At 39.2% G+C, this 203201-nt stretch overlaps 1 protein-coding gene and 1 pseudogene across 10 annotated transcripts; both read right to left on the bottom strand.

The window, feature by feature from the left end:
- Window positions 1-26546: 26546 nt before the first annotated feature.
- Window positions 26547-171303, bottom strand: CNOT4 (CCR4-NOT transcription complex subunit 4). 10 transcript variants are annotated; one of them, XM_059073838.2, is made up of 13 exons: window positions 170785-170991; window positions 169992-170079; window positions 109720-109985; window positions 93553-93750; window positions 86395-86481; window positions 85528-85629; window positions 84654-84779; window positions 81759-81892; window positions 63351-63408; window positions 60509-60758; window positions 58820-59320; window positions 28616-28828; window positions 26547-27932 (listed from the first exon to the last, which is right to left on the bottom strand). In XM_059073838.2, exons 3-13 carry the CDS (start codon window positions 109891-109893, stop codon window positions 27631-27633), a joined length of 2145 nt encoding a protein of 714 aa, XP_058929821.1. In that variant the 5' UTR covers window positions 109894-109985; window positions 169992-170079; window positions 170785-170991; the 3' UTR covers window positions 26547-27630. The 10 variants fall into 10 exon arrangements, with proteins under 10 accessions (XP_058929821.1, XP_058929820.1, XP_058929822.1 ...); XM_059073837.2 differs by lacking the exon at window positions 169992-170079 and having other exon boundaries at window positions 170785-171016; XM_059073839.2 differs by lacking the exon at window positions 169992-170079 and having other exon boundaries at window positions 81768-81892; window positions 170785-171016.
- On the bottom strand, window positions 72629-77893 carry LOC136794805 (signal transducer and activator of transcription 2 pseudogene; annotated as a pseudogene).
- Window positions 171304-203201: the final 31898 nt, after the last annotated feature.

Below are 203201 nucleotides of genomic sequence, written 5' to 3'. Positions count from 1 at the left end.
GAGTCTTGGGGCTTCCCTGGTGGCGCAGTGGTTGGGAGTCCGCCTGCCGATGCAGGGGGCGCGGGTTCGCGCCCCAGTCTGGGAAGATCCCACGTGCCGCGGAGCGGCTGGGCCCGTGAGCCATGGCCGCTGAGGCTGCGCGTCCGGAGCCTGTGCTCCGCGACGGGAGAGGCCACAGCGGTGAGAGGCACGCGTACCGCAAAAAAAAAAAAAAAAAATTAAGAATATGGAGTCTCTCTGGGAACCCATGATCTTTCCTCAAACACATGAAAGAGTCAAAACTCTTCCATTACATCTGCACACATAAACTTCTAATCCCAAATTTGAGGCAGTTCCTCAGACCCCAGCCACTTTGGGAGGAGAAAGGCACTGGACCTCTCCATACGTAATGCATAATGGCCCCACCGAAAGCACCATCTTTGTGTGGAGTAAGCTACCCAGGGAGGCTTGACCTGGACCTCTTCACCGTTGAGGGCAGCTAAACTGGCTGTTGGCTGTCATAGGAGGGAATCTGCCAGGAGACAGCCATGGGGCAAGTCACACCTGACAGCAAGAATGAAGGAGGCCAGCAAGGTTTCTCAGAAGGTCAAGCTAAACTCAGGGTGCACCTCTTGGTTTTGCCATAGAGAAGCCATTTAGCCTCCCCTCATTTTCCTCTTGGGAACCATCCTGACCCACAGCAACCGGTCCATGGGCTTCAGGCAGAGTTTACTCTGCCCCGTGGTGCCCTGCATGAGGGTGAGGGGCCAGCTGGAGCGCTGCAAACTCCTGGCCACAGCCTTGGATTAGCAATGGTCATGGCAACCCACCAGAGACAATAGATGCAATGGAACTTTGCTGGGACTCTGGGGAGAGAGGCATTCTCTCTTTCCCACTAAACCTGAACCTAAAGGATGCTGGTCTGCAGCTGCTGACAGCCATCTCATGATACATAGACCAGGTCCCAGTGATATTTGAATCTATACATCAAGCCATACACCTCTGCTAAAAAGTTCCCTTTTTGGCTTAAACAAATTTGATTTGTGTTTTCTGTCATTTGCAACCAAAAACCCAATCCACAACTTATACTTTTATCTCCAGTCCTAGACTGGTTCTAGAATAACTTATACAACATTTGCCAACTATTTACCCTTCACCAACAATATTGTTAAATTTTAAAGGGCATTAAAAATAATTTAAACATCGATTCCAATGCTGACGACCTCAACGTGTTTCTACACAACAGAATCAGTTGTCTAAAATGTGACAAAAACAACCCAAGAGAGTATTGAGGAAACAATTTAAGGACTACTTGTCTCTGAGATGCTTCATTCAAATGAAAACCTAATTCGTTAATCTTATACTCTTGATGTGAAAGGCCAAGAACCAACATTAGTCGTGGAGGCTGGGGGTCTCTAAATCTTTATCAAGCTCTGACTTGTTTTAACAGAAATTGAAGGTGTAGAATTTTAGGTTTGTATTTGCAAACTTATTTACTGCAAATTTTGATAATGTGCAGCTTGGGAAAGCTGCCTCAAGTGGATTGTGGCTTTTAATTTATGACCTCCTGGTCTAAATAATTCCCATACTCATGCTTAATTAAATCCCCGTTTATAATGCAGGGATTAGCAAACTATGACTCATAGGCCAAACTTGGCCCATGGCCCGTTTGTATAAATAGAGCTTTCTTGGAAAACATCCATGCCCATTCATTTATATATTCTCTATCGTGGCTTTTGTGTAACAAGGGCAGCGTTGAATAGTTGTGACAAGCCGGAAAGTCTAAAAGAATTTATTTTCTGGCCCTTTATAGAAAAAGTTTGCAGATTCTTGCTCTAGGACACCAGACCAAAAACTTTAAACATCTTCAGCATACACTTTTTCATCTATAATTATACAATGGAGGTATGATTTAAATAAATAAATTTAAAGTACAACTAAGAACTTTTAAAAAATCTTATTTTCTGGACTTCCCTGGTGGCACAGTGGTTAACGATCTGCCTGCCAATGCAGGGGACACACGTTTGAGCCCTGGTCCGGGAAGATTCCACATGCCGCGGAGCAACTAAGCCTGCGAGCCACAACTACTGAGCCCGCGTGCCACAACTACTGAAGCCCACGCGCCTAGAGCCTGTGCTCTGCAACAAGAGTAGCCCCCGCTCGACGCAACTAGAGAAAAACCCGCATGCAGCAACGAAGACCCAATGCAGCCAAAAATAGATCTTTTTAAAAAATCCTATTTTCTCTTCTTTTTTTTATGTATCGTTTTCAGATTCTTTTCCATTATAGGTTATTACAAGATATCGAATATAGTTCCCTGTGCTACACAGTAGGTCCTTGTTGTTTATTTTATATACAGTAGTGTGTATCTGCCCTATTTTCTTTCTTCAGTTGATATCAGTCTTTGCCTTTCTCTTCCAAAGCTCAACATGCTACGAGCTTTCCTTTGAGTTCACTCTTCCAGAGCCCAGGTATGACTCCAGGGCTGCTTGACAGCAAGAGTCACATGTTCTGGCTTAATAGGAACATATCAGGCAATTTGCCAGTGATCATCTTTTTTCTCTGTTCTTGTGTAACTAAATGCTTCTGCTAACCCTTCAGCTTGTCTCTGTCTCTCTGTGTCCATGTCCCTCTGTTAGGCAAGCCAGGCCCAGGGAAGAATATCCAGGTGGGGTCCCAGGAGACAGGACTGGACGCCTGGATGAGATGGTACTGACCTGGGGGCTGCTGACTGTAAAACCGAAACCTGAAACCAGCTTTTGGAGAGTAGGGTTGAAAACCATTACTCTAATACAACCAGGCAGATTCCAAAGTCCGAAAACAGGTTGCCAAAATTTAGCTGCTGCTCCAAGCTGCCCCTTGCCCTGCAGCCAGCTTTGGTGCCTTTATCATTCCAGCTCTTCCTACGGCACCCTCTGCTACCCCTACTGCCGGGTCAATGAGACTTGGAGAAGAGGGTGGGGCTGGATGGGCAGAGACCAATGAAAGTCAGATGGGTTCTCATGCAGAGACACCTCTGGCATGAGAGGTCCTGGGTTTACAGACTCCATCAGCTTGAAGTGCCCTATCTGACCTTTTCCCCAGGCCTGAGCACCATTCTGCAGCCTTCTTGGGTCACCTGGTGACCCACATATTCCAGAGTGTGCAATATTCCAGAGCCCTTCTTGGCAACTCATAACTCACCCTGCTACTGCCTGGCCATTAGAGGATCTGGGAAATCAGAGGATGCCTGGTAGGTGTAAATCAAAGGCTATGAGTTAGCATTCTTAGTTGCAAGCAACAGAAACTGACTCTGACCAACGTAAGCAAAAAATGGGCAGTTATTTGAAGAGCACTGGTAGCTCAATGAACGATGCGTTGACCAACCAGTAGTTGGGAAGGATAGCAGTAGTGGGTCTAGGGTCACAGCAGAAGGAACACGGACTTCCTTTTTCGGGGTATTACCTTCGGGTAACTCAGCCCCATCCACCGTCTCTTTCTTGTGCCGTCACTCAGAAGTCAGACTCCAAGGAGACGGGATCTGATTGGGCCCACCTAGGTTATGTGCCCACCCTTGCAGGCAGCCCAGGGCATTAGGGTGGAGGTGGGGTCCTGCAGCTGGCAGCTCTCTGGGAGGCAAAGAACGGGGAAGGGGCAGGTTTTCCAAAGGAAAGGGAAGAAAGGCAGGAGGAAGATGCAGGAAGGAGGCGGCCACTCGGCACCGTCACCGTGATAGGGAGCATCCCGGGTGGCGGAGCCCAGCAAGTCTTCCCACGCAAGTTCTGTGCTATTGCAGCGAGTGAACGGGCCACGTGGTCAGTAGACAATACAACAATGGAGGGGGCCTGCTCCCTGCCACGCAGAAACGCTTTCCACCTCAACCCGCCACTAAGCACACACCTGGAAGGGGATTACCTGCTGCCTTCCCCACTTCCCCAAGAAACAGAAGTTTCCTGTAGCTGGTACACCCTGGTTCTGCACCATTAATGCGTGTTTTTTGTGCAGATGTTTTCCTCTCCCCTCTCTCCACCCATTCTAGGTGACACAGCTCTAAGGCAAGCAGGCAGGAACCCTGAACTGCTCAAGTTTTAGAACAACACAGTTAACTTCTTGCACCCCTTGATTTTCCAGACTGAGAATCCTACCCTGCAGTGTGGGAACTCCCCCCGCTGGCTGAGGCTCCTCCGGCAGAGGCGACTGATCACAGACCCGAAGGAGCGCCATTCCCGACCACGCGGAGCCGGATAGAATCACACGCAGCGACGCGGAGCCCCTCAAGGACAGGGTTCAGGGTGACTCCCCAGGCTGCAAGAGGAGGGGGGGTCCCACAGAACACTAAATGGCTTGAGCAGATCCAGGGACAACGGCAGGACAAAGAGAGGGGGTGATGCAGACTGTTAGAGACTGCGGACCAGATTCAGTCCTGGTCCACAGGAAAAGACTAGAAAAAGAGGGGCACAGAGGATGAAGTTTAAGCCCCCTGCGCCAGACTTGGAATTTCTAAAAGAACTAACCCTCTTCCTGCAGAGGGAAGGGGCCATTCCAAGAGGCCTCTAGGGCAGAGGGGTGTTTACCAGAATGCGGCACTGGCGGGTACCAGGCAGGTGTCACCGGCCATCAGGCGGGAAGCGGGGCGCTTTACCGGAGGGGCCCTCGGTGCCCACCAAATGGTAGGGGCCGGGCCCAATGCAGAAACTGAGTACAGGGGAGGATTCTGAACCCACAACAAAGCTGGAGCAAACGAGGCATAGTTCCAAGACAGCTCTTCGGAATCTAGTGCCTGTGAGGGTCCTTTTCGTCTGTACTTCCAGGAGTTTCTGCCATTTCAAGGGCAACTTGACCCATAGACTCATGAACTCTCAACTAAAAGTGTAGAAGTGAGGTGTGTGCTCGAGAAGGTCTCAGGAGACCAGGGGCACAGAGGCAGGAGCCATGAGGGTCCCACACGATCGTAGCCCCAGCTGACCCCATACGCCTGCGATGGCAGCCAGCTGAGGCCCAGGGACAATGACTGGAGAAGTAGATGCGGCTGGAGACTGGGGGCAGGAAGCAGACTTGCTGCCTTTGAGGCAGAGACCCCAGGGAATAAAGCACCCCCTTCACGTGAGACACTCAGAGGCTTATCCAGATTCAAGACAAGTTCTGCTGGGCCCCTGGGTGGGAGGGAGAGGAGGAGGGGCGGGCACGGTGCCAGGAGGGGGAGGAGAGCTCTTTGCCCAGGATCCAGTCTCATCCAGCTGTCCTGAGAGCCCCTGGCGAGTGCCTCCCCCACAGAGCCAGGCACAGTTTGTGCGGGGCGGGACGAGTGTCTGCTCCCCCCCGCCCCCACTTCTTTGTTGGGACATAAGACTGTTTAGGAAGATGCTGTGGAAGAATGATGTTTTGGAAATAATAATAGTGCTAGAGTCCTCAGGCAAAAAAAAAAAGAAAAAAATCACTATTTATAAAGGGAAGGATTTCACCCTGCAGGTAGTTGAGGGGGTCGATGATGAGGGGAAATGGAGAAAGTCAGCGCCTTGGGGGGATGTCTTCAAGAGGTGGCTGAGCCCCACTTCCTGAGGGAGAGTCCACCAAGAGGACAGCAAGACCCAGAAGGGACCATCTGCATGACAGGTCCGAGTGGCAGGGACCCACACTCCACCCTCCCAGGTCACTGAAGCAGCTGAATGATTCCTGGATCCTCGAGCCAGAGAATCAGAGGCGATCATGATGACTGATGGGCCTGAAATGACAAGAGCCTTCTCGTGAGGACATACGTGAACTGAAGAACGTGGACCAGAGAGACAGCAGACACCTCCGGGGACACCTGAGAGCACAGGTGCCTCTGGGCCAAATGGGGCCTTCCCTAAAGCCTTGGCGCTACCAATGTGCTCCCGGATTTAGCCACAAACTCCAGGAAAGGGGGAAACCCCGATCCAAAGGTTAAACATCTGCCATCCCGGTAGAATGGAGGGTCACAATAAAAATGAGTGTTTTCTACTTTTGGCCCACCGGCAATTTTCTGATTGAAATTCGTACTTGTGATGGACACTGTAAGGAGAAAGGAAGGCTGAGCCTCGGCATAAGTAGAACATTTCTCCAGGAGTAGCACCTGTGGCTGCGTGGGCCACGGGCAAAGCAGAGTCAGGGCTTGTCTTCCCCGCACGCCACCTCCGTGCTCAATTCAGGGACTCGTTATCACGGAGGTGGCCCGTGGTTGGCCCTCCATGGCACCGTCCCCGAAGTTGTACTGGAGACAGTGGTGTCCTGGCACTGGGCTCCATCGTAGTTCCTCTGCTATCCAGGGGTTGATGGCAGCAGGGTTGGGGGGGAGCCCAGGTCTGAGGACCCCACCCACCTCCTGTATGTCTTCCCCACTCGAGCGTGGGCACCTCTTTGTGAACCAGCTGCAGCAGCTGTGGGAGCCCAGGGCCGGAGACCTTCCAAGATCTGTTCTATACGCTGAATGTCTGTGCTCCCCCCAAACTCATATGTTAAATCCTAATGCCCAATGTGATGGTATTTGGAAGTGGGGCCTTTGGGAGGTGATTAGGTCATAGAGATGGAGCCCTCATAAATGGGATTAGTGCCCTTATAAAAGAGACACCAGAGAGTTCCCTCGCCTCTTCTGCCAGGTGAGGACACAGCAAGAAGATGGCCGTCTATGAACCAGGAAGTGGGTCCTCACCAGTCACTGAAACTGCCAGCGCCTTGATCTTAGACTTAGCCTCCAGAACTGTTGTTAAAGCCACCCCGGTCTATGGTATTTTTATTATTATAGCCCAAACAGAGTAAGACAATCTGGCATGTGTGGAATTTCCTTGTGATTGGCTTTACAAGAAGAGAGTGGTTTTGGCCTCTGGGCTTTTCTTCTTCGCTCAATTTCTCTCAATAGGAGTTTGACCTAAATACTTTTTGCACGTGGTATCCGTCTTCTTGTTGATCATTTCCAAGGGGGCTGAGTAACGGTGGAGCTTGGGCTACACATTAAAGATGCTTCTCCTGAGAGGCACACAAGGTGGCCGTCATGGGTGGTTACTGCCCAGCTCTGACCAAGACCCACGTGAACTCAGTCCTCCACTGAATGCCAGCCTGGCAAGATGGTCAAAGGCTGATTTCAGGGCCCACTAGTGTGAATATTGCTTCTCCCTTTTTTGCCTCCACCTTCTTTTCTTTCTGGGAAGTAGAATTCTAGATTATGAAAGCTGAAAGGAACTACAGAAGAAACTAAGGTCCAGAGAAGGAGGGAACCTGCTTGGTCCACACGCCTCTTCTCAATGAATGACACCAGCCAATATCCACCAATACCCAAGCCAGAGCTCAGTTCACCATATGCAAGTCTTCCCAAGTTCTACCAAATTCATCTTCTACAATAAATATATTGCATGTGTGTCCAGTTCTTCAATGGTAGCACGTATATTAATTTCATCTAAGCCAACTTCATTGCATCAACTCTTCAAACATAAATCTACTCATGTCATTCTCCTTTTTAAAAGTCTCTCTTACTCGCCTGTGCCCCGCAGATACGGTAAAATGAACACTTAGCCTGGCCTATGATGTCCTTCAGGATTGGCTCCTCCAAGCCCCATTGCTCCCAGTCAGAGTGTCTGGCACACACAGTAGGTCCTCCATGAAGAGCAGTTGGGTTGAATCCCATTATCCAGGCCTATTCAATATGTCTCAGTCAATAACTTGTGGCTGTGAACTCTTGGGCCAGGTCTTCGTCCACAAAGAGGTGGACTATAACACCTCCCCTTCCACAGTCCACAGGTTCTGGCTACAAAACCATAGGGGATGCCTGAAAGCACAGGTTCCCGTCTTCTCTACCTGAGCCCAGGATTGACACCATGAGATGGGCTACTGGTCGAGGAGCCCCCCAGGGCATGAGATGCTGCTGTCACAGCGGGGGGAGGGACTGGGCTGGGTTTTCTCTAAAATTTTAGAAATCTCATCTCCATTTCAGAGGATGACACAGCCCCTCAGAGAGGGGCATAGCTTAACCAAGGTCTCTGGCCTCCATGCTGGTTTTAAAATGTACCTGGGGTTTTGCTTTCATTCAGGGAAGATGAGGCGGACAGATCAGGAGATGACCGCCATTGAAAAGGTGGTCTGTACTCACAGTCTCCAAGAAGGGGGGCCTGGCGCACCCAGAGAAGCACCTGAGTCAGTCACGGGGCAGAATGAGGGAGGGGAAAGCTTGGGCAAAGGTCTGCCTCGTGTTTTTTGCAGGAAGGAATGAGTGAGGCAGGGTAAGTAGCTGGACAGGCTTAAGATTGGTTAGTGTGAATAATTCTGGGGGGCTCTGGGGCTTAGGTGCTCTCACCACTTGTGTGGTATCTTGCCCTGGGAGGATTAGGGCAGGGGAATGGATGGTGGCTCGGCCAGATGAAGGAGGTGGCTGAGGGTATGCTCTGGATTGGATGGTTAGCATATGAAAGGGACACTCACAGGTAAGTAAGTCATTTGCTATCTCTAAGAATTGGCTAGCCCTGAGAAGGGCAGTCTTTCTCTGCCCAGTGAGCCCCAAATGCCGGGAAACAAGAAACTACAGTTAATTCAATACTAGACGGAGAGGTTTTAAGTGTCTCACAGTCTCACTGCTCGCCAGAGCAGCTCCTCGGGGGTGCTACCTTTGCCCCCATCCCCTTTGTAATGACCCCAAAAGTCCATTCTTCCATGAAAATGGCTCATGGAGAAGGACCATGGAAGGCTTCTGGGAGAGAGGAGTGAGAGTCCTAAATAAAACATTTCCTTGCCATCCTTTTTAAACAAGATTTGCAGTTTGGTGGGAAAAAATAGACTGATGTTGGAGCAGAGGTCGAAGGAGAGAGGTGCCAGAGAGCTCAGAAGAAAGTGGCTACAAGACGGCTTAGAGCCCAGGAGGGTCCCTGCGGCTTGAGTCACCTGCTCCTTAGTCACTTGGCTTTTTTTGGTCTGGGATCAAACAGGACAGTTGCAAAGGTCAGTCCTTGCTGATGTCTGTCTCCTTCCCTCCCTCAGATCTGCTCTGGGCTGGAGTAAGGCATGTAGAGAACTGGGAAGTTGCGGGGGCAGACACAGCTGCTCCTATCAAAGCAGAGGCACAGGGAATTCCCTGGAGGCGCTCTTACTGCCGAGGGCGTGGGTTCAGTCTCAGGTCAGAGAACTAAGATCCCGCAGGGAAAGAAAAAGAAAAGAAAAGAAAAGCAGCGCAATCAGGCTTAGCGACTTGGATTTGTGGAGAAGGAAGATATTAAGGGATTGCGTCAACAGCTCTGAAAACTATAAACAGGAGGGGGTGGGGGGTGGGAGGGGGTCGTTCTGTCAGGGCGACTGAGGAGTGAGTCCCCCAATGCTGAGCTCAGAGGTCTAGTCAGTTCCATGTCTCACGGAATTTTCTTTGCAGGAAACTTGCACACACCTGCATAAGTCTACTACACACCCTTCTCCTGATACTGTCTGGTTTCGGTTTGGGGCTTTTTCTTTCCCAGGATCATGAAAGCGTTGGACCTTTATCTGCCCTGTGTCTTGTGTCCTGGAAAAGTCCCAAAGCCGCTCCGGTTGCTGCAGGGGATGTGAACGAATTTCCTGAGCAACTCCACTCGCTGGGCTGACACTCAGAAGAATTTGGGGGGTAGGCTCAGAAGTGCCCAGAAGGGGTCTAAGAGGCCCTGGGCCACGAGGTCAAGCATACTTCTTCTAAGACAGTCTGGTAAAAGTGACTGCAGTGGCAGGACACCCTCACTGACCAGAGGGCTCTGGTGGGTGCTGTGGGTGTGTGTTTGGAGGATGGGGGCAGGGGAAGGATGATAAACTTGAAATGGTGGAGCAGGGCAGGTAGAAATCAAAAGGCATCGTAATGGTAGGTTCAGCGGTGGCTGTTTGGGGCAGGCATGTTATATTTTAGGCTTAGGGACTTCCTGGTGGCCCAGGGATTAGGACTCTGCACTTCCACTGCAGGGGACGTGGGTTCAGTCCCTGGTCGGGAAACTAAGATCCCACATGCTGCGTGGCCGAAGAAAAAAATTTTTTTTAGGCTTAAACCATACACTTTATAAGTGTATGTGGAGGCTCAGAAGCTGGTGATTCAGAAGTACAGTCTAATAGTCTTGGCATAAAATGATCGAGTCACGGCAGAAGCATTTGTATAAACCTAGACCCAGGCCAGGACAACGCTTGTAATAAGAGCGTCCTGATGGACCTGTCGCTCAGGTCTGACCTTCCCTCCTGTCTCAGAAATGGCAACCACCAGCCCTCACAAGGTATCCTTCCCCTCAGTGAAGCCCTGACCCCGTTATTTCCGGAACCCAAAGTTAGTTGCTTTAATGCAACACAGCATCCTGCTCCCCAACACCGAAAAATGACTAGCCTGGCACTCCGAACTGTCACCATGCCTCCAATAATTAGCTTAGAACGTGTTCCCAGACCAATGACTGCTCTGGGAACCCAGATTGGGCACTTAGCCCTTTAGAGAATAAAAGAGATGATTCGAATCCAACAAAATGGTTTTGGGAGGGAACGAAGAAAAACGTCCTGCGGGGAGGGTTGCATTTGTGCCAGATCTTGTTGGGTCAGGGAGGGCTTCGTAAAGGAGGCTGGGCTGGGAGGGATGCTGTGGGAGGTTGTGCAGTGGGAGAACCGGAGCGGCTGGTGCTGAAGGCGCAGAGTTACACGCCTGCCCTCTCTGTCCATTGCACCCCGCATCCCCTTGAAGCGGCCCCCGTCGCCATTCAAAGGATGGTTCGGTAGGGTGAAACCATGTCATGGTTCCAGTGGATGGCACTTTGGTTGATTTTACACTTGATAACACACTTTCTTCCATAATTGTTTCCTGGCATAGAGATAAGGGAATTGCTTCACTCAACTCTAGGATGCCCAGTGGAAGACGAAACAGATCCATATACCAACTTGTGGACGGTGGGAACTGTCGAGTGACTTCACGGAGATCATCTGGGATGTTCTGTGATAGAAATGCCTGTGGGGTCTTCTGCCCCGAAATATGTTTTCTGCGGAACTGGAGGGCTGCTCTCTTTGGCTTCAGTTCTCTTAATTCCGGCAGTCCCTCCGAGTCTCTCTAAGGCCCCCCAGGACCCAGGCCGCTGCCCTCCTCCTTTCAGCCCGGACATCATCAAGGCAGGCTCAGGCCACTCTCTGGGCTCTCATGCTGAATGGGGTGTCAGCTAACAGGCGGCACTGTGCTGACCTGCCCCTGGGGACAGTGGTGCAGTCTGGAGTGGTAGAGGGTGAGCACACAGCACACCAGCACACTGTGAAGTCTCTTCACGCAAGGGGGACCCACCAGGGCCCTCAGCTCTCGTGCAACTCCTGAGCCCTCTGAGGATGTGGCTTCCACGGGGCAGTGAGTGCCTCGGTCGTGGGCGCTCACCTGGCTGGCTCCGCTGTCTTCGCCTGTGCTGACCCTTTGGGTGGATGGCCCCGAGGAAGCAGGGGAACAAGGTCTCCCACACTCCTCCTTGCTCATGTGCGTCTCCCTGTTCAGATTTTGCAGAGGATGTGGTAGGTATGATAGGAAGACAGTAGAGCTGGGGGCATCGTGGCTGCAGGGAACTGCTGCAAGCAGAGAGCGCCGGCAGGGAGTGTCCCCGACCCTAGTCTTACCACTGAGGGCAAGTGGGGTCGCTGTGTGGTAAGTAGCACTCGAAGACTAAAACCCACCGCTGCGCTCCCAGCCAGCGTTCTCTGGACTGACCCAGACAATGCCTTCCCTGTTCCCTGCTTGGGGCCTCCTTCGCTTTATCACCTTGCAGTCTGCCAGAGCCTGTGTGATAGAGAACGAGGGGAGCAGTGACACCCAGTGGAGGAATCATCACCATCTCTCTCCTTCCTGGAGACAGGAATTGGCTTGCCTTCTGCTTGGCCTGAATCCTGAACGGATCTCACCTTCCCAGCACTGGGCTTGAGTCCTGTCCGTGGTGCTGACATCCCAGGGTGGGAGGAAAGGCCAGCGGACTGGAAGGTGCCGGAAGGGATGATGTGTGACCTCTGCTGCCTCGAGGGAAGCCCACGAAGCCACGCCTGGCTCCAAGCGCCTTTCCCAGGACCAGTGCGCTTCTCTCCACCCAGGGAGGCGGCCCTACACAGGAGGAGGCACGTGGGGCTGATGGACGAGGCTGGCCTGGGGAACACAGAGCCACCTTCCTGCTTCTTCACCCCGACCACTGGGGTTTTCAGAGGTACTTTCTCAGATGGACCATGCCCTGAAGGGTGCTGAATGTGGTCCAGACCCTGCACCCAGAAACTTGCTTCTTGCCCCCATATTTTCTGCCACTGCCTTAGAGTTGTCCAACCCAGCTTTTCCTCGTCAGAGGCCCAGTACACACTCAGCCTCCCACGGAGGTGGGCTTCACCTGCTGGAGCACCTCCTGCCCTGCCCGGGGTGCTCGCGGGTTCCTCCTGTGCAGCCGGGCTCTCAGCGGGCGCCTGGGCCTTGAGCGGGGGCCCAGCAGCGGGCCCCACTCCACAGCCTGTCCCTGAAAACGCCCTTCCTCCCACTTCATGCCCAGCGACGGGCTACTTGGACTTCGCTCGCCTTGCCACCAGGGAGACCGCAGGAACAGGCCTCGCTCCTATAGCCGATCAATGCCCCTCATTAGACGGTGAACAGCTCCGCGGTGATGGTAGTAGTTGGGGGGCGGGGTGTGTGACCGGAAAATGGCTGGAACGGGTAGCAGACTCTGCCCCGTTGGCTTTTACCATCTCTGAGGGCAGGCAGGACGAAAGCAGTGAAGGGACACATCACAGGAGAAAGTGCCGCTCTCCTACAGCAGCAAAGACTAGGGAAGGAGGCTCGCACTCCCCCAGGGGCAGAGGCAGCACCTGCGTCTAGAGGGCAAGACAGCGGCGGATGCAAAGCCAGAGAGCTGCCCGCTCAACCCTGACGCAGGCCCCGGCCGATGCTGTCCGGGGCCCCTCATGTCTCTTTCTCTCCCTCCTTTCTGCTTTCCGCAGGGCCCGGGATGCCTCCTCAGGCCAAGAGGCAGGCCAGACTCTCCCCTGATGGAGCCTGCACCAGGGGCCCTACCGGCAGCTCCGACGTGCAGCCCGCTGCTTCAGGGGCCAAGCGGCCCGCCCTGCTGCTCAGGCCTCGGAAGACACACCTCCACGAGGGCCCCTGAGCCCGGGATCCCCGGGAGAGCTGGGAGGGGCAGCAGCAAGATGCCGGCCGCCTGGGATGGAGGCATCCCTCCGGGTTCTGCGATCAGTGAGGCAGGAGAGGGGAACTGCTGCCCCCTCACGGCCACCTGTCCTGCCTTCTCCATCCCCCGCGGGGCCCAATCCAGACCTCTTCTAGGATGGCTAGAAAGTACACAGGACCCCAGCCCGAGACTCTGGCTGCAAGCTCCGCCCCGGTCAACGGGCTTCACTGTGTCAACAGAAAGGTCCTTCTTCTTTTTTAAAAAAATTTTATTTTTATTTATTTATTTTTGGTTGCATTGGGTCTTCGTTGCTGCGCGCGGGCTCCCTCTAGTTGCGGCGAGCGGGGGCTACTCTTCATTGCGGTGCGCGGGCTTCTCATTGAAGTGGCTTCTCTTGTTGCGGAGCACGGGCTCTAGGCGTATGGGCTTCAGTAGCTGTAGCACGCAGGCTCAGTAGTGGTGGCTCACGGGCTCTAGAGCACAGGCTCAGTAGTTGCGGCGCACGGGCTTAGTTGCTCCGTGGCATGTGGGATCCTCCCTAACCAGGGCTCGAACCCGTGTCCCCTGTCTTAGCAGGCGGACTCCCAACCACTGCGCCACCAGGGAAGCCTCTTCTCCCCCCTCCCCCTTTTTAAATTTTTGCTGTACGTGGGCCTCTCACTGTTGTGGCCTCTCCCGTTGCGGAGCACAGGCTCCGGACGCGCAGGCTCAGCGGCCACGGCTCATGGGCCCAGCCGCTCCGAGGCACGTGGGATCCTCCCAGACCGGGGCACGAACCTGCGTCCCCTGCATCAGCAGGTGGACCCTCAACCACTGAGCCACCAGGAATTTTCTCCCTTCTTTAGTTGAAGAATCCCACATTTAAGTGGAGAGGAGCTGAGATATGAGGTCCCACTGAAGACAGGGACAACCAATGATAAATAAGACTGAGCTTTAGTTGAAATTATAAGCATGAACACATAAGGAGATTAAGAAAGAGGATTAATAGTGTTATTTGCAAAGGGGATGAAGAATCTCACACATTTAAAAAAAATTAGTGTCCACTGACTACTTCCATTTCCCACACCCCATTCACCTCTTACCTCACTACGATCACTATCTGGAAAAGCAAAATGACTTATAACTTATATCTGGAAAAGGTCATCGGTGACCAGAAATTTCCAATCTGCCAACTGCGTTCAGTCTTCATCCTAACTAACCTCTATCTCATTGGACATTATTGACCATGACACTCTTTTCTCTCTTTGCTTCTATAAAACCATTTTTAAAAATAAATTTTTAAATTTTATTTACTTATTTTTGGCTGCATTGGGTCTTCATTGCTGTGCACGGGCTTTCTCTAGTTGTGGCGAGCGGGGGCTACTCTTCGTGGTGGTGTGCGGGCTTCTCCTTGCAGTGGCTTCTCTTGTTGCAGAGCAGGGGCTCTAGGCGCACGGGCTTCAATAGTTGTGGCGTGTGGGCTTCAGTAGTTGTGGCTCGTGGGCTCTAGAGCGCAGGCTCAGTAGTTGTGGCACACGGGCTTATTTGTTCCACGGCATGTGGTAGCTTCCCGGACCAGGGCTCGAGCCCGTGTCCCCTGCATCAGCAGGCGGATTCTTAACCACCGCGTCACCAGGGAAGCCCCAAACCATTGTTTTTTTGATTCTTTTTTTCTCTTTATTTCCCACTAGCTATGTTCTCCGAGATCCTGCTTATGGCTCTCTCTCTCTCTCTATTTTTTCCCCTCACTCCTCCCTGAATGATTTCAGTTCCACACTACCCACAAACTGCCAACTCCTGAATTGTTTTCTCTAACTCTGTCTTCTTCCCTAAGCTCCACTTGTGTGTGTGCACGCTCGTACACATGTATTTTTATCCACTGTAGATTACATCCCACAGAATCAAACTCATCCTTCTCTTCCTCTTCAGCCAATATGTACACAGTTGTGTATAAACCGAAGGCCTCTATCATCTCTGACCCCTTTTTCCTGGACCTTTTCCTCCAGACACAAGTCCTTCCAATTATCTCTCAGAAATGTCTTTTAAACTTAACTCACTCTTGTTGGCGGAAAAATTTAATTATTCTTTTCCTCTTTAAACTCATTATTCAGTTCAGACTCATGTGCACTTTCTTACCAGGACGAACGCAATAGCTTTGTTTGTTATTATAGCAAAATATACATAACATAAAATTTACCATTTTAACCCTTTCTGAGTGTCCAGTTCAGTGGCACAAGGTACATTTGCTCTGTTGTGCTATCCATCCCTAGAAGCTTCCCACCATCTCAAACTGAAGCTCTGTACCCATTGAACAGAAACTCCTCATTCCACCTCTCCCCAGCCCCTGGCAACCAATATTCTACTTTCTCTATGGTTCTGATTATTTTAGGTCCCTCATATAAGTGGAACCATGTAGTACTTGTTCTTTTGTGTCTGGCTTATTCTCAATAGTTTTTAAACTGGTTTTATTATGTCTAGTTTTTCTTTTCCTCCCACCCTTTTGATATAGTACAATCCAAGTTACCTTTCTAAGGTATGAGAAGACTGACTCTTTGACAGTGACTACAAAAGAAAGTCCACACTCCTTAGCATGGAGGTCAAGGCCTTGCAAAATGTGGCCAAAACCTACCTTTCCAGCTTCACTTCTTGCTACTCCCACGTTACCCGGTAAGCCCTCCCTTGCCTTCTCACTCACTGGCTTGCACCTGCTACCTCCTCTGCTTGGAATGCTATATCCTCTCCATCCTGTGTCCTCCCTCAAAACTTGGGTCTTCACTTAGCAAACTCTGCTCATCCTTTGAAGCCCAGCTTCTGTTTTTCTTCCCGTAGGAAATTGGCCCTGACATTCCAGGACTGAACCAATCCCTCCCTCCTCCATGTTACTAAATTACTTTGCACATCTAGGTTTTATGTACTTTCTATCTATTATGTCTTATATTTCTCAATCAAAAAGCTTTAAGAAATATTGATGTCAGTTTCCCCTTTAAGCCTGTGATTTTCTTAGTGGTCAGGAACATAGGCTTTCATCTTGGCACTCTGGCTGGGGCGTACTCAGTAAAACGTATGTTCGAGGGATAAATAAACCAAATATTCATCCATCTATGCTGGGTTAAAATTCAGCCTTCTTTGATATATAAGGACACATTAGGTGGTTCCTAAAAGACTTCTTTGATACAGGATTCCAAAATACACTGTTGGTACCCTGCCATATACCTTATAGGAGCATCGGCTCCCAACATGAAAAACTGGGATAACAGCTGTTATCACAACAGCTGGTTATGATTTGTAGCTCTTAAAGTGTCAAATATAGGAAGGGTAATTACTCATAGCTGTCATCTTGATAGTCTGAGGCAATCAAATCCAAAGCAGTGGCTTTCCCCCAGGAGGGCTGGTAGCAGAATTCAAACCTAAAAACCACTTGAACTGAAGGTCTTCTTTTTTTTTTTTTTTTTTTTTTTGGTACGCGGGCCTCTCACTGCTGTGGCCTCTCCCGTTGTGGAGCACAGGCTCCGGACGCGCAGGCTCAGCGGCCATGGCTCACGGGCCCAGCCGCTCCGCGGCACGTGGGATCTTCCCGGACCTGGGCACAAACCCGCGTGCCCTGCATCGGCAGTCGGACTCTCAACCACTGCGCCACCAGGGAAGCCCTGAAGGTCTTCTTGAAGGGAAATTGTGGATGCCATTCCCAGGGGGAGTGACATCCCTGGTGCAATGTGACCTGCGGGGGGCTGTCTAGGGGTTCCTCGACTGACACTGAAGAAATCCACGCGGCCATTAGCTTATGCCCATGTTCCCAGCCACTAGCCTGAGGCTTGACAGCAGTATTTCAGGAGAAGAAAGCTCTTTTGCAGCAAATCATTACACACTCGTTCTTTGCATTTGTACCGCACTTCGTTTTCAAAACACACTCATTTACAATACTTCTTCCGAGCCCCACAGCCATGTGAATACAATGATCTTGATGTGTAGATGAAGAGGCCAGCAGTGGTCTTCCCAAGGCCATGGAGTAAGCAGTAACACTTTTTGCTGTCTCATATCAGGGATCTTGCAGCTAGATTACAGTTATTAATACATAGGTGGCAAGGATTTTCCCCTAGTCCATTGTTGATCTAATTTTGTTTCTGGTGTTTGTTTTATAAAAAGTCTTAAATTTATGTTTAGTAAATGAATCAGTATCTTTCTTTTTGGGTTTTATATTTTGCTTATAAATGCTTTCCTTACCCCAGGGTTATAAACATATTCTTCTGCATTTTTTTTTTCTTGGCTGTGCCACGTGGCATGTAGGATCTTGGTTCTCCGACCAGGGATTGAACATGGGCCCCCGGCAGTGGAAGCGTGGGGTCCTAACCACTGGACTGCCAGGGAAGTCCCTCTTCTGCATTTTTGACATGACTGTATATTCACTGCTGGATTGTTTGTTTAATGGTCATCTCTACCACACAAGCAGGAGGTCTAAGAAAGAGGGAATCATGTCTGCTTTACTCCCAACTGTATCCCTACAGCATATCACAGCCTAGTACCTCTGATCTCAAGAAATGTTTAGAGTGGAAAAAAAAAAAAAAAGATGCTGGGGGTATTATTAACAAGAGAATACAGATATCCTTGGAAGATAATCAATATACGAAATTTGGCTACTGTGAATTTTATTTTTAAAATTCTGTGTGTATTCTATTAAATTTCACACTTAATTTTGAATTCTGGACATTGCCAACTTCTACAGCCATCCCAAAATAATCATAAAATCTTGAATTTTGGAAGAACCTTTAGAGATCATAGAGAGGTCCAACTTCTGAGTTGATGTGGCATTCCCCCATAAGGCTCTGCCCCGAGAACAGGCTGTTTAGTTTGTGGCAAAGCTTCATGAACACCGAGCCCTGTCCCAGGAGACTGAAGCATGGTTCAAGAGCGCCCCCTACTGTCAGCCTTCTGTGGGCCCAAACCTGGTGGTGAGATCACTTTGATACCTTCACCCCTCCCAAAGCCCCAAACCCAGGATTTTTTTGCCACATCTATTTATTAAAACTTCTGGTACTCTCCACCACCTCCTTTCCTTTCTTTGCTGTAAGACTGATAAGTATTTTGGGGCGACATCAAATTATTCTGATTGGGTCTATTTCAGATACATGCTAACCTCAACTAGGCCCTTGCTACTTGTTTACCACTTTTTTTTTTATGCATTCTCCTGCCTTCCTGCTACATTTTCCAAAGTGCTAGTTGCACATTTTGTATGTTTTTAAGCTCCAAATCCTGATTCTACCTCTGGCCTCCTCATTATACTGAGTTTATGGATTCCCGTAAGATTTCTTGTATTTACCTCAAAACCCTCTGTCTTATTTGCTACTGTCTTGGAGGAAAAAGTGTCCCTCTTCCTAAGAGTAAACCTCCATGTGTGCTCTTGATTCAATTTGGCATTCTTGTTCAAATTTACTTTTCCCAATAGTTTTGTCTTCTCTGACTTCTAACAGGCTTACGGTTTCCTGGGGACCTGCGGGGCGGGGGCGGGCAGGAAGCTGCCTTTACTCCGCTTTTGCCTCTCAGATTGTGTTGTCACCATTTCTTCATCAAACATCTTTGCCATACATTATCTCTAATCCTTTCATTCCTATTCATTCTTCAACATACTGCCACAGGCTTTCAGTACCTCACCAGTTCTTGGAAGATCATGACTGATCGCCTACTCGTGAAATTTACTAGTACCCCACCACCCAGTTTCCTTCCTTCCCTCATTTATTCAAACAGGATGGCAGGCAGTATGCCAAGCCCTGGGAACACGCGGACAGAAAGAAACAAAACATCCCTTCTTCATACAAAAGGTACAACAGGAGTAGGACCACCTAAATTTGAGAGACATCTTCAAGGAGATTACCAGGGTGAGGATAAGACTGGTGTTATCCATTCCAGGTTGAGAGAACAGAAATGCGTGGAACAGACAGACAGTCACATGAAACAGAGAGTATCACTCTCTGTCGGGGAGAAGGCCCTGGGTACCACACTAGCAAAACTTAAACTTCACTATGAAGGTATTAGGGGTGGGGGGTTTTGGAGAGTTTTGAAGGGAAGTGACATAACCCATTTTAGATGCTCTAAACCGCAGGTGCTAGCTTGTCCGTTGACAATTAATCATCAACCCTACATCCTGCTACCCTCCCTTCTGCATCACAGTTCTCAGGTTCCCTCCAACAGGATCCCAGGTTAGACCCTGCAGATAAGAGGCACAAAAGTGAAATTTGTAAGGTAAGAAAGAAGAAGTCTAACTCCTAGAATTGGCAGCTGTGGGCTGGTGGGTGGCCACTGGCAAACGTGGGGTTTTGGTAGCTACTTCCCAGAGACCTCCTGAGAATCACCAAGTTGGTGCTGCAGGCAGCTGAGAGAAAGCTCTTTTGTGAAGGCTTTCCTGGGGCCACAGCGCTTCCAGATCTCCTGAAAGCCTGCGAGGTCCTCCTGATCTTTCCTCTCCCAGCCCTTCCAGTGGCTGTAACATCCCCGGTTTCCTGATGAAACCCTGATACAGGATGTCATTTTGAATAAGTCTTGCCTAGAAATGGTCCTACATCGACACCATACACTCAGTTCTCCTTCATGTCAGACCACTAATCTCTATTTTTCCCAAGATTTCTATCTCACTTCTCTCCACTGTAAAGATGACTCCAAAACTATATATATATATATATATATATATATATATATATATATATATACTTTTTTACTTTTAGCCTTTCTCCTAAGCTCCACATCCAAATTTATATACTTTTTTACTTTTAGCCTTTCTCCTAAGCTCCACATCCAAATTTCCAATTATTTCCTGGACACCTTCGCCTGGATGACCTGCTGAAACCTCTAACTCAACAAATTCGGTAAGAATTGCCTTCCTTTTAGGGACCTCCCTGGTGGCGCAGTGGTTAAGAATCTGCCTGCCAATGCAGGAGACATGGGTTCGATCTCTGGTCTGGGAAGATCCCACATGTCACAGAGCAACTAAGCCCATGGGCCACAACTACTGAGCCTGAGCTCTAGAGCCCGTGAGCCACAACTCCTGAGCCTGTGTGCCACAACTACTGAAGCTCACGTGCCTAGAGCCCGTGCTCCGCAACAAGAGAAGCCACTGCAATGAGAAGCCCGCACACTGCATCGAAGAGTAGCCCCTGCTTGCCACAACTAGAGAAAGCCAGCATGCAGCAACGAAGATGCAATGCAGCCAAAAATAATAAATAAATAAATTTATTTTTTTTAAAAAAGGAACCGCCTTCCTTTTAAACTACTTCCTTTTCATGAGTCCACAGTTCTTTTAAGCACAATACAGTTATTTATTCCAGTTATCTGGCTGAAAATCACAGGCACACTAGATTTCACGCTCATTCAGGTAGACATTTATTGAGAGGCTACAATATGCCAGGCCCTTTGCTAAGTGCTGGGACTAGAATGGTTAACAGGTAGATGTGTTCCCTGCTCTCAGAGCTTATAGTCCAGTGGAGGATCTAGGAGAAAGCTAAACACATTTCTGAAATACCTTAAAAAAAATCCTTTACCTGTAATTTGCAAAAATTCAAGATTCTGAAATATCTTTTGGATTATTTCCCCTTCTCTTTCCCACCCCCCTTATCAACCAGTAACATTCACCTGGACTATTTCTCTAGTTTACTAGCTAGACCTTTTATTGCATCATGGGCTTTTTTGTTTTGATGAAACACACATGCACATACAATATTTTGCAGAAAATTTCAGGGGGTCATCAACAGTCCCTTTGAGGCCAAACCCCAGATTCTTGGGGTTTCTCATTAACCTAAAGAACCCCACCTCAGTGTCTCTCCCATCTTCACCATTCCTGCCTAGGGCTGTGTGTTTATAAAGCACAATCCTATCATGTCTCTCTCCTGAAACAGAAACTGTCAGTGGCCCATTTTCAACAAAAGCAGTACCCAGTACACCCTCAGGCCTTCTCTCTCAAAACTGCACTGCACAAACCCAGGTTCCTTCCAAACTGAGATGCAATCCCCAAATATGCCCTATGCAAGCTCATCACGAGGGTGTTCTTTGCTCAGGCTGTCCCCTCACCCAAGTCTCAGCTTATGCAAAGCTCTCACTTCTTTGAGCTACTTTGACACTTTATACTTCAGACATTTACATCTGGTCTTAGAGTTGATTATGCAAACTTTTTCAGAGTAAGAGAGCAGGAATCATCTTATCTTTGTACCTCCTGAAGCACCTGGCATAATGCCCAGCCCAAAGCAGATGTTTGGAAAAAATGTCAGACTAAATTTAACTCAAATTTCCCTTTCACATCTTAGTCCCACTTGTGTCCTTCATGCTTTTTCCTCTCCTACATAACAGTCCTTCAAATATTTGAAGACAATTGCCTTGTCCCTTGTTCCTTATCTGCACAAAATCCAGAAGATACTGGCTAACTTGGTCGTCTAATTCAATGTAAACAACAGTCAATATAAGCACAAAATAGTCAAGAAGTCCCTAAGGGTTCTATTTCCCAACTAACCTTTGACTCACACTCTATGATTTGGGGCAAGCAGTATCTCTTCATACCCTTTCTTCTACCACCACTTAGCTAAAATAAGGGGGAAACAGATAATCTCACCCTCACCTTAGTCATTTCTTGTAAACAAGAGAGTGGCAAAACACTTGGAGCTTTGAAACAGAAAGGGAGTATGACCAAAGTTATGGATACATGTAACTGAGAATGGTTAACAACTAGCTTTAGCTCTGCTATTAAATCTGTGACCCAGGACAAAACCCAACTTTTTTGGGCCTATTTACCTACTTTTTGCATATTTTGGAGACTGATAAAAGCCGAGGAATTTACACCACTGAAACAACATTTAAAAAAAATATCTTCCGGACTATATGTAATCTTCTGGACCTTAGGCATTTTATCAGTTGTATTTCAGTTTTGCAAATACTAAAGCTGAAAACAAAAAAGCCACAGATCATTGTTTCTTCAAATTCTCTTATGAGTTATTTATGAGCCTTAGAGTTTTAAAATCACCCAGCCTACACAAAAAAATTTCTATTTGGCCTATTAACTTCTGTTGGTTTTATACACCTACTTCCATCAACTCTGAAGGGAAGCTGTGGAAGGAAGTGCAAGGACTCCACTTACAAACAGCTGCTTAACACACTCGGTTTCCCTCAGAGATGGATCAAATGCAGAATATATTCTTTAAAATGACCAATTCTTATTAGATGTGCCTTGAACATCTGGGCCAATGTTTATGTTCTTTCCCAAATTATTCGGGTTACCACCAAGATAAACAGTTATCTTACCCTTTAAAGGATTTTTTTTCTAATCATGTACTCATTTCTTTAAATCAATTTGTTCAGAAACTATTTTAGAAATGAATTTTCAAAGGCAGCTCTTCCTGGTAGGAAATTGCCTGCGTGTCTAAAGGCTATGTCTAGACTAAGTTAATAATGCTTTAATCACAAAGAAGTACTGATTTTTGTGACAAAATAAGTATTTGGTTTTTTAAAGAATTCATCCTAACGTCCTCAGTCATCTTTCACATGGATAGACCACTTGAGTGGAAATAGCCACATGTGACAAAGGATGTATCTCACGATTATGTTTAAGGTACGTAAGCTGTCAGCTCTTGAAAGTTTACATACCCTAAATATAATAAGGACCTTAACTCAAGTGATATTGGTAAAAACTTGATAGAAAACTCCAATAACAAGTGCAGTGTATGCCACGTCTTCAAATTCGGGCAAGCGTTGGTGGAGATCACTAACTGCATTCAGCTCTGTGTTGGTCATCATAGCATAATCCTGGTGGAAACACACCGCTGACACTTATTACCTGTTCACAAAATATAATTCATATAGAGTTAAGGATAGGCTATTCTTTCCTCCTCTGCAGTCTCTGAAATTGCTCGAACTCAGTGTAGCCTAGCAAATGACCCACAGCCATCTGACTTGCAACCTCCCCTAAGACTGCAGTAAAAGTTGCCTTCAACATCTCGACTAAAATTTTAACCATTAATATAATACCCTGTATGATGAGCTTTTGGAAAACAAACTATTGACTGTAAATCAAAAGAGCTTCATTGGAAAAGAGGAAGTTAAAAGGAGAGAAACCACTTCAAGTTCAACAAAACAAACACGTGGGCAGGTGCTATTCAAACCAAGGGATAGCGTTCATTGGCCAACAGCAAGAAGCTACCTCTACTGCCTGACAAACTATGCCTATTAGCTTATAAAACCAGAACACAAATCTGCACTAAGGTGGTAGTTTAAACCTACATACTTAACTTAAAATTAGAATAAAGAAAAAAGCAGGGAAACCCTGAGAGCAGCCAACAGAACAAAATGCGGTGACCGAGAAAGCAGCGGGTTGAACGTCACTTGGCCGATCTGAGAAGCTTCAAGCTAACAGTGGGGAAAGCTGAGGTCCAACACAATTCACACCACAGAATCCTCAAGGGCACATAAACTGACAATGCCAGGTACCCCTAGAACCAAGGATAAAATCTGCAGGGTGGGGCTAAAATAAAGATTACTGAGAAAGCTGTTTTAAGAAGCTAGTTCCCTAAATTCATTCCCCAACTCCACACCATAGTGCAACCACACTTCTCCTAAGTGGGCAGATATTTGGAGACAACCTCTGGAGAGAAAAGGACTGAAAACAGGGATGAAGTAAATATATTCATACTGAATACAGAGACCACCGCGACAGCTCCGGCAGTCAGACTCTCACCCTCTAGGCCGGCCAGTATAAGACTCTTCTCTATGGAATCTGACCAGCCCAGGAGAAAAAGCCCAAAGACACTGACGTTAGGGCTTCCCCAACACAGAGCCCATCCAGATCTTCCAACAGTGAAGTTCAAAGTTGGCATGCCTTCATGTTTACAAAACTTCCTATCAGCTTTTTAATCTTATTCAAGAACAGGTATCAAGGATTACCAGGGATCTGAGAAGTCTCTAATATGGAAGATCTCAGAGATCAAAGCAAAACAAACAGTTAAAACCAACTTGAAGAAACAGAAACAATGCAAGGAGAATAAAACTATAAATATAAACAAAGTTGAGTAAAACTTCCTAGAAAGAAGAGCAAAAGACAAAGATGGCAAACTGGATAAAAGAATAGGAGAAAGTCCAGAATAATGGGATTTTTAGAAAGGGAGAACAGTGAAAATAATTGCAAGAAATTCACTGGTGAAATAAGTCAAGAAAATTTCCCAGAATTGAAGGACATGAGTCAACAGATTTTAAAAACCTAGTGCGTATCCACTGTGTTCAGCACAATGAATTAAAATAGACCCACACCAAGGAACACAGAAAACAATTTCTACAGGCTTCCAGAGAGGGAGACAAAAGGATTACATATAAGGGATCAGAGTGGCTTTGCATTTGTTTTTAACAGCCATACTGGAAGCGAGAAGACAATAGAGTAATGCCTTCAAAATTCTAAAGGAAAAAATATCTACAACTTAGAATCATCTATCCACCAAACTATCAACTGAAACAGAATATTTTTGTATATGCAAATTACTAAAATATTTATTTCCCACATGCGTTTCTCAAGAAGTTACTGGAGGATGCACTTCAACAAAATTAAAGAGAAAAAAAAAAAAGACTAAGAAATGGCATATAGAAATACAGGGGAAAGAAGACCCAATAAATGAGAGAGGTGAAAAAGGAAATACTAGGAATGTCAGCTGTGCACCAGATCTGAGTACTGTGAGCCAAGAGACAGACATTGAGGGCTGTCAGTACCAAGATTCCCACTGCTGTTAATACCAGCAGACTGCCTAAATCAGTTTGGTCCAGGTTCTTTTCGGTACTTATCTGATTTTGACCAAACCTAATGAAATTTCTGTTCTCCCCTCCACGCCCTAGTGAATTGATCAGCTGGCGCTTATCTTAAACCACCCCACTCCCATGGGTTGGGCTTTGATCAACCCCAGAGGACTGAGGGAAGCCACGGAGAGCTTAGCCACAGGAAACAGAGAGCAGCAGACCACTCTGCCAGACATCCAGGATCAGGCTCACGACCGCCCTGTCGGATGCCCTGACTGTACTGGACCCTCTTTTCCAGGATTCGTTCATGGCCTCGCACACTGTCTTCCCCAGAATTGGCTTTTATAAATTATCAGAGAAACTAAAGCCGAACTATGACCTAAAGAATCTGTTCAATTTATCTTCTCCTAAAAGCCTTGATCTGAGAGTGACAATACTGCCCTTCCCTTACACAGCTCAGTTTTGGTTTGCTACTTAGCTTTTCAAAGCAAAGCAATGCATTATCCAGGGGTACATATGTAAGTGGCAAAACTCTAAAGAAAGATCAGCACGGAAATCAAGATAATGGTGATTTGTGGATGGTAAGGAAAGAAAATAAAATTGGAAAGGGACAGATAGGAGGTCTTTCAAGATATCGGTTCTATTTTTAACTTGGGTGGTAGGCACACTGGTTTTTATTGTTTTATTATTCTGTAAATGATATTTACATATTTTATAAAGTCTTCTGTATGATTCATTAAACATACGCACAATCACAGCACAGCCATGCAAAATAGAATTTCCCTCCCTTCACATTTTTGTTGATATAGCAATGGCAGGAATATCCAAACCGTCCCCTACAATCCCCCAAAGCCTTGATTACAATTCACTACTACCTGATATTGCTTGTGTTGGGCCACCACTTTCCAGTACAATGTGAAGATTCAGGTGACTGAAGCAAAGCCTACAGACCAGAGAAAGCCTACCGTCTATAGAGACATTTATTTGAGACAATCTGCTTTACATTTTTCAAAAACTATGTTAAAAATTTGTTTTTGGTAGCAAATTGAAGTACACAGTAAATGTAAGAAGGAGAAAATCAATCTGAAAGCACAGAATGTAAAATTTAAAAGATCTACTTAGTTCATCCTACAAGGATCCCCTTAATGGATGTAGCTGGAAATATGCCAACTCCAGCTTTGGACTTCTGAATGTAACCCAAATCATACAGATTCCTAGCAACCTTGAACCCTCTTTTGGTTAGTGGTGTGACCATCTCTCCATCATTAGGTACTCCCTAGAATGGTTGGTCACGAAAGATTTCTCTGTGGGTTTCCTCTATCAGTGTTTCCTGATCTCTTTCCCATCGTGGCACTCACATGTGCTGCCAATTGTATGGCACCCTGACTGCTGGGGCTGCCAGGTCTCCCCGAGACAACCAACACCTCAGCACAACCCAGCCTATCTGCTCCTTCGTGGCCCCTGAGGCTTCTCCGTTGGGAAGGTCTGGTCTGCACAACACAACAGCACAAAGAAGCATCTCCTACTGAAAGCCACCGGAAGAGGAATTCTTGTGGATAAGATGGGCTGACCTTCAAACGTGGCAACGACCGACAGTAAAATGAATTTTGTTCTGATTTCGTCTTCTAACCCATCCTCCCTATTGCTGAAGATGTAAAATCAATGGAAACACCTGACGACTGTCACCACAAAATGTTTCAAATTCACATGCAATAAAATGGAAAAACAAAAACAAGAACAACCCAAGGGTCATCATCAAGTTTTCTGTTTTATTTAATATTTTAGTTTTAATTCTGAAGAAAGAGGTACATTTCCTTTTTTTAGTTTTAGCATTAGGTTATAACCAGGTTTCTGTTTTCTTTTCTCCTGTCTTTTCAATACTGCACAAATGTCCAGAAACTACAGGGTTAAGTAAAAGCTGCAGGCAAGGTCATCAGAGATTTGCTCCTGATGGTGATGAGATGGCCCCAGAGCAGTGCTATCTCAGAGTGCCCTTAGTCAGATGAATTTAAGGTAAAAAGAAAAAAAAGATTCTGACAGAGGAGAAAGCTTGAAGAAATCACTTATATTTCAGCACTTATATTATGCATAGGTATTAAATCTGTGAATACTTTTTTTCTTTAAAACATTTGAATTTACTTTAAATCTAAAGCCAAAATTTTTTCTCCTTTAAAAAATCACTTCTCCCCTCTTTATAAACTCTTTAGCAATAGGCCAGTTACTACCGCAGATCAATTTGTCTCTCCATCAACTTCCAAAAAATTCTTTTGCTAAACAACACAATCAAGTCCTCTCCATCAACTTGCCAAAAGAATTAAAAATTAAATTAAAAGCGTTTTCCCTGTAATAGTGATAAGATGAATACAAGACGGATGCCAGGACCACTGCTTTCCCCCATGCATTTAGCCATCTCATTTCAATCAACCTGGTTTTCAAACTTCTGCAGTTGATAATGCATTGACTTCACCTTCCCTATAGATTAATCATCATTTTCTGCTAAGCAGATTATGTCATTATTATGCGCAACAGACACACAGTAATTTTCTAAGTATCGAGACTGCCCTTTGATTTCTTTTCTTTCCTCCTTAAAAAGGCATTTTTAGAAAACATTCAACAGTGTCACTCAAATGCTGGATCAACAGAAACTTTTACAATAAAAAAAAGATGGTAATGACCCTGCGATCGCATTGCATCTGGGGGTAGGGAGAAACAAAACTGATCAGGAACTGGATTCTTCAGAACATAAGAGATGAGAAGGGAGCTGTGGGCCGGCTGAGAGGGCGAAAACAGGGTGGGACAAATCCTGCATTTTCTAATGAATTCTCCTCTTTCCCTAATGGCGGTCCAGTGTTGAACTCTGTAACAAATCTGTGGGGGTTTTGCTGGGGGGTCTGAAGGCTGTCTGAAAGCCTGGGGGTGGCGAGTGAAAGCTGGAAGGATTTGAAGGAGGAGGGTAGGGATTCCAACTGGCTCTGTGCAAAGGGATCTGTGTGCTGAAGGGGGCGCTGTGGTGGGTCTGCGATGGAGCAGCACTGGGGCCGTCCATCTCTGTGAGGGCCTGAAGGGATTTTAGCCAGTGTGGAGGATTGTCATCTTGAAGAGAGTCTAAACTGTTTCCTGAAGATGCTGGAATACCTAAGGAGAGAAAAGAAAACAAGAAGGAAAATGGTGAGTTTGTGCAGAAAGCATACGAATTTCACCAAACAAAAAATTTTGAGGCGCTTAGTTTCTCCAAAAATAAACAAAGAATTACAATTTTAAACTCCTTCCAAATAAGACCTTCTCAATCTTATGTTCCTTTTATTCCCCACCCACAATGACCACGATTTATTGTCACACAAACCCATGCCTCCTCTTCAACTATACAGACATCATCCCCCAGTGTCACAGAGGCAGAGTTGCCAAAATGAGTCCCCAGGATTGCATGATATTATTTCCCAATTGTGCTTCTCCTTCTCTAATAGGGATACATAAACAAGATAGCCTTATAATAGAGAGCTTTATTTTTCAAAGTGGAGTATGTTCCTTTGAGAGGATAGGTCAGATCCTTTTGTACTTTGAGACCTACAAAATACACACATTCTGTCAGATGGTAGCACCTACTTACACCAAAAGAAGCAACCTAGGTACCAAATGCCTTGTTACACAACTAGGCCAACGGAATTAACTGAGGCTACATGACCCTGGAGAACGAAACAAGCTACCACATACTTGTGGCTTTGGGAAGATTACGTTGAAGATACCTCTTGTTTTTAGTTAATCTCTGCTAAAAACCAAACTGATGGCAGTCAGTGGAGCTGAAGGAGTGAGAAAGTTACCTGTGATGATGGCTGGGTCTGTCCAGCTGCCAGGGCTGTCCCAACTCGGGCTGTCGGTGGTGGCAGTGTTGGACGTTGGTGCACTGTGGCTGGCGTTGGAGGGGGAAGAAGAATTGGGCAGTCCACCAAAGTTGATGTTAATGTTGGGTAGAAGTGCCCTTAGCCCGTCCTGCCATTCCTTCATATTTAAACTCTCTACAGAACTGCTGTTGTCTGGGAGATTTACCAACAAAAAAATGAAAGATAAAAAAAAAAAAATAAAAAGCTGACGTTAGAAACATATGTTGTTCTTTAGTGGTTAAGAGGGAGAAGAATTATTCTTTCTTTATTGAGCATTTAAAATGGGTTGTCCTAGCAAGATAAACTTGGTTAGGATTTTGCTCATGAGCTCAGAGCCCCTGAACTAAGTGAGGAAAAAGTCGGTCAAGGATCAGGAGAGGGAGCTTCTTGTCCTTCTTACAGACTCTTTACCATTTTCATTTTTAAGTCAATAATCCAGTTGAAAGACTCAATGCTCCAGAAGCACAATTTAGTTCCAGCTACATTATAAAGTTTCAGTTAGTGGGGCATTTAGCCAGCTGAGCTGATTTACGCTATAAAAAAAGAGCAAGCCTGTAAAGTTCAATAAAGGAGTGTATTCTGAGCCCATTAAATGAAAGAAAAGTCATTTTATGAAGAATAAACATAAGCCAATAGAAAAAGAAAAATAATCAAGTTCTTCCTGATTATAAAACTGATCATGTATTTCAGAGGAGAAAGGCAGTAATGAATAGGCTTTTGAATTTGAAAAGAGTATTTTTCCATTAGTCACAAAGGCCAAGGAGACAGGGGAGAAGCTACCTTTCAGATGGAATCATTTCCAGCAGTCTGCCCCACTCTATTCTTACAGTTCTACCCATCATTTAAAACACAAGTCCTGGAGTCCTACAGTTAGTTCTCTGGTTCGGTTTACAAATAGCATCAAATATGATAAAATACTATCAAGATAAAAAGGCTTTCATAAATTGTGACTAAACTCACTTGATCTACTACCATCCAGAATCCACATGGTATATAACTAATTGGCTGGGGGGAGGGGAGGGGAAGTGTAAAGTGTAACTACTACTTAGAATAATTGCTTCATTGAAAGTAGGACGGTAGGTCAAACTACCAGCTGTGGTTTTTGAGAAGAGCATAGAAAATTATTTCTGGTTCTACAGAATTGATGAGCAGTCACCACTGATGATGATGATGATGACGACGATGACAACGCTAGCCTATCAGGTACAGTCTATGCTATTTGGTGAATTCAGAGTTTTCTTTCTATCATGTTTCCCTTGCACCAAGCACTAACCTGTGCCAAATTATAACATTTCAGCAAGTGAAGCTTTTAATCCTATTGATGTTATTTATAAAAAGACAAAAAACTACAACCAAATGCAACAAAAGTCATCTCTGAATTTACTTAGATGAAGAAACGACAATCTACACCCTACAGACTAGTCAACAGAAAGGAAAATAAATTCTTCAAACCGAATTCCAATGCACAATCAGTGTAATTTCCTAAAGCTTACCCTTCTATCTGCATCCTATCTGACATTTGCATTGTGTTGTACAATTCACAAAGCACTCTCATAGTCCATTATTATTTCATTTGATCCTCATGTCGTGAGGTAGGCAGAGCAGGGGGAATTAGTGTGCATTTTTTAACAGATAAAGAAATAGACTCTAGAATAATTTGCACAAGTCACATGACTTGTACCGTCAAGACCTGAAACCCAGACCCTGAGTTGTTTTTCTTTTAGTAACACTGAGCTCTCACGCTTGTATAGACTATTTACTTTATATTTGTATAGACAATTAATTGGCTTTTTTTTCTCTTTTCCTTTTTTTTAACATCTTTATTGGAGTATAATTGCTTTACAATGGTGTGTTAATTTCTGCTTTACAACAAAGTGAATCAGTTATACACATACATATGTTTCCATATCTCCTCCCTCTTGCGTCTCCCTCCCACCCTCCCTATCCCACCCCTCTAGGTGGTCACAAACCACCTAGCTGATCTCCCTGTGCCATGCGGCTGCTTTCCACTAGCTATCCACCCTACCTTTGGTAGTGTATATATGTCCATGCCACTCTCTCACTTTGTCACAGCTTACCCTTCCCCCTCCCCATATCCTCAAGTCCATGCTCTAGTAGATCTGTAATTGGCTTTTTAAATGTTTAAAAGTTAAAAGTTTAAAGGTTAAATGTTTAAGGCAAATCCCAGGGGCTTGTGAGACCCATGATGAAAAGGAAGCAAAAAAGAAACATGGAAACATTATAGTATGTCCATCAGCCATGACTAGTAGGAGAAATATTTCGCTAAAGGAACAAACTGGAATTTGTAGCCAGGGGAGAAAAATTCTAATCAACAACACAATCATCAATTCCCCCCACCCCCTAGTCCACTCCAGTTGCATGAGGCATTAACAAGATGACATTAATAAAGTCCTAGAATACCCTCAATTACAGGAAGGTTCGGTGGCTACATTCTAACCTTTAAACCTTTAAAGTAGTCACACCGTCAGACTGAATAACAACTTAACTTGTTTTCAATTAACCAAAAACTGAACTCTAAACAAGGAAAACTTCACAGAAGGGAAATAAAATCTCCCTGATATAAAAAGGTGATGTACAACTACATGGGAAAATTTTAAGGAATTTTTGCTCTTGAACTTTAGGTAGCCAAAGTCAGTAAGAAGCCTATGCAGATGATTTGAGGTTCCCTCTTTCACTGCACAGGGAAAAAGAAAAAAACCCGTAACTTACTTAGTAAAACCCATTTTCTCCTTACTTTTGCTTTACAGTTAGTGAGAACTGGAACAAAGGAACTTTGCATTAACAGAATAACATTTGCATTTATATAAAGTTTATCTGAAAATCAGTATTACAATAAAATCAAGACATTTGTTCACAGTCAGGGGATATATGGGGACTCTGTACTCTCCACTCAGTTTTGCTGTGAACTTAACACTGCTCTAAAAAAATAACATCTATTTTAAAAGAAAGATATTTGTTTCTCTGATTTTAGGCTAATGAAATCAAGCAAGAGTATGTTAGCCAAAGACACTCACAGACAGCACATGATATAGAAACAGTGAGAAACTTAGATCCTCCCAGGTGAACTATGATTATAAGATACCTTGGAGAATAAATTAGCCAGTTTATAATTCTCACAATCTTGCCAAAAACAAAGTCATGTGCCTAGACATCTTGAGAGCCTGACAGCATGGAGGACTGGTTTACAGTGAAGTTGCGAGTGTCACTAGGAAGTGGACTGACTCATTAGCTCTGGGAATGGGACCACTATTCTAAGTAGTTTACAAGAAGAAATGAAGTTTTCTTCACTGTTTTCTCTACTACTGCTATGCCAAGTGTTGGCACAAAGAAGGGGCAAGAAAATCAGATAAATCCTAACCCCATGAAAAATCAACAGCCACACTTGAAATCACCTTCTCTACCTCCCTGCCCACCCTCCCACCCCACCTCTGACCCAAATTTGTTTTAGCTGAGAGGGCTTCTGGTAACTCCATTCCTTGCAATACATACAGCAGGGTTGATTAACCTCAGCACTAATGACATTTTGGACAACATAATTCACCCCGGGGCTGTTCTGTGCACTGTAGGATGTTTAGCAGCACCGCTGGATGCCAGCAGTGTGCACACAACAACCCCCCCACCCCCAATTCTGACAATGAAAAATGTCTCCAGACATTGCCAAATGGCTACTGGGGGGGGGGTGTGCAAAATCATCCCTGGCTGATAACCACTGACACAAAGGAAGCTGATTCCTTTGTTTCTAGGGCTCTAGATAATTCCACTCGAATACACATTTCCTTTTAAATAGTACCAGGACAGGACACCTGGATGCAACCTGATGCAACTTCATTTCCCTTTATTTATATAGGACTTCACACTGGCATATGATTCACTATGTACAAGTCCGTAGGTCTAATGGAGAAAACACAGGGCTGAAAATTGCAGATGGACTGTATAAGGCAACCGTAATTAATATAACCTTGAGCATGTAAGTAAGTCTCGTAATTAAAATAACCTTGAGCATGTAAGTAAGTCTCTTAGTATGCTTCATAAGTAAGAATAACATCTGCTTTCTTCTCTCGTAAGGATAAACTAAGAGAAGGGAAAGCAATTTGAAGACCATTTATTACTTGATAGGTGCCTAACAACAATTTTTTTCTAATACTCAATACTGAATAGATAGTAGTTTCCAAAAAGCCAAGGTAAGAAGATTTCTCACTTGCTAGGAACTGGCTCTGTGCACAACAGTCTCCTCCTAGCAATGGAGGGATAATACCCGGTATTCTCACAAAGGTACTGTGCAGTCAATCTAACTAACAAGCCTTCTCACCACCAACACAGTACAAAGACAAAGAAGACATAGAAAGCCCTTTAAACTTTCCATAAGCAAACTACAATGAAAATCAAGTCACTGAACATACTTTATACTAAATGATACTAATTTTATTTTTAAAGTACTTAATTAGTAGTAGTGTAATACATTAGGGAAGGATTGTATATTTTTAAAGGACTGCTAATATGTTTAAATGTTTTATGATGTTAAAAAATTAATTTTAATTTATAATTTCCAAATATGTACAAAACCACTGTTTTCGTTTCTAAATAATTTGAGGGCAGGAGAGCGGCTGAAGTTGTTTGTAGTAGCTTTATTTTTCAGAGTAGAACTCAAAGACAGAATTTAAAGTACTTTCAAGATGTCATATACCACACTCTCATATTCCATTGTGTAAGAAGTACCAGTTTACTTTAGCTTACCTAGCACAGAACACATTTTATTAAAGAAGAAATTATGGTTAAAATTCTGCCAGTTTGCTGGTAGCCTAACACCCAGTCTGTAACAAGTCGATCATTGCTCACTAAGCAGCTGACAAATCTAGATTTTAGCAACTGTGGCAACAACAAAAAATGTATGTGTTAAAGCTGCCAAGATAAAAGTCAAAGCAACTATTTACTGAATGCCTACAGTGTCTAAGGAGGACAAAGCCCTTAAGCCATGACTCCTGTTCTCAAGGAGCTTCAAGTCTAGATAGTGAGACAATGCAAATATGGGAAAAACTCAGTAACCACAACCTGAAAAACCAACAGAAGAAATGTCATGGGGTTGTACATGGTTAATAAAGGCTATAAAAGTTTAGTAAAAAGAGAGGCTAGTTAGGCACACGTGTGGAAATGTGCTGGTGGGTGAACAAGAGTTGCAGTCTTGGGCTTCCCTGGTGGCGCAGTGGTTGAGAATCCGCCTGCCGATGCAGGGGACACGGGTTCGTGCCCCGGTCCGGGAAGATCCCACATGCCACGGAGCAGCTGGGCCCATGAGCCATGGCCGCTGAGCCTGTGCGTCCGGAGCCTGTGCCCCGCAACGGGAGAGGCCACAACAGTGAGAGGCCCGCGTACCGCAAAAAAACAAAAACAACAACAAGAGTTGCAGTCTTTCATTCATGGAGTTAAGTTCATGGACTTAAAATTCGTAGATGCCCTGAGACTGAAAAACCCACGACAGGTTAAAACTATCTTTGGTATTTTTACATAACACTAAACTAGTCTAACTACTTACTAGGAAATACACATACACATTTTATAAGCAATGATTATATTACCAAATAAAATTAAGCTGTGTCTGACATCAGGCCTTTCACAGAAAATCATAAGGCAGGAAAAGATGAATGGCTTAGGCAAAAGCACACATTATAGCGGCCAAGCGGATTTCCTTCCTTTCTGTTTCTCAGATTAACTGCAATATATTGTTATAAAATGTAAAACTTTGCTACAGAGAACAAGACTGTGGAAAATCTGTTCCTTACGATAAATTGTCACTGGTGACAAGTCAACGAGTTTTTCTGGCTTGCATAAAATCTTCACCTAAAAGAACAATTTTCAAATTGGTTTCACGGACTGCAAAACCACCTCAGGAGCCACTGGGGAGGAAGGGGACAGGGTAGTAGGACAACACATCCCTCCCACCTCCTGATTTCGTCTACTTCCATTTTAGGGTAGCACGTAAGATTCCATTTGAAAAACGAGATCTGCTAAGAGGGAAGACAGAAGATCTATGTATAGTGACAACATGGTGAAATAAAGCACACTTAAGGGGAACCCTAAAACAAAAGGCTATTCCAAGTTTTTGTTTCCTCTAATACAGTTTATACCACCAGGTCGGGATTCTGTCTCTGCTTGGAATTTTGACTCTACCTTCTTTTTGGTACCCCCTCCACAGTCTCTTTATTATAAACACATAGGCCTTATTAATTAAACTAGCTAGCTGTAACTACAGTCACAAATCCACCAATGTTTGGGCAGGGACAACTGGCTCACATATTCAGCCCCGATCCTTAGGCTACTCCATTCCTGACTGCGGTCCCTCGGACCAGAGACCTCTTATTTCAAGTTATACTTCTGGTACCAGTCTACGCCAACTGGGAAGTTGTCACTGAGCATTCCAGTCACAAAATATTCCTAAAAGAGTTTCTTCTGTTCATCAGATTTTAATCCTTATCTCATAGCTACTTCCCAAAGCCTCAGTCTTCAATCTGACCTTTTTTTCTCACAAGATCTTATCTTCCTTTTCTTCACCGCTGTCCTTTACAGTTCAAAGCCAGAGGCTACTTCCAATAGGTAGGTTACTTAGTGAAACAAATCTTTCTTGGTACAAGGGGATGTCCATCAGAAATCTAGTTCCCATTATGGTTCTTACCAGTTAGACTCTCAAATATTCATGCATTTTTAGAAGGACACACAGTACAGCTTGTCTCAGCTGCTTGACCCCTTACTACTCTCTCCACTCTGCCCCCAGCCCTGTTAGATACTAATTCCTGTGAGTTTGGGGACAGAGTCCATCTCCACCAGTCTATGATTTCAAGAAAGCCTAAACTTTCTCAAACTTCAACATATCTCTAAGCAACTCAAATATAAATGAATTATGCTTGTCCTATATGTAAAACCAAACTTCAAAGAGCACACAAAATTTATCCTCTCAGAGCGTAAAGCCTTCATGACATAGGCATGTTGTTCTTTAGGACAGTCACAAAAATCATTTCAATTTATTAACTACAATGTGAATGAATTCTTTCAAACAGATTTATAACATCAGTTTGTTTATGAAAAATGTTATTCCACTTAAACAAAAAGAACTGACCCTCAAATTTCTAGGATTATGCTTTATTATAAAAAGCAAGATGGACCACTACCGCAGAGCAGATTTGCTGGGGCACAAAATCTTAAGTGTTTAATAGATCTGAAAGTAGAGATTAAACTATGTGAAAAATTCTAAGAAGTCAATGAAAAAGAGTTCTGAGAACAGAAGAACTTGAACAAAGTATTAACAAAAAACAGTCAAATTTTATTCCCACTAGCAGAAGGAAGTAGAAATGACATCAACAGGAAAAGAGAGGCCTTGAGGATTAGCTAAATATGATTTAGGCTTTCTGGACTCTGTCTTTACTTCCTGCCTTTCTCTTTGTCTAGAATGCTTTCCCAATCTCTTTGACTAATTTTTACTCAATCTTCCAAAAGTCCAAGTCTTTCACTCAGATCATTCTGGATGACAGCACTGTGGTCTGAACCACACTCGTGTGGCAGCACACTGTGCTGTGACATCCACTATGCACACCCTTCTGTGTACTCACATCTTCTCTCACAACTCTAATGGAAGGCCTGCAATAGACTATTTTATAGATACTTGAGCATGCAGCTCAGTGTCTTAGAAACTTGATGTGTTTCAAGATATTTGCTGAGTCAAAGATCCAACTTGAGAGGAGCTGAAAAACCACCTTCCCCCAAAAAGCCTATTTATTTCACATCTGTATAATGCTACGAATCAAGCTGTTCTCTCAAAAAAGACGCAAATCTTTCTGACGGCAGGAATGAGCTAAATTTGGGGGCCCAAAAGGCCTCTCTGAAAAAAGAGGCCACTAAAATGATATGTTTTCAATACTGCTTGAGATGCCAAAACACAAGCAAATATAATTTTTAAAATCCAATGCACCAAAATAAATAAGGGATGCTTTTTAAAAAAGATATTCTAATATTATGTGTACAGGATAGTAAACAAGCCTATTAGCTATATTCTATCCATTTTTCTACTCTAGACACTATTCATTCACTCACTATGCACTTGATGTACTTGATTACCTTAGTACCAACAATCCAATGAACTAAGTAGCAGTTTCATTTTACAAAGGAGGAGACTAAGCAGACTCTGGTAGTTGAAAGAATTTGCCAAAGGTTATATAGTTCAAAAGTGCTGAAGTCAGTAATCATGTCCATTCTGACTCCAGAGTGTTTGTTCTCACCACTGAGCACACTACCAACTAGTCTGTGTCCTGGCAGGACTCATGGGCCAAGAGAAGGGGAGGTCAGACACATTTAAACAACTACACCATGTGACAGTAAGTGTTGTTCTGGTATGAGCAAAGTCCTGTGAGGCACAAAGAAGAAAATGAATAATTCTGCCATTCTGCATGCAGGATAAATGATGACTGGAGAAGCTCAAGGAAAGAGAAGCTGATATGGAACAGGGAAACGGTAATCCACACAGAGAGAGCAGGAGAAGCAGCTAATCATAAAATACAGTAGGAACACTGCATGATAGACGTAGATGTGTTTTACACAATGTGTACTTTTCTCTTCTAGAATGTTCCTACGAGGATCTATGTTTGTTTGGGGGGAAGAATCAGACCATCTAATGAGAACCAGGAGAACCTCTAGATGTTTGCTTTATGAAGGATTTAAGGAAGTAAAATCTATTTTAAAAAAACAGGAAAAAATACCTATAGAAAGAAGTCTATATATAAAGCTGTACATCGAATGAAGAAAAAGTAAACTTAAAAGTTAATGTAGAAGATAAATACATTCTTAGAAGCATTATAAACTGGATTAGATGGAACCAAGAAACAGAACTAAACGATGGGGAGGGACAAAAATCCATGATAAGAAATCTATAAAATCTGAAATTGGAAGCTTGGAGGAAAGCATTTAAGTGAGCACAAAACTGAGAACTATGAACAAAAGTCCCGTGAGGACATCCAAGGACGACTGAAGGAACTTCTCATCCAGGCGAAGATATACAGATCCACCAGAATATGATTTCACTGAATTATAAAACTGCAGACACATGGAGGATGTCAACCACCCTGACATCTCTGAGATCTAAATCTACCAGAAGAAAATAAACCTGAGAAAATTCACCTCCTGACCACTCTTCTTTCCCAAGTTGGAAACAAGGAGGGAAAATTTTATTCTGGACTTCTGACCAACAAAGAACAGGTTGGCTATTGTGAATATAACAGAAGCCCTAAGGACTTCCCTGGTGGCACAGTGGTTGGGAATCCACCTGCCAATGCAGAGGACACAGGTTTGAGCCCGGGTCTGGGAAGATCCCACATGCTGCAGAGCAACTAAGCCCATGTGCCACAACTGTTGAGCCTGCACTCTGGAGCCTGCAAGCCACAGCTGCTGAGTCCGCATGCCACAACTACTGAAGCCCACGTGCCTAGAGCCCATATTCCACAACGAGAGAAGCCACCACAATGAGCTCACGTGCCACAACGAAGAGTAGACCCCGCTCACCGCAACTAGAGAAAGCCCACGCATAGCAGTGAAGACCCAATGCAGCCAAATGAGTGAATAAATTTATTAAAAAAAAATAGAAGCCCTAAGAGTATGTGACATAATTTTAGGACTTTAAGAAGCAAGGAATGAGACTAACATAGATTGAGTTCTTGGATGGCTGGCATCCTGGCTACTTTTGCAATCACCACAGTGTATTGCATTCACCTGTTTATATATTAGTTTTTTCGCCTAGACTGTGAGCTCCTCCAGGAAAGGGCCTTGATTTAATCCTCTATGTATATAGTTAATAGTTCCTGAACCTGAACCTCAAGAGGTATTTAATGTTTCCTAAATGAATAGCCCTGAACATTTGCTTCCAGGTTTTTCTGAGGAAACATCTTTCCAAAGAAGGTTTAAAAAAAAGGGGGGGGGCTTCCCTGGTGGCGCAGTGGTTGAGAATCTGCCTGCTAATGCAGGGAACACGGGTTCGAGCCCTGTTCTGGGAGGATCCCACATGCCGCGGAGCAACTAAGCCCGTGCGCCACAACTACTGAGCCTGTGCGTCTGGAGCCTGTGCTCCGCAACAAGAGAGGCCGCGATAGTGAGAGGCCCGCACACCGCGATGAAGAGTGGCCCCCGCTTGCCACAAGTAGAGAAAGCCCTCGCACAGAAACGAAGACCCAACACAGCAAAAATGAACAGATAAATTAATTTAAACTCCTAAAAAAAAAAAAAAAAAAAAAAAAGGAAGGGTAGGTCAGGATGGTCCCCTGGTTATAGGAGGCAGTGATTCATAGGCCACAGAAGATGCTAAAATATGAACATTGTGACTATGCAATAAATAATTCTAATAAGGAAAAGAAATTGGGGCGAAATCTAAAGAAACCAGTTCTTGTGCAGGGAGAATCTCATGGGATAAGATGTGAAAAGAAAGCTTAGAAAAGCTGGATATAGTTATGTAACCTACCCGTAGATAAGAGTATCATAATCCTTGAGGATTAAAATCAGAATCCATAATGATCTGAAGCTTGTGAAAAATGCTGAAGGCAAAAAAAAGCTAAGTTTAGAACAGGAGAAAACTAGGAAAAGCCACTGCTCAGCCTGTCATAATGCTAAGTCCTGAGAAAAGCCACATCTATGTAGTTCCATCTTCATTTTGCTTCTTTCCATCTTCTTTATAAAACAGCATGATCCTCAAACCAGAAAGGACAGACTAAGCAATGTGGAGAGATAACTGTAAGTCAGAAGAGATGCAAAGACAGTAAAAGAACATCTATTCAATTTAAATAAGTTTAAAATTTCCAGGTGCAAAATGGATTCTATTCCAGGGTATTAATCCTCACAGATGTCATCACAAAACCACTGTTAAGAGAAGTTCCGGGACTCCCCTGGTGGTGCAGTGGTTAAGAATCCACCTGCCATTGCAGGGGACACAGGTACGATCCCTGGTCCTGGAAGATCCCACATGCCGCAGAGCACCTAAGAGCACCTAAGCCCCACCTGTGCCACAACTACTGAGCCCATGTGCCACAACTACTGAAGCCTGTGCGCTCTAGGGCCCACATGCCACAACTACTGAGCCTGCGTGCCTAGATCCTGTGCTGTGCAACAAGAGAAATCACCACAATGAGAAGCCTGCTCACCACAACTAGAAAAAGCCTGTGCACAGCAATGAAGACCTGATGCAGCCAAGAAAAAAAGAAAGAGAAGTGCTGGGAAAGGAAGAAAAGGCAGACTCTAGAAGCCACATAATTATAAAATGAGTTCTTGGGAAAATTCTGAAACAGATTAGAAGCTGGATGATTTCTTTAGAAATGAATATGATAGGTTTAGCAAGCACTGCTCTATTGTTTACGTTTGCAGGCATTTTTTGTGAGAAATAATATGTAGCATTTTGGCTAAAACCTCAGCTCCTTCCTAAATGAAATACACAGGAAGTTTAACTTTGAGGTGGAACAGCAGTCATGGAGGCAGCTTCTACTGACGATTGTTTTCTACTGGAAATGTCTTCCTTCTAAATGCTATGGTCCATTTCCTTTCTTCTTCTACTGCCTGCCCAAACTCAAAAACTTTGCAGCTAAACTCCACTGCCATCCCATTGACACATCAATCCCATAAAACAAATGGAATAGAGTGATCAATGAAAGCCAAAATGCATTTCCATAAAGAACCAACCATATCAAAGTAATTGATCCTTTGGACAGGCTTTCTAGGATTGTCATAACTACAATAGATGTTGAATTCAGCAGTTTTTGGAAAGTTTTCTAGTGGTAACCTTTTGGTATATGATAGTAAAGCACAGCATGGATAACAGCAGTGTTTAGATGAACTGTCACAGAATTTATGATACTATGTGTTAGCCTGAAAGTTCCTGAGATAGTGCTTGGCTTATCTTTGACTCCATGCTTTTTATTATATTTAACAAAACCCACAAAGTTTATTTAAATATGCAAACAGAAAACCAATTCTAGAGAGGACAGAATCAATAATTAAAATTATACCTATTCTTATATTAAAATTCTTAAAATCTTCACACAAATGTTATTACTGTTACTAATAACATTTATCTACCACTTTATAATCATGTAGTCTTTCATACGATAAACTTGTAAAATGGTGATATACAACAGGATACACTCTAACTACACCAAATCCAAACACGTAAAATTTAACATATATACATTCAGATTTTAAAAAATTCATTAGCATAGTGTAGGATGGAAGAGATCTAACCAGTCGTGTGTATGAAAAAAGGTTTAGTGGTTTGACTTATATCATTTGATATAACAACTGGGTAATGGAACTTCTAAAGAGGTAACATTAAGACCATGTAAATTGATGTGAAATGTCTAAATTAGCAGTCGTATGACATCGAGCAAATCACAAATGATAACCACTCTGAGCCTCAGTTTTCTTGTTTACAAAACAGGGATAATAACCCCACAGGATATTTTTATAAAAAGACTCTGTAAACTCTAAAGGAATATACGAACTTCAGTAATAAGAACAGTGTTAATGAAAAAGGAGATTATCTAATCACGTCTGGATTATTAAAGTGTGACCTTCATATTTTAAGAAAGGCATTCAGGGACTTCCCTGGTGGTTCAGTGGTTAAGAATCTGCCTGCCATTGCAGGGGACACGGGTTTGAGCCCTGGTCCGGGGAGATCTCACATGCCGCAGAGCAACTAAGCCTGTGTGCCACAACTACTGAGCCCGTGCACCACAACTACTGAAGCCCTCACACCTAGAGCCTGTGCTCCGCAACGAGAAGCCACCGCAACGAGAAGCATGTGCATCTAAACGAAGAGTAGCCCCTGGTCACAACTAGAGAAAGCCCGAGTGCAGCCATGAAGACCCAACGCAGCCAAAAATAAACCAATAAAATAAATAAATAAATTTTTTTAAAAAAAGGCATTCATTGTCATGCCAAAATATGTGTAGAGGAGAAGTGGGCTACAGAGAGAACTAGAAACCATGGTAGGTGTGAAAAGGTTAAAAGGACTAAGGATGTTTCATCCAGGTCTAGTAGTTACTAGACAAGCGGAAAGTGCCTTCACATATTTGACAAGAAGTATAAACGGGAAAAAGAGTCTGGTTTAGCCAAGAGAAAAAATTCTTTAACAATTATAAGTTCCCTAAAGAGAGCTCCCTACTTAGGAAAGTATTAAGTTCCCCAAACAGCTCTTCATTACCCACACAGAGAGTTCTGGAAAATATGGTATTTATTTAGAAAGACTTTCTGAATTGTGTGTATACATATGTACATATGTGTATGTGTGTGTATATGTGTGTGTGTGTATATATATATTTGTGAGTATCACAAATGAGAAACTGGAGGTAAGAAAAGTATTGGTTAGGTGAAATTTTTTAAAGTTTGTGTGTGTGAAGGGAGGGAGCAGTGTGTGATCCTTGGGAAAATAAGGATCAGTCAAGAGCTGAATTTCCAGAGTTCAGAGGTAAAGAAGATAGAAGAGAAGGCCTGATCATGGAGTGGTGAGGGGAATCTTAACACTGAACTGAAGGCCACAGTTCAACCAAGAGGTGAGATAATTCATGTGGAAACGAATCTAATTAAGGTCTCCAGAAGTCCAGATTTAACACAAAGCAGATCCAGATCCAGGCTTTGCAGACCTCCAGAAATAATAATCAGACACTAACATTACTCTCTCGACCATGAGTTTTCATTCAACAAACATTTATCGAATATCTACTCTGTATTATTTTCTCTGGGGCTTGATGCTGTAACATTTTGCAGCAGCCTCCTAGAAGTCTTGCTGCTCTGCTTGTTTTGTATTTCTTCAACAGATCACTGGAGTTTGGCTATTCTGAACAAAGCAGTGATAGCTTTTGATCGTTTAGTGCCAATAAAATATTTTTGTGTGAGTATAAGTTCCTCTTCAGGCCTGAAGAGGAACTTGCACTGAGACCAAAGCAGCAAATCCCCATATGGTTATATGTCTACTGAAAGTCCTAAGGTTTCTGATGTTCATAATTTTCCAAATTAAAAGATTTCTAAATTTTCTAAAAGTTATTAAAAAACACATAGCCAGTTTTTACTCCATTTGATTACACAGCTCACTTTTGACAGAGAAGATCAGTCTCATCTTTTTCTGAAAGATGGCTCCTATCTTAAGGGTTTATATCAAAGACATAAAAATCCCCCAAAAAGAAGACTAAAATTATCCATGTTCTGAAACATGATTTTAATTGACAAATTCTTCATAACCCAACTCTGAGCTTTATTTTTAGAAAGTATCTTTTTAGGCATTAAAATAATCATTTGCTTTGTTTCTTAATTTTAGAAAAAAGATTATTTTTAGGAAATGAAGTAAATTCCTCATTATCCTGAAACTAAATGACATAGATATGGGTATAATCATGGTAATAAACATTTCCAACCCAACAGACCAAGCATGCATCTTTCTCCCTCACTATTTTCACAAACCAGAGATATTTGTTAAAGTTTGTTTTGTTGTTTTATAAATAAACATTTGATTTTTCAAAACAAGAATGCAAATTTGAAATTTACTTATTTTTTAGCTATGTGAAATGTGTGATTTAAAAAAAAATAAGACTATTTTGCTTCTTCTTCCTCCTTACTATTTATTCATATACTGGGGAAAATACAGAAATGTTTTGCTTCCAATTTTCAAATTATGCCTAAATTTAGAAAGACTTGGGGTAAGACTGCATCCTTTCCAGACCTACAAAAGATGATACTCCTGTGGAGGAAAGCGTTTCAAAAGGCCTATATGCTGATGAATTTAAAGAGCTATATGCTTACCATCAGTTCACTAAGGGGCCTTAGTTTAAAAATCATTTTTGAGGGGCTTCCCTGGTGGCGCAGTTGTTGGGAGTCTGCCTGCCGATGCAGGGGACACGGGTTCGTGCCCCGGTCTGGGAAGATCCCACATGCTGCGCAGCGGCTAGGCCTGTGAGCCATGGCCGCTGAGCCTGCGCCTCTGGAGCCTGTGCTCCGCAACGGGAGAGGCCACAACAGTAAGAGGCCTGCATACCACAATAAAATAAAATCAAATAAAATCATTTTTGAAATATACTTATTTAAGTGTTCATCCTTCGCTATGATTTATTATAGTTCAATTGCAAAAGAATGCCAGGGATGGTCTTGACAGAACCAAATCTCAGTGTAAAAGGAAAGCAGTAAGGAATGAGGGAAGGAAGATCATATGAATACAATCTTAAATATAAATTAGAAACTACAATTCCTATTTCACCATATCCAGGTTTATACTGAACTAGAACATTTTACTGAAAAAAATTTAGGTCTATTAAAAATCACACATATTTGTGAAACACTGAATTTTAGCAGTATTGTCTAGAATGCATTTTTAAAGAGCTAGAATAACTTAGAAGTAGGAGAAAGTGAGTAACACCAATCTTACAATGTCAAAAGTCTACCAATTTGACACTTGTTACTCGATCTACTCCAAACCCAGACTGTGCTTTCTGATTAAATGTGCTGTTTTGATTGAAAAGAGAGAAGAAAAAAATAATATGATAGCTTAAAAATCAAAAGCTAGTTTGGAAACAAGACCAGTTACTGAGAAGGAAATTGGGAGGTAAATGACCAGAGACTCAGTAAACAGCAGCCTGACAGAGCACTTTCCTCTCCTTTGAAATGGGAAAATTCAGGGCTGTCAGGGATCCTGTAGGGTAATCACACAGTTAGTGCACATTAAGATCTAGTCAAGACCACCCCCTCTAATTGTGGTTAAGTTACACAGAGATAGAAACAATTTCTTATTTGTCCAAAGAAAGAAAAAGAAACTGGATAGAGAGATGAGTACAAACTATCAGAATAAGACTCCAGCTGGTCAGGAATTAAAACCTGAAAGCATGTTCTAAAACAAAGGTTGCAGGGCTGTAGGTATTTATTTGGAAACTATGTAAGTAAGATCTTTGCTTATTTTACTAATAAGCTTCATTCCAATCACCTACCATTTAAAATACAGGTGAGGTTTTGCAGCATTGACTACACTAAGACTCAAGAAATGTCATTCTTATTTGTGACTCTGGGGCTGGGGAAGGCCACTGTTAGGTTAATTAGTGAATGTCAATAGTTTAGATGTAAAAACAAAAACAAAAAACAAACCAAAAAACCCATACCTGGTAGCAAATCATACCCTAAGTGAGGGATGAGGGAATAGGGCATATATATACCAGTAATCCATAATCACAAACTTTATAAAAACATATTTTAATAGAGAAAACATAAGTGCAACAATGGTATGTAGCCCAACACTCAGCTTAAGGCCAAGAAGAAACCTTCCTTCTTTGTTGATGAAGTCATAACCCAGGGCCTCCTTTACCTTAAGCTGATACTCAATTTATAGATGCAGTAAAGGAAAAAAACGAATGGTTTCAGGGTGTCAGGCTTCTTGCAAATGCCAACATATAAAATGACAATGTTTAAAAACATCCAAGTAATGTTCCAGATCACTATGTTCTGCTCCGTAGACACATTATTTCAGTACGCAAGACTGATAAGAGTATAAACGCTAGTATAGTCCTTGGGAAGAGATCTCACCATATTAGGAAACATCACTAGGCTACAGAAGTTGATTGCAGTCAGCATTCCTGCATTTCTTCTTGGAGATGATGATGGTATTATCATCTTTAAATCCTTGTGGAGCTTTCCCTCTTTTTCATTATGCTGAAAACAACAACCTCCTTGATTGAAAAAAAAATCAGCAGATATGCTATCATTTTACATAGTGTAGCATATAGTAGCTCTTCAAAGATGAATCTAAAATCACCCCTTTAGTGTGGGTGTAGTACATCTTGGTGCCATTACTGTAAGCATTTTTTTCATTCTGTAATATTAGAGATATCACCAGTCTAGTGGTCATGCATGCTGATCCTTAAATGCTCTTTGGCACTGCAGAAAAATGCTGGGTAAATTTAATTCCACCTGTTTTACTGTTTATTTTGGTTCTGACATTTGTACTTTAAGTCTACATTAAGAGTACCTGCAAGGTTACAACTTCCCCCCACTAAAGTTACTCCAAGATCACTGGGCCACATTTAACACAAGGCTGTTTTAACAACTTACAGGATCTGTAATAACAGTTGCCAGCAGATACACAATCTGAAAGTCTTCATTACTTGCACTGATATTCACAGTTGAAAGCCCTTGACTTGTGAGAACTACTAAAATAAACTGTAAGACACAACAAAGTTTAGAGAAGAGATATATTCTGAATCTTGAAGTTTTTTTCTCCTTGAATTACATATATAAAAGCATATTCACATGGGGAGGGCTAGGAAGACATAAAACTGTGGTCAGAATGTGACTATGGGCAATCACAATCCTTCTGAGCCTTGTTTATTAATAGCGTCATTATTATTTGGTCTTTAAAAGTGGATTGTTGAAGACTGCATGTTTCATAGCTCTGAAATTTCATGCTTCTAAAACGTCTTTTTCTTCTTATTATCCTTTCCTTAGGTTTTCCAAAAGAGTAAGACATGGGATGATATGCTTAGTAGTGGAAGTGAAAATTGATGAGAAAAAGCTATAAAAATATTTGTTCAGATAAAGCATGATCGGGGTGAAGTGGGCACCTGTACTGTAACCCTGCTGCATTTAAACAGGATCTTAATTTCTTTTTTAAAAAAAACCTTTAGAGAAAGTCACAGAGAGATGGCCTGAGATTTTTTCATCTGCCACATTCACTAAGTGGAGGATTTAAATGAAAATTACTATATATAAACGAATGTACATGCACACACATAACACTCAACCTCACCCCCAGACACAGAGCCAGGCTTATTTATTTCCTTTGCTAAGAAAGCATTCTCTTAGGTGATGTGCTAATCAAATGTCATGAAGACAGAAGGACTATTATTACCACTTAAGAACTATTCAGACAGTTGCTTTAAACGTTTTTACCAGAGTCTAGATGCAGCTGTTACCACACAGCCCCAACAAGGACAGGCCAAAATTCTCACAGCCACAGTGGGTTATTTATTCAATTTTAACATTAAGATAATTAAAGAACAGTCCTACTGGGCCACCAAATTGTTCACTTTAAAGTAGTTAATTGTATGTTATGTGAATTTCACCAAAAAAAAAAAAAAAAAAGGTACTGGGTGCTTTAAAGGCTTTATAAATTATATGGAGGGGAAAAAAACCTTTTGGGGTGTTACACAATAGTGGGTCTTAGGACCAAACTGGAGCTGGAACAACAAAACTGTTCTAAGCACAGTATGTTCTTAGGGGTTGGGCTGGAGCTTCCAGGAACCTCGAAAATAACCATAAAATGTGAGGCGGGCTAAGAACAAAGTCAAGTCAATAGCTGCCTTATGAAGGCTGGTGTGAAGGAAGCTGGAGTAAATAGATTGGTTCTCAAGTACAATAATTTCCAGCTGGTTCATGGAACTTTTAGGTACTTCTGTCCAATTCTCAAGCAGCTTATATTACTTAAGCTTGCCTTCAATTCTAGGTACTTGATAGGTATAAACTAGATTTTTACATAACTCAAACCCAGGGTATACTCTCCAAAGCACCAGAATAGAGTAGATTCACCTTAATGAATCTTGAATTCCCAAGAGTCATTCTTTTTTTGTGGCCTCTCCCTTTGCGGAGCACAGGCTCCGGACGCGCAGGCTCAGCGGCCATGGCTCACGGGCCCAGCTGCTCCGCGGCATGTGGGATCTTCCCCAACTGGGGCACGAACCCGTGTCCCCTGCATCGGCAGGCGGACTCTCAACCACTGCGCCACCAGGGAAGCCCAAGAGTGATTCTTTAGAAAAAGCTCCTGGTTAAAGAAGCTGTGGTCTAATATGCCTAGCAATACAAGGTTGCTAAGACTCATAAATCACAGGGCAGTAAGGAGATCCAAGGAGCAGCGGCTTCTCAATCCATCAACATGGTTCCCAAAACTTAGCATTCTTAAGCAATAACTTATACTTTGAAGCATTATTATTTTTGAATGTCAAAGGTGATATCTTAGCTGACATATATGGAACAAGTCCAGTGAATTTAAAAATATTTTAGTAGGACTTCAGGCAGGATTTTAATTTAGTCAGGAAATTAAGGATGCTTCCAAACTAGGCATGTTTGCTATTAAATGAATGAGAAAAAAATATATTATATATCTATATCTCCATCTCTGAGTTCAATAACTTGTAGGTTGTGTCTATTTACAAAGCACATTCTCTTTTGGGGAAAGTTGTCAAAATGTTTTTATAACCTGTTATAATAAAATTCTTAAGTTCTCTCTACTTTCACCAATCTACTGCATTTAATTCCAATTTGTCATATAATTAAAGCAGAATGACCTAGTCCAACTAAGAAGAGATACTTTCCCTATGTAGGTGGAAAGCTGATTCTTTCCAGTTTGCATTTAAGCTTGGGAGAAACTAGTTCACACCTGTAATATGGGCTCCTCAAGCTACCAGACTCATCATATGGCACACCTACCCCCTCTGTCTAAACCTTTCATGTCGTAAGTAACACACTCACTGGGCATACGTACACCCGTTCAATCTCATCTCTGGCTTTTCCCAGGCATTCCCTTGCACTCTGCGTTCACATCCTCCTACTGTGCTTTGAGGAAGCCATGTTTACTCCACTGCGGGACGTTTTTCTTTGAATCACCTTCAACTTAAAGGAAACGTGATCCAGGTTTCCCCAGGCAATACCATGCTTTCTGCAATTCTCTCTCACACAGTCTGACTTCCTACTCTCAAAAAAGGACTGGAGGGAAAGCAGGGAGAGAAAAGACCACAGGGGTAACGAAAGCTTGCCTTCTTTCCAACCTCTAGCCCTAATGTTAGACATCTATCTACCAACCTTTCTCTGGTTCTCACTTGTCATTTAGCACTGAGTGGTCATCATACTGACCACAGTCTCCTAATTTGTCCTTCCCTTAACAATACTATACCTGTTCTTTGTCCTCATCAAAACCTAAAATCAATGAACTCCCTTCAACACACTCGCAACGCTGGATATTTCCTGTCTTACTGGACGCTTGCTGATCACAAGATTATATCAGTTTTGTCTTCTTAAATATCTTTGTGTCCTTTCCTTCTTCACCCTCTAACCAAACTCTCATATTTGCTTTGTCCACTCCTGATGCTTGGTGTTGAATCACTGGAACATTCAAAACCATATATATGGACACTAAAATTTTAAATTTGATTCTTATCTTGACTCAGCAATTCTTAAATTTCTTTCCGATGCACTTCTAGGCTTATTCTCACAGACTTATTTAATTTCTTTCTTTCTTTTTTTTTAATAGGTTCCCAACTCCACTCTTTCAGCCGCATTTTCTCACACAATATGCATTCAATAATTACTGATATGAGCACCTTCATCTATTCTCATTTTCTATAATCTCACATTCTCTCTCCTAGATTTTCTGATTGTTTTTACAAATAACAAAGGAAGATATATCCCATCTCTTTTAAGTTAAACCCATAACCTAACTCCGCTTCAGGAGTTTATTTTATCTCCTTCCAGCACCTACAGAAATGTGTTACTCTACTGGTTAGCCTATCTTTTCTTCCGCACTATCTATGGTGTCCTCTCAATTGACTCTATATGCTCTGCCTTTAAATGTTTAGCTATCTCCCTTACCTTAAAGCAATGCCTTCTAAGATCTACCACCCATCTAATTAGCATCTTGTTTTTCTCTTCCCTTTTGTTGCCAAACGCCTTCAGTCAATGACTTCTGTATCCAAATGCTTGACATTTCCTCATGAATCCTAGAAATCTGCTTTCCATCTGTATCTTTTTATGAAAGTAACATTTTTAAAGGTCACTAGAAACTTGGCCAAACCCAAAGCCCTTTTCCTAGATCTCATTCTTTCTGACTTCTAATTCATAATTTCTTCTCCAATCCTACTAGTTATTACTATTCCAGCCCAGGCCATCTTATTTGCAATGACATACTGGAACTGCTTTCTAACTGGTCCTAATTTCAAGCAAACGTATTACAGAATTAATCTTCTTAAAATGCTACAATCAAGTTACATCTTCGCCAAAGAACGTGTAATTCTCTAACACTGACCACATCCACATCAAGACTAAACTCTTCCTAGAAGTTTTCAAGGCTTTTGCACACTTATCCCACCTTCCTATATGACCTGTAATACCTCAGACGAGTCCATCTCCTTACTATCCTTCCCTCCTGACCCTTAGCAGACCCTGCTAATCTCCGTTCCCGATTCTTTGTTCAATATGTTGCCTTTACTGTATTTTCCACTTCCATCATTTAATTTCAAGCCATCCTTCAAAAGCAAAAAGCCCCACACTTTTTATGAAGGCTTTCCCTGAATCTGCTCACAGTAACTTCTCTAACTCCTATTTTTACTTTTGTATCAGCAAAGTGTCTGATTAGCTCACTAAACATTTCATGTGTGAATACCTGTATATACTACTACCATTTATTCAGCACAAGGAGACAACGTAGTAGCTATTCAAATAAAAAGACTGAGAGAAGAGACATAGCACTAATGGCAGAAGGACTAGCTTGAAACCAGATAATTGACTTGGTTATATTTTGTAGAAAGAGACATATATATCATCATTTTGTGATATCACCTCTTTAAAAGAAAAAAACATTTTTAAGTTATTGTGCTTTCAATTGTATGATATACATCTCTTAAGCAGATATGGGAAAGCTTCATGATCAAATAAACAAAAGAATCTAAAACCTTACAACTCAATATAGGATAAAATGTCCCCCCATTTTTATATATGCATAAATAACATGGTGGTCTTCATTTCGTAAGATTTCAATGCACCTGCAATTCAGTCCTTTCTCTTGGCTTTCTGAGGTAAGGCCTCTGTGGGAGTAGCTCCCTATGTACCTGTATCACAGCAGAGGAGAGCTCTGTCAGTCTTGAAGGTGCTTGGAATACTGTACAAATAGGAGCCATGTCAGTAAAAATGTGCACACAATGCATTAAAGTTTTCTTTAAAAGAACATATATAGAGGAAGCTGTACTGAATCGCCACAACACTAAGACATGAGCACACACACGACTGAGAAATACTTAAATTAGAATAATGAACGTATGTCTCTCCCGTTAAAATTTTTTTCACTCTCTCCAAATTATCATATATTTTAAAATTTCAAGTATCAGTATTCAATACTCTTTGTTGCCACTGTCAGAGCAATGAATAATGAAATGAGTCTGGACTGCTCTGGCTGTTCCTGTGGTTAAAATATATCAAGAGCTGACCCTATAGAAATAATTGAAATAATACTGTCACTAAACTGTTATCCTTGATAATAGGATCTATACTTTATTCAGTCTTGTATCCCTCAAGATCTAGCTCAAGTCACTACAAAGAACAGGCACTCAAATATTAATGCTTTGTTGAAATAAGAGAAGAGTATACAAAAGCACCACCTGTAAAAACAAAATGCAACAGTAGAATGAAAAGGAAAGTATTATTAATCAGAAAATATTTTCTAATGGAATCTTTAAGAAATTAAAAAGAGGCACTTGACATTCATCATAAGATCAAAATCATTCAACCCAGGTCTATATCCTACACACTGGCACTAAGAACTGCTGCTCTGAAATGTTTTTTTAAAAGTTAAGGATATAAAAGCATATAAAGTTTCCCTTGTGTATGACAGATCAATCAGGCAGGAATTTATCAGAAACTAATTTGAAGTTTTTAGAATTCCTCATTCTTTACCATCATTTGGTTTCATCAATTTACTTGCTAAGTGAAGCAGTACTTTTCTTTCACGTGATGTGTAACTTTTTCTGTGTTTTAGTATAATTAATTCTGATTTTAAGACTTCACTTTTTAAAACCATAATATATATATTAAGTAAGCAAAACAGCAAAGCTTATTTGTTTAGGCTTACAAAGTCTTGGAATTACAGTTAGTTAAATGATAATCTTTAGCTAGTCTATGTGAAAATATCTAAGTTGAAGCCTAATTACCCACGAAAGCATTTTTCCAATTATGGTGTGTATGTGTAAAGTTGGGGGTGGGGGCAGAAGGGGAAGCAGGCAGAAAGACAGTCCTGGGCTCTAGCAAGTCTGATAAACTACCTGACAGTTTGGTGGTAATGGCCAGGAATGAGAAAGGATAGAGAAAGCTACCACAGGAAAAAAAGTCTTGTTTAACAGGTATCTCTCTCAAAACAGTAAGTAAATCTGAGCTAACCACCTCATGTTTTTGTAAGAAGATCCGAGTGATGAAAGGCTTGCACTGAAGGCTGGAGAAAACTATGCACTAGTAAGCCCCATTACAGGGAGCCCAAGTTTGTTCACAAAGCCAAGGAGCTTCAGCACCACAGGAGACATTAAGTGGATGTCTTGGCCTCTTACAGCAAAAATGAAACCATAATCAACACATACTAAAAGACTTCATATTCAACACACGCTAAAAGGCTAACAAATCTACAATATTTTATCTGTATTTTCTAAATTTCTCATAATGCTGTCCTAAAGTCACTTCTAAATGAAGTTAGAGATTGTCATTTATGCAGAATTTTACAAAAATAATTAAATTGGCTAGATAATTAGTTGTTTCTACATCCTCAGCTAACCAAATTGAAGGATATCTAAGAATAGATTTTAGCTTACCCACTATACCTCAGGATAAAGCCATTTAACTTGTGTATTATATCTAATAGAAAGTTATTAGACTTTACATAGAGAGGTAACCCTGAAAACTCCAACTCCAATGTGATATTAAGTATCGCTCCTAGTAAGGTATTTCATTATTATCATTATTATTATTTTAAATCTGTAGGCTTCCTTTTTTGGTATTCATGCTACTCTTTTAATATTTTTTTAAAAAATTAAGACGTATCTTTTATATCACAATGGTTTTTTTTTAAATCTCAAGAGGAGATCTGACTTTCCCCTTTTTTCCCAGATGCTTAATTTAGGCAGAACATAGTCATGTTTTCTGAACCAGCTTTTGTCTAATGCTCAGGACTGAATTCAGTTTATTTTCTTTCATTATCAGCTTTAGAACTATTTCAAGAAATTGTCTATTATCCCAAAACATCACTTCAACATTATATCCTAATACAGTACACCACTACTCTCTGTGATTAACTAAAATTACCTATGACAACTTGCATGGCCTAACTTTAGAGGATCCCCAATCTCTTCTCTTCCACCTTAGTCTCATTCTGGTCAGGTACTTGTAATATAGTTTTATTATCACACTTCAATTGTGAAACAATGAAATTTCCAAACAAATATCCCAGAGAACTACCGTTTTTCCAATAAAAATGTTACACTACCATGGTTGCTTCTCACATACAATATTTACCCCATATTCAAGTTTCTGATAAATCAACTGTAAGTTGAAATTCTGTTTCTGAGGCATTTCCTGGTATACTAGGCAGTGCATTAGAAAAGAGATTATATTGCATTTAGTCTATAATAATTATCTCTTAAGCGTCTCTATATAATTAACAACCATTCAAAAAGAAAGTGCAAATGTGCAAATGAGAGAGAACAAAGACAGTTTCTAAACATGTAATGCATAATATAGGATAAATCCATACAACTACAAACAATTGCTGACAACATCCTTCTGAGCATTAAATGACACCACCAATTTTGTTTTATATGTATTCTTTCTTCTCAAGTATTCAAAGAATGCAAGACATTATCTTCTTAATTTTCAAATTTTCATGAATATATTAGGATATTACCATTTTTTCACAAATCAGAAAACAAGGAACTACCATTATCTTTGAATATTTTCAATAATAGAGCCAAAATAACAATTCTAGCTAATCTCATCTGGGATCTTAATTAGTACTACACGTTTATTTGTGTGAGTTAAAAAATAGTATCACTCATGAGAAACAATGCCAAAATTATGCTAATAAATTGTGTTAAAGGCCTAATGAAGAAATACTTTAGCAACTACGAGGTAACACACTAGTTGTAGGCATGAGGAACGTTTATATTGGCTCTTTTGGGTGTATACATTAAATGCAAAATCAGAAAGGAATCATGCAAAAATCCGGTTGCCCATGCAAGCACCCCAGAGTCTAATCCTCTCCTCTCAGTTCTGTTGTCAGGCCACAGTAGTGTGGAGACTTGTAGGCTGCTGTCCTTGTTGTAATGAATGGGAAGAGGCTGACAGTGGCATGGTCGAAACCTTCACCTCTTCTTCCCCTGTGGAAAAGTCAGTCATGGTCTAGTTATGGGTGACTAGATTTGTTAACAGTCCCTTTAAAAATGACTTCAATATTTGGAATACTGATACATATATAAAATACATGCGTAATGGCTGGAATGCGGGTGTGAAACAAGACATGAATTTTAAAATATAAACTTATCAAGTACCTAGAAAGTAGTTATACTCCAATCACACCCCCCTTAAATTTAACACTACGTCAGATTTAAGAACAAATATAATAGATTTAGAATTATAAATATACAAAAAGGAAAAAAAAAGAGAGACCAGGAAAGCCATTCTTTTCCAAGCCAATTGGACCCCTTATATATTTAGACACTCCTAATAGTAAGCAGTATTTTGTGAAAAAATTAAAACTAAATTCACAGAAGTGAAAATGTGATTTTTAAAAGGGAAAAATGACAAATCCATGTTTTAAAAGCAGTAATTATGTTTAGAAAAAAGAAATAAAAAGATGTAATATTAATTTAGCAAATTACCATACAGCATCTGAAAATTCAGTGTGCACTTTTGAAGTAATCAGAAAATAGTAAAATGCTAACAATACAATGATCCAATTGACTGAAAGTGAGATGACTACTTCTAGGTCAGAGAACTGTACATGAAATGAGATCAGTTCTCCCAATTATAATTGATAATGACTACAAGTGACTTGTTTCACACGTGACTCAAAATTCAATCAAGTCACTGTTAAAACAGCTAATTCAGAAACTACGAATTTTTTTTTAAATGCTCTCTCTTAAGTAAAATTCAAATGAACGAAAACATGAACAAAAATCTAATCCTAAACAGTTTCAAATATTTTTCTAGGTATATTCTGAAACAACAATGTTTACAGACTTAGACTATTATTTGTTTTCCAAATAATTTTTAGCATTATGGAATAAAAACATCTTGGCAGGGAGTCCTTTTAAAAACAAATCTGCAAAGTTACACTTGGAAAGACAGCTTGACTGATAACATGAAGATAAAGACTTTCAGTCTTTAGAACAGGTTATTTCATAGTTTTTCAGTAAATTGGCAAAGATTCTATAAATCCCAAATACATAGCAAGGAGGCTGTGTAAAGGAAATTTTAGACTAGAGTTCTTGGTGAGAACGTGGTACTCATAAGAACTAAGCAAGAGATTAATTTTCATCAAGTCAATGAAATTCATTCTATTTTGTAACTACAGGTCATATTCCTGAGATGGACCAATTGTCTCATGAATAGATACTATTGATAAAAAGGGACCTCCCAAGGGTGTGAGAGCAAAAATCACTTACTATGGGAAGAAAGCCATGTGAAAGTAAATGCCAGTAATTTTCATTTATGAAGGAGAACATCAATGTTGTAATAAAAAACCATTCTAGTTACTAAATCTGAGATCTGGGTTCTTATCCTAATTCTACTACTAACTGAATGTGTGACTTTTAACAAATTATTTAACCTTTCCAGAACACAGCTTTGCCATTCCTAAAATGAAGGAGTTGAACAAGATAGGTCACTTTTTAGGACAAGAAAAGTCACTTTTTAAAACAAAAGCACATGGTTCCAATAATAAAAAAGGTCTGAATGGACTTTACTATTACTGCCCACTGATCAAAGTTTTCCCTCAAGAATATTTACTCTAAAAATCCTTCTAAATTTAGCAAACTGAATATGCCGCCAAGAAAATGCTGCTAAAAAGATTTCACTTAACTAAGGAAATAACTAATTTTAAACACAAAAATGATTTCAATTTGGCAGAGGAAATGGAAACCATGTTTCTGTCAAACCTTTGGCAACTGTCCTTCCCATGATAGGTTTCAGTGTACCCATTTTTAATAATTAACTGAAACAAGCCAAAACTTAAAATTTAAATACAAATATATAATAAATATAGACATAGTTTCTGTATGATACATAGAAGACTGACACCTCTGAGTATTTACTCCTAAAGGTCAGGAAACTCATTTTGCTCTACATATCTAAAGAATAAATATACATGCCTTTTCCAGTACTGAATATTGTCTAAGTATATCTTAAAGTGGCAGGCCTCACTAAAACAGTATGTACTCTCCACTATGAAGCACTTAACAGCTACCCTGTGTAAGATACCATGATATTCACTGCAGAATACAGAGTCAGGCCTTTTTCAATAGTTCAACTCAAGTACAACTGAGTTACAGCTAGGGGTGGGAGGCAGATATTGCCTACCCATTAAATTGCTTCAAATAATTCACAGTTAAGATGTACACAGCTTTTCAGAATTTTAGTTTGTCATTTCTAATTGTTACTGAAAATCCTCAATCATCTGGCTACAGTTATAAAACTATTCTGTTTTGAGGCTCAGCACATTCAGCTTTCTGAGGTATTTGCCAAATATTTATAAGCCATGGAAGGATTCTATAACTCTTGATAACAATTTTAAATATTTTGGTACATTAAAACTAAAATTTCTCTACTCGTGAGAGCCTTAAAAGTAATCTAACAATAAGCTTAATCATAAGTCACCATTTAAATACCAAGCTAGTATGCATAGTCAAAAACTGAAAATCTGAAATAACAAACTCTCCCCACCTCCCACAAAATACAACAATGATTCAGAACCTATAGTCGGTGACTTCATTCTTAGAATTTCTGGGAAAAAAAAATGTATTTTATGCTCTATGGTTGAGTATACGCTAAAAGAAAAGCCCACCAAGATAGGACCATAATTTAATGCCACATTTTTTTCATAAAGCACCTACTTTAGATGAAGATTTCAAATGACTAACATGAGGACAACTACACTCAAAAATCAGTGATTACTCATCATCCCTGTGGCATTTCCAGAATATATACTGGCTTGAAATATTTGGTTTAAAACTGCTCATTTTGTACTAATGGACAATATGATAACTACGAAATCAGAAGAACAGATAATTTTTGAAGATGGTCATGTAATAAGTCAAATAAAAGTACACAATGAAGACAGCTCAGAACTAGTTCCACAGAGGCATCCTCCTTCCTGTCAGATCAAGTCCATACTGTTTTGCCTCACCGTCAGAGCTCTCCGTCCTCTCATCCATTCTATGTATAAAATATATGAAGGACCTCCCAGTATAGAAGGCAGTTCTAATGCTTTTTAATGTAATGACATACTAAATCCTGCTTCTATGCCTTCATTCAGGAGTTTCCATCAACATAAAAGGTTTTTTCCTTTCCCTCCTGCTAACCCAAATCCAGGATACAGATCAATTCCTACTTCTTCAATGAAACCTCCCCAACAATTTATAGGCTCCACTGATGTGTTTTGGATTCCAGTATCATATGGTTACCACTTTCATACAGAGTCTTATTTTATCTCGTCAACTACACTGTACAGTACCTGGAAATAGTAGCCATATTTTATACTTGTTCTGTATTATCCACATGGCCCAGTTCATTGTTGGGCAAACAGATACCCAAATATTTATAGTATTGGTTTAATATTTTATTGTTAAATGTTTAGAATATTTAGGGGAACTTTAATTTTTAGAATTATAATGTTATGAGATACACTACTAGTAATTTAAATGCCACATTGCTAAATGGTTGAAACAAAGCAAAACAAAACACAATTACATTCTAATATGCTGTCTACAATGGATGAAAAAAAGAGTACCAGGAACTGAACACTTAGTGTTTCACAAGTGAGTATCATGTAGAAGAGGACTGAAAAATGTCACTCTTGATTACCTACTAACTACCATATCAAATGAACAAATAACATGAGTGCCACCAATGTGCAAACCACTACATTAGGTGCTATCATGCTTATGTGTAAATTAACTTCACTGTATCAACAGCCACAAACCATACTCTCTTAACCCAACTACTTGTCTTGAAAATGCAATGCTGTTGGTCATAAAGAGAATAGAGCCAAAGAATTTTGATGGATCTCTGTAAATTTATCTATCAACCTTGCTAAAAACAAGAGAACGAACGCTTCGCTGGTAACAGCACATTATTACAATAATGCTGTGCCATGTCATATCACAAAGGCCATGAAAAGGGATAAAAATAAATTTTATAAGTTATATATAAGTTATATAACAGAGCGAAGGACTATTCTATTCTACTTGAGAGAATCAGGAGAGAACACACTCTTTTATCAGTCATATCTAAAGCCCAAAATAAATTTTGAAAAACTATTAAAGATTCCTTTAGATATAGAAGTCACTTGATCTAATAAATATCATATGGGACCTTAAAAGCCTAAAGTTCTGAAACCTTCAAGGGTAGCAGTACAAAACCAGAAGTATTCTGGCATCACTTACAGGAACCTAATATTTACCCCAGAAATAAAAACATGACAGACCAAAAGGAAAAATATCTCTCCTGGAACAATTTCGTTTTCACAGAAAGTATACTTATACACATATGTCTGTGAAACATTAATAATGAGAGTTCTCAAATATTAAGTCCTTTATTAACATATAGCACAGTTTTGATGTGTGTGTGTATGTGTGTGTTTGTACGTGTCTTATCAGTCAAAATAAGTAAGTTGTCAAAAGGAGTTAAGAGAGTGGCTTTATCCCTCATGCTCTCACTAATTACCATCTCTAAAAAATTTTTTTGAACCAGGTTACTTTTAGAATGTATAATCAGAATTTTTACCATGGTGTTGGACTTTATGGCATCATAATTTCAGAGTCCATTTTCTTTCTTTGTCTTTTTGCATTTATATGCCATAAGAAAGTCTGGTAACTATTCTATTAAGTAAAATGCTTCCAAGCAATAACTAGGTATAATACTCCACCATCCTTATAAAGCTCAATATTACAAGGCATCCATCCAATTAAAATTTTTTTAGATGATAAAGAGTTTTTCCCATTGAAATTTCCAAGACTGATGATAAATACTTTCTGTTATTCAAAAGTTCCCTCCCTACCCACCCAACAACCTGAAGGCATGAGTCATTCACAAACTCTCAAAGGCTATAAATGAACCTACCTGCTATAGGGATCCCTCCCAGACCTGTGTTGTGCTGTGGCGGGAGATTCAAGTCCAAGAAATTACTATTTGAGGTGGGATTTGCTGTGTGGTTCAAGTGCATGATGCTATTGCGTGGAAAGGCCATCCAAGGATAGCGGGCTGCCTGGCCTGGAAAACTGAATGAATTATAAACCGCTCGGTGCTGCTGAAATTGAGGGAACCTCTGTGGCAAGACTGAAAAGGTACTATTGAGACTCGAGTTGGCATTTGTAGGTGCAGCAGGATGCAGGAATCCAGAGCCCGGACCTTTGGCGCTTGTAGTGTGTGAGGAGGAGTTCTGAAGAGATGTGGGTGAAAGGGAAGGTTGGTCTTGGACTGACAGTTCCTTTTCAATCAGGTCTGCTAAGGCTTTTCGAGTGACATCAAAGGGATCAAAACCCAAGTCATCCTCTGGTTGTTTAGAAGAACCAAAGCCAAATGCTGCTTGCCAGTCTGTAGAAGACGATACTGGGATTGTTTCTGGTGGGAAAAAAAATCAGTGATGAATTTAAAATATATAGCTCACTTCCACACTAGTGCAACATCATACTATAACACAAAGGCAAATATATGCAAAATCTACATAATTTCTTAGAACATTACGATTATAAAATTACAAAAGGCCTCAGATACTTCTAGCAATGATTTCATCCATAAGTTACTAACTTCAAAAACTGAATGATATAGACTGATTTTGCTGATCAAAGAAAACAAAGTACTACTTGAAACCCAAATTACACACTCAACTATTCATCATCAAAACCCAAAGTAAGTCATTTAAATGAAATAAAGTAATAAATATAACAGAGTTCAATTAGTAAAGTTTATTTTTGAAATGTATTTATCAAAGACAAAGTATAATTTTGAATATATGCTTTACATACTACTACTATAACTTAATGAAAAAAGTATCCATTTAATCTTTATATTTTTAAATTGTCTTGATTTTGTGTTATCCTTCACATTAATGAGAACTTACAATGAATGAAATTGGAAATGTCTCAAAATGTAACTTTAAATATTAACTAACATACTTCTTTGTCAGCTGGGGAAACATTTTTAAAAATATAACTATACAAACACAAATCTAATTAAAATTGTAAGCCCTTAATACTTCCCAGAGGAATAAGCATTTGATTATTTTTTTTTAAAATTTATTTATTTATTTATTTATCCTGTGTTGGGTCTTCGTTTCTGTGGGAGGGCTTTCTCTAGTTGTGGCAAGCGGGGGCCATTCTTCATCGCGGTGCGCGGGCCTTTCACTATCGCGGCCTCTCTTGTTGCAGAGCACAAGCTCCAGACGCGCAGGCTCAGTAATTGTGGCTCACAGGCCTAGTTGCTCTGCAGCATGTGGGATCTTCCCAGACAAGGGCTCGAACCCTTGTCGCCTGCATTAGCAGGCAGATTCTCAACCACTGCGCCACCAGGGAAGCCCAGCATTTGATTATTGGAAAAATGATCTAACCCTTGATTTCTGGAGAAATTTGCCTGTTAACATGGTAAGTTCTAGGTCACAGAACTACTTACCTAACCATCCAATTCCTTGCCACTTAAAAGTTTACATTTTTATGAAGAAGTGAGTGGACTAAAAAGGGATAAAAACACATCCAGCAAAGGTCTCATTTTAGTCTGAGTATAATTACTAACACACATAGTATTGTTATATACCTGATGTGAAGAGGCTCTGTGGTTCTGGTGCTGTAGGCCAGTCACTGGATGCCTGTGGGGAACTGGGGAAAGGAGGAAGCCCACTTGGGATAGGGTTGGGATGGCGAAAATTGTCTGAGAATAATGACTGTGACTCAGTTACTGCCCCTTCAAAAGGAGACCGTGCACTGTGATTGGATGAACTGATGGGGATGACTGGATTGGATTTTGATAAACCAGGTGGTGGTGAAGGTGTATCACTGTTAGATATCTAAATAAAATGGAAAAAGAAAAGAATAATCAATATAAATTTATACAATGTAATAAGCCATAGTTTAAAAGGCTTTCAATGAAAGGTATTAGAACAGTGATCTTCAAAAACTGGGGTACTTAAAGACTTTTTTATGAGAGCATAAATTTTCAAAAAAATCCATCAACTTACATATGTACTCTTTTATAAAACTGACCCTCCTGAAAAGATACAGTCAGCATCCTCTCCTTTTACAACCTAATTTCTCTTACTTTACAAAGACAGTACTATTTCTCACTCTCTGGGATCTAACTATAGTATTTTGCCCAAGTGTGAAAACTTTCCGGGAGCCAAACAAAACTTTATTAGAAATATTAAGATTAGTGATGACACAGTGACTGACCCTAATGACTAGATTCTTTGGCAAACTAGATGATTCCCAATACTTCAGTTTTAAACAAAATGGAAAGAAGGTCTAATCAAGCTATTTCCAAAAGCATCATTAAAAATAGTTTTTATAAGAAATCTTAATATGATTCTTAGGTATTTAATTCACAAGGAGTTCAAAAATTTGAGTGATATTGATATAATAACTCTTCCTTCCACCTACTTATTTATATGAACAAGATGCCTCAGCACCTGTATTTAGAAAAATGAAAACATGACTAGATTGCTGCTGAAACATCTCCTTGTACCACCAGGTAATATTCATACATGCATACAAAAGAACTAATTTTAAAATGACCTATCCACTTCATTAAGAGGTAAATTTCCAATACAATTTGAGTGTTTATGTTTAATGATTAATTTTTAAATCAAAATCTATACTTATATATATATTGCTTTGATCAATCAATACTACAAATAAAAATTCAGAAGAAAGAAGTTCGGCATTGTGTCAACAAAATATTTTTATTTCCAATTCAAAATTTATATGTCTACTTTGAGAGAATGCCTATCAAGCATAAACTATATATATATATATATATTTTTTTTTAATTTAATTTTATTTATTTTTGGCTGTGTTGTGTCTTCGTTGCTGTGTGGGGACTTTCTCTAGTTGCGGCGAGCAGGGACTACTCTTCGTTGCAGTGCACAGGCTTCTCATTGCAGTGGCTTCTCTTGTTGCGGAGCACGGGCTCTAGGCATGTGGGCTTCAGTAGTTGTGGCATGCAGGCTCAGTAGTTGTGGCTTGCGGACCCTAGAGCGCAGGCTCAGTAGTTGTGGCTCATGGGCTTAGCTGCTCCGCAGCATGTGGGATCTTCCCAGACCAGGGCTCGAACCCGTGTCCCCTGCATTGGCAGGCGGATTCTTAACCACTGAGACACCAGGGAAGTCCCAAGCATAAACTATATTGCATTAAGAAAAAATTCTGTAATGCCAATGAAAATTTAAAAATGAGTTCAAGTAATGATGTAAAATTTCTGATTGTTAAATAGCTTGTGTAAATGGATGAGGGAGTAACAAAACATTCTAATACTTAAATCTCTCAGATACTTATTAAAACACAATGTAGCATGTTTATTTAAAAATATCAAAATTTATAATAAGCTGGAAATTATATCTTTTTCAGCTATTTTTAACTTATTATGAAAAAAGATTTAATGTTAACTTAAAATATACAAGGGGATATACAGATTTTCAAATTCTTTCATGGAAACTGAACAAGTTTAGAAAAACAATGTATTTTAGATCTCTAAGTTTCTCACACTGTGGGGAACTGGCTGTTCTTTACAGAAGAGATTAGAACTACACTTTTTTTTTCTTTAAACCAAAGTAAGAGGTGTACAGAAACTTAAGTAGTGAAAAGCTAGCAACTAGACACGGTGATACAAAGTATGCTCTAAAGATCAGGACCTCATTCTGTATCATAGTGGATGTAACTTTGAACTTAACTATTTGGTTTATCATTTCAAAGCCAAAAGTCATTTGAGGGAAGGGGGAAAACTTGGGGGCAAGTTCACTGAGAGAAATAGAAAATTAAAGTTAGTTTGGGATTAGCAGATGCAAACTATTAATTATAGGATGGATAAACAACAAGGTCCTACTGTATAGCACAGGGAACTATATTCAGTATCCTGTGATAAACCATAGTAGAAAATATGAAAAAGAATATATATATATGTATAACTGAGTCACTGTACTGTACAGCAGAAATTAATACAACATTGTAAATCAACTATACTTCAATAAATTTTTTTTTAAAAAGAAAAGAAAATTAAAGTTGACAGCAAGGGACAAGGAGAGCATGGGGCAGAGAAACAACTCAAAATCAAGAATGCAGAAGGCATGTTAGTCTGGGACCATTTCATGTAGGGTCAAAAAGACCAAGAATACCAGGGACTCCAAGGACACTAATGTATTAGCACACAGTACAATAACATATGGTCATAATGATAATTCTGAGTCATCAAGAAAGGGTTAAATTATGCTCTATTCTGTGGAGAAAAAGAGGACTAATTATAACACATTTAACAAAGATGTCCACTAAAAGTGTTTTTAAATTGTTTCAGTATTTAAAGTATTTTTTACTATCTAGAAAATTCACTTGCATAGAATGTCTTGTTTCAGCAGATGCCAGATAAATGAAGGAATACAGTATCAAAATCTTACCTGCTGGGAATTATCACCATTCCCTATGCTGAGCGAATCGGAAGGTTTGTCAATGGGGCTGTAAAAAGGAAAAAATAAAATAAAATCAGAGTACATTTATTCCCCACAACCAACCAAAGCCAGAAAAATAGACATTTTATCATCTTAACATTTATTGAAGCACTCTGATGTAAGACATTAGGTTAGATGCTGGGGACACAAAGAAGTATAAGATAAAATCTCTATCCTTGAGCAATTTACAATCTAACTAGATTCTCAAAAAACAACGGGTGAAACAATAGCTTATGAAAAAAAAAGTATTGCTTAAAATGGATACTAATCCATTATTTAGTTTTGTGACCATGATAAACACATTCCCCATTAAAATTCTTGAAATAATACTCACCTATTTTTCTAGGTGCTTAATGGAGGGCGTAAAAGTTACTGAAATGTTATCTACATTTCTTAAAGGCAATACCTTTTTTTAATACTTCAATATCCTAATCACAACCCTAGAGAAGGCATATGTAAATGTACACACACACACACACACACACACACACACACACACACACACACACACACAGTAGACTAACAGAAAGAAACTTTTGTGCAAACTATTGCCTCAAACTAAAACAGTAAAACTTGACTTCCACAAGAGAAAATGCAGTATCACAGTAAAGTAACACAGATTTGCTAACTTCAAGTCCATTTTAACTCATCTGACTTAAAACCAAAAATCTTTATAAACATTCTAACACTGACCTAGCAAGTCATTTCTACAACTAACTTTAACTCAGAACATGAACAAAAGATAAGTATTAGTACCCATATACTTATTTCTGATGCAATATTATAGCAAACAAATTTAAGATTCCAAATTTCTCAAAATTATTTTATTGCCTGGAAACATATACAAAGTCACCTTACAAATAGACAACTTACTGGTACCACATTTAATTGTTCTAGAAAAATTTAACAAGAACTCAACCTGAATACCAAGTGAATCTTCTGCAGAAACACTGCCAGATGCTCTTGAATCTGATTGATAAGTCTGAAATTTATTTGAAGAGCATCTTTACTTCTTATTATTCACAGTATATCAATAAATCAATTCATATTATTGTCAAGTGGGTAACACAAATAATTTTAAGATACAGCACTGAGCCCACTTAATTTAGAGGCAGTTTGGGGAAACAAGACAGGTACACACCAACAAATATCAGCCAGTGTCAACTATTAAATCAACTGTTTAAACACTAAATGCCATAAATCTTCAGAAGAAAGAGGAACCACCCCAAGTGGGGCAATTAGGAAAGTCTCCTAGGGAAGTTCAAATTTAAGTAGGTCCTTAAAAAGATTTGCACATTGGGAGGACAAAGGGAAAGGGGGAAGAACGGCATTAAAGGTAGGAAGAGCAAGTGTTTCAAGAATCAAAAGGTCGTAGAAAAGGTTGAGAGAAAGGTAAGTAGTTTAGCTAACACATAGGATGATTTTAACAATGGGAGGTAAGGATAGAAAGATAAGACACCAGAGGCCAATGGAAATTTTTTTGAGCACAGAAATGTTATGTAATAAATAAAGTAGTGTTCTAGAAAGATTAATTTGGTGATAGCATGAAGAACAGGCTGGAATATAATTCAGATAATCTGAGATAAACTTGTAATATTTAAAAAAAATTTACTGTGGTAAAATACACTTAATATAAAATTTACCATCTTAACCATTTTTAAGTGTACACTTCAGTGGTATTAAATACACACACCTTGTTGTACAACTATCACCAACATCCACCCGCATAACTTTTAATCTTATGAAAATGAAATTCTATACCCACTAAACAACTCCCCATTTTCCCCTCCTTCCAGCATCTACCAAATACTTTGTTTAGGTGACTCTGACTATTCTAAATGCCTTGTATATAAGTGGAATCAGAGTATTTGTCTTTTTTGTGACTAGCTTACTCCATAAACAATAATGTTCTCGAAGTTCATCCATGTTGTAACATACTGCAGAATTTCCTTCCTTTTTAAAACTGAATATTACATTGTACATATGTACCACATTTTGCTTGTCCATTCATCTGTCCATGGACACTGAGATTGCTTCTACATTTAAGCTACTGTGAGTAATGGGGCTATGACATAAGTGTACAAATATCGCTTCAATATACTGCTTTCAATTCTTTTACATGTATATAAAGAAGTGGAATTGGTGGATCATATGGTAATTTTACTTTTAATTTTTTGAGGAACTGCCATACTATCTTCCACTACAGCTGTACCATTTTACGTTCTCACCAACAGTGCACAAGGACTCCAATATCCCCACATTCTTTCAAGCACTTGTTTTCTGCTTTTTTGACAGTGGCTATGCTAACGGGTGTGAGAAGAAGGGGTATGAGGAGATGTCTCATTGTAGTTTTGAGCTGCATATCCCTAATGATTAGTGATGTTGTGCATCTTTTCATATGCTTATTGGCCTTTCACATATCTTCTTTGGAGAAATGTCTATTCAAGTCCTTTGCCCATTTCTGAACTGGGTTATTTGATTTTTTTGTTGTTGAGTTTTAGGAGCTCTCTACATATTCTGGTTAATAATCCTTATCAGATATATAATTTGCAAATATTTTTTCCCATTCTGTAGCTTGTGGATAGTGTCTTTCGACTTACAAATATTTTAAAGTTTTCATGAAGTCCAATTTGTCTATTTTCTCTTTTGTTACCTGTGCCTTTGGTGTCATATCCAAGAAATCACTGCCAAATTCAATGTTATGAAGCTTTTGTCCTATGCTTTCTCTTAAGGTTTTTTTTTGGGGGGGGGCATGTTTTAGGTCTTAAATTTAGGTGTTTGATCCATTTTGAATTAATTTTTGAATACGGTGTTAGGTAAGAATCCACTTCATTCTTCTGCATGTAGATAATCAGTTTTCCCAGCACCATCTATTGAAAAGATTGTCCTTTCCCCAGTAGTCTGGCCTTGGTACCCTTGTCAAAAGTCATTTGGCCATATTTGTGAGTTAATATTTATGGGGTGTCTATTTCACTGGTCTATACGTCTATCTTTATGTTGATCCCACATTATTCTGATTACTGAAGCTTTGTATAAGTTTTGAAATCAGGGAGTGTGGTTCCTCCAGTTTTATTCTTCTTGTTCAAGATTATATTGGCTATTTGGAGCCCTTTGAGATTCTATATGAATTTTAGGATGGATTTTTTACCTGCAAAAAATGTCACTGGGATTTTTGACAGGATTGGGATTGAACCTGTATATTGCTTTGGGTAGAATTGACTTTTTAATATTAAGTATTCCAATCCATGAACATGAGATGCTGTTTTCATTTATTTATGTGGCTTTTTAAATTTCTTTCAGCAATATTTCATAGTTTTCTTGTACAAGTCTTTCACTTCCTTGGTTAATTCCTAAGTATTTTATTCTTTTGATCCTACTGTGAATGAAATTGCTTTTGTAATTTCTTTTCAGATTGTCCACTGTTCATGTTTAGAAATGCAAATGATTTTTGCGTTTTGACTCTATAGCTTGCTACACTGTTGAATTCACTTTTTAGTTCTAACAGATGTGTGTGTGTGTATGATCTTTAGGATTTTCTACATATAAAACCATACCATCTTTAAAAAGAGATAATTTTACTTATTCTTTTCCAATTTAAATGCCTCTTCTTTTTCTTGGCTAATTGCTATGGCCAGAAAATACTATACTGAGTTGAACAGAAGTAGTGAAAGCAGGCATCCCTGCCTTGTTCCTCACCTCAGAGGAAAAGCTTTCAGTCCTTCCACCATTGAAAAACCACTTGCGGTTTTTCATATATGGCTCTTACTATGCTGAAGTAGCTTCCTTCTGTTCTTAGGTTAATTGTTTTTGTCATGAAAGAGTGTTTAATTTTGTCAAATGTTTTTTCTGCATCTATTGAGAGGATCCTGTGGTTTTTATCCTACATTCTGTTGATGTGGCATATTGCACTGCTCAAGTTCCACACGTTAGACCATCCTTGCGTTCTAGGAATAAACCACACTTGGTCTTGGTGCATAATCCTTTTAATGTGCTGAATTCTGTACGCTCGCGTTCTGTTAAAGATATATGCATCAATGTTCATTAGGGGTTTAAAGTTTGCTTTTCTTACAGTGTCTTTGTCTGGCTTCGGTTATCAGGGAATGTTGGCCTCAAAGAATGAGTTAGGAATTGTTCCCTTCTCTTCAATTTTTGGGAAAAACTTGAGAAGGATTGGTATTAGTTCTCCTTTAAATATTTGGTAGAATTCACCAGTGGAGCCATTAGGTTCAGGACCTTTCTTTGTTGGGAGATATTTGATTACTAATTCAATCTCTTAACTGGTTATACATTTATTCATGTTTTTTATTTCTTTGTAACACAGTCTTGGTAGGTTTTATGTTTCTGGGAATCTGTCTCTTTCATCTAGGTGATCCAATTTGTTGGCGTACAACTGTTCACAGTACTCTCTTATAATCCTTATTATTTTTTGTAGAATCTGTAGTAATGTTCCCACTTTAATTTCTTGTATTAGTAGTTTGAGTTGTCTCTTTTTTTTTTCTTAGTTCACCTAGCTAAAGGTTTGTCAGTTTTGTTGATATTTTTGAAGAACAAACTTTTGGTTTCATTGATTTTCTCTACTGTTTTTCTATTCTCTATTTCATTTATCTCTGCTCGAATCTTTATTATTTCCTTCCTTCTGCTTGCTTTGGGCTTATGTGTTCTTTTTCTAGTTCCTTAAACTGTGAGGTTAGGTTGTTGACTTGGGATCTTTCTTATTTTTTTTAAGGTAATAATAGCACTTATAGCTATAAATTTCCCCCTTAGCACCACTTTTGCTGCTTCCCAGAAGTTTTGGTATGTTGTGCTTTCATTTTCATTCATTTAGGTATTTTCTAATTTCCTTGTCATTTCTTCTTTGACCCATTAGTTGTTTAAAAGTGTTGTTTAATTTCCACAATTTTCTAGATTTCCTTTTGTTAATGATTTCTAATTTCATCCTATTGTGGTCAGAAAAGATACTTGGTATGTTTATCTTTTTAAATCTATTGAATCTTAATTTGTGGCTTAACATATGGTCTATCCTGGAAAATGTCCCACGTGCACTTGAGAAGAATGTGTATTCTGTTGTTGGGTACAGTGTTCTGTACATGTCTGTTAGATCTAGTCAGTTTGTGTTGTTTAAATCCTCTCCTTATGCTTTGTCTGGTTGTTCTATCCATTACTGTGAGTGGGATACTGAAGTCTCCAGCTATGACTGCAGAACTATTTCTCACTTCAATTCTGTCAGTTTTTGCTTCATATATTTTGATGGTCATTGGGTGTGTAAATGTTTATCACTGTCCTATCTTCTTGCTGTAATGAAACTTTTATTAATGTATAATGTCCTTCTTTGTCTCATATAATCCTGTTTTATTTAAAGTCTATTACGTCTGATATTAGTATAGACATCCCTGATCTTTTTTGGTTCCTATTTGCATGGAATATCTTTTCCCATCCTTTCACTTTCAACCTGTTTGTGTTTTGGGGTCTAATGTGAGTCTCTTGTAGACAGCATATAGTTGGATAGTGTATTTTTATCCATTCTGCCAATCTCTGTCTTTTGATTGGAGAACTGAACCCATTTACATTTAACGTAACTAGTGATACGGAGTTATTATGTCATCGTGCTACTTGTTTTCTATATGCCTTATAGCTTGCTCCACACTCCCCATTTCTTTTATGTTTGATTTTTCTGTAGTGAAGTGTTTAAATTCCTTTCTCATTTCCTTTTGTGTATATTCTAGAGCTCCTTTCTTTGTTGTTATCATGGGAAATACATTTACTATCCTAAAGTCACATCAGTCTACCTTAAATTTATACTAACTTAACTTTCATAATATACAAAATCTCTGCTCTTTCACAGCTTTATCCCTATCTCTTTTGGTTACTGATGTCACAAAATTACACCTTCATACATGGTGTGCCCCCAATAATTCTTTTAAATGCAGTTTCTTAAATGATGTAGAAAACAAGATTTGAAGTCACAAACCAAAGTTACAGTAATACTAGCTTTTACACTAAAGTACTGGACCTTAAATGTACTAACCCCGGGCTTCCCTGGTGGCGCAGTGGTTGAGAATCCGCCTGCCGATGCAGGAGACACGGGTTCGTGCCCTGGTCCGGGAAGATCCCACATGCCGCGGAGCAACTAAGCCCGTGAGCCATGGCCGCTGAGCCTGCGCGTCCGGAGCCTGTGCTCCGCAACGGGAGAGGCCACAACAGTGAGAGGCCCGCATAACGAAAAAAAAAAAAAAAAAAAAAAAAAAAAAAAAATGTACTAACCTCAAGTCATACAGGAAGAAAAAAGTATAGTGACAAACCATTGTTATAATAACACTAGTTTTCATAATAGCTCACTTATTTACTTTTATTGAGATCTTTATTTCTCCATACAGCTTTGGGTTACCATCCAGTGTCCTTTCATTTCATCTTGCAAGACTACTTGAGCATTTCTTGCAGGGCAGATCTAGAGGTCCTGAGCTCCCTCAGCTTTTGTTTATTTGGGAATATCTTAATTTTTCCCTCACTCTTTGAGGACAGTTTTGCTGGACAGAAGATTCTTGGCTGGTGTATATGTGTATTTTTTTCCTTTTAGCACTCTGAATATATCAGCCCACTGCCTTCTGGCCTCCAAAATTTCTAATGAGAAATCTGCTGATAATCTTACTGAAGATCCCCTTCTATGTGATGATTTTCTTCTGCTGCTTGCAAGATTCTCTCCTTTGTCCTGATTATCATGTCTCAGTGTCTCACTGTGGATCTCTGAATTTACATTAGAATTTGTTAAGCTTCTTGGATGTTTATATTTAGCAAATCGGGGAGGTTTTCAGTCATTATCTCTTCAAATATTCTCTCTGCATCTTTCTCTCTCTCTTGTCTCCCTGGAACTCCAGTAATGCATCTGCTGGTCCACTTGGGAGTCCTACAGGTCCCTTAGGCTCTGTTGACCTTTCCTCAATCTTTGTGTGTGTGTGTGTTCCTCAGACTAGATAATTTCCATCACCTGCCTGCTCAAATCTGCATTTGACTCCTCTAGAATATTTTTCATTTCAATTATTATACTTTTCAGCTCCAGAATTTTTTAGTTTCTTTTAAAAATTTCTACCTTTTATTTTTAAAAATATTTATTTATTTGACTGCACCGGGTTTTAGTTGTGGCACACGGGCTTTCTAGTTGTGGCATGCAGGCTCTAGAGCACATGGGCTTAGTTGCCCCGTGGCATGTGGGATCTTAGCTCCCCGACCAGGGATCAAACCCATGTTCCCTGCACTGGAAGGGGGATTCTTAACCACTGGACCACCTGGGAAGTCCCTCTACCTTTTATTGATGTTTCCTTTTTTGTTCACACATCACCTTCTTGACTTTCTCCACATTTTCCTTTAATTCTTTAAGAATCTTTAAGAGAGTTGCTTTAAAGACTCTGTCCAGTATATCTGCCATTAGGTCTTTTCCAAGGATGGTTTCTGTTGCTTTATTTTCTTTTGAATGGACCATTCTTTTCTGTTTCTTTGTATGCCATCTGATTTTTGGTTTAACACTGGCCATTTGAAATCTATCTAGTAACGGTCGTACCTCTGGAAATCAGATTCTTCCCCCTCACCAGTGTTTGCTCTTTTTGTTACTGGTTGTTATTTTGTTTGTTTTTTGATTGTTGTAGGCTGTCTCTGTGCTGAGAATCGGTCTTAGGTGTAAACTTAAGGTCTTCTCAGGTCTATTCTGAGCCTTCCCTGGACATGCAGTCACTTTCTAATTTTCCCCATTATATGTGGTTGTTTTTGAATGTCCTAGGTCTTAGTGTCTGGCTCCCAAAAGAGGAAAAAGCAAAAATTAAAGGAGTATGGCAGGAGGGTGTCAGTCCTTTAAATCCCCTGAAATCACTTCAGAGAGGAAGGGACTTGCAACTTGGGGAAGGTGCAACAATGACTGCCTGGCTCTTTGTCTGCACCTGTGATCGGAAGCAATAATCAGCATTCAGAACAGAGATCCTCAATATTTGAGAACACGGTCCTCTTTCTCCACCCTGTCTCCCCCAAGTTATATGCAAGCTGCTCCAGGAACATGTACATAGCGCCTGCCGTGTGGCTGGGAGTGGGGGAGGGGTAGCTGTTACTGTGCTAAGAGCTGAAATTGACCGAAGTTAACTGCCACGTCTTTCCCTGGAAGTCGCAAGCCTTCAAAAGACCTCAGAGTTCCAAAACAGTTACATCAGACAGATTATGCAAGTGCAACTGTTGTCCAGGTGGAGAGACTGATTCCTGGTGCTATCTACTCTGCCACCTTCCCCAAATTTGCACTATTCTTATAATAAGGGAATACAGGCTTCAAGTTGAGAGGAAGGAGTCGTCATGGAAACAGAAGGATGAAATCAAGCTATTACATAGGAAGAACTTCAGTGTCTTGATCTTGGTTCACCTCCTCAGTCCACCATTAAAAAGCATTAAATAATAATTTTCAATATAGATAAGGTCAATCTTGCTAATGTCAAGGGCAATATATGAAAATATTATGACATTCAGAATTAAATCTTGAGACTGTTTCTGGATTACAACGAATTAGGATAACTTATATCATCTTTTCCACCATGCCAACTGCAGTTTCATAAGCAGTGATTCATTATCACTTAACGATTTACCTGGGAAGGTTTTATCAAAGATCTCTAGATCAAAATTTCTAGATCACTGTCATCAATCCAAAGACAGCTGCTGAAAAATCAGGATCAGGGCAAGGTATTAGTAAGCTTAAGTTCCATTCAGTTTTAGTATATTCTTCAATTTATTTTAAGAATAATTAACAAATTCAAGGAATAATAAATGAGAGCTTTAGGAATAAGGATATAACTAGGAAGTTTTGTTTTTTAGGTAAAAGGTCAATTAAAATTAAACTTGCCATAGTAAGTGCAACTATAAGTGCAAAAATGGCAAATAAAGATGGGGGACTCCCTGCAAATGCATGTATAAACCCAAAAGAAAGAAAAAGTGTATTTTTGAAGTCTAATTGCAATAAATGTGAACTTCTTGCACTCTGATGGCTGAACAGAAAACACATATCTCAAAGCTACCACTAACAGGTCAGAGTTCTCATAACTCTCCTGGCATCAGGTGTCCAAATTCCTTCTTCATTAAGCTCTGTCATACTAACAAATTTGTTGTTTTACATTCAACATCCATCCACCCATTATCATGACAAGATGGTTAAGAAAGGAAAGCAAACTTTACTAAATATCACATTTACTAATGAAGATAAAGACCTATTTCCTGGGGTTCCCTGGGAATGGCTCTAGAACAGGCTCCAGCTTTAGTACTGGTCCTGGGTTTGGTTCTGGCACTCTTTGTGATACCATGCCTAGTGTGGGCTCCAGTGCTGGTCCCAGATCCAGCCCTGCTCAAGCAGTGGCTCTAACTCCAGACTTAGCTCTGGCCCCCTGTGCCAGTGTGGGCTCCAGCTCTAATGACTCAAGTTCTGGCTCTAGTGGTTGTTCTAGCTCATCCACTTGTCTGTTAGAGACCACAATGAGCCTATGTTTCAGGTTATTTCCTCTGTTCCTGAAGATTAACTCTCTCCTGGTAGTAGCACCCAAAAGCCTCAACCCTGGGGCTTCAGGGGTAGAGGAAGTACAGCAGGTTCTTGGGTAAGTCCGCCTCAGTAAGAGTTTGGTAGTGGTGGACGACTTCAGTTAGCACGAATGACCGCAGTACCTCCTGGTGCAGGGCTGCACTTCATCAGCGTTCAACCAAGAACAGGTAATACCCCCTCCCAATGATTCACTTAAGTGCAAGAGAAAGGTACCAGAGATGGTCTTCAGCAGCTAGCATTCCTGGCGGTGTTGGAAAAGAACTGCCGATTCTAGCGATGTGAGCTGACCAGACGGAACCAGAGAACCAAGGACCAGGCAATCAAGAGTAGGTTCATGTTAGAAATAATCACCATACAGAGGGTATCTGTCTTCAGCTCCTGCTTCAGATCCTGGTAGGTGTATCCGACCATGAAGCTGATAAATGTGTGGTTCCTGTTGCACCCAGCAGTCCCCTATTCTTGCCCTTTCCAGAACCACCTGAACACGGCTCCACCAGTCAGGCAGCCAGAGTCCCAAATTAAAGCCTGACTCTGCTCCTTCTTGCGGAACAAAGTTTTCTGGTTTGAAGTCAGAATGTTGAACTTCTGGAAACTTTGTACAGTTGGCCCTCAACATCCATGGGTTCCACATCCTCAGATTCAAGAATATTCAGAGGAGAAAACATTTCAGAATGTTCCAAAAAGCAAACTTGAATTTCTCTTGTGCCAGCAACTATTTACTTAGCATATACATTGTATTAGGTATCATAAGTAATCCAGAGATGATTTAAAGTACACAGGAGGATGTGTGTAGGTTATGTGCAAATAATACACCATTTTATATAAGGGACTTGAGCACCCGAGGATTTTGTTATCCTAAGGGACTGATCCCCGTGAATACTGAGGGATGACTGTAATTGATGAAGCTTATAGTCAGTGGAGACTTTTGCAGTCAGTGACCCACTGTCTTCCTGGAATCTCATCAGCAGTCTTGTCTGGACAGTGAACTTCCTCCCCGTCTTGAGGATGAGGGGTCAATGGGGAGTTTAGGAAACATAGGGCTGGGTTTCTACCACAAAGGCTAGGAACAGATCTAAAAGCAACTCTGTGTATGGGACCTTCCACAGGTCCACCCCTTTAGTCAGAAGGTCATCCTGATAGCTAACCAGGCAACTGAGTTCCTTCAGCAGCTGATTCAGGTGAAACAACAACTTTCCTCTAGCTGTGAACACTTCTCCAGCTGATCCAACCCATCGTCCAGGGGAGCTCCAATGCAGGTGTTTTGCTGCTGGACCTTCCATTAATTAGGGTGATTAATTGGCCTAGCAGTGCTTTAGAGGCATCCAGCACCTCCTTTCTCCTTTAGTCTCGTTCACGGAGAATTTCTTGCAAAAGCTTCTGCTGTCTGGTCTGACGGGCGCCCAAAGAGGGTATTCTCACTGGGGTCTGGGTCTTACATCGGAAGCAGAAGACATCCTGCTGTTCTTTCAGTTGGCTGATGGATTTTACCAGCTTATCCATCATAGCCCTTAATTCTAGGGTCCAGGATTCAATCTCATGCTGCTGGCTTTCCACAGGTGCTTCAAGGTCTGCCTCTCCTTGCTCCGAATGAGCCCTCTGAGCCTGGATCAGAATTAAAGAGATCAAAGATTGTCTCAGCCAATTAGGTATGGCCCTGAGGAAAGGCCAGAATGTCCCAACAGAATTTTTGCAAGTTGTGCTGTAGTAACAAACACACAAGGTCCTGGATGCATCCACACTCATAGTTCAGTTGGTTTAAGAAGTGGAAGAACAGCATGTTAGCCTTGGAATCATCGATGTCCAGTAATAATACAAAGGGAAAGAGAAACTGAGACACCTGAACCACACAGTTGACTGAAAAGCACTGGCTTCAAGTGGGATTGAGAAATTCTAATAGGTAGTTAGGGTTCATAACACAATCAAGATATTATTTCCAGAAGGTAATGCTGGGTGTATAAATCCCTGCAGATAAAAATTTGTAAACGTGTTTTCATACAGTCTCATTAAAAATCTTTTTTAAGTTCTAGTCCTAAACAGTTCTGAAACCTATGGTGAAATTACAGATTTCTCAGGATTAAATATTTTCCAATTAACCCAACAGTTGGAATCTGGTGCTATGGAGCTTTTCAAAATATAAATATTTATATTTATCTATTGAAAGTATAGAGTATATATATATCTAGATTCTGTCCTTGGAGATTCTGATTCAGTTAGTCCAAATTGAGATACCTGGTGTCTGATGATCACTGCACCAGTGCAAAAGGAAAACAGTGAAAAGGCATCAAGTCTCCTCAAAGTCTCTGAAGTTATTAGACTTTAGAGCCAGAAGGAATCATTAATATCAAATTTAAATACTCTGTTTCACAGATAAAGAAACCAAAATTCACAACTATCTGAAGCAGGTAGTGTGACACAGCTGTGCCTCTGTTTGGATCTTCAGATGCTCAGCCAACTCTGCTACCTTCTAACTGGCCCTTTGGGCAGTTTTGAGTTTGATTTCCTTTTATTTCCTTGGTGGCGACAGCACCAAATTCCTAACTATAGTCTCTTGGCTGCTTTCTAAAATTTGCAACATAAAACAAGTAGACATAGTAGAAGAGTAAGTAAACATAGTAAGTAAACATAGTAGAAGAATCAAAGAAAAAATCATTTTTAAGAACTGGTAGTGGGATAGGAAAAATACTGAGGAAGTCTAGTTCCCTTGTTTCTCACATTCACAAGATAAAAATAGTAGTCATGGTTGTACTAATTTTTGTTGCATTTTGAATATAAAGTAAAATTTAAGCCAGATGTCAATATAATGGACATTTCCAAATTTCTGTCATGTTACTATATACCCAAGTACATATTCACACCGCTCCTAAATATTCCCATATTTATTGAGAATAATTCATTTTAATTTTTCATGCTCACCAGAGTCTTAAATAACTGAGATAAACATTTGCTTCTGCAAAGGACGAATTTAAGTTATAGACAGGAAGCTTGCTTTTATAGAATTTATTTTGATACAGGGGCTTCAAATATACATTAACATTGAAAATATCACTTTGCTAGTAAAATATGGCCACATCTTAAGTAACATGACACAATTAACATGGCAAGAAAAAAATGCCTCAGTAAACCTAGACTAACTGTAGTTGGCAAATATGATTCTAATTGGAATTTTCTCATAACTCCAGGACATAGCAAATATGAATGAAAATAAATGTTCTGATTACTAGTAAGCATAAAAAATTAATTATCCTTAATATTAAATCTGAAAGATGGACATCCACCATCCTAAACATATCATAAGACTGTGGCAACCTTTCAAAAACAACAGCAAAATCTCCATCTGTTCATTATAATTTTGTATTTCAGTAATAAAGTTTGATCTTAAAAAGATACTAAGTTGAATTTAAACACACAATTGCTCATTTGATGTGCCTTTTCTTCTATTCTAAGAAATAAGGGCACCAAAAACTCTATCTCTAACCCTTTCCTCCCATCCCTCCCAACATAACCCTTCCCCTCCCTTCCCCTCACTTATTACACCCACCCTCTGGAAAAAATACCAGTAGCTCTCTATCCTTTTTGAAAATATACTACTTAGGTGGAGCAAGATACCAGAGATGACTTACTAGTTTTCCAAGTATGTATGTGTACATGTGCAGTAACTTTATATATCCAAACACATCATGGGAATAAAATTTAAGAAAAATAAGGAAAGACTGAGAAATAAGTTCAAAAAAATCTCATAACTCACGAATTTTAATGTAAATATCCAATTTTAGCAAACTTTACTATCTACTTAATTTACTAGTAAGCAGCCCTTAGTTTTATACAAAAATAAAAGTAGGAAACTGCAAATCATTTGCCTATTTCAAAAATGGGAATGCCTTTCTGGGGATCCATTTTACAAAAAAAAACGTAGGCTACCTTTCATGGCACTTGGCCATATTTTGGGAATTACTGCTTTATACTGCTCCTCCTCCAGAAAAATTTACACACACACAGATTTTACATAAAATTTCAGAGTTCACAGATACTCAGAAGCCTATGTGTGATTTAACACGTTCTACTGAGACTATTTTGTACAAGTCTCTGGACCATATCCTTTCTAAATCTCAGGGATTTACCAAATGATGTTAGGACAGAAGAACAGGATTCACGCAGTGACTACCCCCATTCTGCTCAATAAATAAGGCACTATGGCTATGGCTTCCGTCTATCAGAGCTCATATTTGACTTTCAATAAAAATATAGCTGTATATATTTTTTAAAGATGTACATTTTCCTTCAATGTGATAAAAACTGACAAATTTCTTTAGAAATTTTCCTTTCACCTTTTCTTTAGCTTATCCTCTACTGCCACCAATCTGTGGTTTAGGGAAGGTTTTGCTTAACCTTCCTTGGAATTTATAGTACATCCACTATATTTAAGCCTTAAGTACCAGAGATCTTTAAGGTCAAACTACATACAGTTATGGCATAGTTTCATTTAATTTATTTAGTTTGATTCATGTCAGAGTTTTTAATTCATATTAGAGTCTTAAGTTTCACCTATTCTAGACTAAGAAATGGCAGAGTGGGAGAATGAGCTTGGCTTAAAAGTGACAGAGACTTTAGGTCAGAATCTGGTCTATCACTTATTTGTGTAGGATACTGGTAAATTATCTAAACTCTGAGACTTAGTATTCTTGCCAGTAGTAAAATACCAATGATGTCTACCACACAGGACTACTGAGGAGATTAAGTGAACAAGAAGACACCAAATTTCTGTTCAACCCTCTTTCTACCTAAATCTAAAGCTGAACGTCTCGATTCCTTTAACGGTGGCTTCTTTGAGCCACAACATCAAGTCAGAACCACTTACCTTGAGTGATCTGCACACCCCATAATCTGTCCCCCAAATACTTGTAGGTAGGCCTATGCACCGTCCTGGGAATATAGCAGCCATCTAGCTACTACTACTCCTGTCTCAGTCTTCAGTTGGTGCACAAATAGTGCCTCAATGTAAATAAAGGTATCTCAAAGCCCCAAACTTAATAACAAAATATCCAGTCCATAAGCATCACTACTGCATGGCTCCCTTACTCCCCATTCTTTACATTTGTATTCATCATTTCAAAGTAACTTACTAATATAGAAAAACAGCATATCTACAGTCAATAATCTGACTGATACACTCTCAAACTCATAATAATGGGGATATGTGTGTGTGAAGAACAAATGACACACACCCTCTAATTTATTATTCATTTAAGTGAGATAGGAATAAGGCATATTATAGAAAATTTCACTTACTAACATTAATGTGTATCAGGAGACCATGTCAGGGTTCAGTGACGATTAGTAGCTATGATACTTTTAATATTTGTACTCTGGATTAATTACAAATGAAAAAAGTACATTTTAAGTTTAATGTCAATGTATAAAGTTCCAAGTTTTGCTTTCTTGCAATTCTTCTAAAACTGCTACTCACTACACAGGAATGCCAAGAAAAGAGGAAAAGGAACCATTCTTTTTCTTTGTGTCCCTGGAAAGTCTAATTCTCAATTTATCTTGAATAAGAAAAATGTCCTCTGTAGGGTAGGACCACAGAAAGAGTTGTACTGCTTGTCATTCTAATTTGGCAGGTCTTCCCTGTGGGAAGAGGAAAACTTATCTACAAATTCATCCCTACCACTGTACCTTGTATGGTGGCAATGCAGAAATGAAGACCAAAGCAGACTTTCAGTAATACTGAGAGTCAAACTTAGTCTCTTACAAGGGTTGGCATGGAAAGAAAACAAGCTATAGGAGCTGCCAAAAAACCCCACAAAACAACAAACCCACAACTCTCTGTAACCTGGGCCATTAACTGTCCTTAATAAATTTGGGGAACTTGCATTAAACAAACAAAAAACAACCCTTCTCCCTCCCCAAAAAACCCTTCCTATATCATGTACTTATGAAAAGCAAAGGTAACTATGTCAAAATTTATTCTGGTCCCAGCTGAGGTTCAGTTGCACTGGTTTTGGGCAAAGTTATCAAATGGGCATACTGTTTTAAATCCCCGTTTTTCTTCTTTTTTTCCTCTACAACTTGTGGCTGCTATGACACTCCTCTCCTGTTACTGAAAGTTACAAATGTGCTCTGACTACACTTTATATGAAGGCAAAGTCAATAAAATATTAGTAAATCTATTAATAACGGATCACACAAAAAAATAATTTAAAGAAAGCTAACTACTGTTAAAATGCTAAAAAGACATTTGGTAAATTCCAATTTTTACTTCCAATCTAAAGAGAAAAGCTCAATAAATTAAAAATAGCAAGGTATTTTCGCATTGTGATTAAAAATTTATCTCAAATAAATGGTTAAAATCATATTTAAGAGTGAATAAAACACTGGAGATATCTCTATAAAAGTAATGCAACAGGATGCCTGCTAGCACCACTTTCTAACACTGTTCTTTAATTTTTAGCCTAGGGATTCTCAAATAGGAAGAGATGATGGTGGGAGATCCGATTTTAAAATGCAGGGAAAAGACCAAAAAAAATCTTTCCTGAGAGACACAAGAGACTTAAATAGAGAGATATACCACACTAATGGTTGAGAGGATTCAATGTTATACTGTAGAATATAAATTCTCCCAAAATTGATCTATAAACTCAAGTATTTTGAAACAAACAGACTTGGTCAACTAATGGGGGAAGCCAGTCTATATACTGCACAGAAAACACTTAAATACCAACAAAACATGGCAAAGAGATATGAATTCACAATGCATAAGTTCACTATGTTAATCAACTATAAATCAAAATGAGATTTTTTATCAAATTGGTAAATGTGCAGAAAAAAATACTCAATTCAAGGAAACAGGTACTCACAATCATTGACTCAGCGGTTCTAAGAGCATTAAAACTATAACCAAAATGCTTACATGAAAAAATGTTCATCACAGTATTATAAACAATAGCACCAAAATGGAAGTAAGATAATATACATCAGCAGGAGATTGGTTTAATAAATTTTAAATACTCACATATAATGGAATACTACACAGTCATAAAAATTGCTTTCATAACATGGGAAAATATTCATAATAATGGGTATTAAGTTTTAAAATGTAACAAATCAATGTATTTTGTGTATATATACATTCACAGGAAGGAAAAAGACTACAAGGAAATATACACTGCAAGGAAGACACATCAAATCATTTTCAGTGAAAATGTCTGAGTATTGAGATCACATACAATTTTTACTTTCTTCTTTATGCTTTTGTATATTTTTCAGATTTCCTTCCATAGAAACATTACTTTTATATTCAGGGAATAACAAATGTAGCAAAGAGATAATCTAAATTTTACATTTCTGCTCTGAATTCTCTAGGGGCTATAAACCCAGAATATGACTTTAATTAGAATGACAACACTTTTAATGAGAATAAAGATGTGTATTTAAAAGCATGTGAAATAAATTTTTACTACAATAACTTCATTCTTATATAATGCACTACAGAGTTAGCAACCAATGAGGTAAATAATAGCATAGGTTCATAATAAAATAAACATATGGGGTGGGGACAAAAAGATCAGTGGAAAGGGTCAAAACTTATCAACCCAAAAAGATTTTAAACTTAGCTTTTATTCTTAGCTTTGATAAAACAAATTTCACATAGTTTATTATATAGTAATTTTATGTTTTGCTCTATGGCCTCATATATCTATATACACATGTACATATGTGTGTGCAAATAAACAGGAAGTATTTAAATTTGAATTGCCTTTATAAATAATCTTTACTATCAAAGTGAATAAACTTAACAAGGACTTCAAGAATTTAAATACAAGAATAAGTTTTGAAGAAACTGACTCTGATAACAATCCATGCAGTTATTATTAGCTATGTTTAAAAATGGCCCTTACATTGTTTTAGTGCTAAATAAACATGGGACCACGATGGGACTATGTAATAACCAGACATTTAAAACATCACTTAAACGAATTTAACTTTGGAATAAATTTTTTTAAAAAGAAAATCGACCTATTTAAATTAATTACAGCTATTTACTTTAAATGAATTCACTTTACAAAAGTCAGACTTAACAAATTAAAAAAAAAAAGATCCTGACACATCAAACTTAAGGTACATTCAGAATAAAGTATAACCCCCAAATTATTGTTTTATTAATCATACCATTTTCTCACAGGCCATAACCAAATACAATCCAAGATGTGAAGATCATCATATCAGAATAAGACTCAATACATAAAATTATAAATTTGTTTAAACATCAACACAATATAGGTCTATGCAAAAATAAGTTGTCTCCAAGATGAATAAGATCTGAAATATGGGATATCCTCCTCACTCAGGGGACATAAGACTTTGGTGATTCCTGAGACTAGACAACCATGAATACTTCTATCCCCAACAAAAAATGCTTCAGATAACGTCCACTGTCCCTTTTACAGTGTTTTCCCCCTCATTACATCGGGAGGGAAACCCCAATTAGGTGACAAGAGCCTTTTAAATAACCCACATCTCTTAATTTCCTTTTTATCAAGGAGAGTGTTCCCAGGGCTCAGGGTAGTCTGCAAATCAATGCAAAGGGGAAGCATCAAGAGGCTCATCTGCAGTATTACCAGGGAGCAGCAGGCAGCAAATACTCAAACCCCAAAATTGTGACTCAACATTTCCTATATAGTACAACAATTCTGCACAAATGACAGACACTGTCAAGAAGGATCCTGCCTGAAAAAGATGTAGAATGAAAAGAGAAGATTGACAGACATGAAGGTAAGGTATCTGATTACACTAATATTGGTACTTACGTATCATACCTCTGCAGTGGTGTCACTTTGTTCTTATTCTTATCAACTGAACCCGTAGACAGTTGAAGAAAATTGGGGTTTAATTTATATAATTCTTGAAGTAGCTTCTGTTCATATTCTTGGTGTTTACCCGCCTAGTGGAAGAAGAAATTAAAACTGCAGTGGGACTCACAAAGTGGCTGGTATAAAATGCTGATGTACTTTATGAATTACTAAAGCTATTCTAAATAAAACACATAAGGATTTGTCATGGTGTCAGAGAAACCTGTGAGGAAAATGTCACAGAACTTCTAGACCAATGAAAGTTCTTGCAACAAAACTACATGAGACATATTCCATTAACTAAGGCATTTCATCACCCACTTTATGTGGAGAAAATAATATTAGCAGACAACATTTTTGCTAGTTTAAAAAACTAGAGGGGCCCTTTTAAACTTACTTCCCCATCTTTCACATAAGAATTAAGTCTTCTAACAGGTCATTATAGAATTTTCTGAAAATCACTGAAAAATCACAGTTTCTCTTTTTAGAAGATTGATAAGTAACACACAGATGAGGAGTTTTACTATATTTTTCATTATCCTAACACTAATTAGCACATTAATTTGTTTTTACATAAAAAGTAATATATTTTAAACTTTAGATCAGAGGATGGCAATTCAGAGCCAGCCACTTTGTTTTTATAAATAAAGTTTTACTGGAACACTCATGCTCATTCATTCATGTGTTATCTATGACCTCTTTTGTGCTACAACAGCAAAGTTGAGTAGTTGCTGCAGAGATCATATGCCCAGAAAACCTAAAATATTTACTAACTGGCCCTTTACATAAAAAGTTTGCCAATCCCTGCTCTATACACAACAAAGACAACTCTGTATTTACTGGAGTTGGTAGCTGTCTATCAGAAGGCAGTGTCACAAATGTGATGGAATAAATCAGACAAAGACTGACTGTGGAAACTAGGCACATACAAAAAATAAATTACAATACAATGAAATTACTCTGAATAACTTTTTACTATCTGTATGTATATTATGACTGCAAGGACATTTTTTACTTACCTTCAGGGTTGTTAATTATTTTAAAAGTGTGGTCTAAATAGATGTTATGGGAAAACCAAAACCAGAACAGATCAAAGCAAAAACAAAACAATAAAAACAAGGGCAGTATCATCTAATTGAGCACAACTGTATCATACACATTGCACAATGCATTGTTCCCTGTTCTGAGAGGGCTCTTGCCTATTCACCTGGGTCTATAAATATTTCATATGGTACTAAATTTTGACTTATGCAGTAACAAGCAAAGATCTGGTTTTTGCCATGATATAATTTGCTCAAGTTTCCTTTCTACACTGACGAAGTATTTTAATGAGGAAACTCCTGTTCAAAATAATTCTGAACTAAGATAAAGAAGAGCAAGATGAATTCAGGACAACAATATGAAATGAATTTTAAATTGTTAAGAAAAAACACAGTTTAGATGTGGATTTTACATCTTTAAAACATAAAAAGCCCTGAAAATTCTTTCTGCAAGCAATACTTCAGAAGATATTATGGCCTTCGTTAGCCACAAAGAGCTCAAATTGGTATTCATATGATTTAACAGGGGCAGTTCACAGAGACAGGTTAAATCCCATTACAAATAAATTCTAAGGGACTGTCCATCCATTTCCTTTTACTCTTCAATAATACTTAAGTGAGATCAACTGGGGCTTAGAAATTCCTTGACAGAGATTTTCATTGTAATAGTACCCATAGGTAAAGCACAGTTCCCACTAGTCAAAATTCAGCATGAAATGGTTCAACTTTAGACTTCATCCAAAAGAAGAAAAAAAATCAAGATGCATTTATTGGATAAGCAAGAAATAAGTAAGTCATCCATCCCCGTTAAATATCACAGAGAACTTATTTTAACACTGTTTTTAGATCATAAAGACAATACATACTGTCAAGAAATCCCAATGTATTTATTATAATGGGATTTAATCTGTAGTAACTCCAAGTCAAAAAAGGTAATATTTCATTTCATTTAACAATCTGCTCTGAAAGGACCCCCTCCTAGACTGTCTCTAATTTGACTTGGAGAATGAAAGGCAGTAATCAATGCCCCCCACCTTCTAAATGAGAAGTATTCCTGCAAAAGTCCACAGCAACAATCTGAAGTCCTCACCTATAACAGGGAAGTGCAGTATTGTGCTTTGGCATAATCCTCATTTAATATGCCGTATGGTCAACATTTTTACTTGTAAAGGCATGTTTATACTACAAATTGAAAGGAGACAGGAGAACAGGAAATGTAAAAAAGAACATAGGAAAATAAGCTTTCAATTCACCCTTTACAGGACACTGACTCACTGGATACTTTCATGGGAAGAATCATTTTATAAAAAATAATGTCAGCTTTTCAGCAGCATCTAATAGAGTATTATTTTCTAGCATGCTCTGTGAAGAGTAGAGATGGGGTGGGGGACCTCATAATTACAATATCCCACTTAGCTTTCATTTTGCTGACATTCCCCCTAAAGTAGCATTTACCAAAATGCTTTCCTTGGTCAATTAAGTCCTGGTTCTACATACCCCTCTGGGATATGTATTAGCATATTAAAGACTCTAAGAAGTGTTGCTGGGGTGGGGGGTGGAGTGGGGTGGGGGAATCTATTTATCTTCATTAATCAAGCATTTTCAAACTTAGTGGACCACAGACCCACTTTTATTGTAACAATATCCTCCAGAACTGATATTCCATGGAACACTACGTATTTGGAAAATGCTACTTTAAAGTAATACCGGTTTAAAGAAAAAGAAAATTCTTAGTTTTTGCTTTTGTAATTTTAACTTATAAAGAAAAATACTTCCTTTTCTGCAAAGTTGATAATTCACATTACTTTACTACCTGCATTTCCTCTTTTGTGAAGCTGGCCGCCTCGTCCCCCAATTCATGTAGGTACATGCAGTCAGGCTTTGGACACTGCATATTCTTTAAGAAGTAACTGCAGTATTTTGTTGTACCTAGAGATGCCTGCAGCAAGAGGAGGAAAGCAGGGGAGGGGGGAAAAAAAACCAAAATGTGAACTGACTCCACAATGAAAATTTCCATATTTAGTGTTTTCATTTCACCTAAAATGAGGCACAGGCACAACAAAACAAAGTATGGCTGTGACTACTAGAGAACGAAACTATTACTAGCAGGATTTATTAAGGATGATGATCATTTAAAAGAATTTTAATAAAAAATCTCGGCCTATGGTTTCCAGAGCTTGAGCACCCAGATTTCCCTAGAGGTCAGAAGAGCAGAAAGACAAAATCTGTTCCATGTTCTAAGCGGTTAGGCACATAAGGCAAATTCCGTTTTCTCATTATGCCATCCTTCTTCCACTTACTTAAAAGCATTGCTTGGTGGGACTCTTCATGCAAACCTGAACTGATCAATGCCCAAATATTTAAGGACAACAAATCAGAACAATTATCTATTTCTGACAAGGAGAGTAATGAATCCATTTTCACAAAATAAAGTATGTGTAAATATAAGGAGATTTTTAAAGATTATCCCCTAATAATGAATGTGTTTACTCCTAGTTGGTAAAACAGGACCCTACATACGTCAGCTATAAACAAATTAGCTGTCATAGGTTAGAATGGATGCCTAAGAAGCAATCTTCAAATTAGACTCCATTCATGTAATATGTAAAAGCTATGCTCTTCTCTACTTAGTACATGTTATCCCTTCCCTCTTAAAAAAAAAAAAAAAATCAAGAGGACCATATTACCTTAAGTGTTCTGCCATCTACCACCACATTGTTGACACACTGTATGGCTCTGAGAGCATCTTCTGACCGGATATAGGTTACGTAAGCACTGGCGCTTGGACCCTAAAGTGAAAACCCACTGTTATTAGTATCAAATTCAACAAAAACTTAACAACAACAACAAAATTATCTTGCAACCTGCCTAAGGAATTCTAAAGGCCTTTACCACTACTTTCATTAATAATAATGACAACGATTAGAAGTAGTAGTAGCTTTGATTAAACCATATACTAGTTCGTCTTAAGACAATCAAACTTAATGAATTTTATCTGATTTTAAGTAGACTAAAATAAATATGAATAAAATATCATCTTTGGTTTGGCATTCATTTTTTTAAAAAGTCATCTGACAGGCTCGTCAAGGTTACAAAAAACAAACTTTGAAAGTTAGATTTAAAAAAAATAAGATTTGAAGACAGTGTCAAACTGTGTTTTCCCCAAAATAAATGCAATCTGTAAGAGTATTCTATCTGCTAATACCAGCATAACAAAGACGCTCTATTAAGTTCACAAAATCAGAAAACATTATTAATTAGAAATCATTATATAATTTAACTGCCTAATAATAGACTCAATTCCCCCTCCCCTTCAAACCATCACTAGATCTTTGTTTTACTACTTCCATCTTATCACTATCAATTCACTGTTAAGTCCTGAAAAGGTCAAATAAGCACCAAAAATTCCCCCACCCCACCAACAGAGGTCACTACACTGCTTAAATCTTTGACCCTGAAGCTTTCTAATCACAGAAAGCAAGTTTCCCTTCTGAGCAGCCCAGGTCAAGCCCAGACCATAGGGAGGAAAGGCAAAAATCCCTATAATTAGTTACCTGTGAGCCTGCATATGATGTGCTATTATTGATGACAACTTTATGTATTTTACCAAACTTCCCAAAATATTCTGGTCGTTTTAAAACCTATAAAAGAAGAAGAAATAAGGTATAAACTGTCCCCAATTTCATCAACTTTATCCTTATAATGGGGACATACACCATCCCTCTTCAGTGAAAATAAAATAATTTTTAAAGTTTTCTAGTAAATGTGACTACTTCCTAATTACAATTTGTGTGGTTAACCTACAGGAAATCATTAACAAAGTCTAAAAGCTATTCTTTATTGACCCACTGAATAGAAACTGAGACTAAGTTCAGTATTATCTATTACATTTTAATATCTACACCAATAATCTAAGGGATTTTTAGCTTCACAGTATTCTTAAACACAAAACAGATCAAATATCTTAACCACATTTTCATTAATAGATGATCATTATAAGAAAGTAATTCTCAGAACAATGACCTGGATTATGTATTAAACAGAAACAGAAACTCAAGAACAGACACCAGTAGAGAGTCTTTACTCATGAATCTATGGTATATAATACTTTATGTATTATATTAAAGCACTGTTTATAAGTTACTCATTCCAAATATGGTAACAGAATGTTCTTCAAACTTCTATGCTTTATGATTTATTACTCTGTGTCAATAAATTTTCCTTATGTCAATGTCACCATTTCTCAACTGTCTCCTGGTTTTTTTTTCTCTTTTTCTTAATAAATAACAAATGTGAGGTGATGGATGAAAAAAAAACTGGGTAAACAAATTTATACAATATTTTCTCTACTACCTGGTTACTTCTTGGTGGTCATTTCCCCTCATACTTGTGTCATCTCCTTTACTATGTGATCTCTATATGCATTCACTTAGCTTCTCTAAAACTTACTTAACCTTGGCTAACCTGAAACAAAAACCTCTCCCATGATTTGCAACTACCTCAAAATTAAATTTTGTTCTTTTTCTAGAATTCATCTATAGACCTACTGTTCCTACAATCTCTCCAAATAGCAAGCTCTCTCTCAATGAAAGCTTTATGCACATATCTGTTCAAGTATGTGCAAAGTATCCTTTCCAAATACTCTTATACTCTTGATAATATTCTCACATACTTGCAACTTAGCTAATATGTTCTGCATCTGAAAGAACCAAAGCATTGTGAAACAGTCTGTGATTGGGGTGTCATTAATTCTTAACAGTTTTCAACTTGATTTATATAATTTTTTTACCTTATTTTATTTTAGGTTTTTTTTTTTTTTTTTTTTTCCTTTGCGGTACGCGGGCCTCTCACTGTTGTGGCCTCTCCCGTTGCGGAGCACAGTCTCCGGACGCACAGACCCAGCGGCCATGGCTCACGGGCCCAGCCACTCCGCGGCATGTGGGATCCTCCCGGACCAGGGCACAAACCCACGTTCCCTGCATCGGCAGGCAGACTCTCAACCACTGTGCCACCAGGGAAGCCCTATTTTAGGTTTTTATAAGTATAGGGTTTAGGCCTTATGTTTTCTACAGCCAATTTTAATGGATTAGAAGGTGAAGTGACTACATTGGCTTCCGATATTTCTTCTACCCAAATCCCCCGAGGGATATGGCATTAAGTGTGGTAAAGGCAATGACTCCTGGGTTGTTCACAAGTAAGTCTTAGAATAGAGGGTTAGAGAAGAGTATATCTTGAAAAGCTTTCTGGCCAGTGGAGTATAGAACTGTATTCAATATTCCAGCTTGATGCATACTAACTCAGCAAAAGGCCTCAGCCAAAATACCTGCTTCAAAGGATATAGACTGGTTACAAGTTGTGCTGCATCAGCAGCTCATATCATATCCAAGTTTATGGCAGTAGTTCTCAATAAAGGCAGCAACAAGGGAAGCTGGAACATTTTGGAACTCTGTGGGAGCTTTTATTAGGGGAGGTTGTCAAAGTAACTGGGAGACACTATTCGTGTTCAGTGGATGGGAGCCAGGAAACACTTACAGCACTCAGGCTAGCCCTGCACCACAAAGAACTGTCCTGCACCACTTTTGAATGTTCTACAAGACATTCATCTAGCTGTGAGGTCTGTTTACAATTAAGTGAACCTAGAAACAAATTATAAACATAAAGTAGTTCCCCACAGTTTTGACATATGTTGAATTTAAAAGCAAATAGTGTGTAATTAAGGGACAACCACAAGTGCTTTGTTTGAAATTTTAGTAATAATTGCTTCAGAAAAATTACATCACTGGCACTTCATGGTACCTGAGGTGCCAATACATACACCTGTAACAATCTGCCTTTGTAGTTGTCATATTCACAGTGATTCTACAAACAGATACAAGCACCTATTTTATAACATACTGGAAAAAAAGTACTTTACCAACTTATATACGTATACAAGTCATTTGAGAATCTAGTTAAAATACATATTTCAGACCCTCAGAGTCCGCATAATTAAGCTCCCAGGTGATACTAATGCTACCAGCCCAGCGGCCACACCTTGAGTAGCAAGGTTCTAGAGCAGAGGTACCCAAGTATTTACATGCAGAAACAGTCTTTTTATAATTTTTTTCTCCTTCATTTTTTTCAAATTATGTATCTACACAGACAGATATTATCAAGAAGTCATTGCATGAAACTTAAAGGGTGTTATAAAATATTAGTTTAAAAAAAAGTGGGTACTGGGTCTGAAAAGGTTAAAAGCTGGCTTATGGAAATAAATTCTGGCCAGTATTTGAGTAACACCTTCATAACAACATAAGATTTTTGTACATAATTACACTGAGCAGCCAGAATAATATTTTCAAAGCACAAATCTAGCCATGTCATTCTGTTCTTAAGAATAGTTAATAGCTTCTCATTGCCTTTAAGATAAAGTGCAAACTCGTTAGCATGTTTTAAAAGCACTTCATTATCCCTTACCACTTACCTTGTCAGCCTCCTCTCTCACCATTTCACTCTAATTTTCCAGCCAAACAAATCATTTGCAGACTGAGCTCTTTCTCATCCAGAAGCATTTGTATAATTCCTGTGCCTGAAGCACTTTACCCCAGAGATAGCAGGAGAATACACATCTTCCCCCCAAGGTCAGGTACCATCTCTGTGCCTCCACAGCACACAGCACTCCTCATAGCGTACTGCTGCTTTTATAAATAAACAGGGGCTACCTTTTTATTGGTTTATGTTCAATGTCTTACACAATGCCTGGCACACTGTAGGTACTCAATAAATGCTTATTGAAAAATTAAACTGTCTTAGTATTGAACAAAAAGAGTAACATTGGGGACTTCCCTTGTGGTCCAGTGGTTAAGAATCCGCAGGGGACGCGGGTTCAATCCCTGGTCAGGGAACTAAGATCCCACCTGCTGCAGGGTAACTAAGTCCACACGCTGCAACTAAGACCCAACACAGCCAAATAAATACAGATCTAAATCTTAAAAAAAAAAAAAAAGAATAACATGGATATAAAACACTGGTGGGCCTTAATGTATTAGAAAATGGCCTATGCCTGATAAGAAATGGTTTGCCCAGGCAAGGGAAATTTAAATAATTCAGATGTTCTATATTAAGCTGCACATTACAGATTCTGTCTGAACATAAGCCAACGAGCAAACCAATACTCTAGTAAATAAAAAAGGTAAAGAGTATGGGTAGTAGGCAGAACACCTTGCATATCACATTACCCATACATTTAATGTCCTATATTTACTTCACAGTGAGCCAACTTTAGTACTAATTACCATATAAAAGGCCACATGATAGAATTATAAATTCCCAATGGCATACCTAATGTGTAAAATGTCTTCCTATATATTCTTTGGGAACAGTCAAGTGTTCATGAACACCACAGAGAAAATAAAAAATGTGATAAGCAGATGGAAGGATGGATGGATAAATGGATGGATGGAGGAACAACAGACCATTCATTCACTGGTGTAAAATACATCGGAATAGGAGCTCTAAGACCAGGGAGGTGGGGAGGATGGGGGTGGTTTCTAGCCCTGGCTCTGCTATGAAATAGCTGAGTGATCCTAGGCAAGTCACTCAACCTCCCCGTGCCTCAGTTTCCCATTTGTAAAATGAAATGGTTGTGTCTTTAAAGTCTTTCAGTTCCTCAAACAAGCTGCTCTTTCACGCAGTCAGGAACCTGAAACATCCTTGTCCTTATTCACTGCCCAGCTAATCCCTAATCATTTTAAATCATCCTTTCCTCGGGGAGGCTTTTTGTGGATCTCTGTACTAGCTAAATTCCCCACTGTTACATGTTCTCAAAAAGCCCTGTACTTCCCTGTTTATAAATGCTCGGTATGCTTACAAGTACTTAATTCTGTCTTCTCCACTGTCTGTAAGCTTGTACGGGTAGAGACAGTCTGCTTGCTAAACCACTTCATCTCCAACATCAAAGTACCTAACAGATTGTAAGTATTCAAAAGTTAATATACAGAATGAGTGAATTAGGTTCTGACAATATAAATTTTTAGGATTTCGGAGATGATTACCTCTAATCATTACCTCTAATTACCATATCTTCTAAGATAGTTTTTTTTCTATTGAGCAATAAATGAATACATTTGACTATCAATCTTGGTATGAAGTTTCCAGATGTACAAAAATTATTTTCAAAACAAGCTTTAAATTTTCCTAAATGTTCCTGTTTTGCTAATCAGAATTCAGTCAAATATCAAACTGTCATCATCCAAAAATAAGTAAATCACAGGGATCTTCTTTGCCTCAAAAGTTACCCTAACAATTTGAAACTTCGAGTTTTCTAATGAAGCTGACTTTAAGTTTTCCAGTCTGAAAGGGTTAGACAGTTACATTAAGAAAAATTTTAAAGATAATATTTAGAAGTAGTAGGATTTAATAACCGAAACACTAATCTCTGGTCTTCCTAGGCTTTCAAGAGAAATAAGAGAGAGAAACTAATGTTTAAGAAAATCCACTGTCCTCTCACCAAGCAACAATGATTTCAAAAGTATAAAACCAGGACAGTGATTTTTAAGTATATTTAGACTCATGATAAAATGTTCTCTCACTAGTCACCCCCTAGATTAATTTCTTTCCGTGTAATAGTTCTTCAGATTAATCTTACTAACATCATGTTATTTGAAATGAAAATAAGAAATCTCGGTACATAAGTAAAAACAAACCATAGATTCTAAAGAAGAGGTAGAAAACCTATAATCCAAACATCAGACTGAGACTATGGCTTAATTTTATCCAGCCTTTGTTTTGGGTGGTGCTCTGTATGCCTCCAGTACCACAGGTGACTGGATTTTGTATTAAGAAAATCAAGTACATCCATATCCAAGAGTTATAAAATCAAAATAAAAGTTCCATTAATTTACTGGAGTAGCAGGAAATTCCCTGGTCGCCTAGTGGTTAGGATTCCACGCTTTCACTGCCATGGCCCAGGTTCAGTCCCTGGTCAAGGAGCTGAGATCCCACAAGCTGCAAGGTGCAGCCAAAAAAAAAAAAAGGTAGGAATAAATAGAGGTAGGTAAATAAAAAACTTGCAGAGGCAAGAAATGCTCTCTGGTTGGAAAAAAAAAGTAGTGTTGAAAGAGGGAGACAGAAGCGTTGGGACAAAGTTGTGGCAGAGTTCAAGGGTGAAGTGGGATTCTGCCTGTCTGGAGAGTTAAGTACTAGATTTAGGGAAAAGGGAGAACTGGCTGCTGAGGTTAAGTCATAGGCCTAAAATGAGCTCTCTCCTTACCATCTCTTATTAAAGAAGTCTTCTCCAGTATGAACCCTCTAACTTTGGAAAGAACATCTCTGGAAGATCATGTAGCCCACTAATGCCAGCATCCCTGGACCTAGATCCTAGTAATTCTTGAGCTGCCTCCACATTTATTACCAATGATAAAGTCTTCTTAGTAAGGTTACCCTGATTTTTCTCCTCTACTGGTCATGAAGCCCTTCACAGCCTTAATACATAGTAAATTTATCAGCAATAAATATTTTTTATTGTCTCTAAACTGATTTGTACAAAATCAATGTATAGACACCTTAAATTTCCTCCTTCTGGGGCCTTTAGCCCACTTAGCCAAGTTCAAAGATTCCCACCTCCCTAATCATATTCACTATAATCCTCCCTCTGATTGCGACCATCATGAGCATTACTTCAAACCCTTCTCAAGGAGTACTTTTCACAGATCCCCCAAATTCAGCTCTCTCCAACATTCTGGCTGCCAATCAGTTTCTATCTGCCTTCCCAACAATCTAGTCAGCACCTCCTGGTATATCAGAAACCAAAAGTTAGCAGATGTGCATCCATGGGCATCAAGGAAAGTTATGAGTTCAACATTATTCTAATAAGGCTGGTGGAGGAAGGAGAGAAAAGAGTTAAGTAATAAACAAAAAGGTTAAGACCTCCCCTGCCTCCAAACGAATGACAAAGAACCTGGTCCATAGTTTCCCTTCATCAAATTCTCCCTCTTTCCCCAAAACTGGCTTAAAATGAATGAGTAAAGAATGATGATACAGGGCTTCCCTGGTGGCGCAGTGGTTGAGAATCTGCCTGCTGATGCAGGGGACACGGGTTCGTGCCTGGTCCGCGAAGATCCCACATGCCGCGGAGCGGCTGGGCCCGTGAGCCATGGCCACTGAGCCTGCGCGTCCGGAGCCTGTGCTCCGCAACGGGAGAGGCCACAACAGTGAGAGGCCCGCGTCCCACAAAGGGAAAAAAAAAAAAAGAATGATGATACAGTATAGCAACAGTTCTATCACTGTTCTATAACCGAGGTTCACTACTTGGGCACGATTTTAAAAACAAAATACGGATCTTTGGTGAGTTCATGAAACTGCATCTCCACTGTTGGTCCTTAATACAGCTACAGAAAACAGGAAACAGAGTAGTCACGTCACATTAGCCTTAAGAGCAAAACAGAACCATTATCCAACTTTCACAGGTTATTAGCACTAAAGGGGACTTTAGAGATCTAGTTCAACTGCCTAGTTTTACAACTGAAGAAAATGAGCCAAGAAAGATTAATACACTTGCCTAAGGTCACAACTGGTCATTGGTTTCTTAGTGATTATTAAAAAAATATTTCCCATTTTCTCCTAAGTTTTAATATTTTCAGGTAAATCCTGCAGTTGGGCAGAGTCAGCTATTATTTCCAAATAAACAAAAAGAAAAAACGCCAAGTTGAGAAAGAAAAGAGAAGAAGATTTACCTCTGGGTCTGCTAGGCGCTGAGACAGACCTACAACAAAGACGAGGTTTTTTTGTACAACACGTACACTAGCCAAATGTTTGCGATTTTCTGATATTTTCTGTTTTCTCTCATTTTGTTTCTGTTTTTTCTCATTCTTTATCCTTTGCAGTTCTTCCTGGGAGAGTGGTTTATAAACTGCTGGGTCTTCTGGATATGGCTGTAGGCATAAAACAAATATAGAAGTTAGCATTAAATAAACAGAAAACTGTATGAATAACAATTATCAAATTCTGGATGATGTGTATACACATCACATCTCCCTTTGTTACAACTCCCTTTTTCTGAATCTTTTCAGTTTTTATTTAAAAGTTAAATGCTATAAAGAATTGTTTTAAAATACTATTTAAACCACTTTTGTGCTGAAACTTGAAACATCACCAAAGGTTCTAAAATTTAAAACAACTATCTTGGTATTCCCTACAATGCCTAGCACACAGTTTACAGGAAAATTAAGCTTCTAAGGTACCGTGTAAGAGGCAAAGAGTATAAGTTATTTCATCTAAAAATGGGTTTATGTATTACAATCAACAAATATTTAATGAAAACTTACTATGTGCTTGGAGATTAATGAAGTACTTATTCTTTAATACATTCCCAGTCTAAGGACACAGATGGGCAAATAAACAGCAATACATAGATCCTCTGGCCCAGGAGTTTGAACTTAGCTTCAACACTTATTAGCCACATGGTCTTAGGCAAGTCAATTAAACTCTATGCCTCCATATCCTCATAAGTAAAATGAAAATAATCTTAAAGGCTGGTATAAAAATAACACTTATAAAGCAATTATTATGTGTAACTGGCACACAGTAATCCCTCAATAAATACTAGTAATTACACTCTTACAATGGTTTCCTCTCTCATCATTATAATTTTGTTTTCATTCCTACTGCTAATGCCAAGACTACTGATGGCCTGAATAAGAGCTGTGGACTCACAATGCCTGGTTTTGAATCTTGGATCATTCTTTACCAAGAGACCTGGGCAAAGTTATGTGATCTGTCTGCCTCAGTCTTCTATTCTGTAAAATGGGAATCAGAGTACTTTATTCAGAGGGTTTCTGTGAGAATTAAGAAAGACAACACACTTATAAAGTAATTAAAATTGTGTTCTGCACAGAAGCATTCAGTAAGTCAGTTATTATAACAGCTAGCCCTCCATATCTGCAGGTTCCACATCCTCAGATTCAACCAACCACGGACTGAAAATATTTGGGGGTAAAAAATTCCAGAAAGTTCCAAAAAACCAAAACTTGAATTTGCCATGCACCCAGCAACTGTTTACATAGCATTTACATTGTATTTACAACTATTTATATAGCATTTACATTGTATTAGATATTATATGTAACCTAGAGATGATTTAAAGTATATGGGAGGATGTGCGTAAGCTATACCCAAGTACTACACTGTTTTATATAAGGGACCTGAGCATCCACAGACTTTGGTATCTGCGGGGGTGGGATGTGGTGTTCCTGGAAACGATCCTGTGCAGATACCAAGGGACAACTATACTACTACAAAAAACAGTTAATAATAAATGGAAGATGGAACGCACTAAATAATAACATCTAAAAGCTGAATGTGAGGAGATCCCAGAAATGGGAAACTGTGCCTATCAGAATATCAGAAGTGGGGATTAACAGAAATGCTGCCGTCAAGAAAAAAAGTGGGGACTTTCCTAGTAGCGCAGTGGTTAAGAATCCACCTGCCAATGCAGGAGACAGGGGTTAGAGCCCTGGTCCGGGAAGATCCCAGATGCTGTGGAGCAACTAAGCCCATGCACCACAACTACTGAGCCTGCGCTCTAGAGCCTGCAAGCCATAACTACTGAGCCTGCGTGCCACAACTACTGAAGCCCACAAGCCTACAGCCGGTGCTCCGCAGCAAGAGAAGCCACCGCAATGAGAAGTCCGTGCCTGCTCGCCCCTGCTCGCCGCAACTAGAGGAAGACTGTGTGCAGCAACGAAGACCCAATGCAGCCAAAAATAAAATATAAATAAACAAATTTATTTTTTAAAGAAAGAAGAAAAAGTGGGAATGAGGAAGAGAGGAGGGAGTATCCACAAGCATGAAAACTTGCATGCTTTTAACATAAAGTTACTTTCATCTTTTCATACATAAATTTTAAAAAATTAATTAAAAAAACAAACACCCTCCAATTTGTGAGCACACTGATTAATGCTGAAGGCAATTAAGAAAGTGAGATTTCCTTTTATGTTCCTCAACGTCTACTAGTAATAACATAAAGTCTCCCAAAATCCTGTTCTTAAATATTCAGGCATAACTCTTACTGGTCCTGCAGGATGTAAGCGTCCATACCATTCAATACCAACATTTAAAAATTTGAATCTATTAGGCATACTCCAACTTACTAGTGCGTGGGAGGCACAGAAAACAGCGAACTCAGTAATTTCCCTGACTTTTGCATGACCTGAGGGTTTTCTCCAGGATCAAATATAAAGTTTACGTCACACATTTTAGGAGTTCAATAAATATTTGCCACCTTAATACCAAGCTACACTCTAGAAGTGGAAATTTAGCACTACTAATTTTCTTTTTTAAAAAAAACTTACGTCAGGCTTCCCTGGTGGTGCAGTGGTTAGGAATCCACCTGCCAATGCAGGGGACATGGGTTCAAGGCCTGGTCCGGGAAGATCCCACATGCCACGGAGTAACTAAGCCCGTGCGCCACAACTGCTGAGCCTGCGCTCTAGAGCCCATGAGGCACAACTACTGAGCCCATTTGCCACAACTACGGAAGCCTACATGCCTAGAGCCCGTGCTCCGCAACAAGAGAAGCCACCACAATGAGAAGCCCGCGCACCACAACGAAGAGTAGCTCCCGCTCACCACAACTAGAGAAAGCCCGCGCACAGCAACAAAGACCCAACGCAGCCAAAAATAAATAAATAAATAAATAAAAGAATTGGATACCATCTTTAAAATAAAAGCAAACTTATTTCAAAGTGTTCTTACATTTTAATTTGAGGAACCAAATGGTTAAGGATCTATTACAATAAATTCAATTCTTCAATCAATGACGTAATCTTCCCAATTTAAATTTTTCTCTCTTTACACTCACCCTTCTGTACCTATATTATCTCCTTTCAAATCTTAATCTATCTGCCTGGATCATTTTAATCCCATGAAGCCATTCAAAGCTATATGGGCACAAGTATAAAAATGAACTACATACAAACCACTTAAAATATCTTTCCACAAGATCATTTAAAATTTTCCTTTGCACATGGAAAAGTTATTTTCTACCACAGGATTTCTGGGTAGCTCCTTTTGGAGCATTTATCATTAAGTTTATTTGAAAGCTGTTGCCCTTCACTAACATCTATAGTGGTGATAGTCTACTCCCTAAGTGGCACAAGCATACAGATTGTTCCTAGTTCCATTTCAAAGTCTAATCCATGCACTGAATCTTACCAGCCCATGATAAGAGAAGTATAAAAATTGAGAAAAAGCATTTGGAAACTTTTATAGCAACTTAACATTGCCACAACATTCAAGTACATTATCAGTGGGCTCTGAAGAATAAGATAGTTATCTGTGTGGTTGTTATTGAACTTAGGTGGTAAATCACATGACACAAGCTGGGTACTAGGCATGCTTAATAGGACCCTGCATCAGTCACCAACAGACTATGGGGCGGGGGATATAAAAAATCTGGTTCTGCAACAGAGATAGTCTGAAAAACACTGATGTAACTTTTAACTCTTCTGAAAACATGAAGGATTTGACAAGCACTCTGGTTATTTTCTTTGCTAACAATCTCTGACACTGTAAAATCCTGATAAAAGATGATGCAAAGTAATATAAATGCCAAAAGAATAAAAATGCATATACACACCAAAAAAAAAATGGAGAATGACAATTACCAAAAATTGGGTTGCAGTATCAATTCTCTTCAAGTATATTACTGACGTACCACCATGTTGAGTATATAACACTGGTTACCCCAATCTTCTTCTATGTTATTCCAAGTTTTTTCTATGGAAATATACTTCCATAAGGCTTCAAAGTCAACTTTAAGTCAACTTTATTGGAATATAACTGCTACATAGTGATATATTACACATACCAATACAGAAAGATACCAACACAGAAGAACAAATTAGTTTACCATGAATTCCATGATGGTTCCTCCTCCACACACACACCACCTTAAAAACCTACTCTACAAATCCAATAATAGAAAATTAATAAGCTAATATAGTAGATGAGGAAGGGAGGTAGATTAAAGATGGGATATGAAAACACATAATTTGAATAGCAGCAGAAAGAGACCGTGACCCACAAAGCTAGTAATAGTACTAAAAATGAATATAAAGAAAAATATATCTGGTCTACTTTTTGACTGAAACAGATAGGTTAAACCTAATTTTCTAGGAATAGAGGATCAAATAAAAATTACAAGTGAAAATTTTTTCTTTAAAGGTACTACTGCATGTTACAAACTAGTGTTAAATAGGACACCTGTGGAGAAACATTTTTAATGTGAAAAATATTTCTAATAGTGTTAATTTGTCAACAAATTGCCAAACTACTAATTAAGATGGTTTATAGTCTCTAATGTAATCATTTAATTCCTTTCATATGTGTAGTTATGTTTCCACTTTTATTCCTAATTTACATGTGTATTTACATGTGTCTTGTTTTATTTTCTGATCAGACTTACCAGGACTTTATTTTATTTTTTTTTATTTTTTTATTTTTTGTGGTACGCGGGCCTCTCACTGCCGTGGCCTCTCCCGCCGCGGAGCACAGGCTCCGGACGCGCAGGCCCAGTGGCCATGGCTCACGGGCCCAGCCGCTCCGCGGCATGTGGGATCCTCCCGGACCGGGGCACAAACCCGTATCCCCTGCATCGGCAGGCGGACTCTCAACCACTGCGCCACCAGGGAAGCCCACCAGGACTTTATTTTATTCATTGTTTCAAAGAACCAGCTCTAACCTTTACTGAAATATTGCTTTTTTTCCTATTTCACTAAATTCTACGTAATCCCTACTTTCTACTGTCACAATGTTTATTCTTTTTCTGGTTTCTTAACCTGGAAATAAGTTCATCTATCTTTGTTCTTCATTTCCTAATTAATGCATTTACAGCTTTATCTCTTCCTCTTGCTAAAGACAATGAAAAATACTGTATAAAACTTTTTTCTAACCAACATCTTAAAAACAATAATGATCTGCAGTGGGGAAGTCCCAAGACAATTTTTGGATAAAAGTCAAAACCCAGAGAGATAAGTGGAAAGTCTGAGTAACAACAAATGGGAGAGAGGAACAAATGGGGGAAGAGGGACAGCATTAAAAGTCCAAGGCCAAATCAAGGTGAAGAATTTTGGGGGAGATCACTCCCACATTAAGCTGAGACCCAGCCCACCCTCAAAGAACTCATTTTGTCTCAGGGTAAGTACAAACTACACAGAGGTCAGTACAAGATAAGAAAAAAGGAAAAGGGTGTAGAAGAAAACCATCCTAGAGAAGTTGACACCAATCCCAGGGAAGATGTGCACCCAGGAGAACAAAAGACCTTTATGGTTGGCCAGAGTGAAGACCTTTATTAAGGCATCCCTAATGGCAATGTTTACAGGATCCAGCAGAAGCCAAATCAAAGCCTCTCTATAGGAGGGCAAATTCATCTTGGGCCTTGGAGAACCCTACAAATAATTCAATGACAACCACAAAGCAGATACAGACAACAAATCACATAAAGAAATAAAACAACATGAACAACAACCAACAGAAACATCCCTCACAAGACTTCAGCTTCTGGAATTATTGGACAGATTTTAAAACAATAATTCTAATCTGTTTAAACAAATATATGACAAACTTGAAAATATCTGCATGGTATAAAAAGCTTTTAAAAAAATCAAGTATTGGGCTTCCCTGGTGGCGCAGTGGTTGAGAATCCGCCTGCCGATGCAGGAGACACGGGTTCGTGCCCTGGTCCGGGAAGATCCCACATGCCGCGGAGCAACTAAGCCCGTGAGCCATGGCCGCTAGGCCTGTGCGTCCAGAGCCTGTGCTCCACAACGGGAGAGGCCACAACAGTGAGAGGCCCGCATACCGCAAAAAAAAAAAAAAAAAAAAAAAAAAATCAAGTATTAAAAAAGAACAAATGTTACTTCTAGAAATGGAAAACACAATGGCAAAATTTTAAAACTCAGTAGACTAGACCTAAAAAAAAAAATTCTGATTGATCAGAAGAGATCATCCATTAATGCATGAAAGGAAGAGAAAGAAAGAAACAGAAAAGAGATTAAAAGACATGGCAGATAGTGAAAAGATCTGGAAAATATTTAATCAGTGTCTCAGAAAGAGAGGAGAGAGCATAAATGCAACAGCTGAAGAGATAACAGCTTAATTTTTTCCAGAACTAATGAAACTCACCAAATCCACAGATTTAAGAAGCCCTACAAACCCCAAGAAGAATAGATAGAAATACACAAGTGAGTTCTACTTTCTGGAACTGATTAATATATCCACCGTGGCCTAACAGTCAATTTTTGTGCCCACTATACCTGTATTATTTTATTTTTTTAATTAATTAATTATTTTTTTGTGTGTGTGGTACGCGGGGCCTCTCACTGTTGTGGCCTCTCCCTTTGCAGAGCACAGGCTCTGGACGCGCGGGCTCAGTGGCCATGGCTCACAGACCCAGCCGCTCTGCGGCATGTGGGATCTTCCCAGACCGGGGCACGAACCCGTGTCCCCTGCATCGGCAGGCGGATTCTCAACCACTGCGCCATGAGGGAAGCCCTATACCTGTATTTTAAAGTTGTGTACAAATTTATTTGTACAGAGTTGTGTGCATGCACAAACACATACGCTTGCTAACTGTTAATCAAATTTTCCATTTCCTTTTTATTGTGTACTTCATATATTTCTAAAATACAGAAATTAGAAGTCTCTCCATTATGCATGTGGGTGCAGTTTCTCCTGGTATTTACATCAGCTCAATATACTTCTTAGCTCTGTTAAGTAAATAAAAGTTTTATGACTTTAGGGGACCTTTCATCAGTAAGAAAAATATCCTCTTTATCTTTTTAAAATGTGTTTGATCTTGAATTTAATTATGACTAACTAATATCAGTACTATTATACTTTCTTTCCTATGATTTCCATTTGTCCACTCTATCTTTTTTCCCCTAGTTTCACTAATATTTTTCTTATATGTGTTCCTAGTCAAACAGTTCTACAAGGTTTATTAGGAAAAAGAGCAGTTCCCCATATCCTTCCTCGCCCTCAACAGCTGCCTCCCCCTAAAAACAATCTGTTTATTCTTTTAGATGATTCTTTAGTCATTTACTATCACATCATTAAATAACATGCTTGTATTGCTACTTCCTGATTTTTCAGTATTAAATATTATTACATTATGTAAATTGAAGATTTAGATTTCTTTCAGTCAGCCTAACCATACATTCCAAACCCACTTTCCAACCTTCCATCCTAATTTTGGTTAGGTCAAGGGTCACAATTACATTATTATGAAGTTCAAATATTATTTATACACTTTGCCCTCCAGCCATGGCAGATTAGATGGTAACAGACTAGGGCTACCAGCATAAACAACTAGAAAACTAGACAAAATATATGAAATAACTGTTTTCAGACACTGAACAACACAGACAGTGAACAGCAGGTCTACGACCTCTGAGAGAAAAGAAAGAAGACAGATGAAAACCACAAGTGTCCCAGTTTTCTGCTCTTCTGGCACTCATTGGACCTTGGCACTGGGTCCAATGGTCACAACGAGCAGAGGGGGACAGTGTTCAAAATTTGAAGAGGTTGAGGCAACTGAAATTTATGGGGCAAAATACCACAAAGGGGTAACTAGTACAAAAAGAATTCCAGAAATCTACATACAGGAATTCTGTGGTAGCCAGTTTTCATAACAGCCCTCCTGAAAACACCCTGATAGAGTGAGTGTAAACAATGAATTTAGGGAGGAAATAAAAAAGAATATCAGTCACATGTACTCTTTCAGAATATAGAGGAGGAAACATTTCCTGAAACCAGTATTTCTTTGGTACCAAATCTAAAAACAATATAAAAGAAAGCCCCAGATAAATACCTCTCATGACACAGATGCAAAACTCCTCCTGAAAATATTAGCAAATTGAAAATAAAAAGGATAATACATCATGATCAAATGAGATTTACCCTTGGGAGGGAAGGTTGATTAAAAAAATCAACCTAGGGCTTCCCTGGTGGCGCAGTGGTTGAGAGTCCACCTGCCAATGCAGGGGACACGGGTTCGTGCCCCGGTCCGGGAAGATCCCACATGCCGCGGAGCAACTGGGCCGTGAGCCATGGCCGCTGAGCCTGTGCATCGGGAGCCTGTGCTCCGCAATGGGAGAGGCCCCAACAGTGAGAGGCCCACATACCACACACAAAAAAAATCAACCTAAATTAGTTTCTACAGAACAAAGGAGATAACACATGATCATCTCAATAGAAGCAGAAAAGACATTGGATAAAATGCAACACCCACTCATGATAAAAAATATCTGTAGGCAAAGAATAAAAGCAAACTTCCGCAACCTGATAAGGACCATCTACAAAAAAACAGTGACATACTTAATAGTGAAATACTCAACGTCTTCTCACTAAGACTGGGAACAAACAAGGATATATGTTCTTCCCACTTTTATCCAAGGTTATAGTATAGGGCTTACCCACTACAATAAGGCAAGAAAAACAATTTAAAGAAATAAAGGTTGGAAAGAAATAAAACTGTCTTTATCCACAGAAGATGTGATCATCTATTTAGAAAATCCTAATGAATCTATTTAACAAAAATCAATTATTCTACATAATGACAATGAACAACTGGAAAATGGAATTTTAAAAACAGTATCATGTGCCAAAGCTCAAAAAACACAGGGACTTCCCTGGTGGTCCAGTGGTTGGGACACCACCCTTCCACTGCAAGGGGCACAGGTTTGATCCCTGGTGAGGGAGCTGGGATCCCACATGCCGTGTGGCACGGCCAAAAAAAAAAAAAAAAAAAACAAACCACTCCCCCCCCCCCAAAAAAAAATAGTTACAGGCAAATAAAACATGCTGTACTCTGTATATGAAAACTACAGAACATTGTTTCTGAAATGTTTAAAACCTAGAAAAATGGAAAGATAAAACTTATTCATGACCTATATGAGTCAACATTTTCAAGATGTCATTTTTCCTCAAATTGACCTGCCTATTCAATGCAACTCAATCAAAATTCCAGTAGGCTTTTTGCACAAAATGACAAGCTAATTAAAAAACTTAAGTGGAAAGGCTAAGGTTCAGATATACAGAATAAATTCTAAAAAGAATAACAAATTTGAAAGTTTTTATTAAAACAGATTTGAAGATTTAGAGTAGTCAAGACAGTATGGTATTGACAAAAAGATAGACATAATCATCAGTGGATGAGATACAGACTCTAGAAATAGACCGACACATTTATGAGCAACTGATTTTCATGAGAGTCCAAAACCATTCAAAAGTAAAGGGGTAGTCTTTTCTACAAAAGATGCAGTAACAAGATATCTATATGGAAAAAAAAATAAATCTCAACCCATACTTTATATCTGAGCCATTGCAGTATAATATGATTACTTTTCCTTTTCTGTACAAGTTTTTGTTTCCCGTAGAGTTAATAACTGTGTTTTGTCTAATTAGATCTCTATGTGTTTATTACTAATTCAACCATCAAATCTCCTCCAATTGTTGAAATGGCTTCACAAGACATTTCTCTTTAAAAACACCAAGTATTCTTTCATTTTGATCCTTTTGTAGAGATTCCCCTTGGAGCTTTTTGATTTGCCACATTCTGAATTAACTGCCCTCTACAGGTCACATCTTTCATCTTTCCCCATCATCCAAGAAATCCCACTGCTTCTTGCCTATGTTTGATTACCTATTTCCTCTATCCCATGTATTTTTTTTCTCTTCTTCATTCCTTTATATTGATGGGGCATATCCTCTAGTAAATTTCTGAGAAAGAATGCACAGAAGGTAAAATATTTTTGAGAACTTTCAGATCTGAAAATGTCTTTTCATAACTCCCTCATACTTAATTAACAGTAAAGCAGATACAGAGTTCTAAAATGAAAATAAATCTCCTTCAGAAGTGTCTTCTAGCTTTAAGACTTGATTTAGAAAAGTCTGAAATGACTGATTCCTGATCTTTCATGTGCAACCTACTTCTTCCTCTTTGGAAACCTGTAGAACTTCTTTCTCTTTGGTATTTTGATACTTAAAAATAAAAGTTTGTGCCTGGCACTTGACAGGCGTTTTTGCTTTTTGGTGGTTTGGTTTTGTTTTTTTTGAGGTAACACTGGTTTATAACCTTCTGTAAGTTTCATGTGTACAACATTATATTTCTACTTTTATGTACCCTACAGCGTGCTCACCACCAAAAATTTAGTTTCTATCTGTCACCAAACAGTTGATGCCCTTTATCTATTTCACTCTCCCCCTCCGCCCCTTCCCCTCTGGTAACCACTACTCTGTTCTCTGTGTTTGTTTTTATTTGGTTTGTTCCTTTATTTTGTTTTGTTTGTATATTCCACATATGAGTGAAATCATACAGTATTTGTCTTTCTCCATCTGACTTATTTCACTTAGCATGGACCCTTCAAGGTCCATCCATGCTGTCACAAATGGCAAGATTCCACCTTTTTGATGGCTGAGTAGTATTCCAGTGTGTGGAATACACATCTTCTTTATCATTCATCCACTGATGGACACTTAGGTTGTTTTCATATCTTGTTACTGTAAATAATACCACAAGGAACATAACAGTGCATATATCTTTTTGAATTAATGTTTTCATATTCTTTGGTGCCTTTTTAATCTGAAAATATGTCCTTTGGTCCTGGGAATATTCTTCAATCATATATTATTGAAGACAATTTTCCTCTGTATCATTGTGATCTCTTTCTAGAATACTAACTTATTTGTTATGTGACCTCCTGGACGGATCCTCAAATAAAAGTTATCTCTTCTCTCAAACATTCTCCTTTGCCTTTTTGCACTACTTGTTAAGAGATCATCTCAACTTCATCTTCCAACTCTTTGCTTGAGTTACTTCTGCTATCATATTTTAATTTTCAATAACTGTTTCTTATTCACTGAATTTTTTATACCATACTGTTCTTGTTTCACAGATTCAATATTTTCTATTATTTCTGAGGTGAAAATAATACCCTTGTTGAAGTTTTCATTTTCTTGGCCAGTCTCTAATTTCCATGTAAGCCAATGTTGTATGGTGCTACATCAGTAAACCACCCATGTTCCCACATCTGCTGTTTCCACCAGATATTTTTCTCAGACATGCTGCACTAAAAGGACATGCAAAGGCAGTCTAAGGAATGACCTGCACCTGTTTAGGGAAGAACTAAGGTCCTTTTGACCCCACTAGGCTCAGCAACTAGGACCAAAGAGAAACATTCAACTTCAAATGTTTTTAAAACCTGCCTCGCTCTCTGCTTTTCAAAGCTATTAAAACAAAAGAGGCCCTTTCTGCAAACAGACAGGTTTCATCTTGTGAGCCAAAATCAGGAGCTGGCTTCAACTAGCGCCACCTGCATCTCCAAGTTTATTTAAATCATCTCAATTTGACATCTCACAGAATGCCTTCTACAGGCTTCTCCCTTCAGGGTTGGGCTGTATCTAAATTGTAGCTTCATGGTCCTCTCCAGAAACACTTGTGCTTTCCTTCTATGTTAACACAATCACTGAGGCTGGGCTCCAGAGATGTAAAGATTTGCTGGTCCCTGACTGAGATGGGCAGCTTCATAATTATGTGTGTTCAGCACTCTCTAGCAAAGCTAAGCCAGATTCCAAGACTTTGTGTGTCCTGCACTGTCTGCCTTCCATGACCCATGCCATGAGACAGGTATGAGCAAAGTCTGGTAGTTAAGAGACTAAGGAGAGGTTCTAAGAGTTGTGGATATTAAGTCAACAAGAAATTAAAAAACAAAAACAAAAATAACTCCTGGTCTGACTATTAACAATAATAGGTAAAGATTCTAACTTGGAGACCCAAAAGGAGGTTGTCTCATATTTCTTTAATCTGGATTTTTTTTTCTTTTCTTCCTATAAATGTTGGAGAGCCTCGGTGTTCATCCTTAGACAATCTCTCATTATTTCCACTGACCCTCTCTGTGATTTCATCCAGTGTCATTAATTTATAAAAATATTCTATATATTGATTAACTCCCAAATTTATATCTCCACGCCCAAACCAAACTTGAACATTCACCTGTCTAGTCAATATCTCCATTTAAGTCTCTAATAGGAATCTCAAACTTAACATGTTTAAAACCAAGTTCCTGATCTTCTCAAAAACCCTATTCCTAGAAGATGCAGTCTTCCCCATCTCAATTAATGGCCATTCTCTACTTCTAGTTGCTCAGTTCAAAATCTTGCAGTCATCCTCAACTTTTCAACTGGTATTGTATAGTGGATATTAAATCTGATTAATCTTTGTATGTCTGTAAAATGTTTTATTATGCTTTCAAATCTGAATGAAATTGAGAATTCTTCATTAAAACTTATTTTCACTCAAAAATTTGGAAAAACAAATTTTTCATTTGTGTTCTCTTTTCTATGATTGTAAAACAAAAACACTGCCATCAGTTTTATTCTTGTTCCTTTGTGATCTATGTATTTTTCTCTCATGGACTTTCAGAACTTTGTCTTTATTCTAGATATTCTAAAATCCCACAATTACGTAAATAGATGTTGATATTTTTCAGTCATCTTGCTTCATACTTACAGAACCCTTCTAATGTGAGGACAACTGCTTTTCATAGTGAGTAATTTTCTTCTCTTAGTTCTTTCATTATTTCTTCTGATCCATTCTTAGCTCACTGCTTCTAAAACTTCTTAGCAGAGATTAGAACCAGTAGATCTCTCTTTTACATTGCTTAACTTTTCTTTCATGCTTTCTATTTTTTATCTTTCTGCACCATACCCCGCAAAAAAATACTCAGCACAATCTTCCAACTCGTTAATTTGCTCTTGAACTGTGTTCACATTCTTTTCTTCAACCTATCTATAAGATTGTTCATTTTGAAGATCTCTGTTTTTTAAAAAAAATGTTCCTTCTACATAAATATGTCATTCTCTCTTACCTCTTTGAGAGGTACCAATGACACTTGAAAAAGTTTCTTTCTGTTTGCTTACTTATGTTAGATTCTTCTATATACTGATTTTTGTGCTTCCCTTCCATAATGTTAGCTTTCCTGAAATACCTATTGATTCTTGGTTGTTGCACATGTAAGAACTCTGTCAACCAGTCTATAAAATGCTATTTGTTTGCTGCAGGATGTTTTTTGTGACCACAGAGAGAAAAAACAGCTCAAAAGGGTATGTTAATAGTTCATCTTCTGAGCATAGGAGGTCCTCGTTCCTCCAGGGTATTTCTATCCCCTTTAAGGCTCTGACCTAAATTTATAATCAGTGCTCCAACTAGAGGGCATCTGTATCTGCTACCATAAAAGTTGGACAGTTGCTCCAATGTCTCTGTACTCAACCAACCACACTGACAGTTTTCCTAGGATCTTGAAGCGCCACTATTATTTCCTTTTTTCAACAGTCTTCTCCTGAATATGTTTTGAGTTAACACTTTTTCTTTAAATTGATCCCAATGGCCTTCTGTCGTCCAGATTCCTCACACCAGTCCTCCCAGAAAGGAAGCCTTTTACTAACAATCAGCTTTGCTGAAGTTACTGTTTAGTTTTTAATCTTAAATTTTTTTTCTATTTTTTGCTCCCCTTTCTAAGGATTTGAAGTGAGTCTAGGTAATCCCTTAAAACTGAAATGAATTTCTTTGCCATTTCCTCAAACAGTCTTAGGTTATCCTGAAAGTTACCACTTTCAACATAATAGTTCAATATAATTGTCCTCTAATGGAATGATGGGGAACTGAGTTTTAAAATATAACTGAGGGGATTCCCTGGTGGCGCAGTGGTTGAGAATCCGCCTGCCGATGCAGGGGACACGGGTTCGTGCCCCGGTCCGGGAAGATCCCACATGCCACGGAGCGGCTGGGCCTGTGAGCCATGGCTGCTGAACCTACGCCTCCAGAGCGCCTGTGCTCCACAACGGGAGAGGCCACAGCAGTGAGAGGCCCATGTACCGCAAAAAAAAAAAAAAAAAGTACAACTGAAAAGCAAATAAAATAAAATAAAATACAACTTACGACTGATGTTTTAAAATTCATTAACACAAATTTTAAAAGCTAATGTTATCGTTTTCATTTACCTTTCCATTCACATTCTTAAAGTATATGAACTATATAAAAACATATATATATACATTATAAACACCTACTGTTATATAACTTTTATATATATATATATAAACTACATTAATTAACATTTAAGTAGAGTTCACCTTTTTTCATTCATATGATATACGTTAACTACCCACTAGATTAAAAAAAAACAACTGGACAATGCATTGCCTCCTGAGATATTATTTTTTTAAAAAATAATCTAGGTATCTAAAATACATTTCCAATTCTCAAAATTTGGTAATAATGAACCAAGAGCTCTTTGAATGGGTTAACAATAGAAAGTTAAAATCATACAAACAGGGCTTCCCTGGTGGCGCAGTGGCTGAGAATCCGCCTGCCGATGCAGGGGACGCGGGTTTGTGCCCCGGTCCGGGAAGATCCCACATGCCGCCGAGCGGCTGGGCCCGTGAGCCATGGCCGCTGGGCCTGCGCGTCCGGAGCCTGTGCTCCGCAACGGGAGAGGCCACAACAGTGAGAGGCCCGCGTACCACAAAAAAAAAAAAAAAAAAAAAAAAAATCATACAAACAGACATTAAAGATAAGGCAAAAAATAGCTATTTGCATTAATCCCTAATGTGGTAACAAAGTCCTTCAAAACAGAGATGCAGCAATCCTACTCACCCTAATAGGTCACTTACTACACTGTAATTGCTGCATCTGCTTATAAAAACAACAAAACCCAGAATACTATTTTATTTTATTTTATTTTTTTTATTTATTTATTTTTTTGGTGGTACGCGGGCCTCTCACTGCTGTGGCCTCTCCCGTTGCGGAGCACAGGCTCCAGACACGCAGGCTCAGCAGTCATGGCTCACGGACCTAGCCGCCCCGCGGCATGTGGGATCTTCCCGGATCGGGGCACGAACCCGTGTCCCCTGCATCAGGAGGCGGACTCTCAACCACTGTGCCACCAGGGAAACCCCAGAATACTATTTTAAAAATCATAGATTTTTTAGATTTAGAAAGGATTCAAAGGACTTGCATTTGACCCCCAAACCTACTACCCATAGATGTCTTCAATAAGTTACTTAAAAGGCCTAGTTTCCTTAAACATACAATAGGCATAGCACTATCAGCCTAGGATTGTCATAAGGATCAACAAATGAGTAAGTATTACCTACTAAACCAGGATTTCTCTTTTCATTTTAACTCATGATCTTTTCTAGTAAACATCAAAACTTCTCTACTATTTTGTACTAGAAAACTAAAGCAGAGTTTCCCTGGTGGCGCAGTGGTTGGGAGTCCGCCTGCCGATGCAGGGGACATGGGTTTGTGCCTTGGTCCAGGAGGATCCCACATGCCGCGGAGTGGCTGGGCCCGTGAGCCATGGCCAATGGGCCTGGGCGTCCAGGGCCTGTGCTCCGAAGCGGGAGAGGCCACAACGGTGAGAAGCCCGAGTACCATAAAACAAACAAACAAACAAACAAACGAAAAAAAAAACACTAAAGCAAATTTCCCCCCAGATGTAATACTGATTGTGTTTTTCCAATTTCACACCATTCTATCTAAATTGACTGCCTCTCTCTACTCCTAATCCTATTAAACAGCCAGCACCAGCAACCTTGTCAATCTCCTCAGGTAAGAAAACTAAGGCCAACCAGAGAGGTTATGTGACTTCACCAAGGTCATACACTTAGTTAACAATAAAGCCAAGACTCTGACTCCCAGGGCAGTGTTCTTTCCACTTCATTAAATCTTAAAAATACAACCCTACACATTATCTCATCTGAGGTTTGTAGAGTCTTTTAAATCTACTTACTCATAGGCATGGGGAAAAAAACTAAACACAAAGTTATTTTGGAGTATTTACCTTTCTGCATGCAGGACAAAGCCCATTTTCATCAGTGCGAATTCGATGCCAACAAAATCGGCAAATCTGGTAGCCACAGGTGCAAGGGAAAAAGTTGATATCATCTATCTCCAAGGGCTCCATGCAAAGAGGACATTCCACAGGGTCTTCCTTCACATCAGGACTGCGAGACATCTTCACGTTTATTAAACAGCAGCAAAAGTTTATAATAATTTAAGGGAGAAGGAGGTTCAGCGCTAGGAACTAAGCTGTAGAACTTCGAAGACCTGCATAAGAAAAAACAAAATGTACTGCTTACTACTGAAAAAAAATGGCATATTCAACGATCAAGAATCAAATTTCATTAAAAATTTGAAAAATATTAATCAGATCAATTTTTGCTATCTCACAAGATGGAATTCTGTATATTCTTCATGTCAAGATAAAAGGCGTGAGGTTGTTAAATTTTTTGATTCAACAGAAACAGAAAAGAACTTCCTTTTTTTAAGCTAAAACATTTAATACTAACCAGTACTAATCATAGCATATTTTAGGGGAATAAATACTATACAGAAACATCTTCACCTTAAAACATACTCTAAACTGTCTTACCTTTCACCTAAAAGCTAGTAGTAATACTGCCACATAACTAAAAGAGTATTATAGTAGTCTAAAATGTGTCCTAATTTACAAAATAAAACTAATGAAGAAGAGCAGTTTCAGTTACCTGTAATTACACGTTAATATCAAACCATTACCACAGAAAACATAAGACCTGAAAAAAATATGCCATAGAACCTAATTGTTTACAATTAGGTATGTATTAATATGTTAATGAAAAATTCACTTCTGGGAAAATATACACGTATTAAACAAAATTAAAATATTCCTTTTTATTATAGAAATGCTACAAAAAGCCTACAGAAAGGGGGAAGAGAACAAATAGACCTCCATGCCTCAAAGTCTTTTTAAAAATTAAATAATTTATCTTTTTAGATTATGGAGAATTGAAATTTTTCAGGCTAAAGTCACTGTTAAATTAAAACACTATGCCAAAATAATAGAGATATTTTGTTTGTTTACATAATTTGACAAACTAATTCTAAAGTTTACATGAAAGAGTAAATGCACGAGACATGCTTTGAAACTTGTGGAAGAAATGTGGGGATCTGCACTATCAGATACTGAACTGTACTACAAAGCTACAGTAACAAATAATTTGATATTGGTACAAAAACAGACAAAAGACCAAAGAAACTAAATAGAGAATCTATAAACAGAACCACGAATCAATGAGATTTTAATATTTGATAAAAGGGACATAACAAGGGCTTCCCTGGTGGCGTAGTGGTTAAGAATCCGCCTGCCAATGCAGGGGACATGGGTTCGAGCCCTGGTCTGAGAAGATCCTACATGCCACGGAGCAACTAAGCCCGTGTGCCACAGCTACTGAGCCTGTGTTCTAGAGCCCGTGAGCCACAACTACTGAGCCCGTGAACCACAACTACTGAAGCCCACACGCCTAGAGCCTGTGCTCTGCAACAAGAGAAGCCACCGCAATGAGAAGCCCACGCACCGCAATGAAGAGTAACCCCTGCTCATCACAACTAGAGAAAGCCCATGCACAGCAAAGAAGACCCAACGCAGCCAAAAATAAATAAATAAATTTATTTTAAACAGGTGTGTGGGGGGGTATATAACAAATCAATATGGCGAGGATGGACCCAATTTAAAAGCAGTAACAGGATCCTGGTCTATCCATTTTAAGAAAGAAACAGTATATAGCTATCTCACACTGCAATCAAAATAAATCCCATATGATCTGTCTAAAGAGCTATACATTGAAATAAACTATTAAAGTATTAGAAGGAAATAGAATTTTTAAAAATCTTGGGATACAGAAAGTCTTCCTAAGCAGAAATAGAAATTCATAAAAGATAGATATGATCAACTTAGCAATGTGAAAAGAAAAAAACAGACAAAGCAACAGAGTAAAGCAGCAACAGAGTAAAGGATATATTCACTGTATACAAGAGTCACTATCCAGAATATATAAAGAAATCTTACAAGCAATTTTTAAAAGGCAAACAAGTCAAAAGAAAAAATGAGAACAGAGTACAATGAGTAGTTCACAAAAGAATTACAAATGATTACAACATATGAAAAGATGATCAACCTCTTCAGTTAGTAAACAGTGAGGTAGCATTTTTCCCCCACCAGCCTGTCAAAGTTAGTCTCCCCGCAAAGCAGAGATTATCACTGATCTAAGCTCCTCTTTACAAAGGGAAAAGGGAGCACAAAGAGTACCTTGCCTTAAGGTGCACAGCTATTAAGTGGTGCAGCCTGGATTCATTCCAGGAAGTCTTAGCCCCACATCTGTGCTTTTAACCACTCCCTTAAACCACCTTAGACTCTATCTTACATAAATACTCACACATGTGCACCAAGTACTTTGCTATATGTTTTGCAGCATTGTTCGTAAGAGTAGAAAACTGCAAACAATGTTAACTATTCATCAGTTGGCAAATCATTAAGTAAATAATGATATAGCTGTAAGGTTGATGTGTGTTGAATCAGAAGATGTCTATTATATAGGATTTTTTAATTTGTAAAAGTAAACTGGAGACTAACGTAAATATATAATTACTTCCACGTAAATATAAAAACTCTGTGTATATATTTGATTTGTTTCTCGAAGAAAATAAAGCACATTGAAGGTTATACACCAAAATGTTATCCATATCACAAAAGACAAAATTTTATTTTGAAAATCTGTATTATCTGTATTGCTACAACAAACATTTTTGCAATTCAAATGGCCAAACTTAAAAAAAGTAATTATTTTCATCTCTTTTAGGAAAATTAAATCTGACTTTTGTTAATAATTAGAAGAAAAATAAAATGAAATATCTTCTTATGAACCTATAATTATTTCAAAATATAAGTTTTTTTAAAAGAAAAAAATGGTATATGTATTTATAAACAATTCAGGAATCCTAGTCTGCAGACCCAGTTTTGCCACTATCAGTTTCCTCATATATAAAATGAGGGGTTTAATCTTATGGTTACCAGGGGGGAAAGGGGGAGAGGGATAAATTGGGAGATTGGGAGTGACATATACACACTACTATGTATAAAAATAGATAACTAATAAGGACCTACTGTATAGCACAGGGAACTCTACTCAATACTGCGTAATGATCTATATGGGAAAAGAATCTAAAAAAGAGTGGTTATATGTATAACTGAGTAACAGATTCACTTTGCTGTACAGCAGAAACACAACACTGTAAATCAACTAAACTCCAATAAAAATTCAAAAATAAACAAATAAAATGAGGGGTGTTAAAGACAATGCAAAAGTAAGACTGCCAACTTCAAAGCCCATGTCCTTTCCAATATGGTAAGACAGAAGTTATGATTACTGAAGGCTCAGTCGCATATTCTTCAGTATATAGTGCAAATGCCCTGAAAATAAAAGTGACATTACTTTTTCAAAATATAAAGTCTACAGGAAATCTCTATTTCATTATCTAAGTTTTTGTTCTCTATATCACCTGCAACTAATAACACAACACAGTATAAATTCTTTTTTTTTAAGTTACAAGATTTATTACTTACAAATCCCAGAAATGGGGCGGGGGGGAGGGCAGCGCGGGGGGACCACAATGAGCTGGGGGAAGGGCAGTCCTCCACTTCAGGTTACAAGTGAGCCAGAGACAGAGAGCAGAGTAGCAAGCATGTGTTGGTTGGGGCAGACTTTTCTTGGGCTCAACTCTAAGCGGTCATTTTTTTTTTTTTTAATAGATCTTTATTGGAGTATAATTGCTTCACAATACTGTGTTAGTTTCTGTCGCACAACAAAGCGAATCAGCCATATGCATACACATGTCCCCATATCCCCTCCCTCTTGAGCCTCCCTCCCATCCTCCCTACCCCACCCCTCTAGGTCATTGCAAAGCACCCGAGTGGATCTCTCTGTGCTATGCAGCTGCTTCCCACCATCTAACTGTTTTACATTCGGTAGTGTATATATGTCGACGCTACTCTCACTTCACCCCAGCTTCCCCCTCCCACCCCATGTCCTCAAGTCCATTCTCTATGTCTACCTCTTTATTCCTGCCCTGCAACTAGGTTCATCAGTACCTTTAAAAAAAAAAAAAAAGATTCCATATATATGCGTTAGCATACAGTATTTGTTTTTCTCTTTCTGACTTACTTCACTCTGTATGACAGACTCTAGGTCCATCCACCTCATTACAAATAACTCAATTTCATTTCTTTTTATGGCTGAGTAATATTCCACTGTATATATGTGCCACATCTTCTTTATCCATTCATCTGTGGATGGACATTTAGGTTGGTTCCATGTCCTGGCTATTGTAAGCAGAGAGCACAGTACAAATTCTGACATACATAAAAATGCTCCTGCATCACCAAAAACCTCCCATGTAGTAAGTGTACAAAATAAAAATCATACACTCAAAATCATGCTCAAAAGTTCCTTATCACTCATAAAGTGCTGTATACATGGTTTTGTACATAGGACACTGTTCAAAAGATTTGTATAAAATACACTATAGTGGGATAGGGAGGGTGGGAGGGAGCCTCAAGAGGGAGGAGATATGGGGATATATGTATACATATAGCTGATTCACTTTGTTATACAGCAGAAGCTAACACAACATTGTAAAGCAATTATACTCCAATAAAGATGTTAAAAAAAAAAACCCAAAACATAGGGCCACTACTGTATAGCATAGGAAACTCTACTCATTACTCTGTAATGGCCTATATGGGAAAAGCATCTAAAAAAGAATGGATATATGTATATGTATAACAGATTCACTTTGCTATACACCTGAAACTAACACATTGTAAATCAACTAAACTCTAATAAAAATTAAAAGAAAAGGAAAAAAACACTATAAAATGTCAAGAACTGCAGCTGCTATGGAAAACAGTTTGGTGGTTCCTCAAAAAGTTAAACATGGAATTAGCATCTGATCCAGCAATTCCACTTTTGGGGATACACCAAAAGAATTGAAAGGAAGTATGTGAACAGATACTTGTACACAAATATTCATGGCAGAATTATTCACAATACAACCAACATGTCCATCAACAGATGAACGGATAAACAAAGTGTAGTGTATACATACAATGAAATGTTATTCAGCCACAAAAAGAATGAAATTCTGATACATGGTACAATGTGGATGAACCTTAAAAACATTATGTTAAGTAAAATAAGCCAGTCACAAAAACTGTATGATTCCACTGATAACGAGGTAACTCGAATAGGCAATTCACTGACACAGAAAGCAGAACAGAGGCTGGGAGGGGGAGGGAGAATGGGAAGTTTTTGTTTAATAAGTACAGAGTTTCCGTTTGGGATGATAAAAAAGGATTTTAGAAATAGAAAGTGGTGATGGTTATGCAACATTGTGAATGTAATTAATGCCACTGAATTGTACGCTTAAAAATATTTAAAATGACAAGTTTTATGTTACAAATATTTTACAATAAAAATAAAAATGAAAATATAACTATACACACTTAAATGCAATATGTAATAAACAGCACTTTTGAAAAAACTTAAGTATTTGGTTGCTTTAATTAATCCTTTAATTTTCTGCCAATGTGGCAGTGCATTTGTGATAAGTTAAATGTGTGTATGATGCAATTCCACTGAATAGTTACATAGAAATTACATTCCTGAATACATTATACACCCCAAATTATATGTACACTATAATTATACGTAAGAGAAAAGGTATTTATAGATATGAAACATACACACACACACTTTGGTAACTAGAATAGCATCTTAAGTTTCCATAAAAACCATAAATTCAATATATACATATAACTATAAACTAACATTTTTTAAAAACCTATAATAAATTTACATACAATACCACACAGCTTATATTTTACTTAGCCAATGTTTTATAACTAGAAATTCTTGTTTCTTTAACAATCAGTCCATTCTCAATAGAATGAAGCTCCAGAAGAGAAGTTAACTGGTGCATCACATTTATAATGGTATACCAGGCAGCTACAACATGACTGGGGGTGAACAGTAAGCACTCACATATTTGATGAATGAGTAATAAATAAAAGGAGGAATGAATTATTTGTTATATGTCAGTTTTGACTGACAACACTCTTCAAAAGTAGGAAACAATGCTCCAGGTTGTTCACTGTTTCTGTATTAGGCATATACTTCACAAAGCATGTTACTCATATAAACTACACAAAGGCAAAAACAGATTGAACAGTAGCTATGAACAGTTTGCAAGTGAAAGAGCAAGGTAAGTCAACTGACTAAATATCAGCACCAATACCTCTTCACCTTTTTAAATTAAATACCAAAATACCAATATACATATACCATGAATGTACATTTACAATGGAACTTAAGACTGCCTATACCCAAGTTAGGAAGGCAGGAAAGCTTATTTATTTTCTATAGAAATAAACATCTCATTTCGACATTTTCTCATAGAAAAAAAATCTACCTAAGAATTTAGAGTCTCTCTCATAAAAGGTTAAGCTGCAGTTATACAAAAAAATCGATTATGTGGGGCTGCTTTCTACCTCCCCACCAATTTGTTCTTTATTTAGCAACTTATTTGTACTTTATATTCTTTTTTTTTTTTTTGGCTGCTGTGTGGCTTGTGGGATCTTAGTTCCCCAGCCAGGAACTGAACCCGGCCCCCGGCAGTGAAAGCACCAAGTCTTAACCGCTGGATCGCCAGGGAATTCCCTGTACTTTATATTCTTAAGATGTAAGTAAAAATCAGCATACAAGTCATCTCACATAATATATCATGTCCCCTAAGTACCTTTTGCAGGAGAAGGGATAGATAAGGGTGGAAGGAGACAAACAATGTTTTTCCAATAGAAAGCAACCTCCATGAGGACAGAGACTGTTACACTTGTTAGCCTATCCAAAAATCCTAGAAGAGTTCTTGGCAGATAGCAAACACTTAACAAATATGTGTTAAATGGAAGGAAAACAAGAAGGGATGGAGGAAGAAAGGGAGTGAAGGAAAGGGAAGTACCTATTCATTTATCCATAAATGTGTAAGCACATTTTGTAAGAGTCACTGAACAAAACTGTGCTAATCTTTATAAGTCTACATGTAGCAAATACACATTAGACATAGTAATAGACTTCTGTGAACACCTCACTGAAAAGGCAAAGGTTTTTCTATTTTCTTATGATGTAACACTACTAAAAAAAGTAATTTCTAATTTGCATGTAGTATTCATTTGCATAGTTAGAGCAATGTGATGTTGATTTGGGAGAGTTGTTCAAAAAAATCCACTGATTTATCAGCTATACAAAGACAACAAAGATGACAAACCATTTAAATCAAAGCCATAAAGAAATGCAACTGCTGCATACAAATATATTTTCAAAAACCTAACACTATGAAAATATAAATGTATAAAAAAATGAAGATGATCATTTTGTGAAAAATCAATTTTAAAGAAAAAAGGTTTGTGACAACTTTCATTTAAATAAAAAAGTTTTCAAACACATTTAAAATGGTTCAAGTGAAAATATCTAATTCAAGCCAATTTGGTAAAGAGCTCTTCTATGAAAAGCACAGTAGGCAGAACTGAACAATGATTAGTCTTTTAAAGGGGGAGAGAGTTTAAAAAAAAAAAAAGAGCACATTTAGGCTCTCTTATCAAGAAAGCTAACTGGTTATCTATCTGTACCCAGTATACCAATAACATTACTTATTATTCTCTCTAGGTAAAAAGTTTTAACTTTATTGGAAAACTTAGATGGCTGGCCACTGAAGGTTTTTGCCATCTAAAAGTTCATTTTTACCTTCATTCACTCAGTGATTCAATAAATAGTTATTAAGCCCTCGTTTCAAATTCTAGTCTAGGTCTTTGGGATACTTTAGTGACCCTAACAGGCAAATATCTCCACCTTTGTTTCCTGTTCTAATTCAAAATCTAAACAAAAATCATAATAAGTCAGTAAATTAAGTATGATATAAGGTGAGAGAAGGTACCAGAGTCAGGATGCAATTTAAATGGGTCAGTTGGAGTAGATTTCATTGAAAAGGTAACATTTAACAGAGGAACCTGAGTAAGCCATGCATACACTAAGAACAGACCAGGCAAGGAAAAAATCAGTAGAGAGACTCCAAGAAGGGAAACTGCCTGAAATGCTGTTCTGCAGTTTGCAGAACAGCAAATTCAGAGTGGCTAGAGTAGAATAAGCGAAGGGAAGAACAATTTGAGATAAGGTCAGAGTGATGTGGAGGTCCAGGAACTGGCAAGGGTTCATCGTCGGCCATTGGAATAGCTTTGGCTTTCTTTGTGAAATACATGAAGAGAACCCGAGAGTTTTAGAGAGAGGAATGGCGTGGATTTGACTTATATTTTCAAAAGATCTCTCTGGGTTCCACTTCCAGCATGACAGTGTAAGGAGCTCCATGAGCTCATTCCCCAGCAAAACTGCTGAAAACTATTTAAAACCAACCATTTAAACTATCCAGAAATGATGCTAAGAGCATAAGGCAAATGAAGAAACGCTTATTCAAGAAAATCTACTAAAACTCAGGAAAAACAACAATACTATGTGGTATCTGACTAAAAACTGTTCCCTCTCTCCTTCCCTCCCCCTTCTCAGTTCAGTGAGACTCAAACTTCACTCCAGGCTGGTGCTGCCAAGAACACAGGGTTACTACTCAGAGAGCCATCTTCCTAGGAGGGGCAGGACATTAGCATTTCTCATCCTGCCCAAAGCTACCTGATGCTGAAAGTTCCATGTTAAGTGCAGCCGACAGATGGAGGCTCCCCTCTTCCACCCAACTGCCACTCATAAGAGGACCTATGTTGCTGCTGCACGTTGAAAATACTACGAACCAGACTGCCCTCCAACCAGCTACTTCATAAAGCTGGGGTCCTGCACCAGGAAAGGCAAGACAACACTTGAGGTTAATGTATACCCCTCCAATGAGCGCTCAGTTACTAAACTGGGAGTGTCACACGGAGAAAAAAGTGCACCACTGCCCCTCCTACTCAATGCCAGAGCTTAGCCAGAGATTTTAACAGGAAGGTAAAGCAGGTCTTAAAACAGATAGCTCTGAATCTCTTCCCAAAAAACTGACTTCATTTGTAATGGTGTCTGAAGTCCAAACCTAAGCACAATCTCAAAACCATGAAGGTTGTAGTGAAAGACAACTGGGAGGAGAGTCAGACACAGGCTGAACTGTAAACCAGCTACTTTGCAGGAAAGAATAAGGAGAATCAGGTTCTTAACTGCTGGGATGTACCCTCCTGGGATCAGAACAAATTCCAAGCTCTGGCCTCAAGAACTATGCCTTCAAGTGAGCTCAATTTTTTTTTCAATCAGGCTGAGAAGCAATTTATGTCCTAGGGCATTGTTGAGCAGTCAGCGGGCAATTTGTGGAGTTTAACATCTGGGTGTGGTCAATGACAGAGACAGTGGAAGAGGGCCCTGCCCAAAACACTGTCATCCCAGGATGCATGTGGACATACCCAAATCTGCACGCCCCAGGAACACCAACAGATGCTTAACACTGCAAGAGGGAAACAGACTTCACTAAATTAATCCACCCAGTCACTAAACAAATAAGCAAATAACAATAACAAACCCTGGGAAGGGTAGGAGGAGACTAGTACCCAGAGTTGCTATAATATATAAAATGTCCAGTTTCCAACCAGAAATTACAACTGTGCAAAGAAACAAGTATAACCCATATGCCAGGAAAAAAACAGGCAACAGAAACTGCCTGTGAGAGCCACCAGATGTTGGATTTAACAGACAAAGACTTCAAAGGAGCCATTTTAAGTATGTTCAAAAAACTAAAGGAAACCATAATTAAAGAAGTAATATATAATGACAATGTCATATCAAATAGAGAATTTCAATAAAGAGATAGATGCTATTTTTTTAATGGAAATTCTGGAGTTAGAAGTACAATGACTGAAATAAAAAAGTCACTAGAGGGGCTCAAAGCCTGTTCATGTAGACTGGCAGAAGAATGAATTGGTGAAAGAGAAGATAGATCAATAGAGATTAAGCAATCCAAAGAACAGAGAGGGGAAAAAATGAAGAAAAATGAACAGAGCTTCAGAGAAATGTAAAACACCATTAAGCACATCAACATACACATCATGGGAATACGAGAAGGAGAGAAAAGGAAAAGAAGAAACATATTTGAAGAAACAATGGTATAAAAATGAAGAACTATAGCTACACAACAAAGATGAATCCCAGAAACACAGTACTGAACAAGGAAGCAAGAAGTAGAATATAACTGTGCTCATACAAATTTCAACAGATTAAAAAAAAAAACTTTAAGAGATGCAAATAGGGTGATAAAAAGTAAGGATAGCGATTGCCTCTGGGTGAAAGGGAGAGGGTTATGAAGAGGTGAACAGGAGACGTGTGTATGCTTGGCGGGGGAGGGGGGGGGGGGTGGTGTTCTGAAGTATTTGAAATACTCTATTTTTTTAATTCAAGTATAGTTGATTTACAATGTTGTTAGTTTCTGCTGTACAGCAAAGTGATTCAGTTATACATATGTATACATTCTTTTTTATATTCTTTCCCATTATGGTTTATCACAGGATATTGAATATAGTTCCCTGTGCTATACAGAAGGACCTTGTTGTTTATCCATTCTATATATAATAGTTTGCGTCTGCTAATCCCAAACTCCCAGTCCATCCCTCCCTCATTCCCCTCTCCCTCGTCAACCACAAGGCTATTCTCTATGTCTGCAAGTCTATTTGTTTTGTAGATGGGCTCATTTGTGTCATATTTTAGATTCCACATACAGGTGATATCATTTGGTATTTGTCTTTCTCTTTCTGACTTACTTCACTTAGTATGACCACCTCTAGCTGCATCCATGTTGCTACAAATGGCATTATTTCATTCTTTGTTATGGATGAGTATAGTCCATTGCGTATATATATATGTACCACACCTTCTTTATCCATTCATCTGTTGATGGACATTTAGGTTGTTTCCATGTCTTGGCTACTGTAAATAGGGCTGTTGTGAACACAGGGGGTGCATGTATCTTTTTGAATTATAATTTTGTCCAAATATATGCCCAGGAGTGGGACTGCTGGACCATATGGCAACTCTATTTTTCGTTTCTTGAGGAACCTTCATACTGTTTTCCATAGTGGCTGCATCAACTTACATTACTACCAACATTGTAGGAGGATTCCCTTTCTCTAAACCCTCTCCAACACTTGTTTGTAGACTTTTTAATGATGGCTATTCTGACCAGTGTGAGGTGGTACTTCATTGTAGTTCTGATTTGCATTTCTCTAATAATTAGAGAGGTTGAGAATCCTTTCATGTGCTGGTTGGTCATCTGTATGTCTTCTTTGGAAAAATGTCTATTTAGGTCTGTGCCCATTTTTCAACTGGGTTGGTTTTTTTGTTGTTTTTGAGATACGTGAGCTATTTTTATATTTTGGAAATTAAGCCCTGTCAGTCGCATAATTTGCAAACATTTTCTCCCAGTCTGTAGGTTGTCTTTTTATTTGTTTATGTTTTCTTTTGCTGTACAGAAGCTTGTAAGTTTGATTAGGTCCCATTTGTTTATTTTTGCTTTTGTTTCTATTGCCTTGGAAGACTGACCTAAGAAAACATTGGTACGATTTATGTCAGAGAATGTTTTGCCTACATTTTCTTCTCGGATTTTTATGGTGTCATGCCTTACATTTAAGTCTTTAGGCCATTTTGAGTTTATTTTTGTGTAAAGTGTGAGAGTGTGTTCTAACTTCATTGATTTACATGTGGCTGTCCAACTTTTCCAACACAACTTGTTGAAGAGATTGTCTTTTTCCATTGTATATTCTTGCCTCCGTTGTCAAAGACTAATTGACCATAGGTGTGTGGGTTTATTCTGGGCTCTCTATTCTGTTCCACTGATCCACATGTCTGGTTTTGTGCTAATACCACACTGTTTTGATTACTGTAGCTTTGTAGTATTCTCCAAAGTCTGGGAGGGTAATGCCTCCTGCTTTTGGGAATTCTGGGTCTTTTATGGCTGCATGTAAATTCTAGGATTATTTGTTCTAGTTCTGTGGAAAACATCATGGGTATTTTTGATAGGGATCACATTAAATCTGTAGATTGCTTTGGGTAGTATGGCCATTTTAACAATATTAATTCTTCCAATCCAAGAGCATGGGATTTGACTTTGCTCACCTTCTTTGACTTGAGTACCTTCATAAAATATTCTACTTTAGACCTGGGACATGGTTACAAAGATGTTTGCTATATAATTAAAGTCTACATGTTTTACATGTACATGTTTTATGCTTCTGAATATATAGTTCTTACTTTTTTCAAAGTTTAAAAGGAAAAGATAATAGCTGCAATTTTCCCAGAATGGTTAAAAATAACCCCCTGCCCCAGAAAGCACAACATACCCAAGTGAGATCAATAAATCCACACCCAGACACAAGACAGTAAAACTGCAGAACACTAAAGGCAACAAGAATCTCAAAAGCAAACATTTAAAAAGAACCCTTCACCCAATGAAATGATAATTAGATTTTACAGCAGATTTCTCAATAGCAACAAGTGAAGCCAGAAGGGAAAGACAATATTCAAGATTCTGAGAGAAAATTACTGTCAACCTACAGTTGTGCTCCTTGAAAACAATAACCCTTAAGAATGAAAGTAAATGATAAAACAAACATTTTTTGAGATAATCGAGCTTTTCACATGGACTGATTATTAGAAGACATTAGTTAAATATGATAGTAATATTGTGTTTATTTTGTTAAAAAGCTCTTCTACAGGAGATACATTCTCAAGTATTTACAGACTTCACGGTATGATATTTTAGCCAGAAAGGAGGCACAGAATGGGGAAGCAATGAAATTAGAATAGCAAAAGTCCGTAACTACGGAAACTGAGGGACAGAAATAATTGGGTTTCGTCACACTATTTGGTCTAATTTCACATATGCTTAAAATTTTCCATGATAAAAATAACTGATTTTAAAATAAGGCTAAATTAAAATTAAAACAAATAAACAAAAATAAAGACAGTTTACCAGTAAGAGACATCCATTAAAGGAATTTGTGAAGATATTCTTCAGGAAGAAGGAAAATGATCTCAGAAGAACAGTCAGAGATTAAAGAAGATGGTGAGGAAAGAATATAGTAAAAATATAGTAAACTGAATATTTCTATAGAACGTTCTATTTCTATATAAAATAATATAACTTGCTGGATTTAACAAGGATAAAATAAAACATTAAACAACAATAACATGCCAGTTGAGAGAGGACTGATAGAAGATAAACTGCTATAAGATCCAACTTTTTTTTTTTTTGCGGTACACAGGCCTCTCACTGTTGTGGCCTCTCCCTTTGCAGAGCACAGGCTCTGGACGCGCAGGCTCAGCAGCCAAGGCTCACGGGCCTAGCCGCCAAGGAGAAATACTAAACTGAAGTGCAAGGGCCAGTATCATCCTCTCAGAATTAATAAATAATAATAGGGCTTCCCTGGTGGCGCAGTGGTTGAGAGTCCGCCTGCCGATGCAGGAGACACGGGTTCATGCCCCGGTCCAGGAAGATCCCACATGCCGCGGAAGGGCTGGGCCCGTGAGCCATGGCCGCTGGGCCTACGCGTCCAGAGCCTGTGCTCCACAACGGAAGAGGCCACAACAGTGAGAGGCCCGCGTACCAAAAAAAAAAAATAAATTAAAAAATAAATAATAATAATAATGATGTTTATTAGCATGGTTAAGTGTGAACTTTTCTTTCCCCAAATCTAGATTCTACCATCTCCTCAATTCTGATCCCAGATCACATGGTGCCAATCAAATGCTCCTCTTCACCATGAGATCATTTCCAATTCAACCATCCGTAAGTTCTTTTATCCTGCCAGCACTTTGGTGTTCCCACTTCATGTCATGCACTGACTAATAAGGAAGTACATTCTGTCAATTTTTTGTCTGGGTGAGACATAGAAGGGTACAGTAGACAGGAAGGATAAGAGGTAATCTGGTTTAAAAGTGCCTTTTAAATGGAAAAAATGAATTTTAAACATTAATGCTAAACAAATACAGGAATCAAGCTTATATATGAATACTCCCGGAATTGTCAGTATTATGTACTTCTAGATATATTACCATGCACCCCACCCAGGATAAAATTAAAAGATTAATAATAAGGGTATTTAAGGAGCCTAAGATATAGAAATAATAGCTAATAATTCTCCTTTAAAAAGAAGACAAAAAATAATGTTTCAATTTGTTTTCTTCCTCCCTAATCTCGACGTGTGTCTTGCTTCTATTGTGACGCAGTAAAATCCAGAATGGTAACAGTTTTACACTATAAAGCCAAGTAAAAACAGTACACAGTTCAGAATCTCTGTACATGTACAACTAGTTCATTCCTACTTCAAACAGAAAATGTTAAGCAAACTGCATTTCTGGAGAAAGTCTCAAAGAGAATGTGTATGTTGGAATGTTTTAAATAATAAAACATTTTATAAACAATAAAGGACCATTGTTACACGACATTAGATCCAATACAATAGTAAAACACACATCATTACCCCCCAAGAAAAGAATTATGTTAAAAAAAAAAGTGGTTTCAAATCTTCATAGAAATGGAAACTCATTCAATCAACTCAAAGGCTGTGTTTCCAATGTGCTTGTTTTAGTAATCTTTAAATTGCACATAAAAGGTAATTCGCTGGCAGTCAAGTGGTTAGGACGCTTTCACTGCTGGGGCCGGGGTACGATCCCTGGTTGGGGAACTAAGATCTCGCAAGCCGCACAGCACGGCCAAAACATAAAATATAATTAATTAATTAATTTGCACATATAAGTATACTCTATACACATACTTTAAAAGTTCATGATCTACTACAAGTGAAGCAATTTAGAAAGAATGTTATACTCATTTTTTGCAGCCAAAATGGTCTATTTAAACAATTATACATCTCAGATGGTTTCATGGAATTTAAACCTATAGGTTAAAAAAAATGACTAAAACGTATGTGCATGTAAATTCTGAGATGAAGGATACACTGTTTACTTAATTGTGGAATGGAAAACATATTAACTCATCCATACCATTGCTATCTTAGAAACTAAAAGCCCTATTAAAAAATGTAACACTAAAAGAGAAGAGGCGCTAAACTAGGGGTCAGCAAATATTTTTTGTCAAAGGCTAAATGCTAAATATTTTATGCGTTGTGAGCCACACAAACTTGCAATTACTCAACTCTGATGCTGAAATGCAGAGGCGGTTACAGACAATACCTAAAGAAATGAGTGTGACTGTGTTCCAATAAAACTTTATTTATGGACACTAAAATGTGAATTTCATTTAATTTTCCCATATCACAAAATACTCTTATTTTTTCAACCACCTGAAAATTTAAAAACCGTTCCCTTAGACCTTACAAAAATAAGCAGCATGGACCCCTGCTCTAAACTAACATGGAAACCTCACAAATTTGAACATGAGTCTAAGTCTTGGACTGCTTTCAAATCTATTTCTCTCAACCTTCTCCCTGAGGAAATCTTTTTAGTATTTTTTTTTTTTTTTTTTGGTGGTAGGCGGGCCTCTCACTGTTGTGGCCTCTCCCGCTGCGGAGCACTCCAAAAAATGGTCAAAACAAAAAAACTCTCCACCTCCAGAAATACTAAAAAGTCACTTAATAAAACCCACTATCTTGTCCTTATGAACTCTCTTAATAGGAATAAAAAGATTATTCTATAACGTGATAATGGATATCTACCCCAATACATTCTATTGATGAAATGTTAAAGGGATTCTCACTAAAATCAGGAATAAGGTAGGATGCTGACTATCATTACTATTAACATTATTCCAGAAGTTGTAGGCAATGCTATATAAAAATTTTAAATTAAGCAATATTATTATATGTAAAGAACAATTAAAAACAAAATGTAGAAGACTAATATGTATTACCAATATCATAATGAAATGGGAACATTATTACAGATACCATAAGAAGAAGTAAAAGCATAAAAGGAAATGCCTAGATTCTTCTGTAAAAACACAAGTTTCTAAAACTGACCCAAGGGACTTCCCCGGCAGTCCAATCGTTAAGACCCCGTGCCTGGTCAGCAAATGAAGATCCCACAAGCCATGGGGCATGGCCAAAAAATAATAAATAAATAAATAAAACTGACCCAAGAGGAAATAGAAAATCTAGATTGTCCTCTAAAGGTTAATGTAATTTAATATATATTTTAAAACCTTCCCAAATGGGAAGGTTTTATTTTATTTTTTTAAAATAAAACCTTCCTTCGTGGGTGAATCCTCAAAATATTTTTAAAATAAGTAATACCAAACTTAGACAAACTCTTTTAGAGAAGAGTGGAAGGAAAATATTTCCCAAGGCATTTTATGAGGCAGCACACTGTTATCATAACCTGACAAAAACATGACAAGAAAAGAAAATTACTGAACAAGAATCTTCATGAACGTAGACCAAAAAAAAAAATTTCTTTAAAACTTAACAAACAAAATATAGCAAATATATTAAAGGAAATATATCATGACTGTGATTATCCCAGGGATGCAAAATTAATTTAACATTCAAAAATTAGTCAGTGGATAAGTGTACAAACTGCCAAGGAAAGTATACCAGGATGCCAGTGACACTGAAGAATAGAATATAATGTCAAGCAGACCAGGTGTGAAGATTGGCCTGCACAACCCACGGCCTCAGTGAGCAAGTTCATGTGAAGATGAAGTTGCTTGATGAACACGGAATCAGAATAAAGCTGCTTGGATATAAACCTTGAATTATCAGTGGACTCTAATGCCCCATTACATTCAACTTCATATATTCATTCATATGTATATTTTAAATGTCTTATAAATTATAAGACAAAAAGGTATTTAAAAACTACAAACAGTACTTGTGAAATAAACATTACGAGTTTACATGCACACCAAAAAAAGTCAGTGGAATTCACCACATTAACCAAATAAAAAAGAATCATGATCACCTCAAAAGATGTAGAAAAGTAAGAAAATTTAACATCTATTCATGATAAAAATTCTCAGCAAATTAGAAATAAAAGGGAACTTCCTCAATGTGATAAAGTATCTATAAAAAGTCTACAGCTAACATCATACCTAATGGTGAAACACTGAACACTTTCCCTAAAGTCAAAAACAAGTCAAGGGCTTCCCTGGTGGCACAGTGGTTGAGAATCTGCCTGCTAACACAGGGAACATGGGTTCGAGCCCTGGTCTGGGAAGATCCCACATGCCGCGGAGCAACTAGGCCCATGAGCCACAACTGCTGAGTCTGCGCATCTGGAGCCTGTGCTCCGCAACAAAAGAGGCCACGACAGTGAGAGGCCTGCGCACTGCGATGAAGAGTGGCCCCCGCTTGCCACAACTAGAGAAAGCCCTCGCACAGAAATGAAGACCCAACACAGCCAAAAATTAAAAAAAAAAAAAAAAAAAAAAAAAACAAGTCAAGACAGTCTGCTCTCAACTTACCTATTCAAACATTTTACTAGAAGTCCTAGCCAGTGAAGCAAGACAAGTAAATAAATAAATACTGTTAAACTAAAACCAGTCTTTATTTGCAAATAATGTAACTTCATACATAGAAGATCCAAAGGAACAGAAAAATTACTTGAACTACTAAGTGAATTTAGCAAGACTGCTGGATACAAAAGGAATACACAAACATCTACTGTATTTCTAAATACCAGTAACATACATCAGAGACAGAAAGTAAAACCACAACACCACTTATAATAGAATTAAATAAAACATTACTTAGGAATAAATATACTGAGAGATGTGAAACACATCTACATTAAATCACAAAACACTACAGAGAGAAAGGAAAGAAGACCTCAATAAACAGAGAGATACACAATGTTTATGAATTGGAAGACATAATATTTTTAAGATATCAATTGTCCTCAAACTAATGTATATATTCAATGCAAAATCCAAATGGACTTTTTTAAAATTTTAATTTTATTTATTTATTTATTTTATTTATTTTATTTTGTGGTACGCGGGCCTCTCACTGTTGTGGCCTCTCCCATTGCGGAGCACAGGCTCCGGACGCGCAGGCTCAGTGGCCATGGCTCACGGGCCCAGCCGCTCTGCGGCATGTGGGATCTTCCCGGACTGGGGCACGAACCCGTGTCCCCTGCATCAGCAGGCGGATTCTCAACCACTGCGCCACCAGGGAAGCCCCCAAATGGACTTTTTAAACAGAAATTGGCAAGCTGATTCTAAAATTTACATGGAAATGTAAAGGAATTAAAATACTCAAGCAATCTTGAAGAAGAACAAAGTTGGAGAACTTACACAACCAGATTTCAAAACTCAGTGTGAAGTTATAGGAAGTAAAAACAGTGCTGGCATTTGTATTAATTAACTTTTGGACAGACACCAATAAAATTCAATGGAGAAAGATAGGTGTTTTCCATATATGATATTGAAGAAACTGAATATCAATGTGGGAAAAAAGTGAACCTCTACCTAACATCATATACATAATTAATTTCAGGTGAATCACAGATTTAAATTTGAGTGCCAAGCTATTGATATATATTGCTGACAAAAGACTCGTATCTCAACTGTATGAAAAATCCCTACAAAAAATAAAGGAACAAATAATTCAATTAAAAAGTAAATAAGAATATAGATAAAGCTTTTAGAGGAATATTTAGGAGAATATATTCATGACTTTGGGGCAGGGGAAAGATTTCTCAGCACACAAAAAGCGATAAGCATCGGGCTTCCCTGGTGGCGCAGTGGTTGAGAGTCCGCCTGCCAATGCAGGAGACGCGGGTTCGTGCCCCGGTCCAGGAAGATCCCACATGCCGCGGAGCGGCTGGGTTCGTGGGCCATGGCCGCTGAGCCTGTGCGTCCATAGCTTGTGCTCCGCAACGAGAGAGCCCACGATAGTGAGAGGCCCGCGCAGCACAATGAAGAGTGGCCCCCGCTTGCCACAACTAGAGAAAGCCCTCGCACAGAACGAAGACCCAACACAGCCATAAATAAATAAATTTTTTTAAAAAAAGGCGATAAGCATAAAATTTTTAATTGATAAAACAGACTTCATCAAAATTAAAGCCTTCTGCGCATCAAAAGATGCCAATAATGAAGTGAAAAGGCAAGCTAATATTGCAAGAAAACATTCACAACGCATCTAACAAAGAATCCATATCCAAAATACATAAAGAACTCCTACAAATCAATAATAAAAGACAATACAATTTACACAAATGGTCAATAAGCACTTAATATGTTCAACACCACTGGTCACCAGAGAAAAGCAAATTAAAACTACATTGAGACATCACTACACAATCACCAGAATAGCTATAATCAATTCCTAGTGTTAGTGAGGACATGAAGCAACTAGAACTGCCATATTTTGGGCTTCCTTGGTGGTGCAGTGGTTAAGAATCTGCCTGCCAATGCAGGGGACACGGGTTCAAGCCCTGGTCCTGGAAGATCCCACGTGCCGCAGAGCAACTAAGCCCGTGCACCACAACTACTGAGCCTGCGCTCTAGACCCTGTGAGCCACAACTACTGAGCCCAAGTGCCACAACTACTGAAGCCCGTGCGCCTACAGCCCGTGCTCTGCAACAAGAGAAGCCTGTGCACCACAACGAAGAGTAGCCCCTGCTTGCTGCAACTAGAGAAAAGCCCATGTGCAGCAAAGACCCAACACAGACAAAATTTTTTTAATTAATAATTAATTAATTTAAAAACTGCCATATTTTGATTAGAGCGTAAAATGGGACAACTATTCCTGGAAACTAGCAGTTTTTAATAAAGTTAAACACACACCTACCCTTTAACCCAGAAAATCCTCTCCTAGGTATATATATTCAAGTGAAATGAGTGCATATGCCTACAAAAAGACTTGTACAAGAATGTTCATAGCAGCATTATTCAAAATAGCTTCCCCTCCCTCCCCCACGAAAAAAGGAAATGATTCAAATGTCCATCAACAGAAGAGTGGATAAACTGCTATATTCATACAATGGAATACTACTTCTCAACAGAAAAGTACTACTAATACAAATAACTACTTTGATAAATCTCAAAAATATTATGTCGAGAGCAAGGAGCCAAGCACAAAGGAGTACAGGGTTTCATTACAGAAAGTCTGAGAATAGGCAAAGCTAATCAAAAGTCAGAATGCTTGCTTCTTAGTGGGAACAGTGATACTGACTGGAAAGAGGCAAAAGTGAACTATCTAAAGTGACCGTAAATGTTCCATATCTTGATCGGGGTGTCGGAGGCAAGTATGCATACATATGAAAAAGGTCAAATGTTTACTTTTATATGAACTGTCCCTCAATTATGTACTCTACAAAGGAAAAGAAAAGAGAGGTGAAGCAAAGAAGTGCCATTTTATTTACTTATTATTATTATTTTTTGTGGTATACGGGCCTCTCACCGCTGTGGCCTCTCCTGTTGCGGAGCACAGGCTCCGCGACCATGGCTCACGGGCCCAGCCAGTCTGCAGCATGTGGGATCCTCCCCGGCCAGGGCACGAACCCGCGTCCCCTGCATCAGCAGGCGGACTCTCAACCACTGCGCCACCAGGGAAGAAGAAGTGCCATTTTAATCTAAATTTCATGGTCTAAATCAAAATTTTGTCTCTGAAAGGGACATCAACAAATCTTTTGTGGAAGGGAGTGTTCTCTATGATACACAGTTCCTCAAGCTGTTAGGAATATACCTCAAAATTGTATTATTTTCTTTGAATAGCCCATTGAAATGCCATTATTACATGTTCAGCCTACTGACTGTCCAAGGATAATATATTAAGAGGATTTTGACAGCAGTTCTATTTTCTTTCATTTGTCCAAAGACTTCTAAGTTTTAACAGAGTATCCATACTTCTAATGCTATGTTACATATTAATATATTATCTCTTCTCTTTGTGACTTAAAACTCTATTCAAGGGCTTCCCTGGTGGCGCAGTGGTTGAGAGTCCGCCTGCTGATGCAGGGGACACGGGTTCGTGCCCTGGTCCGGGAAGATCCCACATGCCGCGGAGCGGCTGGGCCGGTGAGCCATGGCCACTGAGCCTGTGCGTCCGGAGCCTGTGCTCTGCAATGGGAGAGGCCACAACAGTGCGAGGTCCGCGTAACACAAAACAAAAACAAACTCTATTCAAGTTTAATTTTTTTCTATACCAAAGTCAATTATTTAATTTCACTATAAAATAATTAGCAATTACAAAACTGCAATAATTCAAAAAAATGTGTAAGTCACCCACAATCCAATATTCTAGTATATAAAGTTTTCTGTACCTACACACCTCAAGTACATATTATAAATGTTTGTGTGTTTTGAAAGGGGGAGGATCATGCTGCACACTGTTCTGGAATCTAGCCCCCTGCTTAATGCAATTCGTATCTTCCCTTGCATAAGTCATGGGTGATGTCACTCAATGTGTAATATTTTTCTACACAAATGTCCTATAATTTATTTCATCAGTTCCATTACTAAAAATTTGTTTCCATTTTTTTATTACTGTAAACAATATTGTAACAGTCCATCTGTGTTGATTTTCTTCATTTCTATTATTTTTACTATAAATCTGAACAGCTTAAAATGGTTCTTTATAACCATTTAGAGCCTGCTCTATGATTCTGTTCAGCTATTGACGACTGTTTTCTTCAAAGGCCAGATAGTAAATATTTTAGGCATTGAGGGCCACATACAATCTTTATTGCATATTCTTTTTGTTTTGTTTTGTTTTTACAAACTTTTAAAAATGTCAAAAGACATTCTTAGCTCATGGACTTTACAAAAACAGTCTGTGGACAGGATCAGGTCTGCAGGCCACAGTTTGTTCACAGATGAACAATTTTAAAGGTGCTTATCAGAATCAGTGGTTTTGCTAATGTTCATAACTCTTCAACTACTTTTATCAAATATTCAGAAGATACTCTTTGAAAGGCTACTGCCAACAAACACTGTACTCCCAACTGTGGCTACATAATGATTCACAGCTGTAAGAATAAACATCGTCACCTAATTGTAACCATCTTATTCCATAGCGTGTCCTCCCTGTACCTATAAAATCTTTATAAAAAACAGGTGGAAGAAACACAATAAAGATAATATTAATAAGTAAGTTGTTTACCAGTGACCTTTCAAAGAATTAAAAGAATTATCTGCCTTATGAGTATATTCACTTTATATTTTATGTTCCTTTGTAAAAAAAAAATTACTAAGCAAACAATGTTTGAAGAAGGATAAAAGGAGTTTTTTTAAAAAGAAAACACAGAAGATAGACTTTACAGGTGTAGGCTGGAAAACTAATGGAAAGAGAATTCAATACGTTTATAATACTGCCAGCTTTGGTTAAGTTGGGGATGCTTCTAAAAATCTGGTTTTTGGTTCCTTTGGTTTCTAGTGATTGGGTTGGAACATCAGAACCAGTATGGAAAGTTACAAAACATAATTAACCTACTCCAGTTTGACCCTATCTCCCTAGGTCCAATCTCCCTATAATAGGTCTACTTTACAGTCTTGCTATCTGCACTCAAAGACAGAAAGGAGAAGGGAGAGAAGGAAAAAAGAGATGGAATAATAAAAGATTGGATAATTATCAATCACATATTACTAAGACAAAGACTTAAGACTCTTTCTCACAGGAAATTTCACTTTCCTAAACTACTTTAGGCCGTTATAGGTTCTGGCAGATTTTCTTACCAATTAAAGAAACAAACATGCAAATATTGAGCTCATTCTCTGTTTCAATTAAACTCAAGGTTAGAAAGGGTCACTAAATAAGGTATATATAGCAGGAGATCTAGGTTACAGTTCTGATTCTTACAATAACTAGTTTGGGGAAACTGATCAAGTTATTGACTTTCTAGGGGCCTGAGGCTTCTTTGTCTGTTATTATAAAGAGATTGTATTAGATAAATCACTGAGGTCTCTCCTGGTTCTAAAAATTCTAAAAATGCAAAGTGATTAAACCTCCTACAATTAAGCACAAAGTATTTTAAGGGTATTATATAACGGCCAACAATAGGAATAAAATAAAATGTTACTTAGGAAACATTTAAAGATAATCCAGCATCTTGTGATTCTAAAATTCAAAACTGTCACAATTCTCAAGAAAATTGTAAGGTTTATTTAATAAAGCCCAATGTTTTGATATTTAATGTTAATAAATGGCTCTTAATTTTTGTGTTAAATAGCTAGAAAAATCTTAAAAGTTACTGTTTAAAAATGTTTTTCCTATACAGTTTTCCTAATTTAGACTGGAGGAGAGTCTGAATTAGCAGAGCACTTCTTTGTATACACGCTGTATCTATTAGATTGCTACTGATGGCATAAATTACCAAAGATGATATGGAAGACAGCCTGGCTACTAAAGGAGATTCTTAGATAAATCTGGCTTATTTTCTAGGCTGCTGCTCTCTAGTTTTAGTAAATTAATTTTAAATAAAAGGATAGGACTTGGTTACATAAACCAAGAGTGCTGTATCATATATGTAATAAAACCAAATGAGAAAGTGCAGAAAGCTTCCTAAAACTCACTTAAGGGAAACTATAATTTTAAACTTTTTTTTAAAGTGTGTGTATTCGTGTGCATGTATAAAATCTCAGAAGTATCAAAGCCAAGCTGACCAGAGGAGTTAGCTATCTAAGTGATCTGGATGGACAGAGGGCAGTGGGGTTCAATTAAGAGGGACTTTGGGGGCTTCCCTGGTCACGCAGTGGTTGAGAGTCCACCTGCCGATGCAGGGGACGCGGGTTCGTGCCCTGGTCCGGGAAGATCCCACATGCCACAGAGCGTCTGGGCCCGTGAGCCATGGCTGCTGAGCCTGCGCGTCCAGAGCCTGTGCTCCGCAACGGGAGAGGCCACAATAGCGAGAGGCCCGCGTACCACAAAAAAAAAAAAAAAAAAAAAAAAAAAAAGAGTGACTTTGCTTAATTTCCAGTTTGAATTTTTCTAAAAATTCATAGCTCGTGTGACTAAAGTTAAATTTTTTAATTTTTAAGAACAAAGTTTTTCAGAAAGATACACTTGAAAAAAAGTCATATTACTACAATACAATGATCACTGGTTGGGGCAGGTTTTCATGCTATATTTAAATGTCTAGAAAAAAGATAAATGACAAGAAATAAATTCACATTTTAAAAAAAGAACTTTATATAGACTAGATATTTAGACCAAATTCTTACTCCTCCCTAAAATACATTTCCATTTCTAGGACTGAGCATTTTTAGCAGTGTTTACTTTATCTTTCACCATCTGTGAATTTTCCAGGGAACTGAAGTTCATCACTTTTAAAGCAGCAAATCCAATGTACCTACTATGTGTCAGATACAGTGCTAGGCACTGAAGAAGATTATGCTGATGATCATAATGAAGTTGTTGTTGCTTGGGGGAGAAAAATTAATAACTAATAAATTTATTATACACTCAATGACCTTTACTCTATTTACACAGGCAAATTTCAGGTTCCTCCAGATTTAAAAATAAATCAGCTATGTTCTAAACATAGCTGTGCAAACTACTGTGCAATTCTGTCTACTCCATGCTGCCGTGACTTTCCCCATTATCACTATGAGTCAACCTTTTTTAGTTAACAGTCTGTGATGTAAAGATGTAAACTTTCCAGAAAATCTGAATGTCTGAGGAAAATAAAGGGTGGAGTGGTAAGAATGAAGTCAAGAGCAAAAAGAAAGTATAAATGCTGGTACACATTTTTTTTTCTTCATCTCCTTTACAGATTTTAAAGACATTTATTGGCTTGGAAAAATAAAATGGTTACAGATTACTTGATATGTACATTAAGATTATGTTTTGGATATTTAATTTGTAGATCGAAAGCAGAGAAATAATATATTTTCCCAATTCTCAAGCAAACCAGAAAGAACTCTACTAGAAATTTTCCTTCAAATTTTACATATCTATTCCTTCCCTGAAGTTTTATAATAACCACTGGTATATTTTCTACTTTCTCCTTAAAGCAAATCAGTATGTAGTTCACTGTATATCACAATCACTTAAAACCCCATGCCTTGGGCTTCCCTGGTGGCGCAGTGGTTGAGAGTCCGCCTGCTGATGCAGGGGACGTGGGTTCGTGCCCTGGTCCGGGAAGATCCCACATGCCGCAGAGCGGCTAGGCCCGTGAGCCATAGCCGCTGAGCCTGTGCGTCCGGAGCCTGTGCGTCCGGAGCCTGTGCTCTGCAACGAGAGAGGCCACAGCAGTGAGAGGCCCGCGTACCGCAAAAAAAAAAAAAACACGCCTTACTCCAAATACCACACCTTTAACCTTCCTTTTTAAAAAACCTACCTTATACCCAGGGAAGGGCAGAGAGAAAGAAATGAGGACACAGGACCAAGACCAGAGTGATTCCAACCTTGTAGAGACTGCAGTGGAGAAAGGGATACATATAAAGACCATGAAAATACTCGAGAGAGAGGCAGGAGAAAAAAGAGCATAGTTACAGCAGAGACTGAGAAAAGTGAACAAGTTTGAGAAATATTCTGGCAGGAGGATAGACTAGATGTTAGAGAAAGGAAGAGAAAGAGGTTTTAAGAATGACTCTCAATATGACTCTCAGAGATGCCCAAGAATATTCATTCATTCATTAAAATATATACTGAGCATCTAATATATACAATGCACTTTCCTGAGCATGGGGGTCACTTGAATAACCCTATCTAGAGTTCAGTGATATAAGGGCTATTGAAATATAAATTTTTAACTCAGACACATATTTAATATTTAAGGTTTTGATGATACTACCTGGGCTTTCTCATTTATGTGACCCAAAATATTCTCCTTGTGTTTAAGCCAGTTTGGGTCAAGTTTTATGTCACTTGCAATAAAACTGTCCTTTTCACAAAATCTTCCTTCTTTAGCCTCATCTTTAATCCACTCTTCAAAGAGCAGTCAGAGTAAAATTATACACTTGATAATTTTACTCTCTCCTCTTAAACCCTTCCATGGCTTTATACTGTACTTGGGATAAATCTTCTTTAATATGACCTCGAAGGTCATTCATGGTATAGCCTTTTAAGGTGTCTCTCACTTCCATTCCCCTCTAAACACTGGTCTTGGGAAAACAATTTTTAATCAGACACTTACCATATAACCTAGCAATTCCAATTCTAGATATTTACCCAAGAAAAAATGAAAACACATGTCCATAAGAGCTTATACATGAATGTTCATAAACAGCTTTATTCACAGTAGCCAAACTGAAAACAACTCAAATGTCCACCAACCTATGAATGAACAAACTGCGGTATATTTATTCAATGGAATACTACAATACTACTCAGCAGTAAAAAGGAACTGCTGATAGATATGACATGGACAATCTCAGAAGCATTATGCTAAGTACAAGAAGCCAGTCACAAAATTATTCCACTTATGTAAAGTTCCATTAACAGCCAAAACTAAGCTCTGGTAACAGAATCAGAACAGAGATTGATTCTACGGGACAGGTACTGAGTAGTAAGGGGCATAAGGGATTTCTGGGGTGATTGGAATGTTATAGATCTTTTTTTTTTTTCCTAAATTTATTTATTTATGGCTGCGTTCGGTCTTTGTTGCTGTGCACGGGCTTTCTCCAGTTGTGGTGAGCGGAGGCTACTCTTTGTTGCGGTGTGAGGGCTTCTCCTTGCAGTGGCTTCTCTTGTTGCGGAGCAGGGGCTCTAGGTGCCTGGGCTTCAGTAGTTGTGGCACGAGGGCTCAGTAGTTGTGTCTCGCGGGCTCTAGAGTGCAGGCTCAGTAGTTGTGGTGCACGGGCTTAGTTGCTCCGCGGTATGTGGGATCTTCCCGGACCAGGGCTCGAACCCGTGTCCCCTACATTGGCAGGCAGATTCTTAATCAGTGTGCCACCAGGGAAGTCCCGGAATGTTATAGATCTTATTAGAGGTGTAAGCTACACAGGTGCATGCATTTGTCAAAACTTACATATTTCACTGTATGTAAATTATACCTCAAATTACTTAAATATCATTTTTTTTAAAAAAGCCATAAACAAAATCTCTACTTATCAGCTCTCCATGCCTGCAGGGTCCTTACAGTTAAGCCTCCACTATTAGAATTTGGTTTCACTATTCGGCTGGTGGTAAAGACTCCTAACAGAGCAAAGCAGGGGATGGCGGGGGGTAGGGGGTAGGGATTGAGGGGAGGAAGAGAGGGAAGTCTTTTAGCTCTCCCCTAGAAGTCTGAATCCTGAAATATTCAAGACAATTATCCTAAATTACAAGTAAACCATTGGTCTGTGGACTGGAATAGAGACAGGGGATTCTAGTTGATAAAAAGTCGCTATGCATGCAAAACCAGAGACCATTCAAACTACTGGAAAAACTTGATATTTTAAAGAAACTTTTCTATTATAAGTGACTTTATAAGACACCTATCTTATAAAACTTGAGATTCCTCCAAAAAATTATTAAACTAGAGAATATTTTGCAATTGAATTATTATGAGAGTGGTGACACAAGCCTAGAAGCTGCACCTTCTCAACTGGTACTAAAATTGTAAATAAGTTAAGTACTTATGAAAAAATCATGTTAAGACTAATTTTAAAGAGATCTGATAAAATTATGTTTGGGGAAGCAAAATCATCAAGAGATAAGCAAAGTTAAAGGTAGAAAATAGCCGTGAGAGTGAATTATTGTTTATTCTTTTCCTGCTCTTTATTCAGCTCCTATGTACACAATGACTTGTATTACTCATAATTGTCTTACGTTATATATATGAATCTTGTAATTCAGCTAGCCTACATGCCAGTGCCTTGAAGGCAGTGTCCCTACACCTAGCACAGAGCTGGAAGGCACACTTAGTAGCCAAATGAGATCTTGTTATATAGTATATTAAAGGTTCCTCACTACAAGTAAGTGATGGCAGAAAGCATCTAATATACCACTTAAGCAACCTTTTCAAACTAGCTCTAAAGATAATGATTGGCTCCACAAGAAATTAAACAGAGAAAAGGAAAAAAAAGAAAAGTATGCACCTCACAAATTATAAGAAATTCTCAACAACAGTTAAAAATAAACTTTTAAAAGATGCAATTATAATTTCTTATCTTGCTAATATTAAAAAAAGTGATTAACCTGCCTTAGAATCAGGTTTTAATAAAATTGTTGGATGGCTTGGAGGCTGAATAAGAGTCTTAAAAGTGTCATAAATGGGAAAGTAAATAAAAATATTCACTTAACCTATTTAAGTATTCCTTATTTTCTAACAACTGAACTAGTGATGTGCTGAATTTAAAAGATTATTTCTATGTTTCTCATAAATTACTTATAGTTTTAAAAACTACAATCAAAAACAATAAAAGTGGGGCTACACTAATTTTCTTGTTAAATAAAAAAGAATAAACAAGAAAAGCTATTAAAACATGACAAAAATAGTTTTTTATTCACTTCCTTGCAAATTATATTATGGCATTACTAACTTGGCAAAGAAACAAACAGTTATTTTTTAATTGACTGAACCAAGCAGACACACAGACAGATTTAAGCACAGTGACTGTCAAACTCCTGGATAAAAGAAGCATATTATTCTATTCTGAGCCTAGAGGGACATAAGACAAAAGAACTCCTCTGTTCCAAGAGTACAACAGTACTCTTCATGACTTTCATTCCAGGGACACTCTCTTTCATTATGCTAATAACCAATCTTAACTTTTAAAGCTGTTTTGATTCAAAACAATAATGTAGTGAAGTCTACATAACCAAATGCTCTAGTTAGGAGTTAACATTTTCCCAAGCCGCTTCTAATTTGTTGTTCCTATTGAATTTCTACACAAAGCAAATAAAAATATAACTCCACAAGACCATTTTACTCCTAGTTAATATTTTCAAATAATGATAACTAATTCTAAAGAAAATACATTGAAATTGAGGTGTTTATACACTGCTGATGGCATTATAAATTGATTCAATCCTTTTTTTTTTTTTTTTTTTTGCGGTACTCGGGCCTCTCACTGTTGTGGCCTCTCCCGTTGCGGAGCACAGGCTCCGGACGCGCAGGCCTAGCGGCCATGGCTCACGGGCTTAGTTGCTCCACGGCATGTGGGATCTTCCCGGACCAGGGCACGAACCCGTGTCTCCTGCATCGGCAGGCGGATTCTCAACCACTGCGCCACCAGGGAAGCCCGATTCAATCCTTTTGAAAATAGGATTGAATACAATGCAAACACAATGCAAAAACCTTATATAATGATAGCCTCTGCTCCAGTATTTTCATGTCTGGAAACACAGCTTAGGCAAATAATTTAGCTAAAAGAAATGTAAGCTGTTTCAACCTTGCCTAGCACTCGATAGTCCAGTTAATATAATTTTGCAGTTAATTTAAACCAGCTGAAGTCTGGTTTCAGTCAATGTGAAGATCAGTATTTCCGAGATCGAAACTGTGTTGCACTGCTCCAAAGGCTTTATCTATGTAGTAGAATAACCAATAGCAACTACAGAACAAAACTTTATCAAAGATATGAATAAGTCACATGCAAACAGAATTCTACATTTTAAAATCTTATCATTGGAACAGGCAGCCTCCAAAATAAAAGGTCAAAATCATGCCCAATGCTTTTAGGGTGAAGAAGAGCTGAAATAACAAAAAAACTGAAAGAATTCTGAGACTCAGTGAACATCACAGAGTTAGCAGTCCTATAGTATCAAACAGAAGTTGCTTACAACTTTTTCATTGATTAGCTAGGAAATACAGCATCAGCTTTTTGCCCAATTCATAAAGAATATTAATGGCAGAGTTAATAAACAAAATTAAGCAGACCATGACAAACACTGCACATGGTAAAACATCCTACTAAAAACTGATGGGTCAACTCTTCTTGACAAAATTTCAGTGTACAATATGTAGGAAAAGTGAATTTGGTAGAAGCAACTTCATATGAAAACTAACAAATACCAAAGCTATAATCCTCAAAATTAAGAATAAAAATCTAATCAATAAATTGTATGTTCATTCTAAAGTGTAAAAGGAAAAGAATAAATCCCAGTAAAAATAATTTGAGTAAAAAAATAACCTAGAAAAAGAAAGTTAAACAAATTTTAATGTCACTATGTAAGAAACTGGCCAATAAATTTAAATGATTTAATATAGTTTTCCACAGAAAATAATCTAATTAAAATTCATTCATGTTGGTGTGACTGATTGAAATGCTTGCATCTGCAGTATCCTTGGAGGATCAGTATGTCCACTGGGTCAAAATGATACTCAGTTAAAAAGGTATACTCTTGATGAATTGGGCGATTGGGATTGACATGTATACACTGATGTGTATAAAACTGATGACTAATAAGAACCTGCTGTATAAAAAAAAAAAAAAAGGGGTACACTCTAACATCAAAAACTGAGAAATACCCAGATGTCCAACGGGGGGAAAGTTTTCCTACCCAGGGAGGCTCTGCCTTCTTCAACCCACTAGGGAGCTTTAAGAGTGACATACATGCAACCATGAGGAACACATTACGCATCCAACCCACCAAGATAAGCCATCAACCCAAGAAATCAATGTGGTAACATACACAACCACACTGCCTTCCCATCAGAAACATAATAGAATATTATGTTTAATACTGGCTCTTATAAGTTTATTTTACATCCCCATCTTATTTCAGAAAGTATGGTAAAGAGTATACGACAGAGCTTCCCTGGTGGCGTAGTGGTTGAGAATCCACCTGCCGATGCAGGGGACACGGGTTCGTGCCCTGGTCCGGGAAGATCCCACATGCCGCGGAGCAACTGGGCCCGTGAGCCATGGCCACTGAGCCTGCGCGACCGGAGCCTGTGCTCCGCAATGGGAGAGGCCACAACAGTGAGAGGCCCGCGAATCGCAAAAAAAAAACCAAAAAAAAGAGTATACGACAGAAACACTAATGTCACAGTAAATAAACGAACACAAAAAAATATATATATATAAAATAAAAAGATTGAAAGGAAACAAAGTAAAACAAAATTTTTAACAAGCGTCAGCTTTGGGAGACTTCTTCTACATGTCATTTTCACATTTTCTACAGTGAACATATGCCGTAAATGTTTAATTTTACTTTTACTAGTTAGTAAAATTGATCAAAGTTAAAATACAATAAGGGTACCCATGAACTTTGTTTCCACCTTTTAGGGCCCTGGTGGCAACCACTGTAAATAATTCTTATGTATTCTTCCAGATATATTCAATGTATATATAAGCATATACTCATGCATCTCGGGGGTTTTTTTGTGTGTGGTACACTGGCCTCTCACTGTTGTGGCCTCTCCCATTGCGGAGCACAGGATCCGGACGCGCAGGCTCAGCGGCCATAGTTCACAGGCCCAGCCGCTCCATGGCATGGGGGATCTTCCCAGACCGGGGCATGAACCCATGTCCCCTGCATCGGCAGGCGGACTCCCAACCACTGTGCCAGTAGGGAAGCCCTGAATCTCCTTTTTAAACTGAAAATGAAAAGGACTGTGTGCATTGTTCTGAACCTTCTCCTTTTCACTTAACATACACTAGACATTTTTCTATCTTAATACATATACCTCTACTTCTTTCCTTTCCATGGCTACAACATATTCCATCATATAGATGCACACATAATTTAACAAGCCCTACTGACATTAATTTCAGTAGTTTCAGTCTTTTGGTATTATAATACTTTAATCCACACCCTTGAACATATGTTCCAGTATGTTAGTATATCAGAAACCAACCAATTCTCCAAAATTCAGTCTGCTGAATAATAAATTCACTGAAATTGCCAACTTTATATATTCATCTCAATGATCTGAATAAATCAGACACATGACCCTGATTATATTTTATACTAATATATACCATATTGGTTGACTACTACATTGTTATATGTATTTATAGTATAATCTGTATGTACAAATTATTTTTAATTTAATAGATATATCTGTACTTAGTTATCTATATGTAAAAATATTTATATTAATATGGTAATGAATAAAGATATCTCATACTTATTTATAAATATTTCTATAAGTATCTTATGTTTATTAATAAACATCTTTGTTAGTTTTGTATTTCTAGTCATTAAATTTACTAACCTGTCTTTTGTGGCCAGATTTAGGCTACTTTTTCAAGTTCTTTCACACTCTTGTTTGAATGAAATATTTCATTATTCCAGTCTTTAGGTAATTTTATTATTACTCCCCAAGGCCTCAATGAAGACGTTCTTAATTTTTATAGCGATTAATAACCGAAATATTAGCATTTCTTACTGATGTGGTTGTTCTAGATATTTTTCAGCACATATCTATGGTAAATACATGCAAGATTTACAGTGAAATAATAATTACCAATTATGAAATGTTTTTCTGAATATTAAATATATTCATAAAAATCAACCAACCTATGACGCTTAGCTTCCAATATTCCTTAAAATGAGGGGAAAAACTGTAAAACAAATCCCATCAAAAATCTTCAAAAGCTATTAAAATCATTCCATCCAATATAAATAACTAAATTTTAGTCAAATACATAAAAAAAAAACCAAGCCTGGTAGATGCCTTTTGAAACTGACAAAAGAATCCTAAAAATATCAAAATGCTAGAAAAAAAAACATAAAATAACTTTTCAAAGGACTGGAAAGAAATCAGAGTAAACTGAAAAATTCTCCTATGAAATAATGTTATTTTGTCTATATTCATTAGAAAAATATTTTCCTGAATACATAGATGCAAAGAATTGGTGTATGGGACAAATCAGCCTTGTAGATTAAATGAACTAGAGCCAGTAAATTTGCAGAACACATTCCTAGAAGTGAAATTGCTACATCAAGAATGGTATGTGCCATTTTTAATCTTGATGAACACTGGCAAATTGCCCTTTAAAAAGTTGAACCAGTACTTCCCTAGTGGCGCAGTGGTTAAGAATCCGCCTGCCAATGCAGGGGAAATGGATGGGTTCAAGCCTTGGTCCAGGAAGATCCCACATGCCGTGGACCAAATAAGTTCGTGTGCCACAACTAGTGACCCGGCACTCTAGAGCCTGCGAGCCATAACTACTGAGCCCATGTGCCACAACTATGGAAGCCCGTGTGCCTAGAGCCTGTGTTCCGCAACAAGAGAAGCACCGCATCGAAGAGTAGCCCCAGCTCGCCGGAACTAGAGACAGATTGCCTGCATCAATGAAGACCCAATGCAGCCAAAAATAAATAAATAAGTAAATGTGTGTGTGTGTGTGTGTGTGTGTGTGTGTGTATATAAAAGTTGCACCAATCTATATTCTCACTAAAGCCTATTGGAACCAAACATTTTAATCCTTACCAATCTAAAATGTAAATACTGGAATCATTGTTTTGTTTTTGTTGTTGTTGTTTTGCTGTACGCGGGCCTCTCACTGCTGTGGCCTCTCCCATTGTGGAGCACAGGCTGTGGACACGCAGGCTCAGTGGCCATGGCTCATTGGCCCAGCTGCTCCGCGGCATGTGGGATCTTCCTGGACCAGGGCACGAACCCGTGTCCCCTGCATCGGCAGGCAGACTCTCAACCACTGCGCCCCCAGGGAAGCCCCCATTATTATTTTTAATTTGCATTTTTAAAAATTTGGGTGAGACTGTATGTATTTTATAATGGGAAAAGTACTTTAAATTAATTAAATTATGAAGAAATATAAAATTTATATAATAAACATTTAAAGTATACAACAGGGACTTCCCTGGTGGCACAGTGGTTAAGAATCCGCCTGCCAATGCAGCGGACACAGGTTCGAGCCCTGGTCCGGGAAGATCTCACATGCCACAGAGCAACTAAGCCCGTGCGCCACAACTACTGAAGCCCATGTGCCCTAGAGCCCATGCTCTGCAACAAGAGAAGCCACTGCAATGAGAAGCCCACGCACCGCAACAAAGAGTAGACCCTGCTGGCCGCAACTAGAGAAAGCCCTGCACAGCAACTGAGTCCCAACGCAGTTAAAAGTTAAAATAAATAAATAAATAAATAAAATATACAACAATATAAAAACAAGTTCACGTATTAATAAAAAATCAAGATAACATGCAAAAATAATGAAAATGCTGTTTATTTTAGGATTTTTTCATTATAAAAGTTTTTTCCATTCATTCTTCAAGATTTTCTCCAGTGTTACTTATTATGCTGATTTTCCAGTAATAAAAAGTTCTAGTAGCCTGAGACTAAAGAATAATCAGTTTTTAATGCCACCCAGGCTTTTTATTTCCTGTCAATGGCCCACCCAGTTTTCAGTTGCCCAGTGCCAAAACTTGATCATAATCTTCAATTTAGCAGTCTGTATTCTCTAAACCCTGGTCATTAAATCCTACTGATTGTATTCCTTTAATAAGACTCTCTTATATGCCCTTTGGTCACCACTTCAACTGGATAGCTAATATAGGATCTACATAAAATCTCTCTCCTCTAGAATCCAATTCACACACAGTTCTGTCCGATTAACTTCCCTTCAGACCAGTGCTTATTAAACTAGATCATCCACACAAATCACTTGAATATCTTATTAAATATGTAGATTCTGGGATTTCCCTGGTGGTCTAGTGGTTGGGACTCCGTGCTCCCAATGCAGGGGGCCCAGGTTTGATCCCTGTTCAGAGAACTAGATCTGGCATGCCGCAACTAAGGATCCCGCACAATGCAATGAAGACCTCGTGCAGCCAAAATAAATATATTTTTTAAAAACGTAGATTCCGGGCTTCCCTGGTGGTGCAGTAGTTGAGAGTCCACCTGACGATGCACGGGACACGGGTTCGTGCCCCGGTCTGGGAAGATCCCACATGTCATGGAGCAGCTGGGCCCGCGAGCCATGGCCGCTGAGCCTGCACGTCCGGAGCCTGTGCTCCACAACGGGAGAGGCCACAACAGTGAGAGGCCCGCGTGCCGCAAAAAAAAAAAAGTAGATTCTGATTCTGTAGGTCTGAGGTAAGGTATTAAAATTTGCTTTTCTAACAAGCTCTCAAGTTATGCCAGTCCTTTATACTCCATTCTTCAAGTCACTCTTCAGAATGAGAATCTTTAAATCTGCTACTGCCTCCTGCTCAACTTGAAGCTCTTTCTTGTATTTAGAACCCTCCCTCTACTTGTTAGTAGAGTTGACCCTTGATCAACATGGGTTTGAACTGGGGATCCACTTACACATGGATTTTTTTCCAATAAACACTACAGTACACAATCTGCAGCTGGTTGAATCCTCAGATTTGGAACTGGGGATATGAAGGGCCAACTGTAAGGTTAGGCACCACAAACCCCCAACTTGTTCAATGGTCAACTACTGAATAACCCCACTGCCTCACAGAATGTCCCCCTCACTCTCTCCCACAGGTCATGCTCATTTTTGTTCAGCAGTCCCCTTATGTTCCCCAGTATTACTTCAACTTCCTTTCCCACTCCATCTACCACTCATTGAAATACAGCTGGCCCTTGAACAACATGGGTTTGAACTGCACAGGTCCACTTACATGCAAATTTTTTCAACAGTAAATGCTACAGTACTACATGATCTGCTGTTGGTTGAATCCTCAAATGCAAAACCTCAGATAAAGAGAAATCTCAGAAATGGAAGAACCACATATATTGAAGGCCAACTGTAAATTATACACGGATTTTCTTTTTTAAAATTTTCTTTATATGTGGATTTTCGACTGCATGGAGGTCGGTGTCCCTAACCATCATATTGTTCAAGGGTCAACTATATTATTTTTTTCACACGACCACACAAATTAATCCTGCCCACATTCTTTAATTACTCCTTTTCTGAATTTCTATAGTACTTCTCCATTAAGCAGCTGGTGTCTGCTGTCTTATAGTATTAGAAACATTGCAGAAGTGTTCATCTTGTGCCCCATGAAGTGCCTTGAGAACACAAATTTTCCTCCCATTTAATGCAGAGCAATATGCCTAGCACATAATTCCTATTCAGTCTAAGTTTATCCAGAGAATCATACTTTGTGGTTGCCTTTTTTTCTTTTTGCGGTGGTATGCAGGCCTCTCACTGTTGTGGCCTCTCCCATTGTGGAGCACAGGCTCCGGTCGCGCAGGCTCAGCAGCCATGGCTCACAGGCCCAGCCGCTCCGCGGCATGTGGGATCCTCCCGGACCGGGCCACGAACCCGTGTCCCCTGCATCGGCAGGCGGACTCTCAACAACTGCGCCACCAGGGAAGCCCGTGGTTGCCTTTTTAAAGAATAATAAAAATATACACTATGTTTCACCTTGGAGTAGTAACATTTCAAGGTCAATTTGCCACTAGTGTAAGCACAAATTACATTGTGACTATTTAGAACAAAGAATATTAAATTTTGTTTAATACTAGAGAAAATGTCAAATGAGACATGGGACATAAAAATAAAGAATTTATGAGAAATAAAAATTATAAAAGTTGAAAATAAGAATAAATGTTAATGATGCTATACAAACCAATAACAAGGAACATGAACCAAACAAAATGGATGGAGCAGGGAGTAAGAAGAGAGTTGCATAGGGAGAGGTATATGGTATTGAGTCAAAAATAAGTAGGGGACTTCCCTGGTGGTGCAGTGGTTAAGAATCCACCTGCCAATGCAGGGGACATAGGTTCAATCCCTGGTCCGGGAAGATCCCACGTGCCGCAGAGCAACTAAGCCCGTGCGGCACAATTACTGAGCCTGCGCTCTAGATCCCACGAGCCACAACTACTGAAGTCCATATACCTAGAGCCCATGCTCCGCAACAAGAGAAGCCACTGCAATGAGAAGCCCATACACCACAACGAAGAGCAGCCTGCACTCGCCACAATGAAGACCCAACACAGCCCCAAAATTAATTAATTAATTAATTAATTTTTTAAAAAAAGTAGCACATATATTCTTTTCAAGGACCCATAGAACATTCATCTAGATAAATGATATCCTGGGCCATAAAACCTCAACAAATTTCAAAGAACTGATATCATACAGATTATGCCCTCTGACCATAATGGAATCCAACTGGAATTCAATAAATCTCCATACAGTTGGAAATTTAACAAAGATACTACTGAATAATCCATGAGCCAAAAAGGAAGACTCAAAGAAAATTTTAAAAATACATAGAGCTAAGTGAAAATGAAAATACAACATATCAAAATGTGTGAAACGCAGTTAAAGCAGTGCCCAGAGGAAAATTTATAGTGCTAAATGTTTACACTAGGGAAAAAAGGCCATAAGTCAATAATCTTAGTTCCTATTGCAATAAACTACAAAAAGAAGAGGAAAATAAACTCAAAGCAAGCAGAAGGAAGAAAATAAGGAGCAGAGATCAATAGATTGAAAACAGAAGATAAACTGATAAACCTCTAGCAAGACTAACAAAGACAAAAAGAGGAAAGACTGGAATCATATCAGAAGGAAACGGGATCACTACAGATCTCTCAGCCACTAAAAGGACAATAAAGAAATACTGAGAACAACTTCATACTCATAAATTCAACAACTCAGGAAAATTCTTAAAAAAACATACATCAGGGCCTCCCTGGTGGCGCAGTGGTTGAGAGTCGGCCTGCCGACGCAGGGGAAGCGGGTTCGTGTCCCGGTCCGGGAGGATCCCACGTGCCGCAGAGCGGCTGGGCCTGTGAGCCGTGGCCGCTGAGGGGCCACAACCGTGAGAGGCCCGTGTACCGCCAAAAAAAAAAAAAAAAACCATACATCATGTGGGGAATATAATAAACAACCATGTAAATATCTTTGTATGGTGACATATAATAACTAGACATCATGGTGATCATTTTGAAATGTATAGAAATATACAATCACTGTGTTGTACAAAAGGAACTAAAGTAGTATTGTAAGTCAGTTATACTTCAAAAAAAACAAACTCATAAAAAAAGAGATGAGATTTGTGGTTACTAGAGGCAGGGGGTTGGGGGGAGGGTAAATTGGATGAAGGTGGTCAAAAGGTACAAATTTCCAGTTTTAAGGTAAATAAATACTAGGGTTGTAAGGTACAACATGATGAATAAAATTAATACTGCTGTATGTTATAATATGAAAGTTCTTAAGAGAGTAAATCCTAAGAGTTCTCATCACAGAGAAAAAAATTTTTCTATTTCTTTAATTTTGTATCTACATGAGATGATGGATGTTCACTAAACTTATTGTGATAATCATTTCATGATGTAAGTGAAATTATGCTCTACACCTTAACCTTACACAGTGCTATATGTCAATTATATCTCAATAAAACGGAAAGAAAAAAGATAAAAACAAACATTTTTTCTAAAAACCACACATCACCAAAACTCAATACAGATGAAACAGATAATCTGAATAGTCCTTTAAGCATTAAAAAAAAAAAATTGAATCTATAGCTCAGAAGCTCAGGAAAAAGAAATCCCCTGGCCCAGATGGCTTCACTGGAGAATCTGAACAAAAATTTAAAGAATTAGTTCTATTTTTATACTGTCTTCCAGAAAAGAAGAGGAACACTTCCCAACTCATTTTATGAGGCCAATATTACTCTGGCATCAAAACCAGACATAGTACCAAAAAACATAAACACTTCAGACCACTACTTCTCATGAACTTAGATGCAAAAATTCTAAACAATATGTTAGCAAATAAAATCCAGAAATGTATAAAAAGACTACTGGGATTTATTCTAGGTGCAAGGCTGGTTCAACATTTGAAAATCAATTGCTGTAATCCACAAGATAAAAGGGCTAAAGAAGAAAAATTATATGATCATATCAATTGAGAGAAAAGCATTTAACCAAATTTAAAACAAAAATTCTCAGTAAACTAGGAATAGAGGAGAACTTCCTCAACTTGGTAAAGAATATATATTAAAAAAACCCATAGCTAACATCACAACTTAAGAGTTTCCATGCTTCCCCTATAGCTAACATCACAACATAACGGTGAAAATTGTGTATTCCCCCATAAGCTCAAGTTCAAGGCAAGAATGGCTGTTCTCACCAATCTCTTTCAACATAGTTAATGGAATTTCCAGCTAGCAAATAAGGTTAAGAAAAGGAAATGAAAGGCAAACAGATTGGACCAGAAGAAAAAAATATGTCCCTGTTTGCAGATGACATGACTTTCCACCTAGAAAATACCAAGGAATCTATCCAAAAAATGCCCTAGAACTAATAAGTGAGTTCTGCACGGTCAGAGGATACAAGATTAATACATAAAAATAAACCACATTTCTATATATGAAAACCTAAATTACAAATACAATGCCACTTAAAATCACTCCAAAGAAAATGAAATACTTAGCTATAAATCTAACAAAATGTGCAAGGTCTGTATACTGAAAATTACGAAATGCTGATGAACAAAATCAAAGAAGACCTAAAGAACTGGAGACTTAGCAGGTTCACTGACTAGAAGACACAACATAGTAAAGAACAATACTCCGTAATTGATATAGATGTAATATAATTCTTAGCAAAGTCACAGAAAGATTTTTTTATAGGTATAAATAAGCTTATTCTAAAATCTGTATGGAGAAGAGATCCTACAAGACCTAAAGCAATTTTGAAAAATAAGAATTAAGTGGGAGGAATCACTTTTCCTAATATTGAAGCTTACTATATAGCTACAGTAATAAAAACAGTGTGGTACTTGGGGTGGGGGGGACGGTGGTGGGATGAATTGGGAGATTGGGATTGACATATATACCCTAATATGTATAAAATAACTAATAAGAACCTGCTGTATAAAAAAAAATTAAAACAAAACAAAACAGTGTGGTACTGATGGAGAGATAGACATATGGACGGATGGAACAGAACAGACAACCCAGAAATAGGTCCACACAAATATGCCCAACTAATTGTTGACAACAGTATGCAAGCAATTCGATAGAGGAAAGACAGCCTTTCCAACAGAAGGTGCTAGGACAAATGGACTAAAAAGAAAAAAACAAAAAAATCCTCAACCTAAACCTCATATCATACAAAAAGTAGCTCAAAATGGATCATACACTTAAACATAAAATGTAAAACTCTGAAACTTTTAGGAAAAACTTAAGAGAAAATCTTCAATACTTAGGACTGGGTAAAGATTTCTTAGACTTGACACAAAAAGCACAATACAGGGCTTCCCTGGTGGCGCAGTGGTTGGGAGTCCGCCTGCCGATGCAGGGGATGCGGGTTCGTGCCCCGGTCCGGGAGGATCCCACGTGCCGCGGAGCGGCTGGGCCCGTGAGCCATGGCTGCTGGGCCTGCGCGTCCGGAGCCTGTGCCCCGCAGTGGGAGAGGCCACAACGGTGAGAGGCCCGCGTACCACAAAAAAAAAAAAAAAAAAAAAAAGCACAATACATAGAACAAAGAACTAACATACTGGCTCCCATCAAAATTTAAAACTTTTGCTCTGTGAATAGCCCTATGAAGAAGATGAAAAGACAAGCTACAGATTGAGAAAAAATATTTGCAAACCACATACTTGACAAAGTACTTGTATCTAGAATATATAAAGAACTCTCACAACTCAAGGCCAAAAAAAACTGAAATTAGAAAATGGGCAAAAGACATCAACAGACATTTCACCAAAGAGGATTACAAATGACCAATAAGCACATGAAAAGATGTTCTACATCTTTAACCGTAATGAAATGCAAATTAAAACTACAATGAGATAGCATTACACATCTATCTGAATGACTACAATAAAAAACAGGGTTAACACACACCCACTTTGATTAGAACGCAGAGAAACTGAATCACTAATACAATGCTTGCGGAAATGCAAAATCATACAGCAACTCTAGAAAATAGTCCTACAGTTTCTTTTAAAACTAAATATGTACTTACCTGATGTTCCAGTAAGTGTGCTCTTGGGCATTTATCCCAGAGAAATGGAAACGTATATTAACGCAAAAATCTGTACACAAATGTTCATAACAACTAAATTAGTAAAAGCCAAAAACACTGAAAACCCGAATAAACTGTGATATATCCACACCACGAAATACTACTCAGCGATAAAAAAAGTATAAACATTTGATATAAACAACACAGATGGATTCAGAAATATTCTTATAGATCAACCCAAATCTAAGTCTGCACAGCTAACAGAAATCAGGCCTATCCTCAAAACTTCGGAGGAATCAAATAGGTAAATAGGGTATTCTAAGATCCAGAAAGTTGACAGGTAGCAAAATCTTTGTTTCAGTCTATCGAAGAGTCTATCAAAATTATCCTTCCATTGAGCATCTAAAAATGTGAACTTTAGTGAGCTCACTTTTCTTTCTTTCCCACAATCCCTATTTTCTCTATTTCTCTATCTTTTCTCCCTAGATATCTTTTATCTTTTCTCCCCTGTCATTTTCAAACCTACTTTTTATCAATTCCAGTCATTAAAAAAAGGACCTAGAGACTGTCATACAGAGTGAAGTAAGTCAGAAAGAGAAAAACAAATATCATATATTAACGCATATATGTGGAATCTAGAAAAATGGTACAGATGAACCAGTTTGCAAAGCAGAAATAGAGAGACAGATGTAGAGAACCAACGTATGGACATCAAGGGGGAAAAGCAGGGAGGGGCAGGATGAATTGGGAGATTGGGATTGACATATATGCACTAATATGTATAAAACAGATAACTAATAAGAACCTGCTGGGGCTTTCCTGGTGGTGCAGTGTAGTTAGGAATCTGCAAATGCAGCGGACATGGGTTCTATCCCTGATGCAGGAAGATCCCACATGCCGCAGAGTAACTAAGCCCGTGCACCACAACTACTGAGCCTGCGCTCTAGAGCCTGCGAGCCACAACTACTGAGCCCACGTGCCACAACTACTGAAGCCAGTGCTCCTAGAGCCCATGCTCTGCAACAAGAGAAGCCACCGCGATGAGAAGCCTGCACACCGCAACGAAGAGTAGCCCGTGCTCACCACAACTAGAGAAAGCCCACATATGGCAACAAAGACCCAATGCAGCCAAAAATAAAATAAATACATTTATTTTTTTTAAAAAAAAGAACCTGCTGTGTAAAAAATAAAATTAAAAAATTTCAAGCCTTTTGGCCCAAACTTTTTTCTTATACACTTTCCTCTGAATGTGCTTTTACATAATTTCAATACCTAGGTGCTGTGGACTCTCTGAGTAGGTGAAACTAATAAAATAGCTCTCCAGTAAATAAATTATTTTCAAATGCCTAACAAAGCCATTTTATTAATACCTTGATGGTAACAACATATCATGGATTACTTTGAAATATATTTTGGAGCTCAGAAATCAAAATCTCCCTTTAAATAATCCACAGCTACCCAAATTAGTTATTCACTTAAAAACTACCCAGATCTGAGCTATACTCCACTTGGTTTCAAACACAGTTCAAGGCTTAACCCTAAAAAAAGAACTCATTGAACCAAGTATGAATCTTTTTTTCAACAGATCAAAAAAGGTAAGAGTAATAAAATCATAAGCTTAAATCCTTAAAGGTCTATAACACGGAGGGAAAAACAGTAGTAATGATGCTAAGGTCCAAGTTTATGAAAGTTTATAAAACTTGTAACAACAGACTAAGTAAGTGCAGGTATTTTTTGCTTGTTTATTTGTTTGCTGGGTTTTATGTTCAATCAGTCTTTCCTCACATGTGAAATTTTCAATCCATTTTCTTTTTTACCAGATACCAACTCCCTCTACTTTAAATTTGAAAATTTTACATTAGTAAAAGAATGATTTGTAAAATACACTATTAGTAGTCCTAATATTATTTTAAGAAGTAAATAAAAGATCAACTTTTAAATTCCTCCAAAATTTTTCCAGGCAATATACAGAAAGAATCACTCTTGCCTATGTAGTACCATGAGAAGGGTATGACAAAAGTCAAAAGGTTGAAAAAAAAAAAAGACAACTCAGAGCTTAAGAAAGTGAATACTAAGAAGGATAACAACATAAAAGTATTAAACTTCAGGAAAAAAATTCTTTATAATACCAAAATCATTTTTAGTGAATACATAACAGATTATTAACTGAGTTAAAATAACTCAAAGTGTTAGGACAAAGAGAAAGGTAAGTATAAGACAGCATTGTCAAAGAGAAATATAATGCAAACCATACATAAAATTTTAAATTTTCTACCAGCCACATTAAGAAAAAGAACCAGTAATTAATTTTATTTAACCCAATATATCCAAAATATTATGAACTCAACATGTAATCGTTATTTTACACTGAGTACACATCTTAATTCAGACTAGCTACATCTCAAGTGCTCAACAGCCAACATGTAGCTTGTGAGTACCATACTGAACAACACAAGTCTATGAAACAGCTTGAGAAAACAGGCATATATCTACCTTCAGACCAATCTCTTGGTACCAATTTATGGTACTATGCACCATAATATGAAAAGATCTGATATCAGTAGTAATGTATACACAATATCACAACTTGTAATATAATTGCTGATCCCAGTAAAAGAGAACACTCTGAAAGGGAATCAAAAGAAAACTAATTAAAGAACATTTGCCTTCAGAGAACAGAAGTAAAGACAAAAAGGAAATGAACTGTGAAGTTCTTTTTTCAACTAATCTCCAAGCTTCTTTATATGTTGCATTACAGTGTAACTCCTCTAGAAATCATTAGCATTATGACAAGCACCTTCAGAGTACCCAAAAAACATACCTTTCATTTTCCCCACAATTTTACACATGATTTTTCTTCATTTATTTGTACCAATTTCCCTTTTACTGTCACGTTCAGCATCATTCTGTTGGAAACTTTATGAACAAAAGTAAAACCAACTCACATCAGAGACTTAAGAATGGGTTATCAAGGTATCTGAAAAGAGTTTAGAGTATAAAATACTAATTCAAACAGAGCCAAAAGTCTTAAGAAATACAATATATCCATCCGGAAGTAGGGAAAAACAGAAAGGGCAGGAGTAGAAGGTAGACACTAAATTTGGCAGGGGTTGGGGAGAAAGCAAGTATTGCTAAAAGAGGTTAGAGGTAGTAGTGAAATAACAACAGATCTCTATTTTTTTCTTTTTGGCCACACTACGTGGCATGTGGGATCTTAGTTCCCCAACCAGGGATCAAACCCGTGCCCCCTGCAATGGGAGCATGGAGAACTAACCACTGGACCACCACGGAAGTCCCCACAGATCTCTACTTTAAAAGGGTGGTCAAGTCTTCTACTCAAAGCAACTTTCTGCAATAGCAACCAACTCATACCTTCTCTTTCCAATTTCCTCTGGGATATAGGTGTCAAGTCTTTCTGTGTATAGCGTGGAGGAGAGGAGGGTTAGTGAGGAGAAAAGAAGCAGGCCATGAGCCATCCCTGACAACTTCCCCATCCATAAAAATTGGCATAATCAAAGACTACATTAAATATGCCTTCAAGATTTAGTAAGATAGACTAGAATAATCTCTAATCTTATCAATCCATGAAATTTCTTAAACTCAGAGCAAATCTTGCCATCTCATTTATGTTTTCAAAGGATCATTCTGACAGCTGTTAGTTAACAGACTATAAAGAAAAGGGTAAAAGCAGGGAAGCTGGTTAAAAGGTTGTTGCAATTACCCAGCAAGAGATGACAGCTATGGAGATGGGAAAAACTGGTTGAATTCCGGGTATGTTTTAAAGGTAGAGCCAACAACTTCCTGATGAAATGAATGTGGGATGTGAGAACAAGAGAATCAAGAATGATTTTACCAAGGTTTATATCTTGAGCAACTTGAAGCTACCAACAACAAAGATGAGGAAGGCTCTGTCGGTGATGCAGGTATGAGAGGGCAGACTTGGTCGGGGGAAGAGCGAGAATTCCATTTTGCACATGTTGAGTTTGAGATGTTTAATAATTATTCAAATGGAGATAGTGAGTAGGCAATTGGGCATACAAATCTGGAGTTCATGAGAGTGGTCTGGACTAGAGAAATAAATTGGAGTCTCATCAATATTTAGAAGTAATTCAAAGCCATGAAACTAGCAGAGATCACCAAGGGAGTGAGAACAGATAAAGATAATCAAGGAGTGAGCCCTGCCTGGGTTCTGCCAAGAAAGACTAAGGAGCAGCCAAGGAGTTTTGAAGAAAACCAAAAGAATGTGGTAACCTGGGCTTCCCTGGTGGCGCAGTGGTTGAGAGTCCGCCTGCCAATACAGGGGACATGGGTTCGTGTCCTGGTCCCGGAAGATCCCACATGCCACGGAGCAGCTGGGCCCGTGAGCCATAGCCGCTGAGCCTGCACGTCCGGAGCCTACGCTCCGCAACGGGAGAGGCCACAACAGTGAGAGGCCCGCGTTACAGCAAAAACAAAACAAAACAAAACAAGAATGTGGTATCCTAAAAGGCATGTGAAACAAGTGTATCAAAGAGGAAGAAGAAAATAACTTTGTCAAAAGTAGACTGATTGCATAAGACAAAGAACTGACTACTAGATTTAATAATGTCACTGTTGGGAGACCTGAAGAAAAAAATGTTAGTACAGTGGTAGGGGCAAAAGCCTGATTGGAATAAGCTTAAGAAAGAACATGAGAAAACAATTAGAACAAGTGCACTGGGCTTCCCTGGTGGCACAGTGGTTGAGAGTCCGCCTGCTGATGCAGGGAACGCAGGTTTGTGTCCCGGTCCGGGAGGATCCCACATGCCGCGAAGCGGCTGGGCCCGTGAGCCATGGCCGCTCAGCCTGTGCTTCCGGAGCCTGTGCTCCGCAACGGGAGAGGCCGCAACGGGAGAGGCCACAACAATGAGAGGCCCGCATACCCCGGAAAAAAAAAAAAAAAAAAAGAACGAGTGCACTTAGACAATGCTTTAAGGGGTTCTATAGCAATGGAAATAGAGAAGAGCAAGGAACAGTGATCAAGAGAAGATATTTTTATGATGAGAAAAATAACAGTATGTCTGTACACTGATGGGAATGATCCAGAAGAGAAGGAAGAACTGAGGATGTACGGAGAGGAAGGAGAATTGCTAGAGTACTGTCTAAAGTAAATGAAAGGGGATGGGATCTAGTGCATTAGTTGGAGGAACTGGGATTAGACAGAAGCAAAGACAATTCATCCATAGTAACAGAAGGCAGACAATGTCATATCAGTAGGTACATAGGTGGTGGAGTCTATAAATATTCTTCTGACTGCTTTTATTTTCTCAATGAAGTAGAAAGCAGGTCCATCAACTGAGAGTGAGTATGAGGACGGGTGGAAGTTTGAGGAGAAAGGCAAAGGTATAAACTAGGTCATCTAGGAGAGGGGAAAACAAATGGACTAAGAAAATAGACTATGATTTCCAGACAATATCAAGGGCTTTTCCGTAACTTTCAGTCTTTAGTCCCTGTCAGCTGCACAGGTGCAGACATGAAGAACTCAGAGAATCTGACTTAACTAGGGTTAAGGTTTCGCCAAGTAAGCATGAAGAAGCAAGAAAAGAGCAAGAGAGGTGAGGCCAATGAAAGAGAATGAATATAATGATTGATACCTAGGTAATGAATGTAATACACTAGGTAAGAGGGAAGAAAGGAAATCAAGGGTGGCAAAGGACAGTGCAAAGGGAATAGAAACTGGACTGGAGGTCCTAATGATAGTAAGCTTGTTGAGTTGGGAAGTACATGGAAGGAGCTAAAAAGACAGATGGTGGTCAGAGAGGGGCTGCATGAACTGAAAGTCATGGTGGGGTGGATGTTCATGTTATTGGTAATAACAAGGTGTAAGATATGACCATGGGGACTTCCCTGGAGGGCCAGTGGCTAGGACTCTGTGCTACCATTGCCCCTGGTCGGGGAACTGGGATCCCACAGGCCATGCGGCGCAGCCAAAAAAGAAAGATATGACCATGGAGTGGTGACTGAGATAGGGTGGAGAGCAAGATCATTAAAGAATTTTAGAACTTAAGAGGCCACTGTAATAGAAGCAACACAGATGGTATATGTTGACATTACCAAGAATTTTAAAAGGGATAGTGTTATTAGCAAGAATGACAGTAAGCTAAGAGCTAAAAGTGAAGAAAAGATGAGTAATTCAGAATGCAAGAAATGCCAGCAAACATAAGGGTTTCTGAACAATATAACCAGGCTCACTTTTTGACTGCTATTCCATGGAAGAGGTCAGAACGGGAAATGTAGTCTTAAATCTCAGTGCATGGACTCTCCACTGACCCCTGATGATAGTATATAAGAAAAAAATGAAAAACATTATAGCCAACACGTACAAGGCAGTGTCTTCAGAAAAGTAGAAAGTAGAGGAAGTGTTCAGGAAAAAAAAAAAAAACAAGGATACAAGAAATTTTGCTGATGATGGAGAGGAGTGAAAAGATAAGAAATACTCAGAAAATTGTGAGGATTCAAGTGTGAGACATGAACTGTCACCTGGGAGAATGGTAGTAACTGACATAAAAAGGGATAAAAGATATAATGAGATTAGTCCTGATGGACTTTAGGCAAGCAGTAGTGTCTAGGATGTGACTGCTAGAGGGAGGTATCAGAAGCTCCCTGTCGATGGAACACAAAAATCTGGGGAAGCACTGTCCTTCGTCTCAGTGCAAAGGGCTTTTCCTTCACCCCTAATGACGGCTTACAAGGAAACTGTAATGTACTTGTAAGGCTGTAGAGTTTTTAAAAATTAATAATATAAAGAAGTTAGAACAGTTCCTAGATTCTAATAAGCACACAAATATAAGCTTTTATTAGCTAATCAAATATAAAATAATTATTATAGGGGAAAAAAAGAGATGCATCTTATATTTTTTTCCTCAGCTAAATGGGTATCCCAAGTGATTTCCAAGAAAAGCAGTACCAAAATGGACTCAGAAAACCCATTTGAGAAGACAAAGTCTCTGAGAAGATCAACTTCTATGTAGTGTCCATCAATCTCAGAAAATTGGCTCTCCTCCAAAAATGTATCCCCACCACCACTTAAACTGATTGCCCCATCCACCCCACTTCAGTGGTAAAATAATTTACTCATTCAATGAGCATATACTGAGCACCTACTATGTACCAAGTACTATTCCAAGAACCTGGGATACATCAAAGAACAAACATCCCCATCCTAGTAGATGGAGATCAACAACAAACAGCATATATAATGTGTAAGTGGATTATATGATATGTTTGGAGATAAGTATTATAGAAAAAAAAGTTTTAAAATGCAAATATTAATATTAGGGGAGAGGGGCCTGGATGCTAACTGTAAATAAATAAGGCAGGCCTTAGTAAAAAGACGTCATGTGAACAAAGGTCTGAGGGAGTTGAGACAGCTATGTAGTAATTAGGTAAGTGTTCTCCAGGCAGAGGGACAGTCAGAGCAAAGATTCTAAGGCTTTTCCATTTAGTTCTTACCACTACTTGGCAATAATTTTATTAATTTTTTTTCTATTTATTCTCTTCTATCGTCCAATCCTACTCTCTATGTTACTTCAGCAGTGGATGATAATAACAGCTAATATTTATCAAATATTTACTACATACCAAGCATTGTTGCAAGAGTTTTAAAAAGATTAAGTAACTTAACAGATCTATGAAATAACACAGATCTATGAACATAACAGATCTATGAAATAGATCTCCATCATTCACAAGGAAGAAAACTGAGGCATGAAAGATTAAGCAACTTTCCTCAAGATTACAGAGTTAGCAAGTAGCAGAGCCCTGAAGCAGCATGTGTAGTAAGTCTTCTGTACTGTGAAACTTAAGAACATTCAGCACAAAGACTGCCTCAAGTTTTCTCATTTCTAATACATAGAATCTCTCATATTACACATTCAATAACTATGAAAGCTGCTATTATACTTTGTCTTCTTGCCACTTTTTATAGTCATTACCTACTATTGAATAGTCTTTAGCTACAGTCTCTACTTACCATCTTTCTTCACTTCCCGCCAATCTGATTTACATTTTCAGTCTACTGAAATCACTGTCATGTGATTAGTGATTGTCACACACAAGCCAAAGGGCTTTCTCTATTCTCATTTTGCTTGAATGTTGCATTGAACTATGTCAATTCCTTTTTTCTTCTTGAAGTTGAAGTGGTATCATCCTAGGTCTTCCTATCCCTGTGACTTCTCGCTCCTAGAAAATCTCTTCCTTTGTTTTCTGAGACAAACTTTTCCATCTTCCTTTTACCTCTCTAATTGTTCCTTTAATAATACCTTTTTCAGGGACTTCCCTGGTGGTCCAGTGGTTAAGAATCCACCTTCCAATGCAGGGGACTTGGGTTCGATCCCTGGCAAGGAAACTAAGATCCCACATGCCGTGGATCAACTAAGCCTGAACACTCTGAAGCCTGTGCGCCACAACTAGAGAGAAGCCCGCATGCCGCAATGAAGATCCCGCGTGCCGCAACAAAGACCCGATGCAGCCAAATAAATAAATAAATATCTTTAAAAAACAAACTTTTTCACTTCTACCCCTTTAAAGGTAGGTATCCAAAGAGCTTACTTTCCTTTGTGCTTGTCTCTGTTAACTCAGTCCCCCTTAAGGTTTATTCATCCAATAAGTATTTATTGAGCACCTACTCTATACCAGGCACTATTGGGGTCACTCTGGATACATCAGTGAACAGAATAGACAAAAAAAAAAAAAAAATCCTCTTATCCACATAAAATCAAATAATTCTATGCTACCAAGGACACTCAAAACCATCTTCCCCTAAATACTATTTTAAACACATCACTCCCCTGACTTAAAACAAACTTGCAGTGATTGCAATGATTCCCCTCTTATCAACCACATATAAATTTCTCTGCTTTAGTTCAAAACACTCCATAATTATTTTCTATCATACCTGTCCAGGTTCATTTTCCATTACTCCTTGATTCAAAAGAATTCCAGGTAGGTCAGTCCTTTGATTACCCCCTAAAACACATTACCTGTGTTTCCATCTGGTCAAATAACTACTGAAAACGTATGTCTACCACCCAGACATAAAAAAGTACACTGAATAAAAAGATAAGTCTTCAAAAATAGATTTTTTAAAAATTCTTTCAAACGTATAAAAACAGCAAACATGTATCCAGGGCTTACTATATGCCAAATGTTATTCCATGCACTTTATATACATTAACTCATTTATTCCACACAACAATCTTAATAGCTGCATTCTACAAATGAGGAAGCTGAGGTCCAGACAGCATAAGGTAACTTGCCCTAGGTCTGACAAGAAGTGGTAGGAGTAAGATTCAGGCTCAGGCAGTCTCAGGCAGTCTGGTTCCATACTAAACTGCATGCTCCCAGCAGAAGCCATAAATAAAAATTGGGGGACTTGAAAGGGCTGGCAAGGAAATCTATAGGCCAATGAAAACTACGTTCAACTATAAAAAAAAATCATTTAAGTTAGCCCGTTACTCCAAGAGCAATATTTCCTTTAATATAATGTCAAGTTTTAAAAATCACAGAATTTAGTAGTATATAATAAAAAGCACAATCTGTAAACACAAACACATCATATATTATTCAGAATTCTCCAAGGCTACTGAAAACATTTGCTAGGCATGACAAAAAAATAGAGGGCAACACATGACTAACAAATGTTCTTTCGTTAGCACAGCTATATTAAAGTATTTTACTGTCATACTTGTTTTCATTAGGATCAAACAGATTTGAATACAGGGCAGGGATAGTGACTACCTTAAAAAAGACTACTAGCTTTACTTTTTTTTTTCAGTACGCGGGCCTCTCACTGTTGTGGCCTCTCCCGTTGCGGAGCACAGGCTCTGGACGCTCAGGTTCAGCGGCCATGGCTCACGGGCCCAGCCGCTCCGCGGCATGTGGGATCTTCCCGGACCGGGGCACGAACCCATGTCCCCTGCATCGGCAGGCGGATTCTCAACCACTGCGCCACCAGGGAAGCCCTAGCTTTACTTTTTAGAAGCAAAATTCACATCTAGGACTAGGTCCAGGACAACAGAAAAGATTTTAGTAGAAGCAAGAAATTCCAAGAAAGTACCCTCCCAGCTACCCAAGACACCACCAAAGCCACTCACACAAAAAGAGCTCCCTCCCAAGAATTTCAAGAATAAAACTATGCAAAATACTAATAATTTGAGATTAGCTCAAGTTGTTAAAATCTGGGAGAGATTTTTGGAGCATGGAACCATTTTCTCCTCTCCCCTCCACCACCCACTGTGACACTTTTAAGTGGCTCCACACTCAAGGCATTAAATTAAAAGTTCTTGGGGAAAAGAATGGATTGGCAGCTACCACTGAAAATATTCTCAAATACTAAGGTTCTCCTATACTGCATATTTGATATTTATTTCCTTCCCACATACACTGGGTGGTAATGAGAAAGAAGCATAATCCTCCTCAAGATTCTCCTGCACAAAGGCGATAGCAATTCAATCTTAAATTCACAATTAAAATATTAAAGGCTCTGTTAAAACATACCCAAGCAGAAGGCAATAGCTTTCTATTCCAGTGACCATATTAGATAGTACGCATAACCTGCTAAATCAAGAAGGAAAAAAATGTCAAAAATAGTTCTGTCACATCACCAGTATTAAGGAGGTTGAGGATGGAGGGAACATCAATGAAAAACATATTTCCCAACAATGCACTATATTGCATCATTATCTTTATCCTTATTAATATTTTCCAAGTACCCGAAAGGTCCATGGCATTATTGTAGGTTATACCTTCTATAATAATAGCAAAGAAAATGATTGGTAAATTAAGGTATATTTAATTTTGAAGCTGTAAGCACCTAAGCTTGAGATGTTTTCAGACTCAACTATGAGAATTCTTGAGATCCACATGCTAAATATTGTAGAAAGGGAAGACATGTGATACTGAGGGAAGCAGGAAGAGAACAATGGCAATACAGTATTATTCATCTACTATTTACAAAGACAGAAACAAAAAATCCACTTTTCCCCTGCTGCTTTAAGATAACAAATGAAATTATCCTTCACAAAACAAAGCAAGCATGCTATCCAGAAATACACAATAGATGAAGAAAGTTGGTTTAATGAAGAGTGAACAAACCAAAACAAAGAAAAGAATAACTTCAAGGGTCTGAGAACTTAAAAACTTTTTCAAATAAAATAAATATGGCTGTTGTGTAACCAGATCTGTTTTTAATAATACCTTTGCAAAACAAAGTATACCAAAATAAATCAAAGAATAAACTTTCACTTAATAATGTCCCTACATTCTTCTTTGGCCTGCTAACCTATCCTTATCCATCCTTAAAAGAGGTTGGGGCTGACAATATTAGTGCCCTATTCATCAGAATTTTATGCCATTCCTTCTGCGTTAATCAGGCCATTATTAAACTTTAAAGCTATCCAGTAATATATACTGGTTACAAGCTGTTCAAATATACATTTCCTAATACTTCTTCTGAACTCTTACACACATAAGAAGCAGATGAGGCATCAATTTCCCTTTTACAAATGAAATATGTTCCATCTCATTATCATGTAATAAGGATTTTCTTTATTTCCAAACTCCCAGTGAAGACATATCTAAAATTATTTGAAAACACTGGTAGCTATTTTCTGCTGAATTTTCTTGAAATTGTTATTTGAGTAATCATGCATCACTTCCTTTTCAAAAGCTGGGCTTGGATAACAAATTGCAGTTTACTATCAAAGACAAATAGACATTTCTTCAGTCCTCTATTCTCCAAAACCTTGTTGTCATTTCTGGATATAAGGACTGAAAGGAAGATGGAATCAATTAGGTGCCAAATCGTGTAGAATATCCACACCAACATTTCTCAGGTGGCCCCTTACCTCAGTGGCCTACTCATTAATTTTTCATACTCAACTCAACTGTCAACCCCAAAATATGCTGCACACTACTGAAGAAGGAATCTTTCTAAAGAGTACTTTCATCATGTCATCTCCTGCCCCCAACCAACTACTGGCTCCTTACTGTAGCTGATCAGATTCAACCTGACACTGAATACACCTCATAATCTAGCCCTACTCTAGCATACTAATTTCTCTGACATCATTCTCAGAAATTAACACCTTATTCTACTGAGATCAGACTCCTTACACCTCTCTCACATCATGCTGGTCCCCACCAAGTGTTTGCTCCTGCTTCCAAGTCCCACATGGAACGTATGGAATGTTCTCCTTCTGAAGATGATCTGCCTCTGCAGACAGTACATATTTTTTATTCAAGTTCCACTTACTCAAGGAAGCCCTACTCCTAGATAACCCTATACTAACATAATGGACTCAGACCCATGTATCAAAGCATTAGTTGTATAATGCTTTGGATAGTGCTAGTTATATTATTATGAAAGTATACCCAACAATAAACTCTTAGAATAGGTTGGGCCATTTCCCAAGAAGTAGATCTATAATAGGAACTTAAAGACTATTTGACAAATTGATTGAATAATCCTGATTTTTTAAAAAAATAAAGGATATTATATGTCAAAAAGAGTTCTAGTACAAATGAAATAATTGTGATGACGAGGATTTGCTTCAAATTAATCCAGGTCAAAGAGTAGGGGGACAAGGAGTAAACTAAGTGGGGGCATAGGTAAACCCAGATTGACTATGAGTTGATGATCTTTGAAGTGACACACACATAGAGATTTGTGTCTACTTTCGTTTAAAATTTTTCACGTTAATAAGGCAATTTTTTTAACACTAATAATGTCTTTACTTCATTTTAAATGACAAAACCAAGGCATATCATAATACTTTTCTTTACCCAACAAATACCTAAGTCCCCATTTAAAGTACGAAAAAGAATTCTGGAAAGATCTAATTTGACAGGGAACTTGTATGAGCTAATTCACAACTAAGAATTAATTTAAAAATTAAAGGAAAAAAATCTAATCAAAATGGAGGGGATCTCCATCAAAAGAAAAATTAATCTTACTACCAAAGGCCATACTGCTGAAATTAGAACACTCCCTAACACCATACACAAAAATAAACTCCAAATGGATTAAAGACCTAAATGTAAGGCCAGACACTATCAAACTCTTAGTGGAAAACATGGGCACAACACTCTATTACATAAATCACAGCAAGATCCTTTTTGACCCACCTCCTAGAGAAATGGAAATAAAAACAAAAATAAACAAATGGGACCTATTGAAACTTAAAAGCTTTTGCACAGCAAAGGAAACCATAAATAAGACAAAAAGACAACCCTCAGAATGAGAGAAAATATTTGCAAATGAAGCAACTGACAAAGGATTGATCTCCAAAATTTACAAGCAGCATATGCAGCTCAATAACAAAAAACAAATAACCCAATCCAAAAATGGGCAGAAGACCTAAATAGACATTTCTCCAAAGAAGATATACAGATTGCCAACAAACACATGAAAGAATGCTCAACATCATTAATCATTAGAGAAATGCAAATCAGAACTACAATGAGATATCATCTCACACCGGTCCCAATGGCCATCATCAAAAAATCTACAAACTATAAATGCTGGAGAGGGTGTGGAGAAAAGGGAACACTCTTGCACTGTTGGAGGGAATGTAAATTGATACAGCCACTATGGAGAACAGTATGAAGGTTCCTTAAAAAACTAAAAATAGAACTACCATACGACCCAGCAATCCCACTCCTGGGCATATACCCTGAGAAAACCATAATTCAAAAAGAGTCATGTACCAAAATGTTCATTGCAGCTCTATTTACAATAGCCAGGAGATGGAAGCAACCTAAATGTCCATCGACAGATAAATGGATAAAGAAGATGTGGCACATATATACAATGGAATATTACTCAGCCATAAAAAGAAACGAAATTGAGTTATTTGTAGTGAGGTGGATGGACCTAGAGTCTGTCATACAGAGTGAAGAAAGTCAGAAAGAGAAAAACAAATATCGTATGCTAACACATATATATGGAATCTAAGAGAGGAAAAAAAAAAGGTCATGAAGTATCTAGGGGTAAGACGGGAATAAAGAACACAGACCTACTAGAGAATGGACTTGAGGATACAGGGAAGGGGGAACGGTAAGCTGTGACAAAGTGAGAGAGTGGCATGGACATATATACACTACCAAACATAAAATAGCTAGCTAGTGGGAAGCAGCCGCATAACACAGGGAGATCAGCTAGGTGGTTTGTGACCACCTGGAGGGGTGGGATAGGGAGGGTGGGAGGGAGGGAGACGCAAGAGGGAAGAGATATGGGAACATATGTATATGTATAACCTGATTCACTTTGTTATAAAGCAGAAACTAACACACCATTGTAAAGCAATTATACTCCAATAAAGATGTTAAAAAAAAAAGCAATACTGCTTATATTTCAAATTTTCATTCAATTACAGCATTCACAAAAGGGTCCACCCAAACAAAAGCTGAAAATCACGAAACATTGTTTAAAAAAAAAAAAAAAAAAAAAAAAGCAAAATATGAAAGGCAGAAAATAAAAAGAAAAAAAGTTGCTACAATCAATGTTCAATAACCCGAATCAGCCAATGTTATTTCAAGAAATTCACTATCTGAAGACACCAACTGCCCTTAACAGGGATTGAAGTAGTAGGTTCTTAAATAATCAGGAAAATTAGCACTTCCTCTTTATTCTGAGAACTGAAAAATATGCTTAAGAAATTTCAGATATTTGGCTTAATGACAACATACAGCTCCACCCCTTTGATATTTCAGTCTATAACTACTCTTCAAAATTCAACCATTATTTCCGTACTTCATCATTCATTAATTCATTCCAAAAGCAGTGATACAAACATCTACTATCTTTAAATGCTGGCATTTTATTCTTCTAATTACACTGCTTATTTGCCTTGACTTTTTTCCCCCCAAAACTGGTTTTAGGCATATATACAAACCAATCTGATTATTTTGATTTCCCCTTCTCCATATTTTCTCTATATACTCAAGAGGGGAGGTTTTAGATACCATAACTAAATAACATATTTGATTGTGAACAGATATCCGATATATACAAATAGCAAGCTCTATCCCAATAGCAATACATCATCTGCCCATCACCCAATGCAATTAAAGTTTAAAACAGGACAACTCTCTTGTATAAACAGAGTTTAGAAAGAATGAAACCATCCTCACAAATAAACTACTTAGGAGAAAAATAAACTCAACTCAAATTGCCTTATACTTGCCCTATCTTTAAAGTTTCATTTTCCTAGCAAGTAAAAGTAATCATCTTCTTTTTAGTAGCATGTAATTTCTCTCTTCTAGTAAAAGAAAAACTGTTACGGGAAAGCTAATCTAAGGGGCCAAAACAGTGTTGAAATTTTCTCTTCTATAAACTACTTTCTGATTAAAAAACAAAAGAATCATGCTACAAAAAAGAAATGTGGGGCTTCCCTGGTGGCACAGTGGTTGAGAGTCCGCCTGCCGATGCAGGGAACGTGGGTTCGAGCCCCGGTCCGGGAGGATCCCATGTGCCGCGGAGGCTGGGTCCGTGAGCCATGGCCGCTGAGCCTGCATGTCCGGAGCCTGCGCTCCGCAACGGGAGAGGCCACAACAGTGAGAGGCCCGCGTACCGCGGGGGGCGGGGGGGTTAGAAATGTGACAAAACCCATTGGATCAATATTACTACACGTGAAAAAGCTGACATTTACTACACAATCTTTTCTAATAAAGAAGGCCACATAAATATCAGATTAAATACAAATCTGAAACGTTTTTTCAGAAAACCACTAAATATAGGATTAATAGTCCCACTATCTTCTTTCATTGCATCACTGAATAAGTGAGTAACTTATGCCATCTTTATAATTTGTGTACTCTCAACTTTTGAGAAAAAAATATTACTCTCTTTAAAATATCAGTGGTATTGTCACATTTTATATAAGAACGGGCATTTGCAGACTTTTCCTAATATCTCTGAGGTAACACAAAATTTTTTAAATCTCAAAATGTGTTAACAAGTTTTATCCAATACATGCTATTCCAATGGGATGAAAACCATTTACAAGTTCCACTTAGATTAAGAAATCCTTAGAGAAAAGTATGTAGTACATTCTAGTTATACTATTTCTAGAGCACTAAAAATCTCTATAACCTATTTCCCTACTGTTTTTCTTTAGAACTAACTGAGATGAATGTAACTTCCTTCGCAAAAAGTCAAGATGCTACTATACTTAATGACAGAAAGCTAACTGAATTTTCAGCAGAGGTTTAAGTTTTCACAAATTAAAACTTTCTATTTCACTTGAATGGTCTATAAAAATAATAACATTGGGCTTCCCTGGTGGCACAGTGGCTAAGAATCTGCCTGCCAATTCAGGGGACAAGAGTTCGAGCCCTGGTCCGGCAAGATCCCATATGCTGGGGAACAACTAAGCCTGTGCACCACAGCTACTGAGCCTGCGCTCTAGAGCCTGCGAGCCACAACTACTGAAGCCCAAGTGCCTGGAGCCCGTGCTTCACGACAAGAGAAGCCACCGCAACAAGAGGCCCACGCACCGCAACGAAGTGAAGCCCCTGTTCGCCTCAACTAGAGAAAGCCTGCATGCAGCAACGGAGACCCAATGCAGCCTAAATAAATAAATAAACAAACAAATAAATAAATAATTTTTAAAAATAATAATAATAACATTTTGTTGAAATAGATTCAATCAAGTGCTATCTGCAGGCACCAAAAAGAAAAAGAAACTTTTTTTTTTTTTTTTTTTTGCGATACGCGGGCCTCTCACTGTTGTGGCCTCTCCCGCTGCGGAGCACAAGGTCCATACACGCAGGCTCAGCGGCCATGGCTCACGGGCCCAGCCGCTCCGCGGCATGTGGGATCTTCCTGGACCGGGGCACGAACCCGTGTCCCCTGCATTGGCAGGCGGGCTCTCAACCACTGCGCCACCAGGGAAGCCCAAGAAACTTTTTTTTTTTAATGAAGAGTGTAGCTTAACCTTAAATCAGGAGTAGCAAAGGAGAGAAAGGTATGATTTCTAAAATCATAGTGCTTAAACTGAGAAGATATTTTTTCATTACATTAATACATATAACATCATTTTAAGAATAAAACTCCCCTAATGTAAGGAGTTCATCCTTAAGCAATGCCCTCTTTCTTTTACAAAGTAATAAACTACAAGTTATCGCTACTGCTCCAATCAGACTGAAGTTGAAAGGCGTTACAGAACAATTTTTCTGTATTTTGCCATTTGATTATAACTGTCTCATCCTAATAAAATTAAAGATTTGTCTACGGAACTTTATGAAAACAAATTTCATAACAAGTCAACCTTAAGTAACTCATGTTCAAAAACCCTCCTGTAGAAATAATCTATTCAATTGAAGAATTCAACTACTGAAACTGGCAGAAAGTATTCCAAACTATCCAAAAAAAAGAACCCCACGAAATTATGAAGCTACAATACTCAAAATGTTATATCTAAGTTAAACCACATGGGCTTCCCTGGTGGCGCAGTGGTTAAGAATCAGCCTGCCAATTCAAGGGATAAGGGTTCAAGCCCTGGTCCGGGAAGATCCCACATGCCGCGGAGCAACAAAGCCCTTGCACCACAACTACTGAGCCTGTGCTCTAGAGCCCGCAAGCCACAACTACTGAAGACCGTGCGCCTAGACCCTGTGCTCGGCAACAAGAGAAGCCACTGCAATGAGAAGTAGCCCTTGCTCAAGGCAACTAGGGAAAGCCCACATGCAGCAACGAAGACCCAACGCAGCCAAAAATAAATAAATAAAATAAATAAATAAATTTTAAAAAATAAAAAAAGTTAAACCATACAAAAATACTTTGAACTCTCAGCTATTTCCTATCAAAATGTCAAAGAACTTTAGATATCTTCAGATGTGTTAAAGATCCCAAAGTAAATTCATTTTGACTTTACAGTGCTGAAACTAAGAATTTGATAATGGCAGGAAAAATACTATAGAGTGGAGAAAATTACTTGAGAATGTTTTTATTGAAGCAAAATATCTTAACAAAAGATGTATTAAAATCATTTACCCTCTTCTGCCAGACAAACAGTCCTCTCCTAGAACACACTGCTTACAATTCAGCCAAGTATGACTGCCAAGGGTTTCTAAACCCGTGTGTTAGACTCGTTCAAAGTGGAAAGCTTCTCCACCAGTGTATTACAAAGAAAAATGAAATATTTTTTTTGCTTAGAGTTGAAGATCAATTGTATTAAATATATTCCTACTGATAAACTAAAAGTAAGTGATACTTTTTTTAAAAAAAACCTCAGGTCATAACTTAGGACAAGGGTTGCTATATAAATTGCTTCCAATTCTCAGAAAAGTCGGGATTTATTTAGTTTCCCCAAATTGTGGCTTAAGTGGCTGAAAGGAAAAATGAAGTTTTATAAACAGCTTTCCTAACCTCAGTTTACATTTGATGAAACAGACCATTTATCACAATCAAGTGAATATAATGTCAAATGTAAGATTCCATCAAGTATTACAGATAAAATCTGTAAAAAATCACAATTATGCAGTAACATCCAAAAGTGATTTAATGGGCAACTATATGTATTTATATTTACACTTGAGGTATTATTACTTTTGCAAATAAGAGGTATATTGCTTCATGAGATTGCTACTATGACTTCATATTTTTACATACATCTTAAGAACACAATGTCTTATTTATGTTTAAATTTGAGATGTATGTATCTGATCTACGTAATCCTGTTTGTTTTTCTGGTAATTCTTTACTTCACAGTAGTCTGATTATAGCAAAAGCTCCTTCTTCACAAAACAGACATCATAAGCCACCACTGGCTTCTAGTTTTCTGCTTTTTAATGTAAATAATGACACTGAGTGTTACCAAATGCATTTATGTGCACAGCTTTGTCATTTCTTTCCCAGCCCCCTTCTTTTCTATGGAAAAAATGAGATTTAGTTTTGAAAAAAAAATAGATTTTTCTTTTGCTTATAGACGTAATGGTTTTCAAGAGAAGACAATTTATTCAGATACCTACCATTCTAGTTATGTTAAAACAAAGAACTTCCCAAATCCAAAAATATCAAGTCAGTCAGATATTAGCTGGAGAGGAAATTTCCACTCAAACTATAAATAGTCATCAATTAAGTTGAACATCAATAAAACTGAATCAATAATCAATTCTCAATTTGGAAGGAATCTGTAACCCACATATAACCTGCATATAATCAAAACACCACTTATATTTGCTTGTAAAGCTCACAGATGAATTTGGTTGTGTGCCAGATTTATCTTATTTTTAAACGCCCAAGCTAATGTTTGCTGGGATAATCAGAGCCCACATTAAGTATCCTGGGGAGACTCAATTCAGAAGAATGCTTGATAGCATGGAGAAACCGGTCCAAAATGGAAAAAAGAAAAGAAAAACCACGTCCCAACAGAGCGAATAATCCACAAACAGATCACTGAAAGCAAAACGAAGACGCTCCTCTCCGGAGTAGCCTGAATAAACGAGCTTCACTCAAAATGTTTAACAGTATCCTACCTCACTTCATTCACTTCCCAACTTCCTTGACTTTTCAGGGGCCAACACGGGGCATCCCTTTTTTTCTGGAAGTGTATGCTGAAAGAATCTGTATAGGAAAGAGGGGAGGAACGGACAATCCCCAAGAACGCTGTGAAACAGGTGGGTGAGATCGGGCAGCAGCACAATCTAGATACTTAAGGGCAGCTTTAAAATGACAGATGTGGGTAAAGGAAAGACTGCAAATCGGAAGAAGCTCTAGGGGTGCAGATAGGCTGGGGACTAATGGCAAGCACCAGGGGGGAGCAAAGGCTAACTCCACAAGGGTAGCAGCGGAGCAAAAACCAAGCAGCAGGACGAGTGGGCAACGAGCAGGGGGATTAATGAGCACCACGGGTCAGAGTGGAAGTGATGGCTTCGGTCTTGGGAGACGGGAGCCCCTGGGGAAGGACGTCAGAGAGGGGCAAGGGGGCTGGGAAAACAGGGAGTCCAGAGACCTAAGACTCCTGCCCCTACAAAAACGTAGGGGAGAGCACTGAAGACGGACAGCCGCCTCGGCTGCCCAATTGAGATTTTTGAAGCAGTCGAGGCTCGCCGCCGCGCAACCTTCTGCCCCGCTCCCTTTTCCCGGCGGTAACTGCCGTGGCGTAGAGGGGAGAGGGAGGAAGAGGAGGAAGACCGAGAAGGAGGCTGAAGCTGAGGCGGGGGGTGGGGAGAAAGGGGGGTGCGGCCTGCACAGTCCCAGCGAAGCCTCCGCTCTCTCGTAGCCGGTAAGCCCCGGGTTTCCCCTAAGCCCAGCCCCGCACAGACTCACCCGCCTGCCTTGCCTCGCTTTTCCCTTATCCGACTCCACGCGTTGCCGCGTCCTCACGAGAGACCACTGAACGAGAGTCGGGGAAAAAACTCTTCAGAAACGGGCCTGATTGCTTCAGCGAGTCCGACCTTTACGGCTGAGAGAGAGTCTCTCAGCTTTCGGTGGGTTCCACAGCCAGACTGGCCACCATCTTACATTAGGGTAAGACTCCTCCGGCCTCCGGTGCGCAGGCGCACGCCGATCCGGCAGGGAGGGGCGGAAGGGGGGAGGGAGGAGCGGCGGGGGGCTGCTCCTGCAGCATCCTGGGAGTTGTAGTCCTCGGAGGGTAACAGCCCAGAGGCAAGCCGGGAGTTGATGTTCTCACTCCAAGGGCAGATGGGATCGCCCACCTCAAGTGTCTGTTATACTGTTGCTTTTCTTCGTGTTTTGCTTCCTTCTTGACCCGCGTGTGCTGCTCCGCTGTCATTTGGTCGGCGGCCTTCGTTAGCGGTTCCTTTTCCTCGGTGTTTGCTCAAATATGGGAGACTAAAACTCGGGGCGGGCGTAACCAATTTTGGGGGAACCGAGACCGTTCTCTGCTCTGCCCACCATGGGTATTAAAGAGGGCGGGGTACAGGCAGGTTGGAGGTAGGAGGAGCGCGGGATTTGATCTAGAGTGGGAATTGGATGCTGAATTGGCGTTTGTTTGCGAAAAGTGTTAACTCGTTGCCCCCGTTTGCGCGTTTTGGAGTCGCCACCCTTGATCCAGTCCTCACCAAGATATACTAAATTGTCCTTTACAGAAGTACAAGAGAAGGGAAGACCCACGCGTTTACAAAAATGTGTTTCTAATTATATAAATCTGAGGACAGTATGCGGACTTTGCAAATTGTTAGTTCGATTTCCAGCCTGCACAGCTCTGCGCGCGGAGTTCACAAACGCTTCACATATCAATACATCCCAACGAATAGAAGAACGCATTCGCAATTTCTACGAGCGCCGAGGAATCCTCAATCTCAAAAATCAGTCACTTTACTGGTCCCTCCCACATGCCTCCTAGAATTCTGGTGGAAGTGGCTCTCGACGCAGTCGTTTTTGCTTATTGAGTGTATTCTTCACCCATTCATACAACAAATACTCATTGAGCTCCTCCTGTGTGCCCGGCACTGGTCTATACATGGGGAGGAGACGGTGAGCAAAATAGACAAAATTCCCTGTTCCTATTCTAAGAATTTCTGTGTCTATTCTAGTGTGTGTGTTGGGGTGACAGAAAAGGGAGAGGAGGCAATTTATAAAACATGATTGAAATGCATAGTATATTGTAACTGATGAAAAATTCTAAACAGAAGGAGAATAGGGGAAGGTTGCAGTATAAAATCTGTGAACCTAATCTCATAGTGAGAAGCTTTCATTTCATTTTTTAACAATACATTAGTTCTTTGTGCTTCAGTTTCTTTACTCTCAAGCCTAGAATCAATTATTTGGTGAAAACTTAAAATATGTAATAAACTCACAATTTACCAAAAATGTGAAATTGTAGAATCATGAGATTATTACCTAGCAAGGAAACTTGGGAAATCATTTGGATTCACCACCTTTAGGTAACTATTTAAACATTCAGTATAGGAGACATGTTAATGAGTGTTTTTTACATTACCAATTTTACAGTGAAATGTAAACCAAGTAATCCAAAGAACAAAATAAACAGAATCCTTACCATTATTAAAGATAAGAACCACTGCATTAAGACTGGAAAGGATCTTAATCATCATCTAATCCATCATCTTATCCTACACACCTTTTTTTAAGAACAGTGTCTTTACAATATCTCTTGTAGCCTAAAATGAAATTCATGGATAATTTATGAATTTCATCTACATACATGATCTTGTTTTAAATCAAAATAATGTCCTATATATGATATAAAAGTAATTTATAATACAATGATTTGTATTTCAATATATAAATGCTCAGACATGACTATTCTAGAAAATATAATCAAATCTTCATTTGCTGGCACTTATAAATCCCCATGAATGTGAAAGCTCCAAATACCAACTGACACAAGTATGGTGATTGACCACCTCTGGGGACAACGCTAATCTGTCCTCAGTGTCCACTGTAGATGCATTCCTAAAACACTCACTGTTAGAGTTCTGTAATAATTTAAAACAGCTTTGTGTTCATATGCAAAATAGGTCAGATTTTAGGTACTGATCATACATACAGGTTTCTCACCTGCACTGGGGGCATTTAAAAGTCAGAAGGGATGGGCTTCCCTGGTGGCGCAGTGGTTAAGAATCTGCCTGCCAATGCAGGAGACACGGGTTCGAGGCCTGGTCCGTGAAGATCCCACATGCCGTGGAGCAACTAAACCCGCGAGCCACAACCACCAAAGCCCCCACGCCTAGAGTCCGTGCTCCGCAACAAGAGAAGCCACTCCAATGAGAAGCCCGCACACTGCAACAAAGAGTAGCCCCCACTCACCGCAACTAGAGAAAGCCCGCGCACAGCAATGAAGACCCAACGCAGCCAAAAATAAATTAATTTAATTTAATTTATTTTAAAAAGTCATGAGGGGGACTTCCCCATTGGCGCAGTGGTTGAGAGTCCGCCTGCCGATGCAGGGGACATGGGTTCGTGCCCTGGTCCGGGAAGATCCCACATGCCGCGGAGCGGCTAGGCCCGTGAGCCGTGGCCCCTGAGCCTGCGCGTTCGGAGCCTGTGCTCCCCAACGGGGAGGCCACAATACTGAGAGGCCCGCGTACCACACACACAAAAAAAAGTCATGAGGGACACAAAATAATTTTTCATGTAAGGAATAGTCCCCCATTCTGCAGAAAGTCTAGGTTACCTGGCCCCTACACTCTAAAGGTCAGTAGTACCTCCCAGAGTATCCAACACTAGGGGGCAATCCCATACCTACTGACAGTCATTTATTCCTGGAGACTAACAGTAAGGAAATGACATTTCCTAGGTCACCACCTAATTAGTGACAGAGCTACTATCCTCCCAGGCCAATGCTCCTTTTACACTATTTTACAAATTTTTCATATATATATGTGTATATTTCATATATATGTGTATGTATATATGTATGTTGTATGTATAATTTCATATAGACATCCATGTAACACATATCATTTAAAAGGTTAACGAATATTCAATTCTATTACCTAGCTGCCTAATGATTCCTCTGTATAGGACATACCATTTATTCACTCCATAAATGTTTTTTACACTTGAGTATTGTGCTAGGTGATGGTGGTACAGCAAAACACTGTCTCTGTCCTCATAGAGCAGGGTGCCTCGTGGAGGAGGCAGAGGTGAAATAATCAGACATTTAAATAAATACAAACGAGCCTTCCCTGGTGGCGCAGTGGTTGAGAATCCGCCTGCCAATGCAGGGGACATGGGTTCAAGCCCTGGTCCGGGAAGATCCCACATGCCGCAGAGCAGCTAAGCCCGTGCGCCACAACTACTGATCCTGCACTCTAGAGCCCTCGAGCCACAAGTACTGAGCCCGCTCACCTACAGCCCGAGCTCCACAACAGGAGAAGCCCACACAGTGAGAAGCCCCCACACCGCAGCTAAGAGTAGCTCCCACAGCTAGAGGAAGCCCGCATGCAGCAACGAAGACCCAATGCAGCCATAAATAAATAAATAAATAAATACAAGCATATACATATAATCTCTTATAGATTATTATAACTGGTGATGAGTACTGTGAAGGTGTTTACAAGATGTTATGAGACTGTTTAAGAGGGGAACCTAATTTGTTTTCTTTTTTCTTTTTTTATAGTTTGCCTCTCCCAACCCCAAACTCCCAGTCCATCCCTCTCCCTACCCCCCAACAACCACAAGTCCAATCTCCATGTCTGTGAGTCTGTCTCTGCCCTGTAGATAGGTTCATTTGTGCCATATTCTAGATTCACATATAAGTGATATCATATGGTATTTGTCCCTGTCTTTCTGACTTACTTAAGTAGGATAATCTCTAGTTGCATCCTTGTTGCTGCAAATGGAATTATTTTGAGGGGAACCTAATTTAGATTGGTGAGCAAGAGGAGGATAGTCAGGGAAGATCTTTACAGGTTAAGAGTAGAAAATATGCAAGGATTATGAATGAGGTGGAAAAAACCTTACTAGAATGCTAGTGTGAGTTATAGTAAGCAAGCGGAGGTGGTGTGTAAGGTGGATTAAATAGAGGCAAAGGCCATATCATTCCAGAGCCTTGCAGACCATGGTAGGAAATGTGGATCTTCTTCCACGGGAAAAGGAAAGCCTTTGAAGGAAAGAAGCATGATCTCATTTACATTTTTAGGAGAACATGCTACTGAATGTTCATCACTGAGGAAGTTGTTAAGTTGATTTTTGTACTTCCATTCTCTGGAATAATACATAACTATATGAAAAAGAGAAAGGGAAGGAACTATATATTGACCTGAAAGAATGTCCATGACATGTTATTAGAGAAAGAATAAATAAGCAAATTATAACATGATATATTGTGTATAATGTTACCCATTTTTTTAGAAATAAAAAAGAATCAATCAATGTTTATGTATAGGACAGAAAAAAGAATGGAAGAGGGCTTCCCTGGTGGCGCAGTGGTTGAGAGTCCGCCTGCCGATGCAGGGGACACGGGTTCGTGCCCCGGTCCGGGAAGATCCCACGTGCCGCAGAGCGGCTGGGCCCGTGAGCCATGGCCGCTGAGCCTGAGCGTCCAGAGCCTGTGCTCCGCAACGGAGAGGCCACAACAGTGAGAGGCCCGTGTACCACAAAAAAAAAAAAAAGAATGGAAGAATACGAACACATCAAATATTTAGTGTGTGGTTGCTGACTTTGGGGGACTGCAGTTGGAAAGGGGTGGAGGGACTATACAATTTGCCTTTATGAATTGCTATATTGATCTATTATGTGTATAAATTCGTTTTATACATTAAAAAAATAGGTCACTCTGCTGTGTGGCAAATGGATAGGAGTAAAGCAAGAATGAAAATGGAGCAACTAATTAAGAGAATATTCTTTGTTCTGATTGTGGTGGCAGTGAAGATAGAAGAGAGGTGATGAGTTCAAGAGATATTTCCTGAGATTGAAACAATAGGACTTGGTGATGTAATGGATAAGGAGGAGGCGTTCCCATGAATAGCTCTCATGTTTTCTGACTTAAATGGCCTTGTAGATGGTGGCTTCTTTGGTCCAAGGAGAATGGTGAATATTGAAATAGCATCTGTAGAGAGAAGAACAGCTTCATCAGAAAAACAACAGCATTTCAGGGAAATAATGATTGCCCATCTGAGACTGGTGAACTTAAAGTCATGCTGATTGTATCTTGCCCAACTTAGTGGTTTTTCTCTAATAATGCTTTTCTGCTTGGGTTCTGCCAAAGAAACAACTTACAGTTTGGCTTATCTAGGCTGGAGGAGGAGAATGAAAACAGGGATTGTTTCCCATTTTTCCAACCTTCACAAATTATTAATATATGGATATTTTAAATACATAAAAATTTCAAGTTATATTCTTAGTCTATAGTCTCAAATGTAGATCTACTGGGCCAAAGAAAATGATCAGTTTTATGATCCTTGTTATGACCAGATTGCTTTAATATTAATGAATATTAATGCCACTTTATATGTGAGGCTTTTTTCCCAAAAGTCCATTTGCTTGGAGTTTTATTGTTATTATTTATCTTTTCTAGTTTTAATTATTTAGTATTTGAGTGCTAAATATTGGGTATGTGTAAGTGAGCAAAGCACTAAGCTCCCTCAAAGATCTTAGGGTTTAAAAGAAAACACAGAATATAAGTTAAATAATAAGCAAGTAAAACTCTACTTATTTGTTGGATTAAGAAGGAAAAAGAACAGAGTAATAGACAGATCAGGAAAGAATTTACTTTAGATTAGATAGCCTCTCTAAAGAGATGACTTAATATGAAATGGGAAGGGATCACCCATTTAAAGAATGGCCTGTGCTAAGACCCCAGTGCAGGAATGAATTTAGCATATTCCAGGAATGGAAAGTTAACCAGTGAAGTTGTGGCATTCAAAGAGTGGTAGGAGATGAAGTTAGGGAAACAGGTAAAATCCAGATGAAGAAGGGTTTTACATAGAATTTGGATTTTGTTCTAGATTAAGAGACAATTGGGGACTTCCCTGGTGGCACAGGGGTTAAAGAATCCGCCTGCCAATGCAGGGGACACGGGTTCGACCCCTGGTGCAGGAAGATCCCACATGCCACGGAGTAACTAAGCCCATGCGCCACAACTACTGAGCCTGTGCTCTAGAGCCCGCGAGCCACAACTACTGAAGCATGCACGCCTGAGCCCATGCTCCTCAGCAAAGAGAAGCCACCGCAATAAGAAGCCTGCCACCGCAACAAAACGTAGCCCCGGGTCTCTGCAGCTAGAGAAAGCCCACAGGCAGCAACAAAGACCCAAGGCAGCCAAAAGTAAGTTAATTAATTTTTTTTAAAAAGAGAGAGACAATTGAATGGTTTGAAAAAGAGAAGTGACATAATCAATTTGTCTTTTCAAAAGATCAAGGCGGGCGGGGGCTTCCCTGGTGGCTCAGTGGTTGAGAGTCCGCCTGCTGATGCAGGGGACACAGGTTCGCGCCCCAGTCCAGGAAGATCCCACGTGCCGCAGAGCGGCTGGGCCTGCGAGCCATGGCCGCTGAGCCTGTGCTCCGCAATGGGAGAGGCCACAGTAGTGAGAGACCCGTGTACCACATGGAGAGACCAGTTAGGAAGCGATTGCAAAAGTGCAGCCTAGAGATAATAAGTAGTTTAGACTATGGCAGGGCTGGAACTAGGATGAGGTGAGGGAGGCACTTGCCTTGGGCACAAAATTTAAGCAAGCACTCAAAGATGCAGTCATCAAGGGAAATAATATTTTGATAGAACATTTTTTAAATCAACATTAATGCAAAACAAATCCATGATGAACAAAATATTAAAATGTAAAATAAAGACAAAATCTGATGCTGAGTTTTACACAATGCTGCCTCACTTTCCTCCCACTAATTCTGCCCCTGGTTCCAATAAAAGTTTTTTTACCAAGATAAGTAGCTGGCTGGCAAGTTCTTTACTGAAAAGAATGGCCAAAAATAAATAATAAAATAAAATTAATTAATTTTTTTAAAAAGCACTGGAAATAACCCAAATGTAAATCAATAGTAAAATGGATAAATTGAGTAATTTAATACACTGTATTACTATACAGTAAAAAAAAAGGAATAACTACAGGTATATATTTCAATTTCAAAGAATGAATTTCAAAAAAAGATATAGGGCAAAGGAAGAAAATCACAGATGAATATATAACAGTGTGATACATTTTATATGAAGTTCAAAAATAGGCATAACTAAATAATACTATCCAGGGATACACAGGTAGAGTTAAAATTACAAAGAAAAATAAGAACATGTTTTATACAAAATTCAGGACATGGTTATCCCTACACAGAGAAAAAGGGACATGACCTTGGAGGGTTACACAGGGAACTTCTAAAGAACTGATGCTATTTCTTAATCTATCTTGTAGACTTACAGGTGTTCATGTTACTATTATTTTTAAGAGATGCAAATGCATTTTGTACTCTCCTTTGTGTGATTTCTTTCATGGTGAAAACAATTCTATTATTCAGGGACATACTCATGAAAAAATTGAATAGTAATCAGGTTTCCCTTGCTGAAAGGCACCAAGTCTGAATAATTTTACAGGCTCATTTTGCCAATCATTCAAGAAATCGATAATGCCTCTCTAATTCAACTCCTTCACTTATGGAGATAAATGCAGTATAATTTACTGCATTGACAGATTAAAATAGAAAATACATATGATCATTCTAATAGTTGCAGGAAAAGCTCTCAATAAAAGACAATGTTCAATTATTAAAATATATACTTTAGCAAAACAGGAATAAAAAGGAACTTCCTTAATCCACTAAAAACCTACAGCAAACATTACACATGATAGTGGAATTTTAAAAGCATTTTCTTTAAAACACGGCAAGGATGTCATGCTATCATAGTTACCATCCAGCATCATACTTGGGGGTCTAGCCAATGCAAAAAGACATCAGAAGGAAACAAGAGATAAGAACTAGGAAGAAAAAGGAAAAAAAAAACCCTCTCATTATATACAAATATTATGATTGTCAGCATAGAAAATTCAAGAGAATATATGAACAATGAAAATTAAAGAAGATTCAGCAAGGTCGTTGAATACAATATCAACATACAAAAATCAGTAGCATTCCTATATATCAACAATATCAATATGAAACTGCAAAAAATGCACATGACAAAATAGTAATATTTGTTAAATTTGGGTGATGGGGGCTTCCCTGGTGGCGCAGTGGTTGAGAGTCCGCCTGCTGATGCAGGGGACGCAGGTTCGTGCCCCGGTCCGGGAAGATCCCACATGCCGCGGAGCGGCTAGGCCTGTGAGCCATGGCCGCTGAGCCTGCGCGTCCGAGCCTGTGCGCTGCAACGGGAGAGGCCACAACAGTGAGAGGCCCGCGTACCGCAAAAAAAAAAAAAAAAAAAAAAAAAAAATTGGGGTGATGGGTTTTCAACACAGAGATTGGGATTTCTGGCTTTTGGTAATCATACAAGATGATTCTGACCAACATTTCCCCTTATTGTGCAAAGCGAGCAGAGGTCCACACACACCCCTAGTGCTGCGTAGCATAAGTACAAAATAAGATTTAGTGGGGAAAACATTCTGGAGATGCAGCACGAGCATTATTCCTCATCATCCCGCACAGGAACATGCTTAAGCCTGGCATAAATAGAGTGGGTATACCCCGAAAAGGAGTTTTCCAGGTGATGGACCACACTCCTCTGATGTTTTAACTACTGATACAAAATGGGAAATGGTGGGCATCTAGGCAATTATGTGACAATGAGAACCTCCTGGTTGGGGAATGACCTGTTAGAAAGGAGAAGCTTCTGGAGCTCAGATTCTGATAATAGCCGTTTTTAAAATCTGTTGCAATAACTTGCATCTGCTGAGCCAGCTTCGTGTCAGGCTACTTGTATGATTAGCTATCACAGCAAAAGTGCTGTGTAACAAACCCCACCCACAAATGCAGTGACTTAAAAGAATTATCATTTGTTTCTCTCATACAACTATAGGTCAGCTTGAGGTCAATGTATCTAAACTGGGCTCATCTGGGTGGCTCTGCTTTCAGCTGCAGGTCCACTTGGGGTTGGCTCTTCTGTAGGCTGGGCTCAAGACTGCTTTCATGTGTGTTCATTCTGGGGCCCAGGCTGAAGAGGCAGCAGCTTTCTGAGGAAAGTTCTCATGGCAATGGGGGAGATAGATGCAGGAGGGCAAGTCCAAATATGCAAACACATTTGGCAACATCTCGGTAGTCAAAGCAAGTCACACAGCCAAGTTCAACATCAAAAGAGCTGGGAAAGGGACTTCCCTGGCAGTCCAGTGGTTAAGACTCTGCCCTTCCAATACAGGGGGTGCAAGTTGGATCCCTGGTCTGGGAACTAAGATCCTACATGCTGCTCTGCTAAAAACAAAACAAAACAAAACAAAACAAAACAAAAAAAGGGCTGGGAAGTAGACTCCTCTTATTGGGTGGAATGAATATTTGCTGAACAGTAATCTAATCTACCACAATACTGCAAGAGGGACAGGAATGAACCTCTAGGACCGTCCAGATTTGCCTCCCTTCACTTCACTTCCTGGCTTTTGGGGCCTCATTAGATATGAGTCACTTTATCCTTTCATTAAAGGCAACTGAAAAAAAGTTGGATAAATACCAGAAGCATTTACTAAAAACCATCAAAGACATAACTGGTGGTCCAGTGGTAAAGAATCCACCTTCCAATGCAGGGGATGCAGGTTCAATCCTTGGTCAGGGAACTAAGATCCCACATGCCGTGGGGCAACTAAGCCCACAAGCCACAACTACTGAGCCCATGCGCCTCAGTGAGAGAGCCCGCGTGCCGCCAACTACAGAGCCCATGCGCCCTGAAGCCCATGCGCCACAACTAGAGAATACCCACGCAACACACCACAACGAAAGATCCCACATGCCTCTACAAAGATCCCGCGTGCTGCAACCGAGACCTGATGCAGCCAAAAAAGTAAATTAAATAAATTAAGAAAAAAAGATCCTCCTCTTGTTAAGTATGCCAAAGAGCTACTGCTTTTACCCTGGTGCCATTTGCTAATCTGAGGGGAACAGCTGAAAAGTGGAGTAGCTTCATGGACACCTGGGGTTTAAGGAACAGGGGTTGGAATTCAACACATCTGAAGGTGGAGACTCTCTGCCCTTGGCTGGGGCCCTGAAATGCCCTACTTCAAAAAGTAAGGGCAGGTACCCTTCAGTGGGTCGTCTCAGTAACCCAGTCTTGCCCTTGACTTCTCGTACCATCAGGTACTTGGTAGAAGAAAACAAAAACCCTCTGGAGGAAGCCTACATTAATTAAATTAATCCTAAAGGTAATGTTTAAAATAAAATGTCTAAGAAACACTGAGAGATTGTGGAATATACCTCAAGTCAAAACAAAGCAGGATTGAGCACCAGTTGCCCACTACGGTAAAGTGATCATGAATGTGCCCTTTTTCTCTCTTTCTGTCTTACTTACCATACTTCTCCTGTACTTCTGCACTTCTTGGAATCATCTCCCACATGACTAATTTCACCCAAGTTCTTACCTCTGGGTCCGCTTCTGAAGGACTCTAACTCATGCAACAGGTATACAATCATATAACCCCCAGCAGGATCGAGATATAGGACAGTGCCCTCACCCTAATAAGTTTCCTCTTACCCCTTTGCAGTCAATCCTCTCCTCCTACGCAATTCTCAAACAACTGCAGACCTGCTTTCTATAACTATCATTTTGCTTTTTACATATTTTCATATAAAATGAAAACTTGATTTAAAATTTTTTTCATCTTATTGATTTTATTGCATGGAAGTTTAAAGAGAATTTATTATATGTGACTGAAACTGCTAATTTTGTCCAAGAAGGACCCCAGGGAGAATCTCATTTGTATCTACTGCTAAGATTCATACAAGTATGATGCCTCTGGGAGACTGAGGGATGGCCACCAGAATTCTACCTGTAGAAGATCCCCCCAAATCTCCTGAGAGACATGAGTCTCCAGGGAAGAACCTGGTATACAGGATTGTAACAGAGCCTCAGTCATTGGAGGAACAGGGGATGATACTGACTCATGTGTGTTACTCAGATTCGTGTCCCAGTTCAGCCCCCTCCATAAACTCATATCTGAGTAATGTGGGCACCCAAGTGCAGGTGTATGTACCAGGGAGAGGAGGAAATGTGAGCTATGAGTCAACTCTGAAAGAGCAGTGTCCCTAAAATCTCTGTGTGACATTGATATAAGAGCATATCATGTCATTAAGACTCATTCATAAAGCATGACATCCAAAGCACATTTGCCCAGAATGCAGAGGAGCTTTGGCACCTTGAAAAATCCAGCATATCGTCCATGATGATGCAGAGAGAGGGAGGCGATGGCAACTAGGGCAAGTGACAGCTTGATGAACACCAACAGCCCTGATGGGAGCCTTCACGTGGCTTGGCAGGTGGCAAAACCCTGAGCAATTAATGCTGCTGGAGTCCAAGAAGTAAATAATATATACCAGTGATTAAGAATTTGGACTTTGCAATCAGACAGGTCTAGATTGAAACCCCAAATACATCCCATCCTACCTACATGAGGTGCCCTGATGAGGTGCCAACTAACGGTGGGTGTCCAGTTTTAACGATTCTTTCATTCATTCAACAAATACTTATTGAGGACCTACAATATACCAGGCACCACTGAGGATATGGCAGCGAGGAAAGCAAATGAGTTCAAGGGCTCAACTCCCTCTGTACTAGTATCACAAAGAATCACTCAGCCTGCTCATAGTGCCTTACTGTTTCCAAGTTATAGATCCTTTGCTGCCTTCCACCAAGCTCCCTTTGAACAATTGGATTTGAAATCTGCAGTTTTGCCCTGGATAGCTTCATCAATTTCCTCTTCACTCTCTGCCCTTCCCCTCTCCTGCATGCAACCAGCTCCCATTTGCTGGAGAGAAGAGCATTCAGACATTTATCCTCCAATAGTCTTAATGACCTCATCGGAAGGAAAGAGCGTTATCTAATCCCCAGAGACCAGTGCAGCCCTTATGTACCTTTGCCCTGCTTTTTACTTTTCTGGCCTTGCATGTTGAGACCACGTCTATAGCCCAGTGTCAGAGGTTTTCTCTTTTAGGGCCCAGTTCTGGGGATCTCTGCCCTTGTCCTTATTTCTGTCAGAGGCTGGCCCCAATCACTTCACGTTCACCGTATCAGTCGGGGTTCTTGAAGAACAGTGATGGGTCCTGGCTAACAAAAGTGGAAAATAAATGTATTAGAAGGACATTGGATGACTCACTCAGTTGGCTTGGAAATGGAGAACCAGGCTTGGAAAACAGGCAGGAACCAGGGGGCTGGCAGCTGAAGCAGTCTGGTTAAGAGCACAAATGTCACAGGCATTGCATCCATCACCATTGTTCTGCATGTCTCAAATGGCCCTGTTGCCTCTGTTGCATACTGCCACAAGTAAATCTGACTACCCCTTCCTCCTTGCATCGCTCAGAGTCCTAGAAAGAGCATCTAATTGCAGACCCTAGGTCGCATGCATGGTCTTTAGCTGTCCAGATACTCAGGCAAAACTTGGTGGCATATTGATTGGTATTTTTGCTTTGTTGCCACTGGCTTCCCCTGGCTGATACTCCCCCAGGTTGAAAGAATCAGGATTGGTCATGGAGATGCAAAATCACGTTGGCCAAGAGGCTTCCATGGATTTCATGCTGACCCTATTTGGACTGATCATTGTATAGCCATCCTTTGGATAGTTAGCCTTTCTTTTCAACTCAAGACTTGCCCTTAGTTCCATTATAACTCTCTTGCTCTTGTTCTCTGCCTTTCCCTTTGCCATGCTTCTCTGCAAAACAATTTGAACCTGTTCACTCTACTTTGTTTTCATGACTAAGACCCTTCTCCCAGCCTTAATCATCTCAAACTTGCAGTCCTATGTTTTATACCTCTTCCGGCTTTAAGGCTTTTGTACAATGGAAAAATCTGCACACATGCAGCTAAAGTTGTTTCTCTTCAACTGTCTTGTGCTGCTATCCAAACACTTCACTTAACTCTTAAACCAACCTATTCATAAAGAGAACATTCATTCCAAAAAAATCCAGTTTTCTTTTGCATGTTACAAACCTCTAATTTCTATTATACTTCATTGTCCTACTAAATTACTAGAGATTTAAATATTTTTCCTTTTTTAAAAAATTTGAAAATAAGTACCCCTAAAAGGGTTTCAAAGAGCCTTTTTTTCCTGGGTTTACCTAATATTATTTTCCCTCTGAAATACCTGTAGTCTGTATGTTTAGGTATATTCTTTTCAGTATTGTTTATAATAGCTGGTAATTGCTTATAAAAATTCTAAATGTCCAATGATAGTAGACTGGCTAAAGAAATGATAGTACAGGGCTTCCCTGGTGGCGCAGTGGTTGAGAATCCGCCTGCCGATGCAGGGGACATGGGTTCGAGGCCCGGTCCGGGAAGATCCCACATGCCGCGGAGCGGCTGGGCCCGTGAGCCATGGCCCCTGAGCCTGCACGTCCGGAGCCTGTGCTCCGCAAAGGTAGAGGCCACAACAGTGAGAGGCCCGCGTATCGCAAAAAAAAAAAAATGATAGTATATTCATACAGTGGAACTCTGTGTAGTCATGTAAAGAATGATACAGATCCATATATGCTGGTGTGGAGCTATGTCCGTCACGTCCTGGTATGTGAAAAAGAGAGACCAGAAGTATGTCTATGGTATATTATCATTTGTGAAAAAAAATTTTATGTATGTGCAAAGAATGTCTTCAGAAGGATATATAAGAAACTAGTAATAGTAATTCCCTCTGGAGAAGGAATCTGTTGCCTGGGGAAAGAGGCGAGAGGGAGAGATTCTTTGCATTTCATGCTCAACGTGGTACCAAAATAAAATAAATTATCTCTACTTGGGGGGAAATTCAGACACAGAGATAAAAACCGTAATAATTTATGATTCATCTGAAAGACCTTGAGAAACAACTCCATTTAAAGACTTTGGGTTCAGGGTTTCTGATTTCTCATTTGGGTTTGATTGCCACAAAAACTCTGGGGAAAACAGGATTTGGGGTTTCACTTTTATCTCTTTGGAGAAGCTGATCTGCATTTTGGAAGAGCCATTCTAGAACACAGGAGTTGGATATCTAACCTTCTATGTTACTCTCTCTTCAACTAGTATTTATTGAATACCTGTGGGGATACCAGGGCCAGTGCTACACACTGAAGTGGCCCATATGCTGCAAACAGGTTTCATATTCTGATGAGAATAAAGTGGGAGAAAATATAAACGTGACTATAATAATTCTTGCTCCATCACTGAGAGCACAGTTCTGTGTGATTTTCTCATTCCAAGTCCTTGAAATACCAGTAAAGAGACTCAAGAATTTTAAAAAAAATTTTTATGTTCAGGCGCATTTACTTCCAAACTGTGCCTTTTTTTCCTCCCAATATTCCAGTAGGTATCAAATAGTTTTTAAGAAACCAGGATCCTATTTTCATGGCGCAAGCTTTTGTAGGACAAATCAAGTAAGTAATAAACTACAGAAAATGTCATAGAAGTTTGTTTGAATATTTTAAATATGTATATTTAATTTTGTTTCAACATTTTATCACAAAATTTACTTGGGACCTGAGGGATTTCAGCAAAATAATGCTGCATGTTTGGAAATAAAATCATTCTTTTAGCCTTTTTTTCCCATTTGGCACTCTACTGATATCTAGCAATGCTATGAAAATCCAGTTCTTTAGTTCTTTTCCAAAGATTTAGACAACTATTTCCACCTTGAGACATTTGTAGAGACTAAATAAAAAGCAGCGTAACTGAGACAGAAATATCTGGTATTTTACTCAGCCAAGTTGAAATTGTAATGTTCATCATCTTTGCACTGGGGGAGGCCAGTGAAAAATAAGTGTGAGCCATAAAGGAAGCCATCAAGAAGCCACTAGGAAAGCTAATTGACCACAAAAGCCTAAGGAACAGCAGTCCCAGATTACATAGTGCATACAGATAGATGTTTCATTCATTCATTCATGTATTTATTCAGTTTAGTAGTAATGTGGACTCTGGAGTCAGACTGCCTGACTTTTAATCTGGACTTCATTACTTATTACTAGTGTGTGACCTTGTTCCAATCATTCAACTTCTTTGTGCCTCAGTTTCCTTATCTGTAAAATAGTATATAGTGCTTCATAGGGTGTTTAATATTTCCTCTTTGAACAGATCCTGGCCCATAGTGAACATTATAAAAGTGCTTGTTAGATTAATTTAACTCAATAGTTTAACAAATATGCATTGAGCAACTACTATGGTCCAGGCATTGAGCCTGATGCTTGGGTTACAGCAGTTAATAAGAGAATCACAGAATCTGCCGCCTTAACTTTGAGATGACAGAGAAAGACACAATTAAACACGTGATAACAGAAAATGTGAGGAGTATTTTGACCAGGAATGTATAAGGCATTATGGGAGCAGTGTGGAGGAACATCCCTAGCCCATGTCAAATGGAAATCTGGCTGTTCTTGGGAGGAGATTTGCAGGCACTGGAGGGGCAGTACAGTATAGTGGTTAGGTGGCCCTGAGAAGGCCAGCTTTCTGGGTCTGTATCATGGATCTCTGTCACTTACTGCTTATGTGACCTTGAGCAACTTACTTAACCTCTCTGTACCTCAGGTTCCTCATCTACAAAATGGGAATCATAATTGTACCTGCCTCTTAGAGTTGTAGTGTGGATTCAATGAGTTTACACATCTAAGATACTTAAACAGTACCTGGAATATTGTAAGTACATTTTAAGTGTCTTAATAATGAGTATTACTTGAGTATTAGTATTATTACTTAATAATAAGTAATAAATGAAAATAGGATGATAATACTTTTGTAGTTGATCTGTTTTTTTAATATACGTCTATTTATTTTTGGCTGCATTGGGTCTGTTGCTGCGTGCGGGCTTTCTTTTCTCTAGTTGGGGGCAGGCTTCTCATTACAGTGGCTCCTCTTGTTGCAGAGCATGGGCTTTGTTGCTCTGTAGCATGTGGAATCTTCCTGAACCAGGGCTCGAACCTGTGTCTCCTGCATTGGCAGGCAGATTCTTAACCACTGTGCCACCAGGGAAGCCCCTGTTGTAGTTGATCTTATCTAGCTCTCTTCTTCAGCTTTATCTCTCCTTTTATGAGACAGGTGAAAATTTTAGAGCATTTTAGAGTGTTATGTTTTTCCTGCATCTTTTGCCTAAATCCGTGTTATAACTAAAAACTTCCTCCCTACTTCCTCCCCTTTGAAGTCTAGCTTTTTTTTTTTTTTGATGTGGACCATTTTTATAGTTTTTATTGAATTTGTTACAATTTTGCTTCTGTTTTACTTTTGTTAGTTTCACTTTGTTTTTGTTTTGTTTTTGCCTGATGCGTGTGGGACCTCAGCTCCCCAGCCAGGGATCGATCGAAGCTGCAACACCTGCATTGGAAAGTGAAGTCTTAACCACTGGACTACCAGGGAAGTCCCTGAAGTTCAGCTTTTAGTACAGGTTTTAAAAGGGATCTTTAAAATTCTAGAAGCTGGAGCCATTGCATGCATGGATAATACCAGCATGCCTTCTAATGTATTTTGGTTTTCTGCTTCTTGAAAGAGCACTCAACTTACAGCCAGAAGACTTAGGTTTCATGCCTGGCTGTGCCACTTTCTGGATGGCAAGACTTTCTGGTTTTGGGCAAGTCACCTAATTTGTGTGATCTTAAGTTTTCTCATCTGTAAAACTGGAGAATAATAACTCCTCATTTGGGCTTCCCTGGTGGTGCAGTAGTTGAGAATCTGCCTGCCAATGCAGGGGACACGGGTTCGAGCCCTGGTCCAGGAAGATCCCACATGCTGCGGAGCAACTAAGCCTGTGTGCCACAACTGCTGAGCCTGAGCTCTAGAGCCCGCAAACCACAACTACTGAGCCCGTGTGCAGCAACTACTGAAGCCCACGTGCCTAGAGCCCGTGCTCTGCAATGAGAGAAGCCACTGCAATGAGAAGCCCGTGCACTGCAACGAAGAGTAGCCCCCGTTCACTGCAACTAGAGAAAACCCACGCCCAGCAACAAAGACCCAACACAGCCAAAAATAAATAAATTAAATAAATAAATTAAAAAAAAATAACTCCTCATTTACCGAGTTGTTACGAGGACAGATGAGAATACATAGGAAGGAAGGAGGACTTTGTAACCTGTAAAGATCCATTCAATTAGAAATACAGCTGATCTCCCTTATATGTAGAATCTAAAATAGTCAAGCTCATAGAAACAGAGAGTAGAAGTGATTGCCGGGAGCTGGGGGGAGAGGGGGATGAGGAGGTAATGAGTGAAGGGTACGAAGTTTCTATTATGTGAGATAATTAAGTTCTGGAGATCTGCTATACAGAATAGTGCCTATAGGTAACTACTGTATAGTTAAAATTTGCTAAGAAGGTAATTCTTTTTTTTTGAATTTTATTTTATTTATTTTTTATACAGCAGGTTCTTTTTGGTTACCTATTTTATACATATTAGTGTATATATGTCAATCCCAATCTCCCAATTCATCCCATCACTACCACCACCCCCGCCGGTTTCCCCCCTTGGTGTCCTTACGTTTGTTCTCTACATCTGTGTCTCAATTGCTGCCCTGCAAACCGGTTCATCTGCACCATTTTTCTAGGTTCTACATATATGCGTTAATATACAATATTTGGTTTTCTCTTTCTGACTTACTTCACTCTGTATGACAGTCTCTAGATCCATCCACGTCTCTACAAATGACCCAATTTCATTCCTTTTTATGGCTGAGTAATATTCCATTGTATATACGTACCACACCTTCTTTATCCATTCATCTGTCGATGGACATTTAGGTTGCTTCCATGACCTGGCTATTGTAAAAAGTGCTGCAATGAACATTGGGGTTCATGTGTCTTTTTGAATTAGGGTTTTCTCTGGGTATATGCCCAGTAGTGGGATTGCTGGGTCATATGGTAATTCTATTCTTAGTTTTTTAAGGAACCTCCATACTGTTCTCCATAGTGGCTGTATCAATTTACATTCCCACCAACAGTGCAAGAGGGTTCCCTTTTCTCCACAACCTCTCCAGCATTTCTTGTTTGTAAATTTTCTGATGATGCCCATTCTAACTGGTGTGAGGTGATACCTCATTGTAGTTTTGATTTGCATTTCTCTAATAATTAATGATGTTGAGCAGCTTTTCATGTGCTTCTTGGCCATCTGTCTGTCTTCTTTGGAGAAATGTCTATTTAGGTATTCTGCCCATTTTTGGATTGGGTTGTTTGTTTCTTTGATATTAAGCTGCATGAGCTGCTTGTATATTTTGGAGATTAATCCTTTGTCACTTGTTTTGTTTATAAATATTTTCTCCCATGCTGAGGATTGTCTTTTCATCTTGTTTATTATTTCCTTTGCTGTGCAAAAGCTTTTAAATTTCATTAGGTCCCATTTGTTTATTTTTGTTTTTATTTCCATTTCTCTAGGAGGTGGGTCAAAAAGGATCTTGCTGTGATTTATGTAATAGAGTGTTCTACCTATGTTTTCCTCTAAGAGTATGATAGTGTCTGGTCTTATGTTTAGGTCTCTAATCCATTTTGAGTTTATTTTTGTGTATGGTGTTAGGGAGTGCTCTAATTTCATTCTTTTACATGTAGCTGTCCAGTTTTCCCAGCACCACTTAGTGAAGAGACTGTCTTTTCTCCATTGTATATCCTTGTCTCCTTTGTCATAGCCTAGTTGACCATAGGTGTGTGGGTTTCTCTCTGGGCTTTCTATCTTGTCCATTGATCTATATTTCTGTTTTGTGCCAGTACCATATTGTCTTGATTACTGTAGTTTTGTAGTATAGTCTGAAGTCTGGGAGCCTGATTCCTCCAGCTCCGTTTTTTCTAAGAGGGTAATTCTTAAGTGTTCTTATCACATACACACATAGACACACAAATAACGATAATAATTCTAATGAGGGAGGTGGGAGGAAAATGTGGGAAATATTTATGGCTTTGATGGTGGTGGTTTCACAGGTGTATACTTAACCCAAACTCATCAAGTTGTATACATTAAATATGTACAGCTTTTTACATATGAATCATATCTCAACCAAGTGGTAAGGAAATTAGAAATACAATCACATGCATATACCTCTTAGAATATCTGATCTAGTTTTCCACATAGCTGGTCACTCCTGTGGCCCATTCATGTTGCCCGATAAATCCTCAGCCATCTGCCCCAAAGCTTTGGCTACTTATATCAATTCCAGATCAATCTCTGAGGCCTAACCAGGGCTTAAATTGTGAGAGGGGTAGGTTTGTGGGTATGGGAAAGAAACTAAAATTGTTTTCTTCTTTTTTACCCCATTCTCTTTCTTCTCTCTCTCCTTTACTTCCTGAAAAACCTTTGAACCACCCATTCAACAAAAGGAAAAGGGCTTCCCTGGTGGCACAGTGGTTGAGAGTCCGCCTGCCAATGCAGGGGACACAGGTTTGTGCCCCGGTCCGGGAAGATCCCACATGCCGCAGAGCAGCTAGGCCTGTGAGCCATGGCTGCTGAGCCTGCGCGTCCGGAGCCTGTGCTCCGCAACGGGAGAGGCCACAACAGTGAGAGGCCCGTGTAATGCAAAAAAAAAAAAAAAAAAAAAAGGAAAAGAGGTAAGAGGAGTTTTTCTTTCTGTGCCTTATTTGTATTTCTATGGTCCTTTATTTCCATCTGTATCACATAGAGAATCATGGTGTATTGAAGTTATGTGTTGATATATCTGTCATTCCTACAGATCTCTTTTTTTGTTTGTTTTTCATGGTGGGTTCTCAATAAATGTTTGTTCGATTGAATTTACCTGAATAGAGTGTAATATAATTGAAGCTATTCAGAGCTCAGAGCATATTTCACACACTTAGATCAAGTGATTTATTCAAAAAGAGTTTCAGGGGGGTTAAAAATAGAGATCTGGATCCAGGCAGTTTTGTTCAGAGAATTTTGAGGGGGTAAAATAGCTCTGGCTGCAGGCTAGGGTCTTTGTAATGAGAAAAATGCAAATATGAAGAATTGCAAAACACCACTGGGGAAATGTCTGGGTATTTTTGAACCTTTGGCAGAGTTGTATTTCTGTCTGGAATACACTTCCTTCTCTTCCCTCATGTCTCTAATCTTAGTCATGGCTTAACCCAGTAGCACATAATAAATATGCAAAATTTATAGAAGTCTTTTTCTAAATCCTCATCCCTTGAAATTACGACCTGGCAATTTCTTCCCCCACCAATAATTCTGAATTCAACATGGAATATAAATATGGCAACTGCATATCCTGACTTTTCCACCACAGTTTTGATTTAAAATATTATCTCAGTATCAGACTTGTTTCCTTTTTGTTTCATATTTACGGGGGTCCTATAATAAATAGTTTATGTGAGAAAATGACTAAATGACATTATTTTTAAGGTATTATGATTTATTTGTTTATGTTTTTAAACATAAGGTAGGGAGAGTATTTGGATTCCTAAAGAAATATATTTCAACAAATTCCCAAACTTGACCAGCAATAAAAAATGCAAGTTAAAATTAGATATCACTTAAAAAAAAACTACCTAATAACATATATTTAAAAGTTATAATATTTAGTGTGGGTGAAGGTTGGAGAATCAGGTTCATTCTATGGAAGGAAAGTAAATTCTTTAAAACAATTTTGCGGGGCTTCCCTGGTGGCGCAGTGGTTGAGAATCCGCCTGCCAAGGCAGGGGACACGGGTTCGAGCCCTGGTCTGGGAAGATCCCACATGCTGCGGAGCAACTAGGCCCGTGAGCCACAACTACTGAGCCTGCGCGCCTGGAGCCGGTGCTCCACAACAAGAGAGGCCGCGATAGTGAGAGAGGCCTGCGCACCGCGATGAAGAGTGGCCCCTGCTTGCCACAACTAGAGAAAGCCCTCACACAGAAACGAAGACCCAACACAGCCATAAATAAATAAATAAATAAAAATTTAAAAAAAAAATCTCACTCCCGAACATATTAAAAAAAAAACAATTTTGCAATATCTATTGAGAGCATTAAAGAATTCATGCATGTTAAACCAATAATGTTACTTATAGGAAACCTTTCTAAAGAATATGGACAAAGATTCATACATAAAGATGTTCATCAGGGGCTTCCCTGGTGGCGCAGTGGTTGAGAATCTGCCTGCTAATGCAGGGGACACGGGTTCGAGCCCTGGTCTGGGAGGATCCCACATGCTGTGGAGCAGCTAGGCCCGTGAGCCACAACTACTGAGCCTGCGTGTCTGGAGCCTGTGCTCCACAACAAGAGAGGCCGCGGTAGTGAGAGGCCCATGCACCGTGATGAAGAGTGGCCCCCGCTTGCCACAACTAGAGAAAACCCTTGCACAGAAACGAAGACCCAACACAGCAAAAATTAATTAATTAATTAATTAATAAACTCCTACACCCAACATCTTCAAAAACAAAATAAAGATGTTCATCAAAGTATTTATAACAATGAAAAATTAGAAGAAATCTGAATATTCAGTATTAGAAGCTCGGCTACATAAATTTAGGACTATATATCCATGCACTGGATTAATATGCTGGCTTTTGAATTCTTAGCATATAAATGTTCTCTGAGCAGAATGACAAAGTCGAAAATGGTGATCTTGAAGAATATTTAATGATGAGGAACATAAGAGGGACTTCCCTGGCTGCTCAGTGGTTAGGACTCTACACTCCCATTGCAGGGAGCCTGGGTTTGATCCCTGGTTGGGGAACTGAGATCCTGCTCGGCCAAAAAAAAAAAAAAAAAACTACACAAAAGAAACAATGTAAATATATAGTATTAATAATTTATATCAATATCAATATGTCCAGCTGGAATTAAAGCAAGATCTCTAACTATGTGATTACAGCTAATTTCAGTTTTTATTCCTTGAACTAGTTTGTGTTTTCTAAATGCTCAGTGATGAGCATGTGTTATTGTTATAATCAGAGAAAAATAATTTAAAATTATGGATGCTTAACAGTGAACCTCAACACAGAGATAAACTATTATACTAGAAGCCAGGTAGGGTGAGTGAGGGAGTCAGGAGAGGTTTGTCAAAGAAGAGCATTGCAGTGGACCACTCTGCATACCCAGAGGTGAGAGCTGGGTTTTGCCTGTTGCCATCCAGAGAATATTGAAGCACTGAGAACTCAGAAAGCCAAGATCGTGGAAGAATTTGGTTTGAACATGTTTAAAAGAATTAAAAACCCCTCTGTCTAGTAGGAGAGAGGATCAGAGAAGAGAGCACCAATAGTTTAAGAAAAGCTAACAGCTATGAAGTCACACGGCAATGCAGAACGGTGTCCTGGGAAGGTCAGCCAGTCACCCAGACAGGCCCCCCACCTCTGCCCAGGAAGGTGGAAACTAACAAATTATTCTCATTTATTTATTTATTTAAGATATTTATTAAGCACCTCATAAGTACCAGGCACTGTGAAAAGGCCAGGGAATATATTGGTGAATAATATACCAGGAGCACAGGTATAGTTGAACAAGCTGAGTTTATTACCTCATTGTTGCAAATTAGTTAATAACACCATGGGGAAACGAGGGGTGTTTCAGTAAGAAGGTTTTAGCAAGGACTTAAAAGATTTGGATTTTGTTTGGGTAATTTGGGGGAGGGTTCAAGGAAACAGACGTTTGGTCTGGATTGGGTGCTTTCAGGAAGCAGGAATAATTCTATGATTCATCATATCAATCTATCTTATCTATAGGGAGGGCAGACTGGAGTAAGGCTAAAACTGTAGTTGGGAAAGAAGTGACAGTCACTCATATTAGCTGGAGGGAGGATATTTGGCATTTTAAAGCTTGGAAAATGTTATCATTTTCTCTCCTATTCAGATGTGATTACTGAGTGTTCTTATTTTGGTCTTGATTCATCATGGTCACAGAGTGCCTTTATCTGCTGTTGATATTGTGTGACATTGTTTATGTTCAGTGGGAAAACATCAAGACCTACTTATGAGTGCTGGGCCAATTCACAGCAACACCAAGGCCTAAGTGATTATATCTGGCCAGCTCCTGGATATCAGGGGGCTACTTTTTCTCACAAGTAAGTTAGTAAATGTAGAACTTCAGAGTGCTATACAAAATTAATAGGATGCAATGATAGAGAATCAAGGATGGGGTGGGATCCATTTACATAAGTTGGTTAAAGAAAGCTTCTCTTAGGAAGTAATGTTGCAATCAAGGCCAGAAGCACATTACATTTTCTTATATACATGTGGATCCTGGATGATGATGTAAATGTATTTCTTATTGTGGGTTGTCAAAAGAAAAAAAAAACAAGGAAAACTATCACATGATGAAGATATGAACATGTGTAAAACAAAGAGATGAGACTGGATCCAGATCATACAAGTCCTTATAGGCGAGGAGTTTCTGTTTTATTTTAATTAGATTGATCAACATAAAATTATTGATTTTCACTTTTGACCAGTGATTTTGATGCTGCAAACATAGCCTCTGTGCACCGGTGCCTATTGAATCTTGGAGACAGAGTTTTGGATGAAGTAGAAAAGAATAGCTTTATTGCTTTGTCAGGCAAATGGGGACACAGCAGGCTCATGCCCCTCAAAACTGTGTGTCCCAACCTGGGAAGATTTGGTGAGGGGTTTTACAGCAATGGTTCAAGGGCAGGATTGCTGATAAGGATTAGGGTGTGTGCAGGGCCTGCACTCCTTTAATCTGGTCTCAGGTGTTCTTCTGCTGGAATGAAGAATGATAACATCTTCCATTTGTTGGGGGTTTTAGTCCTGTAAAGAGCTCAAAGATGTTGTTATGTGTATCCCTTGAGGTGGAACCAGGACCCTGCCCTAAGGCTGCACTATTGTTTCTTGGTTGCTCCTCCTGACTCTGCATCCCCTCCCTCCTCTGATTAGCAACTCTTCCAATCTGCCCTTTGGGACTCAGGGAAGGTCATGGAGGCTGGACTCTATTCCCTATAAACAAGTAACAGGGGACACAGAAAGGCTTCTGAGCCCAGGAGCCCCACAGGGTCCTGCTCAATTTCGATTTCATTTGGTTCAACTTAATGCAGTTAAACACCTTTAAAGGTTCTAAGCAGGGGTTGCAATGACTGGATGTATGTTTTAAAAAGGTCACCCTGGCTGCTGGGTGGAAGATAGATGGGAGGCAGGTCAGAGGGCTGGGAAAAGATCAGTAAGGATGTGATTGCTTTGAAATAACCCTGTTCTGATACAGAGTCCTCGCATTGGTTGACTTAGAAATCTGTTTTATGAGTTATGCAGTGGAATGTGGGCAGTAACTCATGCTAGAAAAATTCACAAGAGAGTGATAGTCGTAGAATCAAAATGCCATTTATTAATTCACAATGAAAAATAAAACTGTCAGGCAGCTGAATTCTTGTGTTTATTGATTAATGCCATCTTTTTACATGGGTAGCTAAATTCAAGTCAATAGATTATTTGATGGGACTGCAAAAAATCAGAGCAAGGGGAATTAGCCATTGCTAGCAAACTTTGTTGGCATGACCCCTAGTCGAAAGTACATTTTACATGGAGACCTAGTTTACACCACACAAAATGGAGCTGAAACAAAATTTTTACCAATCAGAACATACCCTTATTACTCATGAGACACAGATACTTCGTTATATTCTATTTTTTTTCAGTAAAAGAATATTGAGGCATAGGCCCAATAAATTGATTTCAAGATCTACTAATGTGTCACAGCTTGCAATTTCAAAATCACTGAGTCAAATCATCTTAATGCTAGTTGGCATCACACTGTGAGAGTCCAGTTTGGGATGATGGATCAGTAGCACCTCTAGATTCAGGGTGAGGCTGCCAGCTGTCCTCTGCAACAACTTCCTGGCTTTCACATTTCCTGGCAATGGCCCCAGGCTCTGTCTCCCATTATCCTCCAAAACCTGCTGGGGGCCTTCCCTTGCCGCAGTTTCCACCCACCCCACCCCGGGTCTCTGCTCAGGCTCTAGGTGATGGGTAGCACCTTGCTTGAACTGCCTCCGTCCTCAACCTCACCTTGCCTTTACCCTGTTGAGCAACAGTGGTCTTTCTCACTCTGGGTAGGACAGAAGGAGAGAATGAGTCACCTGCACGGCTAACGGCCCATGCCCCAAAGTTTAACTGCACTACTCAGCTCCATATTTCAGATTCAGCAAATTAAGGTTAGCTATAAGGACGCAGTTCCACCTCCAGCAGAGGTCCAGGACTGATTGGGTTGTGGATGAAATGAGGACTCTGCCAATTAGAGTCATGATCCGAAACACCCAGGAGCCAGGAGGCCAGTAGCAGCCCCTGCAAGTGAGGTTTCTCCCTGGGGAGTTTTCCACTTGCTACTGATCCAAGTTTCCTACCAGAACAGCAAAAAGGGAAATGCTTCCCAGAGCTCCGTTAGGTCACCCACCAGTGAGCAGTTTAGGGGGAGGGGCGATAATGCTGAGATGAGTTAGAGGTCAAGAAGGCCAAGAAGGCCTGTTGCAGGAGTGACCTCTGGGGAGGCCCAGATGCAGGTGTTGTCACTCTAACCTCTTCTGTTTGGCCTAAGTCGAAATGTTGCCCTGCATAATTGTAGGTAGCACTGCCACTGACACCTATGCTCAGGTCCTGGACTGGTTCTCGTTGCTGAAAGGATTGTATACCTTTTCTTTTTTTTCTTTCTTCTTTTCTTTTTCTTTATTTTTTATTGAGGTATAGTTAATTTACAGTGTGTTAGTTTCAGGTGTACAGCAATGTGATTCAGTTATACGTGTATATATTCATTTTCAGATTCTTTTTCATTATAGGTTATTACAAGATACTGAGTATAGTTCCCCGTGCTATATGGTAGGACCTTGTTGTTTATCTAGTTTATGTATAAGTGTATATATGTTACTCCCAAACTCCTAATTTATCTCCCCACCCTCCCACTACCCCCTTTGGTAACCATAAGTTTGTTTTCTATGTCTGTGAGTCTATCTCTGTTTTGTAAATATAAGTTCATTTGTATCAATTTTTAGATGCCACATATAAGTGTATCATATGATATGCATCTTTCTTTTTCTGACTTACTTCACTTAGTATGATAATCTCTAAGTCCATCCATGTTGCTGCAAATGGCATTATTTCATTCTTTTTATGGCTGAGTAGTATTCATTGTATATATATATATATGTATATATATATATACATATATATATATGGAGAGAGAGAGAGAGAGAGAGAGAGAGAGAGAGAGAGAGAGAGAGCACATCTTCTTTATCCATTCATCTGTTGATGGACATTTAGGTTGTTTCCATGTCTTGGCTATTGTGAATAGTGCTGCTATGAACATAGGGGTGCATGTATCTTTTTGAATTATAGTTTTGTTGGGATATATGCCCAAGAGTGGGATTGCTGGATCATATGGTAACTCTATTTTCAGTTTTTTGAGGAACCTCCATACTGCTCTCCATAGTGGCTGCAGCAATTTACATTCCCACCAATAGTGTAGGTTATTATAAAATATTGAGTAAAACATGTTTAACTTTCATTCGGTTTAAAGTATCTTCTAATTTTGCTTGTGATTTTTTTTCTCCTTGGGTCCTTCTCAGTAGTTTTTTCTCTCTCAATCTCACTCTGCCTTGTGCACCAACATTTTTCTCCCGTATATTCATTCATTCAACAAATATTTATTGATCACCTGCTATGAGGTGCTAGGTACTGTTCTAGGTACTTCAGAGACAAGAGTGAATAAAATAAGTATCCCTGCCCACACAGAACATATATTTTAGTAGGAGTTACTATTTTATGATTTGGCCTGTATTTACTCCTATCAAAGGGTCACCTTCCTTTTGAAGTCTTGACACACTATTTCCTTCCTATATTTCCTTATGACTTTATAGAACTTATTTACAACTGTGCAATGATACCAGTGACTTTTACATTTAAAAAGTACTTAATGCTTCTTATTTATATTATACTTAAACCGTAGATTCAAACCTCCTGCCTGCATATATTTCCTAAATTTATAATCATCTTTTTGAGAGAGATGGTATTTATTGGGAGATGTGTTCTTCTCTGTCATATTTATGCCATGTTCTGTCTGAACTCAGGAAGATGGACTGAATTTTCGTAAGCATTGGCTAGCTTTAGGATTGAATCATAACCAAGGTTTCCTAACATTGTCAACAAAAAAAATTCTGGGATTATGCTGATTTAAACTTTCTCTTTTATACTTTCACTGTTTGAAAAATGAACAAAGTAAGGAGACTCTCCAACCACTGTGAACATAATTAACAACTTTTCCTGGTCACTTGTGGAGTGATCATAGTTTTTAAAATAATGCAGTAAAAAACCAAATACATATAAAATGAAACCAAAAAATGAATAGCTGAGAAGGGATTCATATCCACAATATATAAAGAACTTTAAAAATCCAACAACAACAAAAAAATCAAATTAAAAAATGGACCAAGTACTTGAATAGACATTTTTCCAAAGAAAATATATAAATGGCCAACAAGCACATGAAAAGATGTTCCACATCATTAATCACTATGGAAATGCAAATAAAAACCAAATGAGATACCACTTCGTACCCATCAGAATGGCTATTATCAAAAAATGAAAATAACAAGTATTGATGAGAATGTGGGGAAATTGAAAAGCTTGTGCACTGTTTGGTGGGAATGTAAAATGGTGCAACTGCTGTGGAAACGTTATGGTGATCCCTCAAAAAGTAAACACAGAATTACCATATGATCCAACAATTCTACTTCTGGGTATAATTCCAGAATAACTGAATGTAGGAACTGGAAATATTTTTACACTCATGTTCTAGCAGCATTATCCACAATAGTCGAAAGGTGGAAGCAACCCAGGTGTCCAACAGATGAATGGATAAACAAAATGTGGTCTATACATACAATGGGCTATTATTTAATCTTAAAAAAGAAGGAAATTCTGATACCTGCTACAACATGGATGAACACTGACATTATGATAAGTGAAAATAAAGCAGTCATAAAAGGACAAGTATTGTATGATTCGTCTTATATGAGGTACCTAGAGTAGTCAAATTCATAGAATCAGAAAGTAGAATGGTGGTTGCCCATGGGATGGGAAGAGGGGAGAATAGGGAGTTCTTTAATGGGTACAAAGTTTGGATTGGAAAGATGAAAAAGTTCTGGAGATGGATGGTGGTGATGCTTTGAGAACAGTGTGAATGCACTTAATGCCACAGAACTGTACACCTAAACATGGTCATAATTTTAGGTTATGTTTATTTTATCACAATTTAAAAAGAATGAATACCCAGACTTGGTCTAGGTACTGTGCAGGTGTAATTTTAGAAACCAAGAAGCAACAATATTTCAATGCTAGAAAGTACCTTTTTTAAAAAACTACATTTTAAAAATGATTACCGGGCTTCCCTGGTGGCGCAGTGGTTGAGAATCCGCCTGCCGATGCAGGGGACACGGGTTCGTGCCCCGGTCCGGGAAGATCCCACATGCCGCAGAGCAGCTGGGCCCGTGAGCCATGGCTGCTGAGCCTGTGCGTCCGGAGCCTGCGCTCCGCAATGGGAGAGGCCACAACAGTGAGAGGCCCGCGTACCACAAAATAAATAAATAAATAAAAATGATTACCTTGCTTTGGCGTTGTCACGCTTATGACTGGAGATTAAAAATCTTAAAATCAGGACTTCCCTGGTGGTGCAGTGGTTAAGAAACCACCTGCCAATGCAGGCGACATGGGTTCGAGCCCTGCTCCGGGAAGATTCCACATGCCGCAGAGCAACTAAGCCCGTGAGCCACAACTACTGAGCCTGCGCTCTAGAGCCCACAAGCGACAACTACTGAGCCACAACTACTGAAGCACATGCACCTAGAGCCCGTGCTCTGAAACAAGAGAAGCCACTGCAGCGAGAAGCCTTCGCACCGCAACGAAGAGTATCCCCTGCTCGCTGCAACTAGAGAAAGCCGGCACACAGCAACGAAGACCCAACACAGCCAAAACTAAAATAAATAAATATATTTTAAAAAAATCTTAAAATCACAATATACTCAACTAAGTTCTAGCAGCCACATTAATTTTCTGTCTAATTTTAAAAGCATCTAAATTAGTCTTATTACTACTTATATGCTTATTAAATGAAATATGTAAATTAAAATGTATAAGGTTATGCAACATGGCTGAGTTAACGCTGCCATGGGAGCCTCATTAAAAGAGTTTGTTGATGCTATGCTATTATTAACACAGTCATCCCTGGGTATTCACAGGGGATTGGTTCCAGGACCCCCCACCAATACCAAATTCTGAGGATGCTCAAGTCCCTTATATAAAATGGTGTAGAATTTGCATATAACCTACACATGTCCTCCCCCCAACCATACTTTAAATCATCTCTAAATTACTTGTAATACCTAATACAATGTAAATACTATGCAAATAGTTGCCAGCACAAGGCAAATACAAGTTTTGCTTTTTGGAACTTTCTGTAATTTTCTTTCCCCCAATATTTTTGATCTGTGGTTGGTTAGATCCTTAGTTGTGGAACCCACAGATACAGAGGGCTGATGGCATTAATACAATGTATCTTTATCAGACACTCATTCAATGGCTCCTTTTTTCTTTATTTAGTCCCCATATTTACCCTCATTGTTCTTTATACTGATCGTCCTATGACTACAGCAGAATTTCTAAGTGTTTTATATTAAATTCATAAGTTATTTTACTGAATCCTCACAGCAATTCAGGGAAAGTATTATTTCTATTTTAATGGATGAAGAAACTCAGAGAGGTTGAAAAACTTGCTTACAATCACACAGTGAGTCACTAGCAAGGTAGAAATTTAAGATTTTATTTTTTAAAAATAATTTATTTATTTATTTATTGGCTGCATCCGGTCTTCGTTGCTGCACATGGGCTTTCTCTAGTTGCAGCAAGTGGGGGGCTACTCTTTGTTATGGTGTGTGGGCTTCTCATTGCGGTGGCTTCTCTTGTTGCAGAGCACGGGCTCTAGGCGCATGGGCTTCAGTAGTTGTGGTGCACGGGCTCAGTAGTTGTGGCTCGCGGGCTCTAGAGCGCAGGCTCAGTAGTTGTGGCACATGGGCTTATTTGCTCCGCGGCATGTGGAATCTTCCCCGACCAGGGCTCGAACCCGTGTCCCCTGCATCGGCAGGAGGATTCTCAACCACTGCGCCATCAGGGAAGCCCAAGGTAGAAATTTAGATTCAGGGCAACCTGTCTCAAAAGTCTCTCCTCGGGCTTCCCTGGTGGCGCAGTGGTTGAGAGTCCGCCTGCCGATGCAGGGGACACGGGTTCGTGCCCCGGTCGGGGAAGATCCCACATGCCGCGGAGCGGCTGGGCCCGTGAGCCATGGCCGCTGAACCTGCGCGTCCGGAGACCTGTGCTCCGCAACGGGAGAGGCCACAACAGCGAGAGCCCGTATACTGAAAAAAAAAAATAAAATAAAAAGTCTCTCCTCAACTCCACCAGCATTGAAACCTTACACTGCTGATTAGTCCCTTCCTAAAATCTCGACTCTTCCATGAAGCAGGAAGAGAAGATACACAATACACATCACTGAAGAGTGGCCCTAGGCCAAAATGGAAGCAGAGATATGAAACACACAACAGCTTCATGGTAATCTGGTGTCTTAAAATCTTCTTTCTCTAATTTATTTATTTTGCATTTGTTTGCACTTGGGAATGTTTCCTATTGTCCTTTGTTTCTGAGTTTACATCATGTCCTGAACAGTACGGTAGTTTATTTCAATTAATGCTTTCTTGTTCCTTGTACATAGTTTCACTTTGAGTATTCTTCTGATAGGATGAATGCTCTGCTTTTTCATTACACTCAGCCAGAGCTCTGCTTTCCTCAGTAACTCCCCACTGTCCTTCACACACTGCTGCCCAAGACTGGAGCCAAGTATTCATGCTAATTCCCAGAATACAACCCAGACTCTTTTTTGATCAGATAAATTGACTTTGCCACCAGTACTTGTACACTCCTTTACTTCTGCTCATTTTCCTGTTCTATGTCGCACACCTCTGTGGCACATGCCTCCTGTCAGGACACAAGTTCTCACATGTATGTATAGGAAAACCTCTCTAGAGGATCCAACCAGCTAATTCCTTAGCTGGAGCGCTGGTGTTTTTTTATATAACGAAGTATGGAATACCCTATCCCCTTCAGGTCCGTATTGGCATTCCGTGCATGAGGAAAAGAGGGACCAGCCTTCTTTTCCTAGAGTTCTCAGGCACTTGCAAGAGAGATGGTGGTATATGAAGCCGTTTTCAAGGAGCTCACAGTATAGTCTGGCAATGGGTGGAGGACAGCAACTTGACCTTTCCTTACCTTTATTCGTTCAACAAACGTTTGTTGGCTACTAGCTGCCTGTACTCTTCCGTTGGGCAGCTTTGAGTCCGGGAGGACAGACAAACTTGTGGGAAATTATAGTACATTGTTGGAGAGCACAGGATGGGGTGTGGTCCAGGCTGAGGTAGGAGGGGCGGGGCGGAAGTGATGCCTGAGCAGAGTAACCAGATGAAGGGGCTAAAGTTATTCCTGAACCAGAAGATAGTGCCAACAAAGATCTGGAGGGAAGAAGGTGTGGCTCCAGCAGCTAGAGGGAATACCCCATGAAGAAGGCAGCTGCCCTGGAAAAGGGCTCCAGGAGCTGAAGAGGCTCAGAATGTGTATCTAAGTAACCCGCAGTAATCACTGAAGGGCCTAAGGGGAGTAGGTGTGAGTATAATTGAAGAGGCCTGAAGGGACCAGATAGTGATCTGCCTTGTATTCCATTGTAAGAAGTGTGGACTTGCCCTCAGGATAGTGGCAAGAACTTGAAGGGTTTTAGCGGGAGGATGAAGTGGACCCTCTGGTCACACTGTGGAAGGTAAACTGGAAATGAGTGGGACTGGAGGCAGGAAGACCAGCGAGGGGGCTGTTGGAATGATCCTGCCTTTGAAGGGAGGCTTTTACACAGAATCATTTGCTGCATTGTGGTTGCGACTCTGTCAGGGAAAATCTGGGGAAAATTTCTTTCCTACTCCACCAGAGAGACTGCTGGACTGGCCAGTACTTCTGCCACTGCAAACCCACAGCTGGCCACTGACTGGGGCCAAACATGACGGTGAATCTGTCATGCCTGGAGTCCTCCACTGGCCGGATATGGAAAATCACAGAACTTGAAACTCACCTAAATTTCTAAGCCTTGTCCAGAGGAATTCTGGCAGCTCTGTAAATATGAAACCCTGGACTTTGTCACTTTTTCACTGATCTGTTCCCCCACTCCCAGCCCCCATACGCTCTCGTGACCATGTAAATTTCTAGCATCT

This window comes from Kogia breviceps, chromosome 9 (genome assembly GCF_026419965.1).
Source record: "Kogia breviceps isolate mKogBre1 chromosome 9, mKogBre1 haplotype 1, whole genome shotgun sequence".
NCBI classification, from domain to species: Eukaryota; Metazoa; Chordata; class Mammalia; order Artiodactyla; family Physeteridae; genus Kogia; species Kogia breviceps.
This window is presented reverse-complemented; position numbering and strand designations above follow the sequence as displayed.

Excerpts from the sequence above, each read along its gene's own strand:
- CNOT4 (XM_059073837.2), bottom strand. The coding sequence starts at position 109,893 with ATGTCTCGCAGTCCTGATGTGAAGGAAGACCCTGTGGAATGTCCTCTT. Across the intron at positions 93,751-109,719 it reads TTTGTCCTGCATGCAGAAAG|CCATATCCAGAAGACCCAGC; the intron begins GTAAATACTCCA and ends TTATGCCTACAG. Across the intron at positions 59,321-60,508 it reads ACAGAGCCTCTTCACATCAG|AAACAATCCCAGTATCGTCT; the intron begins GTATATAACAAT and ends TTTTCCCACCAG.